A 213482-nucleotide genomic window follows, 5' to 3' on the forward strand; every position below is an offset into this window, starting at 1 on the left:
GGGGGGGGGGGGGGGGCTTGGGAAAAAAAAGAGCCATCAGTGGGGGCCGCCCTATTAGGTAAGACCATAATTAGACTAGGGCTAAACTCATGAAAGATCCTCTTTAAGAACTATCTTCAGTGTAAAGAAGAACAAGGCATTCTGGAAGTGATGAGAGCCTTGATCTCAACATGATCAACTCTGTCTGGGATTACATGAAGAGACAGAAGGATTTGAGCAAGCCTACATCCACTGAAGATCTGTGGTTAGATCTCCAAGTAGTTTGGAACAACCTCCAAGCTGAGTTCCTTCGCAAACTGTGTTCAGGTTTACCTAGAAGAATTGGTGAGTTCCTTCAAAAACTGTGTTCAGGTTTACCTAGAAGAATTGGTGAGTTCCTTAAAAAACTGTGTTCAGGTTTACCTACAAAAATTCTGAAGACAAATTAATCTGGATCCGCCTACAACATGGGGCCAGCTTTAGTTTTTTTTTTCCAGGGCCACTTTAAGTTCCCAGAACGCCCCTGCCCAGGCCTAAAAGAACTATATGTGCACTAAGCTTAAAATATAGAACAAGAAAGATCTTCCAGGGCAGGAAAAAAAAGATGTAAAAATGTCTCCATGTTGTTGGTGGGTCCAAATTGAAAGAAGGCAACGTAATTAGGCAGGGACAACAGAAGTAGGAGGGCCAGCAATACCATAGGGAAGAGCAATATACCTCCCCAGCTGAACCAAATACTACAGTGCAGCCCAAAATACTGCCATCTGTGCCACAGTACTCAACTGTATCGTTGTCCTGAGGATGTTGATACAGTTGAATTCAGGAGGGCTACTTTCCAGCTGAGTAGGAGAGAATCAGATCACCATGTACTCAGCTTGTGACCGTGAAGACGGCTTGGGTGGCCCTCCTAGGCTTCGGCCCACCGGGAAATTTCTCTGTAGGGTCTATGGCCAATCCCCCCCTGCTCCAGTGTGATAGACACTCTTTGTAACCATTCTCTACTACAGCCAAGTGATGAGGATCCTGAACAGAGAATTCTCTAATAGGATGTATGAAAGGTTTTGTTGTTTTTTTTAACTGCACAACCCCATTGATTAACTTGTACATAGTATAAGTTATGCAGTACAATGTACGATAATATAATAGTATAATACATTTACTTGTGTCCTTCCAGTCTTAGATGATGTTTTGGCTCCTCTTCAAACTTACTCAACCCCTTCCACATTTTTTATGGATCAGAGCAATGGCTTATTAGTATAATGAAACGTTCAGGCTTCCTTTGATTCGCTTGATTGTGTTTCTGCATGGCAAATCAAAGTTAAAATAACAGGTTTTACTGTATGCTTATGTAAGGTCAAGTGACCAAAGAACTTCCTGATACAAAGAACCCATTATTCTAGTGCTCTGTCCTGTTCTCAAATGTATTATTTCACTGTTATCTATACGTCTTGTCTAAGGGGTTATGCCATGATTGATCAGACATCATCTAGCACAGGGGTGGCGAACCTGTGGCTCGCAGGGGCGCGGGCCAGGGATCTCGCAGGTATCTAAATATTAGCAGCACAGGGTAGAAGGAAGAAGAAAGCAGTCCGCCATACCCCCTGTGCTGCTGCCGCTGCCACCAATGAGAATACAGAGGGGAAGAGGAGGGGAGGGGCTGTGGCCACTGCCACCAATGAAGGTAACTCACTCATTTATTTAAATACAGGAGGCGGGTGCTGGCTGCAGAATAATTTAGCCCGCACCCGACCTCTGAGGTAGCTGAGATCCGCGGCAGTAAATTGGCATGTCATTGGTGGCGCAGTGCCCCCCATCCTTAAACATGAAGTCCCACGCTCTGACCTGACGCTGTGCACGTCAGGTCACTGTGAAGAGGGCGCCACAGTTTTCAGAGCAGCGGCAGCAAAGGTAGGAGAAGCCTCCTACACAGTTTTATTTTATTAAAGTACTGATCTGGGGGTCTTATCTGACATGGGGATAGTATGAGCTCAGATAAGACCCCCAAATCCTCATCAGACCCACAAATTAAGCCTCACCAGTGCTCATATAAGACACCAAAAATCAGACACCCCATGCTCACATCTCCCCTATGTCAAATCACCCCTGAGCATCTGAGCATGGGGCGTCATCTGAGCATGGGGCGGTCATCTGATAATAAGGCGGTCATCTGAGCATGGGGCGGTCATATGAGCATGGGGCGTCATCTGAGCATGGGGCGTCATCTGAGCATGGGGCGTCATCTGAGCATGGGGCGGTCATCTGAGCATGGGGCGGTCATCTGAGCATGGGGTGGTCATCTGATAATAAGGCGGTCATCTGTGCATGGGGGTGTCATCTGAGCATAAGGGTGTCATCTGAGCATGGGGCGTCATCTGATAATAAGGGTGTCATCTGAGCATAAGGGTGTCATCTGAGCATAAGGGTGTCTCACTAAAGCTGTCTACATTACAGGTAGGAAAGATGGTTTAAATGCACTTTTAAATGTTTGATAATTGCAGTAATACTGTCGTGTGCACGCATATTTGTGTAAATGTATAGCTTGTGGCTCTTGGCAGTCATACGATTTTTTTTTCTGGCTCTTTGTGTCTGTAAGGTTGGCCACCCCTGATCTAGCACATGACAATCTCTTTCTAACAAAGCCAGAACCAGCCCCGGACCTCACATGAATCCAGAGATCTCCCCAGTCATTGCTCCAATTGCTCTGCTACATTTTCCTCAGGCTGGGAGCTTAGGGGGCATGTCCTATCTCAGGGATAGTGTCATTGACGTATGAGTGTGCTTTCCGCATCCATACGTCCGTTCCGCAAAAGACAGAAAATGTCCTATTCCTGGGACCATGGACCCGTTGAAGTCAATGGTTCTGCAAAAAAAAAAAAAAGGATGCAACATACTGTAAATGTCATTCGTATTTGGTGGATCCACATTTTATGGACCGCAAAATACCTACGACCGTGTGAATGTGCCCTTAGACAAGTAAAATTATATGCTTAACCAAAGTCAGTCCTGTGTGATAGAATCAGTTCACATAGCGAGCATTTTAATGTCCACTGTTATGGGTGTAATTTATGATAACATTAATAAGCGCTAGGCTGTGGTTCCGTAATCTAGTGAAGGTCAGAACTGAGGAGCATTCCTATTATATTCACTTAATGATTAAAAAAACACAACCAACCCTATCGTCAGTGATGAAGGTTAAACGTAAGAGCATACCTCCTTCAGATACAAAAGAAAAATCATCATTAGCAGATTCCTGATTGTATCCTCAGGACAGGAGATACTGTCACTAATTCGTTGACACCACTAGGGGGAGCTCAATGCAAAAGGTCCCATTGAGTTCATTATAAATCCATTTGCAGTGAGCTCCCCCTAACAGCAGCTGCACGTGTCCAGACCCCTTCATATTCCAAAAAACGAAGAGGCAGAGGTTCACAGGCATAATCTCCTTTCCGTTTCTGTAAGCATTCACCAGATTTCACGACAAAGACATAATCGTTGCCTGCAGTGGTGTTACTAGAACTGACTGGGCCCCACAGCAAATTTTTGAACGGGGCCCCCTTGGTCCCCTTAATGCAGACCTCACATCAAAACCCCCCAAAAACCCTTTGGGCCCCATAGCAACCGCTTCCCCTGCTTCCATGGCAGCTACGCACCTGGTGGCCTGTTAGACGGTCAATTGGCCTTCTGCAGCAAACCTTACAGAGACATAGAAAGTCAACAGCAGTCAAAGGAACACAGTGCTCCAACAGATCATCCAGTGTGCACCGACTTGTTTACAGTGGGCAAAGGGTTAATAGTAACATCCCTGGTGGTCTAGTTTAGTGAAAGGGTTAATGGTGCCATCCCTAGTGGCCTAGGATATTAAAAAGGTTAAATCGCAGTGTGCGATTGCATTGTGTGTTTTTGCGTTTGTATCTGTATTTCGCCATAGCAATCTGCACCTGCTAGGGGTTGTGCGGGCTGAATCCCCCATATTTTTTCTTAAATGTACCATGCCTGGTATTCTAGGGAGGAAAGGGGTTTAATGGGAAAACGATGGTCAGGTGGTGAATGGGGATCTCTTTCAGTTTACTCTGTTTTTCTGCACTGATCAAAGGGATCGCAGAGATCTCTGCAGGGCAGGAGATAGAGAGAACCGTGCGGCTGTCATTTAACGGTTGCTCACATCTAATGTGCACAGGGCCTCCTGACTCTCCCTCGACTGGCAAGGGTCGGGCATGTTGGATTTCAACATGTGCAGATGTCATTTTATGTTATGTAATATATTTTGTTGCATTGTTATGTACACCGGCAGATGGGTATGGATGGTATGGTTGGCAGAGACAGGGTTAACCACTTTGTTCCTCTCCTTTTGGTAGGAGTGGGCTAGTCCTGGTTGTTGCCAAGGGGCAGTTCTTGCTAGGCCACTGAGGAGAAAATAAGCACATGCTAGAGCTCCAACTCCAAGGGTCTTAGGGACCAGTGTCAAATAGTTAGACCACTATTCTAGAGAGACTTCAAGAGCATCAGCAAACCTGAAAGGCTACAGTGTTATTTAGTCAGGAGAATGACCTGCAAGCCACAACTTTACAGACCCTGCTGCAGGTGAGGGACTATGGCTCAGACACCCAGCACATAGATTACATTCAGGCCAGACCAACCCAAAGCCTGTATTATACAGTGAAATCCAAATCAAGTCCAGCCGTCACTCGATTCATTTCACACGTTGCGCCGGGAAGGAGTGTGCTCCACAAGAATTGTGTAGGAGAATCCCAGCATCGATGTCACTTCAAGATATATTCATTTATTTCATATTCTTGCAATATATATCAATTATTGACACGTTTCGGCAAACATCCTTTCTCAGTCAATTGCGTAAGGATGTTTGCCGAAACGCGTCAATAATTGATATATATTGCAAGAATATGAAATAAATGAATATATCTTGAAGTGACATTGTTGCTGGGATTCTTCTATACACATGTATTACACAGTGGACACCTATATCCACAAGTTTTGGCCTAGAGCTGTTAGCCAGAAGTTCAAGGGAAAGACATCAGCAAGATAGCACTTCAGAGGTGCCATATATTGCCACTTTGCCCGCCACCATACATCATCATCTGGGGACAGAAATTGCACTTTGTTCCAACTACTGCTGGGTGTACAACAAGTTATCGTGTCTTTAAATCACATTGCCACTGCACCGATCCCCAGGGAGCAATAGCCGGATGGAGTACAGCATCTCATCAGGGCCACTACCACTCCCATCCTCTGCAACAGCTCCTCAGAAGATTTCTGCACATGCCCTATCCTTTTTGTTCTCAGGGGGAAAAGCCCCCATTAGAGGAGTCTGGCAGCAGCTTTATCCCTTCTATCATTCCCAACACAAGCATGCACGTCCAAGCAGACATATGCATGGAGGGATCTGGAGGGATTACTGGTCATTGGCTGCAGCGGCACATGCGGCCCATGCTGGAACTTTACAAGCAGGGACCAGAGCATGGTGAATTCAGCAGCGGACCAAAGGAGCTGGAACAGAGCAGGTCCGGCATAGAGGGGGAGCTAAACTGTGTTCAAAAGCCGGAGAACCCCTTTAAAGAGGTTGGATCTCCACCCGTCTAAGGCCGGGTTCACATAGTAACATAGTTTATAAGGCTGAAAAAAAAGCCCTCTGTCCATCCAGTTCGGCCTGTTATCCTGCAAGTTGATCCAGAGGAAGGCAAAAAAACAAAAAACTGTGAGGTAGAAGCCAATTTTCCCCACTTTAGGGGAGAGTCAATGGAACCAGGGATTCCCAGCCAGTGTCCCAAGCCGGTACTTTCCAGGCCTTAAAGGGAACCTGTCATGTGGATATTTGATTATAATCTAACTAATTATATACAATCATTAACTACTAAAAAGTAACTTAGATGTATTCACTTACTGGTGTGACAGATGGTTACCTCATAATATACACACAAAGATGCCGCATGCCGCATGCTAATGAGCGGATTTGAGTCCAGCATGATGTCATTGAGTCCAGCGTATATTTAATTCAGAGCTATAGCCACTCCCCTGCCCACCTGCTGCTGATTCATATGGAAAATTACTGTCAATCTGCAGCAGGTGGGCGGGGAGAGTCAGGAGCGCATGAATATTCATGACTCATTATTATCAGCTGGAGCTTTTCAATACAAGATGTTGGCAGATTGACTAAGAGAATCAGTCACTTATTTATGTTGCCCTTAGTTAGGACACCATAAAACTGGTGACAGGTTCCCTTTAAGCTGTGTATCTTCTGCGATCTGACGAGTGCAGGTACATTCGGCTTAGAATAACCGTTGACCTTACTGTTTATTTTTCGGTTCCTGTGTTTTAAGTATCCGTTATTCCCAGTTATGCACATGAGGTATCTGTTTTAGCCATTTCCATCTGAGATCCATTATTTTAGACGGGAAAAAACAGTCCTATTTTATTCTGTCTAAAATAACGGATCTCTAACACATATACCGCAGCGCAGCAGTCATCACACGTAGCCGGACAATTGTACATCTTTATCTTTATCCTGTTCTACACATGACAGATGGAATCACTTTAGGTGCAGGTTATAGTCCATGGGGCGTTGTTCTCCGTTTCTCCATACTTGAATGAACCCCGTATATGAAATGAAGATAATTCCTTCCTTTATTCTCTTCACATGTGCTTTTTGTTGCTATCAATACATCTCCTGGAAATGTTAGCCGCATGCCATTTAATTCCGAGGAGATGAGATTTCTAAGAAACAATCATGGAAGAGGTCAGACCTACGTTTCTCAGATTGGTACTGTACATAGGACGGTGACTGGGGGATGGGTTCTCCCACTTGCGTATTTTCTGATTGAAAGTCTGATGATAAAATTGTATCAATCTCCTATTAATCTGAAGATGGAACGGCAAAAACGGATCCTATTCAGATCCAAAGTTTGAACGCAGACCAAGCTGAGCCATCTTCATGTATTATCATTAATAGTGCTAATGATGGCACTAATGTCTCTGACGTAAGTCTAGTGTGGGCGCAGAGTTTGCCGGCGTAGTCTCCTCGACCACATATGGTGTTAGACGACACGCTGCTAATTAGTCCCTCTTTATTAGGAAGCAGACAGTTGAATATCTGCTTTGTATTTTCCTGTTGAGTCCATTTGCTCTGCTGTTCTCTTGCACTTACTGGCATTAATGAGGCAACGAGAACGCTATTAAAAAGCTGGAAGATAATTTACAACTGATCTTTGGATCTCTCTGAGCAGGACATTAGCGGATCATTTATGGACTGTGAAAGCTTATGCACGGCTGGGCCTACACGGTGGTAAAGATCGCAACGTCGCACAGCCACATTGCAACTAACGATGGTAACTTTGCAGCCCGTCAGCAGAACAGCAGAAATCTAAACCCACTGGATTTCAGCGCAACCACATTCACTATGACTGGTTGGGCTCTTAAAAGCCATGTACACCATCGGAGGCAATTTTTGTTAATGATTGCATTTTACTCATTTTTGGCTAAAAATCTTATTTTCAATTGGCCTTTATTAAAAATATTGAGCCGTTCTGTCACAAAGGGTCAACTGTTTTTCTAACTGTGTGCCTGGTACTTTCACTTTGTGCCCATCTTATAAACCTAATAAATCTCTAATAAATATCTAAACTACTGAGTGGTCATAAAAACGTATTTAACGTCATTCTTGTCAGAAAGATAAGAACTGAGCTTTAATGAGTGTTTGTAATGTCAGAGAGCAGAGATAAGGAGCCCATCAGCTCCCCAAATTACAGAAAAGACAGAAAATCCACTGGCTGCTGCTACAGCATCTTGTACACAAAAAAGGATTCCAAATTTTTAATAAAGACCAATTGAAAAAATGGTTTTAGCTCAAAATAAGTACAATGCAATAATAATAATAATAATTAAAATGCCCCCAAAAGTGTACATAGCCTTTAAGTTACATGGCCACAAGTGTCCCTAGCCTAAGGAGGTTAGTAGTGACTCCACTAATGCAGATATAAGTAAGACGTATCCATACAGCATCAGACTGAGTCTCCCCAGGCCCACCAAAGGACATGATTCTGGAGGTCCCAACCTTTATTCATATGGAACATATATGCACATCAACCTTTAACTGTGTAACTCTTGGAGACATTGCCACAGCATCTAATTCCTGTGCCCCGGTATCTCACAGCACAGGGTGCCAGATCTTCAAAACGGTCCGTACAGGAATTATATGCATGGAGTTGTTCCAGTGACTGCATGTGTGGGCAGAACTGTTCCAGAGGGAGCACATGTGAGCTGTGCGCAGAGAAGCTGCCTGCAAAGAAGAAGATGGGCGCAGAGAAGCAGGAAGTTAGTGCTGGTAACCCCAAGGACTCCAGACATGGAAGCAGAACCAACAGTGAGAAGACAAGGCAGTTAGAGGCGTATATTATGATGTTCTGCAGCAGCTGTGGTGCAAAATTATATAATACACGCTGCAGCTGCCGAAGAACCTAATTTTTAAAGGGGTTTTCCCATGGAAATACTTCTGGCATAGATATCACCAGGATATGCCACATCTCTGGGCTATCTTCAGAATGGGGCCTCTAAAGTAAAGGAGAGCACACCGTGCTATCTGCGATGAGAATTCCAAAAATACATAAGCAAGCGTGCTTGACCATTTTTCGATGTCCCAATTCAATGAATGGAAAGCAAGCCTCGCATGCGCGGCCACCTCTCCATTCACCACTGTGGGACTGCCGGGAATAGCAAAGCCAGTGGTCAGCAATTTTGTAAACTCCTATAGCGGTGAATGGAGGGTTGTCGCGCAGAATTGAAGCCAAAAAGTTCAATCTTGATTTCAAGATTGAATGGTATTGAGGCGGTAACGCATATACTACAAACTCGGCATCAAGCTCGGCAGGCGGCAGTCCGGATACTATGGGGGCACCTCACCTGTGACATCTCTCTTCATCAAGAGAATAAGTGTGAGTCCTCTTCCCCCCTACATGGCCTGCCCCATGGCATCTACCAGGACATAGTAACTATATCAAACATTACCTAGTTTATTATCCTGCTTTTGATCCATGATGTTACATGTAACAATTATCTCTTCTTAACCGACCCCCTGATGAACCATAGTGGGGAAACGCGTCGGGGTTAAAATTGGCATCATCAACTGTGTTAAAAATTCCCAAGGTACAGGGTTGTACAGGGCAAGACAGAGCAGGCACGGGGACAGGGTGATCCCACCATCAGGGTTCATCCCAGGGCAGAGGGCTATTCTAGGGCGGGTACAGGGAGAGAACCATCCTCAGTACCTTCAACAAGGTGCCCTATCCTCTATCCATTCCCCATACCTCCCATTAATGTCAGTATTGCTCCTGGAATTTACACTATCTTATTTATTAATTTTTTTCACCAATTCACGGTGGTAGCTGGGCAACATCCTGTCCTGTTATATGTTATTTTGGATACCTAGTTATCAGAGGGTGTTTATGTATTTTTGCTTTTTTAATTGAACTAAATAAAAGCTACATTTTAAAAGGGTCCAACCTCTAGGCTAATACAAACGATTAATCCAGCGCTTTGTTAAACCAATGATTTTTTTTATTCCAAGTATAAAAACTCATAGCAGTATAGCAAATCTTTAAAATCACCATGTAACAGCCCATCTTTTTTATGTATTGTGTGCCACCTACACTGTCATCATAAACCCAAGCCTGCTGGCATTTCTAGGGTGGGTATCAGTAAGTCTACAGGGCATTCAGAAAGTCTTCAGACTAGTGTTGAGCGAGCATGATGCTCGAGTCAGTGTATTTAAATCTAATTTAGCCGATTTAGCCTATATGTCTATGCAGAAGATCGCTGTACAGTGGGAGAATCCCCCAGTGTGAGTCTGCGGCTTAGGAGTCTCTGCTCTGACTCCATATATAGCTATGTCCACATATGGAGTCAGTGCTTTGGGACACCCAGTGTATTTAAACTGATTTTAGTTGTCATTGTGTTGTAAAGCCCAGTGGTTAAGATGCTTGCCTCTAATGCAAAAGGTTGTGAGTTTGAATCCTGGCAGATACATTTCAGAAATAGAGATTCAATTTATATATTTGATATGTTTTTTGTAATTGTAAAAAATGTATGGCACAAAATGAATGTGTAATTACAAAAAAAAAAAAAATGTGTTGAACTCACAACCTTTTGCATTAGAGGCAAGAATCTTAACCACTGGGCTATACAACCCAAATGATAAGCTGTGTTGGAAAAACGTCATAGTAGTTTCTGTGTCAGTAAGTAATACCTTCCAAATCATGTCCAATCCACTGAGTTTGTAACAGGTGACTCCAATCAAGATCTAGAAACATCTTAAAGATGATCCGAAGAAATGGGAGGCCCCAGAGCTCAATTTCAAGTGTCATAGCAAAGGGTCTGAATACTTATTCCCAGGCGAAATTTTAGCTTTTCCCTTTTAATACATTTGCAAACATTTCCAAAATTCCCATTGGGGATTATTGAGTGCAGACTGATGGGGAAACAGTTCATTTGAAGACTTTCCGAATGAGTTGTATGTTTTCCTCTGTTGGCTATCTTCACTTATCAGGTCTGGTGTTTTTTTTAAACCTGACTATTCCTTTCTTGAAGCCATGGTATAAACTGTGAGAGATGCCCGGGCTGGAAGCGCTGGCAGGAGTTGATAGAAAAAAGGGATCACAGATCTGTGCCGAGCACGACATTTATAACGACAGAGCATTAAATCCCAAGACTTTCTTACATTTCACAGACTGTAATTTACCCGAGAAGCCGAAGGCGTTGTGTGTTTTCTATTAGGCAGATCTCAAAGTGCTCCGGAAATTTCTATAAATGTGTAGCATGCGTGGAGATGGGATTCTCAATGTCTGCGATATTAAAGGGGTGAAAGCATTTACATAAAATGTCCTCTGGGCATCTTCCTCTGCGACAAATCCTTAAACTGGCGGTTTGTTCACAGCTAAACAGTTTTTTTCCTATATCCGCACCATACTGAGATGAAATAACACACTGTGATCCTCTGTTACTTGTCAGGAGGAGCAAAGATGACATTTATGGGAAAGTAGTAATAAAAGAAAGTCATATATTCATAGGAAAATTCCTTTAAACCAGCATGTAATCATCCAGAAAGTCTGATAATTCGGTTCTTGTTTCCAGTAAAACCATGAAGAGGTCAGTGAGATGCCTGGAAAACAGTCGATTCTGTGCCGTGAATGTGCTATTGACTGCTCATTTCCCCTGCAGTGGCCACTACAGGCAAAAGATAGTATTGCAGGCGGCTATTCAAATGAATTGATGTGTCCTCCAGAGAGAGTGTTGGACATGGGTTGCTTGGGCCCACCAGAGGAAATTATTCTCAAGGCCCAACCCCTATATCATCATTAAAGGCCCTATATCATCATTAAAACTCCAGGCTCCAAAGGCAGCCAAATGTTTTTTTTGTCTCCTGGATTCTCTTGGGGCCCATTATAGTATCAGAGCCCAGGCCCACCGGAGAATCCTCTAGTACTCTGGTGGGCCAATTTAACCGTGGGTGCTGATTGATACCTTTTCTCTTCCCTGGTATACACTACTCACAAAAAGTTGGGGATATTTGGCTTGTGGGTGACATTTTGAGGATGAAACTAAAATGCAATCTAACCTTTACAGGTGAACTTAATGTGACCTTCTCGAAACTTTTGAATGCACATGTTCAACTGTTCAATGTTTTAGTATTTTTTGCACAACTTGCTGATCTCTAACAAGGAGCTTAACAGCAAAATTCACAGCAGGTGTTTGATCCATGATTCGCTCGATACATTTCCTGGTTCAATAAGAATTGGTATTTAAACAGTCCTCCTCATCATGCTGTTGACATTTTGACATCACGAGGCCAAGACGACACCTAACAATTGATCAACAGTACCTCACCATTGCGAGGCTTCAAGCAGGATGTTCTCAGAATGTCATCAGCAGGTTGTATCAGAGATACAGAGGGACCGGAAGGGTCACTGTGCCATGAAAAAAATTGCATGCAAATGCAGTACATGTATTTTCTGCCACCGTGGGGGTCATTAACTAAAGAATGTAATTTTATCTACCATAAAAACCTCAATAGAGAATGATCCAACCAATTTATTAAGAGGCGCATGTCTCTTAACAAGGTGGCATTCATGTGGCCATGCCTTTTTTTTGCGGATCGCAAAACATGGATCCGCAAAACACGGACACCAGCCATGTGCACCCCACATTGCAGTGGGGACCCATTGACTTCAATGGGTCCACGATCCGCATCTGTCGTCCAAAGTTAGTACATGTCCTATCTTCTGCGCTGTGGCTGCATGGACCTAGAAGCACACAGATGCTCTTCCATGTGCATCTGGGTTTGAGCGGCCGACCCACAGTAGGTAGGACATGTCCTATCTTCGGCGCAACATGCAGATCGTGGTGCGGGGTGCATGCAGCCGGTGTCCGAATTTTCCGGACCTGCGTTTTTGCAGTTTGCAAAGCGGACACGCACCCTGAAAGCACCCTAACTCTGTTTGTGCACCAGAAATTGGTATCAGGAGCTGAAGTGGATTTCAATTATACTTTACGCCATCTTTTTTTGGCATAATATATAATATATGTGTCAGGCCAGGGTGGCCTGCCTTCTTCTACTAAGCTAAACCAACTTAAAAACCCGGTGATAGTGGGAGAAGACTCAAAAAGTTGCACTTTTTTCAGAAAATGCCAACAATTTTTACTTTTTTTACACCAATTGACCTGGCGTAAAGCCTCGGCAAATCGCCCCGATTGTATACAGTTTTTATCGCAATTACTATAAACCAGCACTCGGCTCTCTCCGACAGTTCCATAGAAGAGAATGAAGCGGTGGTCACAAATGTGCACTACCATTCCATTCACATGGGGTTTCAGGGGTCCTGTTCTTGTCAACAATGGGGTCCCTGCAGTCAGATGTCCATCCTGCGGCCAGGTGTAATCTAGACAACTCATCCATTCGACTTGATGGAAATTGCTAAGAAATACTCCAAATCACATCAAATTATAAAACCCCCGAGAATGTGCCCAAAACCGAAACGCACATTTTTCAAGCAAATTTGCAAACCCTGCAGTCTTCGGGTTCCAGTTCATGGACCATCTATAATAAGAAGATAGGGCAGATTTATCAGTCCTGTCCTAGGGACATATTCTTAGTAGTCGACAATATGGATTAACAATCCATACCCCTAAATAAATGCTCCATAAATGAGGTGACCGCCACCTACCAGCAGTTTTTTAACTCTCGACACCTTGATAAATCAGCCCCATGGCGCTACAAACGAGGTAAGAACTACCTTTGTGTTACGCCATTTCCCAGACCTTTCTATTGCATCTATGGAAATGATGAACAGGCGGCCTGATATTCATTGTTGTGTCTTCTTCCAGCAAGCAAGCTTGAATAAAATCAGCAAGCAATTCCTTCACTTCCTAAGGATTGATTTAAGAATTCATCAGGACCCTAGAAAGATGTGCCGCCGCTGTCAAGTTATTACAAAGCGTTACACAGGCCCCCGGGCCTAATAGCGAGATTGGTGCGGCAAGAATCCCCATAAAGCCTGTAATAAGAAAGGGGATACATCAAACAGCACAGGCTTGGAACAAACAGAAAATACTAAAAAGGGACAACAAGGCAATACAAACGCAGCGAGAGCTACATCTTGTGGTAAGTCAGGGTAGTACAGCATCATGGAGCAATTTTTACATAGACATCTTTTATATGATGCAAACTGCACTTTTTTATTTTATATATAACCTGGATGGTATCAGAACCTGTACTGCAAATTATGAGGTTTTTTTATGCATTTTAAGGAAATTCAAGGAAATGCAACGTAAGTCGGAACCAAATTAATAAATGCAGGTTAAGATGGCCCTGACCAACCATTTGAAACCAAGGTACCTTCAGGTTTTTCTTTGGACAGTTAGCGGTCCAGTGCACTAATTCTGCAGGGAACTCCAACTCAATTTAAAAAAATGTATCCATTTTTTTTTTTTTGGGCAAAACAGAGGACCAGGAGTATTGTATGCAAGGAAAACCTGTGAAGAAGCAGCAGTGCTCCTTCTAAAGATCAGCGTAGCTCCCAGAAGAACCCCACCACTGAGCAAGACATAGATCGACCCTATATAGAACGTGTGGATCCCATGGGTCTCGAAAACTCAGACCCAAATAGGTTTATGTTAAGCTGGATTTTTGGGCTTTCTGTTGCATTTTAAAGATCCGTTACTATGTTAGATCATGGTCCCAATATTGCATGCTTTGGTTCTCTGGAGCACCAATCTGACCCACAAATTAAGATCGGACATACTTGATTTTAACATGCCTTATCTTTTTCTAATGATCCTATGATGTCTGATCTTGATTTGTGGGTCAGATTGGTGCTCCAGAGAACCAAAGCATGCAATATTGGGCCCATGATCTAACATAGTAACAGCTCAATTTTTTTAACACAAAGCTCAAAATCCCCTGCATAGCCTTAGAGGTCGTGATAGCATTTTCACTTTAGTCCTATGGTTGGAAATCCCTTTTAAACAGCACCATACTGACTGGCAGGGTTGATCTTGCTGATTAAAATTATACCCGCTGACGGGTGCTATTTAAATAATAAGATTCCCCCTACCTGTAGCCACCACTAGAGGGAGACTAGAAGCTTACCGCATACAATTTCTACATTGAACTCAATGATAAAACTGTATGCAATGGGCTCCCCCTTGTGGTGGCTGCAGTCAGCTGCAATGTTATCGCTTTAACTTTATGGTCATGCAGAGAATTTGGAGCTCTGTTACAGAAAAACGTAGTTCCGAACTCTATAAGGGTATTAAGAAACTAATCAACGTTGTTTTGGACCTAAAGAACGAAATGGTTTTAAATGGCAGAGAATTACTTTCGAAACACAGCTTTTGCCAGGGGTGTAACCACCATAGCGGCAGACCATGTGACTGCTATAGGGCCCGGGGCAAGAGGGGCCCAGTCTTAGTTGAGACTATCTCTTCTTCTACTGGAGGTGAAAACTTGGTCAGGACTCTACCTTCTAAAGGAACAACTTTTAGCAAATGAGGCAAGGGGTTTAGGCAGAAACCCTTCTGTCCTGTGTGGGGGGCCTGGTTTGATCCTTGCTATGGGGTCTTTACTTCGCTATGTACGCCACTGGCTCTTGCATATTATCATCTTGCACTATAGACAGTGGTAGTGGCACCTGCTCGTTCTGTTCTTCCTGATAGAAGCTAACACGTGTGAACTGAAGCAGCAGGTAGGAGAGATGATGATTCAGCCGTAACCATAAGGGATGGTCAGAAGGGCACAGGTAATGCCAGACTGTAGCAGGAGATGAATGGGGGAGTTTTAACTACACAGCTGGAAAGCTACATACGGGCATGATGAAGAGATGATGTGAACGATTGTAGAGGTAGATGTTGGGGATAGGGCTCTAAGTGGGTCACACGCAAGCTGTGATTCACATCCATCTTATTAGGATTGCCTGTGATTCCTGCCTTATATACACTGACGAGCAAAAGGGTAACAATGTTTTGAACTTTTGACTTTCAGGCTCAATATCTCATCATCCCCTACGGCTTAGAATGTGAGACTCCCATCGCTTTATAGACAATCATCTCGGCTATCTCATACATAAATTGGACTTGCAACTATTTAGTATATGATTAGTTCTGCCAATTCTTCTCATGTAATTGCATTGTTACTGTTTTGCTCCTGGTGGAGGAACAATCTTTTTATTCTTGTAGACTACAAATTACAACCTGTTCTCACATTCCCTAATAGCTCAGTGTGTTATTAGGTTGATTCCCAAGTGAAAGGTCACTGGTTAGAATCCAGGAGCAGCCATGAAGAAGATTTCCCAAGAAAAGAGAAACTGCATCATCCAGCTCATCAATAGCGGTATCTCGGCCAAGAAAATTGCCAAACTGCATCCTGTGAGCGCCATGACGGTTGGAAGAATATGAAATGAAGTTCGTCCATTCATTCCAAAGCCAAGAGGTGGACGTCCAGGCAATAGAATCAACAAGTCGGCTCATCACAAGGTCTATTGTTTCTGGCGTAACAAACACAGCAGTGGAGGCGGCTCGTATGCTTCGTAATAGTGAGATCACAGACGTCCATGCAAGCACGGTGCAACGCGCTTTAGCCAAGTCTGGAATGGTGGCCCAAAAAAAGGTGACAAAGCCTCGACTTCAATATCGTCATAAGAACCGCGTTTGCAAAAAAGTACAAACAGTGGACTGTAGAAGACTGGAGATGGGTGATTTGGAGCGATGAAATGAAAGTCAATAGACTGGACTATGATGGGTACAAATGGGTCTGGAAGAAACAAGAGGAAAGGAGGCTAACGGATCGAGAAATTGATCGAACTGTCAAGTTCCATGGAGGAAGCCTGATTATATGGAGTTGTTTCACAGCTAAAGGTGTTGGATACTTGACCATGATGGATGGTGGTCTCAATGCTGAGCTATATGTGGGTATCCTAAAAGTGAGTTACTTAGTACACTCAAGCACTATGGGTATGAAAAGGACAACATAGTGTTCTAGCAGGACAGCCACCCAAAGCATTCGTCAACATTGGCAAAATGGTTCAATAACGAAGATGTTGAGGTGCTGGATTGGCCCCCGCAGTCCCCAGACCGCAACCCAATTGAACACTTGTGGGAATGCAATGCCCAAGGTTACTACCAGGGGTCCCTTAAGATGTAAGATTGACTCGTGACACCACTTGGTTGCAACGGACTTAGTAGTATTACCAGCGTCTGGGGTATCCCTTACCCTTTAAAAAGGTTTATACGATATATGTCCCTCTGTTAGAACAAGTTGTCGTAACGCCAGTTGCATTTAGCAAGGAGGACATGGAGTCCCCTTTAAGTATAGTGGTGTTGGTACCCAGGTGTAGGGTTGCCAGAGTGGTGTAGGGTGACCTACAATCTCCCTAAAAGGTGTTGTATGCACGTGTCATGGTGCTCCTATCTGGATATCCTTGGAACCCAGACTTGGTTGGGCAAAGCAGTGCAAAAAGGGTTAACAATTGAAGGATTTGTAGAACAAACTGAGTCCAGACTTGTATTAACATTCAACACAGCTTTACTTGGCATGAACTTGCGTTGGAAAACAATCTTCCAAACTTTCTCTTGGTCATCAGCAGGTTTTGGCTTAACTTCTGGCAGGCAAACAATTCTGCAACACACGGTGTGCATTACCTAGGATAAATACACCCGGTACACCATAAAGGATAGTGGAGGGGTAGAAAGAATAGTAATGCCCCCTTGTGGGGCGTTACAGGTAGAGTTGAAAAAAAGCTGTATTTGTACACAAGTGAGTCGTCCAGTATGCACCAACATTGGGAACATGTAGAAGAGACCTGGCAACAGATTTCATTCGAGACATGCTTGAATCAGATCAAGAGCATGCCCAGAAGGATTCAGGCAGTGTTCAAAGCCAAAGGTGGATTTACAAAATAATAAAAATTTAAATTTTTAGTTTTAGGAGCAAAACAGTAACAATGCAGTTACATGACAAGATGCTAAATAGTTGCAAGTCCAACTTGTGTATGAGATAGCCAAGATGATTGTTTATTAAATGATGGTAGTCTCATGTTCTGTAGTGGATGGTGAGATATGGAGCCTGAAAGTCAAAAGTTCAAAACATTGTTACCTTTGTGCTCGTCAGTGTATGATCTTCCTTCCTGCCTCTGCTGCTTAAAGATACAGATGTGACCCAACCTAATAGCTTAGATTAGATGCATTATTAGGGTATCTGTACATGCAAAAGTAGAGCCTAAAAAACATGCGGTCTAGTCCACAAATTGCTGTGGTTTTGCAATGTCTTGTCTTTTTCCGTGCAGCAGGTACTGGCAGACCATGCAACTGCTACAGGGCCCATGGTGGAGCAGCTTCCCGACACAGTAAAATGAATTTCCTGCCGCCACCACTAGTGAGAGGTCTATAGCTCCTAATGAGTTCTGTAGTAGCTGTAAACATTATATGCACTGAGCTCCCTCTAGTGGTGGCAGCCTGCGCTTTATTATTTACAATGAGATATGGAGCACACTGGGGAAGATTAATCAGTGTATTTATAGAAGTTTTTACAACATAAATTCCCTGAAAAATATGTTTGGGATATAAACATGTCACTATAACTGCAGTTTAACACATACAATTAAAAAAAGCCACTCAATTTGAAACCTTTTTTTTTACAGTTTTTTTTTTGTTTTTACTAAAACTATAGATGCCACATGTTAGATTAAAGTTAAAGGGTTTCTACCACTTAGGCGTCACATATTTGGCTGTCAGACACTAGCGATCCGCTAGTGTCTGCTCTGGCCAACCATTCTAATACAATTGCTTTTGGGGCGGTGGTTTGGCTAAAAAAACTACTTTTATTAATATGCTAATGAGCCTCTAGGTGCTATGGGGGCGTCATTAGCACCTAGAGGCTCCGTCTACCTTTAGAAACTGCCGCCCCCAGCGCGTCCCTCCAGCCCGCCCATCTCCTCCTGAATGCGATCCTCGTATGTATTCTGCGCATGCGCAGGAAATGTCTGACAGCTTCCCCGCTCAGACATCTCCACTGCGCCTGTCCTCGGAGCACTATGGCGTCATCGCGCAGGCGCAGTGGAGATGTCTGAGCAAGGAAGCGATCAGACATTCACTGCGCATGCGCAGAATACATACGAGGATCGCATTCAGGAGGAGATGGGCGGGCTGGAGGGACGCGCTGGGGGCGGCAGTTTCTAAAGGTAGACGGAGCCTCTAGGTGCTAATGACGCCCCCATAGCACCTAGAGGCTCATTAGCATATTAATAAAAGTAGTTTTTTTAGCCAAACCACCGCCCCAAAAGCAATTGTATTAGAATGGTTGGCCAGAGCAGACACTAGCGGATCGCTAGTGTCTGACAGCCAAATATGTGACGCCTAAGTGGTAGAAACCCTTTAACAGGGACATCTAAAATACTTTACAAACTGTGTTTTTCTTCAACTTTGGTGCAGTTTTGGATAATTGGTATTTTTTCTTCCTCCAAAATTCAGCTCTATGTGCGGCCAAAAAATAAATTCTAAATTTTGCTATGGGGCCCTGTGATTTCTGTGTGCGCCCCTGTTGTATACAGTCGATATACATGGGCGCAAAGTTAGTAAACCTGTCTAAAATGTAGACAGCTTAAACTTAGACCAGATAGTCTAAAGATGTGCCAAGTTTATCACAAGGCTCAGGGCGGGTCAGAAATTTGACACTTTTGTCTAACTTTACACCGCCATTACCACCATTACCTTGCAGCCAAGTTTGCCAAAAGTTCTGAGTAATTTTTGCACACATCAAAAAATCCCTTGTTGAGCTAGAAATCCAAAACAGGAGAGCAAGGTGCAGTGGAGTAGTCTTCTTCATGCATTCATTTAATGAATCTGTCTTTATGGAGGGGCAAGAAAAATGCACCAGAATTGGACACAAAATTCAGCAGAATTCTGACACAGCCCTAAAAATAGATGTGCTCCATAGTTCTCATGAGTCTCCAGAGAAGCCATGAGACTGAGAGTAGAAAAGAAGGACAGAAGAGAACTGCCGGCGTGAGACTTTAGGAGAAGTCAGGACCAGGCTGTCAATCAAAGTGGAGAGGGTGCAGCAGTTGCAGAGAGAGCAGAGCCTCTGGGTGTAACTGACCCCATTGTTCCTAAAGGCTCATTTGCATATATTAAAACTTCAATTTTCTAAGAAATATGGGTGCAGATCAGGATGGGACCAACACAGATACTGTAGCTTCTGCAATGGATGCTGGGCATCTAATTATGTTATATGGTAGAAAGCTTGTCTGATGAACACCTAGAGAGCAGCCACTGTTATGTATGTAGCTTCACCATCTGTATAGTCAGGGCTTCTGTTTCCTGAGGCAAACATTTAAATGGAGCCCCCTCCTATTAAAAAATAGTATGAAAGCCAAGTAGCCACCAAACTCTGAGACTGTCTCTGAGTACAGATACTATAGTAGATGTTACCTGCAGTCCTATGTAACAGCACAGATAACACTAGTGCTGATAATGTGGTAGTGTTACCTGCAGTCCTATGTAAAACCACAGAGAACACTAGTGTAGATCATGTGGTAGTGTTACCTGCAGTCCTATGTAAAACCACAGATAACACTAGTGCTGTTAATGTGGTAGTGTTACCTGCAGTCCTATGTAAAACCATAGATAACACTAGTGCTGTTAATGTGGTAGTGTTACCTGCAGTCCTATGTAAAACCACAGATAACACTAGTGCAAATAATATGGTAGTGTTACCTGTAGTCCTATGTAAGACCACAGATAACACTAGTGCAAATAATGTGGTAGTGTTACCTGTAGTCCTATGTAAAACCATAGATAACACTAGTGCTGTTAATGTGGTAGTGTTACCTGCAGTCCTATGTAAAACCACAGATAACACTAGTGCAAATAATGTGGTAGTGTTACCTGTAGTCCTATGTAAAACCACAGATAACACTAGTGTAGATCATGTGGTAGTGTTACGTGCAGTCCTTTGTAAAACCACAGATAACACTAGTGTAGATCATGTGGTAGTGTTACCTGCAGTCCTATGTAAAACCAGATATAACATTTGTGCTGTTAATGTGGTAGTGTTACCTGCAGTCCTATGTAAAACCACAGAGAACACTAGTACTGATAATGTGCTAGTGTTACATGCAGTCCTATGTAAAACCACAGATAACACTAGTGCTGATAATGTAGGAGTGTTAACTGCAGTCCTATGTAAAACCACAGAGAACACTAGTACTGATAATGTGCTAGTGTTACATGCAGTCCTATGTAAAACCACAGATAACACTAGTGCTGTTAATTTGGTAGTGTTACCAGCAGTCCTATGTAAAGCCACACAGAACACTAGTGCTGATAATGTGGTAGTGTTACCTGCAGTCCTATGTAAAACCATATTCTCATCTCGCCTCATGGAAGAAACGGCCCCGTGTATAGTACAGAGATGGAATCTAGGGAAAGTAGTGGTTGTCATGATATTGAAGTAAATGCCATACCTCAAAGGGTTGTTCAGCAAGTGGCGTTTATCATGTAGAGGAAGTTAATACAAGGCACTTACTAATGTATTGTGATTGTCCATATTAACTCCTTTGGGGGGGTGACAGACGGAAGCTGCATCTTATAGGAATACCTTGAGACTCTGAGCAGTTCTGTATCATTGCTCCAATCATTGCTCCATCGCTTGCTGCCCTTACATACAACTCAGCAGAGCAAGCGCGGTGTAATGGGACTCCATCCTCTCCTGTGTCTGAAGAGCCACAGGTATGGGGGGAAATGTAGGCTGCAATAGGGCAACCGTGTGAGAGAAAAATAAGAAATCAGGATGGTAGACAACCCATACATGTCACATCAACTAAAACTATACAACTATACACAAGACCTAATGCATCATTATTATTTTTTTATAAATTGCCTATGCTGGACTTATCTGAAAAAAAAATAAAAAATTGCTGGAGAATGCAGAACTTTTTTAATAGGGTAAAATAAAAGATACATTTCTATATAAATAAAACATTTCTAATATACCTCACTTTTAATTCACCATTTTCAAGATATTTGCTGTCAATTAATGAGAACACTAGTGGATACAGCTGTATCCATTCTAGAAAATGTTAGTGGTTATATTGAGTTAAAATAAAAAGTTGCACTAAGTCTCAGCTAGCAATATTTATTCCTTCATTCATTCTTAGACTTACCTGATTTCAGTCTGTAACCTGCTACTGGTTTCAGACTTTTCTCATGTGGATCTATCCTCTCACTAATACATGCTGGATGTAAGGCCTGTTATGGCATTGGGTGTAGAACAGAGTTGGCCTTGGGCTACTCCTAATGGTGGTATCCCGGTAACCCCTGATTTTCATCCTTTAACCTCTGTACAAGGATCTAGACTTTGCTTCAGGGGAACTACCAGGCCGCTACCTCCTGGAAAGTATGAGCACAGTATGAGCAATCTAATGAACAGTCTGACATCAGGACAGGGAGCAAAGGTCACCCAGAAGAGAGTCACAATCCAGGAAATGGGCAGAAAGTCAGTACATGGGCAGACAACGGACAAATCACACTGTTGCAAAATACTAGGAAGCCTATTGCTCAGGTACCCTCCCACTGGAGAACGTAACTAAATAACCCCAAGTTAGCTGGCTGGAGCAGATAAGGGTGCACACACTCGCCCTTTGGTAGCTAGTGGGAGAGCATACACCCTATGGGCAAAGGAGAAGATCACTTATCAGCAAGCAAGCAGTAGCCCGCATAGAGGGACTGAGCAAACCTGGTGGCCTGAACCGATGGGAAGGGGCGAGCAGGAGGCAGGTCTGCGCCACCAGGATACAGAGACCTGGGTCCAGTGAATGGAGCAGCTGCAGGTTGCACCACCATATCAAGGTCTGTGTGTCCAGGATGCTGCTGCCTATACTTGCTCTCCCAGATCGACACAGTTCCATTCTTGCAGTGATTTCTCTTACCTCTGACGAGGGATCTCCTCTCCCTTATGCTGAAGGATATGCATGTTGAGGAATGTGTGAATCTTCTTTCCCTACAGTCTGCCTTGAGTTCTCCCCTATCTATATATACTGAAACAAAGTCTGTGCCCTCCCTGAAAACCAGGACGTAATCTTCCCTTTCTAACTCTCTGATCCACCATGGGGAGACAGTGGAAAGAGCTGATACAGCAAAGAGCAGTATGTTGTCGAAGCAGCAGGACAGCCAGCTATGCAAAGGATTTACACAAACTCTACAGAAACAGCATGTCACAACCAGACAGCTGAGAAGCTCTGACAGAGGCCTTTCAGAACCTCCTCCTTGAGTTCTCTTTGTTGTGCTGTTCAGTTCCTCATCTCGTTAGCCTCTCTCAGCTGTCATGGAGTTGGACTGATTGCATCCCTTTAAATTCCGCCCCATAATGCATTACTGGGCGGCTTATACTACTTCCTGGAGTGTGTGTGCATGCTGATCTTGTTTTCCTGTCTGCTACAAAGTTAAGTGCTGAACATTTATCTGTTATTTTCTGTTTGCTGGATCCCAGGTGACCCTGACTCCCTCCGTGTCTGGTGTAGGGAGCCGGTGGTCGTGTCCCCTCATTATTGTAGGGTGTTCAGGGGTTATATAGTCGAGGTACGTGGATATGCAACCTTCCACCTCTGGGATCTTTGCATAGGCTGAGCAGCCAGGGAAAGTCTCAGGTCTTGTGCAGGGGTCTCCCTTTTGGTTCCTTAGCTTTGGATCCACTCAGTCATATATGCATGTTGCTTTGTCTTGTTTCCTGTACACCGTCCGTGACTTTATAAGCCGCCAAAACCGTCTCAAGCATGGATCCGGTTTCACTTTTGGCTGAACGCTTCCAGGGTCTTTCATTGGAGGTAGCTGATCTCCGTAAGACTTTTTCTCAGCTTCAAGTGACCGGTTCAGCTTGCGTTCATGGAGTTTGTTCTGAGCCTAAGATCTCGCTCCCGGATACGTCCTCCGGGGGTAGTGAGAATTTTGTGCGTTTTAGAGAGGCTTGCAAACTCCATTTTCGCCTTCTTTCCCATTCCTCTGGTAATGAGGAACGGAGGGTGGGGATCATTATATCGCTGCTCAGGGGTAACGCTCAGTCGTGGGCCTTTTTGCTGCCGGAGGGGGCACGGCCTCTCCGTTCAGTGGATGAATTCTTTTACCTCTATTATGCCAGGGTAAACAATCCGCAGAAATATACTGCTCAGAATTTCGGAGATGGGCAGTTGATACTGGTTGGAATGATGCTGCACTCCGAAGTCAATTTTGCCATGGTCTTTCAGAGGGATTGAAAGATGCATTTGCCTTTCATGAGAGGCCTATTTCTTTGGACTCTGCTATGTGTCAGGCAGTTCGTATTGACAGGCGTCTTAGAGAGAGAGGAGAGATGTCCCCTTCCTGTCATACTCAATCCCAGGACAGTGCAGCGGTCTCATTCAGTGCACAGGGGTCTTACTCGCTCTCAATCCCTTCTGAGCAGGGGCCCATGCAGCTGGGGTTGATTGCTTCTGACAATAGAAGATTCAGCTCGCATGGGAGGGTTTGTTTTTGTTGTGGAGGTATAAATCATTTGGCAAATATTTGTCCCTCTAGGAGATTCAGGCAGTTTTTTTGGGAGTAATAAAGAAACAAACAGGAAAAAATCTTTTAAAAATGTTCCGTCTGTTACTATTGGCAGGGTTGAGGCGGAAATTGAAGGTTTTCCGTTTGCTTGTAGTTCCCGTTTTGTCCTGCCGGCTAGGGTGGCGCTAGAGAGCAAGAACATTTTTTGTGAGATTTTTGTGGATAGTGGAGCAGCGGTCAATCTCATTGATAATCAATTTGCGATAACTCATGGTTTCCAGGTGCGCACTTTGGGAAAGGATATTCCTGTTTTCGCTATTGATTCCGCTCCACTTTCTCAGAAATCATTAAAGGGCATAGTTCACAATATCCGTTTAATTGTGAGTGATGCTCATGTTGAGGATGTGTCATGTTTCGTCCTTAGCGGTTTGCCTACTCCTCTAGTGTTGGGGCTACCCTGGCTCACTAAACATAACCCCACCATTAATTGGCAAGCGAGGCAAATAAATGGTTGGATTGACTTTTGCAGAGAGAATTGCCTCACGACATCTGTTTCTGAGGTTGCTACTAAGACTGTACCATCTTTTCTCTCTGAATTTTCGGATGTCTTCTCTGAGAGTGGAGTTCAGGATTTGCCCCCACACAGGGAGTACGATTGCCCTATTAACCACTCCAGGACCGCCGTACGCAGGATTGCGTCCTGCCGGCGGCCCTGCTCTTCTGGGTGGACGCATATACGCGTCCTCCCGCGAGAGCCGAGATTTCCTGTGAACGCGCGCACACAGGCGCACGCGCTCACAGGAACGGAAGGTAAGCGAGTGGATCTCCAGCCTGCCAGCGGCGATCGCTCGCTGGCAGGCTGGAGATATGATTTTTTTAACCCCTAACAGGTATATTAGACGCTGTTTTGATAACAGCGTCTAATATACCTGCTACCTGGTCCTCTGGTGGTCCCTTTTGTTAGGATCGACCACCAGAGGACACAGGTAGGTCAGTAAAGTCGCACCAAACACTACACTACACTACACCCCCCCCCGTCACTTATTAACCCTTTATGAACCCCTGATCACCCCATATAAACTCCCTGATCACCCCCCTGTCATTGATCACCCCCCCTGTCAGGCTCCGTTCAGACGTCCGTATGATTTTTACGGATCCACGGATACATGGATCGGATCCGCAAAACACATGCGGACGTCTGAATGGAGCCTTACAGGGGGGTGATCAATGACAGGCGGGTGATCACCCATATACACTCCCTGATCACCCCCTGTCATTGATCACCCCCCTGTCATTGATCACCCCCCTGTAAGGCTCCATTCAGACGTCCGCATGTGTTTTGCGGATCCGATCCATGTATCCATGTATCCGTAAAAATCATGCGGACGTCTGAATGGAGCCTTACAGGGGGTGATCAATGACAGGGGGGTGATCACCCATATACACTCCCTGATCACCCCCTGTCATTGAACACCCCCCTGTAAGGCTCCATTCAGACGTCCGCATGATTTTTACGGATCCATGGATACATGGATCGGATCCGCAAAACACATGCGGACGTCTGAATGGAGCCTTACAGGGGGGTGATCAATGACAGGCAGATGATCACCCATATACACTCCCTGATCACCCCCCTGTCATTGATCACCCCCCTGTCATTGATCACCCCCCTGTAAGGCTCCATTCAGACGTCCGCATGTGTTTTGCGGATCCGATCCATGTATCCATGGATCCGTAAAAATAATACGGACGTCTGAATGGAGTCTTACAGGGGGGTGATCAGTGACAGGGGGGTGATCTCCCTGATCACCCCCTGTCATTGATAACCCCCCTGTAAGGCTCCATTCAGACGTCCGCATGTGTTTTTTGCGGATCCGATCCATGTATCCATGGATCCGTAAAAATCATACGGACGTCTGAATGGAGCCTTACAGGGGGGGTGATCAGTGACAGGGGGGTGATCACCCTGATCACCCCCTGTCATTGATAACCCCCCTGTAAAGCTCCATTCAGACGTCCGCATGTGTTTTGCGGACCCGATCCATGTATCCATGGATCCGTAAAAATCATACGGACGTCTGAATGGAGCCTTACAGGGGGGGTGATCAGTGACAGGGGGGTGATCACTCTGATCACCCCCTGTCATTGATCACCCCCCTGTAAGGCTCCATTCAGACGTCCGCATGTGTTTTGCGGATCCGATCCATGTATCAGTGGATCCGTAAAAATCATAAGGACGTCTAAATGGAGCCTTACCAGGGGGGTGATCAATGACAGGGGGGTGATCAGGGAGTCTATATGGGTGATCACCCCCCTGTCATTGATTACCCCCCTGTCATTGATCACCCCCCCCCCCCCCCCCCCTGTAAGGCTCCATTCAGACATTTTCTTGGCCCAAGTTAGCGGAAATTTTTTGTTTGTTTTTGTTTTTTCTTACAAAGTCTCATATTCCACTAACTTGTGTCAAAAAATGAACTCACCATACCCCTCACGGAATCCAAATGCGTAAACATTTTTTGACATTTATATTCCAGACTTCTTCTCACGCTTTAGGGCCCCTAAAAAGCCAGGGCAGTATAAATACCCCACATGTGACCCCATTTCGGAAAGAAGACACCCCAAGGTATTCCGTGAGGGGCATATTGAGTCCATGAAAGATTGAAATTTTTGTCCTAAGTTAGCGGAAAGTGAGACTTTGTGAGAAAAAAAACAAATAAAATCAATTTCCGCTAACTTATGCAAAAAAAAAAAAAATTTCTATGAACTTGCCAGGCCCCTCATTGGATACCTTGGGGTGTCTTCTTTCCAAAGTGGGGTCACATGTGGGGTATTTATACTGCCCTGGCTTTTTAGGGGCCCGAAAGTGTGAGAAGAAGTCTGGGATCCAAATGTCTAAAAATGCCCTCCTAAAAGGAATTTGGGCACCTTTGCGCATCTAGGCTGCAAAAGAGTGTCACACATCTGGTATCGCCGTACTCAGGAGAAGTTGGGCAATGTGTTTTGGGGTGTCATTTTACATATACCCATGCTGGGTGAGAAAAATATCTTGGTCAAATGCCAACTTTGTATAAAAAAAATGGGAAAAGTTGTAATTTGCCAAGATATTTCTCTCACCCAGCATGGGTATATGTAAAATGACACCCCAAAACACATTCCCCAACTTCTCCTGAGTACGGCGATACCACATGTGTGACACTTTTTTGCAGCCAAGGTGGGCAAAGGGGCACACATTCCAAAGAGCACCTTTCGGATTTCACAGGCCATTTTTTACACATTTTAATTGCAAGGTACTTCTTACACATTTGGGCCCCTAAATTGCCAGGGCAGTATAACTACGCCACAAGTGACCCCATTTTGGAAAGAAGACACCCCAAGGTATTCCGTGAGGGGCACGGCGAGTTCCTAGAATTTTTTATTTTTTGACACAAGTTAGCGGAAAATGATGATTTTTCTTTTTTTTTCTTTTTTCCTTACAAAGTCTCATATTCCACTAACTTGCGACAAAAAATGGTGCATTTCATCCCTTTTCCTGGTTTGCCCAATGCTAAGACGCTGGCGCAGGCATTTATTTTTTTGGTGCATATGGGTTTCATCCGCAGTTTGGGACTTTCTCGGGAGAGGGGTCTTCTGGTTTACCTGATGAGGACAGATTCTCCTCGTCTTTGTCATCTATTTGGCAAAAGATTCAGGATAATCTAAAGAGCATGAGTGAGAGATATAAGCATGTGGCAGATAAGAGACGTGTGCTTGGTCCGGACCTGAATGTTGGTGATCTGGTGTGGTTGTCTACCAAGAATATCAAATTGAAGGTTCCCTCCTGGAAGTTGGGTCCTAGGTTTATTGGGCCTTACAAAATCCTGTCTGTCATCAATCCTGTTGCCTACCGTCTTGATCTTCCTCAGACTTGGACGATCCATAATGTTTTTCATAAGTCCTTATTGAAACCTTATGTTCAACCCATTGTACCCTCGCCTTTGCTTCCTCCTCCGATTATGGTTGATGGGAATCTTGAATTTCAGGTCTCTAGGATTGTGGATTCTCGTATTGTCCGCGGTTCTCTTCAGTACCTTGTTCATTGGGAGGGTTATGGTCCTGAGGAGAGGATGTGGGTCCCAGTGACGGACATTAAGGCTTCTCGTCTCATCAGGGCTTTCCATAGGTCCCATCCTGAGAAGGTCGGCTCTGAGTGTCCGGAGTCCACTCGTAGAGGGAGGGGTACTGTCACAACCAGACAGCTGAGAAGCTCTGACAGAGGCCTTTCAGAACCTCCTCCTTGAGTTCTCTTTGTTGTGCTGTTCAGTTCCTCATCTCGTTAGCCTCTCTCAGCTGTCATGGAGTTGGACTGATTGCATCCCTTTAAATTCCGCCCCATAATGCATTACTGGGCGGCTTATACTACTTCCTGGAGTGTGCATGCTGATCTTGTTTTCCTGTCTGCTACAAAGTTAAGTGCTGAACATTTATCTGTTATTTTCTGTTTGCTGGATCCCAGGTGACCCTGACTCCCTCCGTGTCTGGTGTAGGGAGCCGGTGGTCGTGTCCCCTCACTATTGTAGGGTGTTCAGGGGTTATACAGTCGAGGTACGTGGATATGCAACCTTCCACCTCTGGGATCTTTGCATAGGCTGAGCAGCCAGGGAAAGTCTCAGGTCTTGTGCAGGGGTCTCCCTTTTGATTCCTTAGCTTTGGATCCACTCAGTCATATATGCATGTTGCTTTGTCTTGTTTCCTGTACACCGTCCGTGACACAGCATAGTTAGAATTTTTTTTAACGAAGGCCGTTTAGTAAGTTGCTTAATGTAGCATTTAGAAAGCAAATAAAAATATCAGTGCAAAGTCGTCCATAGCGTTTTTGGTCCATTCATGATTTTAGGTTCTGTTGTCCAGAAATAACTGAAGAGGATATTGGCAGAAGTTCCCCAGGTCCAAGTGCAGAACAATTTTCCACTTAGTGGCAGTTTTTCTTCACCACCTGTTTGTATTTTAGTTGTGCCTATGAATAATACCAATGGCAAAAAACAAAATTTTACACATCTACACCCACTGCGTTTAAATGAGGACTCCCTTTTGATTATTCGCAGATACATTTTTATTTAAATACCTTCAATTTTAGAACACCGTCGTTTAAAAACATTGCAGTGCTGTCACATTCAGCTTATTGAACACTAGGTGGCAATCTAGCCCTACAGAAGAATCCAACACCGGCATAAAACAAGTTTATAATGTGAAAATGTGGGGAAACAAAACACATAATATAAATACCAATATATGCAAAATAAATTACTAGATTCTGTGCCATAATCCAATTATATGCCACAAATGTGCAAACTGTATACAAAAATGTATACCATGGAAATATCGGTGCAGCATATTGCGGCAGGGGTTTATAGTCATGCATGCATATACACCTTCCTATAAATGCTGCATATAGTGTTTTGAATCGTTCATCCAGCCACTAAACTTACTTTATTGTCCTATGCATCTGTGTGTACACCAACGCTCTGACAGCAGGTAGAAGTCACCCATGGAATCTGGCACCAAAGGAAAGGGGGTATGTCCTCCTAATGGTTTAGTGACCTCTCTGCACCCGTTGGCCTGACCTGTCATGTCATCACAAATTCACCAGGCACCATTACATCCCAATTGGTGCTGCTTGTTTTGGCGCATAATTGCAGTGAATTGTCATTTGGACGGTCCCCATTATTGATGTAATGTCACCTCGTCGGGGGCCACCTACTTGACAGCTCACTGCTATCGAGCTCCAAAACTAACTTTGTCTGTAGAGGATAAGCGGGAGAACCTAGATGTAAACTAAAAACACCAGCAATGATTGGGGTCAAAGGTATTTATCCTGTTGAACTTTTGTGAGGATGTCATAGGTCCTCTTTTCATGCAGGGCACCGCCAAAAGATTTTCAGCTTGCAGCCATGGCCCCTTCACCCATACCATGCCCTTTTACGGAATACCTCATCCGCTTTTCTGAAATAACCCATCAATCCCACCCCTTTCCTTGTAGATCATGCCCTTACAGAAGTGGACGTGGATCTGCTGTGTCACTTGAAAAGATTTGACTTAGGGCTACTTTTAAGGGTCCATACACCCGGCTGGCACCCCCCATAGAACTGCCTATTCTTGTGGACAAGAATAGGTCAAGTTCTATTTTTTTCAGGAGCCGCGGAACGGAAGATCAGGGGCGCGCTCCGGAAATGCGGATGCAGATGGCACACTGTGTGCTTTCCGCATCCATTCCTGCCCCATAGAGAATGAATGGGTCCGCACCCGTTCTTCAGAATTGCGGAATAGGTGCGGACACATTCACGGATGTGTGAATGGACCCTTAGGGTGTTATTTAAGTTGCCCCCCCCCTTGGTCTTCACCCTTTAACCTGTATACAGGGATCGGAATCCAATGCACCAGGTAGCTACCTCTTGGAGTAGTCTCTGTTCAAATGACAGCTGACCCACCGGGGTTAAGAGACACTGGTGAGAGCAACTGTGGGATCAGGCAAAACCCTAGCCAGGAAACATGCCGAGGTCAGGACGGGCAGAGTATGTGCAAGCCAGTTAACAGTCCAAAGGTCAGGATAGGCAGAACAGGGTCAAAATGAGGAATAGTCAGAGGTCAGGTCAGGCAGCAAGGGGTCAAATCCAGTAACTGGCTGAGATCAGTATACAGGAAAGCAAACAGGACAATGGTGCACCATTGCAGAAATCTAGCCAGCTGGCGCTCAGGCATCTGCCTCAGGGGGAGGATATCTTATGTACCCATGGGAAGTTTGTCATAAGCTGGAAGGAACAGGAGGTGAGGGCAGTCTGGCCCTGTAAGAGGCCAAGATGAGTGTGTGCTCGTCCTAGTAACTCCAGAAGAGGATGCAGGCAGGATGCATAGGCCACACAAGGCTGGCAGGGCAATGCTACAGCGACGGTGCCCGCCAGGGAGGCAGAGGAGGACGCTGATGGGCACAGACCACGAGAGAGACAGCAGAAGACTGGTAGGTGATCCATGCCCACTGAGAGCAGAGGAGCTTGCAAAATCAGTGTAGGAACTGTCATCAAAGACCTTTGCGCTGTCCTAGATCCCATAGGGCCTGAAAAACAGAAGGAACCATCTTGAATCTGAATAATTTACAATGACCCAAAAACTCCATAAGGTTCACCTAAATGGCGATAATAGCTTTTCTGAAAACTGTTTATTCATTTATCAGTCTATGACTTCTGTAAATTCGTTCCTAATAAGTTGAGTCTTCGGTCCCTCTAATGCGTTTATTATATGAAATACATTTCGTGGTGTGGATGATAAAGCGCCCCCTTCACTGGATATTTGTAAACACATTATGATTTTTTTGAACAATGAAGCTCAGTCTGTGAACCATTCAGTATCAGCCAGCAATTTAAAGAGCAAGCCAGGCATGTAATTGAGTTTGTCAGTGTAATTGTGTTTAGAAATAGATAGTATTTTTTTAGGACATGGGGTAAGCACGATATTTCAGACTCTGATTAATTCTATTATAGAAGTTAATTAGGAAGATTGAAAAGGGGAGGATTGTTTTGTCCTAACACGATTCATTTAAACCATCAATTTCTTGTCTGAAAATGATGCGTTAAAGATTCTCCATAACAAAAAAATAAACACTTCACACTAAATCATGTACAGTTGCAAGAAAAGTTTGTGAACCCTTTGGAAGGATATGGATTTCTTTACAAATTGGTCATAAAATGTGATATGATCTTCATCTCAGTCACAACAATAGACAATCACAGTCTGCTTAACCTAATAACACACAAAGAGTTAAATGTTACCATGTTTTTATTAAACACACCATGTAAACATTCACAGTGCAGGTGGAAAAAGTATGTGAACCCTTGGATTTAATAACTGGTTGAACCTCCTTTGGCAGCAATAACTTCAATCAAACGTTTCCTGTAGTTGCAGATCAGACGAGCAACTACTTGCATTTATAGAAGGTTTCCAGCCTCATAAAACATAAAATCTTGCTTCCCTGGTCCTCACCACCTTATCTTTACTTTACTGTAATATTGACGATGCACTTAGACTCATGGCTGCAGCAGTGGATCAATAAGGGTCACATGTCACCAATGTGGCTACTAATTGGCTGCAGCTGTTATATGTTCTCGTGACATCATCACTTTAACAGAGTAAAAAAATGCTGGGGGGAAACCAGGGAACCATCAGCGTAGGGGATTTGAAAGCAGGGTCTGATGGGGACCCAAGCAAATTTTGAATTTTCTCATCTTGTTGCATGGGTGTGCGGTCTCAAGTGATGGTACAAGAGTCTAGATATAAGTCCCTCCTTTAAAACAATGAACTATACAGATGTAGCCGAGCTAAAATGGACTCAAGGTCTGATTTAGTAATAAAAAATCAGAGTAGGGACCTGCGCAGATTTAGATACCTTTGGGGGTTAGAGATGGTTGATGCATATATCAGGGAAGCGTTATTAGAAGTAATGTTCCAAGTTATTACCTGCTTTAAACAGTGATCTGTCCAGGAATGTTTTCCTTGTTAGATTGGGGCAGTTGGTATCCAGGTTACTTCAGGCTCAACCTCTAGCGTGGGTGGTGCTCCGGCCGGCAGCGAATCACTCACGCGAGGGAACCCCAGTTGAAGTCCGGGAACTTCGGCGTGTGACGTCACCGCACTGTGTATGGAAGCCTTCAGGGGACAAATACAATCCGACGCGTTTCTGACGAAGGAGCCCGACCGCCCCCTCTCAGGAGTGGACTAAGCAACAGGTAGGGTTGGGAAGGTAATATATACTGTTTTTATGCACACTGTGTAAAAGAGAAAAAATCCCTATGTCTGTTTAGGAAGGGAAAAATGTAAAAAATAACTGCATGAACTTGTAAAAAACTAAGAAATTAACAAATAAAGATTATTTTAAGAAAAAAAAAAAAAAAAAAGAAGACAGTGTCAGTAGAGGCCGGGCAGAGCATCACCAGGGATGAAACCCAGCGTCTGGTGATGTCTATGCGTTCCAGACTTCAGGCTGTAATTGACTGCAAAGGATTTGCAACCAAGTATTAAAAAGTTTGATTTATGATTATTATGTCCCATTACTTTTAGTCCCTTAACAAGTGGGAGGCACATATGCAAACTGTTGTAATTCCTGCACCGCTCACCTGATTTGGATGTAAATCCCCTCAAATTACAGCTGACAGTCTGCAGGTAAAGCACATCTTGTTCGTTTCATTTCAAATCCATTGTGGTGGTGTATAGAGCCAAAAATGTTAGAATTGTGTCTATGTCCCAATATTTATGGATCTGACTGTATATTGTAAGGGATCGCTCTCTCTCAGGGGGGTTGAAATCACAGACGTCTCGTCAGACAGCGGATTTAACCCATTCTACCCCGGGCCATTTTCCACCTTCCTGTCCAGGCCATTTTTCTGCAAATCCGATATGTGTCACTTTATGTGGTAATAACTTTAAAACGCTTTTACTTATCCAGATCATTCTGAGAATGTTTTTTCGTAACATATTGTACTTCATGACAATGGTAAAATTTAGTTTAAAAAATTTCATTTTTTTATTTAAAAAAATACCAAATTTACCAAAAATGTGTAAAATTTCAGTTTCTCTGCTTTTTATAGTAGATAGTAATAACTCCAAAAATAGCTATTACTTTACATTCCCCATATGTCTACTTCATGTTTGGATCATTTTGTGAATGCCATTTTATTTTTTGGGGGACATTAGAAAGCTTAGAAGTTAAGAAGCAAATCTTGAAATGTTTCAGAAAATTTCCAAAACCCACTTTTTAAGGACCAGTTCAGGTCTGAAGTCACTTTGTGAGGCTTACATAACAGAAACCACCCAAAAATGACCCCATTTTAGAAACTACACCCCTCAAGGTATTCAAAACTTATTTTACAAACTTTGTTAACCCTTTAGGTGTTCCACAAGAATTCATGGAAAATGGAGATGAATTTCAGAATTTTACTTTTTTAACAGATTTTCAAAAAAAATTCTGCTAACAAAGCAAGGGTTACCAGCCAAACAAAACTCAATATTTAAATATAAAATAATGTGAAGCACTGGATAAACCTAAGATCAAGTGAGGTGCTCTCAGTAGAGTAGATTCACCCAGTCTATTCAATGGAATCACAATATAAACAACAAATGCACTGGGCACTCTCGGATAATGCGACCAATATTGAATTTATTAAATATTGCGTACTACCATATGATAATGGGTGCTAGGCACAATCAAAAATAAAAAAATCTAAAACATACACAATCATGATAAAATCGTGAGAATAAAATCGATAAATATTCGATATAAGATCATAAAATAAAATCGCTAGTTGTATTGCCTATATAAATGTTCGCATTCACTAACTAAATTCAGAACTAAATATAGGAAGACAAAAATCTCAGTCCCATATGAAAAACTTTGAATGAACAAAAGTGTCTCTTAGAACTGAATGTAACTTGTGGTGGATTAATCGCCCAAAGTTTGTCCAAGCGGCGTCCCGCTATGTTGGGTTCTCAGCGGCGTCCCGCTGAAATACTTTAATGTGTATTTCCAACACACATACGGTAATGAAAAATTCAAACAGTCTTACCATTCGATGTAACAAATGCCCATGCGATGCTCTAGAAGACGTTGGTCTTTCAATGTATTCGACCGTAGTCTTGCGAGTTGTGCGAATTACTTCCGTCTGAATTCCCCACGCCGGCAGCTTGTTTGCACGTAGATATTTGTGCACGATCTTTACTTCATCAAGCCTTAAATCGCCTCTTGCGTAGCAGACAGTATTTAACGGGCAATTTCTTATGTCAATAGTCCATTGCGCTTAGTAAGTGATCCTTTTGGGGGTTTGAACCAGACGCGTTTCGGGGTATTGGATAACCCCTTCCTCAGTGGTTGCTGTTCCCCCCACAATGTCCCTCTTTTATAGGGGATATAATGTCATCCAAAATTCGGTTTGAGTCCTCCTATTCTTTGAACATTGATCAAATATAATCGATGCTGCTGTGTGTGTTCACTAATATTAACTTCAGGTGATAGGCATCTACATTCAAACATACAATAAATTAACACTTTTTAATTAGTTAAAAATGTCCTAGCAACATAAAAATTAAAAACCCTCCATACAATTATACAATCCTGATAGTACTGTTCATTGGTCAAAAAAACGCATCCGATCCCCATGCCGTACTGATGCGGTAATGATGCGTTTTTTGTTCAAAACAGAAAGCTAAAGGAATTTACCTTAGTCCAATATAATTGGAGGTCTATTGGAACTGTAGTATACCATATGGCCCATATTTTCTGATGTTCACCATATTTTCCCATCCAAACCTAAATTTCTTCATTATTGGGATTTTCCATTTTAATTAAAAAAAATCTGCTAACAAAGCAAGGGTTACCAGCCAAACAAAACTCAATATTTATTGCCCTGATTCTGTAGTTTACAGAAACACCCCATATGTGGTTGTAAATTGCTGTACGGGCACACGGCAGGGCGCAGAAGGAAAGGAACGCCATACGGTTTTTGGAGGGCAGACTTCACTAGGATAATTTTAGGCTGCCATGTCACATTTGAAGACCCCCTGATGCACCCCTAGAGTAGAAACTCCCCAAAAATTACCCCATTTTGGAAACTATGGGATAAGGTGGCAGTTTTGTTGGTACTATTTTAGGGTACATATGGTTTTAAGTTGCTCTATATTACACTTTTTGTGAGGCAAGGTAACAAAAAATAGCAGTTTTGGCACCGTTTTTTTTTTTGGTATTTACAGTGTTCATCTGACAGGTTAGATCAGGCATGCTCAACCTGTGGCCCTCCAGCTGTTGTAAAACTACAACTCCCACAATGCCCTGCTGTAGGCTGATAGCTGTAGGCTGTTCGGGGAGTTGTATTTTTGCAACAGCTGGGGGGCCGCAGGTTGAGCATACCTGGGTTAGATCATGTGGTATTTTTACAGACGTGACAATACCAAATATGAGTACTTTTTTGTTGTTGTTTGTTTCAGTTTTACATAATAAAGCATTTTTGAAAAAAATAGTTTTTTAGTGTGTCCATATTCTGAAAGCCATAGTTTTTAAAATTTTGGGCAACTGTCTTATGTAGGGGCTCGTTTTTTTCAGTATGAGATGATGATTTGATTGGTACTATTTTAGGATGCATATGATTTTTTTATCGCTTGGTATTACACTTTTTGTAACGTAAAGTGACAAAAAATGGCTTTTTTGACACACTTTTTATTTTTTACGGTATTCACCTAGGGGGTTAGGTAATGTGATATTTTTATAGAGCAGGTTGTTGCGGACGCGGACGCAATGTCTACTTTTTTTTTTATTTCACTTTCGCACAATAATAGCAATTTTGAAGCAAAAAAATACTACTGGGGGTCATATATGCCTTTTTGATCGCTTGGTGTTGCAATTTCTGTGATGTAAGTGACAAAAAATAGCTTTTTTGGCCCTTTTTTTTACGGTGTCCAGCTGAGGGGTTAGGTCATGTGATATTTTTATACAGCAGGTTCTTACGGACGCGGCGATACCTAATATGTATACTTTTTTATTTATTTAAGTTTTACACAATAACAGCATTTTTTAAGCTGGGCGGGAAGGGGTTAAAGTCCAAGTGTCATTTATTTTGGCACCAGCCAGTGGCGTAGGGATTGCCATAGCAACCATAGCAGTTGATTTTTTATTTTTATTTTTTTATGAACACACCCACTACACACAGGCAGCCAGGCCCGAGCCGCGGACTGCCCGCCCACTACACTAGACTAGTGTAGTGGGCGCGGGCGGTCCGCAGCTCGGGCCTGGCTAGGGAGAAGGAGTCAGGACTGGAGCAGGGCGCACGCCGCACGAGCAGCAGATGAGGTAGGCAGTGGAGGGGGCCGGAACGGGGGCGTACCTGAGGGGCGGAGGCGGAGCCAGGCACCAGCACCGCAGGCCCGGCCGCAGCGCAGGAAATTGGAATCCTAAGTTCCGGAAACCATTGTGAGCTGCAGGGCAGGCTAGGGGAGGGCCGAGGGCGGGCACAATTAGTGGGCGGTCCGTCCGTGGCCCAGGCCGGCTCGGGCCTGGCTGGGGAGGAGTCAGGAGCAGTCTCAGAGCAGGCGAGCAGCGCAGATGAGGTAGGCAGTGGAGGGGGCCGGACCGGGGGCGTACCTGAGTGAAGGGAGGAGGGACTGGAGCCAGCCACCAGGTTGCAGAAGCAGCAGAGGGAGGCGGACTCAGGTGTTTGTGGGGGCCGGGCCGGGGGTGTACCTGGAGTGGAGGGACTAGGGAGGGAGTGGTTATAGTCAATGGGGATGGAGTGGCGGCAAGGCAAAATAGCGCCAGGCCCATGCATTTCTAGCTACGCCCCTGGTACCAGCACACACAAAAACAGCAAAACAAACTCCTGCCCATCTGGGCTCTAACCAATACAAAGTAGTTTTCCCTGACTGACCTCTAAGCACAGGGTCTCAGGCTCCAAGCCTTAGTAGGTCTGCCCATCAGACACACGTCCAGACAGGGGAGAGATCCGGTTACACATAGCCTTCTGGCCCCTCAGCCCTCCTGGCTGAGACCACCCAGAGCCTCACTAGGCCTCTGTTTCCAAGTCTTTCTCTCTGACTGACACATAGAGGGCGGGTTTTATTCCTCCTTGATTATGGCAGGCTTCACCTGCAATGAAGGTCCCACTACCAATCCTACCTTCCCATTCCAAATAAAATCCAGCCCTTGTACTCCAAAAAAACAAATAGCTCCAGCAACTATGTTTGCTGAGGCCAGCGCCATCCTCCTGGATTTTACTTATCTCACCCAGTTGAGGAACCTGAGTGAGATATACACCCCTTCCAGGACTTTTACTGTACACATCGCCACAAATAAATAAATATATATATATATATATATATATATATATTTCCCTTTTCTTCACCATCTAGCCCAGTTCACCATGATGACTCCTCCCAACCAAGGTTCACATCTGCAGAATTTAGCTCCTTGCTTTTAGAACTCTCTCCCTATCTTTTCCCTACTTCTAAACAAACTCACCATCCATAGATGTACTGGTGCCCTAGATAGTACTAATGCCTCCCTTGGTACCCCTGCAGTAATAGTACTTTCCCAAATAGTGCTGCCTACTGAGTGGAAAAGACCAAAAAGAGCTTAAAGTGTACCACACAGTAATAGTGCAATTTTTTGTAACCCTTGACAGCAATAGAGCCCACTTTGTGCCTCGGCACTGTAATACTGTCTGCTTTGTGCCTACTCATAATAACAATAATAATAATACTTGTGCTCCCACACAATCGAAGACCTCATGAGCTCTTACATTGCAATCGTATTAATATTTTTATGCAAACCCCCATTAATAGTGTCCCCAACAGGCAATAAAAGAAACAAAAAAAAACTCACTTCTTCCTGTTCCAATGATTAGCAGCTGGGTTATTTTCAAGCTGCCTGGGGTCCGGTACATACAGTGAAATCATTATGCTGCCTGGTACCCTATCCCTACAACTGACCTCATGAAATGGCCCTCCGCTCCACTTTTTTCTCAGCTGGATTTGTATCCTAAGGACACAAACACAGTCAAAAGCAAAACTGGCCAGGTGTAGTCGTAGTTTTATTTGTGATACACAACCATACCATTGTTTTACAGGTAAAAATTACAATATTTTTGTTATTTTAACTCATACTCATGAACATTTTTATGAAATATGTGAGCTATTAGAAGTCAACACACCTCAGAGCCAACTTTAGAAGAGGCCACTACAGCCAACCAGTTACGAAACGCGCTGTTGCCGAAGCATTGTGCCTTCCTAAGGAAAGATTCTGGGGCCATCGGTAACGTTGACCAGGTTAAGAACTACAACTTTTCTACCCTGTGGCCCAATCCCTGGGTTGCACTCCATCCAATGGCATGTTACACAACTGTTCTCCCCTAAAAGTATTACTCTGGCACCATATGGAGGAAGCATGGGCCGTCATGTGGAGCACCTATGGCTCTGTAGAAGGAAGCTGTAGGCATTCTGTGTGGCTCTGTAAGACTCCACATCCATGGTTACACCAGCCAGGTGCGTTGCTAAGGTCTCAAAAGATCAGGGGCCCAAGCCCCAATGCATAAAGCCAAAAAAATCGACCAACCGCCCCCCCCCCCCCCCCCAAATGCTAGCACTGCAGACATTTTACTGTACTTGCTATACAGCAGCACATACCTCTTACATCCAGTGCCTCCCAGGTGACGTCTCCTCTGATGTAGATCTTCTCTGTCACGATCTTCTCCATTCAGTCTGGACAACTTCTCTCAGCTGCGCCTCGTCTCTGCAGAGTGTGACACACAGACATCTTAGCTTCCTCACTTTTATGTACCCCCAAACACTATCCTGAAGAAAAATTAGTGCCCCTCATTAGTAATACTGCCCCCAACAGTGATAGTGCTTCCCAATAGTGCCCCCATTAGTAGAAGATCCCCCCAGTATTAATAATGCCCTTACAGAGCCCCTAGTAGAAATAAGGCCCCCCTATTTTTCCCCAGTGGTAATAAAGCTCTATACAGACCCCTCAGTAGTAATAAGGCCCCCATAGTGCTCTTAGTAGAAAGAATGCTGATCTAGCAGTCCCTCTTATAGAGCCCCCAGTAGTAATAAGAATGCCTAATGTCCCCTCGATTTAAAATGCCCCCACAGTGCCCCCAGTATTTATATCGTTCGTGTGCAGGAGGCCTTAGACGTCTTTTTTCAAGGCTAAATAAATTCAGTTCATTTAATCTTTGCTCATAACTAAGACCAACTCAGTATTTAGATATTGATATTGGAATAATAGGTAAAAATCCCTGATTAATAGGATATGAATGCGGTGGTGTATATGGGCCCCATAACAAGGATCAAACCAGGCCCCTCAGACAAGACAGAAGGGTTTCTGCCTAAACCCTTTTCAATGACCCTTGGGCCATTTATTCCACTGCCAACATGCGGCTCTCCAGCTTTTTCAAAACTACAACTCCCAGTTGGCCATCCCTGGATTAGACTGTGTTACACTGTGCAGGGACACATCCTCCAACCGGTAACACACAGTTATCAATTCATTTCTACATTTTTAGGATGAATAATAAAAAAAATGGCACAATGCAGAACAATATAAAAATATTCTCCAGAATGTTAAATAAGTACACTAATATAAGTATTTATTAAAACAGACATGTCAGGGGGGGATAAGGGGTCTCCTGTAAGCTAACTTAAAGGGGTTTCCCCACACAAAGTTTTATAGGATAAGTCATAAGCTATAAATCAGTAACTTCCTGGCTGCTAGGATCCTTCACGATCCTATTTTGTATATTTCATTTACATCAGTTTTGTCACGGTGCGGATGAGTGTGACAGTTGTGGCCATGTAGGCTGGCTGCAGACCCTCTCGCGTACTGGCTGCAGGCCGACACCTGTGTATGCTGGTTGCTTGGGACTGCGTGAAGGCTGCGGTGGTGTGTGTTAACTGTGGCCTGTATAGTTTGTTCTATGGTTCTGGTACTTCTGGTTCAGATGGGGTTAACTCCCCCTGGTCTGTTCCTGGGTGTATCTTATCAGGTGCCCTGGTTATGCAGCTATATCTATCTGTGAGCTGTGGGGCTTGAGGTCAGTCTATCTTGTGTCTTACTGGGTGTAGCACCTCGCTGCTCACCCAGTAGGTCAGTTCTGTCCTGTGCCTTACTGGGTGTAGCACCTTGCTGCTGACCCAGGAGGTTTTGCCATCTGCCCTTGTTCGTGGTGTCGCCTGGTAATGTGATGTTATGTCCTTGTCTGATCTTCTGTACCTGTTCTGTGATGATGTTCATGTTATCCTTGTCCATGCCTTGCCTGATCTGATCTGTACCTTTTCTCTTTCTGGATCCACTCTGTTCCTGTGTTTGTCCTGCCTTCGTGAGAGGGTCCCTGGGTTCTTCGGAGGGCGGTTCTCTAGCCTGTGTGCAGCTCTGCCTGAGACCGCCATGCTTCCATTCCGCTTGGGGTCCAGGCATCTGCTTCTGTGCTGGTTCCTGTTCGTCTTGCTGTCTGATCCATGTCCTGTGTTTGCTTAGGTTCCAGTTCTGTTGTCTGTTCCGCTGGTGCTTGAACCAGCATGGTTCCTTGCAGGTAGGGGCCAAGTGTACTTTCCTGGAGATGCATTCAGTGAAGGCCCAGTTCATCCCCACAACCAGGGGCTCTGTGAAGAACAGGGCTCACTGTCTCTTTGCCCTTTGGGTTTTGCGTCTGGTCTGCTGGTGCACTTGGTTCTGTGGTTGTTTTACCACTGTTGCTCTACCTACTTGTCTGTACTGTCATGTTCTTTTATTACATGTGTAATAAAGTACTCTGTTGGTCCCTGGTCTGAATCTTGCTTGTGTCCTGTTTGCAAGACGTTGAGGAGGTCTACCTTGGGCCCCCGGCATGTGACAGTATGCATTACCGAGACCACTCTGTTGTTCTGTGCCGTTTTCGGCGTCCTTGCTTTGCCTTGAATTTTTCAGAGTTTCTGTTCCCGGGATCTGAGTTCTGTGATCTGTTGTCCGAGCCTGTGTTCTGTGTCTTGGTTTCTGGTCTTAGCCTTTGATAAGAGGGTGTCAGCATGTTCTTCCTGACATTCATCTTCGTCCTCCGGAGGGATGGTGTGAGGGGGAGGTAATGTCACGGTGCGGTTCACACAAGACACCGCAGCCAGCACGCAACCCCAAACAACAAGGTTTCGGCCTGCAGCCAGTACTCAAGAGGAACTGGAGCCGGCAGCCAACACGGTCACAACTGTCACAGTGAACCGCACCTTGACAAGTTTACTTTCACATGGTCAGGATTTGGTTAGCATTTTTCATCAGTCTTTGTAAACCAAAACCAGGATCGGATCTTAACATTTCTATTCTACTTTTTTTTTTTATACACTTCGTTTACTGACCGTGTGAAAGCGGCCTTAAGAGAATGCAGCTCCTGTGTGTGACAAGACACTTGACGAGCAGTAACTGGAGAATATCGGTGTCTTCAGGTTGACACATTGTGAAATTTTCTGTCTAATTTGAGTAGTATGGTGGCCTTAAGACTATAGTTTCAATTTTGATGACAAGTTTTTTGGCTTAGGGCGTAATCAGAGTGTTAAAACGTTTTTTAAAGAGGTTTTCTAAGACTATATGTCTTCATTTGGGATCTCCATGAATTAGTCAGAGCTCCTACAAAGAGTGTCTTTCTCTTTGGTGGATCCTGTCAGTGGTTTACACTGACGGTCTATTGAAAAGGGAGTTCTCCAAGATTTGGATATTGATGATCCATCTGATCGTTGGGCGTCTGACTTCCAGCACTCCTGCTGATTAGTAGTGATGAGCGGCAGGGGTTATATTCGAATTCGTGATATTTCGCAAATATTTTGAAGAATATTCGTTGAATATTCGCAAATTCTAATATTCATTATATTCTACGATTTTTTTACTCGAAAAATCGGCAAGGTAACGATCGTGTAATATGCGAATTTTCGTAATAAATTTTTTTAGTAATGCGAATTTAATTGCGAATTTTTCAACTTACAACTATTAGACAAAGAAGATTATAGCACTATATTAGCTAAATTGCTTTATATTATTTTTATTTTTTTTGAATATTCGCTATATTGCTATAACTTTGTTTTTTCGAATATTCGTAATATTCTAAAACAAGAATATATAGCAATATAGCGAATATTTGAAAAAAACGAATATAGCGCAATTTAGCTAATATAGTGCTATAATTTTTTTTATAGTTATATAAAAAATTACAACTATTAGACAAAGAAGATTATAGCACTATATTAGTTAAATTGCTCTATATTCTTTATTTTTTTCGAATATTCGCTATATTGCTATATATTCTTGTTTTAAAATATTACGAATATTCGAAAAAACTAAGTTATAGCAATATAGCGACTATTCGAGAAAAAAAACTAATGTAGAGCAATTTAGCTAATATAGTGCTATAATCTTCTTTGTCTAATAGTTGTAAGTTGAAAAATTCGCATTACGAAAATTCGCATTACGAAAATTCGCAAACAACACTACTCCTAAAGTCAAGCTTGAGAAAGGCTACCATGTAGCCGAAACGTCGCACCTTGCTTGACCTTTTTTGTACTGTCTCATGGACCTATGTGATTAAACTCTTCTGGATTGGAGATGCTGCCTCCATTCTTTATTTCTTCACTATGCTCAGGATAGGTCATCAATATCTGATGGCTGGGGGTACGACCCGTCGATCAGCTGTTTGAAAACGCTACAGCCTCCTCAAACAGCTGATCGACGGAGGTTCCAGGTGTCGGACCCCCGCAAATTTGATATTGATGCCCTATCCTGAGGATAGTTCATCAATATCAGAATCTTAGAAAACTCCTTTAATGGTCACCTTGTAGTGCTTCATTTCTCCTGTGGTGGCGCTATAGGGGAATTGAACACTTTCTGCTGGGTTTTCCTGCAGACTACAGTTGATTGCTGATGATCCTAGAAGCAGGACAAAATACGATCACTTTATTTTCCAGGTTTCCTACAGGAACAACCTTCAACCCTTTCCCTCCCCATGACGTACTATAATGTCATGACGGGTAGCCTGTTAACACAGCATACCGCATTATGGTAATTGGAAGGGCACAGCATTGACACCTGGTGCAATGGCCGGGATCAAAGATAGCTCTGATCCTGACCATTTAACCCTTTAGATTATGCACAATTGCAGAAACTAACTGGTTACACAGACAGTGGGGCCCCCTCTGTCACCCCATCAGCCCCACTAGGAGGCCATAGCTGTGCGCTGACAGGCCGCTCCGGCAGACAGGTCCATATTGCACTCACTTTCCTAATGTCATACAAACTCTTCAAACAATATGTAGAGCATCCTGGTGATACTGAGCGACTGAAAGCAGTAAATCATCCTGCCGAAATGGTTCGTAATGTATCCATTAGTTGGGTAAACTCTTTGCATGTCAATCTTTGTTGGGTTTTATACATTGGCGCAATGAAGTCCTGCATACAGTCCTCCTGTCGAGGCGTACTGTACGCAAAGCAGCCGTCGAGGCTTGTGGGAGAAGTCACTCTTTTAGGGGCTCCTTATCGGCGGCACATGGTTTAATCACTTCTAATAATAGGGCGCGGCCATAAGTGTACAACTCAGTAGGCTAATGTGTTAGGCATTGAATTGCCTTGAGCAGCCATGATTGTTATAGTTGTTTGGGCACAGTTAGGGTCTATTCACACGTCCGTTGTTTGTTTCCGGATCCGTTCCGTTTTTTGCGGACCAGTTGCGTACCCATTCATTTTCAATGGGTCCTGAAAAAATTCGGACAGTACAATGTGTGCTGTCCGTTTCCGTTGTTCCGTTCCGCATGTCCGAAAAAATATAAAACTTGTCCTATTATTATCCGCAAAATCGGATCCTGGTACAATACAAAGTCAATGGATCCGCAAAAAACGGATGACATACGGAAACATTTTCAGGAACAACGGATCCGCAAAAAACAGACCGAAATTCGGGATATAGAAAAATACTGACGTGTGAATGGACCCTTAACATGACATCAATAGATTGTTTTGCACTTGTTAGTTGTTTTTGGCCCATCTGCCCAGTTGTCATTTAGTGATTAGCGGATTTAAGCGCTAGCACATATACCAGTATCACCCCGTATTTTAGGGGTTCCTGCTCCCTTTATTTTTGCAACCTGTCCCCTGTATAATGTTTTTGGGGGAATGTAATGTTTGTCTTTTTAATTATATATATTCAATAAATAAAGTATTTTTTATTTAGTTTTGGAGCTCTTTATTTCTTTTTTACCTTTTATAATACAGGCGGGTGGTCCTTTAAAGGGTTTCTACCACTTAGGCGTCACATATTTGGCTGTCAGACACTAGCGATCCGCTAGTGTCTGCTCTGCCCAACCATCCTAATATAATTGCTTTTGGGACGGTGGTTTGGCTAAAAAAACTACTTTTATTAATATGCTAATGAGCCTCTAGGTGCTATGGGGGCGTCATTAGCACCTAGAGGCTCCGTCTACCTTCAGAAACTGCCGCCGCCGAGCGCGTCCCTCCAGCCCGCCCATCTCCTCCTGAATGCGATCCTCGTATGTATTCTGCGCATGCGCAGTGAATGTCTGACCGCTTCCTTGCTCAGACATCTCCACTGCGCCTGCGCGATGACGCCATAGTGCTCCGAGGAACAGGCGCAGTGGAGATGTCTGAGCAGGGAAGCTGTCAGACATTTACTGCGCATGCGCAGAATACATACGAGGATCGCATTCAGGAGGAGATGGGCGGGCTGGAGGGACGCGCTCGGCGGCGGCAGTTTCTGAAGGTAGACGGAGCCTCTAGGTGCTAATGACGCCCCCATAGCACCTAGAGGCTCATTAGCATATTAATAAAAGTAGTTTTTTTAGCCAAACCACCGTCCCAAAAGCAATTATATTAGGATGGTTGGGCAGAGCAGACACTAGCGGATCGCTAGTGTCTGACAGCCAAATATGTGACGCCTAAGTGGTAGAAACCCTTTAAATGAAGCAGACAGACCTATGTGAAGTTTAAACACATACATTTTCACCTGACATTGTAAACGATGCATCATTGGAGGTCAAAGACATTAGAGCAAATGAGAAAACTAATTACAGTGATAAATAAACCTTGAGCAGGTGCAGTTTGTACTGTATACAGCCCCGGGGGTTATATAATGGGCCGAGCAGCCCATTATAACAGCTGCTCTACAGCAGTAAAGTACATAGAAGGCCAAAACTGTCTACTGGGCTGAACGGGGACTTACACTGCCCAACAATAACGTTACACACCGTGAGGATATTTACATGCCGAATTAAATTGGAGAACAAATGTAGAAAATTAGATAGATTTGTGCTGAGGGGCTCACACTAGAAAATACTGGATATAGAGGGTTCACTACCTACTGGGATACCCAGTCCCAGGATATAATGGAAAATGTGAGAAAAACGGTAGGCACTCCTCTTACTGGTTTTGCATGCGGCTCTGATCGTTTATTAGACAAACAAATGTCAATGGATAAAAATATTGTGAAACTGATAATAAAAATAGTAAAATATGGAAAAAGTGTAAAAATATATACAGATACCAAATATATACAGATACCAATTGATCAATTATTATCCATATATAGACATAATACTATAAAAAAATTAATGCACATGATTCTATGTTATATAAACATGATCCGTAATATAAACATGATCCTATTGAGATTCATAAATCGATTGAGGTAAAAAATTGTACATAATCAACAATCAGATGATGTTAGTAAACCCTTGGAATCAATAAATCAAATAATATTTGGTGCCCACGGCAAACATGCCAATCATTAAGATATTTCATATATATTTGTGTCCACACTTCAAATCAATATATCTTATCGAATCCAGATCAGTTTATTTAAATCAAATAAAGCTCTGGATGGTGCTTCAAGTTTGGCTACTTTCACACTGGCGTTTTGGCTTTCCGTTTCTGAGATACGTTCAGGGCTCTCACAAGCGTCCAAAAGGGATCAGTTTTGCCCTAATGCATTCTGAATGGAAAAGGATCCGCTCAGAATGCATCAGTTTGCCTGCTTTCCGTCTCCATTCCGCGCTGGAGGCTGCCTGCAGCGTTTTGCTGTCCGCTTGACGAAACTGAGCCAAACAGATCCGTCCTGGCACACAATGTAAGTCAATGGGGACGGATCCGTTTTCTCTGACACAATATGGCACAATAGAAAACTGATCCGTCTCCCATTGACTTTCAATGGAGTTCATGACGGATCCGTCCTGGCTATGTTACAGATAATACAAACGGATCGGTTCATGACGGATGCATGCGGTTGAATTATTGTAACGGATCCGCTTTTGCAGATCCATGACGGATCCGCCCAAAATGCGAGTGTGAAAGTAGCCTTAGGCTGGTTCCAAACCAAGAAATGCCAGTATGATAGTATAACTTGTTTTTTGTGAATATACTGTAGGATAAATGTATCATAGTCAGTCCATGACCTCTAGGTTACTTTCACACTGCCGTTTCTGGGTCCGCTTGTGAGATCCGTTTCAGGGCTCTCACAAGCGTCCCAAAACGGATCAGTTTAGCCCCAATGCATTCTGAATAGATAAGGATCCGTTCAGAATACATCCATTTGGCTGCGTTTGGTCTCCGTTGCGCTTTTGAGGCGGACACCAAAACGCAGCTTGCAGCCTGACGATGCGGAGCCAAACTGATCCGTCCTGACTTACAATGCAAGTCAATGGGGACTGGATCCGTTTTCACTGACACAATATGGTGCAATTGAAGACGGATCCATCCCCCATTGACTTTCAATGTAAGTCAGGACTGATCCGTTTTAACTTAGACTTTTTATTTTAATGAATAATGCAAACGGATCCGTTAGGAACGGATACAAGCGTTTGCATTATCGGTGCGGATCCGTCTATGCAGATACAAGACGGATCCGCACCGAACGCAGGTGGGAAAGTAGCCTTAAATAGTTCAAGTGGCAAGTTTTGCTCAGATCGTTCTACAAAGTTTTACAAATAACTGGATGATCGGCTAATTGTTCATGCCGGGTGAATAGAGTGATCTGTATAACATCAGCGATGTGTCTCCTACGGTGGGTTCATTATATAATAATGTATGGGGTTGTGCACTTACCCCCTCCTGTAGAGACGCTGGATGTTAGGTACGGAGGTTCTTATCTTGCTGTAGTTGCATAGAGTTTCTCCTGCACCGAATCCACGTGCTTATGGGTATCCCTTCGTTTGCAAGAAGCTGATTTTTCAAACAGCGGATTCACAGTTAGTTGCGGTTCTCTGCTTTTTCTTTCTCTTTCAATATACCAGCAAGGATGGTTCCCTTTTAAACTGTAAAACGGTATAACTTCCAAACGCGTTTCGGAGCCCCTGGCTCCTTCCTGAGGGGCTATACAGTATATGAGGCATTGCTATCCTTATCAAGTATATTGATTAGCGGATATCTTAAAGAGTTGTGTTATTTGTTAGGTATCTTGAAAAGGTGGATCCATCCATGATTGGGCTACATATAAAGCCCGTATATGGATCACTAATAAACTCGCAGTTCCTATTTGCATCATAGTATTTTAATATTTCCATATTGTATTTCTTGCAATTTTTTTTATTTTATTTTTTTGCGTTTTTGCGTATTAAGATACTTTTCCAATTGACCCATTTATCACCTCGCCAGTTTGTTGTCTAATAAACGAACAGAGCCGCATGCAAAACCAGTAAGAGGAGGGCCTACCGTTTTTTCTCACAAATGTAGAAAATTGTTTTAAAACACTTTAGGGTGGGATCCATTTTAATTGGGTCTGGTAAAGATTAATATTTCTGAACATATTTTTAGAAGGCCAGAAGGATAGATGAATGCTAATGCATGGCCATGCTGCTGAGAAGTTTGAAGACCCAAGCAGTCACAGCACTGGATACTTAAAGAAACATTATATCTCGATATACATAATAAAAGTAAGCAGGAGATCATTTTAAGCATATGTTTGTCAAGCTTCAGGATTTTCAGTATAAGGCCTCTTTTACACTGGCGTGTGCGCCCCGTTGAAAAATGCGGGCCGCAATACATGAGCACAGTCCGTGGGGCAGCCGCAGCGGATCGCGGAATGGGTCCGCGATCCGGCCGTTCCGCAAAAAGATAGGACGTGTTCTATATTTTTGCGGAACGGAAGTACGGGACGAAACCCCACGGAAGCATGCCGTAGTGATTCCGTAGGGTTCCGTTCCGTGGTTCCGTTCTGCACCATTCTGCATCTCCGGATTTACAGACCCATTCAAGTGAATAGGTCCGCATCCGTGATGCGGAATGCCCACGGAATTCCACCCTTGTATTGCGGATCCGCAAATGCGGTCCGCAATACGGCAACGGGGCGCACACGCCAGTGTGAAAGAGGCCTAATTGTAGTGTCCCACTAGGTAAAGGTGGGCACTACACAAAGGGGTTAATGTGTTTTTACATGTATGATTTCCCTGTGTTAACTGGGTGTCAGGCCTGTTAGGGTGCAGTTTAGCCTCCCAGGCGTTAGAGGGAGCTAGAGAGCCCTGGTTATATATAGGACGGCCCAGACAGAGGAGAGTTAGTGTATTCCGGGGGACTAGAGTAGTCACCTAGTCAGCCTGAAGCTCCTGAGGCTAAGGATAGCTCAGTTGAGATACCCCAGTAGTAGGACAGCACCTCCTGGGAGAAACCTGCAGTCACCTTTCCAATCCAGCAGTGAAGACAGCTAGGAAAAGAAGGTATTGTAACCTAGGCAAGTGCCAATACTGGAGGAAGGATTTTATACCAAGGATTTAAGCCAGCAATTAGGCATCCGGGCCTTGGGATCCAGCCAGCTAGAATAGCTGTGGGGATAGAGCAGCATTGCACTGCAAAGCATTAACTGTATACCCTCCAAGTATCTTGCAAGATTGAAACCTGCTGTTAAGTAAACCTGCTGTGCATTTTGTACTGTAAAGGACTGCATTATCATCTACTGCAACTGATTGAGCAAAAGTTGGACTGTTTCACCAAGTAAAGCAACGTTTGGTTTACCATCTGTGTACTCCATTAATCCTCCTGCAAACCGGTGTGCCACCGTTACAGGCACTGGCGTCGCGATTCTTAAAGGGACCTTACCTAAGGGACTCAAAATACCTGCAACATCCAGGGCACCTCACACACCATCAGACCTGGTCCCTACATACAGAGTGTGCCCCAGAGGAACTAGTGTCTGCCTCTCCTTCACTGTCGCATGCCTGCCCAGGGTTCTCCTCTAAAAAGTGAGTAACCCTTGATTGCCCATAACCGTGACCTCACTATCGCTATACCCTGCAAGTCTGGCGTGCTGCATAAAGCTGACACAGTCTTGTAGAAATCCTGCAGAGAAGCCAGGTGTCAATCTCCCGCTGATCTCTCCTATCTTCGGCTGGTGAACGACTGAAGAGGAGATGCTTAGCAAAGGGGCAGGGCTTAACGGGGTTATCTGCTAGATCCAGAGATGGGTCCAGAGATCTCCATATTCATTGCTCTGCTAGATTTATATCAAGCTGACAGTCCGAGAGGAGTGTCTTCTCTGCTGGAGATCAGGGGGCGTGTCCATTCTACTGCAGCTCTTACCCTATCACAACTCAGGAGGCAGTTGAAGGATGAAACTGAGCATGTGCGACCATCTCAGTGAGCCGGACAAAGAAATAAGAATAAACAAACAGCAGGTGACGCTATACAGATACATTTTGTTGAATAACTAAGTAGCTATAATACATTTTTAATTACATGCAATTACAAAAGTATTCAGATCCAGGTGCTGGTTTGAAAACTGTAGAATATTTTTCATGGGACAACCCCTTTTTAAAAATCTTTTTTTGGTCTTCTTAAGACAGGGTAGAAGGGGAGGCTCCTGCTCAAGCCAGTTGTGTTATAGACAGAGGCAGATTAGTGAGGAGGAGGAAGGGGGACATGACTGATGTTTTGAGATACACAAAGAAGATGTTGTGATATATTTCCCAATTTTAATTGTAGCATGAGATAAAATAGTACCAAGGAAAGGTGTCAGAGAAAGGGGTGGATATGGTGGGATATTTTTTGTGCATTTTCTGTTTTAGTGCTTCTTTAAGGCTACTTTTACATCTGCATTTTCCTTTCTGGTTTTCAGATTGGCACAAAGTCTCAAAACCGAAGAAAATGCTTCAGTTTTGTCCCCATTCATTGTCAATGGGGACAAAGCAGAACGGAGTGCACCAAAATGCATTTGTTCTGTTTTGTTGCGTTCCCACGCCGGACACAAAAACGCTGCTGCATGGGATGCTGATGAAGACAGATCTAGCATGAAACACAATGTAAGTCAATGGTGCCAGATCAGTTTTTTCCAAAACAAACAAAAAAAAACGGATCTGGCGTCCATTGACTTGCAATGGTTTTAGTGCTAAATCCAGGGGCGTAGCTAAAGGCTCATGGGCCCTGGTGCAAGAGTTCAGTTTGGGCCCCCCTTCCCTCAGTGCTTTGTGCCAGGGGCCGGGAAGCACATAGCTCTCCTACAGCCTGAGGCAAAAACTGAAATGCCCCCCCCCCCTTGCCAAATTCTTGACCAAACCCCTTTCCTCCAGCCAGAGGTGTAACTTGAAGATTCTGGGCCCCAGTGCAAAATCTATAACAGAGCCCTCCCTCTTTCTATTATACCAGTGTCTTCTTATACAGCACAAGGGTCTTTGGGCCCCCTCAGCCTCCTGGGCCCGGTAGCGACTGCTACCTCTGCACCCTCTATAGCTACGCCCCTGGCTGGATCCGTCATGTTCATTTTGGAGATAATACAACTGGATCTGTTCTGAACGGATGCAGACGGTTGTATTATTGACCAGATGCGGTTTTGCTGATCCCCTGCCGGATCCAGCAAAAACGCAAATGTAGATAGCCTAAGTAGCATTTGTATTGTATTGAAATCTATGGCTTCCTTTGTCTCCTCTACCAAATTAGGTTACTCAAGAAAACCTATTAATGAACGGTATAGAAGGTGCAGAGGTGGCATTTGCACTAGTCCCGCGTCCTGAGGGTGCCCAATGGCCCCTCTCTCACATAACACAAAAAAAACACAACAGATGCAAACATTATATATGGACTAAGCCCACTGTAACGGATCTCCTGGCACCCCGACCGGGCACCTCCGTTGATAGATGCTCCTAGTGCTTCCCGAGGACTCCAAGCACTCCGCTCAACACCAAAACCACCACAGGAACCAGGAACAGCTCTTACAAGAGCTAATAGTATAGCCAGGGGAGTATAGCAAATCTTCAGCGTATAGCAATCCCCAGTGTCGATCAGTTACCCAAACACCAGCCTCAACATGATGAAGGGTAAAACAGGAACTCTTTATTGAACACACAGCATTGACTTATATACACATGACATACTGAGGACATGACATAGCAGCCAATCCTGTACAGTTTAAACACAAAACTACCCCTATTCAACAAACACAATGGCATTGTCTGTGACGCAATTAACAAACACACTGGCATTGTCTTTGACGCAATCAACAATGAACATGCAAACAGATATCTTCACCCTCTCCATAATGAATGAAAGGGAAGAGGAGACACATGTGATGGGATTATCTCCTGAGTGTATCATAGGAGTCGGCTGCTATTATAATCAACTATCTTAATCCCATCATTAACACAATCAGTGGGAGAAATAAATGTTTTTGTGTTGCTGAATCAACACCATGCCTTTTTAATGGGCAATAGGAAATATGTGGCATATCAATTACACACATAAATCAGGGTTCATAGTTCCTTGTAACCCCAAAAGGTCTGAGGGGGTCTCCATAGTTCTCGGTCCATAGTCTGTAGGAAGGAGGCTGGCCCTCAGGCTTCTCCAGCAGCCCCAGTGACGGTTCAGTCCGTCACACCCACCACCTAATCAAGGTCGCCTGTGGCATAGGCGGGGCAAAAGTGCACAAAAATGCTACTCCCAAGATAAAATAGAAGTGCTTTCACACTTGAAGGTACCACTCCTTCAAGGGTATACTACAGACTAAACAAAAATTGCAGAAAAAGATTTTTAAAAATCTTGCGCAATGTAATAAATGAAAATGCGGATGTGCATGGCTACATTTATAAAAGAAAAATCACAGAAAATAATGCACTAACACAATAGATGCAAACATTATATATGGACTAAGCTCTCACTCTGATAAAATCTGAGACTCTCAGCCAATATATTTCGATCAAAACACATCTGTGCCTGCCTACCAACGCCAAGGTGGTCTCAGTCAGGCAGGACCTACTCTATACCTACCTATGCAGTTGGGCATCTACATTCAGGAGAGCAGACCCTGCACATGTAGTGTGCTGCTCCTAGTCACCTCTGTGTACATCCAGCAACCGATGAGAGGAGGAGCACCACAGCTATATGTACCACCTAATCAAGGTCGCCTGTGGGATAGGAGGGGCAAAAGTGCACAAGAATGCTACTCCTAAGGTGGAATTATAGGAGCTAATTTAGACTTGAAGGTGCCACTCCTTCAAGTGTATACTACAGGCTAAACCCTCTCCCACATAACACGGCAGTATTATAAATGGCACAGGGTCAGTGCGCGCTGTTACAGATTTCACAGATTTGTCCCGCTTTGGAAATATTTAATGGAAGTTTTCATGCCAAGTCGCCTTACCACATTAAATGTATGAACCTGAGTCATCAAAAAGGATTGCAGTAAGTTGTTAGTAGAAGCATGGTAACTAGAGAAGAGCAAATCAAATCCCACGAAGTGGAATTCGATCCGAATTTCAGGAATTATTCGATTCGCCTAGAAGCTGAATTTCCTCGTGCTTCGTGCCAGCGAATCGATTAATCCTGAAATTCAAACTTACCGCCTCCATTTGCGCACGAAGGGCCACCAGCCTCCATCTTGCTTGAAGATCTCGGCCGAAATCCTGTGCGCCGTGAGATTACATCATCATGCCGGCTGGCGTGATGATGTAATCTCGCGCCGCACGTCTATTCGGCCAAGATCTTCAAGCAAGATGGCGGCGGCCGGCCCGTTGCGCGCAAATGGACGCGGTAAGTTTGATGTAATGTTAATTTCACACTGTACATTAAGATGCTGTGATCATGTATGAACGCGGCATGTGAGGGGTACAATGATGGGGGCGGCGCTATTGCTGATTCCTGTCATTGCACCCGCTACTTAAAAAAAATGCGCTTCGTGGCGAAGTAATTTAACACAAAGCGAATTTTTTTGTGAAATTCGGCGAATCAGCCGAATTGAATTTTCAAGAAATTCGCTCATCTCTAGTGGTAACACTCGGTCCTTTATAGATTCTAATATTCATCATTCATATGATAGAAACAACTTCCCTCTGTGCTGAGTTGGTGCAATCATCTATTAGCACTGGTGAAAGTCTTTGCTTATAGACAGGGGCGGATTGTGAACTTTAAGTGACCCTGTAAAAAATAAAATAAAAGCGGCCCCATGTTGTAGGTGGGTCCAAACTGACAGAAGGCAGGCCCAAAAAGTAGGCGGGGCCAGCAATACCATAGTGCAGCACAGAATACCGCCCCAGCAAAACCAAATAACACAGGGCAGCACAAAATCCTGCCACCCCAACCACAGTATTCAATAGTATCACCATCATGAGGACAGTAATACAGTTGAGTTCAGGAGGACACCTGTGGCCATTGAGCATCAGATCATTGAGTAGCCCTCTGGGCATCGGCCCCCCTGTAGGCTCTATGGCCAATCCACCCCTGCAAACTATATGACCAAACATATGGGGCCATCATATTCATATGTGCTGGATACAAATGACCTACTTTTGTTGTCTTTCTTCTCGTAAGAAGGCTTTGTATTAAAGGGGTTTTCATGGACTCCTAAAATCTGATTGGTGGGGGTTCGACACCCGTCATCCCCACCAATCTGCTGTTTGATGAGGCCAAGGTTCTCTGGTGAGCGATACGGCCTTCTCACAGCTTACCAAGCACAGCGCCGCACATTGTATAGTGGCTGTGCTTGGTATTGCAGCTCAGGCATATTCGCTTGCATAGGACTGAGCTGGATACAGGCCACATGATCGAAGAATGCGATGTCACTGGTCTAGGAGAGCTGTGGCCTCGACAAACAGCTTATTGGCAGGGATGCGGGGTAATAGACCACCCCATACTGGGCTAATAGTAAAAGACGTGAGCATAGGATCCACCTTCCCCTCATGATAATAATGATAATACATCTTTAGTTATATACGCCCAACATAGTCTACGGCCCTTATAGTTTATATGGAAGAAGGGGCATGCATAGATCTCATAGGGTTCCAGGTAGGTAGATAATCATTGACGTGATGAAAAGGACACAACAACTGACAATGTATGTAACCGCACACCTGTGAGAATGTGGCCAAGGAACAGGTCTGTGTCCTTTCTCCAAATTCTGCTCTGTCAACTTAAATAACTTTGACATTCATTAATTTAGTTTACTGGTAAATTCCAAGTTTCACCCTTCAACTCTGAAATGTGTGAGTTGATGTGTATGCTACTCAAGAGGTCTACACAGCCCCGGGGAAGGGTGAAGTTCAAAAAGGAGATGACTGTGAATGGATGAGACTGCAAAGGTTATTGTAACCGACTACATAGTCAACTTGGAACAAAAGGGAATATTATAAAAAATAACTTTACATCCTATGTTAAAAACTATATTAAAATTTATAGTAGGCACGCCCGAACCTGGATTCACTTGGCACAATCGATATAATAATTAAATATATATTTATTAAAATACGGTATTGAAATGCATTATCTAGCAGAAGGGTCCTTGCAGTTCATAAATCAAATTAAAATAAATTACATAAAAACACCATTTCTGTATACAATAAATGATATATTGTCCTTGTTAGTTAATAGATAAATAACAGGATGAGAGTTCTTGTATTGCAACAATATAGCTACTCATAGAGGTTTCTAATATGAAGTAACAGTATGTATATCACTTCACTATTACACTATGCGTGCTTGTGGGATCTTACGGCAAACAGAGGGTTTGCACCCTTAGCTCCATTGGTTAAATGGGGTTATCCGATATCTAGAATATATCCTCCTAATGCCCGGGTCCCTTGTAGGGATTATACTTACCTGCTCCCCAGTCCCCACGTCTCTCCGGATCCCTGCACATCCGCCGCTGCATCTCCGCATGGCTCAGATCAAAACATCCAGTAGCAGGCCACGTCAGGGATGAGTCCCTTTGAGGTTGGTCACCATCGCAGCTATTGGCTGCACCCCACTGTCGCCGGATGTTTTGACCAGAGCGACCGGAAGATGCAGCGGTGGCCATGAAGGGATCTGGAGCAACGAGGGTGCCGGGAAGCAGGTAGGTTAGGGTTAGGGTTCCATACAACGGGAGGATATTTTAGATATTGGATAACTCCTTTAAAGATTTTCCAGCTTAGGACATAAGGCATTAAGGGAAGATTGTAAATGTAGGTGTCAAATATTTTGGCTACAATGTAAAAAATAAAACATTATAACAAAAAATGATTCATATAGACATAATCTGCTGGGTCCTCACATTTCAGATCTGAGGATAGACGTGGGTGGGAATGGCCCACAAGAGTACCAGGGAATCACCCAGTGGATCCAGGTCATGGCCAGGCACAATAATTACATCCTTAAGGTCCAGCAGAAGACAACCCCATTTGGAGACAATATCTTGCCACAAGGGTTTATTTTCTATGGGTTGACCAACAAGTAACTTATTAGATCTTACTGTTGGCACGTCCTGGGTGGACAATGATCACAACACACTTTATAATGAGATTAAAAGTAGAAGTTAATATGTTCTGTATAAATGGACAGTTAACATTTAGAATATCCTTTGTTGGGCTTGAGGAACCCTAGTTTAACACCAGTGAGGACTTATCAAACATCACTATATTACTTAGAGTCATGCGCCTTTTTTGATTGTTGGAAAGTAGGAAAGTGTGCTTAACTCCCACTAATGTAACCTAAAAACCTAACAATACAAAAATCTAACAAAAAATCCACAAAAGGAGGTTATATGGGCAAACAAATGTATCTTGAAGAAGATTTTAGGTTTTCTTGCCTTCACAGTAAAGTATTCCTTTGAATCCAATTTCCAGGAAGATGCGGTTCTGGCGCAACTTCCCTTCCTAGACAGGAGGTTGAGACTTATGTCTACTAATAGTGCCCCTCATCACTGTATTACTGCACTTTAGGAATCCAATACCATAAAACTGTACACCCTTATAATCAGAGGTATACGGAGGTGCACTATAGCTTTACAGAAGTCATATGGCCCCATATATTGGCTCAAAGATTGTACAGAGTCGAAATGGTCATGTGAATAAAGCCATAAACTGGTGTAAGAAGGTACCTGGAATCATCGTGGATGGAAGGTATGTGTCACCGAGGTTCCTGGCCTCGGTGAAGTAAGAGCCAGTATTTTATGTGTCAGCAGCAGTTATTGCTAATTGAGACCTTGAGATTTAGCATGGCTGTCATAGCTGATCCGGGACAATTCTTACTGGGAGTAGTCAAAGTGCTGGGTGGGTGACTACTCCCCATCTTCCAGGCCGGGTTTTGCCAGGCATAAAAACCAGCCAGCACTGCCAGGTGTGGTGGATTTACCTCCCTCTGACAGTGCAGCTCAGGAGTCTGTGTGCTGTGAACTGAGGGCTGTGCTGGGATTTGTGGTTTGAGCCGGGCTGGAGGACTCAGGCCGCCTATGGACTTGATGAGGCTGAAGTGCTAACAGGGTGTGAATTAACACCCAGGAGAAAAGGTGACTTTTTGTTGTTTATGGACTTTCCTTGTGTGTGAACAATCACCAAGCCACCTACGTTTTGTGATAAACCTTATCTGCATTTTGTTATACACCAATGTGTGAATAAACACCGCTGTTTGATTCAAGAACCGTGTACTTTGCCTCTATACTGCATCCGCTAGTCCTAACTACCAGAGCGAATCCACACACTGGCCATATGCTTTTGATAACTGTTGGCTAAATGAGCTATCTTGCCCATGGCTAATCTTCCCTAGCCACCCTACACATGCCCGTTGGGATGAGCATGCATGTGTTCTAAAAAGAGGAAGGTAAGCCACTGCTGGACACCTCATTAAGTACAAACAGATCGCGCATGTTGAAATCCCACTGTCCAATCCATACACCCTTGCACACATTGGATAGTCAGGTGGTCCCTCCAAAATTGGTGGGTACAGTTGACATTAAATAACTTTTAAAGGTTCAGGATAGGTGATCAATACACAATCATGGGGTCCACCACCCCAGATGATCAGATGCAATCTCTTGATTGTTCACCTCGGTTTGTAGACCTGTACACCATGTCAGGTGGTCTAGGGTATTAAAGCTTTATTCCATACAGTTAGACAGCCCCATGTACACAATGAAGAGACTGCACAAGTTCTATGGCATCTTCAAACACTGATGGTGCTGTCGAGAGTTGCACTCCGACTGATCTACTATTGATGGCCTAATAGGCCATCAACATGCTGAACCCAGAAACCACCTTTGGTCTTATGTGTATGGCCAACTTTAGGCCATACTCATGCTCTTAGCCCTAATGGCCATAAACCCCCCTTCAGAGTGAAATCTTACACGCACAACTGGTAGAAATCTGATGGCAAATGAAGGGTTTTGGGTTGGTTCGTTTTAGTTTCTAATTACACATCAATCTGGGAATGCACTTATCTACTTTGCACACATTGTCCTGCTTTGTTTTCAAGCTGGAATAAAACATAAGGAGGTTTATCTGAGAGCCATTATGTGCACATTCAGCAGCAGGACACAACAGATTGCCGAGTGGCCATGTCCTCTCCGTAGTCACAGAATTTTAGGTCAATGGAAGTTCACTAAGGGACTCATCAGGAAGATTAATAATAGGTGCACAGCATTAAATCAAGGTTATTCATTACAGTCAGGATCATGTAATGGAAAGACAAAAGGTTGAGACTTTTAAATACAAATGGGACGTTCCTATGACACAATGTGATTAATACAATCAACATGTTACATTGAGATACACAGGTCGGGCTGGGACTGAAAGGCAGCCCTGGCACAATAAAAACACCAGCCCACATACAGTATTGCTCCCTCCTCCCCAATATCGAAAATAATAGTGATAGCAATGCTTAGTGCAGTGAATTTTGCTGTACTTGGCACACCACCCCCTCAACTATGTAAACCACATCATCAACACAAGAATAAATATAAAACTGAAACATAAAAACACCTAATAACATGTTACTTACCAATTATAAATATCACGGAAAATAATGCACTATAGATGCAAACATTATATATGGACTAAGCCCTCATTCTGGTATGATAAAATCTGAGACTCTCAGCCAATATATTTTGATCAAAACACATCTGTGCCCGCCTACCCGCACCAAGGTGGTCTCAATTAGGCAGGTCCTACTCTAAACCTACCTTTGCCGTTGGGCATCTACATTCAGGAGAGCAGACCCTGCACAGATAGTGTGCTGCTCCTAGTCACCTCTGTGTACATCCAGTAACCAATGAGAGGAAGAACCCACACAGCTATATGTACCACCTAATTATATTTATATGTGCAGGGTCTGCTCTCCTTAATGTAGAGGCCCAACGGCATAGATACATTTAGAGTAGGGCCTGCTTGACTGAGACCACCTTGGCACGGGTAGGTGGGCACAGATGTGTTTTGATTAACACGTTCCTTAACACTCCTTAACACCCATTAACATGTTCTTCCAGTTGATTTAGGTATGACCATGATCCGCCTATGTACCACCGGTCACTGTAAAGAGGTGAGTTCATGTCAATATTCACAAGATTGTGTAATAGTAATAGAGAAACTCTTGAAGAACATGCCATCCTCCCATCTCACTCCATACCAGAGCCACTGGTGAGATCAGCTGGGCACTAACATTCTCTACTCTGTCCCTCTATCTTCTGCAGATCTTCTCTATGACAGGCATGATAGGCGAGACAATGGTATTTTTTGGCCTGACAATATTCCCAATTATGTACTATACAGATTTCCAAGTGAGTAGATGATGTGTGAAGGTATCATGTGCCCAGAAACATTTCAGATATGAATATATTGTAGAGAGCCATTTTATGATTCTTTCTTAGCGTTTGTCACTACTGTTGTCCAGGGACGGCGTCTCTATTGTTCTGAGGGAAAAAAGCCAGGACCCTGAAAATCCTCAATAAAATCTAGGGTTAAAAACCAGGGGCAGAGTGCCAGGAAAGACAGCGAAATCCATCTGTGCAGCACTGGATAAGACAGTCACTGGACTTTCCGCAGCTAGATAAATTAAATCTTCTGCATGAAGAGGCAGATTCCGTGCTCGGAATCTGTTCTCAATACCGGACTTGGCATTTACCGGATTTTGCGCAGTCAGATATTATCTGCTGCATTAAGAGGCAGATTCTGGGCTCGGTTTCTGTTCTCAATACCGGACTTGGCATTTATCGGAATTTCCGCAGTCAGATATATTCTGCTGCATGAAGAGGCAGATTCCGGGCTCGGTTTCTGTTCTCAATACCGGACTTGACATTTACTGGACTTTCCGCAGTCAGATATATTCTGCTGCATGAAGATGCAGATTCCGGGCTCGGTTTCTGTTCTCAATACTGGACTTGGCATTTACCGGACTTTCCTCAGCTATCTCACATCAAATGTTGGCTTTTTACCCCATTGACCAGAGGAGGGGTAATCCTTCAGCTATAGCTCCTTAGAGGTTTCCTCCACTGGGGTTTTTTCCGCTCGAGTGTTGAAGTACGACTCTTTGCAAGTCAGGGATTCACAGGGCTATTTCAAATCTACTGCTCTGTTATAAAATAAAAGTCACAAGATGAGGTAGCAAACATTGTGTCTGAGTCTCTTTATTCATCATTATAGGCAACTTATTGTTACTAGGGGACATTCTGGTGGTGACCAGACCAAGCTGTGGAAGGTGGTAATGCCAGGGCTGGATTTTCCCATATTTGTGTGCAGTGGTTGCCATTATTTGGGCATTATAAAAGACATTTCTGGAAAACGTGTAAAGGGGCATCCAATATATCTACGAGAGTGTAATCATGATGAACTGCTGCACAGCAAAACCACTTCTCCTCAGCAGGTAGTTTAGTCATTAGTGAGCACACCTAAAATAATTTTTTAGCGAAAAGGGTATATTTTGCACAGAGTCCATGTCCTGCACCTCAACATGACAAAGCACCTAAGCATTATAGCATCTCTGAGCATAACTTGTAGTAGGACTCATGCAGGGGCATAGCAAGGGGGCAAATGAGACATGTGCCCTGAGTACCGGTTGCCAAGGGGGCACCAACAAGCTTTTTTGCTTGGGCCAGGCAAAGTATTTAGATACACAGTGAGAGCAAATGAACCTTTGCCCCAGATGAGGATAAATGAGCATGTGAAAGTCATTTGGGGGTATGGCTTTCGAAATATGCCAGAATTCTGCTAAGAGCAATCTAGCTAATCCACCTAATTTAAGAAGACTTAATACCTTACTGCCTAAATCACCATCAACATTTCAAGGGGTAAAGCATCACTCCTGGATCAAGTGCCCATTGAGGTCTTTTGAGCTGCAGAAGACACAACATAAATTTCTGGCTATGGCACCATGTAACGACATCAATATCAGCATGCTCCATTCATCACATCAAGAGGATCCTTGGAGCGATACAACTAAGAACTGACCATCATGCCTCACAAGACACTTACCAGTGCCATATTACTGCTGAGACCAACATGTGGCTGGAGCTGCGACCAAGAGTTGCATCAGGTTCTTACAACAAATTTTGGATGCTGATGTGGTCAGGTTACACTCCCAGCATCTCCTGTATTCTCAAACCAAGGGCATTGATAGTATCTGCTTTCCACAGAGGACTAAATGTACTAGAACACAAGACTGGATGTTATAATGGCCTTTCACTTGTGTTGAATGGTAGTTCATTTTGCCACTGATCCATGTCTCCTGGTCCTGGTTAACTGTAGTGTGAATTGTGCCAATGTATCCCTTCTCAGTCTTGTATTGTGAGGGTTAATCTTTCCCTTGCTGTGTGTCTGAATCTGTTGGCATCTAATGAATTTGTTAAGTCTGCTACATAGTTCTGAGTTTAGTGTAATTTAGGTGTTGTCTCTTGAGTGCTATAACCTGCCTTGGTTGTGTAACTTTCTTGCCTGTCTTGCTTTGTTCCATTTGAAGTCTGTCTGTGCCTTAGTCATAGTCCTAGTATGTAGTTTGTGTCTAGATTGTTCTGGTTTGTCCCAGTCTGAATTCTTTCTTCGTTCGTTTGCCATAGTCTGATCCATGTCACGTCTGTATCCTGTTCTAGTTCCTTTGCTAAAGTCTGTTCTGTGTGTTGTCTGGATTCCGTCCTAGTTCTTCTCTGATTGGTCTTGCCTAGTACCTGCTGTGTCTGAACAATGTCCAAGTTCCTGAAGTTTGTACGTCCAAGTTCCTAAAGTCCACCTTGCCAAGTTCTGCTATGTCTGAGCAGTGTCCAAAGTCCTAAAGTCCGTCCCCAAAGTCTGTGTGTCCAAGTACATAAAGCTCTTATGTCTGGGTTCCTGATCTGTTAATCTTCCAGTGCTCCATGTCTTTTCTTTTGCCTGCCGTGGTGTTTGCCTTAGATTCGCTTGTATTCTTCCTGGTTCTGAATCGTGCCATGCTTGTGTCTATGGTGTTTTCCCCTGTGTCTCTGACCTCAGTAGCACAGCTGCCAAGTACAATGGCACTATCCCAGGAGTTGCTAACCCGCAACGATGTCCACATATTTATACATTGGTTAAAGGGTGAATACAGTGGAGGTGCCAGATGACTTCTGTAGGGTTTGGCCTAATATCAAACCAGTTACTTGGCACCATTGTCCATATGCATGTCTGTAACAACAGTGCTCCACTCTTCAACCTAAACCATTACAAGCAAAGCAACATCCAAAATGAGGCCTGCAGAGATCATAACCAGTCAGTCAGCACAGTGAGAAGGTTTGCTGCTCCAATATTATGAAAGAACAGTTTATAGAGGAAGCACAATTCTCCATCAGAGCCCTACGCTCATGTTTGACCATATATCGACCTACCTTCCACCACTACTTAAAGGGGTTATCCCATGAATAGCATAAAAAACGAAAATCAGACATTGTATAGTACGATATAGTGTATGATCAGGCAGCACCCTGAGGTAGGATGTAAAGGAAGGGGTTGGGCACATGTGGGGTGGACGCACAAAACTTGCCTGCATGGGGCCTTGAAAATTTTTTAAAAGCAGCCCTGGCTGTGGCAGGCGCAGCACTATGTAGTGCCTTTTGCGCTGTGGCATTAGAATAATTTTGATATCTATCACTTTTAGTCTAACCAGACTGTCTATTACTCTGTAATTTCTCTAGCACCGTTCTATGGAAACAGTAGGTTTAAAGAGCACACCAAATGCTTGAAATAACTTCTTTATTAACTTCAACTTTTCTTCATATAACACTGCCGCCTCCGCAGCAGATAGTCCATGTACATAACACGTGTTGAAAAGATATCACAAAATGGCGGTATGATTTAGATGGTGGTTCAACTGTTCAATCTTGTCATTCAATATAAAATAGTGGATATATTTCTCTCTTCAGTATCTGTACTGTCACTTTGTTATTTAAGCACTTTATGATCTCTCTGAGAGGTATATCTGAGGTCTAACTAATAGTTCTACTTGCTGAATTTGTTTGCATTTTGCAGTATGCAGTTAGCAGTAACTATTTGCAGATTGGTTGAGTATGATCTGGTATGGTTGTATGCAATTTGGATTGCAATATGGAATTTGAATGTGGATTGTGAACTTTGTAGTTTGCAATTGGTGGAACTGTAAGTAAACACACATATAACTGGTTCAGTATACAGTTCTAATCGCTATATTAACAGTAGGAACATTATATAAGTGTTTTAAATACCTATTTTGGCCTCTCTGCTTCCATAAAACACAGCTCTTAGTGAAGTGAATGTCTGTTCAGCTTCTCTCTCTGGTGAATAATAATTTCTAGCAGCTCCTGCTAGGGAATTTCCCACACAGGCTGTGTGTGAGGCTGGCTGTGATTGGCCAAGACTCCTGCTGTGTTTGAGGCTGGCTGTGATTGGTCAAGACTCCTTCCCAGGAACAACAGTTTAACTCTATGCTTTCTGTTGTTTCTGCTGTGTCATTGAGCTTACCTTACATCCATATAATAAATCTTAAAGGCATATTATCTTTTCTGCTTCTGTGAACACAATATATAACAGTTATATGACATCCAAACATGAAGTCACTGTAAATAACTCTGCTTTTGTCTTTAACACACAAACATAAGAACTTTATTATGATTATTGGCAGGTTTAGCGGTATAAACATATAAGCTATATTAGCAACCTAGGACAGGTCTCAGCTGGCCAGCTACACTGGATATCTCAGCAGGTAAGAGACAAAAAGAACAGGTGGGTTGGATCCAGTGGGTTGAAGGAATTAACCCACTGAGTACAACCTGTTCAGAACCCACTATAAAGCGCCAGATCACTTATTTTTTAGCTATTAATCAGGGTCAGGGGCGTTGCTAGGGTCTCAAAAGATCCGGGGCACAAGCCCCAATAAATATGTTGCCCCCCCCCCCCGCACTTTGCTGTACTTACTATACAGCAGCACTTACCTGTCACATCCACGGCCTCCAGGTGACGTCTCCTCTCTGTCATCATCTTCTCTGTAGATATTCTCCACTCGGTCTGGACACTTCTCTCAGCCGCCTCGTCTCTGCAGAGTGTGACACACAGACATCTTAGCTTCCTCACATTCTATCATTATCCCCCAACTGGAGTCCCCACAGTCTTATCCTGCTGCTTGCTGTGCCCCCCCCCCCCCCCCCAGGGGTGTAGCTATAGGGGGTGCAGAGCTAGCAGTCGCTACCGGGCCCAGGAGCCTGAAGGGGCCCAAAGACACTTGTGCCGCATAAGAAGACACACAAAGCACTGAGGGAAGGGGAGCCCAAGCTGAACTCTTGCACCGGGGCCCATGAGCCTTAAGTTGCGCCCCTACCCCCCCCCCCCCCCAATACCCCCAAATACTATCCTGAAGACACATTACTGCCCACCATAGTAATAGTGCTCCTCATAGTCCCACCAATAGTAATTCCCTTCTAGAATGCCTTCATTAGTAACACTGCCCCAACCGTGATAATGCTCCTCAACAATGCCCCCATTATTAGAAGAGCCCTCCCATATTAATAATACCCTCACAGAGTCCCCAGTAGAAATAAGGCCCCCTATTGTTCCCCCAGTGTTAATAAAGCTCCCTACAGACCCCTCAGTAGTAATAAGGCCACCATAGTGCGGTTAGTAGAAATAAGGTGGATCTATAGGACCCTCCTATAGATCCCCCAGTAGTAATAAGACCACCTATAATGTCCCCTGGATCTGCAGTGCCCCCTGCAGTTATAATCCTCCCTCCACCATACAGTCCCATGTAAATAACATCACCTCCTCCCCAGCCGCCTCCAACGCACAATCCAATGTAAACATCACCCCCTAAAGCTACTTTCACACTTGAGCTCGTGCGGATCCGCACCGATAATACAAACGAATGCATCCGTTCAGGACCGATTCGTTTGTATTAGATTTGAGTTTCTAAGTCTCAATACGGATCCGTCCTGACTTACATTAAAAGTCAATGGGGGATGGAACCGTTTACAATTGCACCATTTTGTGTCAATGCAAAGGGATCCGTCCCCAGGATGCTGCACGCAGCGTTTTTGTGTCCGCATGGCCTTGCAGGGCCAAATGTATCCGTCCTGACTTACAATGTAAGTCAATGGGGACGGATCCCTTTGCATTGACACAAAATGGTGCAATTGTAAACGGATCCGTATTGAGACTTAGAAATTCAAATCTAATACAAACGAATCGGTCCTGAGCGGATGCATTCTGAATGGATCCGCATCCATTCAGAATGCATTGGGGTTAAACTGATGCATTTGGGGCTGCTTGTGAGAGCCTTGAAACGGATCTCACAAGCGGATCCCCAAACACAAGTGTGAACGTAGCCTAAACAATAATTCCCATGTACATAAACATCATTCTCCCTCACCATCCACTTTCAACATACAGTCCCATGTAAATAACATCCCTCCCTCCCCCAGCCACCTCAAGCACACAGTTCCATGTCAATAACATCCCTCCCTTCAGCCCTAACATACATCCCAGTTAAATAACTACAACTCCCAGCATCTGCCTCTCCCTTAACTTACCTCTCCTCATGTACAGATATCACCATTAGGCTCCTTCTCCTCTTCATTCCGGTCCAATCCTGCACTGGTCACATGATGGTGAAATCATCCAGGTCATCCTATCAGGTCATCCTATCACAGCCTGTTTTGCTGATCACATGACCTGTGATGTCACCACAGGTCCTTCGCCTCTTCCCAGTGTAAGATTCAATTGTATTGCCGTTCTGTGTACGGCAATACAGTTGTATCTAGCAGGCAGGCAGGACATTCGGGGCATGGGACAAAACATCCGGGGCCCAGGCCCCGAATGTTTTAACCTAGCGACGCCCCTGAGTCAGGGTAATAGGACCTTTTCATTTATAGTCCCAATATAAGCCCAAATACATATGTCACCTCGGGGGTGTATTGTGTAGTGGTCATACATAGATAGATCAAATCAGGGAGGACCAGTCAATCAAATATACCAATACAATTGTGTAAAAATCACAACTTCATCCAAGTTGTATAATATGACATTAAAATCAAACAAAAATAACAAATGTAGGCTCTTTGACTTACTTCACAAGGGGGGTGTTATCTGGATAAACTCAAGACACCAGGAAACCATAAACCCCCCCCCCCAGCCTTAATCGCCTGTAGATTTGCAGAAGATGAATGCAGCCGACACCAATCAGGGCTTCTTTTCGGATTCTTTATTGAGAGTCAAGAATCCGGCTCAACGCGTTTCAGGACTAAACAGGGTCCCTTCCTCAAGAGCAGCATACATAAAACATACATAACACAAATGTGCATAACTTATATATAGTCAAAAAGCCCGCCAGAAATAAAGGGAGTGTTCTTCCACCTTGCTGGGATGGGGAATGCTAGACATGCTTAAATGCGCATGTCCGGAAGTAAGGCAGTCCGATACGTTCCACTTTGGAGCGCACCGGATGTCTCAGGAGGCACTCTGTCTCCACTACGCATGCTCGAAAGTGAAGCTCAGGCGCTATGCGCTTCAGCCCGGAACGCACCAGGCTCCTTAGTCCCCCCTGCGCATGTCCGGGAATGGAAGGTGCGCGTCTAGCTGGAGCGCATCCTTTGTTCTCTGGCATAGCCCTGGCATGGTCTTCAAAAGTTCAGCGATAGGGGGTACTTTTGGCTAGGCTATATGATTATTTTTCATATAAGATATACACTTACCTAAATAATTATTAGGAACACCATACTAATACGGTGTTGGACCCCCTTTTGCCTTCAGAACTGGTCAGGGACCACAACCCTACATGCATTGAAGCAACTGCCATGTGATTGGTTGACTAGATAATCGCATTAATGAGAAATAGAACAGGTGTTCCTAATAATTCTTTAGGTGAGTGTATGTATACAGTGGATATAAAAAGTCTACACACCCCTGCTAAAATGTCAGGTTTCTGTGATGTAACAAAATGAGACAAAGATAAATCATTTCAGAACATTTTCCACCTTTAATGTGACCTATAAACTGTACCACTCAATTGAAAAACAAACTGAAATCTTTTAGGTAGAGGGAAGAAAAAATATAAAAATAAAATAATGCTGCACTGTAGTATCTGGTTCTGATGAGGCGGTATTTTGTGCTGCACTGTGGTATTTGGTTCTGATGAGGCGGTATTTTGTGCTGCACTGTGGTATCTGGTTCTGATGGGGCGGTATTTTGTGCTGCACTGTGGTATCTGGTTCTGATGAGGCGGTACTCTGTGCTGCACTGTGGTATCTGGTTCTGATGGGGCGGTATTTTGTGCTGCACTGTGGTATCTGGTTCTGATGAGGCGGTACTCTGTGCTGCACTGTGGTATCTGGTTCTGATGGGGCGGTATTTTGTGCTGCACTGTGGTATTTTGTTCTGATGAGGCGGTATTTTGTGCTTCACTGTGGTATTTTGTTCTGATGAGGCGGTATTTTGTGCTGCACTGTGGTATCTGGTTCTGATGAGGCGGTACTCTGTGCTGCACTGTGGTATCTGGTTCTGATGGGGCGGTATTTTGTGCTGCACTGTGGTATTTTGTTCTGATGAGGCGGTATTTTGTGCTTCACTGTGGTATTTTGTTCTGATGAGGCGGTATTTTGTGCTGCACTGTGGTATTTTGTTCTGATGAGGCGGTATTTTGTGCTTCACTGTGGTATTTTGTTCTGATGAGGCGGTATTTTGTGCTGCACTGTGGTATTTTGTTCTGATGAGGCGGTATTTTGTGCTGCACTGTGGTATTTTGTTCTGATGAGGCGGTATTTTGTGCTGCACTGTGGTATTGCTGACCTCACCTGCTTTTGTTACTCCTATTTCCATGTGTTTGCCCGGCGTACTTCTGTTGCCCCGTTTTCTGGCAATTTGGACCCGACTACAACATGGGGCCACTTTTTTGTTAATTTTTCCAGGGCCACGTTAAGTTCCCAGTCCGCCCCTGCGCACCCCATACAGACAGGTAATGTATATATGAATGTATATATATAGAGCTGGCAGGAAACAATCCTAAAATTCCTCTGATTTTCCCAATGTGCAGCTTTTCTCATTTCTAAATGACCACAAGCGCGGTTGTATTTGTTCTATCATCTCGGCGTCTGCTCACTGAAGCAAAATGACAGACGCAAGCAAGGCTATGTCCCTCCACGGCGGTAGAGCCAGGTCAGCCCCATAACAAGCAGATTTCCCGAGGGGCCCTCCACTCACACATGGCGCTATCTCGTGTTCACCAGCCACGAGAACATTTGCCGCTGTGTTTTTCTCCATTGCTCTGACAGACATCAGCAAGGAGCATCCGGCGCCTGATAAATTGAGGCTACATTCAAGGTCAGAGCGAGAAAAAGAAAACGCCGACCTCCGAAAGTTACCACCACTGAGTGAAGCGCGGGACATGTACGAATCAATAAACCGTATAATATTCTGGTATTCCTGTGAGCGTTCATCAACATTCAAAACATTTAGTAAAGGGGACAGGATTAGAAAAACATGGCTGCTTTCTTCCAAAAACAGCGCCACACCTGTACATGGGTCGTGTCTGGCACTGCGCCTCAGTCCAATGGAGCTGAAGTGCCACGTACGACCCATGGACTGATGTGGCACTGTTTTTTGGGAGACTGCAGACAAGTCCTTAAATCTGGAGAACCCAATTAAAGGGGTTGACCCGTCTCAGAGATTGATGGCACATTGCCATTAAAGGGGTTGGCTCCTCTCACACATTGGTGGCGTATTGCTAGGACATGCCACCAGGGTCTGATAGGTGTGGTCCTCACCTCTGGGACCTGCACCTATCTCTAGAACTGAGCCTGCAAATTGAAGGAGAGCCCGTCCTCCGTTCATTTCCATAGGACTGCCGAAAGTAGCAGAGCCAACGCCATAGACGTGAATGGAGCAGTGGTCACGCTTGCGCAGTGCGCTTCCCATTCATTTCTATGGGACTTCCGAAAATAGCCTTTTGTGCCAATCGGCACTCCCATAGAAATGAATGGAGGGCGGTCCAGCATGTGTGGTGCGCTCTCCTTCACTTTGCCGGGTCTGTTCTAGAGGTAGGTGCGGGTCCCAGAGGTGGGACCGGGACCTATCAGAAAGTGGGGGCTTATCCTAGCGATATGCCCCCAATGTGTGAGATGGAAATACCCCTTTAATGTCAGATAGGTATGGGTCCAACCTCTGGGACCCGCTCCTATCTCCAGAATGGGGACACCGAAAGTGAAGGAGCGCGCACTGCGCATGTACGGCCACCTTTCCATTCACCGCTATGGAACTTTCGCATATAGCTGCGCTGGTTTGGGGACCCTTATGGAGATAGGAGCAGGTCCCAGACGTGGGGTCAGCACATATCTGATGGCGTATCTTATAAATGTGCCATCAATGACTGAGATAGGAATACACCTTTAAGCCTTATACGGGCTATATTTTATATAATATTCTATTTTGGCTGCTTGTGAGGTCTTCTTCCTTCAGATACAGCTATGACCAGTATCTCCAGATCAGCTGTACTGTCTAATGGGAGTCTGAGATAGACTGAAATCAATTTTTAGGCTCAGAATACTGCTCCCCCATGCTTTACACTGCTGGCTAGCTCTCTCCTTACCAAATCTCAGGCTGAATTGTTCATCCACCAGGACCAAACTATGAAAATTCTTCTATAATAATGGTGGTTTAGGTCTGGGCCCACCAGAGGATCTGCTGATGACTGCAGCTCTGCCAAGAACGAGGGTCCTGCCAACGCACACGGCTGTCTCCAGTAGTCCCATCGAGATTTAAAGGAGCAGCAGTACCCACCGATCAGACCGATCCAGTGGAGCGGTGATACGTTCTCATTCTGGGACGACTCCTTTAAGGTCCTTGTTTGGCATAAAGAGCTGTCCCAGTTGGACAACCCCCGTCGATATCGGGCAGTTAGGGCTAACGGACTTCACAATGGAAATCAAGAACGCGGATGTGAATGCGGTCTGATCTGGTGATTTGTGTTATCTTTACACCAGAAGCTGCAGAGTGATCGGTCCCATTTTAGGACCACAGCTAAGGGCCGATTCGCACTTGCGTTAGGGTATTCCGTTATAGGTTCCGTTATAACACAGTTTTAACGGAATTCGTAGACGGAATTCAAAACGGAAGCCTTTAAGAGGCATTCCGTTTTGATCAGTCATAATAGAAGTCTATGGCCAAGCATAACGGATCCTTCTGGTTTCCATTATGCTGGACGGAAGAGAAAGTCCTCTTAAAGGCGTCCGTTTTGCATTCCGTCTTACGAATTCCGTTATATAACGCTATAACTCTGTTATAACGGAACCTATAACGCAAGTGCGAACCCACCCTAAGCTGTTAGGGTTAAATCTGACAAGCAGCTTGATGACTGTTTCCCGTTAAAAAATAAATTATGTTCTTGTGAATGCAGCTTCGGATTATAATATACTGTAGGTTCTAACGTTGTATCAATACTACAAAAGTAATGTAAAGTATTTACAAAACAGCCGTTATACAGGTACAATGAGATCCCGCGTGCTTCTCAGGGCTGCCAACCATCCAGAAATTTCTGGACAGTCCGTAAAAATAGGTGACTTTTTTCCTGTGTTCATGAAAAAAATTTGATGTGTCTGTGATGTTTTTGAGGCTGGTGGTACACGATGACTTTGGTGATAATTACCATCATTTTCCATCTCACGGTAAATGCCGGTAATGAGTTCTTATCAGTAGATTCGGCTGTAGACATGTATCACTTATCATCATTATCATTTATTGCGCTTTTCCAATTTGTCCATAAAAAATGTTGTCTGTCCGTGATTTTGAGATACCTCGTCCAGAAAAAGAAAAACCGAACGTAGACCACTATAGGTTTTCAACCCTTGGCTCTGTGATAGTAAGGGAAGGATTGGCCGGCTTGCTGGGAGATGAAGGCCGTGTTCACACTGTCCCGACGGGGTTACCTGTAATGTTGATGGCAAGCACAACCCCGTCTTCATATATCAATTACATCCCTGAAGGAGAGTGGATTGACCATCGTTTAAAACAGGCATCCTCAAACTGCCGCCCTCCAGCTGTTGCAAAACTACAACTCCCAGCATGCCTAAACAGCCTACAGCTATCAGCCTACAGCAGGGCATTGTGGGAGTTGTAGTTTTACAACAGCTGGAGGGCCGCAGTTTGAGGATGCCTGGTTTAAAAGGACCCTTTCACAGATCCAAGGTCCAAAGTGATTGGGGGATGAATGATCGTTATTACGATCATTCGTGCCCCATTTACCTTGCATACTTGGCTGGGGTTTTTTTGGACAATTTTTGGTGATCACCTGACAAATATGTGTTTTCTCATGTATCAGGTGATTGGCAGTACATCGAGTAAGGACAATTATTAGGAATGAACGTTTGTTCCCGACAATTGCCCCGATCGTCTGCAAAAGGACTCAAGGTCAGTGGGGTCTGTAATTATTATCTGATTGCACAGATCTGGCATCGCTAATGTGAACACGGCCTTACAACGGGATGGATTTAACCCTATAACGGCAGCTGTACAAATATATGTGTATAGATGTAATGTTCCTTAGATGTCTGCTGTAGGGCTAAAAAAAAAAAAAAAAAAAAAAAAACTATATTTTTTTCCAAAGTTGACATTTATTTTTACATTATTTAGACATTAAAAAAAACTATACACATTGGGTTTTCGTAATTAGAGATGAGCGAATTTCAAATTTTGAAATTCGTTCACGCTTCGTTTATTGTTAAAAGCAGAATTGCGTTATGGATTCCGTTACCACGGACCATAGCGCAAGTCTATGACGGAATGCATAACGGAACGCCTTTAGAGGCATTCCGTTATTTATTCTGTCACAATAGAAGTCTATGGGCTGCAAAACGGATCCGTCCCGTTTCCGTTATCCGTCCCTGCCTCTAAAGGCATAGAATTGCGTCATGGTCCGTGGTAACAGATTCCATTAAGCAATTTACCTTTTACCAGTAAACGAAATTCGCTCATCTCTAGTTGTAATCGTACTGACAGTTTTGCCACAAACGGAACGCAGTAGGAACAAAACCCATAAAACGGTGGAGGAATTGCGTTTTTTTTTCCAATTCCACTCCTTTTGGATTTTTTTTTTACCGCTTCCCACTACATTGTATGCCATAATTAATGGTGGAATTAGAAGGTAGAACTTGTCCAGCAAAAAAATAAGCCCTCATACAGCTATGCGAAAGGAAATATAAAAAAAGTTATGGCTCAAGGAAGATAGGGAAGAAAAATTAGAACGCAAAAATGAAAAAAACCTCTGGTATCTTAAGGGTTAAAACATAGGCGCCATAGTCCTTAGCAGTTTAGCTTATAACTTTAAAATGAGGCTTCACCAAAATGGCTGCTACACTGAAGACAGAACTTAGCAGAGGATCACCTACAGGAGTAACGCTCTAGAGGCGGTGTTTACAGTGACAGGACAGGGACGACCATGTACTAACCCTGGGTTAGAAATCGGTAGTAGACCAGAGACAGGACGACTTGGTGAAGTGAGAGCCGAGGGAAAGGCTGTTTTCGTCCCCGGTGTTCAGGTCACCCTGTGTTCGCTCCTGGTTCAAACATGTGAGCGCTGTGTGCCACTAGTACTGTGGCCGCGGGCTGAAACATGGAGCGGAGGGACTACTTCACCTCTCTGCTGGTGAGTACTGCCCAGCCTGACAGGAGGTTGTACAGGTTACCTACCTGCCCGAAGTGTCTATCTGCGACCTACAGCACTTCAGCTCCTGTCATGCGCTTGGTGGGGGTGGTAGTCCCACAGCAGATCAGTGCTGCAGCCCATAGACAGGGAGCATATAATGGGGGGCACCATCCATGGGGCTGAAGTGACTGCAGCATTTTGGCAGATACTTTATGACCTCTGTCCATCCACTAAGGCTGGCACAGGGGGCATTGGTGTGACTGAGGCTGGTGTGATGGGTATTGGCATGATGCTCGTGCAGTGGGTATTGGTGTGACTTTGGGGCTGGCACGATGAGCCTTGGCGTGAGGGTGGCACGATGAGCCTTGGTGTGAGGGTGGCACAATGAGCCTTGGCGTGAAGCATGCAGAAAAAACATTGGCATGAGAGTGGTGTGATGTGCATTGAACACTGTCATGATGAGCCTTGGCGTAAGGCACGCACGATGGCCATTGGCATGAGTGTAGGTGTGACTGAGGCTGGCATAACTAGCTTTGGCATGAATCTAGTGCAGTGAGCGTTGGCGTTTTAATAGGGTGAGGCTGGCCTAATGACACTTGGCATTTGGCTGGCACAATGGGCTTTGCCTTCACGTCTGGAGCCTTTACTTGTACTGTATACATGAGGCCTAGAGGGCAGCAGTGATGGACAGTTCGTTGGGAAAAATAATTCTTTGTAAAAATTCACAAATCCTTGTGCCCCGCGGCCACTAGAAGCGACCCGACCTGTTACACCCGCTCATTGTCTTCATTCTTGTGAAACTACAACTCCCAGCATGCACACTCTCTGCCATTCTCAGAATGCTGGGAGTTGTAATTTCACAACATTTGGAATGCTCGAGGTTGCTGACCCCTGATCTGGATGCCTCTTCCCTATAACTAAGTGTTTTTAATTATTTTTAATCAGTTTTATATATAATTTTTTTGTATTAACCTTTTCTACCCTGTTTTTTTATTTTATTTTATTTTTTTGCGCTCCCTGCCTTCCCAGAGCCATAACTTTTATTATTTGTCTGTTCACTTAGCCCATATGAGGGCTTGTTTTTTGCCGAACAAGTTGTACTTTCCAACGCCACCATTTAATATTGCATATGATGTAGTGGGGAGCGGGAAAAAAATTCCAAATGGGGTGAAATTGCAAAAAAAAAAAGCATTTCCACCAGTTTTACAGTTTTTTTTATTTACGACGTTCGATGTGCGATAAAACTGATCAGTTACTTGTATTCTACAGATCAGTACGAATCCGGCGATACCTTATATGTATAGTTTTTCTTGCGTTTTTATAGTGATAAAAGAATTTTAAAAAGTTGAGAAAAAAACGGTTTTATTTTATTCGTCGCCATATTTTGACCCCTATAACTTTTTTGTAATTATGTGTACGGAGCTGTATGGGGGCTCATTTTTTGTGGGGCAATCTGAACTTTTCATTGATACCATTCTGGGGTGTGTATGACTTTTTGATCACTTTTTTTTTTTTTTTTTTTTTGCAGAAAATGTAGTGACCAAAATCGGCAAATCGGCCATTTTGACGCTTTTTTTTTCCCTGTGCTTTTTGCTGTACGGGGAATATATTTTTATACTATGGGCAGTTTTGCACATAGCGACACCCATGATGTGTATTTTGTATTTTTTCAGTTCTTTTTTTTTATTTTTGGAAAAGGGGGGTGATTTTATTTTTTTTATTTTTTTTTAACTTTATTTTATTTTATTTTTTTACACTTTTTGTATAGTTACCATAGGGAACTATAAAAGAGTCTATGAGAAAATTGCTAGTTTCCTATGGAGCCCTATTACAGGCAAGGGCTCCATAGGAAATATTATGCAGCAGCCTCCTGTCATTCACAAAGACGGGGTCTGCTTCATACACACTCCGGCTCCTATGATCGCCGCACGGGGGAGCCGAAGCATCGCCAGAAGCGCACGCTTCCGGTGTTTCACGTGCATTACTGCCGGTAGCGGACATTAGCCGCGGGTGTCTGCTATAAGAAACAGCAGGCCACCTGCGGCTATGGCAGGAGCGGGCGCCATCTTTATAGACCCGGCCATCGCCGTATTATTACGGTGCTTGTCGGGAAAGGGTTAATGATCTATAGGTTACTGTTCTGGACTGCTTTGTCACACTGTAACAAGTGTATATGATGCAACACCAACCACAAGGGCCCTGCGGATTAAGCAACTTATATCATAAGTGCGCACCTACGTTTATTCTGGAGAATTGCCGTATAGAGAAATGATAACCCTTTGATTGACTGTTTAGCTGCTAATTGCTCATGGATTATTTACAAAGATAGATGTATATAACATTGCTTTTATTTATTTTTGTTTTATGGAAACAATATCATCTTTGAATAAACATTTTGTATTTATTTATAAATATCTATTTCCTCTGCAAAATTGCGGCTGAGAGTGCCAGCTGTGTACAGTATAGATCCCCCCCCCCCCCACCCCTTTTTTTTCTTCTTCTTCTGACATTGGGCAGTCAGCCAGTTGGATCGCCCTCATATCCATCGTGAGACACTGACTTTCGTGTTTGTTATTAAAGGGAACCTGTCACCACATAATGTAATGCAATCTGCAGGAGGAGCTGAGCCGACTGATATATAGTTTTGTGGGAAAAGATTCAGTAAAACTTGTAATTTATTTATTTATATCTCAGTTTTTTCTGACTTAAGCTGTACGCAGGGGTAGGTATTGTCAGTTATTAATAGCATTCCCTGTGTAAGCGTGTATACAGAGATAGCTGTCAGTCACTTGAGTTGTACACAATCTGCTGCTCTGTCGTCCCATGTAAAGGGACCTTATGTGTTTACAGAGATACAGATCACACCTCCCCCGTGAGCAATGGTCTGAAATATCAGAGATATAAATTGCAAGTTTTACGGAATGTGATATATATCTGCTAATAGACCGCGCCATTCTTTGTGTTTTCATGCCCCCATGAGACCTATAGCTATTACGTTTTGCACTGGTAATAGTTGGAGGGGCTTTCCGTCACCCGATAGAATTATGATTTTATTATTTTGTTTATGTAGGAAAAGTCTTTCTAATTATTATTATTATTATTATTATTATTATTATTATTTATACTCAGGACTTACACATTGGAAAAAAAAAATCAGATTTGATAATAAAAATCGTTCTTTTTTTGCACCAGAATAAGGGGGTGTGACTTACGACACTTCATTATCTGTTTGTATGTCTCTTGATCCGGTAGCCATTCTCACAGTTCCTTTTCTTTGTCTTGCAGGCCGGAGGGACGGCGGGTATGTGTGTCGACCTTATTTTATTCCCGCTCGACACCATTAAAACCAGACTTCAAAGCCCTCAGGGATTCTCCAAATCTGGTGGTTTCCGCGGCATCTACGCCGGCGTTCCTTCCACGGCCATTGGATCATTTCCTAATGGTAAGATTTCCATTCTTAGATTCGGAGCAGGTCCTACTGAACATACAAAAAAGTGAATCTGTCACCAGCGACCTCCCTATCAAACTGTTTGCATTGGCACGTGATTAAAATGCTGTTGTTCTTTTGTTGAGCTGAGGCTCCGTTCCCAAATTATTATTCATTATATATATTTTTTTTATATAAATTAGATATTTGATGCAATGAGGACGGCACTATTGCTGTTGTTGCACCCAAGGTTACACCTTTATGTGGGCAGCCCCTCCTTCGCTGCTTTGACACTGTCTGGCCCTGTCAACCAAAGCAGCGAGGTATGGGCTCGTCACAGAATGGAGTGAAGCTTGGAGGCAACAAGAGCAATGTTGACGCCCTCATTGCACCAAATGCCTAATTTGCATATGAAGAAAAAGGATTTATAATTCTGGAATGAAAAGGAAAAAATAACTGTTTTAATTAGGTGAACCACAGCAAAGTTTCTATGTAAACAGATGGACAGGGAAGTCGCTGGTGACAGGGAGCCTGTTTAAAGTTTTCCTGAAGGCCTTCCCATCAATATCAGATCGGTGGGATCCAACCTTCTGCAACCCCACTGATCGCCGGGCTGAAGGGGCAGCAGTTCTCCGATGCTTGTGGTGCCCCCTTCATAGTTTACTAAATACAGCGCCACTCGTTTCACAGTGGCTGTGCATGGTATTACAGCTCACTCGAGCCGCATTATCGGAATCCAGCCAATATCATGTACAGCACTGTGTGTGGTAAGAAATGAGGGGATTGCAGCATTTGACAGATTTCCATGGCCTCTTCAGTCAGATGATTGGTGGGGATGATGGGAGTTGGACCCTCACAATCGAAGTTACCAACTTCGAAGTTCTGGAAGACACCTTTCATAATGGATTACATGTATTTTAAGGTCTGTACATCTGTCCTGCTGTGCGGGCAGCAGGACAGATGTAACTGAAGAATTCTTGATTTTGCTTTGTATCTTCTGTGATGATTACATCTGAATATTTAGCTTTTTAGAAACGTCTCACTTTTCTTTGCTTTTCTGTTTAGCTGCTGCTTTTTTCGTGACTTATGAGACTGTGAAATGTGTGCTTCACTCCGGCTCCTCTCCTTACCTCACACCATTAGCGCATATGGCAGCCGCCTCTATCGGGGAAGTGGTATGTCTGGATTTATGTTTCATAAGCCCCCTTTACGTGAATAGATAATCGTTTAAAAATTGTAAAATTGCGCAAAAGTGATCATTTATCAAGCACTGAATGATTGAACAACAACCAATGATCATCGAGTTTGTCGTTCTCTCGCTTGCTCATGTAGACGCCTAAATCATTGCTCGTCATCCAGAATCCCACAAGTGTTGAAAAGTTATCGTTTACCGCAGGGATGCCCAATCTACGGCCCCTCCAGCTGTTGCAAAACTACAACTCCCAGCATTCCTGAACAGCCTTCAGCAATCGGGGGCATGTTGGGAGTTGTAGTTTTGCAACAGCTGGAGGGCCGCAGGTTGGACATTCCTGGTTTACAGCACAGATTATCCCACAGTGGGTGCAGAATCGTTACACCACTCATGTCATGTCAATAGGGTTTTACAAGTGTGTTTTTTTATTTTTTTTGGATGACCTATCCTCTGGATAGGTCATCGATATCTAATCAATTGTTTGAGAAGGCAGCGGTACTCGCAGTAGCGCTGCAGCCTTCTGTCAGCTCACCAAGCACAGCGCCGTACATTGTATAGTGGCGGTGTTTGGTATCACAGCTCAGCTCCATTCACTTTTATGAGACTGAGCTGCGCCTAGGCCACGTGACTGATGAACGTGACGTCACTGGCCTAGGAAAAGCTGTGAGAAGGCCATGGCGCTACCGTATTGCCAGTACCCTCATAAACAGCTGATCGGCAGGGGTCCCGGGTGTCGGACCCTTTCCAATCAGATCATTAGTAAAAAAATTGGAAAACCGGAAACAAGTGTGTAGACCACAAAAGGGTGTGGATTCTAAATTTGTTTGCTCCTTCAAGTGTTCTCCTATTGGTTTAAACTGAAGTGGGAGGAAACACTTCAAGCCACTTTTCGGACCAAATCCTCTTCCTTCATTTTTGCAAATTTTTTTATTTATTCCATCAAGCTCCATGTCTATTACGACATGTCATTTTGGAAATGTGGTCTCAACTGAAGATAAAATGAAGAATGCATACAGGAGTGAAGGGGGTCTTTGGTGGTAAAGAGGGTAGAACCAAGGGTCTTTACACCTTTTTAATACACCCAACACAATCCCTAACACCACCCGCACAGTGAATTATCTGTTAGTGAGAATGCAACACTTTGCTTGACAAACAATCTCTTACACAATCACACTCACAAATTTTTACACGATACTCAACTCTGCACATATATAGGGTTAAAGTTTGAACGTTAACAACAAGTTCGTCAATCAATCAAATCAATTATCTGAGTGTGCAAATGTGGAGAATGAAAAAAAAAATGTAAAGGTTATAGTACGTATAGCAATATAACAAAATAATAGCAAAGACAGGTGCACTCTGCGGTCTTACTAAACACTCAAACTGATTTTAAAATTGAGAGATTAGCCAACATGTCCTACGGTGTAGGACCTGTCTGAGCCCAAGCACCGCGCCAAGGTTTCTCAAGTAGCTCGGGACCTAACACTCACCTACCTGAGCCGTATGGGCAATACCAGGGGCCAGGGGGCAAATTACAGGAGCATGAGGCCGACTCACAAACAGCTCACCAGTTACCTCCAGCATGTAACCATGCCAGCAATGGGAGGAGGGAGGAGTCTGCGAGTTCCACTCAAGACTGGCTGATAAGGCCCAGGCCTCGCAGGTGCACCTAAATGTGGCCTGTAGATGAAAAACAGGCATATTTAAATTGGAGTTTATACACCTACAGACATCTCTAGAAATACAAACTGTATACCTTTTGACATGAGAAAATAATGACTTTTACATATGTTATTGGTTACATTGAATATAACGTTTTGGGTTACAGTCTTGATTGCCTCGTTCATTCTTACAACCTACTCCTCGTTTCAGACCTTTCTCACATGGACATGTCCCTGCCAGTAATACATGCTGGATCTGTGTGTCCAGGAGTGTGCCCTCCTTGAATCTTCTCCTGCCTCTACACATTTCCAAACCCGCGCCTGCCGTGTAGAACCTCCTCCCCCTCCCTGCTACCATCTCTGAGAGAGGGAGGGGGAAGATCAGAGAGAGCCGCCAGGAGCAGTGCTCTGATGTATTTTATGTCCTTTTTAGCAACTAGGTGAAGGATTTACACTGACTCTACAGAAGCAAAATGGTAGAAAAGTATTCATGGAGACTGTACAGGAACCCGATTAATTTTGGTTTTAGGAAGGTGTAAAGGTGTCCACAACCTTTAACAATAAACATGGCAAAACAAAATGATAAGAAACGAACTTGAATTCTGTGGCGAAAGGAAAGGTGATGGTAAAGGGAGAATTGGAGGATCCAGAGATTACATGTGTAGTGCAGGTTCACTTTTTGTATAGGACCACTAGGGATGTAAATGATGTGGATTTGCATTTGGCAAATGCACAGTGTTTTACAGCACTAGCAAACTTGCTGAAATTTTATGAAAATCTGCAGCATAAGGGCCCATGCACACGAACATTGTTGTTTTGTGGTCCGCAAATTACAGATCTGCAAGACATGGATACCAGCCATATGCGTTCCACATTTTGCAGAACAGAAACGCCGGCCCATAATTGAACAGTCTATCTTTGTCCGTAATGTGGACAATAATAGGACACTTACGCCCATGACAGCACCCTTGAGAGACCGCCTCCATCCAGGACAGGAAACGAGAACTTCCGTGGAGAGCTTTTAAGGAGGGGCTCTGCCTCTATAGCACCAGTTCCTGTTTCCTGTTCTATGGGATAGGATATGCTGTGGAGAGCTGCGTATAGGCTGCAGGAGCCCCTGGTTTCATTATCCATATGGTGGTTACCTGGTGCGGCATAAGTCTCCACTAGGAGCCGGTAGCAGAGTCTGGGGCCATCCATCTAGGTCCAGAACTTATGTCGATCCTCCTTGCAGTGTTGAGGAGGTCCGGGACAGTGTTCTCTCTCCTACCCTGCCTGCTCGTGCTTCTCTCTGGGCGAGGGGACGGGCCGAGAGTCTCCTGGCGTGGCTGTGCACGCGTACTGGAAGTCGTATGATGTGGCTTCCAGTATTTGGAATGCATGTGGTTCTGGGTGGAACCCGTTCCGGAACTGGAGGGGTGATTGCTCCTTCCAGCTTGGCTGCATGGGAGCGCCGGCAGGAACCTGGCTTAGGGTAATTAAACCCTGAATCTTGAACAGCATGCTGCCAGCCTGGAGGTGTGTGTACCTAATGGAAACTTACCTCTTCTTGTATGGAAGAGGAGGGTAGTCAGCGCGCTGATGCCCAGGAGGGTCATGATGGCAGACCGGTATTCCTGGTGGGGTAAGGGGGTTCAATCCCCACTTTTTGTCTTCATTCTGATAATGATTATCCTTTTATTTTAGAATACCAAAAAAGGGTCCCTGGGAAGGTCACAGCTAAATCTAGGGAAGAGAGTGTGCAGTGTGCAAGAAAAAGCTCGCTCCATCCTGGTCAGAATTGTTGTGTCAGCATTGTGTTAACAAGGTGGTTGAGGAAGAATCGCCGTCCCTGCTTCAGAGTATGAAGAACATTGTCAAATCTGAAGTTTCTGATTCAATTAAAGTGTTTTAGAAATGCCTCCCTTCCACGGCTATGGACAAGCGGGGTCACTCTATGATTATGATTCTGAACCTTCTGATGAGAATGAGCAAGGAGAAATCCTAGATAATTCAAGCTCTTCATCTATCGAAGTATCCATGGGTAGACCATTATTCTCCCTGTGGAGGAGATTCCCTGCTCAGAGCTATTTGAGGCACTATGAAAATGGATGAGGCTAAAGAGCAAAAGTCCTTTCAAGACATAATGTTTGGGCACCTGGGACATAAAAAGTATAGAGTTTTCCCATTAAATGAAAATGTTAAATATTTAATTCAGAGGGAAAGTAAGAAACCCGCTAAGATTTTTTTTTTTTACTCCTAGAAGTGTTAAGAGTAAATATCCTTTGATGAGGGCGAATCATCCTGTTGGGATAGTCCACCTAAATTGGATGCCCTTGTAGCAAAGTTTTCCAAAAGGACAGCTTTTCCGTTTGAAGATCTAGGTACAAAGATCCAATGCAAATACGGGCAGAGGTCTACCTTAAAGTATGGGAAGCTTCTACCCAGGCTGTTAAGCGGGATGTAGCTACTACCTCTACAGCCAGATCTTTAAAGTTATGGTTGCAGGAGTTGGAGTCCCATGTTCAAAATAAAACGTCCAGAGAACAGTTACTGGCAGTTTTCCCAACAATATTTAAGGCAGTAGATTTCTGCTAGGAGGGCTATTTGGCTTAAAGGTTGGTCTGGCGATACGGGTTCTAAAAACAAGCTTTGTTCTATCCCGTGTCGGGGGGGGGGGGGGATTTTCTCTTTGGGTTAGTCCTGGATGACCTCTTAGAGAAGGCCTCAGATAGCAAAATAGGTTTTCCTGTTTCCAAACCCCCCCCCCCCCCCCCCCAAAAAAAAACTGCCGTTTTTTGTAGAAACAGGAAAGATTTCAACAGAACAAGTAAAAGACAAAGAAACTGAGGGGAAAATGGAGGTAAAAAAAGACACGTTCCTCTTTAACTCCCTGTCTGCTTCAGGGCCTAAGTCAGCAATGACTGTTACTATCCTGTGGGGGAGAGAAGATTCTCTCTCTTATCAGGCTGGGGAGGAAATTTCTGCAAGCCGTTGGATAAATGGGATTTTAAGAGAAGTTTTTCGCTAGAGTCCCCCACCCACCGGAAAGATTGAAAAATCACAGATTTGACCATAAATTCAGTTTAAAAAAAAACATAAAAGAAACCCCATAATAAATAAAGTAAATAAAAATTTCCCTATTAAGGAAGGGATTTTTACTAGTCTCTGTTTCTAGTGCCCAAACCAAACGGGTCCTTCCCGATGATCATAAACTTAGAGACTCAAATACAAAAAATTCTGCAATAAAACATCTCTTCATGGGCTGTGTAGTGGCTACTATAGACATAAAGGATGCTTACTACCACGTCCCAATACATGTCATTTTTCAAAAGTATCTCGGAGTAGCAGTGTCTATAGAAGGTCAGATTACTCATCTGCAATACCGAGCCCTACCATTTGGAATCTCCCAAGCTTCCAGACTATTCACAATATTGATGGCGGAAGTAATGGCTCAGATAAAAGAAAAGGGCATTTTAATTGTTCCCTATTTTGACGACCTTTTGGCGATAGCAGAATCCATAGGTCTTCTGTCTTCCCGTCTTTTAGAAGTGGTAGGAATTCTAGAAAATGTGGGTTGCTAGATAAATAAATAAAAATAAAATTGGTCCTACTGGTCATTGGTGTGTCTTCTTGGGATTAATCCTCGACTCTGTAAAACAGCAGTGTGTACTCCCTCAGGACAAAGCCTCTTACCTGAAGAATAGATAGTCTTGTTGCTTCAAGGAATTGGACTATCATGAAGGGAATGTCCATCTTAGGCAGAATGACCATGGCAATGGATCATGTGATGGACCATGTGATGAGCGCAGTGACATCACCACAGGTCCTTTTCCTCTTGGGCATCAAAGAAGAAGACAGAAGAGAAGCCGGGCTGCGCGAACAAGTGGATGAGATGAGTTATTTTACTAAGCATTCTGTATTAAGAATGCTATTATTTTCCCTTATAATAATAAAATCTACAGAATACCTAACCCAAACCCGCACTTCTGTGAAGAAGTTCGGGTTTGGCTACCAAACATGCCGATTTTTCTCATGCACGTGCAAAACGCATTAAAATGTTTTGCACTTGCGTTGAAAAATAGTGCATTTTCCCGCGAGGGCAGAGACCCTCCTTAAAAGCTCTCCACAGAAGTTCCTGTTTCCTGTCCTGGATGGAGGTGGTCTCTCAAGGGTGCTGTCATGGGCTCATGGAAAAACAATTACCAGTAAGTGTAATCCAGAATTTTTTTGCAGAACGGACATACAGACACGGAATGCACACAAAGTCAATTCCGTCATTCTCTGCGGCCCCATTGAAGTGAATGGTTCCGCATACGGGCCTCAATAAAAACGGAACTGACAAAAAATAAGGTTGTGTGCATGAGCCCCAACTGCATCAAAATCCACAGTGGAAATTCCACCCCATGTAAAGCAATAACAGTGTCAGCAGCAGGATTGCAGCTTGGTGACTGTTTCCACTTTGACTAACAGTGATTCATCCAAGGCGTAAAATACAAAAGGTGACGCAATGGAGAGTCAAAATTTACATTTTTAACCCCGGAACCCTTTGAGGATCATAAATTGAATGAAAAGTGATCAATAAGTCCAAATGGTATCGATAAAAAATACAGTTCACCCCCGGAAAAAATGAGCCCTCACTCAGCTCTGTAGATGTAAGTATAAAAAAAATCATAATATGGAGATGCAAAGAAAAATAAAATAAAAATTCAAAGTAATATTTTAAAGTATTAAACACAATGAAAAACTGTATAAATGTGGTATTCTTGAAATCGTACTCATCCCAAGAAAGGAGGAAGACCTTATTTTTTTTCTTTGAGCCCGAACCCCTGTGTATAGCCGCAATTGGGGAGCATTTGTATAGTTATAGAGCCATTTTGCCAATACCTGGTTAAAATCTGAGACCATCAGAGTACATAAGGACGCGCTTTGTGATGTGATTCTACATTCGAGCGCCTGTGCTGAGAATAGAAATCATTAGACTAAGCAGCTTGTTGAATCCAGTAAATAAATGTGTCATAGATATGATGCCCGGAATTGGAGAGTGAAATTGCTGTGGAGCGCTGGTGTCCCGGAGCGGAGATATCGCTGACGGGATTTATATTCCGTTTGTCTTTCTAATATTGTACAGGAAAGTAGCTGTCCCGTCTAGAAGGGATATCAATACATTTGTATTATAGAGAAATACGATTCTCTATCTCCTCCCGTCCGCAGAAATGTATTTACAGCCTGTATTCCGGTTGGTCCTGAGAATTGTTATTTTCATGGAGAATTTACCTCTCGTCGCTCTGTATTATTGTATGATGGGAGGACGTGGCAATCAGACGGCAGATATAAAGTGAAAACCCGTTCCGCAAATTATTATTGCAATGAGGCGGTGAGAAATGTCAGGTTCTCGGGACTGGTCTGTATTACATGTCTGCACGGAGTCCAACATAATGGGAGTTATTCTTCACAGCGGCTTTCCAATCTGACCCATAGAGGCGGCATGTCCATAGTGTCCACATGTCCTAATAGAGTGTATGAGTGAGCGCTGGGCAGCAGTGAATGTGTGATTGATATATATCTACTCTTATAGCCTGGTCACCAGTGCTAGACTGGCTGTATCAACAATATGGAAGCAGTGCGTTACGATCATACCTATCAACATTTCAGAAGGGAAATCTAACAGAATTATTTCCTAATGTCGTGCCTGTTTTTATATAGGACAAGCCCACGTCTATAGCATTTTACTCACAAATAGTACATAGGATGATCATCAGCACTCCCCAAAATGAATACAGGCCACACACCAGAACCCCTTTATACTGACCACAGCCCATTATACAGATACAGACAAGTTTACAAATTTAAACCAGTATTACAGGTGTCAGACCAGACCCATTCCTGTTTACATAACCAGGGCCAGACCCCAATTTACAGGGTGAGTCAAAACTCTTAGGACACCCTTTTATTTCAGAAAGGAAAGAGGAAATGAAATATCTGAATACCCCAGCAAGTAATGGGTGAGGGGGCCTATCTTTTAGCCTATGTCCAGAACATGGCCGCCGTCATGAAAACCGCCATATTGGATCAAGGGCAAATTTTTCCAGTGGGGAAGGGGTCGTGTAGCATATCAAAGAAAACCAGAATTTTCTCAGAAACCAATTGCCACAATCAGATTTGCAGTATCTCTTGCAATTCAAAAGTTATCAACACAAACATTTCAAAACATTTGAGCCTTCAGCTTTGTGTTCAGCACCAGGGACAACACATTGAACACATCAGATAGCTGTGCATCATAGGGGACGTTCCCTGTTGTTGTTGTTGCAGCTTTTTGTGTTAATAACTTTTGAACCACAAGAGATAATTGCAAATCTGATTGCGGCAATTGGTTTGATATGCTACATGACCCCCCCGTTCCCTTTGGTCCAATATGGTGGCTTTCAAGATGGTGACCATCTTCCGGACATAGCCTAAAAGATAGGCCCCCTCATCCATTACTTGCTGGGGTATTCAGATATTTCATTAAACTTTTAGTTTCCGCAATAAAAGGTTGTCCTAAGACTTTTGACTCACCCTGTAGACCCCCTCCTGTTTACAGGCCCCAGGCTAGACCCCCTTCTGTTTACAGGCCCCAGGCTAGACCCCCTTCTGTTTACAGGCCCCAGGCTAGACCCCCTTCTGTTTACAGGCCCCAGGCTAGACCCCCTTCTGTTTACAGGCCCCAGGCTAGACCCCCTTCTGTTTACAGGCCCCAGGCTAGACCCCCTCCTGTTTACAGGCCTCAGACTAGACCCTTCCTTTTTACAGGCCTTAGACTAGACCCTTCCTGTTTACAAGTATCAGTCTAGACCCTCTCCTGTTTACGGACCCCAGACCAGACCCCTTTCTGGTTACGTTCTCCAGACTAGATCCCCCTACTCTTCTGTTTGTAGGCTCTTATTTAGACCCTCTCCTGTTTACAGACCTCAGACTAGACTCTCTTTCCTCCTGTTTACAGACTAGACCCACTCCTGTTTACAAGCCGCAATCTAGACCCCTTCCCGTTTACAGGCCCCAGACTAGACCCCTTCCTGTTTACATGCCCCAGGCTGGACCTGTTCTTGTTTACAGATCCAAGATTAGATCCCTTCTGTTTACTGACCCCAAACTCCTCAGATCCCAGGCCAGATGTCCTTTACAGACTTCTGACTTTCAGCTACTCACCACTCCCTGTCCCTGCCCTCCACCCTCCATTGCTGGCGCAGATATTATATATTATATGTGACTGTGCCTAGGAACAGATGGAACAGATTTCCTGGGAGATCTCTGCCCCTTTTCCGGGAGTCTCCCAAACATTTTGGTTGAGTTGGGACATATGGACACTATATTTCTGCCATCTAGTAATAAAATAAATAAATATATATATGGTATGACATCAGCTATGAGCTGCAAGTAGCACATCCATAACATTTCTTGACATTGCCTTGTATATTTTTCCAGGTAAAATAAACTCTTGGGGTCACCTCCTTCTCCCTCCGGTCAGGCCCTGATTAAAACCATTAATGATGAATCAATAGGACTTTAATTACAAAGCTGGCTCTTGTGCTTGCCGTTGTAGATACTGAAGAGGCAATGTGATAAGATTGTGATATGAAAGAACGAGGTAGATATTAACTTGCCGGCTGTGGAGAATCTCCGAGTCCCAGCCTCAATTATGCTACAGCCGCATTTCTTCACCGCCAGGAGAAAATAAATAACTGTAGAAAAAGGCTAAATGTGTTATTAGCTAAGAAGTGCCGCAGACCATATCTGTCATAGAGCGGAGGACACGGAGGCATGAAATTGCTCTTTTATAAGAAGACCCTCATGTGAGTGCGGAGGCGAATGCTTCATATTATAGTGTTACTGGGCAGCACGAGCAGTAAAACATCCCACTCAATGCAGTTTATACTGTTGTCTCCCCCAAAAAGCAAAAATATTAAATTCTTTTATTATCTACGTGTCGAACGACTTGTGGATATTGACTTGGGTTGGTGCTGTTTTCGTTCAAAGCAGAGATTAATTGTAGGTTGATGCATTCTTCTGCCACCTCTATTCAATGCAGTATTGTTTTTACAGGGGTTCTTTAGTCGGGGAATGTTTCTAAAAAAATAAAATAAAGTCCGAATTCTTTAAAAGGGAGTCTGTCAGCAGTTTTGACCATGCTAAACTGTTGACAGCACTAAGTAGGAGCTGTGGAGAGCAATGCAAATGTAACTTTTGTGGAGCTTTTATGATCAGGAGTAGTGTGAATATGACGTTTTATACTGCCAGGTTCTGATCCTGCAAGTGTCTCGGAGAAGGCGCTTCACTGTGAAGTGCCCTCTGCATTGACCCTGTAGACCCCCTTTTGCTGCTGTAACATACAGCCAGGAGACTACTGCAGCTGTCACTCAGCAGAGGGGAAGGGCTGCAAAGCGTTGTCTCACTTCAGCAACTGGCATTTATCATGTAGAGAAGGTTAATACAAGGCAATTACTAATGTATTGTGATTATCCATATTGTTCCCTTTGCTGGCTTGATTCATTTTTCCATCACATTATACAGTCACCTAAAGAATTATTAGGAACACCATACTAATACGGTGTTGGACCCCTTTTGCCTTCAGAACTGCCTTAATTCTACGTGGCATTGATTCAACAAGGTGCTGATAGCATTCTTTAGAAATGTTGGCCCATATTGATAGGATAGCCTCTTGCAGTTGATGGAGATTTGAGGGATGCACATCCAGGGCACGAAGCTCCCGTTCCACCACATCCCAAAGATGCTCTATTGGGTTGAGATCTGGTGACTGTGGGGGCCATTTTAGTACAGTGAACTCATTGTCATGTTCAAGAAACCAATTTGAAATGATTCGAGCTTTGTGACATGGTGCATTATCCTGCTGGAAGTAGCCACCAGAGGATGGGTACATGGTGGTCATGAAGGGATGGACATGGTCAGAAACAATGCTCAGGTAGCATTTGCATAGGCAGATAGCTGATAAAAGCGCTTTTTCTTTTGTTGATCTGAAGCTCCATTACAGAGTGATACTTTTTCCTGACTATCAAATTAGGCCTCTGGTGCAATGAGGGCATCACCGTTGCTCTTGTTGAACTCTGGCTCCCCACCTTTCTGTGGCCAGCGCCTGCTTAGCTGCTTTGCCACTGCCTGGCCCTGTCAATCAAAGCAGCGAGGGAGAGGCTGGCCACAGAAAAGAGTGGCGCTTGGGTGCAACAAGAGCAATGGTGACGCCCTCGTTGCTCCAAAGGCCTAATTTATGTATTAAGAAAAAGTACCATAACTGTGGAAACGGAGCCTCGGATCAACAAAACAAAAGCAGTGTTTAATCAGGTGAACCACAGCTATATGTGTCTATGCAAACAGCTGGATATAGAGGTCGCTGATGACAGATTACCCTTAAGCCCAAAATCCTGTGTTGGTTTATTTCAAAATATATCTTTATATTGGTTGGATCTCAGTTTCATGATACAAAGCTCCAAATACCGTTAGATCTCACAATGCTTAGTCTGACTACCAGCCTCGTTACAGCAGTCACAGTGTTAACTTAAGTCAGACTCCTCTTGCCTTTCTTACTTCCCTTACCACCCCTTTTGTTCTATTCCGATTCTGGCAGTCCTACAGAGAGTCCTTTCAGTCATATAAGTTCAGAATAAAATGTATAAAATTCTTGCTGCCTGCAGCTGCCACCAGGGGGAGCTTACTGCATACTTTTTATAGATTGAACGCCATAATAAAACAGTATGCAGCGAGCTGCAAAGCTCCCTCTAGTGGCGGACATTCAGATCTACTGCCAACGGATCTGTCATCAGCTGTAAGACGAACAAGTAACTTTCAAATAAAGAGAATGCAAGTATAGGTTATACCACAACCAGTATGGTTACCATTATAGCTTTCCAATCTTTGTAAGTGATCTCCAATGTGTGGCTCTCCATCTGTCAGGGCATGCTGGGAGTTGTAGTTTTACAACACCAGTTTGGAAATCTGTAATGGCCACTGATCTTTTCTGAGTTTTATTGAGTTGGGAAATACTTAAGTTTTCTTTCCAGGCCAGGCGGTTCCCTGCTAAAGGCCACTAAAATGGCGTCATTCCTGTCCTACAGAGATAAGCCGGGCAGATGCAGGTGTCCTGCATTATTTACAGGGGGCGAGCTGCAGTTCTTTGCATCCAGGTGGACAGCAATTGATCTGTAAAGCAATAAATTAGCATCTGTTAAGTAACTGCTCCGTCTTGTGACTTACACACACAGATCAATAGCTTTTCCTCTCTAAAGAGATGTCTGCTTTGTGCTAACAAGGAGTAACGTGAGCGCAGCAACGACAGGCCGGTGGCCCTCCGCGCTGCAGTACTACAGCATGCTGCAGCTACGAGACAGGTGAGGACCAGGAAAAGCATTTTTGCAGTAGGTTTACATAAAAAGTTTTCCACTGTTTTGGCTTCTTTTGGCTCCTTGACGCCTGGTAGATGGACCCGACACACGTTTGATCAAAAATGTGCGCAAAGAGCTTCTATTTTTTTATTTATAGTAGGTATAATACCACTTTAATTTAGAATGATCCCCAATTCTCAGTTCTATTGTTTGTATGTGAAATGTTGTGCAGCCATACTGTTATTAGCTTTCTGCATGCTCGCTTGATGGATATGCACCTGTGACCATGAATGTGCTAGTCTAAATTTTCTTGTAGTATATATTCTGCAGCTTTTGCGTATCACAGGCCGCAGAGTCCCATTCACAGTGAAACCTGTCAGATAGTTCGTCTCAAGGCTCTGTCTCCGGCCTCTCTTGTGTTCGATTAATTCATAAATCAGCTTAGAAGATAGTTCGGTAGAGGGAGCCTGTCAGAAAAGCTCTGTGACCTGATTTAGCTGCGAATGGCATTCTGCAGCTTGCTGTGTACAGTGATGCACAGAAGCTGCAGAAGTCAAATGGTATAAAAGTTTTAAAAGAACCCTATTGTAAAATGCTTTTTCAGCTGAAATACTTAAATCTTTGTAAAAAAAATAAAAATAAATGCCCCCATTGGTGTCCATAGCCTTCTGTTGTCACAGCTATGGCACAGAGTTCTGTCATCCTTCCAGTAGCCTTGCTCCAAAGCCGGGGGCTAGTTTCTACCTCCCACATGGCTGCGTAAATCGACCTGCAGTGCGGATTTAAAATCAGTATTATGCTGCAGATCTCCACCATGGATTTCACTTTTTGCAATGAACAGGGTAATATCCACAGCTATTCCATGGCAAAATATGCACGTAATACATGTGGTTTTTGACAGGGATCCGCAAAAGACCACTGCAGAATTTTTATGCTTTATTTTCTATCACATGAAGTATTCAGTGTTCAGATGACTACTGGATGTAGCCAGGGAATGTAATCGCCCTCCTCCTCAGTCCTTGTGATGTGATGGGAGAGCAGGCAGGAGTCTGTTGTAAGGACTGAACTTCGGACTCATTTTAGTGAGGCTGCAGACATTTGCATTAGCCCAGGAGCAGCTACTATATTTGTAGTTCACTCCGACCTTCTAATATGACTAATTGTCCTACTAGAAAATAATCCCACTGGACGCAAGGACCCGGCTACTGGTAGACTGCTCAGGGTGCAGAAACGGCAATGTTTTTACCGTAATTGGTAAATATCTGTGCGGAGACTCTATAGGAGAATATCCCCGAAATATAACGCCCTACAGATCACTATAAGAAGGCACATGGGACCCCATCCGCTGCCGTACAGCCTCCTTCAGATGGCGTGATGGAGGCATTCCAGAGACCGGTCACTCGCCTCATGAATATTACTAGTGGGTTGATAAACTTCTGTATCAATTGTCGAAGGTTATAATCTTGGGGAATCCACAACGACTATGGCACCTATTAAAGGGGTTCTCCACTTTGGACATTACCTATTTTTGTAGAAGAACCCTTTTGACCATAAGCTGATCACACAGTGTCCCGCAGCTGAGACCGGCAGTCGGAAATCAATGGATTGATTGTGCAATACAGGACAGAACAGGTCCCTCCAGAAAGGGGCAACCTAAAAATTTCTGAAAATGAAAAGCTTTGTTTATTGACCCCAGTTGAGCCCTCAAAATAGCCACAGGCACCATTTGTTAGCGATGAGCTTACTTTGAGTGTTATCACTCTGTCTATCCCCATTTGTTTGCTGTTGGCGTTACAAGTTAAAGGGGTTTTCCGAGATTCTGAGATTGATGACCTATCCGCGGAGGTCCAGCATCTGGGACCGCTGCTCATCCGCTATTTGAGGAGGCCACGGCACTCTGTTGAGCGCCACTGCTTCCTCGCAGCTTGCCAAGCAGAGCAACCTCCATGGGATAGTGGCTGTGTTCACTTACATGGGACTGAACTGCACCAAGGCCACTTGACCCATGAACTTGATGTCACTGGCCTGGGAAATGCGCCAAGACCTCAGCAAACAGCTGATCATCAGGGTGCCCACCGATCAGATACTGATGACCTATCCTGAGGATAGGCCATTGTTTGAAATGCTCGGACAACCCCTTTAACTTCTCTTTCTTTTTGAGTTGTACCTGTAGGTGGGCACCTGGGCTTGTGTCCGAGGGGACCTAAAGGCCACTCTGCTAATTGAGAAGACACCAGTGTTATAAATGTCACATAGTTGGTGGGGTCTGTGTTACAGTTTTTGGGTTGGACCAGTACCACTTATTAGTGCAGAGCTTACTTTTAAGAGGTCCTCCAGCTTTGGGAACTTTTTAGACATGGTTGCTGCGTTATGGAGACACATCAACGCTGAGGCCAGTTATTGGCTGCAGTGGCGCACGTGACCCCATCCGGATGTGTACAGATCTGGGGCCGGAAGCATCACGGAGAGGAGCATCCGCGCTGGAACCGAGCGGCGGGGAACGGGCGAGTGAATATCTTTCTTGACGTACAGCGCTGTACTGGCCATTTGTAAAAAGCTCTCTAAAGCTGGAATACCTCTTTAAGACTTTTGCTGCTCTTTCTTTTTCCAAGTTTACCGTGCCGATACCAGGCGGTGTAGTGGGAGCTGCAGGGAAGTGGAATTAATCCTGCGGCTGGAAATTGCTTGTAAATAAAGATGAATGGAGACAGATATCCACTGATCCTGCCAACAAATTCATCATACGATTAAAGCTTGAAATCTGCAAATTAGAAGCTGTCAGCCATCAACCTCCCACTCCAAGACCACGCGCCGTCAGCGGACATGGACACTGCAGGAAACGGCAGCTTTTCTAGTAAAAATAATGCTGGTTTAAGTGCAGAAGTTCTAGTAGGAGCAAGTAATGGAAAGACTGGAAAATATTACATGTAGTGAAAGTTATAATTCCACCTTCTTTGGATTTGATAGAGGTCCTTTCATAAACGTTTATACTACATGTGTGCATACAGTATATCGAAGCGCCTGTGGACTGCTGTATAGTCCCAACGTTTTTTTTTTTAAGTTACCCCTTTGAGGAGGCTAAAAAAATGTTGGGACTATACAGCAGTCCACGAGCGCTACCTGGTAGGTATATGCACACCTGTAATATATGGATTATTGTAAATTACATTACTGATACATTCATTACACTTTGTTCTTAGCACATGTTTTGCTCAAAATTTTTGAGCCCATCAACTACAGCAAGGTGACCTGATACAGATTGGTCCCTACACTAAACAGGCTTGCCTTATTCTTTGGCCTGTGCCAACAAAATGAATTCTTGTTTGTTAGGGGGGTGCTGACTAACCTTTTTTTGCATTGTACATTTGGGGCGGTGGCTGCCTCCATCTTGGTCGTGCACTCCTCCCCTGTGTCAAAGGAGGGTTTTGATTAAAACAGAATGGAGCAGGTTATTAGCTACCTAGAACATGTTGTAGACCTAGGCCCAAGGGAGGCGAGTCTGTTTAGTGTAGGGTCCCGTCTGTACAAGGTTTTCTTGTCGGGAAAGATGGGCTCACACAATTGAATCAAAATGTGCATGAAGATCCTCACATTGATAGATGTAGCAATGCACTTTAACCTGATAAGGAACATATGCCATACATGTACAGCATATGGTCCTGGGCTTTAAAGGGGTTATCCAGGAAATGATAATAATGACCTATCCTCAGTCTCAGAACACAGATATTGATAACCTATCCTGAGGATAGGTCATTAATATGATTTCCAAGATGACCTCTTTAAGCCCCCGCTATTGTAAAGGAGCCAGTGGGACCCCGAGGAGAAGGTTTATAACAGCCATTACCCAGTGCTCAGTGTGTGCTGTGCAGTGAATAGAGGCCATGGGAGAAGTACCGCTGACCAATATTGGACCTGGCGATCATGTGGCCACCGGTTGTCTCCAATCACAGAGAGCTGCTGGGTCTTCTCAAACCCCGAGAAGCTTTCCCAGTGACTAATGTCACCGCTCTGCTGCCTTGAACTGGATGCCCCAGCTGTATTGGAAAACTACAAAAAAACATTGTAAAGACCGAACGTTCCCCAAAGTTCTTTTATGACCTCATGGTGGACATACTATGTTTAAAAATTACCAAAATAGGTAAAACCTGTGGCAACACAAAGTGTCATTATGGCCAAACTATAATCCACGACTATACATATATCGAAGTGACCAAAACAAAGCAGGGAACCCATTCTCATAAATTTAGAAAATGTAAAAAATATATATAAATGTAAGAAAAAAAAAATATTTTTTTTATCCTTTCCTATTAATTATTAATTACCCCCAATAAAATTAAAAAAGAAAACAAAATTTTGAAAGCGATATTTCAAACTGCCCAGTATTTAACGAGAATTTTTTATTTTTTTTTATTTATTTTTTTAGCCCAAGAAATAAAATAAAAAGTTAGGGCTGTTAAAGCACTGGTGCGAAATCGCTCAAATGTGTCTGGTTGTTAAGGGGTTAAAATAATCCATACATTTAATATTTGTGCATATATTAGCGCTCACAGACGGTGGCTACAAATTTTGCGTCTCGCTTGCTGTTACATCGTTTGCGCCTGCACATTGATTTCGCTGGTGTTCACTAACTGATGAAAACTTGCTATTCCCGTAGAATAAAATGATGCATCCAAAAATACAGCCATAATGGATGAAATATCTAAAAGTATAATAAGTGTACGTGTTATGTACTAGCACATATCTCCATGCCAGTGTGTGATGGGGAATAAAGCTGGCTTTGTAAGCACTTTCACTCCTGGTAGCCACCACTAGATGGCAGCGTTCAATCATGAATGGATGGTGAATGTTTTTTCCTATTTACTATACAAATCCCCTTAGAAACAATAGTAGAATTAGATCGAATGACTTAAAGGGAACCTGTCACCATGTTCTGACATATAAAACCAAATGTACCTTAATGCTTGATTACCCTGATGGTCCCCAGCGATTGTTCCATAATTTTTCTCAGGACTAACCTGTCCTAGTTTATTGCCCTATAACGCTTTCCCGCCTTTCATGCTAATTATTATTTATTATTAAGGCGCCATTCATTCCATAGCGCTGTACATATGAGAAGAGGTATACATACATAATACAGATAATTGCACTGAACAAGACGAGTTACAGACTGGTACAGAAGGAGAGAGGGCCCTGCCCGTGATGGGCTTACAATCTACATGGTATGGGAGAAGGACACAGTAAGTGCGGGTGAAGTTGGTCGTGGCGGTATAGAGGCAGCAGTGTCACTGGTTGTAGGCTTGTCTGAAGAGGTGGGTTTTCAGGTTTCTTTTGAAGGATTCCACTGTAGGTGGACTAATTAACAGAAAAGAGTCATATCTTACATGCTTGACCAGAGAAGAGTCATATTTTCTCTGATTCAAGCTCCTCAGCTCTGCCTAAGAAACGCCGCTACAGATAAAATCTCGGATGAGCTTCCTTGCTTCGAGTCAAGGTAAGCAAGCCCCCTAACCGTCGCCTCTTTTGTTAGATTGACAGCCTGCAGTGTGGCCGGGATCGCATAAGTCTCGCGCATGCGCGGTGCACTCCTTGGTAAGGCGCGATCCTGTCTCCGGCTACCCGAGTCTGCCAAAATTTGCTGCTTCTACAAGGTGGCTCTCCGTTTCAGCTTATAGTTGGGCGGTGACGGGCGCTGGACTCTTCTCTATGTTGTTTGTATGCCCTATTAATTATGGCATGTGGGCTGAGTGGCGTTCCTGGGACAATCCCTTCCCACCCTGTGCAATAATAGTATATCACAATGAGTTGGTCGTTCTTCTGAATCTGATGGGCACAAAACGTGTGCTTCAAATGTCACTTGTGGGTATAAAGAGAAGAGGCTCCATCTGTAGGCCATCAGTGATTTGTGGGGCGGTTATGGTTTGCGTGAGCTGTGTAGGTAAGCCTAAGGCAGTGTCTAATGGGCTGCCTGACTTGACGCTTAGAGTTGAGGCCAGAATTTTCAATCTTGGTTTCATCAGACCAGAGATTGTTTCTTACAGTCTAAGAGTCATTTTTTATTTTTTTTTTGCAAACTTTCATATGTATTTTACTGAGGAGAGGCTTCTTTTTAACCACTTTGCCATAAAAAGCCCTGATTGGTGGTGCTGCAGCGATAGTTGACCTTCTGGAAGTTTCTCCCATCTGCACACAGGATCTTTGGAGCTCAGTCAGAGTTGCCCTTGGGTTCTTGGTCACCTCTCTCATCAAGGCCCTTCTCCCTCGATTACTTAGTTTGGTGCAGCGGCCAACTTTTGAAAGAGTCCTGGTTGTCCTAAAACTCTTCCATTTAAGAATTATCGAGGCCACTGTACTCTTGGGAACTTTCAGTGTAGCAGATATTTTTTGTATCCTTCTCCAGATCTTTGCTTCTACACAATCCTGTCTCTGGGCTCTACAGGCAGTTTTTTTTGTTTGTTTTTTATCCTCCTCCTCATGGCTTGGTTTTATCTGTCATATGCAGTGTCGGCTGCGAGATCTTATATAGACAGGGCTGCGTCTTTCCAAATCATGTCCAGTCCACTGACTTTATCATAGGTGACTCCAATCAAGGTGTAGAACATCTCAAAGATGATCAAGAGAAATTGGAGGCCTCCAGAGCTAATGTCAAGTGTCACAGTGACCTATATCCATGCAAAATGTCTTTTTTGATAAATTAGCAGTACAATTTATTTTTTTTTAAGCACATAACAAAATGTAAAAAAAAGTAAGAGAGTCTAAAGACTTTCTGAATGCACTGGATGTCTCCTTCCCCTGACTGGCACTTTGGAAGGCCAAACACTGTGCACAGCTTCACCCACTAGCTGAATTTTCCTTTCTTTTAGTTTTTTTGTTTTGTTTTTCCATGACACATTTTGATTTAGTTGATTTATATGTATTTATCAGGATTTTTCTGTCTGCCTTTCGTACATCAGATATCACAAGATCATGTGAGCATCTTCCCGTACCCTAGAATCCTCATTGATATTTCACACCACAACAGGCCAACCTTCCCTTCAGAACCGGCTGCCTTTGAATATATGTAAGATTAGAGGAAACCCGATTCAAGGCGCTTTATTGTTTTAACATTTCCTTCATTTTGATGTCTGAATGTCACGGACTTCTCGCAGCAAGGCCGGGACCGCGGAGCTTCCAGGAAAATGGATGTGACAAGTGGCCCTAAGACTACATCGCCTCCATATTTAGAGTTCAGACAGGGCAACTGTTCTTGTAGTTCTGATTCAAATAGAAGAGGGGGGGGGGGGATCAAAGATAATCTGAAATAAAATAGACTGAGCTCTGAGATATAGAGGGAGCATTACTGTGCGAGCCCCCCTTCACCGAGCGAGATTGCCGCACCACAGAAGTCAGGGAGCCGTGCTGGGCACCCGCAACTCCTCCTGTCAGATAGATTGTTTTTCATCTGAAGACCCTTTCAAGGTTTCCTTTCTGCCCGCGTGTGTTTAAGGAAACAAAAAGCAAATGTAAAGACGTGAAGTGTTGCCGAGCATGAAGTTCTATGAATATTTATGCTGAACTTCACAAGTTGACAAATTCTTATTTTCTTGACATAATGGGGTCAGCTGCTGGTTTTGACCTCGGACACATGGAGCCGCGCATAAGCTTCTCTTTCTCAAAATGACTCTGGATCATCGGCAGCGGTTTCCTTGTGGTTTTATGAAGATGGCTTTGAAGTGCTCATTTTATCCAGTTGGGGAAATTTCACGTAGACGAGCGCAGATCCTGCAGACTAGAGACCGGAATCCAATTTTAAAGATTACCTGTAACCAGGAAAGTCACTGTTACACCAGGTACAGCGTCTTCTAGGGCTAGCCAAGCACAATGTAACAACAATACCTTTCACTTTGCAATCCGTCGCTTCTGTTAATCCATACACTAATGAGCAGTTAAGTGCACCGAGGGCTGGCCCAAGCCATTCTGTGCACCCTTTTTCCTCCTCCTTCCTCTGCCAGCCACTCTCTCTCCTTCTTGAATGACAAGGCCAGGCGAGAAGACTACTATTCAGGAATCTGACCCTGTCGTTCAAGAACGAGAGTGTGAAGCTGGCGGAAGAAGCAGGAGGATCACGGGTGCACAGAATGGCTTGTTCCCGCCATTGGTGCACTTACATTTTTTGCTTTTATTTTTCCCCTAAAAATGGGATGAAAATGGCAGTGCATCTTATAAATGTAATACTAATGATCGCTCTCATTATGGAAGCACTCATTAATATGCAGGGGGTGCGAGGAGCGGTGACTGTAGCTTTGCTAACACTTTCTGTACTTACCACTCTTGCTGTGCATCATCAGGTCACAGTGCATCGCGGGGTCCGGAAGAAGACCAGGGAGTGGTGAGTGCAGGAGAAGCAGGTCTGATACAGATCTGATCTAAGGTCTAATAAAGCTTTTGGGGGGAGGGGAGGGGGATGATATGAGGTCTGATAAAGTTTGGCGGTCAGATGTTTAAAAAAAGTTTGATGGTCTGATGGGGGAATCTGATGAAGGTTGGGGGTCTGATTTAAGGTTCGATGATCTGATGGGGGAATCTGATGAAGATTGGGGGTCTGATCTGAGATCTGCTGAAGATTAGGGGTTCGGATCTGTGGTCTGATGAAGGTTGGGGGTCTGATGGAAAAATATTTTTTACTGATTTTCCTCCTCTAATAAAGCTCTGCTTTCCTCCGCTTATAAAGGGAACAATACGGTAACTGCTCATTTGCATATGGATGAAAAAAATGCATTTTCTTCGGAATGAAGGGACAGACCTCTCGAAGAGAAAGGTGTCATTAAATACAGCTGAGGCAGCACTACGCGACATTGTGCCTCGTTTATCATTGTATTTCTCGGTGCCAGCACCCTTTTAAGTGGCACCCAAGATTTTGGATTTGGATTGTAAAAATCTTTACCGTTGCTAAGTTTTCGTATTGAGTCTAGTCCTATTCTGTTAGAGGACAGGTCGCCCCTCTCTTGACCTTCCCTTCTACAGTGCTGCCCATAATTATTCATACCCCTGGCAAATTTTGACTTAAAGTTACTTTTATTCAACCAGCAAGTTTGCTCAAATGGAAATAAAAGCTGAGAATTTTATTTTTTCCACAATAAGTCTTATTATCTTTTGGGAGACACCTATGTCATTTCCCGTCAAAAAATTTACTTGCTGGTTGAATAAAAGTAACTTTAAGTCCAAATTTGCCAGGGGTATGAATAATTATGGGCAGCACTGTAGGTGCCAGAATGGAAAGCTGCTCTTTCGGACCGGGTGCGCCAGTGCATTTCATGGAAAGCCGTTTCAATCCCTGTTTGTCGGTAGTCCACGCAGTGTCGGTAGTCCACGCAGTGTCGGTAGTCCACGCAGTGTCGGTAGTCCACGCAGTGTCTTCAGGTTTTGTAGGAAGGACCTCAAGTCACCTCTGCTGTGACCCGAGCAAAGAAAATATGTTTTGACGACTGCGTGATGTTTGTTGATCCGCCCCGTACAGAACGCAGGCTATGTATTCATTCCATGTGTTTGCTGAGCAAGAAATGATTGGAATGACTACTGTACCGCTCACATTTAATTAGCGGCCTTCTTAACACATCGCCAGCCATGCAGAGCGTTCCACTTAATTCAGTCTACAATGTAATTTTTGAGCCCTTTCTGGTTCTTCTGGGTCAAAAGGTCTATTTTTTTATTTTTTATTTTTATCCTGGTGTTATAGAACTGGAGAGATTTGTCATTATCTGCTCCGTCACGTGATGGACACAAAGGTCCACGGCTTGCAGACTAAGAACAGACATGCTGCTTTATTTGGCTGAGGACTTGGGCAGGAGAACTTGCTGTTGCGACACACAATTTTGCCAGTAATGCCAAATTTTTACCTGTAAAACTGCAGGGTTGTAAATGACCACACGTTCTGCAGGTAAAACGGACTCGTCGTGGGCCAAGTAAAAAGCCATCTGAAGTATGGGGAATATGTAAGGAAACGTTTTGTATTCTAGGGCAACCTACATATAGATGTGCTGCCTGCATAAACATTAGTGTATGTAGCAGTAGTTTATAGACCAGCCATATGGCGGTGTGCCTGACAATAATACGCATCTCTACCATCCTAATACACATCTCTATAGGGCAGTGGTTCACGTTCATACACAATGGGGGACATTTACTAAGCATTTTGTGCCAGAATTGTGATGTAAGACGCGCCAAAAAGAATGACGTTTTGATTTGCGCCAAATATATCAACTGTTTTCTCCCAGAATTTTCACCATTAAAAATGGCATAATTTCAGAAATGAGTTGTAAATGTCAAAGTCAGCTGGGTTATCAAATTGCCGCATATTACTCCTCATTTAAAATCGTCTCTTCGGCAGAAATGGCTCAAAGGGGAAAATCAATAATGGCGTAATTTGCACTAAAAAAATCAAATCAAAGATTTCTTTCACCTCATATATCTGAAGGCGCACGCTACTTTTAAAATGTGACTTTTTTTAAAAATATAAACTTAATTATCCACCTATTTTTCTCGAGTTGCGACATTTTTAATGCCAATAGCACTAAAATGTGACTTTTTTTAAAACTGAAATGCGCCATTTCAGCCAACCCTGCCACACCGCACTTGCGACTTTTGAAGCATATTTGCGACATTTCCACTGGTAAATTGCGACTTTTGTCTCAGACTTGGAATGTTTTTGTTGAATGTCACTTTACCGACAGAACCCTGCTGTTTAGCTCATATTAGATAAAAATAAATGCTCGTGTTTTAATACTTACCCGTCACTTCTTCCCACGACGAGTTGGTTTTACTTTTCATAAATGCAACTTTTTGTCAAAAAGTATCATCTTTCTGCCATAAATGCGACTTTTTACACAAAACACCGCCACTTAAGCCAGCTTTGTTGTCCACAATAATTCGAGCCATTTGTGCCGATAAGAGGATGATAAATGAGGCGTAATGTGCGCCAATTTGATAGCCCCGCCCACATTGACATTTATAACTCGTTTCTGGTGTGATGCATTCTTTATGGTGAAAATTCCGGAGAAAACTGTTGATATATTTGGTGCAAATCAAAACGCCAATCTTTTTGGTGCATTTTACGCCATAATTCTGGCACAATATGCTTAGTAAATGACCCCAACTTATTTCGGACAATTAAGCCGGCTTATGTGGTGCTGTTTTGTGTAAAATGCCTCCGCATGTATGAAAAGTAATAAAAAAAATTATAAATAAAAAAGAGTAAAAACAAAAGTAAAATCAAATCATCGTGGGCACAAGTGACAACACGAAGCATTTATTGTTCTCTAATATAAATGAGCAATTTACCAGTGGAAACGTCGCAAATATATTTCAAAAGTTGTAAGTGCGGTCTGGCAAGGCTGGCTGAAATGGCGCATTTTAGTTTTAAAATAGTTGCATTTTAGTGCTATTGGCGTTAAAATGTTGTGAATCGAGAGAAATGGGTGGATAATCAAGTTTATATTTTAAAAAGCTACATTTTAAGGGCTCATGCACACAAACAGTTTTTCTTTCCGTGTCCGTTCTGTTTTTTTTTTGCGGACTGTATGCGGAACCATTCACTTTTAACGGGTCCGCAAAATAACGGAAGTTACTCCATGTGCATTCTGTTTCCGTATGTCTGTATTTCCGTTCTGCAAAAAAATAGAACGTGTCCTATTATTGTCGTCATTACGGACAAGGGAAGTGCTGTTCTATGAAGGTCCAGCTGTTCCATTCTGCAAAATACGGAATGCACACGGATGTCATCTGTATTTTTTGCGGATCCGTTTTTTGCAGACCGCAAAATACATACGGTCGTGTGCATGAGCCCTCAAAGTGGCCTGCACCTTTTGATATATGAGGTAAAACGAATCGCCACTTTTAATTTGTAATGTTAGTATTTTTTTGGGCAGATTGTGCCATTGTGTCTTCAGTTCAGCCTCCTGCACGTTGATCCGCCCGGTGTTACATTTCTATTCTGTACTCTTTCTCCAGGTCGCTTGTCTTATCCGTGTGCCTTCTGAGGTCATTAAGCAAAGGGCACAGGTGTCTCCGTCCTCGACTACTTATCAGATGTTCGCCAGCACCCTGCGCCAGGAGGTAAGAGGTCAAGAGACCCGAGCAGCGACCCCATGAAGAGTCTCGCTGCGTTTTCATATAACTTCCCGGCTTACAATGTGATCTCCTTGTATGAACCCCGGTGAATCCAAATACTGTCAAAATGGTTGAGTCAACACAGAAAAAGCTCTAAAATAATAAAGTCAGATCTGAGGTAAAATTCAGTTTGAGCGTCTCTGGATGAACGCGCCAACTCTGGGATCCCTTTGAAGTCTCCGACAAGAACATTTACTTTGTATTGGACCTTAAAAGGGCTGATCTCAGTATATGTATCGTTTTTACCAGACAGACCTCTATCTGTTTGGGGCGACTTATGCCATGGTCTGCAACCTGTACTCGCCACCAGTGGTATAAAGGGTGCAGCTCCCAGTATATAGCTGTCAGGGCATGCTAGGAGTTGTAGTCTCTCTTCCTGAGAGTTAGAGGTTGCTGACCACTACTGTAGATGCAGTCTTTTTATTTTATTTTATTTTTTTATATATATATTATTTTTTTATGAGGCCGGAGAACTGCAGGAAAAAAACAAACAATATATTTAAAAAAATAAAAAATAAACCACAAACGTAAATATTACCAAAAAATAAATAAATAAAAAATATAATAATACAATTGGCATCCGTCACTTTTAGTAAGGAAGCAGTTGTAGTAAATGTTCCTGGAATTAGTTACATATAGAAGACAGCATTGTGATAACTTGATACTGACATCATCGTCTGGGAGGGTCTACATAGAAACACGTGACTTTTCCTGGTTTATGCCATCTAACCTAATGACGCTATTGGTGTTACAGGGAATCCGAGGCCTATATCGAGGATATAAAAGCACAGTCCTGAGAGAGGTAAGGCCCAGATTACCATTTCTTTTCATGTTTGTTGTAAGGCAAAACAATAATAATTAACAAAAAAAAATAAAAAATTGCCCAAAAATTCCTGCTTTTTGATAGTACATAAGGCCGAAAAAAGACATTTGTCCATCCAGTTCGGCCTGTCATCCTGCAAGTTGATCCAGAGGAAGGCAAAAAACCCTGTGAGGTAGAAGCCAATTTTCCTCACTTAAATAAATATTTATAAAAAATTCCTTCCCGACTCCAATCAGGCATCAGAATAACTCCCTGGATCAATGACCCCTCTCTAGTAGCTATAGCCTGTGATATTATTACGCTCCAGAGATACATCCAGGCCTCTCTTGAATTCCTTTATTGTACTCACCATCACCACCTCCTCAGGCAGAGACTTCCATAGTCTCACTGCTCTTACCGTAAAGAATCCTCTTCTATGTTTGTGTACAATACTTCTTTCCTCCAGACGCAGAGGATGTCCCCTCGTCACAGTCCTGGGGATAAATAGATGATGGGAGTGATCTCTGTACTGACCCCTGATATATTTATACATAGTAATTAGATCTCCCCTCAGTCGTCTTTTTTCTAAAGTGAATAACCCTAATTTTGATAATCTTTCAGGGTACTGTAGTTGCCCCATTCCAGTTATTACTTTAGTTGCCCTCCTCTGGACCCTCTCCAGCTCTGCTATGTCTGCCTTGTTCACAGGAGCCCAGAACTGTACACAGTACTCCATGTGTGGTCTGACTAGTGATGTGTAAAGTGGTAGGACTATGTTCTCATCACGGGAATCTATGCCCCTTCTGATGCAACCCATTATCTTATTGGCCTTGGCAGCAGCTGCCTGACACTGTTTTTTGCAACTTAGTTTGCTGTTTATTAAAATTCCTAGATCCTTTTCCATGTCAGTGTTACCGAGTGTTTTACCATTTAGTATGTACGGGTGACTTGCATTTTTCCTTCCCATGTGCATAACTTTACATTTGTCAGTGTTAAACCTCATCTGCCACTTATCTGCCCAAGCCTCCAGTCTATCCAGATCCCTCTGTAGTAGTATACTGTCCTCTTCAGTGTTAATTACTTTACACAGTTTAGTGTCATCTGTGAAAATTGATATTTTACTATGCAAGCCTTCTGCAAGATCATTAATAAATATATTGAAGAGAATAGGGCCCAATACTGACCCCTGAGGTACTCCACTAGTGACAGTGACCCAATCTGAGTGTGTACCGTTAATAACCACCCTCTGTTTTCTATCATTGAGCCAGTTACTTACCCACATACAGACGTTTTCTCCCAGTCCAAGCATTCTCATTTTATATACTAACCTTTTATGTGGTACAGTGTCAAATGCTTTGGAGAAGTCCAGATACACGACATCCATTGATTCGCCGCTGTCAAGTCTAGAACTTACCTCCTCATAGAAACTGATTAAATTAGTCTGACATGACCGATCCCTCACGAAGCCATGCTGATATGGCGTTATTTGCTTATTTCCGTTGAGATGCTCTAACATAGCATCTCTCAGAAAACCTTCAAACAGTTTACCCACAACAGATGTTAAAAGGTAAAGTTGTATTTTTTGTCAGTGATAATCTAGTACCTGCTTAGAGGGCATCTGTCAGCAGTTTTGTCCCTATGACACTGGCTGACCTGTTACATGTGCACTTGGCAGCTGAAGACATCTGTGTTGGTCCCATGTTCCTATGTGTCCGCATTGCTGAGAAAAATTATGTTTTACGCAAATGAGCCTCTAGGAGCAACGGGGGCGTTACCATTACACCTAGAGGCTCTGCTCTCTCTGCAACTGCGGCGGCCTCTGCTCTTTGACCGGGCCAGGCAGTGAAAACGTCATTTCGCCTGGACCTGTCAATCAAAGTGCAGAGGATGCAGCAATTGCAGAGAGAGCTGAGCCTCTAGGTGTAATGGTAACGCCCCCGTTGCTCCTAGAGGCTCATTTGCATATATTAAAACATTATTTTTCTCAGCAATGCGGGCACATATGAGCATGGGACCAACACAGATGCCTTCAGCTGCCAAGTGCACATGTAACAGGTCAGACAGTGTCATAGGTACAAAACTGCTGACAGATGCCCTTCAATACATATTAAATTGGATCCATTTCTTTAACAATTTAAAGTGGTTTTCCAAACAGGACCACCCATTTTTTAAATGTCCAGCTACTTACACCCCAGGTGATCAGCTGATGTTTCCATACGGGAACGGGTTGTCGGATAAATCAAGGGGACATTTGTACGTACGCTGGTGTTCCCTGGTTAGTGGTTCGATGATGGACGGTGCCAGCAACTGAAGAATAATCTCGTCCTCCTCATTAGCCAGTGGGAATCCAGTCATTTGGAGTAATGTTTCTATGGGACCCCCAGATTTCAGCTCCCCAGTTCCCCCCCAAATGATATAATGTGATTGGGATATTGGGGTAAATTGCAGTGAGATGGATTACAGTGGAGTTATGCTTTAAAGGGGTTTTCTGAGAGTACAATATTGATAACCTCTCTTTAGGATAGATCATCACAGATCGGCAGGGGTCCGACTTCCAGGGAGCCCGTGGCCTCCTCGCGGTTTACCAAACACAGCGCCGTACATTGTATAGTGGCTGTGCTTGGCATTGCAGCCCAGGTTCATTCATTTGAATGGGACTAAGGCTACTTTCACACTAGCGTTTTCTACTCCGTTATTAAGATCCGTCCATCATAGGATCTCAAAACGCTTCCGTTTTGTCCCCCTTCATTGTCAATGGGGACAAAACTGAACTGAACGAAACGCTTCAAGCAGCTTTTTTCTGTCCGCGATGTGGTGCGGAGCAAGACAGATACGTCCTGACATGCAATGTAAGTCAATGGGGACGGATCAGTTTTCTCCGACACAATAGAAAACTGATTCGTTCCCTATTGACTTTCAATGGTGTTCATGACGGATCCGTCATGGCTATAGAAGACATAATACAACCGGATCCGTTCATGACGGATGCATGCGGTTGCATTAGGCCTCTTTCACACGGGCGCGTGCGCCCCGTTGCCGTATTGCGGACCGCATTTGCGGACCCATTCACGGATGCGGACCTATTCACTACACTGGGTCCTCAAATCCGGAGGTGCGGAACGGAACCTTACGGGAGCACTACGGGAGTTTCGTCCTGTACTTCCATTCTGCAAAAAGATAGGACATGTTCTATCTTTTTGCGGAACGGCCGGATCGCGGACCCTTTTAAACCTTTTCTTTGTAATTCTTGTTAAGCTGCAGGTCTCCTTTTTTGCTTCAGGCAATCGCTTTTCGTTAGGAGCCCCATGAAAATTAGCCGATAATGTGTCCTACTTATGAGACCCCAGCAGACAGCTGTAATCTGTGGTTAAACCAGTTCACTATTTCCCTACAGCGCCACCACAGAGGAAATCGCGCATTAGATAGTGTCCATAAAAAGGAATGAGCCGTCTATCTGCCGCACGGACATCCTGGGTCCTCCAGTCCAGGAGACGCTCTTTGTAGCCACTCTGAGTTATAGATAAGGGTCCTCAGTAGGGTAACGGTGCATATGAAAATGAGTTTTCTAACCCTGAAAACCCGGTTAAGAGACTCTCCAGGCGCAGTCCACGTATCTGTAGTTACAGTATCCCTTGCATAACAAACAGATCCATTTATCTGAAATATAAGCCACACAATAACTTCTTCCTGTACTTATTTTACGCTCCACTAAACCCATGTAATTTCTTCACATTTCATCAAGATGCGGATTGAATACAAAGCCCAACAAGTCGCCGTGATTTATCCGAGGCCGCGCGAATACATGAATACATTTCCATTCTTGGCTAAGCTGATTTTTGCATAAGGAACAAATGGGCGAAGCCCGCAACTCCCGGCCCAACTACCTCCGCCCTCTTAAAATCCATTCTGACACATGTCAGCGTAGTAATTAATTTCCCCGGCTGATGGAAAGGAGCAGTAGGTGACCTTTCTGAGGTGTTTGCGAGGCTCAAAATGGCAGCACTTTGTAAGGGATTTAATTGGGGTCTTCCGCTTTGTGTGTATTCATAAAAGAACCTTCAAAAGTGATTCCGCATGAAATATTTGTTAATTTCCAGCAAGCCGTCGATGGAATGAGAACAATTATTGTTGTGGTGGAGCGGGCCCTTTTTCCATCTCAGAAATAAATAATGTGTAATTTGCTTGTTTAGTAGGTAGCATGCAATTTGTAATGGAGCGCTTTCAAGCTGGTTTGATTGTGGGCTTGATTTTAACCGCTTTTTTACTGGAGTATATATGGCTACATAAAGTGACATTATTGGACACTGTAAGAAGGTACAAGGAATCATCGTGGATGATAGGTATGTGTCACCGAGGTTCCTGGCCTCTGTGGAGTATGAGTCAGTTTTCATGTGTCAGCAGCAGTTGCTGTTTGACACCTTGCTATCTAGTATGGCTGTAAATAGCCGATCCGGGACAGTTATTACTGGGAGTAGTCAAAGTGCTGGGTGGGTGATTACTCCCCACGTCCCAGGCCGGGTTTTGAGAGGCCTATAAAAAAACAGCTAGCAGTGTCAGGTGGTGGTGATGATTATCTCTCTATGACATTGGAGCTCTGGCAATCTTTGTGGGATCTGAGCCTTGTGCCAGGCTGGAGGCCTGAATATGGGAGGACTGCTCTGTCCTGTGCTATGCCGATCGGGTGTGGATTAACACCCAAGATAAAAGGCGACTGTCTTTGATTTTGGAACTGTCTGGGTGTGAACGAATACCAATACTGCAATTGAACTGTCATACTGTGTACTATCAACACTGAAGTTTTTTGAGTTATAAACTGGTCTTTGCCTCTATACTGCGTCCGCTTGTCCTGATTACCAGAGCGAGTCCCCAGAGACACCAAACACTTTTTTAGCAAGAAAAAAGCGTCCTTATAGTCCACAGTAATGGGAGCCCAGCAGCCTGATCACTTCAATGATCATGCTCCTAAAGCGCTCTTTCTGCTCCTTTTCCTCTCATCACACCGGTCTCCTCTCTTCCATCCGGCATCTCAGCATGCCACCCTGCTGCTCGACTCCTTCCCTTTTTTTTTTTTCTGCAGCTGCCAACATGGATAAGCCACCTTGACCAAGGCTCATCTTCCCTTCTCCTCTGGACCTAAACAGTCCTAGATGATAAGTTCTCTTTCTGGTCTTTCCTTTCTTCTACTCTCTGATCATAGTGATCTGGGCAAGGGAGAACTGTGCAGCTATCAACAGCTGCACAGTTCTCTCAAGGATCAGGCAGAGTGATTTAGGAGCATGATCATTGAAGAATGGGTCCGGTGCCTCTGAGATCATTTTACTGCAGACTATAAGGACACTTTTTTTCTTGCTAAAAAAGTTTTTGTTGTCCAATAATATGGTAGATCTAAAACTCAGCACTGAACAATGTATTAATAATGGGTTTTTTTTTCCGATACAGAGCTCCAAATCCCCTACATACACAGAGCTAAAGTATAAAATTCTGACTGTCTGTTGTCTACATATACAGAATGATGAATTGATATAACAAGATGCAGGGAGCTCCCCCTGGTGGCGCCTGTAGGCAGCAAGAATTTTATCAGGCTATACAGAGTATTGCAGCTCTGAACCAATGGTCAGACGGGACATGGTTTAGACTACCCCAGGCGCCCTGTAGGCACTGTAGTCCTCCCCTAGTGTAACAGCGAACCTTGAAGTAAATAAATAGCAGGATATCTCCTCTATTATCACAGTACCCACCATTCACAATAGGTGATACACCAGCTTATCTTCTCCCTCCGGACCTCTGTACAGATCACAGAACATGCCAGGAAAACTCTCCCATAGAAGTCAATGAGTCCCATCTAGTCTATTGCGTCTATTGCCTATGGTGGCTTCTATAAAACATATCTCTGTTAACAAAAGCTTGGGCAAGATGGCTGCCCCAATAATCCTATTCCAAAATTCTGCAATCAGAAAAAAAAACTGACCGAAAAAAAAAAATAATAATCTGTAAACACATTCCCTATAAAGGGGTTGTGCCAAATTTTAAAGTTATCCCCTATCCTGTTTATAGGGGGTAACTAACTAATCTCTGCGGGGTTCAACCACTGAAACCTCCATCGAGAACGGGGTCCTGACTCCTGTTCCCCCATCCTGACGGAGCGGTATCCCACACGTGCGTCCTGCCGCTCCGTTCATTGTTTATGGGCGAAATAGAGTGCTGTACTGAAGGTACGGATGGAGCGGCACAGTGCATGTGCAGCCTCCCACTTCATCAGGACTGAGAAACGGACCCCCATTCTCGGGATCGGTAGACGTTCCAACGGTTGAACCCTCAGCAATCAGTTAGTTACCTTCAAAACCTGCCATAACCCTTTTAAAGGGGTTGTCCGGGTTCAGAGCTGAACCCGGACATACCCTTATTTTCACCCAGGCAGCCCCCCTGAGGCTAGCATCGGAGCATCTCATGCTCCGATGCGTTCCCGTGCCCTGCGCTAAATCGTGCAGGGCACGGGCTCTTTTGTTTTCAATAACACACTGCCGGGCGAAAACTTCCGCCCGGCAGTGTGTTCGGTGATGTCACCGGCTCTGAGGGGCGGGCTTTAGCTCTGCCCTAGCCGTTTTACTGGCTAGGGCAGAGCTAAATCCCGCCCATCAGTGCCGGTGACGTCACCGGGGTTCCTGGCAGCCCCATGGAGAGCCCCGGTACCTCACCGGATATCCAGAAAATGCCTTTGCCCTGCGCAATTTAGCATGAACTGCTCAGATGCTCATGTCAGGGGGGCTGCCGGGGTGAAAATCGAGGGATGTCTGGGTTCAGCTCTGAACCTGGACAACCCCTTTAAGGATATATCCATCTCTGAGCAAGTCTACAGGGGTGTGCAGAATCAGACTACACGGAATGTTTGTAGTCTGTAACCGTGGCGACACCTATTTCTGTCTAGATGCCGTATACACAAAACAGTATGACATTTTTTATCAAATCTATTTGTCAGGTTGCTTCATTTCCTTCCTTTAGATTTTGGAGGAAAAAAAATCGGCTGCACGTAGACCTTGACTTAATTTTCCTGAAACTTTTTTTTTTCCAATGCACTTCTGTTATTTGTAGCTTTTTATTTTTCATTAATCGTCTCATGTTCGAGCGTTTCTTCTGCCTCCTCATTAAAATGCAACTCAAGCCACGTAGGTTTCCTAGGAGGGAAAAGCAATGATTAGCTCAGCGCGTGCTAGGCTCTGTGCATCTTCTCAGTCGGTCCAATTATTGAATCCGATCGGAGAAACATCTGTCGGGGGGGCGTCCCTTCTTGGCTCCATGAGAAAGTCAGCAGAGTTTGGAATGTTTCCATTAAGCAAATGTTGTAAGTTTTAAGCAGATGTCTTAAATGGACACTTTTATTAATAGGAAATTTTACACGAGAAGAAACCAAGCTCCTTGTCTAATCAGAGTCTTGATGTAACCGGTGGGTTGAATGCGCTGGACCGGACTGTACCTTTATGTAAAAGGCGCACAGATAATCTTTCCTCCAGAACAAAGAGGGGAATAAAAAAAAAAGAAGAGATTTTATTAGCCTAGACCTCAAAAAGCCACCTGTCAGTAAAACATAGGGTTTTTTTTTTTTGTCCTCATGCAGCTTATTTCATAGAACGGATTAAGCCTCTAATGCAGGCTCGGATAACAGGCAATGGGAAAGCAAATATTAAATTTTCCAACCATACTTCAGCTTTTGCTGACCCTGTGCTGGATGGAAAAATAGAAGCCTACCTATTCCCGGCAGTGCTTCTTGCCAGCCCTGTACCTCACATGGATCCAGAGATCTCCCCATTCATTGCTGTAGTGGCTCTGCTAGATTCTCTTCAGCCTGGCAGCTCAGCGGGAGTGGCCTTTCTGCTGCAACTCTCCCCCTGTAAGGCTCCTTTCACACGGGCGCAATGCGTGAGTTAAACGCATTGCACCCGCACTGAATCCGGACCCATTCACTTCTATGGGGCTGCGCAGATGAGCGGTGATTTTCACACATCACTTGTGCGTTGCGTGAAAATTGCAGCATGTTCTATATTGTGCATTTTTCACGCAACGCAGGCCCCATAGAAGTGAATGGGGCTGCGTGAAAATCGCAAGCATCCGCAAGCAAGTGTGGATGCGGTGCGATTTTCACGCATGGTTGCTAGGTGACGATCGGGACGGGGACCCGATCTTTATTATTTTCCCTTATAACATGGTTATAAGGGAAAATAATAGCATTCTTCATACAGAATGCTTAGTAAAATAGTGATGGAGGGGTTAAAAAAATAAAATAATTTAACTCACCTTAATCCACTTGTTCACGCAGCCCAACTTCTCTTCTGCCTTCTTCTTTGATGATCTGTGAGGAAAAGGACCTGTGGTGACGACACTGCTCATCACATGGTCCATCACCACGGTGATGGATCATGAGATAGACCATGTGATGAGAGCAGTGACGTCACCACAGGTCCTTTTCCTCACAGATCATCAAAGAAGAAGGCAGAAGAGAAGTTGGGCTGCGTGAACAAGTGGATTAAGGTGAGTTAAATTATTTTATTTTTTTAACCCCTCCATCACTATTTTACTAAGCATTCTGTATGAAGAATGCTATTATTTTCCCTTATAACCATGTTATAAGGGAAAATAATAGAATCTACACAACACCTAACCCAATCCCGAACTTCTGTGAAGAAGTCTGGGTACCAAACGTGCGTGCAAAACGCATTAAAACACTTTGCACTCGCGGGGAAAAATCGTGCATTTTCCCGCAACGCACCCGCATCTGTTCCTGCAACGCCCGTGTGAACCCAGCCTAACCGCCACAGCCTTTAGCAGAACATGTAGCTGGGGGCAGTTGAAGATATAAACTGAGCGTGTTCGACCAGCTCAGTGAGATGGACGAGAAATAAGGAAAAGAACATAAAGCTCACTAGTGATACAATTTTTTTTATTTAATTGCAATTACAAAAATATTCAGATCCAGTTGCTGGTTTGAAAAATTTTAAATATGTTTTGTGACACATCCCCTTTAAAGGGCATCTGTCAGCAGGTTTGTCCCTATGACACTGGCTGACCTGTTACATGTGCACTTGGCAGCTGAAGGCATCTGTGTTGGTCCCATGTCCATATGTGCCCGCATTGCTGAGAAAAAGCATGTTTTAATATATGCAAATGAGCCTCTAGGAGCAACAGGGGCGTTACCTTTACACCTAGAGGCTCTGCTTTATTTGCAACTGTCACGCTCTCTCCACCTCAACAGGGCCAGGCACTGTACACTAGGGATCAACCGATATAGATTTTTTAGAGCCGATACCGATAATCTGTGAATTTTTTAGGCTGATAGCCGATAATTTATACCGATATTTTATATCTCATAATATATATTATATTAGTTGGTAGTCACTGAGGTGGAGGAAATTTGCATTTGGCACTAGTATATTCTAAATTATAAATTAATAAAGCCCTTGGTTGGTAGTCAATTTTAAATTCACATTTATAATATACTAGTGCCAAATGCCAATGTCCACACCATCCCCCCCTCCTCACTGACTTTATTAACCCCTATCAGACCTCAGATCAGACCATTATTAACCCCTATCAGACCTCAGATGAATAAAATAAAGAACTCCTCACCTCTCCTGCGCCGCGGCTCCTTCTCATCTTTGGATCCGGCGTATCACTCCCCTGTGTTCTCTGGCCCGCTCTGCACAGCGTGCAGAGTCAGGTCATAGTGCGCGCACTATGTCCTGACGCTGTAGGGGATCAGGACAGTGCATCGCAGGCCCCATCAAAGAAGACCAGGGAGGGTGAGTATCGGAAGCACTTGCTGCGCTTCTTCCCCGCTCCCAGCACCCGATGCATACTAGTGCGCGCTTCCATAATGGAAGAGAGACAGAGATTGAGGCTCCTAAATGTGCCCCCCATTATATATGAATCTTCCCGTCAACCCCTTTTATCTCTAGCCCTTAAAGGGGTTGTGCCACGCTTTAAACGTATCCCCTATCCACAGATTTATCTCAGTTGATAAATGTGGCGTACATCTAATTAACATGGGTGTAACCATGCCCGCTTCTCTATCCACTTTTCAAAAGTGCTGAGACCGAAAGTCTGTGTTATTTACTTCTCTATATTCTTTTAACTATATGATGTACAATTCCGCTATTATTCCTACTAGAAATTTACGAATGAATTGCTAGCAGCCTGTAATAACAGTCCAGACTGGTGTTACGAGTTAGGTGTGTGTCTCTACGCAGTCTGACAGCACTGATTGGATAGTGTCAGACTGTGCAGGGACAACCCCCCCCCCCCCTCCAACTGGTAACGCCCATCTGGACCTTCATTGCAAACTGCTAGCATTGGGGAATGCAAGTCGTTACTAAAACAGACCTGATGACAGGTCCTTCTTAAGGCTCCATGCAAACGAGTTGTGCCGTCTGTAAATTGTGGATGGCGTGCCTCCATCTTTTTTTTAACTCCTGTCAATATGTCCTATCCCATGTTATACCTTTTTTTTACGGGGCCATAGAACAGACATACGGACAGCACACGGTGGGCTCTCCGCATCTTTTGCTGCACTATTGAAAGAAATGGGTTCGCATCCGACTCGCAAAAAATCCGAAAATCTGGTCATGTGTATAAGTCCTAAAAGTAAGACCGCTCAGTTTTATGGATAATTTAGCAGCGTTTCTGTTTTTCATAGGGAACACAGCTTATGGAGCATGATGGGAGTTGTCCGATGCCAGCGGACGGGGCGTGCAGGCTTTCCCACCCCTGGTTCATACATTGAGCGGGGGTGACAGCTGCGTTACAGCTCACATCTGCACACAGGCTGTATATCTCCGTATATGCGGCCCCGTAGCATTCTTCTGCTGCGTCCGGACGCAGGTGTTTGCATTCTTGGCAGACGTGTGAGTGCAGATGAGGTTGTGGAGACAAGGAGGACATTGTCTGGTAGTCAGCGGTCTGCGAGATGTCACTTAAGCACACAGATCAGGCTTTTGCAGCGATCACGTCTTCCCATGTAGTCTTATTGTAAAGTCCTTTTAAAGGGGTTGTCCCTTATCCCGTGGATAGGAGAAACGTGTTTGCAATGGAGCAAATCCTTTAAAGAGGACCTCTCCCCTCTCCTTCAGCAACTACTTGCATTCTCCACGTAATAACCATTCTGGAGCATCTATTCATATGACACTCATTGTGCCGTTCCTGTATTATTCCTGCTAGAAGCTTACAAATAAATTGCCAGCAGTCTGCAGTAAAGGTACTGCTAGGCATTACCAGTATCGGGTGTGTCTGACTCTGTCCAATCGGTGCTGCTGGTGTCAGACTGTGCAGGGACACCCCCCCCCCCCAACTGGTAACACCCATCTGGACCTTTACTACTACAAGGTGCTGACAATTTATTCAAACATAGAAATAACAATGGAACGGCACAACATAGAGCCATAGATGCTCCAGAATTGTTATTACGTGGGGAATGCAAATAGTTACTACAGCAGCCATGTCTGGAGAGGCGACAGATCCTCTTTCAGTTGTTCAGCAGTTTGCTCTGTGTCTGGGAAAGCTGGGTGACAGCCAGTATGGGTGTAGCAGGACATCCCGCAAGCTTTCCAAGCGCCCGGATTGGCATTGATATGAGAAGTAGGATACATGAGGCAGGCAGATTTGACCATGCCCCAACATGATGGATAATGCATGTCTATAAGGGCTATGTATGTTGGGAAAAAGCTTCAAGTAACTAGCTTCTAGCGCCCTCCTTTTCTTGCTCTCCTATTTATTGCATCGTTAAGGAGAAGATTTGAAATTTCGAAAAAAACAAAGCAAAATAATGTATTTCAGCCTGCAATTCAGTTTGTGACCACTAGAGGACGGTAGTCGCCTGTGTATTCTGCACATTTGCAAGAATCTCAGTAATACTTTGCAAAAGCCTGAATCACCGAACTGTTGTACAGAGTGTATCGCCCCGTGTACAGGCTGAGGGTCCCTGGAGGACTGCTACTAATCATGTATGTAGGTGTAAGTGACATGTGCTGCCAGGTTACCACTGTGCACCATGTCCACTGGTAGCCACAGAGGAAAATGCAGGAAATAAAAGTTATGGCTATGTGACTACATTTCTGCATTAGAATTTTATTAATCTGTTAAATCTGATAATCCAGCATTCATTTCCTGCAAAGACCCGCAATGCAAAGTGACAATTCAGAAGTGGAACCAGTTAGGGAAATCCCAGTGAATTTATGTGAGCTGCTCTGTCTTCCTTAAGGGTTATGTTATGTCTATTTTGATGGCTGTCCAGTAATCCAGAAAATCTAATAATCCATCGACTGTTAGGTCTCACAATTACACCATCACACATCATGGACAATCCTGTATACATTTATACTGGGGTTCTGCTGCGGATGTGTAGTCAATCTGTTTTTTTTTTCTCGGTGAAACCTGCAGGGATAAGTAGCGAGCTACAGTTTTTTTTGTTTTTAAAAAATGTTGCTTTGCATTTGAACGGGATTGTGGAAATCCTATTGACTTGCTTTGGTCACCCTCCATTAAAGGCTATGTACACCTTTGGGAGCAATTTTTTTTTTTTTCTTGTGAGTGCATTTTACTCATTTTCAGCTAAAAATCTTTTTTTTTCAACTGGTCTTCGTCCATTCTGTTACAAAGGGTTAACTGTTTGTCTAGTTGTGTGAATGGTACTTTCCCCTTGTGCCCCCTTATCTCTAAATTACTAAAAAGTCATGAACACTTATTTAGGCCACTTTCTTATTAGTAAGGTTATAATTGATCTATAATGAGTGTTTAGGAGGTCAGAGCCTGATGGAAACTGTAAAAATACAGTGCCTGCGACTAGAGAATCTCAAGGCTGCACAGAGAAAGGGGCTCACCATTTAAAAAAAATAAAAATCCATAACCTTTAAGGCCTCTCACGCGACCAATACGGATTGTGTCAGGATCTGTTCAGGAAAAAGTTATGTTTTTGCACGTGAGTTCAATCTGTTTTTCTGCAATTGGGTGCAGTGTGTGCATTTTGTAACATAGTTTATAAGGCCGAAAAAAGACATTTGTCCATCCAGTTATCCTGCAAGTTAATCCAGAGGAAGGCAAAAAAAAAACTGTGAGGTAGAAGCCAATTTTCTCCACCTAAGGGGGAAAAAATTCCTTCCCGACTCCAATCAGGCAATCGGAATAACTCCCTGGATCGACCCATCTCTAGTAGCTATAGCCTGTAATATTATTATACTCCAGAAATACATCCAGGCCCCTCTTGAATTATTTTATTGTACTGTACTGTATCCTAGCGATATGCACCCATTGTCTCAGATGAGACAACCCCTTTACAGGAGTATTCCCAACTCACATTATTGGATATCGGAAGGATATGCCATAGCATGATAGGCCAGGCATGAGGATATAGGGGCCAAGTCCCTTCTACTGGTTTCATGCCCAGTGGTGCCCCCAGCCACCCATCCTGCCATCTTAATTAACTCATCCATAGGAGTCCATTTCACATTTTTGGCTCGGAGGTCTTCTCTGTCCCCAGATTATGTGACCGGATCAATGTGACACTTCCTGTGACAACATGACATCCCGATTGCCAATCACATGAGTTGCAAGCGCTGCATTTCTCCTGTCTTTCAACCAGGGCACGGAGTGGACCTCTGAGCCAAAATGTCCTGTGGGTGAGTTATTGAAATAATGTCCAAACAAACATTTGCACTTTAAGGGTGTGGGCTATCCCTTTAAGGATTAAAGGGGACAGGTACAATAATAAGAGGTGATTAGGAAATTAGAATTTGTACAATTGGTAATATATCGGTGTGGAGTTAACAATGGCGGGCCTGTGCAGGAAAACGGTAGAAACTTGTTGTCTCGGGGAGAGTCTCCACCGTCGTGTACTGTTAGCTCCAGGCCATCTAATAATACAACTGTATTCATCTCATTCCATGTGTCTGGTCACAGTGAATCTGAAAAGCCAGAAAATACTCCACCATGTCATTGTCTGGAGGGCAGTTTCTTAATTAAAGTGTCATCTGGATGTGGATAAAGGGGCCTGATGTTGTGTAATTAATCTTAAATGACTGGGAATTCCCCCCACCCTGAAATCTTGCATTAAAAAATGTTAAACAGGTTATATGAGATAGGAGAAAAAGCTGTGGTTTATGTTCCCTCTAGTAACAGCGCCACCCTTGGGCTGCATCTGGTATTGCAGCTCAGCCCTATTTCTAGGGCTCGGTTGTCCTTTTGCTGGAATCCACATTTCCTCACGTGGTCATTGACCATCAGTGAATTAGAAATGGTCTTCAATCTGATCTAATCTAATATATAAAGCACAGTGTGTGTGTGTGTGTGTGTGTGTGTGTGTGTGTGTCCGCTAAAGGAATCCGTACCGTCGCATTTACAATCACGAAATTTGGCACACAGGTACATCAGGTGTCCAGGAAGGTTTTATAGCAGGTCTCAGCTCTCTAGGACGCACCTTTCCTGAAATGAGGGATCGACCGATTATCGGTTTTACCGATATTATCGGGCGATATTAAAGGGCTTCTGTCACCCCACTAAAGTCTTCTTTTTTGGGGGGGGGGGGGGCTAGTTAAATTCCTTATACTGCGATATATGAATATATAATGCTCTTACTTTCCTTCAGCAGTTTCTTCTAAAAACAAACTTTTATAATATGTAAATGAGGTCTCTACCAGCAAGTAGGGCGTCTACTTGCTGGTAGCCGCCGCCAAAAAACGCCCCCTCGTCCTGTCGATTGACAGGGTCAGCCGCGATCTCCTCGTCCGGCTGGCCCTGTCAGCATTTCAAAAATCTCGCGCCTGTGTTCATTCGGCGCAGGCGCTCTGAGATGAGGAGGCTCGTCTCCTCAGCACTCCCTCAGTGCGCCTGCGCCGATGACCTTACCGAAAATGAAGACGTCGCAGGCGCACTGAGGTAGTGCTGAGGCGAGCCTTCTCATCTCAGAGCGCCTGCGCCGAATGAACACAGGCGTGCAATTTTTGAAATGCTGACAGGGCCGGCCGGAGGAGGAGATCGCGGCTGGCCCTGTCAATCAACAGGACGAGGGGGCGTTTTTTTGCGGCAGCTACCAGCAAGTAGACGCCCTACTTGCTGGTAGAGACCTCATTTACATATTATAAAAGTTTGTTTTTAGAAGAAACTGCTTAAGGAAAGTAAGTAAGAGCATTATATATTCATATATCGCAGTATAAGGAATTTAACTAGCCCCCCCCAAAAAAAAAAAAAGACTTTAGTGGGGTGACAGAAGCCCTTTAAGGATTTTGACCGTTATCGGTATCAGCATCTATTTTGCCGATATACCAATAAAGTATGGGGAACGAGGATCGCGCTGCTGTCAGCGCTCTCCGTGTTCCCTCAGCAGCACAGGGGAGAAGGAAGCAGCGTCTCCCTCCCCCCCCTGTGCCGCTGCCACCAATGAGAGGAGGGAGGACAAGAGGAGGGGAGGGGCTGTGGCCACTGCGCCACCAATGAAAATAAGTCTCTCATTAATTCATATACAGGCGGCGGGAGCTGCAGAATCAATCAGATAGCCGGCTCCCGACCTCTATGAGCAGTAGCTGCGATCCGCGGTAGTTAACCCCTCAGGTGTCGCGGATCACAGCTACCACTCATAGAGGTCGTAGTAATTAAAATAAAAAATATATTTTTTTTATTTATAAATGAAAAAGAAACATTTACAAAAAAATAACTACACGTTAACAATAAACATTTTCAGCAGATTTGAGTAGGAGTTTTTTATTTTTATTTTCAAAAATGAAAATTCACTTAATATCGGTATAAATTATCAGCCTGAAAGTTGACAGATTATCGGTATCGATATCGGCCCTAAAAAAATCTATATCGGTCGATCCCTACTTGAGATATTCCCAAAAAATGCATTAGCCAATAGAAGCTTGGTCACATGACCCTTATCAGCCAATAGAAGCTCTCAGGTCCTTCAGCCTCCACATACACAGTTTTACTTCAGCTTTCCATAACAACCCAGCCATTTCTCTTCACTGCTGTAGAAGAGCTTTAAAGGAAATCTGTCACCAGGATAATCGCTATTGCAGTGGCCTAATAGCACTTAGTACCTTATTTCAAGATGTGCCTTTGTTCCAGCAATAGATGTTTTTATCCTCTGAAAATCCAGTTTATTTGATATGCAAATGAGCCAGTAAGGTGCCCAGAGGGGCGTCACTCTTGCAGGAAGGAGCCCAGACACGCCCCCTGCCACAATGTGTCCACCCTCAAAAGACTTAAAACCCCGCCCCCAGGTCCAGATAAGCCACGCTCATGATCTGGTTAGGCCACACCTCCTCCCACTCCTGAGCTGACGGGGATTTAAAAAATGAAGGTAAAAATCAACTTCTGTCAGCTGCAGGGGTGAGAGGAGGGGGACTTTCTCCCTGCAGATCACACTCAGTACGGTGCTGCTGTCTTAGAGTGAGCTGTTCAAAAGGACCTGCCCACGATCCCGGGTCCTTCAGCTAGTAGATGAATAAAATGGCTTCCTCCACCTTGATCAGCAGCAGCAGCAGCCAACCCGAGAGCAGGGGGAGTGTCTCAGACTACTGAAGCACATGGTGCATAGGCCATTGTAGGTGAATGCAGATAAGATCAGCAGATACATGGCTGAAGGACAAAAAAAAAAAGATGCACTAGGAACTGTTATGGTAAAATTTTATGGGATCGCTTTAAGGGTATGGCCACCCAGATCGGATTGTTTGGACCACAATCATAATCAGGATTTTACCTACGATTGTACATGCGGATTTGTCATGGGTTTTGCCGTTGCTTTCATGCAATCCACAACATAAATTTACCTTTCTTTAATTTTTTACCATTTAGGAAATGAAGAATTAAGGCCTTAGGCCTCTTTCACATGAGCTTGTCGGATTAGGTCCGGATGCGTTCAGGATGCATTCAGTGAAACTCGCACTATTTTGCAAGCAAGTTCAGTCAGTTTTGGCTGCGATTGCGTTCAGTTGTTCAGTTTTTTTCGCGCGGGTGCAATGCGTTTTGATGCGTTTTCCACGCGCATGATAAAAAACAGAAGGTTTACAAACAACATCTCTTAGCAACCATCAGTGAAAAACGCATTGCATCCGCAGTTGCTTGCAAATGCAATGCGTTTTTCACTGAAGCCCCATTCACTTCTATGGGGCCAGGGCGGCATGAAAAACGCAGAATATAGAACATGCTGCGATTTTCACGCAATGCAGAACTGATGCTTGAAAAACGCTCATGTGCACAGACCCATTGAAATAAATGGGTCGGGATTCAGTGCGGGTGCTGTACGTTCACATCACGCATTGCAGCCGCGCAGAAAACTCGCTTGTGTGAAAGGGACCTTAGTGTCTATTTCAAAGTGGTTGTCTGACACCCTGCACCCCTGCCGATCGGCAGTTCGGGTGAAGCTCCATCACAGGAAGCTCTGCCCACTGTAAAGTGCTGCTCCTGTCCATTACACAGTTGATGGAGCTGTGTAGGAGCTTCACCTGAACAGCTGACCGATAGGGTGTAGAGTGTCGGACCCCCGTCAGTTATCTAGTGGTGGCCTATCCTGAGGCCGGACCTTTAACCCTTAGGATACCGGAGGTTTTTTCACTTTTGCATTTTCATTTTTCTTCCCTATCTTCCTTGATCCATAACTTTTAGTTTTCCGTTCACATAGCTGTATGAGGGCTTATTTTTTGCGGGACAATTTGTACTTTCTAATGCAATACAATGTAGTGGGAAAAAATTTCAAATGGGGTGGAATTGGAAAAAAAAAACGCAATTCCTCCACTGTTTTACAGGTTTTGTTCCCATGGGGTTCCGTTTACGGCAAAACTGACCTGTGCCCCTTCATTCTCTGGGTCATATACAATAAGGGTCCATTCACACGTCCGTAGTGTTTTGCTGATACGCAGTACTCCCGGGCGGCACCCCCCATAGAACTGCCTATTCTTGTCCGCAAGAATGAATGATATTGCGGACCCATTTGCAGACGTATGAATGGACCCTTACAATGATACCACATATGTATAGGTTTTTTTTATGTCTTAATAGTGTAGAAATAAATTTAAACTTTAAAAAAAATATATCTTTTTTGCATCACCATATTCGGACCCCCACAACTTTTTTTATAAATATATCTACTGAGCTGTGTGGGGGCTCATTTTTTGTGGAACAATCAGTTTTTATTGATATCATTTTCATATCATTTTGTAGTGTCTGTAACTTTTCGATGAATTTTTCTTTTTTAATAGTATGGGCGTTTTCGGTCACGGTGATGCCCATGCTGTTTATATCTTTTTTATTTATATATTTTTATTTTTTATTTTTTTTTACGGAAATGGGGGGGTGATTTAAACTTTTTTATATTTTTTTTTTTATATATTTTTTTAAATTATTTTTTTTTTTAACTTTTTTTTATGATTTTGAAGCTCGTATTATAGCCTACAAAATCAATTTTATTTATTTTTTATTCTGAACAATCATGGGTCTTTTATACCCATTATTTGTTTATTTCTTATGTTGGCCTGCCACCTGCTGGCCAAAATAAGAATTACATCCTCAATACCCTGGGTCTCTTCAGAGAGACCCAGCTCATTGGAATCAATTACCGACATCCTTATTGGCCGCAGAGACCATGTGTAGCTCTTATCTCTGATCTCATTAACACTTATTTAAGCCATATTCCTATCAGTTTGCTAAGAATTGATTGTTTATGAGGTCAGGAGATCACAGATAAGAGCTACACATGAGCTGTCAAATGAAATGATTCAAAGAAAACAGAAAGTGACATCTTGCAAATATATATTTTTTAACCCCTGTATCTCAGAAATGGCTGGAAATTTTTAATAAAGACCAATTGAAAAAATTATTTTCAGCCCAAAAAACGTCCATAGCCTTCAAAGGCAGTTGCCTTTAAAGAGGTGGTCTCACTTTAGCAAATGGCATTTATCATGTAGAAAAGGTTAATACAAGCCACTTACTAATGTATTGTCATTTCCCATATTGCCTCATTTACTGACTTGATTAACTTTTTCCATCACATTATACACTGCTTGTTTCCATGGTTATGACCACCCTGCAATCCAGCAGTGGGTGGTCATGCTTGCACACTATTGGGGGAAAAAAAACTAAGGCCTCTCTGGCTGAGAGCATGGCGAGTGCACATAGGCTGGTGTTTTCTATAGTGTGCAAGCACGGCCACCACTGATATTGATATTATGAGACATTTATTTAAAGTCCATGGACTCCTTTTGTTCTGATTTCTTTTATTATTTATTTGCTTCCTACATGCAAAGATTAAGCAACTTCATACAGTGTGTGTAAATCCTTCATCTAGCTGGTGCTGCTGTTAAATCCATACAAGCACTGCTCCTGCTTGTGATGGCTCTCTCTGCTCTTCCCCTCCCTTCTCTGGGTGTTAGAGATAGCAACATGGAGAGGAAGGATGTTGTACACAGCGGATGTGTGCAGAGAGGGGGGAGGGAATCCAAGGAGGGCAGCTCACACTGGCTGCTGACAGGGAGAAAACCGCACACAAGGCATGGGAAGTCAGCAGCATCCTGGACACACAGATCAAGCACATATTATTAGGGGGGACATGTCCACATTAGAAAAGTCTGACACTAGGAACTGGTTACAAACTGAATATCCAAAGGTCTCAAAATGTATGAAGTATTTTTTTGCTTGTCAAAGATGTCCACATCCTTTTAAGTATGATCACCATTGTGGCTGAAGCGAGACGTCGCCAAGGTGGTCAGGCTTCTAAAACTATGAATGGCAATGAGCTACTGTTCTCTACGAGCCTCAAAGGATTTGACAGTTTATCCAATACCATGGCGTAAGAAGCACATATGGAAGAATAGAGATGTTACCACCGTCGGGAGCTTGTTATCATACAGTGATATGAGCGTGTATTATATAACAGCCTCCAGGCAGCTGGAGCTCTGTATTATTGCCTGCATCCATCTAGCACATTGTCTAAACCAAGGAATCATAGCCGTGAAATCTGGCAGGCACTTTGCATGATAATTAGTTCAATATACTGACCGAATCTGCAAATTAGAAGTTCAAAGAGACTCGTGGACACGTATGAAAGCAAAGTTTTGGCATTTCTCATGTTCGGCTTGTTTCAGGATCTTTTCAGTTTTTTTTTATTTTTTTATCTGCAAATAACAAACGGATTGCACACAGCACATCAAACATGTTCTCGTCTCCTTTCTGCATTCAAAGAGTTCATCCACTTCTTGAAGTGATTGAGATTAATCGACTTCTACATTCCAAAGGGGCAAAGAAATGTGTTTATCTTCTCTGTTTTCATCTACCTTAATACAGAAACGCAGATTTGTAATAAAGTGTTCTCTTCAGACCGCTGCTTTTCAGAATAACTTTTTTCTTTAAAGTAAATGTCCACTCTTGAACGCCATTTTATTTTTAGATTTGATATAACTTAAATAGGTCAAAAATCTTATGTAGATTTGTTTGTTAATGCATCTTTAGCTCTTGAGGTCAGAGATATTTTTCTAATGTAGAACTCCAAATCCTCTTAGCAATAGACATAAAGTTGAGTGGTACATTTCTGACGACCACCACCACTAGAGGGAGCTAAAGAGCTTATTGCATACTATTGGTTGCAGTGCGTGAATCATATACATTAAGTTCCTATGCTTCCTTTTAATGGTGGCTCCAGACACAGTTTTTGGATCAACAATGGCATTTTATAATTTTTTTTACCAATGTTGGCATTTCAAGGGTTATTCCTGTTTCTTAATATGATGGCATATCAATAGAATATGCCATCACTTTATGATCAGTAAGGTCTGACATCTGTAACTGCCAGTGGTAATGAGAATAAAGGTGCCGCAGCGCTGATTCTGCACATTGGCATTACTGGCCATCCACTTGCTGGCCCCATGCACATGGATGGAGCTGTGGTCCTGTTCCCTTGCACAGTGGGTGGCCATTGAAGTGAATGGAGCAGAGTTGCGATACCAAGCACAGCCGCTATATAATGTTCTGTGCTATGCTTGGTAAGCTGCGAGAAGTTTGCGGCGCTCTCAGGAGCACCAGTGCCTTCTGAAACAGCTGATCAGCTGGGGTCCCGGGTGTCAGACCCCCACCAATCAGATACTGATTGACCTATCCTGAGGATAGGTTATCAGTATCAAAATCTCGGAAAATCCCTTTAACATATCAAAATGGGAGGTGGCAGGTTCTCTTTTTGAGGTGGTTATCTGATTTAGAAAACCTATTTTAAAATACACAATTTGAGTTAATAGATTGGGGGTTTCTATTTCAGGATCCCCATTAGCCAGAGTGGAGAGCAGCTACAAAGAGCATCCCTTGGTGTCCAGGACCCGACACATCAATGGTTTACATGGCCAGCCAACTGACTTTAAAAGGAACCGTGTAATGCTTTGTATCTCCTAGGGTGGCGCTGTGGGGAAACTGAACTCTTGAGCTTCTCCGACAGATCACAGCTGATCACTGTAATTTGTGATCAGCTTGTCGTCAGAGGACGCTTATAATAAATTGGAATTCTCAAGCAGACAACCCTTTCAGACATGCACATTTTGGAAACCTTGAGAGTCTCAGTAAAAAATAAATATTTTTTAGTGCAAGGCACCACAAATCGTCTCTGCACCCCCCCCCCCCCCACCTTTACCACCATGGACTCTCTAAAAGCCCCCATACACATTCGAGTATTGTCAGCGAAACCCTCCAATTTGGCAGGCAGTCTAATGCGTGTGGGGAGCTCCCGACTCCCTCCACCTCTCCCCGAGTGAGTAGGTCGGAACAGAGAAGGATCGGGCAAAGTGAATATTTTAAACTCATCCTTTTATTCCTCTGGGAGATAAGCCCACACCAGAGGTGGCCAAACGTGTATGCCCGGGCAGGGAAGGAGTAGGGAGGGTTATCGGAACGATCATTCGGCTGACCGCTATTGAATGTGTATGACCACCTGGATACTAGAAGTGTGGTATGGCGCTCAACCTGGAGTCTCGTAACGCTTTACAAATGGTTTTAGGATTACAAATTCGGGAGCTGCCCTGTATCAAAAGGGAAAATATTTTACATCTACAGGATAAAATGGAGCGAGTGCAATCTGATTGCAGCTGCAGATGTGTATCTGAATCACTATCTAAGTCTTTACGGCACCATGTGTCTTCTGTACACACCTTCATTACTCACAGGGTGTGAATAAAAAACAAGTGCGATTGTAGGTTACTTGTGCAGAAGGTTGCTTCCTACAAGTGCGGGAAATACAGCCGTTTTCAGATTCATTTTTTAGTTGTAGATGATCTTTAAATGAGACAGTGTCCTACTTCAATGACGAAGGAGGCAATGGCACTGCCCTGTAAAATGCCAATGTAAATATACATCGGTTTGGTATCAACATGTTTATTGCAGACTTTTAGTAAGGCATTGTACCGTGGATGTTATTCAGACATAGTGATGATTAAATTTCTAGTTTGAGGAACCTTGAAATCTGGCGTAAATGAAGATAAATGTGTCGGGGTGGCTGACCGTGCCCGCTTCCTGCTTTTGCCATACCACCTTTCATGAAAGTGCCGAGAGGTGCAACAATTTTTTTAAAAGTCGCAAACACATCAGGGCGTTTTAGACGCCGGTCCTAATAACCCCTATACCTGGCAGTGGATGGAGTTATGAAGAGGCGCTGGCGTCTTGATTTGCGGCATGGCCGCACAGATGTGGAAAGCACATGAACAACATCTGCATGCAGTCCAAATTTTTTTGCGGCCCGATAGAAATATAGGGGTATGCATTCGATCCCCCCAAAAACGTGGATTGGATACAGACTGAAAATATGGTCGTGTGCGTGAGGCCTCAGTCAGCACATCCTGTAACATGAAGTGAAGTCGTCCTGGCTCAAAATACAAAAGTAAAAACAAGCACAATACAACAGCACTCTGTGATCTATAAATATGAAGGACGTATATATGTAGGTGTGTATGTTCCGCGATCACTCAAAAACTCAACCATCAATTTCAATGAAACTTGGTATACACACCCCTTGCTATGTGGAAAGAAATCTTATAGGGGTCTCCTCTCTCTAGGACGTACCGTTCCTGAGATATTACCAAAAAATGACCTGCATTAGCCAATACTAGCCTGCAAGTGTTTCTCTTAATATCCCAACTGCCATGTACACGGTCACATGTTTCTTATCAGCCAATAGAAGCTCACAGGCCTTTAGTCTCTACATACACACAGTTTTACTCCAGGTTTCCATAACAACCCAGCCATTTTTCTTCAATGCTGTAGGTCAGCTTTAGGCTAGGGCTACACGACGACATGTGTCGCGCGACAATAAGTTGCACGACACATAGGACACAACTACACCACTACATATGTTGCGCAACAATTTTTAGAATGATAGTCTATGATGTTGCACTGCGTTCATGTGACCTGCTGCGGCTGCGACACGACATCTTCGATGGATTTTTTGCAACTGTCGTGTCGCTGTCGCAGCATATCACATTTCACAGTGCAACACCATAGCCTATTATTATAAAAATTGTTGACAAAATGTCACGCGACATGTCGTCGTGTAGCCCCAGCATTAAAGGAGCAGGGTGCTGTGGAGGTCACTGTTAAGGGGCCACTATTAAAGGGTCAACTGCTCTGGAGGTCACTGTTAAGGCAGCGGGTACTGTGGAGGTCACGGTTAAGGGGGTGGGCCCCTGAGTTGGTCACTGTTAAGGGGGCGGACTGCTGTGAAGGTCAAAGTTAAGGGGATGGGCTGCTGTGGAGGTCCCATTTTAAAGTAGCAGGGCACTGTGGGGGGGGCAGTGTTAAGGGGTGGGGGACTATGGAGTTCACTGTTAAAGGGGTGGGGGTGCTGTAGAGGTCACTGTTATGGGGGATACTGTCGATATCTATCTTTTAACGACACACAAAAATTAAATGAAATAAAAGATGAAATATACCCGTGCGAAGCCAGGTCCTTTTGCTAGTTATAGAATAAATAAACTAATGCTATATTCACTATACAAAATGTACATGAAGTACTTGGCAAATATATTTTGATCAAAATCATTTGTGCCCATCCACCACGGCAAAGTGATCTCTTTTGGACAGGAACCTTCTTTATATGATACCTCTCCTTGTTCCAACAGTCCTCTAATGAATTCAGGCAGATCAAGCTATTTATATAGACTGAACTTACTCTATATGATGCCTTTTCTTGAATTATTTAAAAGTAGCCTGTGAAAAAGATGGGTTACTCAGGGGTGCGTCACTAAAAATACATACTAAAAAAACAAAAGACAGTCAGCACATCTTGTAAAATAAAGTGAATGCACAGGTGCACCCCCAACAAACCAATTTTTTCTACAGGCTGTTTTCTAATTAGTGGGGTATATAGCTGTAACCTGCTCTTTCGGATTTCATTTAAGGCTTATTGGCACAAGGAGAGGTATCATGTAGAGTAGGATCCCATCCAAAAGAGGTCACTTTGCCGTGGTGGATGGGTACAAATGATTTTAATCAAAATATATTTGCTAAGTACCTCATGTTTATTTTATATAGTGAATATAGTATTAGTTTATATATTCTTTGTTTGCAGAGTGCTGTTGCACATTGTGTTTACTTTTAGTGTTGTAATAGCATGGGAACGCTGCAGGCAATCACCAGTTTCAGCGTCATCACCAATGAGACCTGATGCTCGTCTTCCTGCCGGTATCTGTGGCATCCAGTTGCAGCCCTGTGACCTCATCAGAATTTTTTATTTAAATTGCAATTGCCCCTCTGAACCTAGCCTACACCTAGAGTAAAGGCCCCTTTACATGGGCAGACTCACCAGGCAATTATCGGGAACAAACTATTCTGGTTGCTCCTTGAGTACTCCTCCTCCAGGGGCTCATGTAGTTGCCCAGTTGGCCACCCCATTAAACAACTCACTAAGTATCACATCTGTTTATTTGTGAAGCTTCGGAGATTGGTCGCTTAGTACTGTAAAATTGGCCTTTAATATTTCTTCTGCTCAGCAAATACTTTGACAATTGTAGTGTATTTGCTGTGTACGCCTTGTAGGACCAGCCTGCCCTTTACACCGGTATGACTAAGCCAACTAAATATTTCCTGGGCTCGAGCAAAATAGTAGAAATTGTATTAGAAATGTAAAGTAAATATTGCTTTGTGGGTCTTTCAATTTCTGCTGCTTCACAAGAGAGACGGAAGCGCTTTAAACAAATATCACATGTACAGTGGAAGGGTGACATGTAGCAGGCAGCTCAATCACCGAGACAGCAAAAAATGCATTGAATCGCCTATTACTATATGAATAACGCTGACAGGTTTTTTTTCATTATTTTTTTTTTTACATTTTTATAATTTTTTTCTTTTTATCATTTGTTGAAATTGACAGCAGGAACAATCGAGAATAAAACGCTAAGAAAAGCAAGCAAGCAAAGCAGGCATTCAGGACTGAAGTATTGTTCTGAGAATTCTTTTCAGTCTTTGGAACAGGATTCATCTCGCACCTGTTGGGTTTGGCTGTAAGTGCAGTTTCCATGTTGAGATAAAAAAAATAATATAATACACAAAAAATAGGCCACTTGAGAAAATCAAACCCATGTTTTATCCTTATCAAAATATATAGGCAAATAAAAATAGTGAAGGCATCAAAAAAATTTAATTCTGAAGATGAATCAACCGTGAAACGCATAAAGAGGAGTTTCTTTAGTTTGCATACTGAAGGATTTTGATTGATTAATCAATTTGGGTTTTTTGCCATGTGATTTTTATTTTTATTTTTTAAAGTTTTTGCCCATTTTGCCTCCATGTTCTTACTTTGTGCATTATAGTACCATACATCCTTCTCTGTTAGTTACCATTGCTAAATATTGGTTCAGATCCCAAAGTTGCCAGGGGGTACATTTTTTTATTTTTTTATTTTGTACATAATGTTTATTAATGACAATTACAATCCAAATCATATCATTTTTCAAATAGTTCAATAAAAAAAAAAACAACAACAACAATATATAACCGTGACCCGGCCAACCGAACCCACCGCATCAGAGCGCTCAATGAGTTCCAGCCCAACCCCAGGTCCACCGTGCCGTACTCACATGATGGTGGGTTAACAGTAATCCTGTGGTCAAGCTGGAACTCACAGCATCATAGAACACTTGGATGTAGCGAGCTTGGGCCAGCCAAGCAATGGCCCGCCCGACAAACGCAGCCGCCAAGCAAACTGTGCCCCACGGACACCTGAAATCTTTCAAATTTCTTTTTATTAAGTAGTAAAGACAATTATACACTAATTGCATATGGTGCACATGTAAGACCAAGTTTTAGGAAAGGTAGATTTGCAACATATACACAAGCTCGTCACACTTCTGATGTTATTAAGCATAACAATTTTAAGGCATATCTAAGTGAGTGCACAAAATGCTGATAATACAGTTTACAAAAACAGCAATTCCAGGGCATATATGAAGGAGGAGAAAAAAAACAGAAGAGGGTTAGGGAGAGGAGGGAAGAAAAAGGAGGGGGAATCGGGATGGAAGGAAGGGTATCATTAAGGGAAAGAGAGGTTCCGAGACAATGTCCCTCGGGCACCCCTCATCCCCAAGCCCACCCACTATAATATTGGTACACATAAGATGTATTGTAAACGTACCCAATATTTCACTAACTCGGAGGTCAAAAAGTATCCAAGAGGCTCAATTAGAGTAACCTAAGGTCCAGGCCATAGTGATTTCATCTCGCCTATCTATCTTAGCCCAAATTGTGATATTAGGTGTGGTGAGATGTTCTATAATTTAACCACGAACTCCATATTTTCAAGTATCTCTCATGCTCCCTATTTTCCCAGCTCACCAACTCCTCCATACGACACAGTTGGTTCACTTTATCTTCCCATTCGGCAACTGTTGGAGGTTCTTCCTGCAACCACCTTAGGGGGATGAGGAGTCTCGCTGCTTAAATCAGATGCGTTGCAAGGTTTTTCTTGGAGGGTTGCCAAGCAGGAGTAGGGAGCCAGAGAAGCACCATTTCTGGAGTGAAAGTAATAGGGCGCGGTGAAAATGTGTTAATTACACCCTAAATTTTGGACCAGAATGGCTGAATCTTTGCACATGACCAGAATATATGACTCAATGTGCCTGATTCCTTTTTACACCTCCAACAAGTGTCCGATCACTGTAGGCCCCTCAGGAATAGTTGTTTAGGGGTTTTGTACCATTGGGTTAACACTTTGTAAGAGTGTTCTTGGACCCCGACACACCTCGAGAACCCATGAGAGTGTGAGTGCATGCGCATGATGTCTGTGTTAGAGAACACTCTATCAAGTTCCAATGCCCGGGATTGTAAATATGGGGGATCCACTTTGTCTCTGGCGTCAACAAAGAGGAGTATAACTGTGAGATCAATTTCCTAAGAAGGTTCTCCAGGAGCATTCATTTTTCAAACCATGTCTTTTCCCTATTGCCACCTATTTTGCGTTCCAGTAAAAGCCCCGTAGAGTTCAATTCTAAGTTTTCAAGGAAGCTAATGGATGTGAAGAAATGGTTAATGGGATGCTCCTCCCCTATCTTCTTAGAGAGCTTCCCCAGAAAGTCTTCCACTGCAAAGTTTCTACATTTATTCCAAACTGGAGCTACATCTATCACACCTGGTCTGACTGAAAATAGAATGAGATTAGCCGGCATGTTTAGAGAGGGGTATTTTAATAAATTATGCTCTAATGCAAGATTTCTCAGCACAGAAGCAGTCCCCTTAAGGAGAAGGTACTCATTTAGGGATGCCTTATTCAGGTTCCAAAGACCAGCTCTTTGCAGTTGCGTAAGTTGGGATAACTCCAGGTCATTGCCCAGTAACCTATATTTAGGTGTATGCAATTGCAACCATCGTTTAAGATTGATCGCTCTGTAGTATGATTGTGCATCCGGTAACCCAAATCCCCTGTGTTCCTTCCTGAGAGTTAATTTATTATAGGCTAACCTGGGTTTTTTCCCGTCCCAAAGGAAAGCAGTGAAGACCTAATTGAGAAGGGATTTTGACTCCAAGGTAAGAGATGTAAGAATCCTGCCATTTAAATGGGGTGGAGGTTTTTAAGAATATTACTTTTGAACGAGGTATCGAGACGTTCATCACCTCAGATTTGGTGTAGTTGACCTTAAAATTTGACATACCCCCGTACCGGTCATAAAGGTCTAAGAGATGCGGGAAATCCTTGATAGGGTTGCTGACCATGACTAGGAGGTCATCAGCAAAGCCTGCATTTTGGTACAAGGGACCATTTTCTTTAAGCCTAACACCGTGAATATCTGGATGTTCTCTGATAGCTTGTAACAGAGTTTCCATTACGAGTACGTAAAGGGAGGGGAACAGGGGGCAACCCTGTCTAGTGCTGTTTTTAATGGGGAAAGAAGCAGACAGTGTCCCATTAACCTGGATCCTGGCACTAGGCGCACTATACAGAGACATTACAGCTCTTTTGAATTGTTCTGGGATACCGAATTTCTCCATCGTCTGACATAGGTAGGCCCAATTGACCCTGTCCAAGGCCTTCTTCGCCTCAACCCCTAAGAGGACCAATGGGATGCCCTTCTTTTTGGCCATCTGAATTATCGTGATGAGTCTACAACAATTATGGCAGCCCTCTCTCCCTGGGACAAATCCAGACTGTTCGGGGTTTATCAGCTTACTCAAAAGGCCCTTAAGACGCATCGCAATTAGCTTTGCCCATACTTTAACATCGACGTTTAAGAGAGAAATAGGCCTATAACTGCTACATTGCTGGGGATCCTTCCCCTTCTTGGGTAGGATGGTAACTATAGCCTCAAGGGACTGTCTAGGGAGGTGGGAACCCGACATAAGTGAGTTGCACCATTTGGAAAGTTGAGGCAGAAGGACATCTGAGAATTTTTTTAAATACCCCACCGAAAGACCATCCGGTCCAGGGCTTTTTCCCATGGACATGGAGGCCAATACTTGCGCTACTTCCTCCTCTGTGACAGGGGTTAGGAGAGAGGCCCTCTCAAGATCTGTCAAATTAGGTAGGCTCAGTTTGTTCAAAAAGCTTCTTATCTCAGCTGTTCCCACCGCCTCAGGAGATCCCTCGGAATCCTCTAGCCCATATAACTCCTGGTAAAATTATTGAAATTCATGTGCGATATCCCCTGTCTTGTAAACCAGTTCTCCTTTCTTTGTTTTGACATTAGCAATAAATGTGGAGTCCCTCCTCTGCTTAGTCAACCTAGACATCAGTCTAGTGCCTTTGTCCCCATGTGAATAGAAGCGGAACCTGGCGTACTGATATGCCTTGGCACTACAGACGTTGAGATGGTCTTTCAGCTCCCTCCTCAGCCTTCTCAAGTCCTCCAGAGCCTTGAAGTGCTTGTGAAGGGACTATATTGCAGATATCTGAGTAGGCAATGAATGAAGCATTTTTTGTCTATCTTTTTTAACTTTGCTACTGAGTGCAAAAAATTCCCATCTCATCACAGGTTTCATTTTCCTGGAAATACCATTGGAGCCTCTGCCGGAGAACTTTCACATCCTCACAGGTTTCATTTAGTCTCCATTGCCATTGCTTAAGGGGCAGACTGGAGAAGTGAACTAAGGCAGAGGTGGGTGCATGATCGGAGATTGTAATGATGTCAATATTAGCCTGGTCAAGTATATCTATATGGGATCCTGAAAGGAAAATGTAGTCTAACCTTCTATATGTGTTGTGGGGGGTATAGTCACGATCTGATGGATGGAGCAATCTCCAAGTATCAACCAAGTTAGCTTCATAGAGACTCCTGTTTATTATACCCAGTGAGGCTTAGGATTATGTGAAGGAACCCTCCGACGTGTCCAACAAAGGGGAAAGTGCCACATTCAAATCACCCCCTACAATTCGGATCCCCTCAGCAAAAGCATTGAGTTTTTTCAGTGTTCCCACAATCCAGTTCTTCTGATTTTGGTTGGGACCATATAAGCTTGCCATAGTGACCAATTGGGTACCTATTTTCCCCTTAACAAAGATGAATCGACCCTCGGGGTCTGTTTCAGTATATAGGTGTGTAAACGGGACTTGTTTGCCTATTGCAATTCCCAGACCTCTGGCTGCTTTAACATACGCTCTATTATACCAATATTTAAAATACCCCCTGGGTAGATTGGGGACACCACCATCTTTAAAATGTGTTTCTTGTAAGAAGCATATGTCCACACTGGCCACCAATGAAACTAATACAATAGAGGGAGGGAGGGGGGGATGGCGGGGGCCGCACACTGGCCACCAATGTAATTAATACAATAGAGGGAGGGAGGGGCCGCACACTGGCCACCAATGAAATTAATACAATAGAGGGAGGGGGGGCCGCACACTGTGCCACCAATGATATTAATACAATAGAGGGAGGGAGGGAGGGGGGGCGCACACTGGCCACCAATGAAACTAATACAATAGAGGGAGGGAGGGGGGGCCGGGGGGGCGCACACTGGCCACCAATGAAACTAATACAATAGAGGGAGGGAGGGGGGGCTGCACACTGGCCACCAATGAAATTAATACAATAGAGGGAGGCTGGGGGGGCCGCACGCTGGCCACCAATTAAATTAATACAATAGAGGGGGGGGGGCCGGGGGAGGCCGCACACTGGCCACCAATGAAACTAATACAATAGAGGGAGGGAGGGGGGGGGCGCACACTGGCCACCAATAAAATTAATACAATAGAGGGAGGCTGGGGGGGCCGCACGCTGGCCACCAATTAAATTAATACAATAGAGGGGGGGGGGCCGGGGGAGGCCGCACACTGGCCACCAATGAAACTAATACAATAGAGGGAGGGAGGGGGGGCGCACACTGGCCACCAATAAAATTAATACAATAGAGGGAGGCTGGGGGGGCCGCACGCTGGCCACCAATTAAATTAATACAATAGAGGGGGGGGGGCCGGGGGAGGCCGCACACTGGCCACCAATGAAACTAATACAATAGAGGGAGGGAGGGGGGGGGGGCGCACACTGGCCACCAATGAAACTAATACAATAGAGGGAGGGGGGGGGGCCTCACTGGCCACCAATTAAATTAAAACTGGGGAGGGAGGGGGTCTGCCCCCTGCTGCCTGGCAGCCCCTGATCTCTTACAGGGGACTATGATACGCACAATTAACCCCCCTCAGGTGCGGCACCTGAGGGGTTAATTGTACGGATCACAGCCCGCTGTAAGAGATCAGGGGCTGCCAGGCAGCAGGGGGCAGTCATGTACACAGTTCTTAGTATATTCTAACTTGAAGCGTCCCCATCACCATGGGAACGCCTCTGTGTTAGATCGTGAAACTCAGATCCGACAGTATATTCTACCATAGAGGCGTTTCCCTGGTGATTTGGACGCTTCAAGTTAAAATATACCATTGGATTGGAGAAAACTCCGATCCCATGGTATAAAAGGGACTCCTGACTTTACATTGAAAGTCAATGGGGGACGGATCCGTTTGCAATTGCACCATATTGTGTCAACGTCAAACGGATCCGTCCCTATTGACTTGCATTGTAAGTCAGGACGGATTCGTTTGGGTCCGCACGGCCAGGCGGACACCAAAACGGTTTTTTCTTCATGTCCGTGGATCCTCCAAAAATCAAGGAAGACCCACGGAAGAAAAAAACGGACACGGATCACTGACCTACGGACCCCGTTTTTGCGGACCTTAAAAAAAAAAAACGGTCGTGTGCATGAGGCCTAACTCAAATGGAAAGAGCTAGTGTTGGGTGAGCAGCCTAAGGTAATGTGAGCAGGCATGGGGGGGGGAGGTATTGTGGATAAAACAAATGTACAAACATATGATCTCTAAGGTAAATTTCAGCATTGAAGACATAAGAGTGTACACAGAAAGGAACCATAGAGACTTTTTAAGGGTGCGCCATAACCAGGGTAATGCACCCATTGGGATTTAAGAAGATCTGTGAGTGGGCGCATAACTCGCCTCTTGTTTAATGTAGACAACGCCAGGTCCTGAAATAGCAGGACCTTGGATCCTTCCCTGGCTGATTTAAGTAGCGCTGCTGTGTCTGTGTATTTAGGAGACAACATACAACGTCTCTCGGATGCCCTCCCTCCTTTGGCTTGGGTCTAAGGGACCTGTGAATACGTTCAGTGACGATCTCTGCGGCCCTCTCAGCTCCCAGTAGCTCTGTGAATATGGCCACCTCGCAGCCTGATATTTTTGCGCCTGCTCTGATTTTTTGGGTCCTCAATGAGGGCAAAAGCGGTGTTAATTGAATCCATGTGCGCCACGCTGTTATCCCCCAGGACTCGACAGTAGGCAAGTATGGCTGCTTGATTAGTTTCAAGTGATTCCACACTGTGCCCGATGTAAAACACATTGCTTTTAATCTCGACCAGGTCTTGGATTAGCGGAGCAAGTGCCACGGACAAGGCATGTTGTATAAATTCCCGAGTGATGTTAGCTGGGCTGACGGTATGTTCGCCAGCAACTTTCTCCACACGCTCCGTCAGCTCCCGCGGGCCAGTCCTCATAGCTTCCGGGCGCCATCTTGCCTGGAGTTGCAGCTTGCGATACTACCTTCTTGTGGAGAAATTTCTCCTATTCGGTCGAGCCTCGGTCTGACTTTGTCTGGTCGGCGTTGTCCCGGGACCTATCTTTGCCGATTTTGACCATTGTTTGGTCGGCTGAGCCGCGGGATAGACAGGTTTGCAGGGCTGTTAGTGAAGGGGCTCACTCACACGCGTCCGTCTTGGTGAGCAGCCAGCCTCCGCCCCCCGGGGGGTACATTTTTATCAGGATCTCAGTGATGATAAAAAGTACTTACTCCTGTTTACATACCTGTTTCTCTAAAATATTTAATTCCCCATATAAATGAGTTTGTAAAATTTACCTGAAAAAAAAATTCAATAAAAATCTGCTATGGCACTGTACATAGAATTGTGGTAGCCATTTTGAATATTTTCCGAAGCCCGCACCAAAATATTTTTATTTTTTGGCCTAAGCTTTTCTTTTAAGCTAAATAAACACTAATGAAATAAGAATCAGATTTTCCTCTTTTTATTAGCCAGTTGTGGTCTGTTGTACAGTGCCGGCCCACTGAATTGCTGTTGTGTTTGGAAAGTTTACTAGGGGGAGAGTTAATGCGTATAGCAAATGTTGAGTGAAAACGACTTAATGGAATGTGAATTGTGCCTACCACCGATGGGCTTGTTTGCATTCTGGCGAGCCGAGGCTAAGCTTGTTGTTGTAGTTGTGATAATCGTCCATGGAGGACTGGAGCTCCATCTATTTTTTTTAGCAGAATTTTTACATTTTAGGAAGGATTTTTCTAAACACTAAAGCCAGCATTTATTTATATGTAAGGAGTCAACTTTTACATTTATACATTTTCACAAGCAGGATTGATTTGCTTAAAGGGGTTATCCGAGACTAAATAATGCCCCCCCTGTATGCCCGGGCCCCTCTCACTGAATATACTTACCCCGCTCACGGCTCCCTGCGCTGTCCTGGTCCCCGCACCACCTCTACTGCTTCTCCTCGTGCGCGGGTCAAAACATCCGGTGTTGGGGGGGAGCAGCCAATGGCAGGCGGTGACGGAGACTAGTTTCACTAGCATCTCAGACAATGAGGACATATTGCTAGGATATGCTCCATTGTCTGATAGGTGCGGGTTCCACCTCTGGGACCCGCACCTATATCGAGAATGGAGCCCCGAAAGTGGTGGAGGGCGCACTGCTCATGCGCTGCCTCCCTCCATTCATTTTTCTGTGGGGACGCCAAAACTAGCCGAGCAATAGTCCATAGAAGTGAATGGGAGTTGTGGCCGGTCATGCGCGGTGCGCTCCCATTCACTTCTGTGGGGAGAGAGCTTGGTGGTGACCATACTGGAGTCCTCCAGCCACCACTTTGTAGGGCTCCGTTCCCAATATAGGTATGGGTACCAGCGGCGGGACCCACACCTATAAGACAATGGGGGCTTATCCTAGCAATATGCCTCCATTGTCTGAGATGAGACAACCCCTATAAGTAAATTCATAATGGCTGCTCTGCAGTCGTCAATACTGGTCAAATTAAGTTCCACCAAGAGATAAGAAAGTTACCCACTTAGGTAGACCTCACCGTTGAGGCTAGTAAATGGCCGGAGCAGTGCATGTGACAATGGAGGAGACATCACGCTTCAGGTCCGGAAGTGGAGCGGTAGACTTGAGGATGAGGCATCAGTGATGAAACGGAGCTTTTCGGAAGTACGCACTTTTGGCCCATTATTTATTCTGAGTTAGGGGTCAGACAACCCTGTCTAGGTTCATCCTGGGGTAACAGCAGGTAGCAAGACTTTGTCAAAGGGAGTCTGTCACCAGGAAATTTAATGTTAAACCAGGCACAATGCCTTGTAGGGCTAGCTCAGCTGAATGCAATGATAGATTAGTGATCCGTTGCTTAATTTTAGAGAAAAAGTACTTTTATTCCATACACAAATGAGCACAAGTGCACCAAGGATGGGTCCAAACCACAGAGTGCACCATTCCTGTTTCCTCTGCCAAACCCTCCCTTTCCTTCTTGATTGACAGGATCAGGCGAGATGACTATGCAGGAACCTGGTTCTGTCAATCAAGAAGGACATGGAGGAGCTGGCAGAGGAAGCAGGAGGCCCAAAGGTGCAGTGCATTTGTTCCACCCTCGGTGCACTTACCTGCTCATTTGCATATTGAGTAAAAGTATGCCTTTTCTCTAGAATGAAGCAACGGATTGCCAAGTGAAAGGTATCATTATATTCAGCTAAGGTAGCCCTGCAAGGCATGGCGTCTTGTTTATTAGTGAATTTCTTGGTGACAGGTTCCCTTTAATCTATGGTTCAGTGAAAGGAAGAATGTGGAGATCTGTATTTGAAAACGGGGTCTCGTGCCCGTATCAAGATTACGAGCATGTGTGGTGTACATATCGTACTATGTAGAGGTTGCTAAAAGGGGTTGACTCGTGCTCTGCGCGTTGTACGTGCGAAGTTTGGAATGATAAGGAGACTGGAACCGGTTATTATCTGATAAGATTACAGCGTGTTGACAGTATATGGATATAAAATTTGGCCTAATGAGCTCCAGCTAAATCATTTTACATACTTAATTAAGTGCCTGGCAGATTCTTGTTAGGTGACTCACTTTGAGTGTTTTAGCAATGTTCGTGGCAACCAGTTCGACTTTTGTATTTTGTTGTACCACAACCAAGACACACAGGAGGGTCGGCAGGTCAGATCTTAGTTTGGAGCTTTCAATACAAAAGCAGAAACATGTGTTCTGTATTTCAGCTCTGAGGTTAAGAGCTTTATATCTTAATTATAACACTTTGAGCTGATGCTCCCATAGCAAAGCGGAGGGTGCAGGGAACAATGCGATGGTCTGCTTCTGCATAACGGCTTTAGGCCCTATGACAGCCAGCGGCATTTAGGCTAGAATCACACATACTGTTTTTGTGGCAGTTTTTGGTGCAGTTTTTCGAGCCAACACAGATTTAAAAGGAATGGGAAATATAAACGAAGGACTTCTGCTTACTGCTGGATCCACTTCTGAGTTCTGACTTTGGTTCAAAAAAAGCACATGTGATTCCAGCCATATAATTAATTTAGGGCAAAAAACTAGAAATCCATTTTGTTTTTCCAAATTAAGGTCAGGCTCCTGCTGCAAAAGGAACGCTTGTGACACTGCTCTGCTCACCTGCTACAGGCTCCGGTGGCACGGACTTGCCAGCCTCTTACCGGCATCCTCTGTGGCCAATGAGGATACCGGTAATAGTCAGTAATAAATAGATTTTAAAAATCCATGATTGTTTAAAATTAAAAATGGATTTTGTATGCTCAAGTAGAAGCTTTAAAATTATTACAAAAAAGTAAAAAAAAAAATATATATATATATACCGTATTTTCCAGGCGTATAAGTCGACTGGGTGTATAAGACGACCCCCAACTTTTCCAGTTAAAATATAGGATTTGGGCTATACTCGCCGTATAAGACTACCCCTCCAACGCTATTTACTTTGGCATTAAGATCTGCAGGTAATTGCTGTGCAATTTTCGTCTTTTGCCTCGGTACCATATTATGCCTTTCCAAGAATCTAGTACACCAGGATGCAGTGGTCTTAAATATGTTGCTGTGATCTGGGTTAGATTTGGCCACTGAAGTGCAAACAAACGTATTTTATTTCGTGTCACTACATAACCGTTTTGGCAATGCTCATTCACCATGTCTGCTACATGTTTTTGAGTTCTGGCCAATGTGGGGTGCCTCTTCCTAATGCACACTTACCCCTAGGCATACTCTTTTTAATGCTTTTTCATTTGCCTTTTTGTCCTGAACCATCTTTTATGTTACTCCATATTGTCTTGCAGCAGCGCAGTTATTATGTTCCATGCAAAGTTTACAAGTTTAAGTTTTAAACTAACTTCATATTTCTTTCTTCTTGCTGGTAGAGCCATGATGGGGTCTTGACTGTTAGCCATTTGTATACTGTACTGTATGTACTGGTGCTGTACTGTATGAACCGGTACAGATACTGGTGCTGAACTGTATTCACCACCACATGTATCTGCTCCCCATATAGACTCAACATTAGAATTGGCTGAAGTGCAGATGCTCCTGCTTCCCCCTGCCTTCCCTCAGAATCGCCAATCCAACCCAGTATACAACAACCAGCCAATCACTGCAAGCGATGTACCGGTATTTTCTGTGCACACTGCATACAAAGCCTGCTTGGATTGGGTGGGTCAGCTCTCCCTGCCTGCCCGGCCCTCCCTGTCTTCAAGACGATCTGAGCGGTAGTACGCAATGTGATACTGCCAGCATGAGAAAACCACTGAGGGCAGGGAGAGGCGGCTGCTTCAGGAGCGGCTGGCCGGGATGCAGCGCTCGGTGGCTCAGATTGAGGGCGCCTGTCCCTGAAGATGGAGAAGGACAGCTTCTCCAGTCCGGCTAGGAAGTAAGTTTCAGCACGCCGTATACCGGCATATAAGACAACCTCCAACTTTTGAGAAGATTTTCATGTGTTAAAAAGTAGCCTTATACGCAGGAAAATACAGTATATAAAAACAAATAAAAAAATATATATAAAAGTTTAAATTGTCCCCCTTCCGGTATAATAAAAGAATAAATACATAAATAACAAAAAATATAAACATCATGGGTATCACCACAACTGAAAATGCCCGTACTATTAAAATATAAAAAATGGAGTAACGGAAAAAAGGGTCAAAATGGCCAGTTTGCCATTCTTTCATTGCTTCTCTTTAAATGGAATAAAATGTGATCAAAAAGTCAAACACGCTCCAAAATTTTTTCCCCCACACAGCTCAGTAGATTTAACTATAAAAAAAAGTTATGGGGGTCAGAATATGGCGATGTAAACAATTGTTTTTAAAGTTTTAACTTCTTTTTACACCATTTAGACATAAAAAAAACCCTATACATATGGGGTATTGTTGTAATGGTCCTGACCTAGAGAATGAAGGGCATGGGTCAGTTTTGCTGCAAACGGAACGCCGTGGGCACAAAACCCGTAAAATAGTGGAGGAATTGCATTATTTTCCAATTCCACCCTATTTGCTATATTTTTTTTACTGCTTCCCACTACATTGTATGCCATAATTAATGGTGTCATTAGAAAGTACAACTTGTCTGCAAAAAATAAGCCCTACACAGGTATGTGAACGGAAATATAAAAAAGTTATGGCTCAATAAAGATAAGAAAGAAAAATTAAAACTAAAAAAATGAAAAAAAATCTAAGGCTTAAAACGGAAGTGGGTGCTGCAGTTGCAAAATAAGCACAGTCCCTAGGTGTAATGGTAACGCCCCCGTTGCTCCTAGAGGCTCATTTGCATATATTAAAACATAATTTTTCTCAGCAATGCGGGCACATATGAACATGGGACCAACACAGATGCCTTCAGCTGCCAAGCGCACATGTAACAGGTCAGCCGGTGTCATAGGGACAGATCTGCTGACAGATGCCCTTTAAAGCTGTGCCCCTGGAAATCGCTAAAACAGAACTTTTTTCACAGGTCATATTTTAGGGAAAGAAGCAAATTTGTAAATCTTCCAGAAAAGAAAAATCCTTAGGGGGTTTAAAGACGACAACTATTTTGACGTGGTGGAAACATTGATGTTGACAATTTTGCATCATAACTGTTGAGATTACAAGCATGAAATGTCAAAACAGGTGTCTGTTCGCACTTTCCGCTCAGTTATCCGGATTTGTTCTCTCAAGTCTGGACGCCTTCATTTAAACAAACACCTCAATGAGAGGTGCAGAAATGGCTCTAATTACTCGATGAGCACCGACTGTCAAAGGCCCAGACTAAGCTTCTCCACGTCACCAGCCGCAGGAGTCTCCCGTTAAAGAAAATAATTGTTACTCATGCCCGTGTCATACCGCCACTATACAATATATGGCTGTACACATACGTTAAATCATGTGGGAGATCAGCAGGCCCGCCTGTTCTATGTTTAATGTCTTGCAGAGCGGGAAAGTTAGCCATCTCAGTTCTCAAATGCTTCTTAATCTTAACTCTCTAGGTGCTGGGAGAAAAAACAAAAGTTGCAAACCTATTAATATGCAATTACTGTTTGTGCACGGTGCACGCACATATAAAGTTTTTCCTTTCAACATATTAGAATTTTTGCAGCATCATTAGTATTTAACAGAATTAAAGGGAGCGCGGTGTCTTGTCGGGCTAGCTCAGCTCGATGTAATGATACCTTTCACTTAGGCTAGCGCTACACGGCGACACCGGTTGCGTTACAGCTGTCGCCGCCAGGATCGTTGAATTGCAGCGATCCCATAGAAATGAATGGGATCGGAAAAAATCTAGCCGTGTTGGATTTCTTGCAACTGTCACAGCAATCCCATTCATTTCTATAGGATCCTGGCTGTTGCGCTACCAGTGTCGCTGTGTAGCCCTATTCATCCCGCTTCTTCCTCCTGGAGAAAAATAACTTTTAAGCCATATCAAATGAGCAGTTAAGTGCACCGAGGGCGGGCCCAAGCCATTCAGTGCACCTTTGCTCCTCCTCCTTCCAACCCCTCACTCTCTTTGAGTGATGGGGCCGGATTCCTGCCTAGTCATCCTGCCTGCCCCTGTCTATCCAGAAGGAGAGGGAGGGGCTGGCAGAAGAAGTAGGAGGAGTAAAGGTGCACAGAATGGCTAGGACCCGCCCTCGGTGCACTTAAGTTACTATTTGCATGTGGATTAAAAGTTTTATTTTTTTCTCTAGTATGAATCAACGAATCGCTAAGTGAAAGGTATCGTTATAATCAGCTGAGCTAGCCCAAGGCACCGTGCCTGGTTTGTCAGTGACTTTCCTGGTGACACTCCATTTAAGTGTCCCGGTCAAGTTAACCAGCCCTGTGGCCCATTCATTTTCAAAATCGGTGGGGTTTCCAGAGTTTGGTCCCCACCTGAAAGTCTGCAACAAATCTGTAACAGTTCCTTGTCGGATATTTTGCATGGGAAATCTACACAGCGCGTAGAGGAGCGTTATACAAACCTCCTGCACCTTGTTGGTACCATAAGCCGCTGCTGATTTTTCTGTCTGCAATTCCGGATGGAAAATCCTCAGCAATTCTGTTACGAGCTCTAAGAGTTTGTACACATGGGGCCCATATGTCGACTGGAATTCTTTTAGTCCTAGACATTTGTCTCCCACAGTAGATCCCAGGGGTGCGGTGGGTGCTTTCGATAACGCCCCCGATTTTGGCTCGCTGCTTGCCGGTTCCTGTTTTCTTTCCAATCTGTTACCATAAATATCAATATTTACAGTTTGCATTTTGTAAATCACAAAAGCCGAGGACTTTTTGGGGCAGCGCCTCGTCACTTCCTAAGTCCTGGGTCGTCTGTTCTTTTCCCCCACAATTTTCTGCGTGTTTATCTCAAATGAACCATGAAATAGGCAGATGACAGCATGTGGCTCTAATAACAAGACAATTGAGGGAAAATTGGAGAGTCTTAAATGCAATCATTTGTGGCTTCCGGGATCCTAAACAAGATCTAGTTCAGCTTCCTTTGGGATGTTTCTCAGTTATTCCTCCGGGAAATGTATACATGCAATGACAACTGGTTATTATAATTTTCTTTGTCATTAGGGTGTGTCCCTTTGTTGGCAGTGTCAGGGGCTCATTATCAAATGTCTTTGACCAGGGCTACACGGCGAAATGCGTCGTGCGACATAAAGGGTACAACGATGTTGCGCAACTAACAGCATAAGGCTACTGTCACACTTGCGTCAAAGTGATCTGTCACCTGCAAACGGACAGCATTTGTAGACTGATCCGGATACGGATCCGTCTTACAAATACATTGCAAGAACGGCTCCGTCTCTCCGGATGTCATCCGGAGAAACGACTCCGTTTTATATTTTAATTCACATTTTTACCGGTCTGTGCTAGCGGCCATCTAGCAACCCATGTCCTCAGCTCTATACACAAAATCCCAGTAACAGGTTCCCTTTAAGGGCGAAGAGCTCTGGCATGTACTACAGAGTTGGCCTCTGAGTGTATATTGCCTAGTATTTTTGGTATTTGATGGGGAATATTAAAGTTTTGTTAATGACAGTTTCCATTTTTGGTCTAAAATAAACTTCACAAACCCAAAGCGTTCCTTTTACTCTTAGGCCTCATGCACACGACTGTTTATTTTCACGGTCCGCAAAAACGGGGTCAAGTCAATGGGGACGGATCCGTTTGACGTTGACACAATATGGTGCAATTGCAAACGGATCCGTCCCTATTGACTTTCAATGTAAAGTCAGGAGTCCCTTTACTTTCACACTTGCGTTCATATAATGCAGACGGTGGCTCCGTTCAGAGCGGCTCCGTCTGCATTATATTGTTAAAAAACATTTCTAAGTGTGAAAGTAGCCTCAGACGGATCCGTCTAGACTTTACATTGAAAGTCAATGGGGGACGGATCCGTTTGAAAATTGAGCCACAGTGTGTCATCTTCAAACGGATCCGTCCCCATTGACTTACATTGTAAGTCTGGACGGATCCGCTTGCCTCCGCACGGCCAGGCGGACACCCGAACATAACTTGAAGCGTCCCCATCACCATGGGAACGCCTCTATGTTAGAATATACTGTCGGATATGAGCTACATCGTGAAACTCAGATCCGACAGTATATTCTAACACAGAGGCGTTCCCATGGTGATGGGGACGCTTCAGGTTAGAATATACTGAAAAACTGTGTACATGACTGCGCCCTGCTGCCTGGCAGCACCCGATCTCTTACAGTGTGATCAGCACAATTAACTCCTCAGGTGCCGCACCTGAAGGGGTTAATTGTACTATCATATCCCCCTGTAAGAGATCAGGGCTGCCAGGCAGCAGGGGGCAGACCCCCCCCCCAGTTTGAATATCATTGGTGGCCAGTGCGGCCCCCCCCCCCCTCCCTCCCTCTATTGTAATAAATTGTTGGTGGCCAGTGTGCGCCCCCCCCCCTCTCCCTCTATTGTAATAAATCGTTGGTGGCACAGTGTGCGCCCCCCCCCCCCTCTCTCCCTCTATTGTAATAAATCATTGGTGGCACAGTGTGCGCCCCCCCTCCCTCCCTCTATTGTAATAAATCGTTGGTGGCACAGTGTGCGGCCTCCCATCTCCCTCCCCCCCCCCCCCCCCCCCCCCCTTGATCATTGGTGGCAGCGTAGTTCCGATCGGAGTCCCAGTTTAAACGCTCTCTCTCTAAATGTAATGAATTTTTGTAACAATCTTAGTTTTTTTTCCCATTTTCCTCACAAAGCGAATTCCAGTGCTGCTACTCCACTGTAGAGATACTATCCCAGTCCCTTTACACGAGACGACAGCAGATTGTCAGAAGAAAGCATTCCTTACGGACAATCTGCTCTTGCTGGTGGAGCAGTGGTCTCCGCCAGAGTGTAGGAAAGAGCGATCGCTAATGTCATTGTTCGTCCCCATGCTCACTTGTTTGCCGGAAGCAGATCATGTTGACACAGCACAATCTGCTGCCGGCAAGCAATGATTTTCGTGTGCACAAATTATCGGATTACCCGATGAACAATTGTTTCTCTTGTTTATCAGGTATTCGGCGGTACATTTACACCGCCAGATAATTTCTAGCGATTGTTCCTATGAACGCTCGTTAGCTATTATCTTTAGGATTCTCAGCCCGTGTAAGGCTTATATTAGACGCTCAGATCTTCAAGGTGATTGTCGGGAAGGAAGTGTTTGCTCGTTCAGCGGGTACTCGACGGCAGTATTACACTGCCAGATCATTGCTAACAAGCGCTTGTTAGCGATGATCTGAAGGATTATCTCTGTGTGTAATATAAGCTTAAAGGGCCCTTAACCCAGGTGACCCCCAAGGTCAGATTAGCTGCAGTGACCATGTGGCATAGTCAGGGACGTCGTCACTGCAGTGCTAGAAACAAAGACCCATCGGCGGCACCGGAAAGAAGGTTTAGTGGAAGGTAAGCCTTCTAATTTGGAAGTTTTTAGAAAACCCCTTTAAGGTTCAACCGCAGTCAGAACCTTAAGATTCATCTTAAAATGCACTTATGGCGAATATTGCACCAGTTCTCACCAGTCACCGCCACCACGGACCCAGGGACAGCTACTTCACATCTTCAGGCTGGCTACAAACAACTACCCATATCTCATCTTCCTGAATGCCTATCGAGTGTCAGCCTTTAAAGGGGTTATCCTATAATTAATGTAATAAATAAAAATCAGACGTCATACAGTACAGAGATCTCCCCAGTCATTGCTCTGCTAGATTTATATCAAGCTGGCAGCTCACGGGGAGCGTCCTTTTTACTGCTGCTCAGAAGGTGTGCCCTTTCTGCTGCAGGTCAGCGGGCATTTCATTTCTGCTGCAGCTCTCTACCTATCGCAGCTCAGGAGGCAGTTGAAGGATGGAAATGAACATGGGCGTCCGCTTGAGGAATGTGGACAGATAATTAGGAAAAAGAACAAACAGCAGGTGGCGCTATATAGATGCATTTTACTGAATAACTCACTGGCTATTCAATTTTTATTTATTTTTTATTACATGTAATTACAAAAGTATTCAAATCCAAGTGATGGTTTAAAAACTGCAGTATATTTTTTAAAAATCTTGTTTGTATAATGCAGACCTGTTTTATCTCGGCGTACTTGGCTCAGAAGAAATAGAAGTGAAAAGAGCACCTGGGATTGAATCAGTTCACCTTCTGGGGGTTTGCATCTAATTAATGAGTTGATAATGCATGCACACCTTGACGGGATGACAGAACATATGGATTGCTTTACACCTTGTGTAATTTGCATTCTTCCTTTTGCTGGTAGGGAACAAGACTTTGTCAGGTGTTAAGATTGATTACGTGATTGCGGGGAGAGCAGTTTGTCCTGCAGCTTCAGACCTTATAATTTACAGAAGAATGCATATAAGGTGACTGTATAGAGGAGCTCGGCAGTGTAGGCCACCGGGGTACAGCCTTGTGTATTGTTCCGCGGTGAATGCAGACTGAACCTGAATGGGAGACATGTATCTTGTAACGTAATGCTATTTAGCCCCATTTTTTACCTATCAACATGATGGAAAGCTACCAGGTGGGAAGCTGAGGCGGTGTAATCGATCTTGAGATGCAGGTGGATTCCATGTAAGAAAGGAAGCAAAATAGAATTTTCAGATTTAAAAAAAAAAAAAAATTCTACCACCAGTGAGCAAAGGTTAGTCAGAAGTCTCAGGGTAAGGCCGGATGGTCCGGACGCTATGCCCACCGATTGTTTGGTGCGACCATTGGTTAAAGCGTGTGGGCTTAGCCAGTTTGTCTCCCGAAAAAAATTCTGCAGTTTTCAAACCAGCACCTGGATCTGAATACTTTTGTAATTGCATGTACTTAAAAATGTTGTAGAGTCACTGAATTATTCAAAAAAATATATCTGTACAGCGCCACCTGCTGTTTGTTGTTTTTCTTGCTTTTTTGTCCGCCTCACTGAGATGGTCACACATGCTCAGTTTCATCCTTCATCTGCCTCCTGAGCTGTGATATTGAGAGAGCTGCATCAGAAAAGACGCTCCCCCCGGAGCTGCAGCAGAAAATACGTACAACCCCCCCCCCCCGGAGCTGCAGCAGAAAAGACTCTCCCCCCGGAGCTGCAGCAGAAAATACGCTCCCCCCCCCCCCGGAGCTGCGGCAGAAAAGGCGCTCCCCCCGGAGCTGCGGCAGAAAAGGCGCTCCCCCCGGAGCTGCGGCAGAAAAGGCGCTCCCCCCGGAGCTGCGGCAGAAAAGGCGCTCCCCCCGGAGCTGCAGCAGAAAAGACGCTCCCCCCGGAGCTGCGGCAGAAAAGACGCTCCAGGTGGCACCCTATGCATTATAGAGGGTGAAATCTACAGTAGAAATCCACAGCATATATTGATATGCTGCAGATTTAAAGGGGTTCTCCGGCATTTATATATTGGTGACCTATTCTTATGATAGGTCATCAATATGGAATCAACAGGAAGTCCGACTCCTGGGACCCCCGTCAATCAGCTGTTTGAGGAGGCCACAGAGGGGATCGGAACATCAACACAGAGGAGGTAGCGGGGAGGACCAAAGGGGTGGAGTATGAATCTTCTATTTAAAGAGGCAGGCTGCGGGCACTTGCTGAAATCTGATTATTCCCGAACCCCTTTAAGGCCTTAGATTTAGGCCTCTTTCACACGAGTGAGTTTTCCACACGGGTGCAAGGCGTGAAGTGAACGCCTAGCACCCGAACTGAGTCCTGACCCCTTCATTTCAATGGGACTGTTCTCATGAGCGTTGTTTTTCACGCATCATTTCTGCGTTGCGCGAGAATCGCAGCATGTTCTACATTCCATGTTTTTCATGCAGCCCTGGCCCCATAGAAGTGAATGGTGCTTCGTCCAGATGTAACCTAGATGCTGTCCGGGTGCAATGTGTTTTCACTGATGGTCGGTAGGAGATGTTGTTTGTAAATCTTCAGTTTTTTTCTGTTTCACATGCATGAAAAACGCTTCAAAACTGATTGCACCCGCGCGGGAAAAAAATTTAAACACTCAACGCAATTGCAGACAAAACTGACTGAACTTGCTTGCGAAATGGTGCTAGTTTCACTGAACGCATCCTGAGAGAATCGGTAACGTTCGTGTCAAAAAGGCCTTAAGTGTTTTTTTTTGGTTTTTTTTTATATATGGGGGAGATTATATATTTTTTCTTCTGCCACTCGTTTGCACACTCTCTTCCTCTTAGGCGTGATCCGTAGTAAGGACTGAATGGAACAGATTGGAAAACGAATAATTTTTGGCGCCAGGCCAGTAGGCCGGTTCTAGTATTCTAAGCATGTCTTAATATGCTTCAAATACCTTTCCCGTATTCAAGCACTTGTCTCTTCTCCAGGGCAATTTAACAGCAGAGAGTGCGGCAGTGACAGCGTGTTATGACATCCCCTCCAGCGTTTCAAGCTCAGATTGTGTAAATTCTTCATGTGGGGTGCTTGGGGTGATGACAGGTGGAATTTTATTCTCCATTTTTATTTATTTTTTCGAGCCCGTGGTCTCCTTTGCGGCAGGCCTAGTTTCTGCCGGGCCCTCTGGTCAGGCTAATTAATTTTCTCGATGAGAAGTATAAACGAGATACCCGTTTTTCCAACAATAAACGCTTTGTCTTGATCTGTAAGATGATATCGGGCTGGAATCTTCAGCGAGCAAAATCCCCTACAACATCACGGCCATTTTAAACTCTTTTGTTAAAGGAGATTACGATGATATTAGTTTAAGATGTCGCTATTGATGCGTTCTGTGCTCGCTTGTGACTTGAAGGGTACGGAAACATTTGCAACCAGTGCATCTGAAATTAAAATTGAATCAGCTTTGCAAATGGTTTTGATAAAAAAAAAAAAAACACACCGTTTTGTGTATGCAGCTCCTAGGCAAACCTTTGTATGCTAAGTTAGTTGCAGCTTGTCATGTTAACAGCATTTAGCGAAATGGTTTAAAGGGGGTTTCCATAGCGTGGCCCCTGAAACGAGAAGATTCATACTTGGCTGCTCCGTTCCTCTCCGCTGCCTCTGCTCTTTCTGTGTTCCGCTCCCGGCGCTGTTTGCATCCAGCTGGCTATCAGCATGGCCCCATACACCGCTCCAGCCAGTGACTGGCCTCTGCAGTGATGTGCTGCTAGTGGCCACGTCACAGTTAAAGCCAGTCTTTGCGTGGAGCGCTGCTTGTGACCATCCCCATAGCCAGCCGGGTGTAAACAGTGGCGGCACTGGAAGAGAGAGAGAGCAGAGGCAGCGTGGACCACCGGAGCACCATAGAGCAGGTAAGTATGGACCGTTTCAGCGGCCATGCTACAGGAACTTGGTAAAAAAAAACAAAAAAAAAACATTTTTAACCGAAAACCCCTTTAATGTACCCACAAGGACCATACAATCCTAAATGCTCGAAATGACTTACTGACCTTCTATGGCATGTTGTGGGCATGCTTTGTGTCCTGTGCATCGGTCATTGTGCCAAGAGCGAGAGGAGATAAGCTTGTGACATCTATTGTTAATGGATAGAGGACTCCTTGTTTATCTGTCTGTCTATCTATGTCTGTCTGTCATGGTAATCCTGTCTGTGATGATAATGAAATGACTGCTGAGAAGTGATCGCTACAGAACAGGAAGTGTCAGCCTATTGAGTCTCCGTTGCCACAGTGAAAAATGCAGGGTTTCAGGATGTTTTTTTACAATCAAATGGGGGAAAATAACACCCCAAATTCTTGTAAAATATATTTAGTATGAAAACTTGATTTAACGTAAGCAACAGATCTTTTTCTGATGAAGCATTTAAGCTAAATGGGTGCAACACGGCAGTAGGTTTGCTGTGCTACATTTTAGGATGACAGTGAGTGGCTTCCATAAAAAAAAAAAAAATATTGAAACTTGATTAGAAGTAAGTTTTGAAATTTGAAATTTTTAGAAAATAAAAAGTACATTAGGTATATTTGAAAGAATTTCTTAGAAATCTTGTGTAACTTTCTTATACATGCATTATTATAATTTTATTTATTTTTTTCTCATTTTTGTAGTTCCTTGTGTCTTTATCAGCCCCGAGGTTATTTTCTAAGGTTCCTACTAAAAGCTGTACTTAGTAATTTTCATTTTAATATTTTTTTTTCTAAACCATGGCCAAGTGTAACACTGAGATATTACACTTTGCTGGCATGTGTAACTTACAAAGTGCAGGCCTCTGTACACCTTCCAAATAAAGATGATAGCCGCCTGGGGGCCTGTTATGTTACAAGGCTCCATATAACACTGGCAATTTGTAGTTTTAATCTTGACCCTCGGCTTATTCATCTCATTCAAGGTTTGTGGCTCCAATTATTAAATGTCAGGCAAAAAAATTAACACCCACTGTCCTTTTACCCTTCTATGCAAACCGTTATTCAACTTTGCTAAAAAAAATCTGTATGAAATGTTTTTAGTTTTTTTTCATTTCTTTTAAAAAGTTAACATTTTATTCGATAGATTGTTTGAGGTTAGAATTTTTTGAACTTTTTAAGTTTAAAAAAAAATGGTTGCAATGTTTTTACCATGACCATACGGCGCCATTGCTATTTGCTCCAATGGGCAAAAGATTAACAGGAGCTGGCTGTACTACCAGGGAAGTTTTAATTAGTAGATATTTTAAAAAAAAATTATTTCATGTTATCTATACCTAGGGAGGCTTCTTATAGTCCAAAAATTACTGTATTTCCTGCACCATAAGATGCACTTTTCCACAAAAAACTAGAGGGGAGGGGGGGATGTCGGTGCATCTTATGAAGCGAATACTAGTGAGCGCTTCCTTTATAGAAGCGCTCACTGATACACAGTAGCGCTGAGTACAGCGCTCCTTGTGCTGGCTGTACTGCTTCCTGGTCTTCCTCTGCCAGCGTCATGCGCTGTACTTTGTCCTGACGTCATACAGATAAAGCGTGAACTATAACCTGATGCTGTGCAGCGTCAGGTCACGTTGCAGCAAGGCTCCAGCAGGAGACCAGAGAGCGGTGAGTGCAGGAAGAGCGCGCTGGATGTGTGAGTGACGGTGCCGTCCAGAGCAGGAGAAGTAACTTCAAGGGGTTACCCATACTATAAAACATACCCCCTAATGCCCTGGCCCTTCATACAGATTATACTTTCCCTGCTCACCGGCAGCTGCGTCGGTTCTGAATCCCGCAGGGGGCGACGGCAGGGAGCAGCCAATAGCAGGCCGCAACGGGGTGACCCTCCCTAGCGTCACCCGCAATGCTAGGGAGGCTCGCTTCTGTTGCGGCCTGCTATTGGCTGCCCCCCTGTCGTCGGATGTTTTGATCTGCGCGACGGGGAGATGCAGCGGCGGCCCCTGCAGGGATCAGGAGGGACGCGGGTGTCAGGGAGCGGAGTAAGTATAATCTATCTGAGGGGCCCGGGCATTTGGGGGCATGTTTTATAGTTATAACCCCTTTAATTCATTTATTTTAGGTCTCCTCTATGGACTGAGGAGAAATGGGGGTCTAATCTGAGGTCTAATAGGGATCTAATTAAAAAAAAAATATTTTCCTCTAAAACCTAGGTGCATTTTATGGTGCAGGAAATACAGCATGTGTATATACATAATTTAAATTTTTTGATTTTTAACTCCTACATTTGTCTTTTACATTACAGTTTTAAGGATGTTTAAATGTTCATGAGCATGGCCGGAAATCTACATAGGTTATATATGTATCCTTGGAAGTGACCTAGACAATTGCGGCATTCAACTCTTAGTAGAGTGCTCTCCATCCTTTCGACATTCCTGACCTCCTAGAATGATGTGGCTACACTGAACTCGGCATTGTTGGGGGCAGAGCTCATATCAATAGTTCAATTTTGCATTCATGATCACTTCTGCACAATTCTCAGTCTAGTCCTTTTTTTGCCCCTGACAGATTGTACTTCGGCGCTTTATGGCCGATACTCCTGTGACCTCTTCATGAGAACAGAGTTTCCCGCTTCATGGTGCTCGGCGCGGTGCATGCCTGAAAGGCATTATCCATCAATAAATGGGAGATTAGCTGCGGCTTGTATATTTCCTGATCAGTGCGATTCTTGCTCTCCTTTTTTTCAGATGGCTCATTGTTATCCTGTTTCTTTTTAACGATGGAACGTTCTAATGGTTTTGCCATCTGACACACATCTGTTTCGGCTTAAACAATATCGTCATTCATTTAAAGCTGTGAAACTCATCTGTTATCATACAGGCTAGCAGAGAAAAGAAGGAAAAATGCAGGGAGCGCAGTTTGTTTCGGGGTATATTTACGAGATATTTTTTGCATGGAGTGTTGTAATTGCAGCAAAATTGTTGCAAATAGCAAAAATAAGGTCTTATGTAACTATACTGAAGTTAGTGTGTCTCGTGCGCTCTGCTGAATCATGTATAGATTTGTTTGTGATATAGGGGTCTGCAGCTGAGCTATGAGTAAGGCCACATGCACATTGCCGTAGCCGTTTTTGCGGTCTGCAAATTGCATTTTGCGGATTTCTACGTCCTGCCCTCTGTTAGAACTGCCTATTCTTGTCTGCAAAATTTTTTTTTGCAGACATGCGGATATGGACAGCACAAGGTGTACTCTCCGTATCTTTTGTGGCCCCCATTAAAATAAATGGGTCCACATCTGAGCCGCAAAAAGTGCAGATCGGACGCAAACCAAAACCACAGTCGTATACATGAGGCCTAAGAGGTATGCCTGGGCTGAAATGCATAAGCTGTCTCCCGAATTGGATGTTAAAGGGGTTGTGCCATGATAAATGTAAAAAATGAAAACCAGAGATCCTATTGTACATGATAATCTCTTTCTAACAAAGCTAGAACCAGCCCTGCACCTCACATGGGCCCAGAGATCTCCCCAGCCATTGCTCTGCTAGATTTGCATCAAGCTGACACCTCAAGGGGAGTGTCTTTTCTGCTGCAGCTCAGGAGGCGTGTCCATGCTCTCCCTATCACAGCTCAGGAGGCGTGTCCATGCTCTCCCTATCACAGCTCAGGAGGCGTGTCCATGCTCTCCCTATCACAGCTCAGGAGGCGTGTCCATGCTCTCCCTATCACAACTCAGGAGGCGTGTCCATGCTCTCCCTATCACAGCTCAGGAGGTGTGTCTCAGCTCTCCCTACCACAGCTCAGGAGGCAGTTGAAGGATAAAACTGAGCATGTGCTGCCTTCTCGGTGGGTAGGACAAAGAAATAAGTAAAGAAACAAACAAACAGCAGGTGGAGCTATACAGATACATTTTATTGAATAACTCAGTAGCTAAAATACACGCAGTTACAAAAGTATTCAGATCCAAGAGCTGGTTTCAAAACACTAGAATATTTTTCGTTGGACAACCCCTTAAAATGGTATCAATTAAGCCGAAAAAGTTTTTATCCATGTTGGAGGATGGGCTTTTATATGTATACATGTTATATAAACATGCAAAATATAACACGTATGTTCAGGAGTAGACTGGGAGCTTAAAGTGGACCTGGAAAAAAACCTAAAAGAGGCCCCATGTTGTAGGCGGATCCAAATTGACAAAATACATAAGTAGCCAGGGACAACAGGAGTAATCGGGCCAGCAATACTGTAGTGCAGCACAAAATACCACTCCAGCAAAACCAAATACTACAGTGCAGCAAAAAATACTGTTGCCCTCAATGCAATATTCAACTGTATCATCCATGCTGAGGATGGCTATACAGTTGAATTCAGGAGGGCACCTACACCCCGGCCAGGCGCATAAGTACCTGATACTCCTACATTAATTAATGCTGAGAACATCAGATCATTAGGTATCCAGCTGGCAGCTGTGAGGAGGGCTCGGGAAATTTCCCTGTAGGTGCTATGGCCAGTCTTCCAGTCTTTATGTTATGTGATTTGGCATTCAACCATCTTTTTAGTTTTGCAGGATCCTCCGCTGAAGCAGAACCTCAAGGGTGGTGGATGTATGAAAATATATCTGAAAATGTGGGTTGAGGGGAGCTTAAAATGTCCCAGAAATTAGTTTAAATTGTTTGTGGAAGTGTGTGTGTGTGTGTGTGTGTGTGGGGGGGGGGGGGGGGGGTATAGCTACCATTCTGACCCCATAGGTGTCCACCACAGCAAAGTTTATAATAAGGTAAAGAATGGTAAATTCACATGTTGACGTTGAAATGCAGTTTTTTGGCAGTTTATTTGCAAGAATCTGTGAAAAAATCGGATTGGACCGCAGTGTTATAGACCTTCAGAAATGTGGCCCAACCTAAATTGTTAAAGGGTTTGCCCAGGACCTCTGCAGCCGATCACTAGTCTCAGTGGTGATGCTTGCATGTGACTGCTGAGGCCAGTGAATGATCCGATGTGGGGACCATTGAAGAAAAGCCACTGGAAAGGTGGGAGATTTCTAGGTGAGTAATAGTAATGGTTCCTAATTGGTTCTCTTTACTCAGTGCTGTACAAAATCGCATTATATTGCAGGTCAGTGCCGGATTATCAGACTTTCGGGTTTATTGGATGGCAGATTAAAAGTCATTCCGCTGTGTTCCTATGTGCGGCCTGCTCTCCACCAGCGGCTGAGCTGGTTATACAGTAGCACAGGTCTTGGCTGTGGCACATATTGCATTCAATAAACTTAATTGGTAAATTGTTCTTCACACCAGCCTCGAAACCGTTTGGCAAAGCAACTCAAATCTGGAGGTAAACCTGACACAAGCATTCATTGTTAATGTAGGGATTACAAATAAAAAGAGGTTTTTTTTGTAGCTGCTGATGGGTCTGAAGGTGACCGAGGTGGAGCAGAACGAGGAACAATATTTTGACAGACTGTACTGTCTTATGTCAATATGGGGACCTGCAGTGAACAACATTTGGATGAGTTTCTGTGTAAATAGAGCAGATCTGATATCCAGAGAAAGGTAAAAGTTCATCCCCCTCCTGGGCCTTAACCCAGGATCAATAAATAAACTGCCCAGTTTACTCTATCCCAGAACTGTCTTTGATTCTATAACATTTCTGACCTCAGGATGATAGACTTCAGTCACTTCATCAGCCACCAAGTCCCTGTCCCTAATGGAGGTTGCAGACTAATTCCTCTATCTCAGAAACACACACCCTATTAGTAAAGTCTGAGATTATAGAAGGGGTCCCTGTTCCAGACCTTAATCTATTAGACAATTACAGTGTGGTCTACAAAGAGAGACTCTTGCTCTGGAGGACCTGGCATGGCCATACAATACATGGGCAAGCCTTCAAAATCTGAACCATGTGTGTAATTCTTCATTTCTCCTGCGGGTGTGCTGTAGGGAAGCTGAACACTTACTATCAGGTTACCAACGAGTTACAGTTTATCACTTTCTGGGTGTCCTAGCAGCAGACCACCATGTAACAGTTTATTATTAATGAAAAAATGGTAACCTTGTTAGCAAAAGTTACTACGGGAAGTGCTGCCATGCTAGTCGTCATTCTCGGAAACTGGCAGTAAACGGTCAGTCTTCCGCCATGTTCTGTCAATCGCCAGTAGACCATATTTCTCATTTAAATATGACAACCAATATGGCTGCACATGCCTTCGCAATTTTTACTAAAATAGACACCACAAGAAAGGTGAAAAATGTCAGTATCTGTGTGAGCCCAAAAAAAATATAAAAATGCAGTCCCAGTTACAAAGAATAGTGTAAATAATAAATATGTAAATAATTAAGTCCCTACTGATCTTTTCTGAACTTTGAGGAAAGAACAATAAAAAAAAGTTAAAAATAAGATCCTCCTCCTACACCAATCGTTATCGTAACACTGGCCATGACTCAATTCTAAAATAGACAAGCTATATATCTAAATTGACAAATGAGAAAAAGTCAGTTTTAAGGTAAATAAACCACTCGGAATTACCTGGATTTCTACATTGTCCACATTCAAATGAGAAATTTAGATAATTCCAAAGCATTCATGTAATGTTTCTTGGGCTGTGTGTATATGTGTGTGTGTGTGTGTGTGTGTGTGTGTGTATGTGTATATATATATATATATATATATATATATATGTACAGTACAGACCAAAAGTTTGGACACACCTTCTCATTCAAAGAGTTTTCTTTATTTTCATGACTATGAAAATTGTAGATTCACACTGAAGGCATCAAAACTATGAATTAACACGTGGAATTATATACATAACAAAAAAGTGTGAAACAACTGAAAATATGTCATATTCTAGGTTCTTCAAAGTAGCCACCTTTTGCTTTGATTACTGCTTTGCACACTCTTGGCATTCTCTTGATGAGCTTCAAGAGTTAGTCATCTGAAATGGTTTTCACTTCACAGGTGTGCCCTGTCAGGTGTAATAAGTGGGATTTCTTGCCTTATGAATGGGGTTGGGACCATCAGTTGCGTTGTGGAGAAGTCAGGTGGATACACAGCTGATAGTCCTACTGAATAGACTGTTAGAATTTGTATTATGGCAAGAAAAAAGCAGCTAAGTAAAGAAAAACGAGTGGCCATCATTACTTTAACAAATGAAGGTCAGTCAGTCCGAAAAATTGGGAAAACTTTGAAAGTGTCCCCAAGTGCAGTGTCAAAAACCATCAAGCGCTACAAAGAAACTGGCTCACATGCGGACCGCCCCAGGAAAGGAAGACCAAGAGTCACCTCTGCTGCGGAGGATAAGTTCATCCGAGTCACCAGCCTCAGAAATCGCAGGTTAACAGCAGCTCAGATTAGAGACCAGGTCAATGCCACACAGAGTTCTAGCAGCAGACACGTCTCTAGAACAACTGTTAAGAGGAGACTGTGTGAATCAGGCCTTCATGGTAGAATATCTGCTAGGAAACCACTGCTAAGGACAGGCAACAAGCAGAAGAGACTTTTTTGGGCTAAAGAACACAAGGAATGGACATTAGACCAGTGGAAATCTGTGCTTTGGTTTGATGACTCCAAATTTGAGATCTTTGGTTCCAACCACCGGGTCTTTGTGCGACGCAGAAAAGGTGAACGGATGCCTGGTTCCCACCGTGAAGCATGGAGGAGGAGGTGTGATGGTGTGGGGATGCTTTGCTGGTGACACTGTAGGGGATGAATTCAAAATTTAAGGCATACTGAACCAGCATGGCTACCACAGCATCTTGCAGCGGCATGCAATTCCATCCGGTTTGCGTTTAGTTGGACCATCATTTATTTTTCAACAGGACAATGACCCCAAACACACCTCCAGGCTGTGTAAGGGCTATTTGACCATAAAGGAGAGTGATGGGGTGCTGCGCCAGATGACCTGGCCTCCACAGTCACCGGACCTGAACCCAATTGAGATGGTTTGGGATGAGCTGGACCGCAGAGTGAAGGCAAAAGGGCCAACAAGTGCTAAGCATCTCTGGGATCTCCTTCAAGACTGTTGGAAGACCATTTCAGGTGACTACCTCTTGAAGCTCATCAAGAGAATGCCAAGAGTGTGCAAAGCAGTAATCAAAGCAAAAGGTGGCTACTTTGAAGAAACTAGAATGAGACATATTTTCAGTTGTTTCACACTTTTTTGTTACGTATATAATTCCACATGTGTTAATTCATAGTTTTGATGCCTTCAGTGTGAATCTACAATTGTCATAGTCCTGAAAATAAAGAAAACTCTTTGAATGAGAAGGTGTGTCCAAACTTTTGGTCTGTACTGTGTGTGTATATATATATATATATATATATGTTAGAAAAAGGAAGGGCAGCACTCCAAGAAATAAAAATAGCATGCTTGAGGAAGGCTCCTGTCTAGAGCCGAAACGTCGCATGCTCCAATGGGGTAAATAAAGTTTTTTTTTTGCTATTTTTATTTCTTGGAGTGCTGCCTATCCTTTTTCTAACTTGTATTTATTGGATTGGCTTTAACCACTTTGGGCCAGTTGCACCCACTATTTTACATTAGGGACGGTGCTGCCACTGTTTTTTCATTTTTTCTAATAAAAAAGACTGTCACCCTGATAAGTCAACAAATAAAAATGTTATAACTGTAAATGCTTTGTAAACCAAGACTACCCAGTGTTTGGCCCTGAGGATCTAAAATAGCCAGGTCCTGTCCCCGCTCCTGACATGCCTGTTATAATTCCTTCATGCATTTTCCATATAATAACAATTCTGGAGCATCTATTCTTATGGCTCTATGTTTTGCCATTCCTTTATTATTCCTGCTAGAAGTTATTAATGAATTACTAGCAGTCTGCAGTAAGGGTACAGAGGGGTGGCAACCCGTTTGGGGGGGTGTACCTGCACAGTCTGAAAATGGCAGCACTGATTGGATAGAGTGAGACTGTGCTGGTGCACACCCCCAACTTGTTACCACCCCTCTGTACCCTTACTGCAGACTGCTAGCAAATTATTAATAACTTCTAGCAGGAATAATAAAGGAATGGCAAAACATAGAGCCATAAGAATAAATGCTCCATAATTATTGTTATATGGGGAATGCATGAAGCTATTAAAACAGACATGTCAGGAGTGGTGACAGGTCCTCTTTAACTTACGATAGATATCCTCTATAGGCTTGTCATAGGCCCAAGATGTTGAAACTGACCTTTTTTTTTTTTTTTTATCAATTCTTTATTTTCATATTTTCAAATAATCAAGTAGTCAAATTGCATTGGTGAAACTGACCTTTGAGCAAGAGGCTGTCTTCTTCGTATCTACCATTCTTACACCATGAATATCCTGGTAGAAAAAAAATCCCACTAGGAGCGAACAACCACATATTAGAAATAATAAATTCCTAAATAATTAATATACCGTATTTTTTGTAAATCCATATTCATCCTATGAAACATCTGCCTTGTGCAATATTTTAAGATGAAATAACACCTTCTAACCCTTTGCGACCCCTTCTGCTAAATTACCGGAAGCTTTATGACTTTTATATTATTGGGAGCTTTGTAGAAAATCTATTTTTATGCTGATTTAATGTTTACAAATTTTAATATAGGGAACGTGTCCTTTTCCAGAGATCATAAGCAACCCCTTTTTGTTTTTGTTTTTTGTTTTGTTTTTTACTAAAGTGTAATTTTTTTTCTCAGCTAATTTTCTAAAAATAATGGAGAAAACATTTTTTTTTTTTTAGTTTATTTTCTTTAAAGTCAGTGCAAAATCTTAGGCTGGGGCTTTTGGAAAGTATTGCATTGCTAGGTTTGACCTCTGCAGCAGGATGGTGAGATGGCATCACGAAGCATTGATCAATCACTGCGATGACCAACTTCCTGTGAGATTTCAGTGTGTCAGCTCAGCCTATGGCGGTGACATTGATTTCCTCTCACTCTCAGTTCCTGTCTGAACAGATAACCATTCTGTCATGCCGGGGCATCTGTCAGATTTCTTTTTTTTTTTTTTTTTTTCCCCCCGTTCTTCGAGTCTCACCAAAGCTGCTTCATGTATTAATCATTGCCTGTGACAGGAATTAGCAAATACCTTTCAACGCTTGTAATAAAAAGCGCTGGAAAACAAACATAAAATGAACTTAGTAAATAGTGCAAGCATAAGAGGTACCCGAAGGAGTAATAAAATACTTATTTTATAGTATGCCACAAGTGCCATCTGTAGGACACCTTTGGTTTTGGCATTGAAAATGCTAGCATCCAAAAAGTTTTTTGAAAAGTTTATGTAACTTTTTGTCTATTTGTAGCTTGGGGGCCTTTAGCTTACTGTGCAGGTACCATGTTGGGTGTCCCACGGGCTCACGTATGTCAATTTGCTAGATTTTTTACTTTATGCTATTACTATGGCAGGAGGCAATGATCGGTGTTATGCCAACTTTAGGTTACTGTCTTTTTAAGAGAATGCATATATGCATGTGCGTGTTTTTTCCTTATGGACTGTGTAGGAAGTGCTATAAGAACATGCCTGCTTTCTTCCAAAATCGGTGCCCCACCTGTCAATAAGTTTTTCCTGGTATTAAAATCGATGGGGCTGAAGTGCTACACCAGCTGCAACCTGTGCACAGGCTTAGTGCAGTTTTTGTTAGAAAGCAGTTGTTTTTCTTATCTTGTAGAACGCCATTAAAGGGGTTCTCCATCTTTGAGGTCTTCATTAGCAGACCCCTGCAACGTGTTGACCTGTTATAAAAGTCATACTCACTTGATCCCCAATGTTCCATCCGGCTCTCCTCACTACGATTCTGGTCCCCATTCTATAAACTTCCAAAGGATAGGGTCATGTGCACCATGGTAGCCAATGATTGGTCTCAGCAGTGATGTGTCCCCAAACACCATGCCACTTGGGAAAACGTCATTGCTGAGGCCGGTCATTGACTGCAGTGGAGCATGAGACCCCGTGGGTCTAGATGTTGACAAATGGGGACTGGAAGTCCAGAGAAGACTAGCTAAGTGAGTGTTTGGCTGGCAACTCTCTAAGGCATATGGCCAACTTTAGTCTTGGTTGCATCTTTGCTCTTATATCTTTTGACTCTTATTTTCTGTATGGAAGCAAGTGGAGTATGGCTTGTATAAGTGGAAATCATCTCCTCATCTGTTGGCACCATGTATGTAGACCAGCCCAGGGTTTCTCAACTCCAATCCTGAGGGCCCACCTCCTGGTCACGTTTTTGGGATTTCCTTAGTATTCAACAGGTGATATAATTAGTGTCAGTGCATCAGGACTTACCAAAGGAATTCATTTTGTGGGATATTCTCAAATCATGACCAAATTTATGATATTGAGAGTTTTCAGGATCACATCATGCCTGTATTGCTTGACTAACTACTGTGGCACAGTTGCATGTAGGTAGGTTGTCGGCAAAGTAAATTGTTAAAATGGGGCACTGTGACAAGGAATACGTTTTTTAGATTTGAGGATCGTTGCTTTATGGATAGTCCAGATGCCGTAATCCAAGATGGCTTACTGGAAATATCATCTATCAGCCAATTATTATATAGTAGGTGCCAGGTGTGGAACCACAGACAGGAAATGAAGGCTATATTAGGAACATTCCACTCCTCGTGATGTCATGGACACAGACAAAGCCTCTCTTTCTTTACCCTTATCTACAATACTGCTTCCTTCCAACTGTCCTGAATTGAGTATTCACAATTCCGATTGTTTTACAGCCACTTGTCAGCTGGTTTTAGAAGCATGGCTGAACTCTTGTCCCTGGTGACATTGCAGAAATGTATCCTCACGAAGATGTTCATGCACTTATTGAGATCAGGTTGCACACTTTAGTTCTCATCCAGATTTATTACTGTACTTAAGTCCTGTATTTTCAAAGAAAAGTTATGTACTGGATTTGTTAATATGCTACTGTGTTTATGGAGATGACTTTGTAATGTAGTCGCTGCATGTGAGATACGACCTTTCCTTGTACTATGCATCTACCTCTCTTGGAACATCATATCTCCTTCTACTTCACATTTCTGTTCTCCTTGTACATTTGATCCCATATTCCCCTGTACTTCAGATCTCTGTTCTTTTTATACATCCGATGTCATATCTCCTTCAAGTCTTGTATCTCCTTGAGATCTTATATCTTCTTTGGATCTTGCTTCGCCCTATGCAACTAATCCCATATTTCCTTATATTTTGAATTGTGTTCCTCCCAGTACATTAAATCATATATCTTCCTGTACTTCAGATCTTTCCTCTCCTTGTACATCTGATATTTATCTCCTTTGGATCTTTCATCTCCTTGTACATCTGATATTATATCTCCTCAGAATCTTGCCTTTACTTGTGCATTTGATCCCATATCTTCTCATACGTTGGGTATTTATTCTTCTGGTATATCTAATTTAATATCTTCCTATAGATCCCCATTGTCCTTGCACATCTGACCCTATATCCCCTTCAGATGTTGCTACTCCTAGTACATTTATCCCATATCTTATACTATACAGATCTTTGTTCTCCTTGTACATCTGATCCCATATATCCTTATATTTTGGATCTCAGTTCTTCTTGTCCATCTGATCTATTACTTTACTTCAGATCTCTGTTCTACTTATACATCTGATCCCATATATCCTTATACTTCAAATGTCACTTCTCCCTATATATCCGATCCCATACCTCTTTATACTTTGGATCCCACTATTCAATTGTAGACTTAATCTAACATCGTCTTCTAATTGGAATCTCACTTTTTCATCTACATCTAATCCTAATTTTCCGTCCTGTATCTGATGGACGTTTGCTTTGAGAGTTAGGTAATTGAGGGCTACACATTAACGTTAAAAAGGCAGCATTTTATGTTTTAGACCTGGGACCGAGGTGCCTGGAAAAAGTGGTTGGAAAAAACTACTGTATGTGCCAAGAGGGCAAGGGCTAAACAGTGACATTTGGTCCCTATGGGACTTGGGGTATCTGTTAGCCTTCCATCCATCCCAAGGTTGGATTACTCAATAAGGAAAACCTTAAGGTTAACTTGTGATAATGCTCTATATTTACAGAGTGTCATAAGTCTTGGTTGACCCAAAGTTGCCATGAAACCCTGTCCTAAAGTAGGGCCCTCACAAATCACTTTAATGGGGGTTCAGGAGTCCAATGCAGCTGCATTGATTGCTGTAAGCATTTCCATCCCTTTTATCTTTTCAACTTGTCTTCTAAATCTTTACCATTGTGGTCGATTTTGAATATTTTTTAAATTATTCACAATGCCAAACGAGAATCTGTCCCTTCTTTAATGATTGTTCAGTTACATGGACATTTGTGCTGTGTTTTATCTTCTGTTGAGCAAGGAAAGATCTGGGTGCTAAGCGTACTGAAACCGTTACATCTGCAAAATACATTGGCAGGGGGTCGACCAGAAAATCGAGGCTGGAGCCAGCAGACAGGCTGACTCTGGTTGCATTAGATTGTACATGTAAAACAGTTAACGTGGAACGTTATCCATGCTCGGACTGAGTGAATGGAAATAGCCAGCAACGTGAGAGTTGAGACAAGATAGAATGCAGTACGAGACCTGATGTTGTCTTGTACCACTGTGCAGCCATATAACAAGACGTGGAATATTAATGGTCCCATGGCCTCACAAAGCTGTTTTCCACACGTTTACTGCTCTGTGATCATTTTATAAGTCAAGTACATTTCATGGATTTCCTTTAATATGTTTTGAAGACCACCCAAGCCGATGATTTTGGTCCACCACCTGAGACAGTCTCTGGACCCCGCTGGTAATTTATGTGCTATAAAGTCAAGTGAAAATCTCTTTAATGTATTAATTAGTTTTTCAGAGCAATGTAGTAAAAATGAATATACACTGCCTGTCCCAAAAAAAGTCGCCACCTGGATTTAACTAAGCAAATAGTTCTGAGCCTCCTATTGGATAATTACTGCATGGGCGATTATCTTTCAGCTGGCAATAAGTTATTTAACCCCAACTGGTGCAATGAGTTGCTTCTCATTTCTTAAACAACCATGTCAAAAGACACATCTCGTGGTCGTGGAAAAGATGTTAGTCTGTTTGAGAAGGGTCAAAGCATTGGCATGCATCAAGCTGAGAAAACATCTAAGGAGATTGCAGAAACTACTGAAATTGGGTTAAGGACTGCCCAACGCATTATTAAAAACTGGAAGGATAGTGGGGACCCATCGTATTCGAGGAAGAAATGTGGCGGGAAAGAAATTCTGAATGATCGTGATCGGCAATCACTTAACGTTTGAAATCAAATTGAAGAAAAACAACAGTAGAACTCAGGGCTATGTTTAATAGTGAAAGTAAGAGCATTTCCACATGCACAATGCGAAGGGAACTTAAGGGATTGGGACTGAAATTCTGTGTAGGCGTAAGAAAACCACTAATCAGTGAGGCAAACCAGAAAAAAAAGGCTTCAATTTGCTAGGGAGCATAAAGTTTGGACTCTGGAGCAATGGAAGAAGGTTGTGTGGTCTGATGAGTCCAGATTTACCCTGTTCCAGAGTGATGGGCGCATCAGGGTAAAAAGAGAAGATGAAGTGATGCACCCATCATGCCTAGTGCCTCCTGTACAGGCCTGTGGGGGCAGTGCTATGATCTGGGGTTGCTGCAGTTGGTTAGGTCTAGGTTCAGCAAGAGTATGTGCTCCAAGAATGAGGTCAGCTGACTACCTGAACATACTGAATGACCAGGTTATTCCATCAATGGATTTGTTCTTCCCTGATGGCACGGGCATATTCCTAGATGACAATGCCAGGATTCATCGGGCTCAAATTGTGAAAGAGTGGTTCAGGGAGCACGAGACATCATTTTCACACATGGATTGGCCACCACAGAGTCCAGACCCTAACCCCATTGAGAATCTTTATATTATTTTTTTTTGGACAGGCAGTGTATGCGTAGCAGCTCTAAAAATACACCACCTTCTTGTAGAGGCCAAAATCCATTCTTCTCCCTTCAAAGTTATGAACTGTTTGAGTTTGGTCTTAAATACTTGTTTCCTCAATATTCGGGACCAGTATACGTATATTAAATGTGGACTTTACTTATATATTTCCTTTTGATGTGATAATATATGTTTGTTTAGGGTCAGTAGAACAAAATGTAGGAACCGGTTTCGAAACGATGGCTGTCAACTAAATGGTCATTCATCCAGTCTTCGGGTCCCCAACTGAATAGATAAGCAGGTGCCCATAGATGGTTAGTTATATAGGGGTTACAGAGGTTGTAGTCACACCTGGGGCTAGTGTTGTAAGGGGCTTAGTCACCAGCCTGTGCACAAGAGGGCACTATTACTATAAATGGCCCTAGAACACCTCTGATGTATGAATGTAATTGAGAAGGTAAAATCTAAATTCTTGCCTCCTGACATTAGACAAGGGATGTCTCTAGCAACTTTTCACATTCATCATTAATGTTAACATTTCATTTTGACCAGAGATTCTTCTTACATGTAAATATTTTTGGTGTTTTCTAGATCCCATTTTCACTCGTTCAGTTTCCACTTTGGGAGTTTTTAAAGGTAAGTGACAAAATCATTGAACATGCAGTTAAACTAAATGTTAATTGTGTAAATCTGCATCTGCACTATATAAAAATGTGTCATGTGGCTGAATTGTTCAGACTAGATGGTGCACGTTTGATGTATTCATGGAATGTGATACTCTTATTTTTGAATTATCATAAAATTCCCTTGAGATTTTTTTGGCAAATATTCTATACTGATCTGTTGATTGTTTTTATTTAGTTCCTTATGGCTGTCTAGTCCCATCATATACTGCAGCAGATTAGTCCTCTACGAAGCTCAATGTCAGGCACCCACACTGTGCTAAATTTAACAGGAAGCCAAGTAACTTGCTAGATTTTTTTGGAATTTGGTTAAAAACAAGGGCACCAGGGGAAGCCCATTCTAATGCAGTTATCCGATTCTGGATGAGCTCAGCTGTAGTATACCATGCGTGGTGGAATAATGGTGGGTGGGAGTCACAATATTGATTCCTAGGAACATCTGTCATGGAAGCCTCAAAGCACATGCCATCCTAAATTTAGCTCTATGATCCCGAACACCACCCTCCTCCTACTTTTAGTGTACATACCTCTGAAGTCAAGACTAGTTATGACACTGTCCCAAGTAGTAGTAACATAATGGTACCACCATTGTGAGTCTCATGAAGAGATATACTGTACGCCAAAAAGTGGTAAGAACGTAAACATTCTCCATATGGTCCCACAAAAAGTTGTGTAGAGGTTGATGAGTGATAGTCAAATCCCTAGAAAACTTCAGATGTTGACTTATGGTACAGTCACCTATAGAGGCTCTACAGTGAGAACATTCTTCCTACCAGAGGAATTCAATATGCAAATAATATTACATAACTGTTGGAAGCCACATTAGAATGGGAAAGATGAAGAATTTTATTCTCTAGGAAATAGCCCTAATTTAGAATTTGTGACCCTTTAAGAAATGTTATAACCACAAGCTCTTGTCCATAGGGAAGATATGATACCAGCCCATTCAGAGGCAGACCAACCACAGATCACGTCTGTTCATTATTGAATGATGGACGTGAAGCACTGCACTATTTGTAAACACATTTAGGGAGAGGTTTAAGCTGTTCCCTAGTGACAATGGAGTAATGAGCATCTCCTTTTCTGAACTTCTGGGAAATGCTTTCTTAGTTGGCCGGGGTCAAGCTGGGAATACCCACTGGGTAAAGCATTGACTGTAAAAGCATGTCATTTATATGGTGGTTCCCTGAAGTCACCGTCTTCAGTGCTAATATCCATATTCAGTTTACTCTACTATTATTCTTGTTCTATTATTATTGTTTTGCTATTACTTTTGTTATTGTGTTATAATTGTTATTATATCATCCTATTATTACTATTTACTATTATTGTTATTATGATATGTTAGTATTGTTTTATTACTATTATTCTTTTTAGATGATTATTATAATTACTGTTGTTATTTTATTATTGTTATATTATTGTTATTATTACTACTCCTATTATTCTTGTTGTTATCATTGCTATTATTATATTATTATGCGCTGTCTTTAGAATCAAACCTTTTTTGGCCTTCTGGACCGCACTTTTTGGGGGCTTTTTCAACTCGGCATTCTGAAATGTTTTATTATTTTGATTTGATCTAATATCTATCTATGTTATACATTTCTAGCTTTTGTTAAAGTTATGGGGATTTTTATATTTTATATTGGTTGTCAAAAATGTTTTTGCATTCTAAAGGAAACCTTAAAAGGGTTTTCCGAGATATTTTTACTGATGACCTATCCCCTGATTGGTGGGGGTCCTACACCCAGAACCCCCGCCGATCAGCTGTTTGAGAAGGCTCCGGCGCTCCTTTGAGCGCTGTGGCTTTCTCTCAGTTCACCAAACACAGCGCCGTCCAGTTCATAGCTGCTGTGCTTGGTGTTGGTACTTCAGTGGGGCTGAGCTACTCCTTGGCCACGTGACCGATGAATGTGATGTCACATGGCCTAGGCAAAGGTGAAAGAAGGCCGTGGCATTACTACGAGTACTGGTGCCTTCTCAAACAGCTGATCAGGGGGGATCCTAGGTGTCAGGCCCCACTCCATTAGATACTGATGACCTATCCAGAGGACAGGCCATCAGTAAAAATTTCTCAGAAAACCCCTTTAACTTAAACTTCCAAGTCATTAAATATTGGTATACGCATCCCATTATATTGTACCAGTGTGCAGAAGCTTATGTACCACATTATTGGTGTATGTACAAGAGACAGTCCTTGAGGCTATTGTCAGGTCCCGGGGTGGTCTTCGTAGTAAAGCTGGGGATGCCATACCTTGAAGGGGTTAAAAAAAAAAAAAAAACAGAGCCCTGCTTTATAGATGGCATACATTGCAGATAGCTCGGTAATACCAAACGTGGTGGGGACGCGCATCAAACCATGTACAACAGAAGAAATCAGAATGCCATATGGCGCTCGAATCTTGTGCAATATTTATCAGTAAATTCCTCAGACTATTTCTTCCCAAATGGAGCCGACTATGACAGGAAGGTGTCGGGGCCCGGCACATTATAATCATGTGGGTGTCAACTTGTCAACAGCAATGACATTTGCCTTAACTATGACCGTAGCAAGATCTGCCACCCAAGCCTCCCAGTTAGGCTACTTTCACACTTGAATTTTGTCTTTCCATTTGTGAGATCCGTTCAGGGGTCTCACACGCGGTCCAAAACGGATCAGTTTTTGCCCTAATGCATTCTGAATGGATAAGGATCCGCTCAGAATGTATCAGTATCAATTCAGTCTCTATTCAGCTTTGGAGACGGACACCAAAACGCTGCTTGCTACCATATTCTGGCTGTCAAAACCAGTGGAAACGCGACACAACAGACTCTTGTCCTGTATTGCTATAACTGGGCACAACATATGTGGGGAGACTTGTAACATCTGGTGCCAAGGAAAAGTTGAGCAGATGCCATAGAGACCAATTTTATTTCGCTACAATTTAATTGGTTGCTATGGGCAACCGCTCCATTTTTCCTTTTGCTTTGATGTTGATAAATCTGTCCCTTTAGTAGAATCTGCAACATGTGAGTAGATCACGTATGATTATTAGGTTATAGGCAGCCAGTGAGAAGGGTTAGAGGGGTTCAGATAGGTGCGGGTTCCACGTCTGGGACCCTCTCCTGTCTAGAGAACAGGGCCCCTGAAATGAAGAAGAGCACACCGCGCATGTGCAGTGGGAGTTCCGAATGTGCTGTGAATGGAGAGTACCCCACGCCAGCAGGGCCACCGCTCAGTTAACTGCTGAAAAAAGATGAGCCAGCTCTTGGTTATTTTCAGAGAGCGGCCGCGTATGTGTGGCTGCTCACTCTTCACCTCGGGGTGGGGGGTGTTCTGTCCTGAAGATAGAATCTGGTTCCAGATGGGGGGACCTGCACCTATCTGACATTGATAGCATATCTGTCACGGCGGACGTGCACTCACTCACAGATAAACCACCAACCAGGCTCTAGGCGAGAGGCAGGGGAAGGGTCACCTCCTAGCTAATCCCTGACCTCTCTCCCTGCACTGCTCAGCCCACATGCAAACCTTGGTGGTAGGTATGATGTGTCCCCGTGCCTGGGCTAAAACACCCTAAATTCCCTGAGATGGTGAAGAGGGGAAATAGGAGCAGCCTGCTCGCACAGAACCTGGATGGGAGAGATGACACAAAACAACCAAGACAGCAAACAACAAAACTTGAAACCACACTTATCTTGCTGAGCTGGGACAGACAACCTTCCTTCCTAGCTTCCAAGACCAAAGTGATTCCTATAATCCGCTCAGAGCACTGGGATGGAGCGCTATTTAAACTAATGACCCCACCCAGTGCACCTGATGAGAGGCGGATCCAGCATGGCTCCAAAACAAAACACTAAACTTGTGCCGCTATTCTGGCCGACCTCCGCACATAGTCAGAGCGGGGCATGACAATATCCTAGCGATCCTAGTCATCCATGTTCCAGATGGGAATACCCCTTTAAAATGATTGTGTCTCCTGGATCTGAATACTTTTATAATAATTATTTGTAATTTAAAATGTAGTATAGCCAGTGAGCTATTCAATAAAATGTATCTGTATAGCGCCACCTGCTGTTTGTTATTTTCTGTCCGTCTCACTGAGCTGGTCGCACATGCTCAGTTTATATCTTCAACTGTCACCAGCTATATACTCTGTTAGAAGCTGTGACCATTACGGGGAGCAGAAAGGACACACCCCAGAGCTGCCAGGCTGAAGATAACCTAGCAGAATAATTGGGGAAATGAATGTGGAGATCTCCGGATCCATGTGAGGTATAGGGCTGGTTCTAGCTTTGTTAGAAAGACATTGTCATGCACTATATGATGTCTGATTTACATTTTTTACATCGATTATGGCATAATCCCTTTAATGTTACCGATTGGACACTGATCGCCTGCTGACGTGGAGAAACGATTATGGCGCACAACCAGGATGTCCCCGTTTTTTGCTGCCGCCGTCAGTTCATCAGGACCATCGGTTCTCCCTCTAAATCCAGGCTGTGAGGAGAACCATTTGTAAGAGCCCTACGGGGAAAAGCTTTCCAAAGCCAGGAGCTTATCAAAGGCTCCCTCTGTGTTTTCCTTTCAATCCAAGGAAAGAACTTGTCTCTAGCACATCCTGCAAAACGCGGCGCACGTACTGGAAGGGAGCGTCGTCCGTCATCTATATCCTATTACCTCGTGTTTGTTTAATATCATATGGCACGCTGTCAAGTGAATCACGTATATTTAGCATCATTGAAGTTGACCTGACTCCAGCACACGGGAGACTCGCTGTTTATGGGGTAGATGTATATTGGGTTAGTGTATAGTGGCTGAGGAGGTTGAATTTCCACGGCTGCCTTAAAGGGGCTGTCCACTTTACAAAAAACCTTTTTGTTAGAAGGATTCCCCAGAAATAAACCTTTTGCTAAAACCTTTGCCAGTCTAATGTAATCTGGTGGAAAAAAACTAGTATTATGTGTTAAAGGGGTTGTCCCAAAATTGATGTAAAATCAGACATCATATAGTACATGACAATCACTTTCTAACAAACTTAGAACCAGCCCTGGACCTCTCCATGAAGGTCTCCCCATTCATTGCTCTTTTCACACTGGCAGCTCAGGGGCATGTCCTTTATCAGGGGGTGTGTCCTCCCTGCTGCTGCTCTCTCCCTCTCACAGCTCAGAGAGTGTATCCTTTTTTTGCTGCAGCTCACTCCCTGAACTAACGCTACTAACAGTAGATGGACTGGTGGCAGTTGAGGGATAAAACTGAGCATGTGTGACCACCTCAGTAGGTGGACATGTGCACTACTTATACAGAAACACCAAGGGGCGCCATTATAATGAAGAAAAGAGAATATTTTACAACTGGAGCATTTTAGTAACTGAAAAATAATTAGTTTTTCATGCTGAATTATATTAAATGAACGTTTAATGGCGGCACAATGCCTTTATGTTTTTCTGCAGCGCCACCACAGGTTGAATAAAGCATAACATGTTGTAAATCAGAATCAGTGGGTGGATCATGTATCACATGAACGTGTCAAGTCCACCCAAGAGGCGCCATTTCTACAGTAGTTCTCTGCTATGGCTAATTGATTAGAGGTCTGAATAAGGGATTCCCTACCTTGGCATTTTGATAATAGATTTTGGTCCCTGATATTATAGGAGAAATTTATTCCATAGAAACAAATGATTCTCATGAAACTATGTGTACACATTAACAATTATTTTTAATATTTAATTTAAAAAAAAGACACCTATGGAACAGTTTTGATTTGGAAATCGCCTGCTGTTTTCTAACTACAGATTCTGTGCAGATCTGTGTGTCTCCATGGTAACAGACTACAGACAACCCCTATGTAGTCTGACCCTGCAGTCGCGCTCCTTTCCATCTGTCCTCCGCCTCCTCTTCAAACAGCTGATCGCGGGAGTGCCGGGTGTTGGACCCCTGCCGATCTGATATTGATCACCTATCCTGAGTGTAGTTCATTAATATAAAACCCCTGCGCAACTCCTTTAATTAACAGAACTGCTGAATATTTTTAATAAAGGCCAATTGAAAAAAAATATATATTGTCCAAAATGAGTAAAACTGCAAATCTCCCATTGTTTTGTGTCTACAGCTTCTCTGCAGACCGATTCGTGTCAATGGTAACAGACTACGGTGTAGTCTTAACCTGCAGACATATTGCCAACCAACTGTCCCCCTACTCCTGCAAAAGTATGTTAGTAAGAAGTGGTGGACAGATAGACCGGCGCATGACTTCAGGGTCAGACTACAGTCTGTAGTCTGTTACCATGGAGACGCACAGAATCTGTAGTTAGAAAACAGCAGGTCGGACCCCCGCCGATCTGATACTGATGACCTCTCCTGAGGATCGGTCATCAGTATAAAACCCCTGCACCACCCCTTTAATACATTTTTAAGAAAAATGTTATAATGGTGGCCCTTCCCTTTAAGCATTTACTTAATGGTTTGTGAAGGGGTTCACCAAAGGTTAACCTAAAATTGTAAGCCTTCAAAATAAATATCAGTGACACGGTACAGTAATATCTACAGAGTAGCAGATTAAACATTAGCACAAGTTTCTCCGCCGGCGTTCTTGGGAACCCTGATATTTGTAAGTCTTTGTCAACTGTCAGAAAGGGATTAGCTTGTGTAAATTTCTCTTTGTGTCTCTGTAGTGTCGGGAGATGACAGAATCTGAAGGCGTTTACACCCTGATATTCCTATCCCTGCAGGAAATATTACACCACTTTTTGTTTTTCCAAGTTATTTAATTAGACTTCAGTGTCAACTACCATTACCATAGAGGCAGAGCGGGCCCCTAAGGATCCAGCCCCTTTGCTACTGGGTGGTGAGAACCTGTACAAGACTGTGCTCCTGGAGTTGTAGGCAATTAAAGGGCATCTGTCAGCAGATTTGCACCTATGACCTGTTGCATGTGCACTTGGCAGCTGATGGGGGGGGGCAAACACTAGGCCCTTTTATACTGCGTGGCAAAAATGAACATCATTATTCAGGCCCTTTCTCTTCTATGTGCACCCCTGCTATTTAGATAGAACATGTCTTATTCTGGTCCTCAAAATCCAGACCTCGAACCCATAGAAGTCAATTGCTCTGCAAAAAAAATGCGGGTCGCACAAGGACGGTGTCCTTATTTAGCAGATGCGCAGTTTGCAGACTGCAAAACGGATACGGCCATGTGCATCGGGCTTTAGATATACAGCTCAGCAGGCAGTATCATACAAGATAAGATTAGATACACAGCTCAGCAGGCAGTATCATATAAGATTAGATACACAGCTCAGCAGGCAGTATCATACAAGATAAGATTAGATACACAGCTCAGCAGGCAGTATCATACAAGATAAGATTAGATACACAGCTCAGCAGGCAGTATCATACAAGATAAGATTAGATACACAGCTCAGCAGGCAGTATCATACAAGATAAGATTAGATACACAGCTCAGCAGGCAGTATCATACAAGATACAGGAACAATAGACTGTATCGCAGATGATTTAGATACAAAGGCACTGCGCACAATATATGACATGATGCGCTTAGATACACACCAGGCAGTATCATACAAGATGGGATTAGATACAAACTACACCAGACAGTATAGTGCAAGATGGGTTTAGATACACAGCTCAGCAGGTAATCTAGTACAAATGGGATTAGATACAAAGCCCAGCAAGCAGTATAGTACAAAATGGGATTAGATACACAGCTCAGCAGGCAGTATCGCACCCAACAGGCTGTGTATCAAGCACACATACACGATAGGATTAGATACACATGTGATTGGATGTGCTTGCTGATTCAAGCTGTTTATTGCCCTCTGGAGATAGTGAGAGAAGAGCCTGCGGACGGTCAGTGATGTTATTTAGACACTGAGTGAGAAACAGACTAACAGGAGTCCTGTCTGGCTGTAGTAACATGGCCACATGTAGTGGGCGGAGCTCCTGCAGACTGAACAGTGGGGGGAGGGGCCAGCCTGTGACTCATCACTCTGCAGCCAGGCTTTATCAATAAAGTTACCAAAACAGGAAACTAGGAAAGTAAACAGATCTGCCAGGATAGTCTGATGCCCAGACAGAGGGAAAGAAAGCACAGACATGAAAAGCAGGTATTGGTGAGCGGTGTTAGGGGCACATAAAAATAATTTTGATTTAGGGACCGGACAACCTTTTTAAATACAAACAAGGAGGAATATGAGTAAGGCTACTTTCACACTAGTTTTTGGCTTTCCGTTTGTGAGATCCGTTCAGGGCTCTCACAAGCGGTCCAAAACGGATCAGTTTTGCCCTAATGCATTCTGAATGGAAAAGGATCTGCTCAGAACGCATCAGTTTGGCTCCGTTCAGTCACCATTCCGCTCTGGAGGCGGACACCAAAACACTGCCTTCAGCGTTTTGCGTCCGCCTGTCGAAGCGGAGCCAAACTGATCCGTCCTGGCACACACGTTTTCTCTGACACTATCTGGCACAATAGAAAACGGATCCATCCTCTATTGACTTTGTGGTTGTATTATTGTAATGGAAGCGTTTTTGCAGATCCATGACGGATCCGCAAAAAACGTTAGTGTGAAAGTAGCTTAACTCCTCCATGGTACTGTTTTTTTTTTTCATTTTACTAATCAGATTTTTTAAAAGCTTCTTCACCTTTCCTGTTGCAGTATATATATTTTTTTATTCCTAAAATGACAATCCTGTAACATCTTTAGTGTCATTCCTCTGTTATTCTTGCTAGAAATATATTGGAGGTGTGTTCCTACACCCTCTGACACTGTCCAATCCGTACTGATAGTTTCAGATTGTGTCGGAACACGCGCCTCTGACAAGGGTAATGGTAACTCCCAATTGTCAATGTATTCTTACATTTCCAGGAGGGATAACAGAGGAAAGGCACAGTGCAGAATTATAAGAAAATATGCTCCAGAATTGTTATTTCATGAGAAATACAAATATTAACTGACAACAAAAAAAAAAAGGCTGGAAATGTAGCTGAAGGATCACCATGTCGTACTACATTTCCAGCTATTCCAGGGTAAATGTCTAGTCAGCCAAGGGTTCCCCATTCAGAATCGGCTGTTTATCAGGGTTGTCGGCCGTCGGCTGGTATAGCAGGGGAGGTCTGTGATGACACAACCCCCTTAAGCCAGCCAAGAAAATAATGAAGGGAACTTGCTAATTCTTTATAGTGTATTGTAACCTATTATTTTTTTATTAATCTTTTATTTTGTCACAGTTTTTTGTGTAAAGTGTGGTGCCCCCTGCTGACTGATACAGTAATCTGGGAGTTGTAGTTCTACCACATCTGGAGAGTCACGGCTTTTCCCAAGTTTGACCTGTAATGCTTTCCGTGACCCCTTTTACGTCAGTTCCCATCCTTGAAATCAACCCTTTTGCAGATGATCTAAAGCGTGCAATAAAATTCCTCCATATTTTTTATTTTTATACATTTTTATTTTCTCTTCTGTTTTTCATTCCAGGATCTCTGGTCATGGAAGCAGAGCCGTCCGCTCGATTCTTGGCAGTCTGCAGTCTGTGGAGCATTTGCAGGTGCAAGGGATTATAAGTTAAACTGAGGAAGAGGGGAAAAACACATTAAAAGAGGAGGGCAGAAAAAAAAAAAGAAGAGTAAAAGCATATGAGGTCCAGGCGCAGCGTTCTTTAGTGAAGCTGGTTTGTTTAGAGCGCCATCGCTGCTTTTGTTGTTTAGCGTCCGGAGGTCACTCTACAAAAGAGGTGAAAGAAAAAGTTGCATTAAGATGAAAGGCGGACAAATGTTTTGGACAAATTTGCTTTGGTTATCACAAAGAAGGTGTCAATCACCCATAATCCTGGTAGGAGAACACAATCCTATGTGCAGAGGCTGCCCCGAGCCGAGTGCAGGACTGTGCAGCTGGCTGCCCCGAGCTGATCTTCAGGGCTTTTCCTGAAGAAAGGCCATGATTCACTGTCCATGTGACAGCCCTGTCAGCAGGGCAGATTAAGTGGTGTCAGGAGGGGAGAAAAAATGTGTTGCAAGAGCCTACAGGCTGCAGAAAGCTTCTATGCAAAAGCAGCGGAGGACAGAACATCTGGGCAGCGAGGAAGCAACAGACGGGGGACTAGAGGGTTTATAGTGTTATTGTGGCTGGAAGATCCTAAAGGATGAAGATGGGAAATGTTCGTTTTTTTGTGTTGGACAACACGTTCAAGGAAATCCAACAAAATCTTTGCGTGACATTCTACGGAACGGCCAAAATGTCCAGAATTTAAAGGGGTTATCCAGGAATTTAATATTAATGGTCTATCCTCAGGACCACCCTACTCGCAGCTTACCAGGCACAGCGCCGCACGTTGTATAGTGGCTGTGCTTGGTATCGCAGTTCAGTCCCATTCACTTGAAAGGGACTGAGCTGCTCCTAGACCATGTGACCAATGTACGGTGATGTCACTGACCTCAGATGCAGTTACCTGCTTATGTCATTCTAATCCTGCCTGTAATGCTATCACCTCTGTGTATAGATACGACAGGATCCATTCATTCCTTGTACAATGACCTCTGCACAGGTTATATAGATCATGCCTAGAAAACTCTCCCATAGACGGCAATGAGGTCCTCTCCTGACCATTGTGTCTATAGCCCATGGGGCTCCCGTAAAGCAATTTTCTTAATGCTGATGTCCGCCCCCATTATCATGTTCAGAAGATAGAATAAATCTGCAATCAGAAATAGATTAGAAAAATACATATGTGGCAGAATCTGGTTTTAACTGGCAGATAAAAATTTCCTTGAAGATCCAAAACAAAGACAGTGGGAAGGGTGGTCAAGGATGGAAGTCAGGGGCATTAAAGTGTGACAGTAGGGTGCAAGTTATAAAAAATAAATAAACAAAAAGTTTATGCTCACCAATCTCCCACCGCTGCCATTCTGGGTGCCCGCTGCGTTCCACTTCCTGCTCTCATCCTGACACAGCAGGAAATGGCTGTGAATTCTGCTCAGCCAGTGATTGGCTGAATGCCATTCCCAGCCGTTTCCTGCTGTGTCAGGACTAGAGCCAGACACTGCACAATATAGGCAATTGCCCTTACCAGCTCCACTTCACAGGAGCTCCAAGATTCTTGAAAATCGGCGTGTCACTGTGAGACGGATCTCCAACCAGGATACAGGAAAACATTGGTGTGTTTCAACCTACTTTAGCCCTTTATCAAAACGTTTTGATAAAGGGTTAGAGTAGCCAGAAACGTGTCAACGTTTTTTTTTATCTGCTTGTATCTTGTGACTAAAAAAAGAACCCAGTTTTTACGTGTGGCAGCACTGGAATGTTTTTCCTGTATCCTAGAGCCAGACACTGTCGGAACAGCAGCAGGTGGTCAGTGAGGTGAGTATGCGCTCTTGATATTTTTAAACCATTTGCAACCCACTATAACACTTATTTTTTTGAAAACCCGTCCTCCATCAGAACTCGTGCTCAAAGGGCGAGGATTTTTCTGCAAAGTCTATAATCCCAAAAGCGGTAGTTTCTCTCCTACAGAGAACAGCAGTGTGTGCTCAAAGTAAATGGTACAGGACATTTTTAGTTGTAACTGAAGATTAAAGGCGATATGCGGGGTTAGAAAAATGTGGCTTTTAAAAACAGCACCCCACCTGTCCATAGGTTGTGTGTGGTATTGCAGCCTAATCTAATTAACTGTAATGAAGCTGTGCTGCAATACCCGATACAAGTCATGGAAAGATGTGGCGGTAGGGGAAAAAACAGCCATGTTTTTCTAATCCTGGACTAGATTGTATAATAAGGCCCGTTCTACACTTGCGTTAACATCAGCCTGCTGGAGATGTCTGGATCTGGTAATGCCGGACGCTACTTGACGCCCACCAGTCCCAATCAATATAATGGGGACCAGCTTAAATCCGGCCGCAATCTGGCAAACATGCGGAAAAGCGGCCTGACGAAAACTACTGCACGCAGCGTTATTTGTCCAGACGATTCTCGGCATATTTGCTGGGTTGCCGCCAAATCGCTGCCGGTCCTCATTATAATGAAAATAGGGAATGCAGACAAAAATCTCAAAACGCTAGTGTAAAATTAGCCTGAAAAGTTCTACAACTTTCGACTTTTTTGTTTGCCGTCAGTGAATGAGGGCACTCTTGTCTACATTCAGTGGGTTTAACCTGTACACATCTAGTCCTGCTCTCAGCTGAGAGAAAGATACAACGTATCAAGTCTAGACAATGCTCTGTGAGCTATATACATCAGTAGCAGCAGGTTTGCTACAATGTATCAGTGTGCACTCCTTGGCTGTTTAGCATTGTCTACGCTGGATACAATTGTATCCACTTCTCATCTGAGAACAGGGGGAGCTGTTTACAGGTTTGTAGTCTCTGAATGTAAACAAGAACGTTCTCATTCCCTGACAGCAAACATGTATCTTGGCAATAGTGAGGAATTGAAACAAAAAGTTGTAGAACTTCTTGTGTACACAGTGGTTCAGCTTGATTTACATAAAACTGGAAGTTCATTTTAAAGTTTTGCATCCCTTTTTAACAAGTGGATGCTTTACATGACATACAGTGCACATACAGGACGGCGTCTCGTTGATCGTTTGATTATAAAAAATAAAAAAAGCATGGTCTTGTTTATAGAAGGAGCTCTGTAAGGAGCCGAAAAGCGGGCCCCTGAGAACCGTTCTCCGCAGTCAGAAGCTGGATGACCCAGTCATACGTTTGATGTAGTTTATATATAAACATCACATTTTAAGACGTCTTGACAAAGGTTGTGGGAACTTTACTGTAAGATCAATCCCCAACAAGGTCTTATTTGTTTTTTGTCTTTTTTTTTTTTTTTACTGCTCAGGTGGTTTTGCAGCTGCAGTTACTACCCCCCTGGATGTAGTGAAAACCCGTATAATGCTGGCAAAGGTAAAGAGAGAGAGAGCATGGCCCACCTGTGCCAAAATAACTGCGTTTGCACAAAGCCAAGTAGTATATACAGTATTATGTCTTCTTATGTGACTATTTGGTGTGAAGCAATATGAAAATTTCCTGGGAGGATCTTCTCATGTGCTCATTGCCGCCCCCTACTGAGAAAAAATATATTCACTGAAAAAAGGAGTGGGGAAAAAAGGACAGTGACTCAATGGCCATTTCTTGCTCAAGAGTGGTTGTAAGTTGACAGAGAAAATTATAATATTTTTTGCTTTATAAGATGTAACTAGATTGAGGAGGAAAAAAAGAAAAAATATTTTTCATCAGACCTCAGAACAGATCCCCCAGTCTATGTCAGACTTCAGATCAGGCCTCCATTTCAAACCTCAGATCAGACCCACTTATGAGACCCCCATATCAGAACCCCTTGTCAGAACTCAGATAAGACCCCCATATCAGATCAGACATCCAAGCAGACCCCCGTGTCACACCTCAGATCAGACCCACTTATAAGACCCCCATATCAGAACCCCTTATCAGAACTCAGATAAGACCCCCATATCAGATCAGACATCCAAGCAGACCCCCGTGTCACACCTCATATCAGACCCACTTATGAGACCCCCATATCAGAACCCCTTATCAGAACTCAGATAAGACCCCCATATCAGATCAGACATCCAAGCAGACCCCGTGTCACACCTCAGATCAGACCCACTTATGAGACCCCCATATCAGAACCCCTTATCAGAACTCGGATAAGACCCCCCTTTCAGATCAGACATCCAAGCAGACCCCGTGTCACACCTCAGATGAGACCCACTTATGAGACCCCCATATCAGAACCCCTTATCAGAACTCAGATAAGACCCCCATATCAGATCAGACATCCAAGCAGACCCCCGTGTCACACCTCAGATCAGACCCCATATCAGATCTGACCCCATCAGAGCTAAAATAAATTAACTTACCACTCCTGCTCTGCTGCCATTCTCTCCTGCACTCACCACTCCCTGGTCTTCTCCAGACCCGTGGTACACTGTGACCTGACTACGTACTACTTCCTAACACTGTACACAGTCAGCACAGGCCTGAGAAGACCAAGGAGCGGTGAGTACAGCACTACAGTCACAGCTCCCTGCGCCTCCTGGATACCAGTGAGATCTTTCATAATGAAAGCGCTCACTAGTATTCGCTCCATAAGACGCACTGACATTTTACCCCACCTTTGGGGGGAAAAGTGCGTCTTATAAAGCGAAAAATAAGTTTTAGCACTAACTGCTGTATTACTGCCCCCTTGGAATTAAAATATGGAACTTGAATGGATAGGAACATTTTCTTCACTGACTGGAAGAAGAAAAACGAGGAACGCAAACACAGACAAAAACAGCCAGTGTATGTGTCAGTCTACAGGGTAACCTGCACCTACTAAAATATTAAACAGTTTTGTGTTCTCAGCAAGATTTGTTCAAGTGTTAACTTCTGCCTAATCCTTTCGGTTTGCGTGGCAGATGGTTAGGCTTCACTTAGAGAGCCATGCTTAGTGTGTTTGGTCTCCTGGTGCAGATAGAGTAGTGGGGGAGTGCTTCTGCTGCTGCTAGTTGCCTTATGTTCAGAAACTGATCTTGGATCTACAAGGCGGGCAATATTAGTGGAGGAATTCCTTGATTTTTTTTTTGTGTGTATTTTCCTACAATTAGTGTTCCTTTCTCTAGTTTTTCACATATTGTACAGGAATTGAGTGATCAGTTTGTAAATTGTTATACAAGAGAAAATAAAAATTTTAATCAAAATGAAATTATAATGAAAAAAAGTAAGACAAAGCTCAAAGTGAGCTGATTAAATAGAAGTTTTCATTTTTCTCCTACAGACTGGATCGAGTACTGCAAGTGGAAATGTGTTGCTGGCGCTTAATGATGTTTGGAGAACTCGTGGCATCACAGGGTATGTAGTGAAAATAACGACATTTATTTATGGCTGAATTGTTTCTTTTTAAAAAGCATCTGTCAGTATGATCAACCCTATGAAGCCAGGCACACTGGTAGGGTTGATCATGCTGATTAAAACAATACCTCATTTATGTCTGTACGATGCACAGTTCCAGAGATTGACGGGACTAGACATCCTGTGGGATCCAGGGAGGCAGTAAGGCTGCAGGGGTGTTCACAAACTGGTGCTTCAAGGACTCTGGCTGGACCCTTGGTGCTCCAACTAGCTAATTTGCGTATTAATGTGCAGTTTGGAAGGTGCATTGTACAGACATAAATTAGGTATTGTTTAATCAGCATAATCAACCCTACCAAGTCAGCATGCAATAGGGTAACTACGCTCTGGGGCTTCACAATTCCCTGCAACTCATTCCTTCATTCTTAAAGGGGTTGTCTCACTTCAGCAAATAACATTTATCATGTAGAGGAAGTTAATACAAGGCACTAATGTATTGTGATTGTCCATATTGCCTCCTTTGCTGGCTTGATTCATTTTTCCATCACATTATACACTGCACGTTTCTAAGGGTTTACGACCACCCACTAATCCAGCAGTGGTGGTCGTGCTTGCACACTATAGGAAAAAGCACCAGCCTATGTGCACTCCCACGGTCCTGGCCACCAGAGAGGCCGGCGCTTTTTCCTTCGGTGTGCAAGCATGGCCACCACTGCTGGATTGCAGGGTGGTCGTAGCCATGGAAATGAGCAGTGTATAATGTGATGGAAAAATGAATCAAGCCAGCAAAGGAAGCAATATGGACAATCACAATACATTAATAAGTGCCTTGTATTAAGTTTCTCTACATGAAAACTGCCACTTGCTGAGACAACCTCTTTAAGACTATCCCTAATAATAGCCATGAAAAGAAGGACAGCAAGCCACCCCAAATTTACTCAAGTTATGTTTCTAGGCCACTGTGATCAAGTCACCTGGTGTACCTGCTTCCACAGTTAGAAGTGGAATGTTATAGGACACATGGACAGGGGGTGGAAAAAGCTAGTACAGTCTCCTGCCCTGTCGGTGTTGTCCCTTGTGTTTTGGCTGGCTGGTTTATTGTTGGTTCTACCAGCCTCTCAGTTGTTTGCTTTGGAGATATTCTCTTCTGAGGATCTTTGCACGACTGGTAGCAGTCATTATGCTTGGACTTCTCCGATCTCTAAGGAAACATACAGTACAGACCAAAAGTTTGGACACACCTTCTCATTCAAAGAGTTTTCTTTATTTTCATGACTATGAAAATTGTAGATTCACACTGAAGGCGTCAAAACTATGAATTAACACATGTGGAATTATATACATAACAAAAAAGTGTGAAACAACTGAAAATATGTCATATTCTAGGTTCTTCAAAGTAGCCACCTTTTGCTTTGATTACTGCTTTGCACACTCTTGGCATTCTCTTGATGAGCTTCAAGAGGTAGTCACCTGAAATGGTCTTCTAACAGTCTTGAAGGAGTTTCCAGAGATGCTTAGCACTTGTTGGCCCTTTTGCCTTCACTCTGTGGTCCAGCTCACCCCAAACCATCTCGATTGGGTTCAGGTCCGGTGACTGTGGAGGCCAGGTCATCTGGCGCAGCACCCCATCACTCTCCTTCATGGTCAAATAGCCCTTACACAGCCTGGAGGTCTGTTTGGGGTCATTGTCCTGTTGAAAAATAAATGATGGTCCAACTAAACGCAAACCGGATGGAATAGCATGCCGCTGCAAGATGCTGTGGTAGTCATGCTGGTTCAGTATGCCTTCAATTTTGAATAAATCCCAAACAGTGTCACCAGCAAAGCACCATCACACCTCCTCCTCCATGCTTCACGGTGGGAACCAGGCATGTAGAGTCCATCCGTTCACCTTTTCTGCGTCGCACAAAGACACAGTGGTTTGAACCAAAGATCTCAAATTTGGACTCATCAGACCAAAGCACAGATTTCCACTGGTCTAATGTCCATTCCTTGTGTTCTTTAGCCCAAACAAGTCTCTTCTGCTTGTTGCCTGTCCTTAGCAGTGGTTTCCTAGCAGATATTCTACCATGAAGGCCTGATTCACACAGTCTCCTTTTAACAGTTGTTCTAGAGATGTGTCTGCTGCTAGAACTCTGTGTGGCATTGACCTGGTCTCTAATCTGAGCTGCTGTTAACCTGCGATTTCTGAGGCTGGTGACTCGGATGAACTTATCCTCCGCAGCAGAGGTGACTCTCGGTCTTCCTTTCCTGGGGCGGTCCGCATGTGAGCCAGTTTCTTTGTAACGCTTGATGGTTTTTGTGACTGCACTTCGGGACACTTTCTAAGTTTTCCCAATTTTTCGGACTGACTGACCTTCATTTCTTAAAGTAATGATGGCCACTCGTTTTTCTTTACTTAGCTGCTTTTTTCTTGCCATAATACAAATTCTAACAGTCTATTCAGTAGGACTATCAGCTGTGTATCCACCTGACTTCTCCACAACGCAACTGATGGTCCCAACCCCATTTATAAGGCAAGAAATCCCACTTATTAAACCTGACAGGGCACACCTGTGAAGTGAAAACCATTTCAGGTGACTACCTCTTGAAGCTCATCAAGAGAATGCCAAGAGTGTGCAAAGCAGCAATCAAAGCAAAAGGTGGCTACTTTGAAGAACCTAGAATATGACATATTTTCAGTTGTTTCACACTTTTTTGTTATGTATATAATTCCACGTGTGTTAATTCATAGTTTTGATGCCTTCAGTGTGAATTTACAATTTTCATAGTCATGAAAATAAAGGAAACTCTTTGAATGAGAAGGTGTGTCCAAACTTTTGGTCTGTACTGTGTATGTGTGTGTATATGTGTATGTGTGTATATATATATATATATGTATATATAATTTTTATTTTTTTACTTTTTTGTAATGATTTTGAAGCTCGCATGTGAGCATACAAAATCAAGTTTTTTATTTTGAACAATCAAGGATTTCTTAAATGCATTTATTATTGACTATTGCTCATTTCTTATGTTGGCCTGCTACCTGGTGTCCAAAATAAGAATTGCAGCATGAATGCCCTCAGCCTCTTCAGTGAGGCTGAGCACATTTAAATCAATTACCGGCATCCTCGTTGTCCACAGAGGATGTCGGTAACAAGTCCGGATTTTTGACCCTTTTAGATGTCATGATCTCACTTGATCACAGCATCTAAAGGCTTTAATTACCGCGATCAGCATTTAGCTGCGGGTCTCTGCTGTTTGAAACAGCAGAGACCTGCTGGCCATGATGCCCGCTGCACGTGCGAGTGGGCGCCATTGTAGCAAAAGGGTTAAACCTTGTTGTAATCAATTCCGAATAAAAACATTATCAATATATTTGCGTCATTGCTGATTCTGATTATTAGGACTTCTCTTGCGGTCGTATGATGCCTCCCACAGTTTTGTTCATCTTCTGGTGACATCACTTACGTTTTGTCCCATGGTTCGCTTTTTGCATTCCACGCCCTGGAAGGCTGGGAAACTGTGGCAGCAATGAAGATGCAGATGTCAAGCCCCCTGCACATGCATGTATTTTTTGGAATGATGGAACTAGATTTGGAGGTATGGTGGATGAGTGTATTGGAAGTAGAGAAGCATAGCGACGGACATTGAGCATGTGAAGCCGGGAGCAAACCAGCGCACGTGAATGTGAGAAGTATGTGTAGCTGAATCAAACATGCCGCGTGCACCAGGAATATCAGGCTCTCGAATAGCTATTAAACAAAAGCTATTAAATGATCCTTATTTTAACAAAAAGTTTGGGAATTTTCGAAATCCTGGATAAACCTTTTTTTAACGTTATGACTACTTCTAGAGGGGGGATGAAGCTGTAGTAACTCCTTGTATTCAAACAGGAATCTATTCCCCATGCTTTGGTTGGACATCCAAGGCCCTCCCAACTATTGTTTTGCATTGCACTGATCCTAAAAACCTACAAAAAATCCTGCAAAGAACAATCGCTCCCATCCAGAATGTGTTTACCCTCATCAGTTCTTCCACTAGCGGCTATTGCTCACCGGAATAGAGTTCTGTATGTGTATAAACCAGATGCATAGGACTATAAACATCCAGCGTATTATAGAGAGATCAGAGGGAGGATTACAAGTGGGTGTCGTACGGCCCCAGCCATCGGGTGTGAACACAGAGAGACCTAAACTCTGACCTACCATAAAGGATAACGCACAGAACTTTCACAGAGAAGCAAAATGAAGCAATTATGTGATTTCAGCCGTCTAGCCAGCTGTACCCAGGCCTGACAATTATGCTATTTTCCTTATACATTCCATATGGCAAAATCTGCAAAAATAGATCTGATTTCACTTAAGTTCCTTAAGTTCACTTTGATCCGCAAAAATCCTTGCAGCAAGAGTATTTTAACTGCTAAACGATGGGATTTAACCATTTGTTTTTCTTCGCTCACATTAGCTTGCGTCTATCGCTAGGCTAAGCGCTTAGTGTCCCCTTTCAATTACGTATCTCCTGTAACTATTTACAATTGTATACTCTCAAAACCATTATGGACCTGGAATGCAGGGTTGACCTCCCCGTAGATATGGACAAGTTCTCAGTCTCAGCCAATGAAGGTTCACAACCTCTACCATGTAGCAACTTGAAATAATAACCGGTGAAGCATCTCCAGAAAGACCACCCTTTGAAAACCCTTTATGATACATTATCAGTTCTTCTATCTTCTGTCCATATTGTCATCTGCTGTAGAGGGTCAAACCCCTTACAAGTCTATTTTTCTTGTAATTCTGGATGGTCATCTCCAGGACAGTTCATTGTGTGAAGGAACTACATGAATCGGGGGTGGTCATTATGGGGTCCCAGATGCAGCCCTTCCACTCCTTCATCTTCACTTTTGCTCTTTCCATGGTCTGCAGATCATGTGGCCACATTTTCCATGTAGTCTATCGAAACAGCTGAGAGAGCTCAGTTGTTCACTCATTGAGGGAGATTGGAAACGTGAAAGTCCATAGTGTCTAAGCATTGAGTAATATGACACTAAGCGGGGGCGTACACAGAGGAGGAGGAGCTATAATGAAATCAAGATAGACATCTTCCTGCAGATTCTGGTTTGCATTAACTACTTGGGCAGAGTGGTGGTGGGATTAACACATTTTTTTCCTTATTTTTTTTTATTTTTTACTTTTTTACCTTTGCATTGAAATCAGTGCTATTGGAGAACATGAACTTTGCTGGGGCTCAAAACTACACAGTGCACCTCCACATTAAGTCAGTGAGAATTCATACACACTAGACTACATCTTTTGAGCCTAGCCTTACTTAGTATTGCAGTCTCGGACAGAGATGTAAGTGGAGTGATTGAGGTGGGACCCCGTACAGACCCCATAGCGGTGCCTGATCCAGGACTATATAGTCATATTCATTTGGAAGATATGGACCTGTATGAACATGTACCCGTAGACCCACTGTAAAAAGTGTTTCTTCTTGGCAATATGATAACTGAGTAAAGCCTAATTCAAACATCAGTGCTTCACGGACATGTGCTGTCCGTGTTCTCCACGGACAGCACACGTCCCTATTAATGTGTGTATTCAGTGTTTTTAGCACGGTCCATGGGTCAGTTTTTTAGCACGGATGCATGCTCTATTTTGTCCGCACCCGACCAATCGGCTTTCTCCAGACTTAAACACGCCCTCTTCCTCCTGAGTAATCGCAAATTTTTATTGCAAATATTCTAATCGCTAATTTTTATCGCGAATATCTGGCACTATCCCAGGCCGATGGGAGCGCGCACGCAGCGTTCGGGACTGCCCACTACTACGGCCTCTGTCTTCTGTATTTAGAAGATAGGAGTCGGAGGACACCTAGCAACGCTGTTTTAGCCGCACCACTGAAATGCCTGGGGGGGGAAGAGCATGCTGCAATTACTAGGTAATTCAATGCCTATACAAAAGTATTAACTAGGGAACTAAGGTAAACTTAGTCAGACCAATCCAATTACATAAAAAAAACAAATATGACAGTTACCCTTTAAACGGTTTCCAGCTGTGCTCTGCCCTCAGTCTGTGCAGCGGCCCTACATTAGATTTTTTCTTGGTTTACAAATTGGGGTTTACTAGCGCGGTTCACGTTTCTGCTGTGTCTGTCCAGAAAATGGGGATGCAAATGCAGTTATCCTATAAGGTCATTGTTCGACCCTTTAACTAGGCTTTGAGACATGACTTGGATATTAAAGGGGTTATCCGAACCCTGAAATGTCCCCCCATATGCCCGGGCCCCTCAAACAAAATGTACTTACCTCGCTCCCCGACACCCTTGTCACTCTTGGTCCCCACACGGCCGCAGCATGGATGAAAATATCCAGCGTGGGGGGGCAGCCAGATGCAGGCGGTGACTGGGACGAGCCTCCCTAGCATCCCGGGTAATGCTAGGGAGGCTTGTCCCCGTCACCCCTGCTATTGGCTGCCCCCGACGCCAGCTGTTTTCAAACACACGACGGGGAGATTGAGCGGCGGCTGTGCGGGCTTCAGAAGCGACTCGAGTGCCAGAGAGTGAGGTAAGTACATTGTATGTGAGGGGCTCAGGAATATGGGGGGGAATTTGAGTGGTCGGATAACGCCTTTAAATAAGCCAGCCCCTCATCTGCAGACAGCTGTTTTGGAGTGCCGGACCCTCATCAGTTCAGAGTAGAGAGTACTTAACTGGGTGAGAGGCGTAAGTCAGGATTTGGGGGGGGTACTATCTCTCCTTGAGGAGAGAGTGCCTTAATAGACATGAGGAGAGTCTGTTTAGCCGATAAGTCTCCTCATGCCGATTAGGGTGCTCTCTCCCCAAGGAGAGATATTACCCCCCCCCATGTCCAGAAGATGACACAGAGGACCAGTAAAAATGTGGCAGGTCAGAATATGTTACCTAGAGCAAGTCCTGATCATGCACTATAGTCCCATGCAGGACCGGACTATCATATCTGATGAATGCTTAACCCCTGATTGACCACCCATACACCTTTTTACGCCGGCCCGGTCTAAGCGCTGCATGGGTCCCCAGTGCAGCGGGGACCCAGCTCTCACATGAAGTGACGTTATGGGTTAACGCTTTACATGGTGCCCGCCACATGTTAAGTGCTGACAGAGGGAGCAGACGATTTGTGCCGATGCGTGTAAAGGCAGGCTGGGGTCTTATGAAGGCCCCAAGCCTGACTTGAGTAGTTTCCAGCAGGCTGTGCTTCTCTGGCGCAGCCTGCTAGTCAATGTCGGTATAGCACTGATATTAAAATGTAATGCACTATAGGGATAGTGCATTGTATTTTAAAAGCAATCAAAATGTTGTCTCTTATAGTCCCCTTGTGGGACAGTTAAATGGTAAAAAAAATATATATATATATATATATCCATGAAAAAGGTCAGGCAGCACTCCTCAATATGCAGCTGTAGCTGTAGCGGTGCCCGCAGTAATCCCTCGATACAGGACCGTATAAACAACACAGAAAATCCGCGGCACTCCTTGAAGTAAAAAAATTTGCAATTTATTCACACATGTCAGAAAAGACAACGTTTGTAAGAAAAAACGCTTTTCAATAAAAAAAAATGCAAAAAAAATAATTTTCCTCATATTTTTGGTATCGCTGCATCAGTAATGACCCGGACTACATAGATATCATGTAAATTATCCCCTACAGTGAACACCTTAAAAAAAAAAGACAGAATTGCGAATATATTCTTAGTTGCCACCAAGAAAACTTAATAACAAGCGATGAAAAAGCGTAATTTACTCCAATATGCTAACAATAAAAACTACAAGTCGTCCTGCAAAAATCAAGTCCCCCACACAACTCCATCGAAAGAAAAATAAAAAAGTTATGGGTCTTGGGAAGCAGCAATGCAAAAAGCTTTTTTTCCTTTTATATAAAGAGGTTTTATTGTATAAAAGTAGTAAAATGTAACAAAAAATTTTTTTTATTTGTAATCGCTGTAATTGTACTGTCCCAGAGGATAAAGATATAATGTTATTTATACCAAAAAATGAACGCCAATTGTACTGTCCCAGAGGATAAAGATATAATGTTATTTATACCAAAAAATGAACGCCGTTAAATTTATAACGTAAAAACTCAGTGGCAGTATTGCTGTTTTTCCAATCTCCCTCCCAGAAAGAGGTAATAAAAGTTAATCAAAAAGTTATCTGTACCCTGCAATGGTGCCATTAAAAACTACAATTTGTCCCGCAAAAAAAACAAGCGCTCACACAGCTATATAAACAGAATTTTTTTTTATAGTTCTTGGAAGGCGAAGATGAAAAAAGTAAGAAAAACACTTGGTCAGTAAGGCCCAAAACAGGCTGGTCACAAAGGGGGGTTAGTGACCAGTGGAAAGTAGGGTGTGAGCCTACATAATTCATATGTCAAGGGTTGATTGAGCCAAAGAACCTGCAACCCTGAACCTCATCCCCTTAGAAAATGTTTATGAACTGAATTTTATTTACTGGGCATTGGACTGTTAGAAACTGTGGCCACTTCTTTGCGGTTGCTGTGCCTTTTGGCAGTTTGCTGTTGATTATGTGATATATGTGCTGTTGGCAGGCTGGCACCTGGTCTGCGCTATTTTGGTCTCAGATGCTGACAATTGAGCTTTGTCTCAGTTGAGGACAAGTCCACTTTTGCATTGTCTGAGTTGAGGACAAGTCGTAGCATATGGCTCTGCCATAAGCACTTAGGACTGAGGGAAGCCACATTCTGTTACCCAGAGTCTGTTACTCAAGTTTATTGGAACTGGAGAAGCTGAATATTAGAATCCGTTATAAGGAGACTCCACAGATGAGTATGGTGTAGACTGCTGGTAGGGTTTTCCATAGCCTAGGACCCATCAGCACCCACAATTTATTCCAAGAACATGCGGCAACTCTTGGTCGCAACTCCGGCTGCATGGTAGCTGGAGGTAGATTACACGGTCATTGGATATCAATTTTCTAGCAGGCCAGTGTACTACAGGCCCCACAAATTATGCATTCACCGTACAGAAAAGAACAAGTAAGTATGTGGCTGGAGGTAGATTACACGGTCATTGGATATCAATTTTACAGCAGGCCAGTCGACTACAGGCCCCAAAAATTATGCATTCATCGTACAGAAAAGATCAAGTGATTATGTGGCTGGAGGTATATTAGACGGTCAATAGATATAAATTTTACTGACGGCCAGTACAAATACAGGTTAAATACATATGTTTAAAAGAACTAAAAATATAAAATTGGATTAAAAACATGGCTAACAAAACCCCCCCCTCTTGAAAAAAAAAAAACTAGCGATAATAGTTGAAACAAGTTATCGTCACAGGTGTTAAATTCCTCCGAGGCCCAAAACATCAGGCATTCAGCGGACAGAAAAGGCCTTTATTGCCTCATTATTTACATAAGACAAGGACCATTCTTTGTTCTTTTTTAATAATTCTCTTTTTATTGAGAAAATAATAACATGAGTATACAGGTCATTCAATTCTGATGTGTGTGTCAAACAGATTCAGTGTACACCATAGATAAAGACGCTTACATAATATAATGTTGACATGTTGCAATATACAGGTATCTACATATCGCATCTATATGTTATAGTGCAAACATCTTTGGCATAAATATACTTGTAGCAAAAGATAGATTGGCGAACACGGGAGAGGCAAGGAGGGCAAGTAGAAAATGGGCTGTGTATATGGGAGGGGGGGGTTTAGAGGAAGTGGGTTGGTAAGGCCCAAAACTATATAGAATGTTAGATTTATGCTAAATAAATGCTACTTGAGATCAGGTGTAAAGAATGGGCGTTTATGAGGTAATGAAAGTTCCAGGACACACATCTACTTAGTAAGATCTGTATAGTATTCAATAATGATTGATTCATTCACCAATTAAACAACTAATTAATCAGCTAATCAATTAACCAACTGTGGCGAGCTTCCTTCGAACGTCCATACCTCTAGTATAATTTATACAGTTAGTGTAGGTAGTATAGGTAGCATACCTGCCTGGTCTTAAGTGTTGTCTACACTACTCAGTTATGTCTAGTGTCAAAGCCCCTATATGTCTTCCATTGGTTCCAGATTTTTAGGAACTTTGGCCAAGAATGAGATTCCCAGTGGGCCAGCTCTTCAAAACGGTAGAGCTGGTCCACCTTCTCTATCCAGTTTGACAGTGAAGGAGCTGAACAACTTCTCCACATATATGGAATTAGTAGTCTGGCAGCAGTCAGGAGTAAAGTAGGTAGGTTATAAGGGTTTGGGGTGAAGTTTTCAGATGGGCACCAAAGTAGTACCAGTTTAGAATCTAAGGAAATGCATGTAGAGCAAATCTGATTTATGACTTTCTCTATTTCTAACCAAAATAGAGCGTATAACCAAGCAGTCCCACCAGATGTGGGAAAGGGAACCAATGCTTCCTCCACATCTCCAGCAAAAGTCTGGTATTTCAGCATTTAACCTATGGAGAAACACTGGAGTTTTATACCATCTAGTAAGAAGCTTATATGAGTTTTCTTGGATCTTAATACACCTACTGAATCCATGAGAGTGGGATAGCATGAAAGCTGTTTTAGGTTCGGAGAGACTTATTCCAAGCTCGGTTTCCCAAGCTGAGATAAAGTATAGATTTGGGGTTGAAATGGAGAGGAGTGTTTTGTACGTATATAAAGGATAATAGCTGTTTAGGTAATTTTCCCAGTGATGCGAGATTCTCAAGCCAGGTGGGAGTGTCTAGGGAATTGATAGGTAGTTTCAGGTTCCTCATCTCTACGGAAATCCAACCGATGTAGGAAAGGTGCTTCCAAAGTTTTAGGTAGGTTGAAAACCTTATCCCAATCCATTCCCCCATCGGGCTGTGACCAAACCCCAGAAGGCTTACATATCTGTGGGTGGAGGAAGGCTTGGAGAAAAGCTAGGGGTATATTGGGGAGCGTGAATCTCAACTCTTTTGACTTATAGAGTGAGGGCCATAATTTTAAAAGTCCTTTTATCATAGGAGATACGTTAGGGATGCCGCTTGGATCATGTCTAATTCCCCACAGTATTAATTTCTCTACCGGAGATAAGAGGTGTTTTTCAAGATCATTACAGATGTTGAGGTAATGGGGTGTAATTAGTGATAAACCTCTGGTCACTTGTGTTGCTTTGTAGTAGATGTCAGGTCAGGTAGCCCAAAACCCCCAAATCTCCTTTCCCTGGTGAGGATTGTGTATGCGATTCTAGGTGATAAGAAGAAAAGAGTTTGCAGACTTCTGAGAAATAGGAAAGAGGCAGCCCTATAGATATTGATTGTAGTAAGTATAAGAACTTGGGAGCTACATATGTCTTGAGAAAGTTTTCCCCCCCCCCCCCCCCTAGATATTTAATGCTCTTATGTGCCCAGTTAAAGGGGGTTGATTTCTTTAGTTGTTGCATGATAGAAAGGGGACAAGTAATGTAACGCTTCTGACTTGTTATAGTTAATTTTGAAGTTGAATACGAAGCCGAATTCTTTAAAAATGTTTAGTAATTTTGGAAAGGATACTAGGGGATTGGAGGTCATAATAAGTAGGTCACCTGCAAAGGCTGCAGCGAGATGGGTGTGGTTCCCGATAGTAATTCCCTTAAAGGGGTTGTCCTCTTTCAGAGCTGAACCCAGACATACCCTTATTGTCACCCAGGCAGCCCCACTGAGGCTAGCATCTGAGCATCTCATGCTCCGATGCGCTCCCTTGCCCTACGCTACATCGCACAGGGCACGGGTTCTTTTGTTTTCAATCACACACTACCGGGCGGAAACTTCCACCCGGCAGTGTGTTCGGTGACGTCACCGGCTCTGATGGGCGGGCTTTAGTGCTGCCCTAGCCGTTTTACTGGCTAGGGCAGCGCTAAATCCCGCCCATCAGTGCCGGTGATGACACCGGCGTTCCTGGCAGCCCCATAGAGAGCCCTGATACGTCACCGGATCTAAAAAAAAAATGCCTTTGCGCGATTTAGCGCAGGGCAAAGGAGAGCATCGGAGCATGAATTGCTCCGATGCTCAAGTCAGGGGGGCTGCCGGGGTGAAAATGGAGGGATGACAACCCCTTTAATGTGTGGGTCTTGTCTAATACTTCATAGTATTACGAATAATGCAGGGGATAGGGGGCATCCTTGTCGGGTGCCGTTAAGTATGAGAAAAGAGGGTGACGGTGCCGTTTATTTTGACTCTGGCAGAAGGGCTAGTATAAAGCGTGAGGATTGCGTTGATAAATAGTTGCGGTATGCCAAAGCTTGACAAGGCTCTTTCCATAAAGTGCCAGTTTACCCTGTCAAATGCTTTCTCTGCGTCTGTGCCAAGCAGAGCAAGAGGGGTTGTAGTTTGTTTAGCCCGGGAAATCAGATGGATCAAACGCACAGTATTTTCCTTTCCCTGCCTGCCAGAAACAAAACCCACCTGTTCACCACCAATAATATGGGGCAATATTTTTTGAAGACTGAGGGCTAGAACCTTTGCCCACCATATTACATCTGCATTAAGCAGTGAAATTGGTTGATAACTCCCATAATCTATCCCCAATTTTCGCTGTTTCTACAGAGTTTAGCTGAACCGATGATAAGAATAGATAGTCTAATCTGTGAAAACTGTTACCAGTGTGTGAGAAAAAAGTGTAGTCTATGTAGTCCGTGGTTCAAAGTTCTCCATACATCTAAGACCTGTAGGTCTTTTAGAGCCTTCTGGAGTCGGCCAAGCAGCTTATAAGAAATATGGGACCTTTTAGTGGAGAAGTCCACTGAGGGCTCTAACGAAAGGTTGAAGTCCCCACCTAAAATCACAGTTCCATCTTTTATAGAAGCAAATAATTTGAGTGTCTGAACGAGCCACTGCGTGGAGCCTGCAAGTGTACCTTTTGACAAGGAGGTACCTCCCTTCTGGGTCTGTTATAACAGCCGCGGGTTTGAAAGGTATTTGTTTGTGTAAGTGCTGTGGAACCAGTGTGTAAAATATGTAGAGGGAAGGTTGGGTACCTTGCCGGTCTTGAAGTGCGATTCTTGAAGGAATACAATTGCAGCTTTGTCTCTGCGCAAGAGAGAGATAACTTGCGAGCGCCTGCATGGCTCGTTCAGACCTCTAGCGTTCAGTGATGCAACTACCACAGATAACAATTACTTGTCTATTTTAACATGGTATCAATACATGGGCTCACAAAAACAAGGTAGGGTAAGGAGAGATCAGTAGTAGGATAGTGCAGTTGGAATAGGATGGAGATGAAGAGAATGAGATGAGGAGTGAAATAAAATGCATAATATAAGGCTAAAAGCCAAGAAACTGAGTAGGAGGGGTACTCTACCAAGCACCTGAATGGTAGTGACTGTACTAGGCATTCTCTCAGGTGGGGGGTCCTGTAGACTGCCCGAGGGACAAAGAAAAGCCATCGGGGAGGGGGAAACCAAATTGGGGTCTCAAACCGGCCAAATTCTGGGGGTGTTACAGTAGCGATGAACATTATTAATAATAATAAAAACCAGAGAAAAAGGAAATAAGTTAAAAAGCATTATATAGTAAAGAAGACTTTTTGAGATATATTGGTCTCTCAAATAGGAACCTGGATAACACCGTGCAAAGCAATAGCGCAAGTGTCTCAATGTAGTTAAGACTAATGAAGAACATAGTGAGTTCTCCAACAGGAACCATCGTGGCTCTCTAACTATGTATTACCCAATAACTTTCTCTTATAATTAACAATGCCCTTCAGAGAGGGATAACTTGAGTTAATGGGCACATAGGTTAGCAGAGGCAGAGTAACAGCTGCCCAGGTATGTCTGAACAAAACTGAGTTTCTAAGATACATAGGTAGGTTCTTTAGACTTGTATGGAGTAGGGTGCAAGGTTCCCAAGGGGAGCAGAGGTTCTTCTCCAACATATAATCTGAATGGAAACTAGACCGGCGCAACCAATCTATGACATGTCTGAAAAGACATGTCAGATTGTATATTCTAATATTGGGTAAATTCATTACCCCTTTAATCCTTAGGGCCATAAGTTTCTTCAGACCTATCCTAGGGCGTTTTCCTTCCCATATAAAATGTGTAATCTCACCATATACAGTTGCAAGAAAAAGTATGTGAACCCTTTGGAATGATATGGATTTCTGCACAAATTGGTCATAAAATGTGATCTGATCTTCATCTAAGTCACAACAATAGACAATCACAGTCTGCTTAAACTAATAACACACAAAGAAATTTAATGTTACCATGTTTTTATTGAACACACCATGTAAACATTCACAGTGAAGGTGGAAAAAGTATGTGAAGAGCTAATTGGAGTGAGGTGTCAGTCAACTGGAGTACAATCAATGAGATGAGATTGGAGGTGTTGGTTACAGCTGCCCTGCCCTATAAAAAACACACACCAGTTCTGGGTTTGCTTTTCACAAGAAGCATTGCCTGATGTGAATGATGCCTCGCACAAAAGAGCTCTCAGAAGACCTACGATTAAGGATTGTTGACTTGCATAAAGCTGGAAAGGGTTATAAAAGTATCTCCAAAAGCCTTGCTGTTCATCATTCCACGGTAAGACAAATTGTCCATAAATGGAGAAAGTTCAGCACTGCTGCTACTCTCCCTATGAGTGGCCGTCCTGTAAAGATGACTGCAAGAGCACAGTGCAGACTGCTCAATGAGGTGAAGAAGAATCCTAGAGTGTCAGCTAAAGACTTACAAAAGTCTCTGGCATATGCTAACATCCCTGTTAGCAAATCTACGATACGTAAAACACTAAACAAGAATGGATTTCATGGGAGGATACCACAGAGGAAGCCACTGCTGTCCTAGAAAAACATTGCTGCACGTTTACAGTTTGCACAAGAGCACCTGGATGTTCCACAGCAGTACTGGCAAAATATTCTGTGGACAGATGAAACCAAAGTTGAGTTGTTTGGAAGAAATACACAACACTATGTGTGGAGAAAAAGAGGCACAGCACACCAACATCAAAGCCTCATCCCAACTGTGAAGTATGGTGGTGGGGGCATCATGGTTTGGGGCTGCTTTGCTGCGTCAGGGCCTGGACGGATTGCTATCATCGAAGGAAAAATGAATTCCCAAATTTATCAAGACATTTTGCAGGAGAACTTAAGGCCATCTGTCCACCAGCTGAAGCTCAACAGAAGATGGATGTTGCAACAGGACAACGACCCAAAGCATAGAAGTAAATCGACAACAGAATGGCTTAAACAGAGGAAAATACACCTTCTGGAGTGGCTCAGTCAGAGTCCTGATCTCAACCCGATTGAGATGCTGTGGCATGACCTCAAGAAAGTGATTCACACCAGACATCCCAAGAATATTGCTGAACTGAAACAGTTCTGTAAAGAGGAATGGTCAAGAATTACTCCTGACCGTTGTGCACCTCTGATCTGCAACTACAGGAAACGTTTGGTTGAAGTTATTGCTGCCAAAGGAGGTTCAACCAGTTATAAAATCCAAGGGTTCACATACTTTTTCCACCTGCACTGTGAATGTTTACATGGTGTGTTCAATAAAAACATGGTAACATTTAATTCTTTGTGTGTTATTAGGTTAAGCAGACTGTGATTGTCTATTGTTGTGACTTAGATGAAGATCAGATCACATTTTATGACCAATTTGTGCAGAAATTCATATCATTCCAAAGGGTTCACATACTTTTTCTTGCAACTGTAGCTTAGTTATATCCACATGTTTAATTAATAAGGGTAGCGTCTGCAATGGCTACAGGAGTCTCAAAAAACTCATCATTTTGACGAGAGCTACCCGTCCCAAAAGTGATAGATGTGGATTGTGCCATTTTCGTAGCTCCTGTGTTATTTTATGGAAAAGGGGAGTATAATTTAAGAGTCCGCTTTGTGTCCCACTTTGATCCCTAGATATGTTATGTTATCTTTTGCTATTGGTATGCCACATAATGTTGAAACTGGATTGGGCGTGTCCTTACCTCGCTTTAACTGTAGGAGTGCACATTTCGCCATGTTAATTCTAAATCCTGAAAGTTTTCCAAACTTTCCCAAACTATGCATTACTCATTGTAGTTCCTCCCTGGGTTTCTCCATGAATAAAATAATATCATTCGCAAAGAAAGCTGCTTTTAAGGTGACTCTTCCTATCTTAATACCTGTGAATTTTGCTCGATAGTTGAGGTATCGGGCCAAGGGTTCCACTGCCAAATTGAACAAGAGAGGAGACAGCGGGCAGCCTTGTCTGGTCCCTCTGTGCAGCAAGAAGGGTTCCAATAAAAAACCTGGTATGCTGATTCTAGCTTGGTGGTTGAGATATAGCTGTGTCAGGTATGATCGAAAAGACCCCACAAACCCCATTGTGTCCAGCACCCACCCCAGCCACTCCCAACGGATATTGTCTAATGCTTTTTCAGCATCTAGGGTGACAAGGGCAGGGGCCTACCTCCCTCTACCCTATGGTTCAACTCGTTAAGGGCTGCCAATACTATACGTATGTTTAGGATAGTAATCCTCATTACTAAACAACTGTTTTAAACTACAGCAAGATAAAACATGGCTCTACAGCACTATTGTCAATCTATTGCTATGCACTATTAGGAGGCATTAGTATACAGTTTGATCAAAGAGCATAGGCCCACTTACCACGACAAGGTTGCCTCTTCAAGTGGGGACCTATTCTAACTTTGGCGCGGCACTGTGCGGTGACTATCGCGCCCGCACACCGCTCCAGCAGGCAATGGGACCCAGCAGCCACACAGCGCCCTCACTGTGCGGCAAAGCCACCCAGGCCCAGGGCCCCATCACTCCACCAGCACAGCACAAAAACAGCGACGGCCACCGTCCAGCACCACATAATGTGAACAGGTGCAAAGAGCTCACCTGTTCACCTCTCAGGAACACCAACCGAGAGGTGGTAGGAATTTATAAACCCTTTGCAGACTTCTGCTAATTAAAAGCACCTGAGCCGAATGGGGAGGAGTGCTGATCCAGAGTTAGGCTACGTCTACACGACGACATTTTGCAACAGAAGTCTGCAAAGGGTTTATAAATTCCTACCACCTCTTGGTTGGTGTTCCTGAGAGGCTGTGAACAGATGAGCTCTTTGCACCTGTTCACATTATGCGGTGCTGGACGGTGGCTGTCGCTGCTTTTGTGCTGTGCTGGTGCAGCGATGGGGCCCAGGGCCCAGGTGGCTTTGCCGCACAGTGAGGGCGCTGTGTGGCTGCTGGGTCCCATTGCCTGCTGGAGCGGTGTGCGGGCGCGATAGTCACCGCACAGTGCCGCGCCAAAGTTAGAGTAGGTCCCCACTTGAATAGGCAACCTTGTTGTGGTAAGTGGGCCTATGCTCTTTGATCAGACTGTATACTAATGCCTCAGAATAGTGCATAGCAATAGATTGACAATAGTGCTGTAGAGCCATGTTTTATCTTGCTGTAGTTTAAAACAGTTGTTATATCAAAAGCATAGTAATGAGGATGTGTGATTTAGATTCTCTCTCACATATTGAATAAATATTGTTATATTTGAATAGTTCGGACAGGGCAATGCCGATTGTGCTTTTTTTTTTTTTCTTTTTTTTACAATTAAATGTTTTATGTAAAATTATGAAAGTAGGAGATGATTTAAATTTCACAAATTTTTTCTTTACAATCTTTTTACAATTTTGTTTTACTGTACTTTACTTTAAGGGTTAGAAGATCACATGTTGAAGTCCCCTAAAGGGACTAAAAAGCCCCTTTAGGGGACTTCAACATGTGATCTTCTAACTGCTTGTTCCATAGACTGCAATGGAATACCGTTGCAGTTGGGATATTTTCACAGGCTGCCTGTCAAATTCAGGGCACCGTTCACAGCAGGTGTAAATAGGATTCAAATCGGTTTTGGAAATACTATTTTATAGAAGTTCTTTCGTTAAAAGTCCTTTTAATCTAGTTTTTCTTCCCTTTTTTAGGTTATTTGCCGGCATTGTGCCAAGAATGACCGCTATCAGCCTTGGAGGTTTCATCTTCCTCGGAGCTTACTCCAAAGTCCGCAGCTTACTAGGAAACACATCTTCAATAGGAAGCTGAAGAGTGATGTGCTCCAAGACACAGCGGAAATGGAGGAAGCGGCATATTCACAGGAATGTGGCCGTCAGGCTGATCCATGAGCCTCCTCCTCTCATATGTGACTTTTCTAATATTTCCAGGGGATCCTTGTAGGACCGCAAAGCTGAGGAACCAGAACGCTCCACGTTATTAGAGCATTCGCTCCAAAAGTCACCAGTAAATTCAGTCATTTTATTAATCTCCTTCTCCTAACCCTAATGTTCATAGCCCCTAACTCCAGCACAAGATGGATGAAAGCCAAAATGGCCGCCTTTATAGCTGCTGCAGGGGTCTAACTCCGACCTGAATGGCTAATATGCCTAGATAGGCAATGACAAGTCGCAGGGGATGTGTAGGTAGACATGATGTTTGGTGTACTGGGGATTTTGAGTGGAGCTGTAATACTGGCTGCATTTGTTATGGACATAATTTATCTTCTTGTTGCTAACTGGAAACGGTCAACAAGCTGCTGATGACGGATCTGTTACTATTTTATTTCCCACTGTGCATGAGGTATGGAACGGATTGGTGCAGTAACCCCATGACCATGTACCCAGTACACAAATGATGTATTCCTATATTGTTCAGACCATTTGGATATCCACCAGTTAATTAACATCAGGTGTTAAATTATCAACTGGTCTCCATTGACTTATATTGTGAGTCATGATGGATCAGTCTTGCTCCGCATCCCAGGACGCACTCAAAAACGCTGCTTGCAGCACTTTTGTGTGCGTCATGGGAACGCAATGAAACGGAATGGAATGTATTCTGGCGCACTCTGTTCCCTTCAGTTCAGTTTTGTCCCCATTGACAATAAATGGGGACAAAACTGAAGCGTTTTCCTCCGCTACTGAGAACCTGTGACGGATCCCAGTAGCGGAAAGGGAAAACACTGGTGTTAAAGTAGCCTTATTAGGACTGCACTGTTTAGTTGGTCTGCATTGTTAATGGTCCCGCGGTATTGCAGGTGTCCTGCAGCTATTTACAATGTAGCGTGGCTAAACAGTGTGGCCCTATTTAGTTAATTGGAGCCCAGTGTGGCTTGCAAAACTACGTTGTAACCATGGCTTATGGTCGTACCGTTAAAGCGTGCAATAGTTAAAAACAAAAATGTCCATAATCTGTCGGCAGCAGCGGACCTCCTTGGTGATGGTTTCCATGTAACTGCATATCTTTTTCTATGTTATTTTGAGTAAAATATATGAAAACAAGAATGATATATCGCTAAATAGTGCCCAACCTGCCAACCAGGGCGATTGTTTTGTTTTTGTTTAGAAAAGGGGGAGGGATGATTGCTTTATATTCCTTAATGGTTTTTACAAATATTTCCCATTGGTCATTCGTTTTATTGCATATTCACTGATGAAGCAGAGCTGGACTGGAGATGCCAAGTGAATAAAATTTTGCTTTCAGAGAAATTGTTATTTATTTATTTTTTTAATAATTAATAAATTCACGTCTTTCTATACAGCAGAGTCGGACGACGCAGTATTTCTAGCTGTGGATGCAGTGTGCATTCTGCTGGGGGCATTCCTTTGCTGTTATATAAGAAGTCGTATGGGGGACATTATTGCGTCTCACTAGACAAGCAGGTGTTTTTTGGAAGAAGTGGGTGCGTCCCTAAATTCCAAAGTAAGCCAACCAATAGGTGGGGTAAAGTTACAGCTATGTCTAGCTAGATTTACCAAATGTATCATCTAGCGTGAGCCATTGTAATAAATCTGGTGGTAAAGTTGATCAAAATGGACAATTTCAACCAAAGCGACAGGCTATTATCGTTTGAAAAGAAATCGCTGCGTTTAACCGTTTTCTTTTCATCGCGCGACTGTATACGTTGTGGTGCTAAGCTTATAATATCGTCAAGTTACATTGCGATGTGCCAATGGCCTGTGGCGCTGCAGATCGCTATGACTGCGCTGTCATTAGACAGTTGCGGTCACAGTAAGGATCCTGGAGATCAGGCAAAGAGATCTCCCTGCATGGGATCGCTGTGTACAGAGATCAATCGCAGTTTGAAGTCCAGAGCTTATGAATTAACCCTTTCTTGTCCTGACTGTGGCAAGAAAAGGTTAATTCACTTATTTTTGTCATAAAAAAAAAAAAGTGAAATAAAAAAAATAAGATTATAGTTACTAGTTTTGCTATAGCAAACAGGAGTCTCCTTCAGGCCTAATACAAACAATAGGGAAATGCAACACACAGAACCCAAGCAAAATACAAAAAGGGAAAGGAAAGACTTAACTTCAAAGGAGCAATGGAAGCACCAGGAACTCCGCCGAGATCTATACACCAGCTATCCACAACTGAAAATGAAGCTATAAACAGCACAGCATTGTGGGAGAAGCAACAATAAATAAGGAAGATTAAGTGACCACATTAGCAACACCTGAGGCAAGGGGGGTGGCCATTACCAGAAACAACACAGACGCCTATTGATCCACAAGGAAAACCTGTCAGATCAAACCATGTGTTGCCAGTCTCGCCGGTCTCCTGCCACCTGTCGCGGGAACGTCTGTGACAATACGATTTTCAATGAAACAAAAAACTGCAAAAAAAAATCTTCCCTATATTTTTAGTATCTCTGCATCGGTAATGACCCGGCGTACAAAGATATCATGTAAATTATCCCCTACAGTGAACACCTTAAAAAAAATGACAATATTAGTTGCCACCAAGAAAACTTATTAACAAGCGATGAAAAAGCGTAATTTACTCCAAAATGATACCAATGAAAATTACGAGTAGTCCTGCAAAAATCAAGCCCTCACACAACTCCATCGAAAAAAAAATAAAAAAGTTATGGGTCTTGGGAAGCGGCAATGCAAAAATATTTTTTTTCCATTTATATAAAAGGGTTTTATTGCATAAAAGTAGTAAAATGTAAAAAAAAACATATGTATTTGGAATAGCTGTAATCTTACTGACCCAGAGAATACAGAAATAATGTTATTTATACCGAAAAATGGACTCCGTTAAATTTATAACGTAAAAATTCAGTGGCAGTGTTGCTGTTTTTCCCATCTCCCTCCCAGAAAGAATTAATAAAAGTTAATCAGAAAAGTATCTGTACTCTGCAATGGGGCCATTAAAAACTTGTCCTGCAAAAAAACAAGCCCTCACACAGCTATATAGACAGAAAAATAAAAAAGTTATAGCTCTTGGAAGGCGAAGATGAAAAAAGGAAGAAAAACACTTGGTCAGTAAGGCCCAAAACAGGCTGGTCACTAAGGGGTTAAGGGGCCAGTGGAAAGTAGGGTGTGAGCCTACATAATTCATATGTCAAGGGATGGTTGAGCCAAAGAATCTGCAACCCTGAACCTCATCCCCTTAGAAAATACGTTTATGAACTGAACTTTAGTTACTGGGCCACTTTTCTTTGCGGTTGCTGTGCCTTTGGCAGTTTGCTGTTAATTATGTGATATGTGCTGTTGGCAGGCTGGCACCTGGGCTGCGCAATTTTGGTCTCAGATGCTGACAATTGAGCTTTGTCTCAATTGAGGCAAGTCCTCTTTTGCATTGTCTCAGTTAAGGACAAGTCGTAGTATATGGGTCTGCCATATGCACTTAGGACTGAGGGAAGCCATATTCTGTTACTCAGTCTGTTACTCAAGTTTATTGGAACTGGAGGAGCTGAATATTAGAATCCGATATAAGGAGACTCCACAGATGAGTATGGTGTAGACTGCTGGTAGGGTTGTCCATCGCCTAGGACCCATCAGCACCCACAATTTATTCCAAGAACATGTGGCAACTCTTGGTCGCAACTCCGGCTGCATGGTAGGCCCAGCAGTAATATGGCACTGGTAAGTGTATTATGGGGGATAGAGGTGGTAGACTGTCATCTTCTGTCTTTCCAATGGACCTTAGGTGTGATTGATGAGGCAAGCTAATATTGATGGCAGTCACAGTGACATGGCCAGAAATTTAGCATTTAGCCTGATTCTGTTCACTGCCATGAAGTTCACTAGTCCCTATTATGTAATATTAGTTACAATACGTTTCTTACAATGATGAATAAAGAGGACTCAGACACATTGTTTGCTACCTCATCTTGTGACTTTATTTAATAACAGAGCAGTAGATTGGAAATAGCCCTGTAAATCCCTGACTCTTGCAAAAAGTCGTACTTCAACACTGAGGAGAGGAAAAACCCCCAGTGGAGGAAACCTCTAAGGAGCCATGGCTGAAGGACTACCCCTCCTCTGGGCAAGGGAGTAAAAAGCCAACATTTGATGTGAGGTAGCTGAAGAAAGTCCGGTAAATGCCAAGTCTGGTATTGAGAACAGAAACCGAGCCCGGAATCTGCCTCTTAATGCAGCAGAATATATCTGACTGCGGAAAGTCTGGAAAATGCCAAGTCCGGTATTGAGAACAGAAACCGAGCCCGGAATCTGCCTCTTAATGCAGCAGAATATATCTGACTGCGGAAAGTCCAGTAAATGCCAAGTCCGGTATTGAGAACAGAAACCGAGCCCGGAATCTGCCTCTTAATGCAGCAGAATATATCTGACTGCGGAAAATCCAGTAAATGCCAAGTCCAGTTTTCAGAACAGAAACCGAGCCCGGAATCTGCCTTTTCATGCAGCAGAATATATCTGACTGCGGAAAGTCCGATAAATGCCTTGTCCAGCAATGTACAGATGGATTTAGTTGTCTTCCTGGCGCTCTGCCCCTGGTTCTTAACTTTATATGTTATTGGGGGTTTTCTGGGTCCTGGGTCTTTTGCCTCAGAATGATGGAGACGCCTTCTCTGGACAACATTAATGACAAATGCTGAGAGAAAAATAGAAGAAAGAACATGTATCATAAAATTGATACAATATATTATTTTCTGAAATGTTTCTGGAGCACATGATACTTTCACACATCATCTACTCACCTGGAAATAACGTATAGTACATATTACGGGAATATTAGCAGGCCAAAACATCCCGTCCATTCGCCTACCATGCCTGTCATAGAGAAGATCTGCATAGGATAGAGGGACAGAGTAGAGAATGTTAGTGTCCAGCTTTTCTCACCAGTGGCTCTGGTATGGAGTGAGATGGGAGGGGATGGCATGTCCTTCAAGAGTTTCTCTATTACTTTTACACAAGGTTGTGAATATTGACATAAACTCACCTCTTTACAGTGATCGGTGGTACATAGGCTTAGCATGGTTATACCTAAATCAACTGGAAGAACGTGTTAAGGAGAAGTAACGGAAGTGTATTATTATGGTGTTTACTGTCATGTCTGATCTGCTCTACAATGGAGTCTCAGACAGCTGATAATCTCCAGTGTATCCAGCACACAACATTGCACTGTACCAGCCAGGTATAAAAGGATACAGATCAGCAGTGCCACAATGATCACAAAGGTTGATGCCAGTCCTATGTGGCACAGGCGACGACTGCTGAAGGATTTCTCATACAGGCATATAGCTTGGCTCAGGTTGTAAACGGAAAAGAAGAAAAATCCAGTTCCTGCTCCGATACTGTGGGCTAAGGGACTGATCTTCATCTAGAACATAAACAGAAATATAAATGTCATCAATGAGGTCCATCAAGAAGATCTGAGAATAGAGAACAGCAGAGGATGCAGGTGGAGTGTAATTATATAAAGGCTAAAATGGTCCAAGCACAGTATATACTGTGTATACATATATATGTGTGTGTGTGTATATATATATATATATATATATATATATACAGTACAAACCAAAAGTTTGGACACACCTTCTCATTCAAAGAGTTTTCTTTATTTTCATGACTATGAAAATTGTAGATTCACACTGAGTTAAATTATGAGTTAACACATGTGGAATTATATACATAACAAAAAAGTGTGAAACAACAGAAAATATGTCATATTCTAGGTTCTTCAAAGTAGCCACCTTTTGCTTTGATTACTGCTTTGCACACTCTTGGTAGTCTCTTGATGAGCTTCAAGAGGTAGTCATCTGAAATGGTTTTCACTTCACAGGTGTGCCCTGTCAGGTTTAATAAGTGGGATTTCTTGCCTTATAAATGGGGTTGGGACCATCAGTTGCGTTGTGGAGAAGTCAGGTGGATACACAGCTGATAGTCCTACTGAATAGACTGTTAGAATTTGTATTATGGCAAGAAAAAAGCAGATAAGTAAAGAAAAACGAGTGGCCATCATTATTTTACGAAATTAAGGTCAGTCAGTCCGAAAAATTGGAAAAACTTTGAAAGTGTCCCCAAGTGCAGTCACAAAAACCATCAAGCGCTACAAAGAAACTGGCTCACATGCGGACCGCCCCAGGAAAGGAAGACCAAGAGTCACCTCTGCTGCGGAGGATAAGTTCATCCGAGTCACCAGCCTAAGAAATCGCAGGTTAACGGCAGCTCAGATTAGAGACCAGGTCAATGCCACACAGAGTTCTAGCAGGAGACACATCTCTAGAACAACTGTTAAGAGGAGACTGTGTGAATCCGGCCTTCATGGTAGAATATCTGCTAGGAAACCACTGCTAAGGACAAGCAACAAGCAGAAGAGACTTGTTTGGGCTAAAGAACACAAGGAATGGACATTAGACCAGTGGAAATCTGTGCTTTGGTCTGATTAGTCCAAATTTGAGATCTTTGGTTCCAACCACCGTGTCTTTGTGCGACGCAGAAAAGGTGAACAGATGGACTCTACATGCCTGGTTCCCACCGTGAAGCATGGAGGAGGTGTGATGGTGTGGGGGTGCTTTGCTGGTGACACTGTTGGGGATTTATTCAAAATTGAAGGCATACTGAACCAGCATGGCTACCACAGCATCTTGCAGTGGCATGCTATTCCATCCGGTTTGCGTTTAGTTGGACCATCATTTATTTTTCAACAGGACAATGACCCCAAACACACCTCCAGGCTGTGTAAGGGCTATTTGACCATGAAGGAGAGTGATAGGGTGCTGCGCCAGATGACCTGACCTCCACAGTCACCGGACCTGAACCCAATCGAGATGGTTTGGGGTGAGCTGGACCGCAGAGTGAAGGCAAAAGGGACAACAAGTGCTAAGCATATCTGGGAACTCCTTCAAGACTGTTGGAAGACAATTTCAGGTGACTACCTCTTGAAGCTCATCAAGAGAATGCCAAGAGTGTGCAAAGCAGTAATCAAAGCAAAAGGTGGCTACTTTGAAGAACCTAGAATATGACATATTTTCAGTTGTTTAACACTTTTTTGTTATGTATATAATTCCACATGTGTTAATTCATAGTTTTGATGCCTTCAGTGTGAATCTACAATTTTCATAGTCATGAAAATAAAGAAAAATCTTTGAATGAGAAGGTATGTCCAAACTTTTGGTCTGTACTGTATATATACACACACAAGCTATATGCCTAAATGAGAAATCCTTCAGCAGTCATCGGCTGTGCCACATAAAAATGGCATCAACCTTGGTGACCATTGTGGCACTGCTGATCTGTATCCTTTTATACCTGGCTGGTACAGTGCAATGTTGTGTGCTGGATACACTGGAGATTATCAGCTGTCTGGGACTCCATTGTAGAGCTGATCAGACATGACAATAAACACTATAATAATACACTTTGGTTACTTCTTCTTATCACTTTCTTCCAGTTGATTTAGGTATGACCATTATTCACCTATGTACTACCGATTACTGTAAAGAGGTGAGTTCCTGTCAATATTCAAAATCTTGTGTAATTGTTATAGAGAAACTCTTGAAGGACATGCCATCCTCCCATCTCACTCCATACCAGAGCCACTAGTGACTACATCTAAGCACTAACATTCTCTACTCTGTCCCTCCGTCTTCTGCAGATCTTCTCTATGACATGCATCGTGGGTGAGTGGATGGGATTTTTCGGCCTGACAATTTTCCCGATTATGTACTATACAAATTTCCAGGTGAGTAGATGATGTGTGAAGGTCTCATATGCTCCAGAAACATTTTAAAAAAAGAATATATTGTAGAGAGCAGTTTTATGATTCATGTTCTTTTTTTCTCAGCGTTTGTCATTAATGTTGTCCAGAGAAGGTGTCTCTATCATTCTGAGGGACAAGACCCAGGACCCAGAAAACCCCCAATAAAATCTAAGGTTAAGAACCAGGGGCAGAGCGCCAGGAAGACAACAAAATCCACCTATACAGCGCTGGACTAAATACTGGAAATGATTTTCCGCAGTTAGATATATATTATCTGCTGCATTAAGAGTCAGATTCCGGGCTCGGAATCTGTTCTCAATACTGGACTTGGCATTTACCGGACTTTCCTCAGTCAGATATGTTCTTCTGCATTAAGATAAATCAAGGATAAGCAGCACTACATATCCCAGTATGGGAACAAGAAAGGTGCTATTAATAAGGGTGGTAGTGCTCACAGATAGAGATCCTGGCCATAGGTTCCGTCATGAGATAAGCATTTATAGAAATCCGCAGCACTCCTCCAATAGTGAAAAAATCCGGTCTTTTATTAAACCAGCAGCATAATTACAGTGCTTGTTGGTAGATGATCAAATACTTATTTCATACAATAAAATGCAAATTATTTATTAAAAAATCATACAATGTGATTTTTCAGGATTTTTTTTTAGATTCTGTCTCTCACAGTTGAAGTGGACAGTCGCAGCAATAGGCCAGAACTGCCAGTGTCATCCAGCGGTTGTGTTTTAACCAGCAACCCAGCTGTTCTTGAATGGTTGACTCGGTCTTCAACATCATCTCAACTAACGTCGGACACACCCAGCCAGGAGTCAGTGGGTTCCTCTGACACCGCGCTTAGTTGGCATGGCCCAGGAATAATCTCTGAGCCCTGACCTGTCCTGAAACTACCTCTTACATTTTCTGTTCCTTCTGCTTAGTAAGTATTGAATGCTGTCGGCTCTGCTCTGCTTTTCAGCGAGGACAAACTTATTGAGGACAGTCAGCAGGTACTGCCCAGCCAATATTTGGAGAAGAGATCCGCTTCTCCCTCCTGTAAGTGGGCAGGTAGTGTCAATGAGAGTCGCGTGGGAGCAGGTGTTGCGAGCAGTCAGGAAGGCGGCCTTGAGACTGGTGAGGGTTAGATCAGTGTTGGGCAGACAGTAGGGGATGAGGGAGACAGCGGCTGAGCCAGTAGGATGCTAGCGTTGCTGTGAGTCAGCAGGATGGTAGTAGTGTGAGGTCTGGAGCAAAACGTACCCGGGGTAGACCGTCTTCTACTCAGGAGCCTACCTTTCCAGAAACAACTAGCGGTGCACCGGCTCATAGAGGCAGCGGCAGCAGGCAGTTAGCATGTAGTGGTGGCAGGAAAATGCCATGCTTGCCAGTGTGGGAATTTTTCATCAAGTCACCGGAGGACATCAGAGTTGCCGTGTGTAGAATCTGTGGGCAGAAGGTGAAGAGTGGCCAGGGTGCCAATGTTGGCACCATGGCCATGCGTCAACAGATGCAGCATCACCATAAAGTAGCCTGGGAAGACCGTCTGCTACTCGGAAACCTACCTGTCCAGAAGCAACTAGCGGTGCATGGGGTCATGCAGGCAGTTAGCACATAGTGGTGGCAGGAAAATGCCATGTTTGCCAGTGTGGGAATTTTTCATCTAGTCTCCGGATTGCATCAGCGTGGTCATGTGTAGAATCTGTGGGCAGAAGGTGAAGAGTGTCCAAAGTGCCAATGTTGGCACCACGGCCCTGCGTCAACACATGCAGAGTCACCATAAAGTGGCCTGGGAAATCCATTGCACTAATGTTGTTGTACAGCCTGACACAGCTGCATCAACCAGTGGCCCGCACCCCTTCTCCAGCAGTCAAGGCTCCACGACCTCAGCAGAAGGGACCATTCCATCATCTACTGGTCCTGATGCTCCTCCTTGTCACTCATTTCACTAGCAATTGATCACCGAGATAATTGTAAATCAGTATGCGTGCACTCATCCAACGGTGCAAAAGCTGAACGTGCTCCTGGCCAAGTGGCTGGTACTACAGCCCCTCCCTTTCCATGTGGTGGACTCTGCACCTTTCAGAGAACTCAGGGCATGGGCTGAGCCAGGGTGGAGAGTCCCAAGCCGTCATTACTTCTCCAAACAGGCTGTATCAGCCCTGCACATGTATGTTGAGCAGAAGGTGGGCCAGTCCTTGAGCCTGTCAGTGTCTGCTAAAGTTCACAGCAGCGCTGATGTGTGGAGCTGTAACTATGGTCATGGACAATATACAGTGGATATAAAAAGTCTACACACCCGTGTTAAAATGTCAGGTTTCTGTGATGTAAAAAAAAATTGACAAAGATAAATCATTTCAGAACTTTTTCCACCTTTTAATGTGACCTATAAACTGTACAAATCAATGGAAAAACAAACTGAAATATTTTAGGTAGAGGGAAGAAAAAATATAAAAATAAAATAATATGGTTGCATAAGTGTGCACACCCTACAACTAATACTTTGTTGAAGTACAACACTCAGTCTTTTTGGGTATGAGTCTATCAGCATGGCACATTTTGACTTGGCAAGATTTGCCCACTCTTCTTGGCAAAAACACTCTAAATCTGTCAGATTGCGAGGGCATCTCCTGGGCACAGCCCTCTTCAGATCACCCCACAGATTTTCAATCGGATTCAGGTCTGTCTGGCTGGGCCATTCCAAAACTTTAATCTTCTTCTGGTGAAGCCATCCCTTTGTTGATTTGGATGTATGCTTTGGATCGTTATCATGCTGAAAGATGACGTTCCTCTTCATGTTCAGCTTTCTAGCAGAAGCCTAAAGGTTTTGTGCCAATATTGACTGGTATTTGGAACTGTTCATAATTCCCTCTCGCTTAACTAAGGCCCCAGTTCCAGCTGAAGAAAAACATCCCCTTGGCATGATGCTGCCTCCACCATGCTTCACTGTGGGGATGGTGTTCTTTTGGTGATGTGCAGTGTTGTTTTTGCGCCAAACATCTTTTGGAATTATGGCCAAAAAGTTCAACCTTGGTTTCATCAGACCATAACACCTTTTCCCACATGCTTGGGCGACTTCAGATGTGTTTTTGCAAAATGTAGCCTGGCTTGGCTGTTTTTCTTCGTAAGAAAAGGCTTTCATCTTAAGACTACCCAACAAAACCCACATTATTTCACCTCAAGGGATACTCCTTTGATAATATTGCCCATGTTCCTCCAACTGCGATTTAACAAAGAGTAAGAGCGGAGGAATCATACAGAAGCGCAGCTGATCTGAAAGCAGGAAACCACGTGACGTGAGGCACAACACATGGGACACCAGTTCGGGCGCACGACCTACACAGATAGAATTACGGAGCACACTACGCCGGATACCAGGGTGAATACAGCTAAAACTTCAAGGTATTAGAAATAAATATAAAGCACTTAAATTCCTAATGTACTGTTTAAAGAGACTCTGTCAGGAGTTTTAAAGGGCATCCGTTAGCAGTTTTGTACCTATGGCACAGGCTGTAACAGGTCATCCAGTGTCATAGATACAAATCTGCTGACAAAGGCCCTTTAAAAAGGTAAACTGCTTACCTGTCCTTATGCAGACTGTCCCAAGTATACCCAATTTTTTTTTTCCATTTTACGTCCTCCTGTTCCGTAGATACGGCCCCAATCCTATCTGGTTCTATATTATGGGAGTGATGGGCCAACTGGCCGGAGACAAACTCTTTGCAGACAGTCTACGGCAATGCTGTCCAACCATAGCGGACAGTCTCGGAGTGATGCAGAGGCACAGCACTATACTCGTGGGGACAGCAGGAATAAGGACAGGTAAGTAGTTTGCATTTTTAAAACTAGTGGCAGGTCCTCTTAAGCCTGGGGCTATACATTTGATTGATCTTCACTATTGAGTGACCGCTACAGGCTCAAAACTGCATACACGTCAATTTACTGATTTGGATTACAGCTGTAGCTCAATAGTTAAATACAATTAAAGTGCTACATAAAGTCTAGGCGTAGCTCTAGCCTTAAAGGGGTACTCCGGAAATAAAGACTTTTTCTGTAATGCCCACAGCCTGCCTTTGTTAATATAAGATTCCTATTTACCGGCTCCCTGCTGCTTCAGTCCTCCGTCCTGGGTCCCGCATGTCAGTGTTCCAACCCCTTACCTGTTTACATGCGGCGGTGCATGGTAACATGCTCCTCTGCAGCCAGTTATTGGCTGCAGCGGTGACGTGGTCATGCACCACCAGATGTAAACACTGTGGGGACGGGGACAGGAACATGCGCAGAGGACTGGAGAGGCAGGGAGCAGGTAAGTATAAATCTTCTATTTACAAAGGCAGGCTGCGGGCATTAAGAGAAAGCCTTTATTCCCCTAAAGTAATACAACTGTGTGTGCAGCCACCACTAGGGGGAGCTTACTGAAGACTGTGGCTCAGTGGTTAGCACTGGTGCCTTGCAGTGCTGGAGTCCAAGGTTCAGATCCGCATGGACATCTTGAACATCTGCATGGAGTTTGTATGTTCTCCCCTTGTCTTCTTGGGTTTCCTCCGGGTTCTCTCCACATTTCAAAGACATACTGATAGGGATCTTAGATTGTGAGCTCCACTTGTGCGTCTGAAAAGCTCTGCTGAATATAGAAGCGAGTAAAAGAATAATAATTATACAGCTCCCAATGAATGCAATATTAAATATCTGTCTTCGGTAAGCTCCCCCTAGTGGTGACTCAACATTGAGACGGTGGGGACACGTAGTCACTAGAACGGGAGTGGGGAGTGTTTTTTTTTTTTAACCCATTCTGAGCCCTTTCTTAAAAAAATATAGAAAAAAAAAATAAAATAAAAAAATTCCTTGATGGACAGCTCCTTCATTAGACTCCGTTGGAAGATTATGGGTGCAGCTTTCAATGGTCCATCTATACCCGCCGAGAGGACATAGAACGGTTTTCACCAGCTGTCATTCCAGCTTGGTAAGTTCAATTCATGGCTTTTATTCAGTATGGTAGCAGAGCAGAGTTTCACAATTTTACGTCTTCGTAAAAGGCCCACTGCTTTTAATAAATTTGTTGCACAAACTGAAATCTGTGCTATGAGTCGATGCAGATTACAGTTCTGAATAACGCCAGTGGCCCCACCCCTTCTGCTAAGCTCCACCCAATGTGGACCTTCACCAATCAGACATGTCATTTTCTTAGGCCTCTGTCACCAATGGCAAGTGAGAAAATCACTTTCATCCATTGTTTTTCCCATGAGATAATTAGGTGTACCCTCAATACTACCTCAGCGAGTTACCACCACCCACAGACGAAGAAGGTCAATGACCAATTCAGCCCTGCTACATCTGTGCAGTGTTCAGCCCTCATTTGCCCTTAACTCACATGACAAATAACAGGCACAAGATTTCTCTAAAGTTTTTTATTTTTCGAACTTGTATCTTTCAACAAAAACAACTCTGCTGCATTAACACAGAGGTTTAGTAGACACGTCAATGTCATTGGTTAGAAACTTTGCAATATACATTGTACCATCTTCTAGAAATAAATAACTTTACATTAATACTTCCGTTTCACATTGCCTCTCAGAAGCAGCATTTCCTCGGGTTCATGGAAGTAACATTAACATTTAAGGGTTAAATGTGGCAAATGTCCTTTAGCTTAAAAAAGAAAAAAGTGTGACTTTTTAAAGTAGCGGTTCACTACTGAGACCTAGGGGTGAGCAGGGTGTAGTGTTGGCGTATAGCAGGGATGGCCAACCGGCGGCTCCCCAGCTGTTGTAAAACTACAACTCCCACCATGCCCTGCTGTAGGCCGATAGCTGCAGGTAGTCTGGGCATGCTGGGAGTTGTAGTTTTGCAACAGCTGGAGAACCTCAGGTTTGCCATCCCTGGCATATACGGTCTTATGACTATTAAGAATGTTCAGAATAGAAACGATGTCGCACAGCCACTGGGAAAGAGCAGCGGCTGCGCAGGTGTAGTCCTATAAAAGGGACCCTAATGTTTTTTTGGAGATTTAGGCTGACCCAATGCATCTAAGAGAGCTGCAGGTTAGGTTCACGTGTGACCGATGCGTTGCGGATTTTGCAGTCAGAAAATCTCTAGCGTATGACAGTAACAGCAAAGTGGGGACGAGCGAACCAAATTTCATTCACACACTGCGGAAAAAGATCAGATCGGAAACTGACCTGCACTGCAGAATTTCTATTTTAGTTTTCAGATTTTTACCACGAATTTCATACACTGCAAAGCTGAGGGTGAAATCCATGGCACATCTGCACCAAAATCTATATTTTCCCATTGTAATCTACATGTACCGTTTTGTGTATACAGCTTCTATGCAGATCTATAGACAGTAGAAGAGGGTCCGGGCAGAAGGCAGTAACTGCAGGATCAGTCTACACCCGGGAGTTGTTTTTTAACCATGGAGACATAGGATGACGATGCGCCTATATACGCATACGGTCTCTACCTGCTGCCAATCGCTGGTCTAGTGCTGTATACAGCTGAGGCCAGCGACTGGCTGCCACAGGAACGTCACTGCTGCAGCCAAGTAAAGACCGGAGGGAGGCACAGGAGGCAGAAAGGAAGCAGTGTTGGGTCAAGTGGTTGCGGATTGTTTTTCGACATTGTCTTTGGCCACACTCTTTCCGAAGGCCGAATTCACATCAGCGTTTCAGTTGTCTGTCCCTCTAGTCCGTCCGGAAGTTTAAAAAAATAAATTAATAAATAAAAAATTAAAAAAAAAAAATCAATCAAATGTATCCATTTTTCGGCAGGATTTTTTTTCCGTCCCAAAAAAGCTGATTTAGGCCTCATGCACACGACCGTGCCGGTTTTTGCGGTCTGCAAACCGCGGATCCGCAAAAAACGGAAGCAGTCAGTGTGCCTTCCGCAATTTGCGGATGCTTACTTCTGTCAATTGAGGCCTATGGAGGGAAAAAAACGGATACATTTTATTGATTTTATTTTATTTTTTAACTTCCGGATGTACTTCGCAATGATGGCTAACCTCCGGCTGTGGTTAAACTAAAACTCCCAGCATGGAGTTCTGAGAACAGCCAAGCAAGTGAACATCTTGGGAGTCGTAGTTTTACCACAGCTGTAGTGCCGGAGGTTAGTCATCACAGGCCTAGAGGAACAGAGAACTGAAACGCTGAGGTGAACTCAGCGCAACTTGAACAACCCCTTTAATTCTGCAAAGAAGCTGCATACACAAAACTAACTATTTAAAAATGTATTCATTGCTTCTGACAGTAAGGGCTAATGCACACGAGCATGATCGGCCCGGGAAACACAGCATCTCTTAAATTACTATGATACGGTCAGTTCCGGTCCGGGAGATGCATCAGACACATGGACTGTGTACCCCGGGCCAATCACAGTCCAGTGTATGAGCCCTAAAGAGGAGGCGAGAAGTCAGTCCATTCATTTTAATAGGGAAGAACCTGCAGCCAGCTGCAGCGGTGTCCTGTCTGCCCCTTGGCATTTATCATGTTTGATCGTTGTGCGCACATGTCCTTTAAATGTCACTTGTCCCCTTCACTAGGTAAAGATCAATTCCTATTAATAGTTTTCTTGCTTTGATTAGAATTTATTACAGGAATCCTAGTGCTAAAATCCTTGTGGTTTATTAAAGGGGAAATCCAATCCAAAGGATTGTCTGATGTCAGATACACGAGAGGTCACATATCTGAAGTCTGATCTCGGACCTCCACTGATTTCTATCGAGAGGAAACCCCTTTCACTCCATTACTAGAAATCGGACAACATTATAAACATTCGTATCAATAGCAGTTTAAATAGTTGTCGATTTCCAGTTACCAAAGGGGTGTAATCTCTGTGGAGATGATCTGCAGATCCCTGGTGGTCTGAGATCACAGACTTCATGATATATATCAGAAGAAGATTTCCCCTTTAAATAGAAGAAGCCGATAATGTAGTGTGAAAATAACGATGCTATATATAAGTTTTTATAATTTTTCAGAGTTTTCTAAGAATATAATAATTCTTTAAATCTGCCATAGGCGAGAAGCAAGGTGCTCTTCACATTCAGGCATATTAGTGGAGGCCAGGTAAATATTCACATTATATTAGCTTTTGCAACAGGTTGAAAAGTGAGACTAGATCCTATTCCTAATATTAATCTCGGGTATAGGTCCTAAAGATTCTTGGCACCCCCCCATACATAGGGTCTGGTATCCCGAACAGTCTGGTCTCCACTCCGGATGATGGAGGAAGGTCCTTAGTTTTTCTAAACCAGACAACCCCATTAATATAGAAGATCCTGTAGACCAGGGATGCTCAGCCAGCGGCCCTCCAGCTGTTGCAAAACTACAACTCCCAGCATGCCTGGACAGCCTACAGCTATTAGTGCATGGTGGGCGTTGTAGTTTTGCAACAGCTGGAGG

The 213482-nt window shown here is 43.5% G+C and overlaps 1 protein-coding gene across 1 annotated transcript; it reads left to right on the top strand.

The window, feature by feature from the left end:
- The first annotated feature begins 72733 nt into the window (after window positions 1-72733).
- On the top strand, window positions 72734-198616 carry SLC25A26 (solute carrier family 25 member 26). Its single transcript, XM_044301243.1, has 10 exons — window positions 72734-72889; window positions 76175-76331; window positions 77382-77491; window positions 101504-101608; window positions 102417-102464; window positions 164235-164279; window positions 173801-173870; window positions 177152-177216; window positions 179093-179166; window positions 197070-198616. The coding sequence occupies exons 1-10, from the start codon at window positions 72857-72859 to the stop codon at window positions 197185-197187; spliced, it is 825 nt and encodes a 274-aa protein (XP_044157178.1). The 5' UTR covers window positions 72734-72856; the 3' UTR covers window positions 197188-198616.
- The last annotated feature ends 14866 nt before the right edge of the window (window positions 198617-213482 follow it).

Source organism: Bufo gargarizans, chromosome 7 (assembly GCF_014858855.1).
Source record: "Bufo gargarizans isolate SCDJY-AF-19 chromosome 7, ASM1485885v1, whole genome shotgun sequence".
In the NCBI taxonomy this organism is placed as follows: Eukaryota; Metazoa; Chordata; class Amphibia; order Anura; family Bufonidae; genus Bufo; species Bufo gargarizans.

What these genes read in the sequence shown, in the direction of transcription:
- SLC25A26 (XM_044301243.1), top strand. Translation starts at nt 72,857, where the DNA reads ATGGAGCGGAGGGACTACTTCACCTCTCTGCTG. An exon ending in AAAGCACAGTCCTGAGAGAG is followed by an intron (nt 102,465 to 164,234) that starts GTAAGGCCCAGA and finishes GGTGTTTTCTAG; the next exon opens with ATCCCATTTTCACTCGTTCA. An exon ending in CCCGTATAATGCTGGCAAAG is followed by an intron (nt 177,217 to 179,092) that starts GTAAAGAGAGAG and finishes TTTCTCCTACAG; the next exon opens with ACTGGATCGAGTACTGCAAG.